This window comes from Dipodomys merriami, unplaced genomic scaffold (genome assembly GCF_024711535.1).
Source record: "Dipodomys merriami isolate MVZ:Mamm:240054 unplaced genomic scaffold, mDipMer1.0.p SCAF_2, whole genome shotgun sequence".
In the NCBI taxonomy this organism is placed as follows: Eukaryota; Metazoa; Chordata; class Mammalia; order Rodentia; family Heteromyidae; genus Dipodomys; species Dipodomys merriami.
In genome coordinates this window covers 53126927-53415284 of record NW_027203381.1, presented here as the reverse complement: position 1 = coordinate 53415284, position 288358 = coordinate 53126927, and the positions used below count along the sequence as shown (strand labels likewise).

At 38.5% G+C, this 288358-nt stretch overlaps 3 protein-coding genes, 1 non-coding gene and 1 pseudogene across 12 annotated transcripts; 3 read left to right on the top strand and 2 right to left on the bottom strand.

Moving 5' to 3' along the window:
* Positions 1-60587: 60587 nt before the first annotated feature.
* Positions 60588-89869, top strand: Ndufv2 (NADH:ubiquinone oxidoreductase core subunit V2). Its single transcript, XM_070029656.1, has 8 exons — positions 60588-60729; positions 71701-71766; positions 74475-74537; positions 74625-74741; positions 76899-77067; positions 81122-81231; positions 83224-83300; positions 89504-89869. The coding sequence occupies exons 1-8, from the start codon at positions 60676-60678 to the stop codon at positions 89595-89597; spliced, it is 750 nt and encodes a 249-aa protein (XP_069885757.1). The 5' UTR covers positions 60588-60675; the 3' UTR covers positions 89598-89869.
* A 2659-nt stretch (positions 89870-92528) lies between these two features.
* On the top strand, positions 92529-231321 carry Ankrd12 (ankyrin repeat domain 12). Of its 8 annotated transcripts, none has more exons than XM_070029650.1 (15): positions 92529-92819; positions 98528-98582; positions 99559-99636; positions 112614-112751; positions 118596-118743; positions 130224-130292; positions 134905-135051; positions 151678-151875; positions 153599-153741; positions 164881-165028; positions 199890-204583; positions 211910-212008; positions 225500-225643; positions 227885-227980; positions 228560-231321. In XM_070029650.1, the coding sequence occupies exons 4-15, from the start codon at positions 112665-112667 to the stop codon at positions 228743-228745; spliced, it is 6159 nt and encodes a 2052-aa protein (XP_069885751.1). In that variant the 5' UTR covers positions 92529-92819; positions 98528-98582; positions 99559-99636; positions 112614-112664; the 3' UTR covers positions 228746-231321. The 8 variants fall into 8 exon arrangements, 7 of the variants coding, with proteins under 7 accessions (XP_069885751.1, XP_069885750.1, XP_069885754.1 ...); XM_070029652.1 differs by lacking the exon at positions 92529-92819 and adding an exon at positions 93206-93289; XM_070029649.1 differs by lacking the exon at positions 98528-98582.
* On the bottom strand, positions 103563-107541 carry LOC138831831 (protein unc-119 homolog A-like; annotated as a pseudogene).
* On the bottom strand, positions 133098-133216 carry LOC138832637 (5S ribosomal RNA). The gene has a single exon (XR_011373593.1). It is a non-coding gene; the product is annotated as a 5S ribosomal RNA (ribosomal RNA).
* Positions 231322-236119: 4798 nt separating the features above from the next.
* Positions 236120-287968, top strand: Twsg1 (twisted gastrulation BMP signaling modulator 1). 2 transcript variants are annotated; one of them, XM_070029648.1, is made up of 6 exons: positions 236120-236329; positions 236763-236929; positions 238070-238228; positions 264188-264287; positions 280661-280927; positions 285631-287968. In XM_070029648.1, the coding sequence occupies exons 3-6, from the start codon at positions 238109-238111 to the stop codon at positions 285810-285812; spliced, it is 669 nt and encodes a 222-aa protein (XP_069885749.1). In that variant the 5' UTR covers positions 236120-236329; positions 236763-236929; positions 238070-238108; the 3' UTR covers positions 285813-287968. The 2 variants fall into 2 exon arrangements, with proteins under 2 accessions (XP_069885749.1, XP_069885748.1); XM_070029647.1 differs by lacking the exon at positions 236763-236929.
* Positions 287969-288358: the final 390 nt, after the last annotated feature.

Genomic DNA, 288358 nt, shown 5'->3' with positions numbered 1-288358 from the left:
CTAAATACTACACGGTTGTAGTTAGCTGAATGACCTCTGCCGGGCACACTCCGAATGAGGTTCTGAGCCATTGCAACATAAGAGCATTTCACTGCTTTCAAGGCATCTAAGGAAGATTTCCCTATTCTTGTAGGTGGTAGGCCTGCAGAAGTTCCCAGTAAACATCTGTGTCTTAATCCTACGTGGTTTCTTCTACACCTCTAAAGTTTTGCAAAGTTACTCAGTTTGCATTGCTGCACAATTGCACCTGGAGAGCTCTGCAGCGGTTTCAAGCATTCAGACCTGGCATCCAGTTTTGCTTGTCCCAGTAGGATGATACCAGCTGACTGGGAATATCTGATTATCATTCCACCCACCTGAGTCCTGCTGATTATAGCTTTTACCCCTTCACTCATGTCAACCTGAGGAGTAAGTTGAACCTCTACTTTTGGCACTGTGTTGAAGAGTTGAGAACCAGACTTCCGTTTTATTGGATGAGACCTATGTCTATAAATTGCTATGGATGGTGACTGGAAATATCAGCCTCTAAATACTCCACGGTTGTTGTTAGCCAAATGACCTCTGTTGGGCACACTCAGAATGAGGTTCTGAGCCATTGCAACATAAGCCACTGCTTTCATGGCTTCTTAGGGAGAATTCCAGATTCTTGCAGCTGTAGGACCACAGGTGTTCTGGGTTAATATCAGCTTCTAAAGCCTACTTGGATTCTTCTACACATCTAAAATTTTGCAAAATTACTAAGATTGCACTGCTGCACAATTGCACCTCCAGAACTCTGCAGTGGTTGCAAGCATTAGCATCTGACATCCAGTTTTGCTTGTCCCAGTAGGATGATCCCAGCTGAATGGGAATATCTGCTTCTCATTCCTCCCACCTGAGTCCTGCTCATTAGAGCTTTTTCTCCTTCAATCAGGTCAACCTTAGTAAGTCGAACTTCTACTTAGGGCACTTTATTGAAGATTTGAGAACGAGACTTCTGATATTTTCAGCGGGAATTATGTTAATCCATTGCTATGGAGGGCGACTAGAAATATCAGCCTCTAAATACTTCATGGTTTTAGCCAAAGGACCTCTGAGGGCACACTCAGAATGAGATTCTGAGCAATTGCAACATAAGAGCATTTCATTGCTTTCAGAACTTCTTAGGAAGAATTTCAGATTCTTGTAGCCGGTAAACCCACAGGGAACAAGCAAAACTGAATGCCAGATCTGATGTTTGCAACTGCTGTAGAGCTCTGCAGGTTCAATTGTGCAGCAATGCAAAATGAATAACTTTGCAAAACTTCACGTATATAGAAGACATCATCTAGGCTATAGAAGCAGATATTACCCAGAAACACTTGTGGGCCTACCAACTGCAAAAATCTGGAATTCTTCCTAAGAAACCTTGAAAGCAGTGAAATGCTCTTAAGTTGCAATGGCTCAGAACCTCATTTTGAGGTCTGGTTCTCAAATCCTTATCAATGTGCCATAAGTAGAGGTTCAACTTATTCCTCAGGTTGATGTGAGTGTAGGGGGAAAAGCTCTAATCAGAAGGATTCAGGTGGGAGGAATGAGAAGCATATGTTTCCAGTCATCTGGAAACCTCCTACAGGCACAAGCAAAACTGAATGCCAGGTCTGAATGCTTGCAACCGCTGCAGAGCTCTGCATGTGCAGTTGTGCAGCAATGCAAACTGAGTAACTTTGCAAAGCTTCAGGTGTGTAGAAGAAGCCAGGTAGGATTTAGAAACAGATATTAACACAGAAAACCTGTGGTCCTACCGTCTGCAAGAATCTGGAATTCTTCCCAAAAAACCCTTGAAAGCAGTCAAATGCTATTATGTTGCAATGGCTCAGAACCTCATTCTGAGTGTGCCCAGCAGAGGTCATTCAGCTAACTACAACCATGGAGTATTTAGAGGAAAATATTTCCAGTCATCATCCATAGCAATGGATGGGCATAGGTGCCGCCCCAAACCTGGAAGTCTGGTTCTCAAATCTTCAACACAGTGCCATAGAGGTTCATCTTACTCCTCAGATTGACGTGAGTGAAGGGGTAAAAGCTCTAATCAGCAGCACTCAGGTGGGTGGATGGAGAAGCAGATATTTCCAATCAGCTGGGATCATCCTAAGGGACAAGCAAATCTGGATGCACATCTGAATGCTTGTAACCACTGCAGAGCTCTGCAGGTGCCATTGTGCAGCAATGCAAACTGAGTAACTTTGCAAAACTTCATGTGTGGAGAAGAAACCACGTAGGATTTAGAAGCAGATATTAACCGGGAACAACTATGGGCCTACCAGCTACAAGTTTCTGGAATTCTGTGTAAGCAGCATTGAAAGCAGTGAAATGCTCTTATCTTATGTTGCAATGGCTCAGAACCATATTTTGAGTGTGCCTGGCAGAGGTCATTTGGCTAACTACAACCATGGAGTATTTAGAGGCAGATATTTCCAGTTGTCATCCATTGCAATGGATGGACATAGATCCCACCCTAAAAACTGGAAGTCTGGTTCTCAAATGTTCAACACATTGCCATAAGTAGAGGTTCAACTTACACCTCAGGTTGATGTGAGGGAAGGGGTAAAAGCCATAATCAGCAGGACTCAGGTGGGAGGAACAAGAAGTGGATATTCACAGTCAGCTGGTTTCGTACTAAATGAAAAAGCCAAACTGAATGCCATATCTTAATGTTTGCAACCGCTACAGAGCCCTGCAGGTGCAATTATGCAGCAATGTAAACTGAGTAACTTTTAAAACTTCAGGTGTGTAGAAGAAACCACTTAGGATTTAGAAACGGATATTAACCGTGAAGAACTGTGGGCCTACCAGCTGTAAGAATCTGGAATTCTTCCTAAGAAGCCTTGAAAGCAGCAAAATGCTCTTATGTTGCAATGGCTCAGAACCTCATTCTGAGTGTGCCCGGCAGAGGTCATTCGGCTAACTACAACTGTGGCAAAAAGTTCCTATCGTCATCCATACCAATGGATGGGCATAGGTCTCCCCCCACCAAAACCGGAAGTCTGGTTCTCAAATGCTCAACACAGTGTGATAAGTAGAGGTTAAACTTACTCCTCAGGTTGACATGAATGAAGGAGTAAAAGCTGTAATCAACAGGACTCAAGTGGGAGGTACAAAAAGCGGATATTCCCAGTCAGCTGGTATGGTTCTATGGGGACAAGCAAAACTGGATGCTACATCTCATTGCTTGCAACCACTGAAGAGATCTGCAGGTGCAATTGTGCAGTAATGCAAACTGAGTAATTTTGCAAAATTTCAGGGGTGTAGAAGAAACCACCTAGGATTTAGAAGCAGGTATTAACCGGGAACCAGGTGTTCCAGCAGCTGCAAGAATCTGGAATTCTTCCTAAGAAACCTTGAAAGCAATGAAATGTTCTTACTGTATAATGGCTCAGAACTTCATTCTTAGTGTTCCCGGCAGAGGTCATTTGGCTAACTACAACTGTAGCGTATTTGGAGGCAGATATTTCCAGTTGTCATGTATAGCAATAGATGTGCATAGGTCCCGCTCAAAAAACCGGAAGTCTGGTCTCAAATACTCAACACAGTGCCATAAGTAGAGGTTCAACTTACTCTTCAGGTTGCCATGAGTGAAGGGGTAAAAGCTATAATCAGCAGGACTCAGGTGGGCAGAATGAGAAGCACATATTCCCAGTCAGCTGGTATCATCACATGGGGACAAGCTAAATTGAATGTCACTTCTGAATGCTTGCAACCACTACAAACCTCTGCAGATGAAATTGTGCAGAAATGCAAACTGAGTAACTTTGCAAACTTCAGGTGTGTAGAAGAAACCATGTAAGATTTAGAATGAGACATTAACCAGGTACACCTGTGGGCCCACCGGCTGCAAGAGTCTGGAATTCTTACTAAGAAGCCTTGAAAGCAGTGAAATGCTCTTATGTTGTAGTGGCTTAGAACCTCATTCTCAGTGTGTCCAGCAGAGGTCATTCGGCTAAATACAACCATGGAGTATTTAGAGGCTAATATTTCCAGTCACCATCCATTGCAATGGATGAACATAGGTCCTGTCCAAAAAAGTGGAGTCTGGTTCTCAATCTTCAACACAGTGCTGTAAGTAGAGGTTCAACTTACTCCTCATGTTGATGTGAATACAGTGGTAATAGCTCTAATGAGCAGGTCTCAGGTAGAAGGAACTTGAAGCAGATATTCCCAGTCTGCTGGTATCCTCCTACAGGGACAAGCAAAACTGAATGCCTCGACTGAATGCTTGCATCCGCTACACAGCTCTGCAGGTGCAATTGTGCAGCAATGAAAACTGAGTTACTTCGCAAACTGAAGGTGTGTAGAAGAAACCATGCAGAATTTCAAGGAGATATTAACCCAAAACACCTGTGGGCCTACTGGCTGCAAGAATCTGGAATTCTTCCTAAGAAGCCTTGAAAGCAGTGAAATGCTCTTATGTTGCAGTGACTCAGAACCTCATTCTAAGTGTTCCAGGTGGAGTTCATTTAGCTAACTACAACCGTTGAGTATTCAGAGGCTGATATTTCCAGTTGCCATCCATAGCAATGGATGGACATAGGTCGCGTCCGAAAAAAAAGTGTGGTTCTCAAATTTTCAACACAGTTTCATAAGTTGAGGTTCAACTTACTCCTCATGTTGACATGAGTGAAGGAGTAAAACCTCTAATCAGCAGGACCCCTGTGGAAGAAACAAGAATTGGATATACCAAGTCAGCTGGTATCTTCCCACAGGAACAAGCAAAACCGAATGCTTGCAACTGCTGCAGAGTTCTGCAGGTGCAATAGTGCATCAATGCAAACTGAATAACTTTGCAAAATTTCAGGTGTGTAGAAGAAACCACGTAGGATTTAGAAGCAGATATTTACCAGAAACCCCTGTGGGCGTTCCAGATGCAAGAGTTTGAAAGTCTTCCTAAGAATTCTTGAAAGCAGTGACTTGCACTCATGTTGCAATGGCTCAGAACCTCATTCTGAGTTTGCCCACCTGAAGTCATTTGGCTAACTACAACTGTGCAGTATTTACAGGCTGATATTTCCAGTCTTTTTCCATAGCAATGGACAGACGTCGCATCCAAAAATTACCAAAGTCTGGTTGCCAAATCTTCAACACAGTGCCATAATTAGATGTTCAACTTACTCCTCATGTTTATGTGAAAGAAGGGGTAAAATTTCTAATCAGCAGAACTCAGGTGGGAGCAACGAGAAGCAGATATTCCCAGTCAGCTCCTATCAACTTACAGGGACATGCAAAACTGGATACCACGTGTGAATGCTTGCAACAGCTGCAGAGCACTGCAGGTGCAATTGTGCAGAAGTGCACAATGAATAACTTTGCAAAAGTTCAGGAGTGTAGAAGAAACCACGAAGGATTTAGAAAAAGATACTAACCTGGAACACCTATGGGACTACCGGCTGCAAGAATCCGGAATTCTTCGTAAGAAGCCTTGAAATCAGTGAAATTCTTTTATGTTGCAATAGCTCAGAACCTCATTCTGAGTGTGCTGGGGAGAGGTCATTACTCTAACTACAACTGTGGAGTGTTTACAGGTTTATATTTCCAGTCAGAATCCACAGCAATTATGGACATAGCTCACCCCCCAAAAAAAACCGGAAGTCAGGTTCTCAAATCTTCAACACAGTGCCATAAGTAGAGGTTCAAATCACTCCTCAGGTTGACGTGAGTGAAGGTCTAAAAGCTCTAATCAACAGGACTCAGTTGGGAGGAAAAAACCAAATATGCCCAGTCAACTGGTAGCATCCTACAGGGACAAGCAAAACTGGATGCCACATTTGAATGCTTGCAACAGCCTCAGAGCTGCAATTGTGCAGCAATGCAAACTGAGTACCTTTGCAAAACTTCAGGTGTGTAGGAGAAACCACCTAGGATTTAGAAGCAGATAGTTACCGGAAAAACCTGGGGAAAACTGGCTGCAAAAATTGTAATTCTTCCTTAAAAGCCTTGAAAGCAGTGAAATGCTCTTATGTTGCAATGGCTCAGAACCTCATTCTGAGTGTGCCCTGCACAGGTCATTTGGCAAACTACAACCATGGAGTATTTAGAGGCAGATATTCCTAGTCGTCATCCATAGCAATAGATGGACATAATTATCACCAAAATAACAGCAGTCTGCTTCTCAAATCTTCAACATAGTGCCATAAGTAGAGGTTCAACTTACTCCTCAGGTTGTGTGAGAGAAGGGGTAAAAACTTCAATCAACAAGACTCAGGTGGGAGGAACCAGAAGCAAATATTCCCAGTCAGCTGGTATCCTCCTAGGGGACAAGAAAAACTGGATGCCACACCTGAATGCTTGCAATGGCTGTAGAGCTCTGCAGATGCAATTGTGCAGCAATGCAAACTGAGTAACTTTGCAAAACTTCAGTTGTGTACAAGAAACCAGGTAGGATTTAGAAGCAGATCTTAACCTGGAACCCCTGTGGGCTTACTGGCTGCAAGTATCTGGAATTCTTCCTAAAAAACCTTGAAAGCAGTAAAATACTCTTATGTTGCGATGGCTCAGAACCTCATTCTGAGTGTGCTCAGCAGAAGTCATTTGGCTAACTACAACCATGGAGTATTTAGAGGCTGACATTTCCACTTGTCCTCCATAGCAATTTATGAACATAGGGAGCGTCAAAAAAGAAACAGAAGTCTGCTTCTCAAATCTTCAACACAGTGCTATAAGTAGAAGTTCAGCTTACTCCTCAGATTATGTGAGTGAAGGGGTAAAACCTCTAATCAACAAGACTCATTTGGGAGGAATGAGAAGTGGAATTCCCAGTCAGCTGGTATCATCCTATGGGGAGAGGCAAAACTGGATGCCATGTCTGAATGCTTGCAACCACTGCAGAGCTCTGCAGGTACAATTGTGCAGCAATGCAAACTGAGTAACTTTGCAAAACTTCAGGTGTGTAGGAGGAACCACCTATTATTCAGAAGCAGATATTAACCCAGAACACCTGTGGGACTACCAGCTGTAAGAATCAGGAATTCTTCCTAAGAAACCTTGAAAGCATTAAAATGTTCTTATGTTGCAATGGCCAGAACCGCATTCTCAGTGTGCCCGGCAGATGTCTTTTAATAACTACCAAAGTGGAGTATTTAGAGGCTGATATTCCCAGTCACCGTCCATAGCAATGGATGGACACAAGTCGCATCCAAAAATTTGGAAGTCAGGTTCTCAAATTGTCAACACAGTGCCATAAGTAGAGGTTCAACTTTCTCCTCCGTTTGATGTGAGTGAAGGGGTGAAAGCTCTAATCAGCAGGACTCACATTGGAGGAAGGAGAAGCAGATAGTCCCAGTCAGGTCGTATCGTCCTGCAGGGACAAGCAAAACTGAATGCCACACCTGAATGTTTGCAATGGCTGCAGAGCACTACAGGTGCAATTGTGCAGTAATGCAAACTTAGTAACTAACGTTGCAAATCTTCAGGTGTGTAGAAGAAACCATGTAGGATTTAGAAGTAGATATTAACCGGGAACACCTGTGGGCCTAGGAGCTGCTAGAATCTGGAATTCTTCCTCAGAAGCCGTGAAAGCAGTAAAATGCTCTTATATTGCAATGGCTCAGAACCTCATTCTGAGTGTGCCTGGCAGAGGTCATTAGGCTAACTACAACTGTGGAGTATTTACACGTTGATATTTCCAATCACTGTCCATAGCAATGGATGGACATAGGTTGCGTCTGAGATATCAGACCTCAGGTCCTCGAATCTTCAACACAGTGCCATAAGTAGAGGTTCAACGTACTCCTCAGGTTGATGTGAGTGAAGGGGTAAAAGCTCTAATCAACAGGACTCAGGTGGGAGGAAGGAGAAGATGATATTCCCAGTCAGCTGGTATCATCCTACAAGGACAAGCAAAACTGAATGCCACATCTGAATGCTTGCAACAGCTGCAGAGCTCTGCAGGTCCAATTGTGCAGCAAAGCAAACTGAGAAACTTTGCAAAATTTCAGGTGTGTAGAAGAAACCACCTAGGATTAAGTTGTAGATATTAACTGGGAACACCTGTGGGCCTATCGGCTGCAAGAATCTGGAATTCTTCCTATGAAGCCTTGAAAGCAGTGAAATGCTCTTATGTTGCATTGGTTCAGCACCTCATCCTGAGTGTGCCCAGTAGAGGTCATTTGGCTAACTACAAATGTTTAATATTTACACGTTGATATTTCTAGTCGCCGTCCATGGCAATGCATCAACATCGGTCACATCGAAAAAAACCAAAGTCAGGTTCTCAAATCTTGAACACAGTGCCATAAGTAGAGGTACAACTTACTCTTCAGGTTGACGTGAGTGAAGGGGTAAAAGGTATAATCAGCAGGACTCAAGTGGGAAGAATGAGAAGCTGATATTCCCAGTCTGCTAGTATCATCTTATGGGGACAAGCAATACTGAATGACATGTCTGAATGCTTGCAACCACTTCAGAGCTCTATAGGTGCAATTGTGCAGTAATCCAAACTGAGTTACTTTGCAAAACTTCAAGTTTGTAGAAGAAATCAGGTAGGATTTAGAAGCAGATATTAACCTGTAACTCCTCTGGGCCTACCAGCTGCACGAATCTGGAATTCCTCCTAAGAAGCCTAGAAAGCAGTAAAATGCTATTATTTTGCAATGGCTCAGAACCTCATACTGAGTGTACCCGGCAGAGGTCATTCAGCTAACTACAACCCTGGAGTATTTACATGTTGATATTCCAGTCGCCGTCCATAGCAATGGATAGACACACATCACATCCAAAAACTGGAATTGTGTTTCACAAATGTTCAACATGGTGCCAAAAGTAGAGGTTCAACTTACTCCTGAGGTTAACCTAAATGAAGGGGTAAAAGCTCTAGTCAGCAGAATTCAGGTGGGAGGAAGAAGAAGCGGATATTCCCAGTCAGCTGGTATCCTCCTACAGGTTCAAGCAAAACTGAATGCCATGTCTGAATGCTTGCAACAGCTGCAGACCTCTGCAGGTGCAATTGTGCAGCAATGCAAACTGAGTAATTTTGCAAAACTTCAGGTGTGTAGGAGGAACCACCTATTATTTAGAAGCAGATATTAACCCGCAACACCTGTGCCCCTACCGGCTGCTAGAATCTGGAATTCTTCCTCAGAAGCTGTGAAAACATTAAAATGCTCTTATGGGGCTGGGAAGGTTGCTCAGTGGTAGAACGCTTGCCTTGCATGCCTTGCATGATTCCTCAGCACCACATAAGCAAAAAGAAAAAAAGCCAGAAGTGGCGCTGTGGCTCAAGTGGTAGAGTGCTAGCCTTGAGCTGAATAGCTGAGGGACAGAGCCCAGGCCCAGAGTTCAGGCCACATGACCAGACCTAAAAATAAATAAATAGATAAATAAATAAATAAATAAATAAATAAATAAATAAATAAATAAATAAAATGCTCTTATGTTGCAATGGCTCAGAATCTCATTCTGAGTGTGCTGGGCAGACCTCATTCGGCTAACTACAACCGTTTAGTGTTTACATGTTGATATTTCCAGTCACCATCCATAGCAATGCATCCACATTGATCGCTTAAAAAAAAGTAAGTCATCAGGTTCTCAAATCTTCAACACTGTGCCATAAGTAGAGGTTCAACTTACTCCATAGGTTGACCTGAGTGAAGGCATAAAAGGTCTATCAGCGGGACTCAGGTGGGAGGAACAAGAAGCAGATATGCCCTGTTAGCTGTTATCATCCTACGATCACAAGCAACACTGAATACAAAGTCTGAATGCTTGGAACTGTTGCAGAGCTCCACAGGTGCAAGTGTGCAGCAATAAAAACTGAGTAAGTTTGCACAACATCAGGTAGAAGAAACTACTTAGGATTTAGAAGCAGATATTAACCCGGAACACCTGTGGGTCTACCGGCTGCAAGAATTTGGGATTCTTCCTAAGAAGCCTTGAAAGCAGTGAAATGCTCTTATATTGCCATGGCTCAGAACCTCATTCTGAGTGTTCCCGGCAGAAGTTATTCAGCTAAATACAACCATAGAGTATTTACATGTTGATATTTCCAGTCACAGTCCAAAGCAATGGATGGACTAGGTCGTGCCCAAAATACAGGAAGTCAGGTTCTCAAATCTTCAACACAGAGCCACAAGTAGAGGTTCAACTTACTCCATAGGTTGACGATAATTAATGTGTAAAAGGTCTAATCAGCAGGACTTAGGTGGGAGAATGAAAAGCCAATACTCCTAGTCAGCTGGAATTGTCCTGGGTACAAGCAATACTGAATGACATGTCTGAATGCTTGCAACCACTGCAGAGCTCTACAGGAGCAATTGTACAGCGATCCAAACTGAGTTACTTTGCAAAACTTCTGGTGTATAGATGAAACCACATAGGATTTAGAAGCAGATATTAACACGGAACTCCTGTGGGCCTACCAGGAGCAAGAATCTGGAATTCTTCCTAAGAAGCCTTGAAAGCAGTAAAATGCTATTATGTTGAAATGGCTCAGAACCTCATATTGAGTGTGCCCAGAGAGGTCATTCAGCTAACGACAAGCCTGGAGTTTTTACTCATTGATATTTCCAGTCACCGTCCATAGCAATGGATGAACAAACATCACATCCAAACAATGGGAAGTGAGGTTCTAAAATGTTCAACCCAGTACCATAAGTAGAGGTTCAACTTACTCCTCACGTGGAAGTGAGTGGATGGGACTCAGGTGGGAGAAAGAAGAAGCGGATATTCCCAGTCAGCTGGTCGTACTACAGGGACAAGCAAAACTGAATGCCACCTCTGAATGCTTGCAACCACTGCAGAGCTCTGCAGGTGCAATTGTGCAGCAGTGCATACTGAGTAGCATTGCAAAACTTAAGGTGTGTAAAAGAAAACAAGTAGTATTTAGAAGCAGATATTAACCCGGAACACTGTGGGCCTATTGGCTGCTAGAATCTGGAATTCTTCCTAAGATGCCTTGAAAGCAGTGAAATGCTCTCCTGTTGCAATGGCTCAGAAGCTCATTCTGAGTGTGCCCGGCAGACATCATTTGGCTAAGTACAACCGTTTAGTATTTACTTGTTCATATTCCAGTCACCGTCCATAGCAATGCATCAACATCGGTCGCATTGAAAAAAACTGAAGTCAGGTTATTAAATCTTGAACACAGTGCTGTAAGTAGAGGTTCAACTTACTCCTCAGGTTGACGTGAGTAAAGGGGTAAAAGCTCTAATCAACAGGACTCAGGTGGGAAGAACGAGAAGCAGATATTCCCAGTCAGCTGGTATCGTCCTACGAGGACAAGCAAAACTGAATGCCATGTCTGAATACTTGCAACCGCTGCAGAGCTCTGCAGGTACAATTGTGCAGGAAAGCAAACTGAGTAACTTTGCAAAGCTTCAGGTGTGTAGAAGAAACCACCTATTATTTAGAAGCAGATATGAACCAGGAACACCTGTGGGCCTATGATCTGCAAGAAACTGGAATTCTTTCTAAGAAGCCTTGAAAGCAGTGAAATGCTCTTATATTGCAATGGCTCAGAACCTCATTTTGAGTGTGCCAGGCAGAGGTCATTTGGCTAACTACAACCGTGGAGTTTTTAGAGGCTGATATTTCCAGTCGCTGCCCACAGCAATGGATGGACACAAGTCATGTCCAAAAAACTGGAAGTCTGGTTCTTAAATCGTCAACACTGTGCCATAAGTAGAGGTTCAACTTACTCCTTACTTTGACATGAGTCAAGGGATAAAAGCTCTAATCAGCAGGACTCAGGTGAGAGGAAGGAGAAGCAGATATTCCCAGTCAGCTGGTATCGTCCTACGGGGAGAAGCAAAACTGAATGCTACGTCTGAATGCTTGTAACCACTGCAGAGCTCTGCAGGTGCAATTGTGCAGCAATGCAAACTGAGTAACTTTGCAGAACTTAAGGTGTGTAGAAGAAACCACATAGGATTTAGAAGCAAATATTAACTGGGAACACCTGTGGGCCTACCGGCTGCAAGAATCTGGAATTCTTCCTAAGAAGCCTTGAAACCAGTAAAATGCTCTTAGGTTACAATGACTCAGAACCTCATCCTGAGTGTGCCCAAAAGAGGTCATTCAGCTAACTACAATCGTAGAGTATTTAGAGGCTGATACTTCCAGTCACTGTCCATAGCAATGAATGGACACAAGTTGCATCCAAAACACTGGAAGTCTGGTTCTTAAGTCTTCAACACAGTGCCATAAGTAGAGGTTCAACTTATTCCTTAGATTTACATGAGTGAAACTGTATATGCTCTAATCAGTGGGACTCAGGTGGGAGGAATAAGAAACAGATATTCCCTGTTAGCTGTTATCATCCTACAATCACAAACAAAACTGAATGCCAGGTCTGAGTGGTTGCAACCGCTTCAGAGCTCTACAGGTGCAATTTTGCAGCAATAAAAACTGAGTAAGTTTGCAAAACTTCAGGTGTTTAGAAGAAACCAGGTAGGATTTAGAATCAGATATTAACCTGGAACACCTGTGTACCTAATGGATGCAAGATTCTGGAATTCTTCCTAAGAAACCTTGAAACCAGTGAAATGCTCTTATGTTGCAATGACTCAGAACCTCATACTGAGTGTGCCTGGTGGACGTCATTCGACTAAGTACAACCGTGAAGTATTTAGAGGCTGATATTTCCAGTCACTGTCCATAGCAAGCATGGTCAAGTCAGGTTCTCAAATCTTCAACACAGTGCCATAAATAGAGGTTCAACTTACTCCTCAGGTTGACATGAGTGAAGGACTCAGGACTCAGGTGGGAGGACCGAGAAGTGCATATTCCCAGTCAGCTGGGTAAAGTCCTACGGGGACAAGCAAAATTGAATGCCCTCTCTGAATGCTTGCAACTGCTGCATGGCTCCACAGGTGCAATTATGCAGGAAAGCAAACTGAGTAACTTTGCAAAACTTCAGGTGTGTAGAAGAAACCACATAGGATTTAGAAGCAGATATTAACCCGGAACACCAGTGGGCCTAAGGGCTGCTAGAATCTGGAATTCTTCCTCAGAAGCCATGAAAGCAGTAAAATTCTCTTATGTTGCAATGGCTCTGAATCTCAATCTGAGTGTGCCTGGCAGAGGTCATTGGGCTAACTGCAAACGTGGAGTAGTTACACATTAATATTTCCAATTGCTGTCCATGACAATGGATGGACATAAGTCGCGTCCAAAAAAATGGAAGTCAGGGTCTCAAATCTTATAAGTAGAGGTTCAACTTACTCCTTAGGTTGATGTGAGTGAAGGGGTAAAAGCTATAATCAGCAGAACTGAGGTGGGAGAAACTAGAAGCGAATATTCCCAGTCAGCTGATATCGTCCTAAGCAGACAAGCAAAACTGAATGCCATGTCTGAATGCTTGCAACCACTGCAGGGCTCTGCAGGTGCAATTGTGCAGCAATGCAAACTGAATAACTTTGCAAAGCTTTATGGGTGTAGAAGAAATCAGGTAGGATTTAGAAGCAGATATTAACCAGGGACAGCTGTAGGCTGACTGGCTGCAAGAAATTGGAATTCTTCCTTAGAAGCATTGTGCAGTGAATGCAATGGCTCAGAACCTCATTCTGAGTGTGCCCGGCAGAAGTCATTCATCTAACTACAACCGCGGAGTATTTAGAGGCTGATATTTCTAGTCACGGTCCATAGCAATGGATGGACATAGGTCACATCCAAAAAAATGGAAGTTTCTTCTCAAATCTCCATCACAGGGTCATAATTAAAGGCTCAACTTACTCCTTAGGTTGATGTGAGTGAAGGGATAAAAGCTCTAATTAGCAGGACTCAGGTGCGAGGAACGAGAAGCAGATATTCCCAGTCAGCTGGTATCGTCCTACAGGGACAAGCAAAACTAAATGCCACATCTGAATGCTTGCAACCACTGCAGAACTCTGCAGTTGCAATTGTGCAGCAATGCATACTGAGTAGCGTTGCAAAACTTCAGGTATGAAGAAGAAACTACGTAGGATTTAGAAGCAGATATTTACCCGAAACACCTGTGGGGCTACCGGCTGCAAGAATCTGCAATTCTTCCTGAGAAGCCTTGAAATCAGTGAAATGCTCTTATGCTGCAATGGCTCAGAATCTCAATCTGAGTGTGCCCGGCAGAGATCATTTGGCTAAATACAGCTGTGGAGTATTTAGAGGCTGATATTTCTAGTCACAGTCCATAGTAATGGATGGACCTAGGTCGCGTCCAAAATACCAGAAGTTAGGTTCTCAAACCTTATAAGTAGAGGTTCGACTTACTCCTTAGGTTGACGTGAGTGAAGGGGTAAAAGCTCTAATCAGCAGCATTGCTGTGAGAGGCACGAGAAACAGTTATTCCCAGTCAACTTCTATCGTCCTACCATCACAAGCATAACTGAATGCCAAGTCTGAATGCTTGCAACCGCTGCAGAGCTCTGCAGGTGCAATTGTGCAGCAATGCAAACTGAGTAACTTTGCCATACTTCAGGTGTGCAGAAGAAACCACGTAAAATTTAGAAGCAGATATTTACCTGGAACACCTGTGGCCCAACCTGCTGCAAGAATCTGGAATTCTTCCTCAGGAACCTTGAAATCAGTGTAATGTTCTTATGTTGTAATGGCTCAGAACCTCATTCTGAGTGGTCCCGGCAGAGGTCATTTTGCTAACCACAACCCTGGAGTGTTTAGAGGCTGATATTTCCATTCACAGCCCATAGCAATGGATGTTTGTAGGTCTAGTCTAAGAAAACAGAAGTCTGGTTTTCAAATCTTCTACACAGTGCCATCAGTAATGGTTCAACTTACTCCTCAGGTTGACGTGAGTGAAGAAGTTAAAAGCTCTAATCAGCAGCATTCATGTGGGAGGCACAAGAAACAGATATTCCCATTCAGCTGGTATCATCCTACCGGGAGTAGCAAAACTGAATGCCACATCTGCATGCTTGCAGATGCTGCAGTGCTCTGCAGGTGCAATTGTGCAGCAATGCAAACTGAGTAACGTTGCCAAACTTAAGGCCTGTAGAAGAAACTGCATAGCATTTAGAAGCAGATATTATCTCAGAACATCAGTGGGCCAATCAGCTACAAGAATCTGGAATTCTTCCCAAGAAGCCTCAAAAGCAGTGAAATGCTCTTATGTTTCAATGACTCAGTCTTTCATACTGAGTGTGCCTGGCAGAGGTCATTAGGCTCACCACAACCGTGGAGTATTTAGAGGAGGATATTTACAGTCGCCATTCTTAGCAATGGATGGACATAGGTCAAGTCCAAAAAACCCGAGGTCTGGTTCTCAAATCTTCAACACAGTGCCATAACTAGAGGTTCAACTTACTCCGCAGGTTAACCTGAGTGAAGGGGTAAAAGCTCTAATCAGCAGCATTGCTGTGGAGGCTTGAGAAATGGATTTTCCGAGTCAGCTGGTATCGTCCTATGGGAACAAGCGTAACTGAATGCCATGTCTGAATGGTTGCAACCGCTGCAGAGCTCTGTAGGTGCAATTGTGCAGCAATGCAAACCGACTAAATTTATCAAACTTCAGATGGGTAGAAGAAACCAGGTAAGATTTAGAAGCAGATATTAACCCAGCACACTTGTGGGCCTACCGGCTGGAAGAATCTGGAATTCTTCCTAACAAGTCTTGTAATCAGTGAAATGCTCTTATGTTGCAATCGCACAGAACCTCAATCTTAGTGTGCCCAGCAGAGGTCATTCGGCTCACCACAACAGTGGAGTATTTAGAGGTTGATATTTCCAGTCACCGTCCATAGCAATGGATGTACAAAGATCAAGTCTAAAAAACAGGAAGTCTGGTTCTCTAATCTTCAACATAGTGCCATAAGTAGAGGTTCAACTTACTCCTCTGGTTGACATGAGTGAAGGGGTAAAAGCTCTAATCAGCAGGACTCAGGTGGGAGGAACGAAAATCCATTATTTCTTGTCAGCTGGTATGGTCCTACAGGGGGGGGGGGGGAAGCAAAACTGAATGCCATGTCTGAATGCTTTCAACTGCTGCAGAGCTCTGCATGTGCAGTTGTGTTTTTGTTTGTTTTTGTTTTTGTTGGTCATGGTGCTTGAACTCTGGGCCTGGGCACTGTCCCTATGCTCTTCAGCTCAAGGCAAGCACTCTACCTATTGAGCCACATACCACTTCCTGCATGTGCAGTTGTGTAGCAATGCAAACTGAGTAACTTTGCCAAACTTCAAGTGGGTAGAAGAAACCAGGTAGGATTTAGAAGCAGATATTAACCTTTAACACCTGTGGGCCGACTGGCTGCATGAATCTGGAATTCTTACTAAGCAGCCATGAAAGCAGTGAAATGCTCTTACATTGCAATGGCTCAGAACCTCATTGTAAGTGTGCCCGGCAGAGGTCATTCAGCTGACCACAACCGTGGAGTATTTAGAGGCTTATATTTCCAGTCGATGCCCACAGCAATGGATGGACATAGGTCAATTCTAAAAAAAAAAAAAAGGAAGTCTGGTTCTCAAATCTTCAAAGAGTACCATAACTAGAAGTTCAATTTACTCCACATGTTGGCATGAGTGAAGGGATAAAAGTTCTAATCAGCAGCATTGACGTGGGAGGCACGAGAAGCAGTTATTCCCAGTCAGTTTCTATCTTCCTACGGGGACAAGCAAAACTGAATGCCATGTCTAAATGCTTGCAACTGCTGCAAAGCTCTGTAGGTGCAATTGTGCAGCAATGCAAACTGAGTAACTTTGCCATACTTCAGGTATGTAGAAGAAACCACGTAGGAATTAGAAGCAGATATTTACCCAGAACACCTGTGGCCCAACCTGCTGCAAGAATCTGGGATTCTTCCTCAGAAGCCTTGAAAGCAGTGAAATGCTCTTATGTTGCAATGGCTCAGAACCTCATTCTGAGTGTGCCCGGCAGAGGTCATTTGGCTCACCACAACAGTGGAGTATTTAGAGGTTGATATTTCCATTCGCCATCCATAGCAATGGATGTATGTAGGTCAAGTCTAAAAAACAGGAAGTCTGGTTCAAAAATCTTCAACAAAGTCCCATAAGTAGAGGTTCAAATTATTCCTCTGGTTGACATGAATGAAGGGGTAAAAGCTCTAATCAGCAAGACTCAGGTGGGAGGAACAAAAAGCGGTTATTCCTTGTCAGCTGGTATGGTCCTACGGGACTGGGGCGGGGGAGAAGCAAAACTGAATGTCACGTCTGAATGCTTGCAACCACTGCAGACCTCTGCAGGCACATTGTGCAGCAATGCAAACTGAGTAACTTTGCCAAACATCAGGTGTGTAGAAGAAACCAGGTAGGATTTAGAAGCAGATATTAACCCGGAACACTTGTGGGCCAACCGGATGCAAGAATCTGGAATTCTTCCTAAGAAGCCTTGAAAGCAATGAAATGCTCTTAAGTTGCCGTGCTTCAGAAACTCATTCTGAGTGTGCCTAGCAGAGGTCATTCAGCTAACCACAACCGAAGAGAATTTAGAGGCTGATATTTCCAGTGGATGCCCATAGCAATGGTTGGACATAGGTCCAGTCCACAAAACCGGAAGACTGGTTCTCAATTCTTCGACACAGTACTATAAGTAGAGATTCAGCTTACTCCTCAGGTTGACCTGAGTGAAGTGGTTAAAAGTTCTAATCAGCTGCATTCCTATGGGAGGCACGAGAAACGGACATTCCCATTCAGCTGGTATGGCCGTACCGGGACAAGCAAAACTGAATGCTAAATGATGTCAAGTCAAAGCTAGCCCTTATAGAAAAACTACAAGGCTCTAACTAGCAAGCAAAATATCTGAAGTGGAGGTGTGCTCAAGTGTTAGATCACCACCTATGATAGAAAAAACTAAGAGAGGGGCTGGGAAGGTGGCTCAGTGGTAGAGCGCTTGCTTTGCATGCATGAGGCCCTGGGTTCGATTCCTCAGCACCACATAACCAAAAGAAAAAAGCCGGAAGTGGTGCTGTGGCTCAAGTGGTAGATCGCTAGCATTGAGCTGAAGAGCTGAGGGACAGCACCCAGGCCCAGAGTTCAGGCCCCACGACTGGACTCCCCCCCAAAAAAAAGAAAAGAAAAGAAAAGAAAAACTAAGAGATAAGATGAGGTCTTTAAGACAGACTGACACAAATAGACAGCACAGAGAGAAATGAGAGCAATATTAGGGAAAACTATCTTTTAAAGTGAACTGTAAAAGAGTGAGGGAAGATGGAGGTGCAACAATAGGGACTTGCCCTAGCGATCTGTAATCAGAGATTTGGGATCCTAACATACATTTCTCCTCAAAAGATCAAAAACAACAAATATATGAACAGAGAATCACATGGGCAGGGGAAAAAATACTCAAAACTCTCTTACACACAAGGACAGAAAACCATGCAGAGCCATCCCCCACCTCCCCATCATCAGCTGGAAGTCCAGATAAGCTGCCTTAGTGGCCCCATGGCTGCCTGGGACTCTGGAAGCCAACCAGCCAGACTGCAGCATCCAGTCACAGGAAAACTCCACAGTACCAGGCCAGTTCAGGCAGAGACAGAAATCAGAGGTGGGCACTGTGACATCCCTGCCTAGAGATCTTTTACAGGGCCACCAGTCAGACCACAAGCAAAGTAGCTATGCCAAGAAAGTGGCCCTGCAGCTGCCTGGGACTCCAGGACCTAAGCAGTGAGACTACAGCATCCAGACATAAAGATTTACTATGGTGCTGCCAGTTAGCCCACAACCAATTCTGGTATCTGTGAGTACACTACCAGGGACAATCCCCCCTCACACATATGGCAGATCAGGGTTTGTGGTGACCCACAGAGCTTGACCCAGATCCCTCACTACTGCCCAAGAAAGAACACCTCCTTATTCCACCTGTTGTCTTCCAGCAGGAGACCACTAGGACTCATACTGGGTGGGCACTAGGACCTTGTGCCCTCCATAGCCCTGGGTATCCACAAGGAAACTGGGTCTGTTTGAAAACACTGGAGGCAAAAATCTGCACACCTGCAGGAGCCCTCTCCCAGAGGCTTGAAGTTAGCCTTCACAGCTACCCCATAGACTGGACCAAACACCCCAGGTTGCCAGCCAACCAAGTGTGCATTCACAAGCAGGTGGCCAAACACAAGCCACCTGCAGAGCGAACCTGAGGACCAAGCCCAGACAAATACAGGTAGCAGCCCAGGCTAGCTCATACTGAGTGAACTAGCCCTCACTGGGTCCTTGGGCCTGCAAGCATTTGTGAGAGCACTTGGGCCTAGACTAGCTGAAAGGAACTCCCTCAGGTCTACAGCAATGATTGGGAAGGCTACATTCGGGCCTAGGTAACGGACTTGTGATTTAGAAGGGGAAGGCTCTGATGTGTGTACAGGAATTTGTCTATACTTGGGCCCTGGATTTGCCCCATAGGTGGCCCACACTGGGCTGCAAGATTCTGTCCCGAACATTTGGCCAGCAGCCAGGCAATAGGTCCGGTCTGTGGGATAGCTGTGAAGGCTAGTTTCAAGCCTCCAGGATGGGCATGCAGCTTAGGAAGGGGCAGGAGGGGCCCAGCAAGGGAGCAAGTCAGGGACTCCAGGACATCCAGGAGTCCTTCTATGGGGAAGAGGAGGAAGAGGATGCCTCTGACTGGATCTTTATATTTTCCAATAGTTGTTTGTTATTTTCCCTTATGATGCCTGATTAGTTAGCATAAAGACAGCACTCTTCCCACAGGAAGGCACAGATCCCTCCCTTTTTTTTTTTTTTTGGTCAGTTGTGGGGCCTGAACTCTGGGCCTGGGCACTGTCCCTCAGCTCTCCAGCTCAAGACTAGTGCTCTACCACACTAGCCACAGCACCACTTCCAGCTTTTTCTGCTTATGTGGTGCTGAGGAATCGAACCAGGGCCTTATGCATGCAAGGTAAGCACTGAGCCAACTTCCTAGTCCAACAGATCCCTCCCTTTTCATCTGTTAGTAGGTCTAGTCTAGTCCATTTTTGGAGGACCATTTCAACCAATGAGTCTAGTTGATTTTGTAAGATATTAAGGTTTGCTGGGTTGAGGAGAGGTCCCTGTTTGTCTGGGCTGATAAGTGACTATGCTGGATCTGTTTCAATCCTATGCCTATTTCCCCCTGAGCACTGGAGGTAGTCCGAGCCATGCCAGGAAATACTGGCAGAAGGAATGGGACTCTTGCTCATCTTGGGCCTTATGTAAGTTAATAGCACACCTCTGGAATGGACAGGATGTTTAGGTCCAGGGCTAGAAAAACCATATTGTACTATTCTTCTGGATGACAGGTGTGGACCCCTTTATGGCAGGCAAAGTATGTACATTTGGGGGCCAAGGCCCCAGCAGACAGAAAGATGCTATATGGTCTTTCTTCTGTGTATTGAGATTTCCCCAATTACTTGAGCCAGAGTCCTGAGGTACATGGGTTATTGGTGTTGCTTTGGAAACTATGAAATTTGTGAGTCCTACACCCATGTAAAACAACCAGTTTGCCCCTACACACATCCAGGATTCCAGCTAAGTCTGGAGTAGGGTGTTTTAAAAGCTGATGGCTGGAGTTTGATAGTGCTAGAAGATGAAAAATGGGAGAGTTGGGGGTTGAGAGTGGAGGTCTGGAAGGTTTGGTTGTAGGTTCAAAGCACCTAAATGATGAGTCTTCTTTATAGAGATGGAAACGTTTTTTTTTAAGTTTTTTTTTTTTTGGGGGGGGGGTCCAGTTGTGGGATCTAAACTCTGGGCCTGGGCGCTGTCCCTCAGCTCTTCAGCTCAAGGCTAGTACTCTACCACTTGAGCCACAGTGCCACTTCCGGCTTTTTTCTTTTGCTTATGTGGTGCTGAGGAATCGAACCCAGGGCCTCAGGCATGCAAGGCAAGCGCTCTACCACTGAGCCAACTTCCCAGCCCTAGAGATGGAAACGTTTTTAAGGACAATAGTTAGTCCAGGACCCCAGGGCATGGGGATGGAAGTTGACAAATGTACAGTTGAACCAACAGCCAATTCTGAAACTCCACTTTCACTCTGTATCTGAGGAGGAAATGGCTAGTTCCTACAGTATGCCTTCCTTGGTGGTATCTCCCCTGTGTCCCTCTAAGAAGAAAACCCTGCTCCTGATGTAGGGGATCTTGGCCAGGCTCCTCTAGAAGTGAAATCCATGCAGGACCAATATTTGACAAATGCCCAAGCAGGGCCCCTGCATTTGCTCCACCACTGGAGCACACATGTGTAGGATGATATGTTTTTTGGATTATCTTCACCAAGCCTCATTCCATTTGGGGTGAGGCATTGTTGTGTCTCCCTGATCCTTGAAGACTTGCAACTTGATTGATGAGTTTAAACCTTTCTTTGCCAGGGGCCCCTGCATATGACCTGCAATGTCAAAAGGAAAAAGTACAGGACCCGGGGGCAGGCAATCCTTTTGGTCCAGGACAGTGAGTCAAGAGGTCAGAGTGGCTGACCAGACCAGTTTTGTTGAAAATAGGCTGTGGTTAGGGTGTGAAGTCCAAAGAATACAAACCTTGTAACAAAGATCAAGGTAAGAAGGTCTGGGGTGGGGAGCTGTGAGCTTTGGATTCCTAAGCTTTAGGGAAGTGTTGGGAAAGTATGAGAAAAGGGATCCTGATGCCAGAGCAGTTAAAGAGGACAAGGAGGGCCAAGAGGTCTAGCTTGGATAGAGGTGGGGGATGGTTGACGAGATCCTGAACACTATCAGAGGTATAGTTCATCCCTGTTGTGAAATGGTTATTGATCTGAGTTTTGGCATATCTGGGCTCTGTCCTTGGAGGCCCTATAACTCCAAGAAGCAAGGGAATTAAGAAGGGGAGTAAAGCATTTGACATTTATGTCTGGTTAAGGGCTGTGAAGAAGGCCAACTAAATACTGACAGAGGAGACTTGGGGAAAATTTTAATGAGGCCAAATCTTGTAGGGCTTGGCCAAAATAATGGTGGTTATCTGGCAACCCCTGAGGAAGCACTGTCCAGGCTAGCTGCTAGGCCTGGAGGGTCTTTCCAAGTAAAGGCAAAAAGTGGCCTTGACTGGGATGTATTTAGATAGCAAAGAGGGTGTCCTTTTGGTCAAAGAGAGAAAAGAATAGGGAATAAAGGGGGATATGGAAGAGGAGGATGAAGGGACCTGGCATGATAGATCATGTTGGAACAATTACATGGTTAGTTTTAAGAAGGTCCTGCTGTAAGCCGTTCGGCTTTCTGACTCCAAGGATTGGGGTGTTATGAGGAGAATGAATGGGATTTATGAGCGAGGCAGAGAGAACATGGAGGATAATGGGCTGCCTTCAGCTGGCAGTGAGGAGTGATTACTGGTCTTGGGTTACAAAAGTCTTGGGTTTTTAAGAGAAATAAGGACAGGTTGGTGGTGATAGGCCACAGCAAGGTGTGAAGTGTCCCAAATTAGGCCATTTATTTCAGGGAGCAGGGCAGGGAAGGTGGAGGATTGAGTTTGGAGCAGGGGCTCACCAGACTGCTTTTTCATCTGGAGGAGAAAAATACTTCTGGATTTTAGAGGGTGTATGTATAAGGAAACTTAAGTTTAGAAAGCAGATCCCTTCCTAATAAAGGTAGAAGACACTGAGGCATAATTAGGAAGGAGTGGATGAAATTTAAGTTTCCAAACCAGCATGGAATGTCAGGAATATGGAAGGACTTAAGAGGGATCCCTTGTAACCCTTGTAATACCTTGTAATTGTTAAGTCTGAGGGGGTGGAAGAACCTCTCCAAGAGGTTAGAAGCAATACTGATGCCATGCTGTCCATGAGAAAAGAAATATTTTCTCTTGCCACCACAATTTGGACCCTAAGTTCCACGGAGCCATGTGAAATTTTGGCTCTATGCTGGAAACCCAGCCTTCTTCACTGCAGCAGGGCATAGGCAGAAGTAGGAGGGGAGATATGGGGTTCAGACCTTCCGGGAGGCAGTTGCAGGTGATGGAGTCAGACAGGAGTCCCATCTACTTTTACCATGGTGGAAGTGGTCAGGGTAACGATGTAGTCTCCTCCAGATGACTGTTGGGCTGTCCCAAATGGAATCCCCAGCTTTGAAGAGATGGACTAGATCTGGGCTGGACTGCGGTAGTATCTCCCAGCGGTTCTGATGGATTGTCATCTCCTACTGGGTTGCCTGCAAATTTCTACACAGACTGGTTAAGTGTACATTACATAGTTTTAACAGGCTGAGGCCCCACTGGTTTTTAAGACAGTTTTAGGTAGTGGCCCAGGGCAATTTACCAGGTTGACCAGATATTTTTAAATAAGACTAAGATTTTTTTTGACAGCTATAGAAGGCTTGAGCCTGTAACCACCTCTTACAAGTGCAATCTCCACACTTGTACACGTGTTACTATTGTTTTCCATGGTTTTTCCTTTAATCTTATCCTGCCTCATTTTTCAAAAAGTGACTCTGGGGCTGGGAAGGTGGCTTAGTGGTAGAGCACTTGCCTTGCACCACATAAGCAAAAAAGAAAAAAGCCGAAGTGGTGCCATCAACTATGACAAAATGGTCACAGTCATACAAGACAAAAGTGAAAACCCATCTGCCATTTGGGCCACACTGAGTCAGACCCCCCTTTATTATACTAACCTAGACTCCAAGTCTGTGGATGGACAACGCTGTTTAATGACTCATTTTATTAATTAATCCGCACCAGACATCTGGGATAAATTTTAAAAACTAGACAGGGGGCCCCTAACACTCACTAGTGAGGCTATGGAGGCAACCTTTAAGGTTTATTACAGCATGGAGGAAAGGGCCAAACAGCTCAAGAACCAGATGCTAGCCCAAATCTACCAGCTTCTGGCCTTGCAACCAACCCCTTCCCAATGGGGTCCATCTGAGCCCTGCTATGTCTGTGGTCAAAAGGGGCACTAGAGGGAAACCTGCCCCCTGAAGAAACTGTGCTACCAATGTGGCCATCCAGGCCATAAGGCCCCAGCCTGCCCAAAGCCACGGGAGCCAACCCAACCATTCCCCAAGTGCAAAGTTTCAGGGCATTGGGCCGTGGACTGTCTATCGTTCTCTCAGGGATGGCAGCTATCCACTAATGCCCAATCATCCCCTCCTGGCACTCTGGGACTGGCAGCTGGAGAAGACTGAGGCAGCCCTGGACTATGGCCCCGACCACTCCCATCACTGCACAGGAGTCCAGGGTGACAATCACGGTTGCAGGTAGATGACCTTGCTTTTGGTGGACACAGGTGCTATGTATTCAGTTCACACTGAGTTCCATGGCCAGACCTACCTAGCAATACCTCCATAGTCGAGGTGGAGGGAAGACCTTACAACCCCCTCCAAAAAAAAAACCCTTGTCATTTGTCTTTTTTCAGGAGTGACCTGTCACTCCTTCCTTCTTATTCCCCACTGCCCAGTTCCACTGCTAGGCAGAGACCTTTGGCCATATTTGGAGCCTCTACTACCCTATGCCCTTCCCAATTGGCACAAGATATTGATTCAGCTTCCCCCACGATCTCCTTGTTGATGGCTTTAATAGGCTCACCTAGCAACCCCTCAGATTCCATTTTCCATCCTCTGAGGTGTACCCCAAGGTGTGGGATACCTACAATCCCTCTATTGCTAAACACTACTCTCCTATTCATATCTCTCTGAGGGACCCCCAGTGCTTCCCTTCACAACCCCAGTACCCCCTTCCTCTCTACAGTCTTCTGGGACTGCAACCAATTATAAAAGCCTTACTAAGAAAAGGGCTGTTAGGCCCCCACTGACCTCCCTATAATACCCCCATTTTAGCAATAGCCAAAACTAATGGTTCATTCTGCCTGGTACAAGACCTTCGCCTTAGAAATGCTGCTGTTACCCCCTACACCCTGTTGTGCCCAACTTCTATCCACAATCCCAGGAACAGTTGCCTTTTATTCAGTATTAGATTTAAAAGATGCCTTTTTTACTATCCCTTTAGCCCTCTCCTCCAGGATCTTTTTGCCTTTACGTGGACTGACCCAGTCACACAAACCTCAACTCAGCTCACCTGGACTGTGTTGTTGCAGGGGTTCTGGGATAGTCACCATCTGTTTGGCCAAGCTTTAGCAAGGGACTTAAGAGACCTAAATTTAGAACCATCCACCCTTATCCAATATGTGCATGACATTCTCCTCTGCAGTCCTACCAAGCAATTGTAACACTTCTTAACTTTCCAGCCTCCCGGGGATATGGAGTCTCACCCAATAAGATACAGGTCGTCAACACTCTGTGACTTATTTGGGTGTTCAACTCACTCCCATACACAAGGCTACCACTGTCCCCAGGAACCACCTGATTACTAACTACCCTACCCCCTCCACTGAGTTGGAGCTTCTCTCCTTCTTGGGTCTAGTAGGCTATCTCAGGTCTTGGATTCCTGGCTACTCCCTTCTAACACGCCCCTTATATGAAGCAGCTAAAGGGCCACCAGAAGAACCCCTTTTATCCACCTCCCTCTTATTCCTCTCTTCAGGAGACTCCAACTGGCCTTGTTATAGGCCTCAGCTCAGGCTGCCAGATCTTTCATGCCCATTCTTTCTGTATGTAACTGAAAACCAGGGTTTTGCATTGGGAGTTTTAGGTCAACAGATCAGACCTTCATTTGCACCAGTTGCTTGTCAAAATGCCTAGACCCCACCACTAGGGGCTGGGTTCCTTGCCTTCATGTTCTAGCCACCTCTTCTGTCCTGATACAGAAGTTGAAAAAACTAACCTTTGGTGCAAATCTTACCATCCTCTCCCCCACCATCACCTCTCTGAGTTACTAACCTATAAAGGGTTGCAAACTATATTTCCCTCCCATATTCTCTCCATTCAGGTGTCACTGGTAGAGAACCCCACACTAACATTCCAACCTGCCCTCCATTAAACCCCTCTACCCTATAACCTATTCCAGATACAGGGACCTCACCAGCACACTCCTGCATGGAGACTCTAGAGGACCTGCTACTTCACCCAGGCCACATTAGTGAGGGGCCATTAAAGGCCTCACACTTTACCTGGTTCACTAATGGTAGCTCCTTCCTTTGGGAAGGCTTATGGGTAGCTGGATTTGCTGTTGTGTCAATCTCTGGTCTTGGAGCATTCCTTGATGGTATATATGGACTCTAAATATGCTTTCCATACTGTCCTTCTTCATGCAGCTATTTGGAAGGAATGAGACCTACTAAAACAAAGGGAACCTCAGTAATAAATGGGTCCTATATTAATTGACCTCTTAAAGGCCTCTTTCCTCCCCTCAGCCATTGGCATAGTTCATTGCAGGAGCCACAGGTCAGATGACTCAGTAATAACCAAGGGAAACAACCTGGCTGATGAAACTGCCAAGTGAGCTGCTATATCATGAAAACAATGGGCAGTAACACTGCCAATAACAGAGGATCCTGCTCCTCCCTCTAGGCAAGACATCCTTAAATGCCTTCACCATCTTTTTCACCCCCAGATAGGGGCCTTACAGGAGTTCCTAAAACAGAGCCTTCCCCTAACCCCATTTCTCACGCAGCTGTCACAAACCTGTGAAGTATGCCAAAGGGCAAATCCAAATACCAAGGCACTCCACCTCCCTTCCCAACCCATCAGGCTCCAGGTAACATCCTAGGAGTAGATTGGCAAATTTATTTTACCCATATGCCAACTGGCTGCAGGTACAGATATTTGCTGGTGCTTGTGGACATCTTCATAGGATGGATAGAGGCATTTCCCACCACCAGCAAGAAAGCCTCCTCTGTGTCTCAGTATCTCTTACAGGAAATAATTCCCCGCTTTGACCTGCCTGCTTCCATCCAGATGGACAACAGACTGGAATTTGCCTCCTCTAAATATCTCCTGGTCTTTCCATATTCCCTATTGCCTTCCCTTGGAGAAAGTGGAATGTGCCAACTATTCCCTTAAGCACACTCTGACCAAGCTGTCTCTTGGCTAAAGCTTTTATATTTAGCTCTTTTCCACTTAAGTCCTTTTGAAGTTATGTATGGCTGCCCAGCTTTGTCTCCCTATTTTAGACCTCAGACTCCCTTTTGCACCGCTCCCCCCCCCCCCCCGCTTGTGCTGTCCTCTCTCCTTCAGTGTACTTTCCTCTGGAAGTATGTGGACCAATATGAACATAAGCGCTCACACTGCTCTCTGAGCCTTCTATCAATGCTGAGGACCTAATGTACATTTCAAGAAATTACCTTCCACGGGCACCTGGTGCCACCAAGCTCTCTGCTAAGTGGGAGGGATACTACTCAGTAACTCTCTCTACTCTCATGCAGGTTCAGGGCTGTCCACATTGGATTCACATCCGCCACATTAAATTTCATGTGCCTGATGGACCCTCATATACATCTGAGCCAACTGGACCCCTATTTCTATGATAAAAAAGATTGGGCCCCATCTTTCTCCAGTCATCGAGGAACCAGAGGACCCTGCTCTGGACAAGTAACATCTTCATAACCATCATGATCTTGGTCAACTTCATGTACAGTACCTGGCACCCCCTTCATTGACTACAGCAACCCCTCTCAGCAGGAAGTAGTTCCAGAAGAAAAGACCTTTCCCATATTCCCGGCCCAGTACTTTACATACTAAACCAAAAAAGGGGGGGAGGAAATGTAAGGAAACACCCACCTTACAGACCTAATCTCCACCCTCAAGGCAGGACCTGCACAGTAGGTGAGGCACCTCCCACTTCCAGCCCCTGACGATATAAAAGGGGCCCCTGAGGAGCCATACGGCGCCATTCTTTTCCTTTTCCTCATGAGAACTTGGCCTTGTCAGCTCTGCTGGCAATAAATCTTTTCTTCTACTTGACTTCTGTCCACCTAGTCTTTTGGGTTACTTTCTTTGGGGTTACTTTCTACCTAGGTTACATTTTTTCCTTCAAAAGTTACATCTGAAACACTTGTAAGAATCATCTGTCCTTCTCTGTGGGCCTGTCTGCAATTGTTACAAAAAAAAAAACCTGCAAGGCAAACTGAAATAACAATTATTAGCATAATGATAGTCCTAATTTTTTCCTTTCTCCATGTTAGGTTTTTAAAAAGAGGTAGCCGAGTAAGAACATCACCACGCATGTGGTATTCAGATAAGGGATAGGTTTATTCATCGTTCTGGTTGGCACCAGGCCATCTTGGTCCTCCACACAGTGGGGAAAGGCCTGGGAAAGAGAGCTGGGAAAGAGGGAAAAAAGCTAGAAAAGAGAGAAAAGAGCTAGAAAAGAGAGTGTCTGGGAAAGGTGGGAAAGAGAGAGCTAGGAAAGAGAAGGGAACTGGGAAAGAGAAGAGAAGGAAAGAGCTGAGAAAGAGCTAGAAAAGAGCAGAGAGAGGGCTTCTGGGCCTGAGCTAGGCCTTATCTCTGTGGAGCTCCCTTCCCTGCACCTTCACTGTCAAGATCTTCAGCTCTCACTAGCATTGACCATGTTGTGGTTGCACCATCTTGGCATCATGGGAGCTCAGCTGCTATTTTGTGCCTAATCAACTTGATTCTGTGACCTCCCCCCCAACCTGACCAGCAGTGCCATTATATCATGCCATGTTCATGTCTTGTTCATGTCTGTTCATATCTTATCTCCTGTTTACGGCAAAGTTTTGTGTTTTTAAACTGACCATGTAGTTCCATCATAATTAGGCAAAATAATTTTTTAAAAAACCTTAAATGGCTGATTTTAAAATCTAATATATATATATATTATATATATATATAATAGCAGCTTAGATTATATATATATATATATATATATATATATAAAACTGTGCACAAACATGTCTGTCTATTTGTCTATATGTAAATGATTATGGTCTCAAGGTTACCAAGTACTCTGCTTACTAAAAATTTTTGTCAATGGAAGCTGTGATTTAATCTAAATTGGTTTAAAACTTTGTGACTGACTATAAGCCAAAGAAACTAAGGCTAAGGTTTTAATTCTCCATTTTCTCCCCCGAGTGCCAATTAACTCCCTTTAAAATCCAGGGACCAAAGTGAAACCAGTGGCACCAGCCTGAAAAAGCCAGGGTAAACCAGGTCTTTAACCAATATATGTAGAAATTTTTGCAGGTAACCAGCAGGAGGTGCAACAGATGCCACAGCCTTGCTCAGACTCTGGCCTAGCTCCAAACACATGACCAAAAGCCTGCTAATTTGGGGTAAAACACAAGCCACCTTAGATATTTGTTTCTGTGATGTTAATCCCCACAAGTTAGATGATAAGGGGTATATGAGCAAAGGATATAAGTTGACTTCTATTCTATTTTACAATTGGATGTATTTCTAAAGGAAAAGAGATGCTAAAGGTCAGACTGCAGAAAAAAATGTGGCCAGTTTAAATCTTTGGCCTAGACGTAAAGGATGTAGTCCATTGTTTCAATGAAGCATTAAAGTGCAACTCAAAGTAACTTTAGAAAAATGGCATCCTTTTGTAAAAATTTGGGAAGTTGTGGAGATTGTCTGGCTCCCTAAAGTTTAAAATTGTCTTAAAGATTTCTTTAAAGTCCAAAAAGATAAACTAGGATTACCAGAGACCTGAGATTATGTCCCTTTTGAGATCTGCCTAAATCAGGTTCCTCAGCCAGCCAGAAAAATGCTTTTATAAACCAGAGTATTAAACTGCTGTAGGCTAAGATATAAACCACTTTAAACAGGCTGCCCAGAGGCAATGGGCGGTACTTAGAGTGCCAATTAGTCCCAGTTTAAAAACATCTACTGGTTTTTATTTAAAAACTCTGGCAAGTAATTGTTAGTCAATTGTTATAGGCAAACTCTATCTCATTGATCTCATTGTTGCTTTAATTGGAAATAAGAAGGGTTTGTATAACAAAGACTCCTTTTGCCACAGTTCAAAGCCATCTCGGGGCCAAAAAAAAAAAAAAAAAAAAACAGACTGGAGACAGGGCTCGAGACTCATCTCTAAGTATCCAGCTGAAGGCTAAAAGTGGCATTGTGACTCTAAGTGGTAGAGCACTAGCCTCTAGCAGAAGTGCAGGACACTGCCCAGGCCTTGAGTCCAAACCTGGTAAATGCCAACTGGGACAAGCTATCCCAGCAACAATGCTGAGACACCTGCCAGGAAAACGTCAGTCCTGACAATGAAAAACCATGGAGAGGAGTATCAGGAGATGACATCCTAAATGGCATCACTTTATGCTCGCCTTTTCAAATTAATCAGAACCAGAAGATCAAGAGAAAAGGTTGGCTTGCCCACCCAATGTCCACACCTGTCTACCTTCTAACTGGACAGAAAGTTAACAGTCTTGCCTTTGTTACCTGCTATTTGTATCTATAGTAGCTTCTGACTGGTACTGCCAACCAGTCCATTATGCTCTCCCCTACCCAGTTACCCAAAAGACCCTATACACTACCTTCCTGCCTTCCTTGCCTTGAGTCCAGTTATTCCTCCTTCCCTGTAATGAGCTGCAATTGGGCTTCCAAATGGAACTTATGTCATTCATGTTAACTGATCTTGTCACCTTGTCAGCTTTTTGCCTGATCTTTCCCAAAGTCTCTCAACAGGATAACATCCCCCACCCAATATACTACTTGGGTACAAGTCAAGGCCATTCTGTTCCTACAGTCAACTGGAGACATCATTTACACTGCCCTGCCTTGCCCAGTGCAGACCCGGACCCTAAAAACCCCAGTTCCAGGGATTCCTTGATACCAGCAGGAAGTAGCCAAAAGAACCCATGACATCCATTGGCTCTGGTACCTTTAAATATCTCGGCTACCTCCTCCTCAGGTTACTGTGAACCTAAAGCAGAAAAAGTCTTACTCCCCCTCCTTCAGGATGTCGGGAGTCAGGTAACACACTATATCTCCAATCCAAGACAAAAAAGGCAATTTCAGGTCTTTGATAGCCCCTTCTGGGAATTAATCCTTCCATGGCATATTCCTCTCTTGGGCTGCTACTAGCAATTTTTGCCTTAACTGCAATTTTGCCTTTTATAATTGAGTCTTGCATTTTAGATAACTATTGTCATGGTAAAAAGAGGACCTTTAAGCAGATGCTTCTTGGATGGTACCCGGCTGAACAACAAAGCAGGGACACCTGACTACTTCAGGTGTCTTTACAGCAGGAAGTAGCTCCAGAAGAAACAACCTTTGCCCATATCCCCTGGCTTGGTATCTCCTATTTTTATTAAACATCAGTGAGGAATGTAAGCATTATGCCCACCTTTGGTCCTCACCTCCACATAGACATATGGAAGCTGACTGGGAGTATTAGCTTTTAAATATTAAGCCGTTTATGGTAACCAACTGAGGTGTTACAAGTAACTCAGTTTGAGGTACTGAGTAATATGAATCTAAGGCCATTTCACTGCATTGAAGATTTCAGAATGAAGAGTCCAAGATTCCTTGACCAGATAATTTCATGGAAGCTAACTGGAAATATTGAAAAGAAAATATAACCAAGGCAGAAAGTAACCCAAAAGACCATGAGGACAAGGTCACATAGAGGAAAAGATTTATTGCCAGCAGAGCTGACAAGGCCAAGTTCTCATGAGAAAAGGGAGAAAATGATGATTTATGGCTGTTGCCCAAGTAGTAGATAAGGGGCTGTATCTGCCCAGACCTGAAGGTCACTCTAAGGGAATCTTGCTGCCATATATGGTGGTAGCTTCCCTAGAGGAGTGCCATAACAAGGTAAAGGGCTGACTGGAGGCTAATTATTTACTGCCTTTACTAAATGGGCCTACTGTTGCCAAGGAGCATGCTAAGCTATGGGAAGGGAGCTTATTGGGCTAATAGAAGCTGACTGGAAATATCAGCCTCTAAATACTAAACAGTTGTTAACCAAATGAACACTTAAAATTGCACTTAGTTTGCAGTGATGATTAATGTGAAGCTCACAATGTGTCAATGGATGGAACATTTCACAGCAGCTATGTCAGTATCCTTTCAATTCAATTGCCTGCCTAAACAGCCCTAAGTAGACACATGAATTCTAACAGACTCATTCAGTTTGAGGGGTTGAGTAGGAGGAGCCCATTAAAGTCTCCCTGAGTTATCCTTTGGAGAAAAGCTGTATTTGACTGCTTTGAAATGAGTGGGCCCAGTGGGGCTAACTTGGACTATCAGCTTCTAAAATTTAAATGTTTGATGTTAGCCAAATGAACTCTTTCAAGCCCATTGTGTTTGAGGTTCTGATCTATATGAACTTACACAGCATTTCACTGGTTTCTAGTCTTCAGAAGAAAAATTCTAGTGAAGTAGTTCATATGATTCACTTATTCACATAATACTCTGACCATATAGCACAGGAAATCCATAAACCTATGATATATATTATATATATATATTTATTTATATTTATATTTATATTTATATTTATATTTATACATACCCACTATTAGCTCAGATAGGTCTCACACTTCCAATCTCCTGAGATCTGACATAACAAATATGAACGACCACTTAATGCCCAATGATCTTATATTGGATTTAAAATAGATTCAGATGGGCCAATAATATTTTTCTTTTCCAAGACTGGGATAAAACTTTAATATTAAGCTTTAAAAAATTTATAACAACCATCATTTGAATCTACAAAGTTTTTGGTGAGTTTTCTTCAGAATCAATAACCTAATAGAAAAAAGGAAAATTTTGTTCTACTCTACTGCTATTCTCTCCATCTTTGGAAATAACAATAAAAATTGTCAGTGACAACTTTATAAAACTAAAGGAGGAGCTGGGTGTTGGTGGCTCACACCTGTAATCCTAGCTACTCAGGAGGCTGAGATCTGAGGATTGCAGTTCAAAGCCAGTGTGGGCAGAAAAGTTGTGAAACTATCTCCAATAAACCACTCAGAAAACTGGAAGTAGTGCTGTGGCTCAAGTGGTAGAGCACTAGCCTTGAGCTGAAGAGCTGAGGGACAGTGCCCAGGCCCAGAGTTCAAGCCCCACGACTGACAAAAAACAACAACAACAAAAAACAAAAAACAACTAGAGAAATGTGAGGTACTAGCAACTCACACCCATCATCCTGGCTACTCAGGAGGCTGAAAGCTGAGGATCTTGGTTCGAAATCAACCCTGGCAGCAAAATCCATGAGATTTATCATGCTTTTAGGTGAGAAAGCCAAAATTAGAGCTGTAGCTCAAGTAGTATAATACTAACCATGAGGGAAAAAAAAACTTTAGAGACAGTGCCCAGGTGAGTTCAAGCCTAGGAATGGCAAACAAATTAAAAGAGGAGCAGAAAGGAGAGGGAAAGGGAGAACAGCAAAGAGGAAGAGGAGGACAAAAAGATGAAAAGAATCACATTTTTAAAATATAGCTCAATATTGATGCCATAGAATTTAACTTGTAATGTCATATAGAAAGTAAAGGCAAATTTACATGATGTAAATATAAAGTAAAGGTAAATTTACAATGCTATCTACTAGAATCATTTCAAAATTATATGGATGTGAAAGCATATTTTTTTTCCTAATTTATATTGTTTTTTTAGAGGTAATATACAGCAGAGTTACACTTATATACATGAGGTAATAAGTACTTTTCCATTCCCACAGTGTCATTTGTTTCCTCATTCTCTCTCATTCTCTCCCTCTCATATATACCCATGAATTGCACAGTTCAGTTTCATCAATGTCCAGTGCAGCCAGTATGTTCTACTGAGGCACTTTTTCACCCTTTTCCTATGATTCTGTGCCCTTCTTCCATGTTACCACAGATGTGCACATGAATACAGTTCTTTTGATTTGCATTTCCTTTATGGCCAGGGATGAGGAGCATTTCCTCATGTGCTTCTTTGCCATTTTTGCCTCTTCCAAAAAGTCTCTCCTTAGATCCCCTGCCCATTTAGGGGAGTAAATAATTAGTAAATAATGGGAGGGGTTAGTTTCTTGAACTCTTTTTACACATTGGATATTAGGTCTTTGTCTGATGTATTTCTGGTAAAGATCTTTTCCCAACTGGTTGACTGTCTTTCTAACTTAGTAACTATATCTTTAGCTATAAAACACATTTTTAACAACTAAATTTTCCCCAGCCTCCCTTAGCCCTTAGGCCTTTAGCCCAGGAGACAATCAGTCGCAGCGGGGAGTCAAGTCAAGCAGGAAAACTCATTTATTAACACAGAGCAAGCACTTTTTAAAGCAAAAAAGAGCGGGTGGAATGGGAGGGGAGGAAGAGGAACCAATCACTGTCAAGGTCACACCCTATCATGCACCTAAGCTTCCATGGGCTGGTTACGCACTGAACATAAAGTAAATCGGGCTCTGCCCACTCAATCCCCTCTCAGCGCCATCTTTGCTGCCCATGTGCCCTACACTCATGTGGATCAGTTGGCCCTTTTCTCCAATTCACCAAGTCAGGCCTCTTCTGTGACCTATTCATTTGCCACTGCAACTACTCCCACTGGAGTATAGCACCTCAAGAAGAGATTCTACACCCTCCTGGCTTCCCAAGATGTAATATAATGCTTGGCAGAGAGTAAGTGAGTCAATAAACATTCCCTGAAAGAAAAGTGTATGAGTTGGGTACTCGCATCTCCAATCCTCACTTCTCAGGAGACTGAGAACTGGAGAATCATTGTTTAAAACCAACTCAGGAAAAAGTCCACAAAACACCATCTCCAATTAACCAGCAAAAGGTCAAGCTGAAGGTATATTTCAGGGGATAAAGTAAGAAAGAGAGTATCTATGTGGAAAAAATTGGGAAACAAATTTCTAAGCTAGAGAAACCAAACTCTTCATGTTCAGGATCTCATTTCTCCCTTTTCCCCCGCATACACTGTTAGGACTTGCACTGTCACTTACATTGATTCCTCTAGGCCATAAAGTCTCTCTATCAACTTTATTTTTCAAATTAGATTCAGAATAGATTACCCCCTCTGCTGGAGGCTACTTAGCATACTAAGAGAAGACATCTGCTCTTTTTTTTTTTTTTTTTTTTTTTGGTTGGTCATGGGGCTTGAACTCTGGGCTTGGGCACTATCCCTCAGCTCTTCAGCTCAAGGCTAGTGCTCTACTGCTTGAGCCAGAACGCCACTTCCGGTTTTCTAGTGGTTTATTGGAGATAAGAGTCTCATGGACTTTCTTTGCATGGGCTGGCTTTGAGCCATTATCTTCAGATCTCAGCCTCCTGACTAGCTAGGGTTACAGGCATGAGCCACCGGTGCCCAGCTAAGACATCTGCTCTTTACCTATGCACATGCCAAATAACCCTTTTTGAAAATAGCTCTAGAGGTATTGTAGGAGTACAATCTCTTCTGCTAAAGTGGTTGCTTTGCAGAAATAGCACCATTTTAAGTGTAGCTGTGATAGTACAAGAAACTATTTTAGTTAAACTGTATCTTCATGAAAAGTATTGCTTTTCTAGGGGCTGGAGGCTTGGCTCAAGTGGTATTGCTGAGTAAGAACTGTTTTTCTGACATTTGGCCAGGTACTCTGTTTTGGGGTGATTGTTCAAATAAACTTTTAACTTTTTTATTTCACACCAGCCAATCTTGAAAGATTGTGAACCTAAGTTGTGACCATCAGAGCACATTAAGGATGAAATCTGGAGAAGTACTCATCCAGTGCACTTGGGTTCTGTCAGTAGCATTCTCCTCTGCAGAAATAAACATTGTTTTACCAAATTCAAGTTGGTGTCCTTATTCCTATGTGAGATACCAATATCCTGAGACATGTCCAACTATCATTTATACAATATTTACACACTGAGTGTAAAATTCAAGGTGTTAGAAAATTTACACTTGTGTAGACATCACCACAATACAACGATATAATATTTCCATTACTCCAGAAAAACCCTTGTGCCTGTATGTAGTATATCCCTTTTTCCATATCTAGACCTGGGGATAATTCTACATCACAAAGAGAAAAGAAAACTGAAATGGGAACACACTCACCACAGAGAGCATTCTCAATAGCTATATTGCACAGAACTGAGTTCTGCAGTTGGGTAGAATTTTCTTTACTGAGAAAAACTCATGAAAGCTGATTGAATACCTGAATCTGGAGGTCACACTCCCACTTCTAGACCAACACTCTGCCAGGTAGCTTACCAGAAGCATTTCTGACTTGGTTATACTCAGGGCAGTTTGCATCCTCATTTTAAGTCCACAAATCCTTTCTGTGAACAATTGTAGCTCCTTTAATCCCCCTTAGAATGTGCACTGTCTCAATTTTCAATTTTATTGTATTTCAATTTCAATTACTCAATGTTATTACTAGAATCATTTTTCCCTGAGATTTCCCACAATTTTAAATATTATTCTCTTAAATGTCCTCAATATAAAACATGGGGTTTGGGTTTTTCTTTTATTTTTCTCTCAGGAAATTCTCTAGGAGTTGTCTGAAAATCAATTTAATTAATTAGTTGATGGCTTTTTCTTGTTCTGAACTTCTTCTCTAAGCCTACACATGTCCAGTCCAATGGTAAGAGGTTCTTAGTCTTTTCTCCAGGCTCTAGCAGGCCCTTGTGAACAGTTTCCATGCCTGTCCTGTCCCCTTTTGAGCAGTGCCACACATGTCCCATCCTTGCTGAGCATTTTCTATTCATGTACAAAATCTTGGTGTGCAGTTATGAGTCTTTTCTCCAAGCCCACACATGTGTTGTCCCCTGATGAGTGGTTTTGAGCCTTTTCTCTAGGCCCACATATGTCTGTCCCCTAATGAGCAGTTCCCATGTGTGTTCTTTCTCTTGGTGAGCAATTCTCATGCATGTTCTGTCCCCTTGTGAGTATATTAAATAGGTAGGTTTCATTATGTAGCTGATGAAGAGAACACCATGTGCTATTCAGGAAGGAAAAGAAGTTTACCGAACTGCTGCCCGTGCCATGATGCATGTTGGAGAGGCATGGCTGAAAAAGGAAAAAAGGGACAACCCTCCCCTGGGCCAGAACTTATTAGGCCAGGGACAGGAAGAGGTGTGGCCACACTGGATCCAGATGTGACCTCAAGGTCTGAGACCCTCCTAAGTTCAGATGGGAGGCATGTGACCAGAGGTGGCCCAGGATGTGACCTACCAGGAAGGGAAGGTGTTACCTAGGTAACAGATACTGGGCAGAAACTTAGCCAAGAGGGAGGGAGGTGTCCCTGTTCGACCTTACAGTTTTGAGTCTTTTCTCCAGGCCCATACATTTCCTACCCCCTTGTGGGCAGTTCTCATGCCTTACTTGTCCCCTAGTGAGCAGTTCCCATGCATGTCTTGTCCCTTGGTGGGCAGTTGTGAGTCTTTTCCCAATCCCACACATGTCCTGGCCCCTGGGGAAGGGTTCTGAGTACTTTTTTCCAGGCCCAAGTTAGTCCTGTCCCTTGTGAGGGGTACTGAGGTTTTTCTCCAGGCCCATGCAAGTCCTGTCCACTTCTGAGTAGTTCTGAGTCTTTTCTCATGGCCCATTCATGTCTTGTTTCCTGCTGAGAAGTTTACAGGCATGTCCTCTTCTCTGTTGAGCAGTTATTATGCAAGTTCAATACACTGGTGAGTAGTTCAGAATGTTTTCTCCCAGTTCCACTGGAGTCCTGTCCTTTGCTGAACTATTCTAAGACTTTTCTCCAGGCCTAGGTTTGTCTTGTTCCATGGTGAACAGTCCCCACACATGTTCTGTCCCTTGGTGGGCTGTTTTCAGTATTTTGCCCAGTCCCGTGTATGTCCTTTCTCCAGGTGAGTGATTGAATCTGTCCTCCAGGTCCACATATGTCCTGTGCCCTAGTGAACAGTACCCACCCACGTCCTTTCCCCTAGTTAGTAGTTTCCATCTGTGTACAGATGTACAGATCTGTAAGCAAATCCCAGGCATGTCCCGTCTCATGGTGAGCAGTTCTGAGTATTTTCTGCAAGCCCAAACATTTCCTGTCCCCTGGTGGAGCGATTCTGAATTTTTACTCCCAGAACAACGTGTGCCCAATACCTTGGTGAGTGGTTTTGAATCTTTTCTCCAAGCCTGTGCCTGTCCTTTCCCCTGATGATCAGTTCCCATGCATATCCTGTCCCCTGTGGAGCAGTTTCCACAAGTGTCTTGTCCCCTGATGAGCAGTTCCATGTGTGTCCAATATCCTGATGAGTGTTCTGAGTCTTTTGTCCAAGTCCATGCCTGTCCTGTCCCTTGGTGGTTGGACCTGAGTATTCTGCCCAGTCCCATACAAGTCAAGTCACTTGTTGAGTGGTTTTGAGTCTTTTCTCCAAGCACATGCCTGTCCTGACTCTTGGTGGACATTCTGAGTCTTTTCTACAATTCCACTTGTGTCCAGTCCACAAGTGAGAGGTTCTGAGTCTTTAATCTCAGATCCATGTTTATCTTGTCCCCTGGTGAATAATTCTCATGCATGCCCTGTCCCCTGCCTAGCATTTCCCATGCATGTACAATACCCTGGTGAGCAGATATCAATCTTTTCTCTAAACTCACATGTCTCCTATCCCCTGGTGGGAAGTTTTGAGTCTTTTCTCCAGGCCCCACATGTATCCTTTTTGAGCAGTTCCAATGTGTGTCCTCTCCTCTACTGGGCAGTTCCCATGCATGTCTTCTTCACTGATGAGCAGTTCCTATGCATGTTCTTTCCCCTGATGGGTGGTTTTGAGTCTTTAATCCAAGTCAACCCATGTCCTGTCCCCTGTTGAATAGTTCTAAGTGTTCTCTCCCAGGCTCATGTGAGTTCTATCCACTGATGAGTAGTTCCGAGTCTTCTCTCCATGCCCACTCATGTCTTGTCCCCTGTTGAGCAGTTTCTATGTGAATTCAGTACATTGGTGAGTTCAGTCTTTTTCCCAAAAGTTTCACATATCCTGTCCCCTACTGAGTATTTCAGAGCCTTTTCTCCAGCCTAGGTGTATGTCTTATCCCCTGGTAAGCAGTTCCCATGCATGTTCTTTACCTTGGTGAGCAGTTCCCACCTGTGTCCTGTCCCCTGGTTGGCAGTTCTCAGCAGTTTGTCCAGACCCACGCATATCCTGTCCCCAGGTGAGTGATTCTGAGTCTTCTCTGCAGTCCCATGTGTGTCCTGTGCCCTGCTGAAGCATTCCCACCAATGTCCTGTCCCCTGGTGAGCATTTCCCATGTGCATCCTGTTCCCTGCTGAGATGATCCAAAGCATGTTCTGTTGAGTAGTAGTTCTGAGGTTTTTCTGCAAGCCTATGTGTGTCCTGTCCCCTAGTGGGTGGTTATAAGTATTTTCTAACAGGTCCAGGCCTGGTTGGTAGTTTGCACAAGTGCCCTTCCTCTCACCTCATGAAGAGTTCCCATGAGTTTCCAGTACCCTAGTTAGTGGTTATGAGTTTTTGTCCAAGCCTATGCATGCCCTGTCCCCTGTTAAGCAGTTCTCACACGTGTCTCAATGACTTGTGAGCAGTTCTCCTGCATTTCTTCTCCACTGGCGGGCAGTTCTGAGTATTTTCTTCTGGCCCATGCAAGTCTTGTGCCCAGGTGAGCAGTTGTCATGCAGTCCTCTCCCCTGGTGGGCAGTTACCACGCATATTCTGCACACTCATGAGCAGTTCATATTTGTGTCTAGACCTTGGTGCATGGTTCTGCTCTTCTTCAAGGCCATGTATGTACAGTCCCCTCCTAAGAGGGTTCTGTTGATTTAATAAGGTTTTTTTAAAAAAAATTCAGGCCTTGAACAAGTGAAAGCTCCACTTGGCATAAAGTGTTTCCACCTGGCTTTTCTGAACAGCTGCAATTTGTTAGTAGATTAGGAGGTTTTAAAGATTGCTCTACTCCTTCACTAGGTGGGCAGTGCATACATTAGGCCTCAGACTTGTAGTTCTTCACCATCCCTACCATCTCCAACATTAACAGAAAGGCTGACATTCATGGTGAGAGTTTCCTTTATTCTCTAGGTCGTGCTTCCACTTCGACTACAGTTAACTTGTTTTGTGGAATATATTTTTGTTCTGAGACCTGAGTAGTAGGTGCATTAGTTACTGGAGTTCTAGAACATTTATCCAGAATAAAGGTACAAGTAGAATCATAACCTAGCTCCCAGGTGAGTAAGTAGGTCTGACTAGGTCTGAGTGTTCACCCCTGTAAGACAATCCTTTTGGTGTTGTTTAGGTAGCACTTCAGTCTCACTATAGGGAAGATGATAGAGACAGCCTGTTTGTTAACAAGGTGGTCATGAAGAAGATTGTTGATTTATATTATCTAACAAACTAGTTCTTATATTTGATTCTATTTCCACACTGGCTGGCCATCCTGTGTATTTCAAATTCCACGCCTATTGAGACTGCCTCTGAAAAATGAGACTGGAAAGGGACCCTTATTTTCCAGATGTGAAGAGGAGACATGCTCTAAATATCAAGCTGCTTGTTGTGTAGGGGTTGGCCAGGCACAGACTGGACTCTGGGAATCTTCATTGGCAGATAGATGCTTTTTTCCTACACTTTGTCTTGTGCTTTCATTATCTTGAATTTTTACCTTTGTTAACAACATTGGTTTGGCTGCAATTCAGTAAACATATCAGAATCTGTGGGGCTGGGAATGTGGCTTAGTGGTAGACTGCTTGCCTAGGATGCATGAAGCCATGGGTTCAATTCCTTAGTACCACATAAGCAAAAAAAGCTGGAAGTGGCACTTTGGCTTAAGTGGTAGAGTGCTAGCCTTGAGCAAAAGAAGCTCAGGGATAGTGCCCAGGCCCTGAGTTCAAGCCCCAGGACTGGCAAAAAACAAAAACAAAAACTAAAAACAAAAAACAACAACAAAACAGAATCTGTGGTATGGTTTGATCCAGTAGGTCTGGACATGATTCTGAGAATTTAATTCACATTAGTAAAATGTTCCTATAGGATTTGGATGCTGCTGGTTTGGGGGACCACATTTAGACCCAGTACTGTTGTCCCCCGCCCCCCCACACACACGTGCATGCATATATACATCTACATAGATCAGTTTCCTTTTACCCTCACTACCACCTCAGTGCCATCATTAACTGGTTGAGAGCAAGCTGGATAATAAAAAATGTTGGAAATAAGTCCTATGAAGTGTAATTATGTATAACTTAAATTTAGTCACTTGTGAGATTTTTAGAGATAATTTTGGAGGTCTGAATTACAACTGATTTATATACTAAGCAGACTTTCCAACAAGAGAAGGCCATAAAGTAATTAATTAAATTGATTTTCAGACAATTCCTAAAGAATTTACTGAGAGATAAATAAAGAAAAACCAAACCCCTGTGTTTTATATTGAGGAGATTAAGAGAATGATATTTAAAATTGTGGGAAACTCAGGGGAGAAAAAATTCTAAGACCAGAAAAAAAAGAAAGTTATACGAGACAGTGAACTCTAAAAGGGAATAAAGGAGCTACAAATGTTCACAGAAAAGGGTTTGCAGACTTAAAATGAGGATGCAAATTACCCTGAGTATAGCCAAGTTAGAAATGCTTCTGGTAAGCTACCTTACAGAGTGATGTCCTGGAAGTGGGAGTTAGACATCCAGATTCTGGTACTCAATCAGCTTTCATGAGTTTTTCTCAGGAAAGAAAATTTTACCCAACTGCAGAACTCAGTCCTGAACAATGTAGCTATTGAGAATGCTCTATGTGGTGAGTGTGTTCCTATTTCAGTTTCCTCTTCTCTTTGTGAGGTAGAATAGTCTCCAGGACTAGACGTGGCAAAGGGGGAAATATTACATATAGGCACAAGCATTTTTTCTGGAGTAACAGAAATGCTCTAGTTGTATTATGGTGATTTCTACACAAGTATAAATATTCTAACACCTTGAATTTTATATAGTCAGTGTGTGAATATTGTGTAAATTATAGTTGAAAATGTCTCAGTTGCAGTTCCCATGTGTGGCCTTTTCCCTGATGAGAAATTCCTGTCCCGTGCTGAGCTTTGTGTCCTGTCCCCTAGTGAGTGCTTCTCAGTCATTTCTCCAGGCCCAAGTGTGTCCTGGTCTTCTGGTGAGCAGTTCCCATGTTGTCCAGTATCCTCCATTTCCTGTCCACTAATGGGCAATTCTCAGTATTTTTCCCAGGCCCACATGTATCATGTCACAGGTGAGTGACTGAGTCCTTGCACCAGTCCCAGGCACATCCTATGCCCTGGTGAAAAGTTACCACATGTGTCCTGTCCACTGGTACACAGTTCCCATGCCCGTCCTGTGCCACAATGGGCTGTTGTGAATCTTGTTTCCATGCCCTGCTGAGTAGTTCCCATGCATACCCAGAATGCTGGTGAGTGATTTTGAGTTTTTTCTAAAAGCCCACGCATGTCCTGTCCTTTGGTAGGCAGTTCTGAGTCTTTCCTCCAAGCCCACACATGTCTTGTCCTATGTTGCTCTGTTCTGAGTCTTTTGTCTGGGCCCAAGCATGTCCTGTCCCCTACTGAGCAGTTCCCATGTGAGCTCTGTACTCTGCTGAGCACTTCTCTCTCAATTAGCAGCTCCCATGTGTGGCCAGTACCCTGTGTGTCCTGTGCCCTTTTGGGTGTATTTTTTCCAGGCCCATACATGTACTGTCCCTAGGTGAGCAGTTTTGAGTCTTTTCTCCAGGCTCACACATCCTCTACACTAGTGAACAGTTTCCTTTCATGTACTTTCTCCTGATGAGCATTTCCCAGACACATCCTTCCCCTGGTGATCAGATCCCATGTGTCATGTCCTGTCCCCTGGTAAGCAGGTCCCCCACACATGTCCTGCCCCCTGTTTAGTAGTTCCCATGGAAGTTCAACTCTGGTGAGTAGTTCAGTCTTTTCCCCAAGGCCACGCATGTCCATTCCCCTGGTGAGTGGTTCTGAATATTTTCTCAAGGCCCACTCTTGTCCTGCCCCCTGGTCCCCAAGTGTATAAAGTACCCTAGTAAGTGGCTCTTAGTCTTTTCTCTATGCCCATGCATGTCCTCTCCCATGGTGAGCAGTTCCAATGCATAGCCTGTTCCCTCATGAACAGTTCCCACATGTGACTGTCCCCTGGTGGGCAGTTCTGATTTTTTTTTCTCCAGACCCATGCATCCTGTCCCCTGGTAAGTCTAAGGTCTCAGTGTCAGCTTGCTGATGATTAAGTCCCCACCCTGTATCTCCATTTACAGAAATCTGTTACTATTTCCTGATACTATTTATCCAGTGTGTCACACAAATTCCCACCCCAGTTGCAACAGTCTCATTACATTCCTCTTGGAATGTGACTTTCTCCCCAACTCCTGTAGTCCATGCAATACCTTCATAACACCTATTCTAAAAACTGATCCTAACTCTAAATTGCCATATTGTACATAATGTGACCTATGTCACTGTCCCTCCAATTTTTTAATAATTCAGCCTACAACTGTCCATGGCTGCTGCCTCCATTCCTGCTTGGAGCAGCACAGAAGGTCTGTCCCCCAGTAAAGCTTTGCGCTTGTATTGATTGCTCTTGCTCGCCTCTCATTTGTTTTTTTTTTTTTAATCAATCTTATTTCTTCTTAGGTTTTATTTAATGTATAAAATGTACCTTTTTTGAAAGCTTGTCTTCTTTCATTTTTTTTAACTGTGAAAATAACATACAGAGCAGTTATAATTACATGGGCAAGATAATGAGTACATTTCTTATCAAGCATTGCTGCCTCCTCCTTTGTTTGCCCTTTCCATCCCTTACCATCTCCACCCCTCCACCCCATCCCCCCCCACAAGGTTGTAAAGTTCATTTTTCAACATAACAACTTGTACATCTCATTGTTGCAATGGGTCCACCTGTATCCCTATTGAAATGATTTATTTTTTTCCCTTCCCCTCCACAAATTATTCTAACATCAAATACAGTGAAAGCAGGGGTAATACCGTGGGGGAGGGACATACAAAGCAACAAACAAATCATCTTATAAATATGTTAGAAACAATCACATGAAAGAAAAAACAGGGGCTGGGAAGGTGGCTCAGTGGTAGAGTGCTTGCCTTGCATGCATGAGGCCCTGGGTTCAATTCCTCAACACCACATAAGAAAAAAGCCAGAAGTGGTGCTGTGGCTCAAGTGGTAGAATGCTAGCCTTCAGCTGAAGAGCTGAGGGACAGCGCCCAGGCCCAGAGTTCAAGCGCCCAGGCCCAGAGTTCAGGCCCCACAACCGGACCCAAGAAAGAAAGAAAGAAAGAAAGAAAGAAAGAAAGAAAGAAAGAAAGAAAGAAAGAAAGAAAGAAAGAAAGAAAGAAAGAAAGAAAGAAAGAAAGAAAGAAAGAAAGGAAAGAAAGAAAGAAAGAAAGAAAGAAAGAAAGAAAGAAAGAAAGAAAGAAAGAAAAGAAAGAACATTTGAATACATATCTTTGGAAAAGAAAGAAAGAAAGAAAGAAAGAAAGAAAGAAAGAAAGAAAGAAAGAAAGAAAGAAAGAAAGAAAGAAAAGAAAGAAAGAACAGAAAGAAAGAAAGAAAGAAAGAAAGAAAGAAAGAAAGAAAGAAAGAAAGAAAAGAAAGAACATTTGAATACATATCTTTGGGTTCATTTCACCTAACATCAACTTATCTGACCTTTTCTACTTGTCTCAGACATATACTAGTTATTGCAAATAAGGTAAACAATGGGACCTATGTTTCTTTGGGCCTGGCTTACTTCACTTAATAAAATTTTTTCCAAGACTTTCCATTTCCTAACAAATGGAGCAATGTCATTCTTTCTGATGGAGGCATAGAATTCCATTGTGTATATGTACCACATTTTCTTGATCCATTCATCTACTGAGGGGCATCTTAGCTATGGTAAATAATGCTGCAATAATCATAGTTGTGCTGGTAGCTTTAGTAGGGTTCTGTTTGTGATCATTTGGGTAAATGCCCAAAAGTGGGATTGCTGGGTCATAGGGGAGCTCTATGTGGAGTCTTTTCAGGAATCTCCATACGGCTTTCCAAAGTAGTTGAACAAGTTTACACCCCCACCAACAATGCAGTAGGGTTCCCTTCTGTCCACATCCCCTCCAGCATCTGTAGTTATTAGCCATTCTAACTGGGGTGAGGTGGTATGTCAATATTGTTTTTTTTTTTATTGTAAAGATACTATACAGAGAGTTACAGTTACATGAGTGAGGTAATGAGTACACTTCCTCTTGAACATTGTTACCCCCTCCTTTGTTTTCCCCCTACCATTCCCTCCCTCCCTCCCTTCCCCGAGGTTCTTTTTTTTTATTGTGATTAAGTGATTACATAATTTCCCGAATTTCACAGTATTGTGGAATCATGATGCTCATTTAAAGTCACAAGTTCATTCTAACTTTCCTGGAGCAAATTGTCTATCACAGTCTGTAACATATAACGGTGTTCACATGTTATACACCATATATATGATCAGCAGCGTGGGGATATTAAGTAGTAGTTCAACCAGATGAGTGGGAGTTCTTTGTTTCTTAAGTCCTGTTAGTTTTGTAGTATCACCTAACATTTTGGATTTAGCATCCACTTATCAGGGAGACCATGTACCGTTTGTCTCTTCTTTCTTGGCTTACCTCGCTCAACATGATTCCTTCTAGCTCCATCCATTTCCCTGCAAATGCCATTATTTTGTCATTTCTAATGGTTGCATAATATTCCATTGTGTATAGATACCACAATTTTTGGATCCATTCATCTGTGGTGGGGCATCTGGGTTGTTTCCATATCCTAGCTATTGTGAACAGTGCTGCAATAAACATGGAGGTGCACGTGTCCTTGTATATTGGTTCCTGTTGTTCAGGGTAGATGTCTAGAAGTGGTATGACTGGGTCATAAGGGAGGTCAATCTTTAGCTTTCTAAGGACCCTCCAGACTGCTTTCCAAAGTGGTTGTATAAGTGTACATTCCCACCAGCAGTGTAATAGGGTTCCTCTTTCTCCACATCCCCTCCAGCATTTGTTGTTGGCTGATTTGTGGATGTGGGACATTCTGACTGGGGTAAGGTGGTATCTCAGGGTTGTCTTTATTTGCATATCCTTCACCACCAGGGATGATGAACATTTCCTCATGTGTTTCTTTGCCATTTTTATTTCTTCATTTGAGAAGTCCCTCTTTAGTTCCCTTGCCCATTTAGTAATTGGTTTGTTAGGTTTGGGAGGGATTAGTTTCTTGAGTTCCCTGTATATACAGGATGTTAACCCCTTGTCTGATATATTGCTGGTAAATATTTTTTCCCAATTAGTTGGTTGTCTTTCTAGCTTAGTTGCAATAGATTTAGCTGTGCAGAAGCTTTTTATTTTAAGGTAGTCCCATTTGTCGAGTCTCTCTCCAACTTGTTGTGATCCTGGGACTCTGTTCAGGAAGTTCCTTCCTGTGCCTATTAGTTCAAGTGTCTCTCCTACTCTGTCCTGCAGTAGTTTCAGAGATTCAGGTTTAATGTTAAGGTCTTTAATCCATTTTGAGTTGATGTTGGTGCATGGTGATAGGCTGGGGTCCACTTTTAATTTTCTGCATGTGGCTGCCCAGTTTTCCCAGCACCAGCGGTTGAAGAGGCTGTGTTTCTTCCATTGTATGTCTTTGGCTCCTTTGTCGAATATCAGCTGGCTGTAGGCCTGTGGATTTATTTCTGGATCTTCTATTCTGTTCCATTCATCTTCGGGTCTGTTTTTGTGCCAGTACCATGCTGTCTTTGTTATTATGGCTCTGTAGTAGAGCTTGAAGTTTGGCATGGATAGTCCTCCCATATTGTCTTTATCCCCTAGAATTGTTTTGGCTATTCTAGGTCTTTTGTTGTTCCATATGAATTTTTGGACTGTTTTCTGTATTTCAGTGATGTACGTCATTGGGATTTTAATAGGAATTGCATTGAATTTGTATATTAGTTTTGGAAGTATTACCATCTTTACTATATTAAGTCGGCGTATCCAGGAGCATGGGAGGTCTTTCCATTTCCTAGTGTCTTCTGCAATTTCTTTCTTTAACTTTTTATAGTTCTCATTAAATAGTTCTTTTACATCTTTGGTTAGGTTAATTCCTAAATATTTTATTTTTGGGGAGGTTATTGTGAATGGGGTTGCTCCCTTTATTTCCCTCTCTTCCTGTACGTTATCAGTGTACAGGAAGGCAACTGATTTTTGTGGGTTTATTTTGTATCCTGCTATTTTGCCGAAGTGATTTATGATTTCTAACAGTTTGGGGATGGAGTTTTTGGGATCGTGAAGGTATAGTATCATGTCGCCTGCAAATAGGGATAGTTTAACTTCTTCTTTCCCTATGCGGATCCCTTTAATGTTTTTTATTGCCTTATTGCCCTGGCTAAGGGTTCCAGGACTATATTGAAGAGGAGTGAAGACAGTGGGCATCCTTGCCTTGTTCCTGATTTTAAGAGAATTGGTTGTAGCTTTTCCCCATTAAGTATAATATTGGCTATTGGTCTGTTATAAATGGCTTTTATTGTTTTTAGAAATGTTCCTTCTATTCCTATTTTCTCCAGAGCTTTTAGCATGAATGAATGTTGAATTTTATCAAAGGCCTTTTCTGCATCTGTGGCGATAATCATGTGATTCTTGACCTTGGCTCTGTTGATATGTTGGATTACATTTATTGACTTATGTATGTTAAACCATCCCTGTGTCTCTGGGATGAAGCCTACCTGGTCATAGTGTATATTTTTTTTATGTGTTTCTGGATTCAGTTAGCTACAATCTTGTTAAGGATCTTTGCATCTGTGTTCATCAAGAAAATTGGCCTGTAATTCTCCTTTTTGATTGGGTCTTTGCCTGGTTTGGGGATGAGTGTGATATTGGCTTCGTAGAATGAGTTTGGGTTAGCTCCCTCCTTCTCTGTTTCTCTGAAGAGCTTGAGGAGTATGTGTATTAGTTCTTGTTTAAAGGTCTTACAGAATTCTGCTGGTCCTGGGCTTTTATTTGTTGGAAGACTTTTGATAGCTTCCTGTATCTCGTTATAGGATATTGGCTTATTTAATTGGTTAACTTCTTCTTTGCTCAGTTTGGGCAACTTGTATTTCTCTAAAAATGCACCCATTTCTGCCAGATTTTCTTCCTTTAGGGAGTATAGCTTTTGAAAGTAGTCTGTTAGAATTGTTTGGATATCTTGGGTACGTGTTGTGATGTTTCCCGTGGCATCCCTAATCCTATTAATATGGGTTTCCTCTCTTCTTTTTTTAATTAATCTAGCCAATGCACCATCAATTTTGTTTATTTTTTCAAAGAACCAGCTTTTTGTTTGGTTTATTTTGGTTATGGTTTTCTGATTTTCTAATTTGTTAATCTCTGCTCTTAATTTGGTTATCTGGCTTCGTCTAGCAACTTTAGGTCCCATTTTTTCTTGTTTTTCTAGCTGTTTTAATTGCAACATGAGATTATTTACTTGGTCTGTCTCCATTCTCTTGATGTGGGCACTGAGGGCAATAAATTTGCCCCTCAGGACTGCTTTTGCTGTGTCCCACAAGTTTCTTTGTGAGGTGTTTTCATTTTCATTGAGTTGTAGGAAATGCTTTATTTCTTCTCTGATCTCTTCCTTTACCCAGGCATTGTTAAGGAGTGTGCTGTTCAATTTCCATGTATTAGAGAAATTTCTGCGGTATGCTTTGTTATTGAGAGCTAGCTTGATTCCACTGTGGTCAGATAGGATACAGGGGATTATGTCGATCCCTTTGTATTTGCTTAAGTTCCTTGCATGAACTATGATATGGTCTATTTTGGAGAAAGTTCCATGAGCTGCTGAGAAGAATGTGTACTGTGTTGTTTTAGGGTGAAATACTTGGTAGATGTCAGTTAATTCCGCTTGAAGTATGGCCTCACTTAATTTGGGAGTTCTTTGCCAATCCTCTGGTTGGTAGACCTGTCCTTTGGTGAGAGTGGTGTGTTAAAGTCTTCTAGTATTATCGTATTGGGATCTATTTTATTCTGTAAGTTTGAGAGCATTTGTTTAACATATCTGGGTGCACCAATATTTGGGGCATATAAGTTGATGATGGTTATATCCTCCTCTTGGATTGTTCCCTGTATTAATATGTAGTGTCCGTCCTTGTCTTTCTGTACTGATTTTAATGAAAAGTTTATTTTGTCAGATATCAGCATAGCTACACCTGCTTTCTTACTGGGGGCATTTGATTGGTAGATTCTTTTCCACCCCTTCACTCTGAGTTTGTTTGTATGTTTGGCTGAGAGGTGGGTCTCCTGAAGGCAACAGATGGATGGGTTTTGTTTTCTGATCCAGTCCTCAGTTCGTTTTCTTTTAATTGGCGAATTCAGCCCATTTATATTAAGAGAAAGTATAGAGATGCATTGTTGTCCCTGCCATTCCGTTTTCCTAAGTTTTTCTTCTTTCCTTTCCTCCTGTGCTTGCTCAGTTAGACTTTCAGTAATGCCTGTTTGGGGCAGGTCCCAGTTCCTGGTTGCTTTCTTCAGGTTGTGTCCCTCCTCTTAGAATTCTTTGTAATGCTGGCTTAACGTTTATGTATTCATTTAGTTTTTCTTTGCTATTAAAAGTTTTCGGTTCTCCATTGAATGTGAATGCTAGCTTTGCCGGATGTAGCAGTCTGGGTTGGCAGTTATTGGCTTTCAGGGCTCGTATAGTGCTTTCCCAGGCTTTTCTTGCATTCATTGTTTGTGTGGAGAGATCTGCAGTGATTCTAATTTTTTTTTCCGTTGTAGTATAGCTCCTTCTTCATTTTTGCTGCATGCAGGATTGTTTCCTTATTATTCAGATCTATCATTTTTACTATAATGTGTCTAGAAGTGTTTCTCCTGGGATCTTGCTTGTTGGGTGTTCTATAAGCTTCTGTAATGTAGTTAAGATGGTCGTTTTTGAGGTGGGGAAAATTTTCATTGATTATCTTGTTAAATAGGTGTTGCATTCCCTTGCTCTGGAATTCCTCACCTTCGTCCACTCCGATTATGCGAAGGTTAAATTTCTTGGCATTATCTGCTTGCTCTTGAATTTCCCTTTGGTTTGAGTGATTTTTCCATATCTGTCACTTTTTGGTCCAGTTGGTGTATTCTGTCTTCTGTATCTGACACTCTACCTTCCATTTCATTCACTCTGTTGACCGTGCCTTCTATTGTGGTTTGCATGGAGGAAATGGATCCCTTTATGGATTCAATATTGGTTCTCAGAATACTGATCTCAGTATGTATTACCTCTAATTTGGCGTTTATCTCACTTCTTACTGAGGTTTGTGCAGCTTCTATTTTTGCATCCAACTTTTGTTTGATATCCTGTATCTCTTTTGATAGTTCATCCTTGTGCTCTTTCAATTTCTGATCAATTTCTCGCTTTATTTCTTGAGTCATTGCCTCCAGCAACCCTTGGATGTAGCTTTTGTCTTCCATTCCTGCTTTGCTCCCACTGGGGCCCTCCCCTGCGTGGCTGCTGGCTTTTGAGGTGAGCTTGCTGTCCTGGGTGGTAGTAAAACTTGTGATTTTTCTCTGTGATTTTCGCATGGGGGTTCAGGAGACTGCTCTGCAATTTTGTTTTGGTGTGTCTGTCTTTGCTTGGTTGCTAATTCTGTATTGGTAGAGTCTGTGCCTGATCTGGGTTCTGTTGGGAGCCTATTTCCAGCTGCTATTCTGACCTACTTAGGATTCTTAGCTCTCTGCTGTAGATTGCTGGCAATTCCCGCCTTTGGAAGGGTTGAGCAGCCTAGACTGCTTGTGTTTGTTCCTATGGGTGCTCTTGGGAAGATCAGATGCTCTGGATGCACTCTCCCAAATACTGGAGTCTGCTATGGGCTCATGATGTGTTTTTGTTCGTTTGTTTTGGGCTGGTTGTGGGCTTGAACTCTAGGTTTGGGTGCTGTCCCTCAGCTCTTCAGCTCAACGCTGGCACCCTACCATTTGAGCCACAGCACCACTTCTGACCCTTTTTGCTTTTGTGATGCTGAGGAATCAGATCCAGGGCCTCATACATCCAAGACTATCACTCTACTGCTGAGCCGCCTTATCAGCCTGAGCTCCTGCTTTCTATCAGGTGCTGGCAGCCTGTGTTGCCCAATTTCCAGTCTAGGGCATATGGGTGGAGTCTTGGTGGGGTTTGGGCTTCTCTTGTCCTGGGCCTCCAGGTCTTTTGTTGTCACAGGCGTGCTTCCCGGGGAGTGCTGTTCCGTTTTTCTCCCCTCTGTTGAGGCGTATGCTCAGCTTTTTACTTCAGTTGGGAGGAGTTGGTTGTGTTGTTCAGGCGCTGGATCCCCAGGCCTGGTTCCGACCCCAGCCTGGAGCGTGCTCGTTAGGCCTGTGCTGATGTGTATACCACCTAGGTTATGCAGCCTGGAGGACACAGTTCAAATTTCTTCTACTGTTGGTAGTCTTGACCCAGGGGCCCTGTTCCTGGATTGGGCATTTAAGCTCCCTTCCAGGGGCACTCTTGCTCTGGCCTGGCCAGTGGAGTGTGCTCCACGGGCTGGTGGAGCTCTCGAACAGTTCCCAGTTTTAGTGGGTCCTGTGGTCCGGGTATTGGGGTAGGGAGTCTAGGTCAGGGTCTGGGGATTCCCTCCAGCTCTGGTCTCCCTTGAGGGATACACTGTCCCCTGTGGGGTACTCACCCTGGAGCTGGTTGTTTCTGTGTGGTGTAGGTCGTCAGTTGCTGTTGCAATCCGAGTTCAGTTGGGGTGATTGCGGGCTGGGCTGGGCGGTGGTGGCTCTGTGTGATTCTTTTCTGTCTCTGCCTCTATCGAAGCTGTCGGGTCCACCGTGTCCACGCTCAGGCAGCTTCTTCGAGGGTTGTAGAGATCCGGTGGGTCTGACGCCAGTGTCTTAGACGGCTTCTGCTCGGGTGATCTGCAGGCAGCCCCCTGTGCCTCTGGGACCTGGGCGGCCCCCGCAGGGTTGTTGCAATCATGAACGGACAGGTCTAGTGCCTCAGGCAGCTTCTGCTCGGGTGATCTGCAAACAGGTCCCTTTGTCCCGCTGCCGGTGCGGGGGTGGGGGGGTGGGGGGGGGCTTTGGCAGGATGGAGCCTCTCTGCTCCGGTGGAGAGTGACGGGTGGGGGTGGGATCCTCGTGGAGACTCCCGGCTGGTAGGCTTCTCTGTTCCTCCTGGTGATCAGTTGTTCTGCATACTGGTACCGGCAGCCCCCGTTGTGCCGGCTGGCCGGCGACTTGGCGCACTGCCGCGCGACCAGTAAAGGTTGGGAGAGGGGTCTTCGCTCTTCTCTGTTCTGAAATTCTTCTTTTCCTCTCTTTCTTTTTTTTGTTGTTTTCCACCTCTGGTTTTTCTCTGAGTGTTCGTCTTTTTGTTGTTGTCGGTCTCTTGGGGAGATTAAGCGTTGGAACTTGAACTCTCTTTTTGGTTGGGGAGAGCTGTGGCATTTCCCTACTGCCCCATTGCCATCTTGGTCCCCCCTCGTCAATATTGTTTTGATTTGCATTTCTTTTATGGCTAGAGAGGTTGAGCATTTCTTCATGTGTCTATTGGCCATCCTTCTTTCCTCTTCAGAGAAGTTTCTCTTTAAGCCTTTAGCCCACTTATTTATTGGGCAGTTGTTTCTTTGAGGATTTCTTGTTGGGGGATTTAATTTTTTGAGTTCCAGGTATATTTTAGATATGGGATCCTTGTCTGCTGTATGGCTAGTGAAGATCTTCTCCCAATCTGTGGGCTTTCTATTGATTTTGCTAGCTATGTCCTGTGCCATGCAGAAGCTCTGCAATTTCATGCAATCCCATTTGTCCAAACTTTCTTTGATTTGTTGTGTTTCCGGGTCTCTATTAAGAAAATTTCAGCCTGTGCCAAGGAGACCTAGGGTTTCTCCTATTCCATCCTGTAATTTTTTCAGAGTGTCTGCTTTGACTCCGAGGTCTTTGATCCATTTGGAGTTGATTCTGGTGCAGGGTGATATATAAGGCTCTAGTTTTAATTTTCTACAAGTGATTAACCAATTTTTCCAGTACCATTTACTGAAGAGGCTTTCTTTCTTCCATTCTATTTTTTTAGCTCCCTTATCAAAGATTAGATGGCTATAGGTCTGTAGGTTCATTTCTGGGTGTTCAATTCTATTCCATTGGTCCTGAGGTCTGTTCTTGTGCCAGTACCAAGCTGTTTTGATTACTATGGCTTTGTAGTAGAGTTTGAATTTGGTATTGATATTCCTCCAGTACTTTTATTTCTGTTAAGGATCGGTTTTGCTATTCGGGGCCTTTTATTGTTCCATATGAATTTTTGGATTGCCTCTTTTATTTCCTTGAAGAATGAGTTTGGAATATTGATAGGTATCACATTGAATTGAAGATAGCCTTGGGAAGTATTGCCATTTTCATGATGTTGATCTTTCCAATCCAGGAGCGTGGGAGTTTTTGCCACTTTCTAAGTTCTGTTTTGCTTTCCTTTTTCAGGTTTTAAAGTTTTCATCATAGAGGTCCTTCACTTCTTTGGTCAATTCTTAGGTATTTTATTTTTTGTGGGGCTATTACGAATGGAGTTGCTTTCCTGATTTCAGCCACGCTTTTCTCATTGTTAGCATCCAGAAAAGCCATTGATTTTTGAGGGTTAATTTTATACCTTGCTACTTTGCCAAAGTTTTGAATCAGCTTGAGTAATTTGGGAGTGGAGTCCATAGGATTTTTTAAATACAAGATCATATCATCTGCAAAGAGGGAGAGTTTTATTTCTTCTTTCCCTATTTGGATCCCTTTTATGTTTGCATCTTGTCTTATTGCTGTAGCTAGGCATTCTAATACTAGATTGAAGAGAAGTGGAGAGAGTGGACATCCTTGTCTCATTCCTGAGTTAAGAGGAAATGGCTTTAGTTTTTCACCTTTAAGTATAATGCTGGCTGTAGGTTTGTCATATACAACCTTTATTGTACTAAGGAATGTTCCTAATTTTTCCAGAACCTTCATCATAAAGGAGTGTTGGATCTTGTCAAATGCTTTTTCTGCATCTATTGAGATAACCATGTGGTTCTTATCCTTGCTCTTGTTGATGTGATGAATTATATTAACTGATTTGCATATATTAAACCAGCTTTGCATCCCTGAAATGAATCCTGTTTGATCATGGTGTATGATTTTTTTGGATGAATTGTTGAAGTCGATTGGCCAAAATTTTGTTGAGAAGTATTGCATCAATGTTCATCAAAGAAATGGGTCTATATTTCTCTTTCTTTGATGAGTCCCTGCCTGGTTTTGACATGAGGGTTATGATGGCTTCATAGAATGAGTTCACTAGTGAACTTTCTCTTTCAATTTCATTGAAGAGTTGGAGGAGTATTGGTGTGAGCTCTGCTTTGAATGCCTTGAAGAATTCTGCTGTAAATTCATCTGGTCCTGGGCTTTTCTTAGATGGGAAATCTCTTATTGCTGTTTCTATTTCAATGCTTGATATGGGCCTGGTAAGATGGTTTAACTCATCTTGGTTTAGTTTTGGCATGTCGGTATTTGCTAGGGAAAGGTCCATTTCTGCCAATTTCTCAAACTTATTAGCATAAAGGTTTGAGAAGTATTCCCTTATAATATTATGAATCTTGGTTGTTTCTGTGGTGATGTTTCTATTCTCGTCTCTGAGTTTATTTATTTGGGTGTGTTCTCTTCTTCTTCTGATACGATTTGCTGAGGGTCTGTCAATTTTGTTAATTTTTTCGAAGAACCAACTCTTTGTTTCTTTCCGTCTACTGAGTTGGGGTTTATCTTGCTGGTCTTTTTCAAGGAGGTTCAGATGTCTCATTAAATGGTTGGTTTCAGATCTCTCCAATTTGTTGAGGTAGGAACTCAGAGCTATAAACTTGCCTCTGAGTACTGCCTTTGCTGTGTCTCAGAGGAGCTGGTAATTTGTGTGTTCATTTTTTTTTGAATATCATGAACATTTGAATCTCATTTCTAATCTCTTCCTTGACCCACTGGTGATTCAACAGTGTGTTGTTCAGCCTTCATGTGTTACTGGACTTTCTTTGGTGGCTTTTGGTGCTGAGTTCTAATTTTATTCCCTTGTGGTCTGAGAGAATGCAAGGTATAAGTTCAATGTTTCTGAATTTGGACAAGTTTGCTTTGTGACCTAAAATGTTCCATGTGCTGCTGAGAAAAATGTGTATTCTGATGCTGCTGGGTGAAATATTTGGTAGATGTCTGTTAAATCTAGTTGATCTATGCAGTTGTTGAGATCTTTGGTTTATCTGTTGAGTTTTTGCTGAGCTGATCTATCTAGTGAGGATAGTGGTGTGTTAGAGTCCCCAACAATTAATGTCTTTGGATCTATGTGAGATTTGTTGCCTCTCATTTCTTACAGTAAGCAGTTACCAAGTGTGACCTGCTCCATATATCCTGTACAGTGGGCAGTTCTGAGAATTTTCTGCAAGCCCACGTGTCCTGTCCCCTGCTGAGCAGATCTGCGTCTTTTCTCCAAGCCCACACATATTCAGTCTTCTTGTGGGCAGTTCTGGGTATTTTGCCTAGGCCCACAGGAATCGCTCTACTGATGAACAATTCTGAGTCTTTTTTTCTAGGACCACATGTGTGTAGTCCCCTGGTGAGCAGTTTGCAAAGGAATTGTTAGTGTCTCACTCCAGAGAGGTTCAGATTGACTATGATACTATCAGGGTTTACTTACAGATGGAAGTTATTGTACAAGATGAAGTTTAGCGGGACTGGGAATGTGGCTCAGTGGTAGAGCACTTGCCTTGCATGCATGAGGCCCTGGGTTCGATTCCTCAGCACCACATAAAGGAAAAAGCCAGAAGTGGCACTGTGGCTCAAGTGGTAGAGTGTTAGCCTTGAACTGAAGAGCTGAGAGACAGCGCCCAGGCCAGAGTTCAGGCCCCACGGCTGGACCCCCTCCCCCAAAAAGATGAAGTTTAGCAAGTTTTTAGGAAGATACTGGGAAAGGGAGGGGGGTAGCCAGACTGGTGTGAGGAGCAAAGGATTACTGTGTAAGGCTTGTGTTCAAACAGAGGATTATTTTCAAAGGACCAGCTCGGCTGGAGCACTGGAACCGACAGGACAGGGATCTCAGGATAGGTGGGCAAGGAGTCGGTGAAGTGACAAACAGACACAGACTCAAAAGAGTTGCAGCAGCTGAGTGTATCTTTATTGAGGAGAATTAACATTTTTATACAGTGTGCGATTGTGACATAGATTCTTTATTTAAGCACATAATCAATTTTTTTAAAGGCAAAGCATTGATGAATTACATGAAAATTGATGACTATCCCACCAACTGTTTAAGCTAAGTGGTGCGAAAAAAGTCTAGCATATAGTTTAATACAATGTGTCATCTATTCAGCCTTTTTATGTTTAATAATTAACAAACCTAAGACAGGACTACACTTATATTGTACTCTGTTTTTTTCATATATTTTCAAGTCCCTTTGAAACCATCCTAAAAACCACTTCCAGGTTGAGTCAGGCATTCTCCGTTTTCTATAATTTTAATCCCAATATTTGTTCACATAAATTTCTAATTGTTATTTTAAACTATCTTATTGTTGTTTAAATAATAAACACCATAATGATCTAGATCTACCTAATCTTTGTATAAAATCTAATGAGTTCCAAAATACCCTTTTTCCTTTTACATTAACTCATCTATTTTTATCTTTATAAGCTCCTGTATAAGGCAATGGTTTATTGATCGGTTCAGGAAATGTGATGTCACTAACTTTATATTTGATGGGAAACCAGCATCTATTCCCTATAATGTAAGCTGGACTAAACTTAATCATAACTGTTGGGGGAATCTTTCTTTTCCTTTTATTATCAGGGGTCCCTTTTTCTAGAACTCTCTGAGCTTCTGGGATAACTCATTCTAGCTTAGTTTAATTCATTAATTCTGCCTTTTGTAACATATCTGGAAATTTTAAGTTTCTGTATTTACTATGAATGAGCTGCAAAACTGCTTGTGAAGTTGTAGAAGTTTCTGGAGGCAGTGTCACATCAGATGATAGATTGGTTGGGGCATTGCCCACATTTAATCTTTGGTCCTAGTCTTTATTATTCAGAGAAGCTGTCTCTATTGGACTGTGCCATGCCACCTCCTGCAGAGTCTGCATGAGAGATCGCATTAGACAAAGAGCTTCAAGGAAGCATGCCTGCAGGAAGGGGGTGTTGGTTCAAGGCTTCCCATACACTTGGCTGCACCTTTATAGCCTCTGCCTTTATTCTTACTATATTCTTCTTGGCTGTACATTCGTTGCCTTTATTCTCATTTTGGCTATTTTTCTATTGATCTGCGAACAGAGCATGTGGTATCTTTCCAGTCCAATAGAGACGGCTTCTCTAAATAATAAAGACTAGGACCAAAGATTAAATGTGGGCAATGCCCCAATCAATCTATCATTTGATGTGACGCTGCCTCCAGAAACTCCTACATCTTCACAAGCAGTTTTGTGGCTCACGCATAGTAAATATAGAAACTTAAAGTGTCCAGATATGTCACAACAGACAGAATTAGTGAATTAAACTAAGTTAGAAAGAGTTATCACAGTAGTCCAGAGAGTTCTAAAAAAAGGGACCTCTGATTATAAAAGGAAAAGAAAGATTCCCCCAACAGTTATGATTAAGTTTAGTCCAGCTTACATTATAGGGAATAGATGCTGGTTTCCCACAAAATATAAAGTTAGTAACATCACATTTCCTGAACCGACCAATGAACCATTGCCTTATACAGGAGCTTAAATAGATGAAAATAGCTGGATAAACATAAAAGGAAAAAGAGTATTTTGGAACTCATAAGATTTTATACAAAGATTAGGTAGATCTAGATCATTATGGTGTTTATTATTTAAACAACAATAAGATAGTTTAAAACAACAATTAGAAATTTATGTGAATGAATATTGGGATTAAACTCATAGGAAATGAAGAATGCTTGACTTAACCTGAAAGTGGTTTTTAGGATGGTTTCAAAGGACTTGAAAATATATGGAAAAAATAAAAAGAGTACAATGTAAATACAGCCCTGTTTTAGGTTTGTTAATTATTAAACATAGAAAGGCTGAATAGATGACACATTGTATTAAACTATATGCTAGACTTTTTTCGCACCACTTAGCTTAAACAGTTGGTGGGATAGTCATCAATTTTCATGTAATTCATCAATGCTTTGCCTTTAAAAAAATTGATTACGTGCTTAAATAAACGAAGAATCTATGTCACAATCGCACACTGTATAAAAATGTTAATTCTCCTCAATAAAGATACACTCAGCTGCTGCAACTCTTTTGAGTCTGTGTCTGTTTGTCACTTCACCGACTCCTTGCCCACCTATCCTGAGATCCCTGTCCTGTCGGTTCCAGTGCTCCGGCGGAGCTGGTCTGTCGCAGGACTGGAAAGAAACTAAATGCTCCATTGCAGATCAATAGAAAAAGATCCAAAACAAGAATAAAGGCAACGAATGTACAGCCAAGAAAAATATAGTAAGAATAAAGGTAGAGGCTATAAAGGTGCAGCCAAGTGTATGGGAAGCCTTGAACCAACACCCCCTTCCTGCAGGCATGCTTCCTTGTCTAATGCAATCTCTCATGCAGACTCCGCAGGAGGTGGCGTTGCAATTATTGGACCTGGTGAACAGTCCTTGTGCCTCGACAACCTGGATGGAGCTTCTCTGTCCAGGATGTGGACAGTGGCTACAGAGTATTTCCTCTGCATTAGGATACACACATTTTAAAAAACATTTCAGGTATCAACTCATTTAATTCTCATGGCAAAGCTGCAGAACAAGTGCTACTGCTAACCTGACTAAACTGAAACCACACAGGTAATTTTGCCTAAAGCCACACAGCTAGAAAGCAGTAAAGATGGACGGAGCTCAGAAGATAGGAACCCCAGAAGTCTTGTTCTATAGCAACTCCCCTTAATCAATATAGTATGCATACCAATGAGATAAAGGCATCTGGTGGAAGAACTTTCAGTATACTTTCAGTATATTTGAGAAGATTTGTTTCTCTTCTTTGGAAGGTTGTCATCTGCATATACTTGTTGTATCAAGTATGCTGGCCACAAGACCATCATAAGAACTGGTGGAATAAAAAGATGGAAAGTTCTTAAATCGTGAGGACATCCTTGAGCAGTAGAAAGAATTAACTGTGAAACTGCTCTACTTTCAGATTGATTTTTCTTGCCAGAGATGGGCAAAAGGGAAGGAGTATAGGATAATAAACCAAGAAAGGATGGCAGTGAAGAAAAATAACAAGGCAATTACACAGTATTGTGCACACTTGGGCTGCTATTTGTTGGAATTTCCAAAGATGAACAAATATCATGAACTGGCTGCTTTTTGTTTTCTAATGGATAATTTCGAATATGTATGTAGGAACTACTGCACAACTTCAACACGTATCTTTCAAAGCCAATCATTTTGAGGCAGGATAAACTGGGTAAAGTGAGGCCTGGTGAAGGCAACTCAGAAATATGGTATTAAGAAACAGAGAAACGCTATCTATGCTCCAAAGAAAAACAACTGGGTGCATTCCTTCCTGAGAGATACATTTCTTACCCCAACAATTAACATTTGTTTGGCAGCATGTATGCCTTCTTGAAAGAAATGTTCTCCCAAAATGTAAGCAACCTCTTACCCAAAATGTAGACAACTGGACACTTTCCTTATCTAGGATATGCATCTGTTTTATGGCAGGATGCACTCTTACCGGAAAGAAATGCCCAAAACATCCAAGGAGTAATTAGAGCAAAGCTAAAACACTATGTTTGCATAACTTTGAAGTCAGACACCTCCCCCCCCTTTACCATATAAATACCCACAGCAAAGAGCTGTGTCTCTCTCCCTTTGAGAACACCCACACTCTGTTAGTGAGTCTCTGCTATTTTGTCTGTTTGCAGGCTTGCTTGTAATAAAGCTCTGCCAGGCTTTCTTACCAGTGTGGCTTGTCCAAAAATTCTTATTCTGCGATCAAAGTCAAGTACCTTAAGTGAAGCGTCACTACTTTTAGAGGGAAGTTTCACAAACCCTCACCTGCATATGGTCATAATTTCGCTCTCCTCTCTCCCTCTCCCTCTGTATTAGCGTGTGCGCATGCTTGAATTCATAACCTGGGCACTGTCCCTGAGCTTTATTTTTTTCTTAAGCCTAGAGGTCTATCCTTTGGGCCACTTCCAGCGTTTTGGGTGCGTAATTAGCAATAAGAATTTCATGGACTGCCTGGGATGGCTGGGAGCCATCATCTTCAGATCTCATCCTTCCATTAGCCAGGATTACAAGTGAAAGGCACCACAAGTGCCTTGTTTCATTTTTAAATCTCTCACTTTTCCAGTATTCAGAAGCAAATTCCAGATATCCTATCATTTCATCCCTATATATTTCGGCACACATCTCTAAAGCAAAGGAAGAGGAGCCTAGGGCATTTGATGTCTTTGTCTAGCTTACTGGGTGGCAGCATTTGTCTGGAACTTATTTGTAAAATAAGCTGTATTGAGGGTTGCAACAGATTTTTTTTTAAGTAACTGCAATACTGTTCACAGCTCTCACAAAACTCTCTAGGAAGGAAGCTCACCCCATACATCTAGGGTGGGAGATTTATCTTCCAAGGCCTAGGGAGGGGCTCACAGACGCTTTTTCCTCTAGGTTGGCAGCTAAGCGGTGGTCTCAGTACCTGCCATTTTAGCCCCAAGGCGGCTTGCAATGAAGCTCAGCTCCCAGGCAAAGTCTCCGCCCACTGACGCCCATAGCTGCCCCTCCCCCCTCCTCATTTCCCCCCCCCCCCCCATTTTCACACACCCTGTCCTCAGCCATTGTGCCCTTGAGTGGGAAGTGATGTCCTAGAAGTCCAGATCAGACTACAGAGCACTACGGGAAAGAGCTACAGGACTGCGCCCTCTCAACACCCCGCCCATCTCCCTCCCCGCCAAACCCGCGCGCCACCAAGCGTTCCCGCCCGCCCGCCCGATGTGCGTCCCGCTCGGGGGCGCGCCGTTCTCCGTGCGTCTAATCGGGGCCGCGCCCGCCTGCTGCGCGTCCCGCCCCGTTCCGCTCGGGGACGCGCTCGTCCGCTGTGCGTCAGTTCGAGGACGTGCACCCGCCCCCTCCCCCCCCCCTCCCCCCGCCTCGCCGTGCTTTCAGGGTATGTTCTGCAGTCTCTCCTAGTGCAACCTTGACCACCGTACAGTTTGGCCCGCCATGTTCTTCTCCCTGGCGTTTCAGGCCAGAGCAGCCAGCCTCACTGCCCAGTGGGTAAGAAAGCTCTAGATGAACTGGCCACTAGTGCCACTCTGACTCTTTGTACTTCACCTAATTTGGGGCAGAGGAGGATTCTGAGCTCCGGACGAGCAGCACCAAGGACGCTGAGGCCTTCTTCCGCCCTTCAGAGAAGCCTCGGGTCGGGAGAGGGGAGGCTGGGCCTCTGCGTGGTGGCTTTCTTCTCTACTATGGGAAGTGAACGCCTAGTTGGATTATGAAAGGCAGGAGGGAGTGGACACTAGGTGAAGGTTTTTGTTTTGCTACTGCCGGGAGCCTAAGCTTCTCTTTGGTAAAATAGCTGTTTCTAGGATTCCTGGCTAGAGAGGTAGAGACTTTTATCTAGCGGTCGCGTTGCTATAAAATTAAGGCCTACTGGAGAAAACTGGCTTGCTTGTTGGAGGATTACTGAGTTTCTTCAGATCTAAATGAGGGTGCATTGGGTTGTTTACTGCAACTTGTGCTTTGAATATCCTAAGTGCTTGGTAAATAGTCGTACTAATAGTACCTCTAAAACTACACCCAAAGAATTATGGGAGTTTGATTGCCTTTAAAGGTTTAAGTACATCTCATATAGGCAAGGAAATTGAATTTCAAAGATGTTTGAACATAATTGAATTAAAAAAGAAACCAGGTTCCAGAAATGACTATCAAAACGGCATTTACCAACAAAAAGCCTAACTTATAGTTAGTTGGGATTTTTTTTTCTAACAGTACAATAGATCTAGTCTGTTCTTAACAAAAGACAGGGAGGTATTACAAGGGTTTAGAGACCCGAGTTTGTATAGTAGACTACCATCTTTTGCAGTTAGGTGATCTTGAGATGTTAATCTTCCTGGCAGCCACAAAATGGGAACATTTCCACTTAAGTCAATCAGTAAACATTTGAAGGGCTTTTTATAGGTCATGCATTGCTTGGACCAGGTAATTGGATTATATAATAACACTATTTCCTGTGTGCCAAGCATTGTTTAAAACATTTATATATTACCTTGGTTTTTAGATTTGGTACTATGTTCTTTTTCCTTATTACAGATTACAAATGGATCCAAACCTCTCTTCTTGTGGAGTTTGTCTCATATAAAAGAAAAGTTAAGATAGCTGGGCACCGGTGGCTCACACCTGTAATCCTAGCTACTCAGGAGGCTGAGATCAGGGTTCAAAGCCAGCCCAGGCAAGGAAAGTCTGTGAGACTCTTATCTCCAATAAACCACTAGAAAATGGGAAGTGGCACTGTGGCTCAAGCGGTAAGAGTGCTCCCCTTGAGCTGAAGAGCTGAGGGACAGCACCCAAGCCCAGAGTTCAAGCCCCACGACCGACCAAAAAAAAAAAAAAAGAAAAGTTAAGGTGAATATGATACAGTGTAAAAATGTAGTGTTAAGAGATCAGGATAAGCCTATCCAGTTTGGTTTAAAGGTGGGGGTCAGATTTTTCCTACCTGTAACACAGATTGTTGGAGGAGTTGGAAGATATTCTAGGTGAGCAGGAAAACCCTTAAAAAAAAAAACAAAACCCGACAACATAGGCAAGGAAGGAAAAGATTGGTGTTTGTTGAGCAGCCAACTCACTATTGAGGTAAAGTGTGTTCCCAAATGACCGAGGCATGAACCAGGAACTCCTTCCTTGCCATACTAACTTAATTTTATCTTAGAGGCACTAAGTTGGAAATGGTCACATTTCTGTTTTTGATAGCTCACTGGTTAGAGTAAGGGCTGAAGGGTTCTGAATAGAGCCATAAACATGGAGACTACAGAGATCACAGTTCGAAGCCAGCCTGGACAGAAAAGTCCAAGAGGCTCCATCTTCAAAGTAACCAAAAAACTGTTAGGGTTGGTGATGTGGCTCAAGTAGTTAAGTGTCAGCTGAGGTAGCAAGCCAAACATATGCGAGGCCCTGAGTTCAAATGTTGGTACAGTTTCCTTTTTTTTTAATGAGTAAAAATGATGAATTACAGCATATTAGGCTTAGGATAGGCCTATTACCTTATGTTTAGCAATTAACCAAAATTTTCTGTAGTAGTAATACACTTTCTAAACTCTACTTTTTTTTTTTATCTGTCTTGAGGCTTGAACTCTGGGCCTGGGCGCTGTCCCTCAGCTCTTTAGCTCAAGGCTACTGCTCTACCACTTGAGCTACAGCACTACTTTCGTTTTCTGAGTGGTTTATTCGAGATAAGAGTCTCACAGACTTTTCCTGCTCGGCCTGGCTTTGAACCATGATCCTCAGATCTCAGCCTCCTGAGTAGCTAGGATTACAGGCATGAGCCACCAACACCCAGCAGTTACTACTTTTTAGTTAGCTAATACTTCTAGTTTGGTAGGTATGAAGATTGTGGTGGCATTTTTAAAAGCATTTTATATTGTTTGATTCATTGAGGATCTTTTATGTCCTTAATCATAGTTACTTTGAGATTGTTGCTTACTAATCTCTGTTTTGTTCCCCCTGACCCCCCTGGGTTTTTTTTTTTTTTCATGCCCCCTACACCATGGTGCATAATTTTGGATTGTATTCTCTGCATTGTGAAAGATCTAGAAGTTCTAGATCATGTTTTAGTCATTTAGAAAGGGTGGAATCTGGGAGTTTGGACTCAGGGCCTCAGGCCTTCTTGGTTTGCTTGGTCAGCTCTTGCTCTCACTTGTGCCACGCCTCCAGCCCAGTTTTTGTCAGTTGTGGGGCTTGAACTCTGGGCCCGGGTACTGTCCCTGCACTCTTCAGCTCAAGGCAACTGCTCTACCACTTGAGCCACAGTGCCATTTCTGGTTTTTTGGTGGTTAATTGGAGATAAGAGTCTCACAGACTTTCCTCCCTGTGCTGGCTTTGAACTACGTTCCTCAGATCTTAGCCTCCTGAATAGCTAGGATTACAGGCTCGAGCCTCTGGCGTGCGCCACCAGCACCTGGCTTCAGCCCAGTTTTTTACTGACTATTTTTTGGAGATCAACTCAAGTGGACTTTCTGTCTGGGCTGGCTTTGAACTTGGATCCTCAGCATCTCAGCCTCCTGAGAAGCTAGGATTATAAGCATGAACCACTGCACTTGGCTTACTTTAGTCTTTAAAGGTATGGATTTTGTTTTGTTTTGCTTTTATGCCAGAACTGGACTGAAACTTGGATCTCCTTAGCTTTTTTGGTCGAGGCTGGCACTCTACTACTTGAGCCACTTTTTTTTTTTTTTTTTTTTTGGGTCTGGTTGTGGGGCCTGAACTCTGGGCCTGGGCGCTGTCCCTCAGCTCTTCAGCTCAAAGCTAGCACTCTACCACTGAGCCACAGCGCCACTTCTGGCTTTTTTCTTTTTCTTATGTGGTGCTGAGGAATCGAACCCAGGGCCTCATGAATGCAAGGCAAGCACTCTACCACTGAGCCACCTTCCCAGCCCCTTGAGCCACTTCTTTACTTCCAGCTTTTTTGTGGTTAGTGGTAAGAGTCTCACAGACTTTCTTTTTTTTTGTTGTTTCTTTTGGGGTCCAGTTGTGGGCCTGAACTCTGGGTCTGGGCCTGGGCGCTGTCCCTCAGCTCTTTAGCTCAAGGCTAGTGCTCTACCACTTGAGCCACAGCACCACTTCCAGATTTTTTCTTTTTGCTTATGTGGTGCTGAGGAATTGAACCCAGGGGCTCAGGCATGCAAGGCAAGCACTCTACCACTGAGCCACCTTCCCAGCTCCCTCACAGACTTTCTTTTTTTCTTTTTTTTTTTGGGGGGGGGTCCAGTCGTGGGGCCTGAACTCTGGGTCTGGGCGCTTCCCTCAGCTCTTCAGCTCAAGGCTAGCACTCTACCACTTGAGCCACAGTCCCACTTCTGGCTTTTTTCTTTTTGCTTATGGGGTGCTGAGGAATTGAACCCAGGGCCTCATGCATGCAAGTCAAGCGCTCTACCACTGAGCCACCTTCCCAGCTCACAGACTTTCTTGAGCCTGGGCTTTCTTCAAACCATGATCCTCAGATCTCCTAAGTAGCAGGATTACAGGTATGTGCCACTTGATGCCCAGCTGTTTAGTTGTATTTGCTCTCTATCCACCTAAGTATAGGGGTTCTGTTCTTCTAAGATAACTAACTGCTCTCTCTTCTATTTGGTATCTGTTACTCTCATAGGCATGAGTCAGATTTTGGTATTTATACAGAATGTCATGCTGCCTCATTTTAGCTCTTTCTTTTCTGGAATTTCTCCAAAGCCATGATTGTCTCAGGTTCTCCTTTGGTTATTCAAGCCAGTAAGGCTGTGTTTCTTTTGGGTTTTTCTGGTTCTTCAAGACAGTAAGGCTGTGTGTTTCTTTTGGGTTTTGCTGTCCAGCATAGGGAAGACTGGAACCTGTAAGAAAAGCCTCACTGGCTTCACTCACTAAACTCCCTCTGCTGCCTGCTTTTGATTTGATAGTGCCTTCAGATAGAAGAGTTTTGTTTTTGTTTTAGTATTATGCCCAGAGTTTATGGTTACTATTCAGTGGCTTAGCTTGAAAGTATCTACTCTATCATCTTGGAAGATACTACCCTCAATGATTACAGTTGTTTTGTATTTTTTGCATGTATGTGCCTGTTCTGGGGCTTGAACTCAGAGCCTGGGTGCTGTCTCTGAGATTTTTTTGTTCAAGTCTAGTACTCTACCATTTGAGCCACAGCTCCACTTCTGTTTTTGTTTTTTGTTTTTTTTTTTTTTTTTGCTAGTTAGAGATAAGAATCTCACAGATTTTCTTGCCTGGGCTGGCTTTGTTCCATGGTCCTCAAATCTCAGTCTCCTGAGTAGCTAGGGTTATAGTCATGAGCCATTGGTACCTGTCTTCTTTGTAACTTTTATGTTTTGTGAAATGAGATGCTCTTTTCATTCCAGTTAAACCCAATTTTTAGCCTATCAAGGGATTTCCATTTTTGTTTGGCTCAAGGGCCCTGAAGAAGTTTTTTGTTTTAATGTGGAAAGGTGGCAGGCAACTCCAAAACATTGTATAAAAGCTCCCTCAATGGAAAGGGGCTTATAGCCAAAATAACTAATTGTAAGTTAAAACTACTCTTAAGTTGAACATGTGTCAATACACCTGATACAGTGATTGGCTATATTTGTTGGTAGGTCTTTTTTTTTTTTTTTTAATCTTCCTTTCTGAACTTGCTGAGTTATATTAAGGAAGTTAGTATACATGCTGCTGTAATAGTAGAAGGGTTGGTAGTAGAAGTGATTCTATTTGCCTATAAGTGGGTAAGAAGCAGAGATTAACTTTGTTATGATGGATGAGTGGGAGGTATAAAATGAAATGGTGTTGTAAGTGCAGGTAGCTTCAAATACAAAGAGAACTAAATAAATGGTAGGATGGAAAAGAAACAAAATGGAAGATAAGGCTGGAGAAAATCTGGTTTAGGTATATCATACCATAAGCCTTAGATTTTATTCTGTAATGAGTGATCCATTTTAGGTATATACATAGCATAATTGGATTGGTTCCACTACTACCACTCAATCCTTTTCCCATTACAATTCCACTACTACCACTCAATCCTTTTCCCATTACAATTTTAGTATAGAGTATGGAAGTGTAGAGGTACCTCTGGAGATAAGATTGGATGGCAGAAGATTAGTATCAAGGCTAATGCTGTAAGTTAGGGTGGAAATGAGAAGATGTGAGCTAGATAATAGAGGAAAAACAGAGTATCAGGAGTAACAATTTAAAAATTGTACAGGTAGAATGAGTAGGATTTGATAAGTGAGAAAGAGGACCTTGGGATCTTATTCATGATTATAGCGGGATACCATCTCTGAAGACTTAATTTTAAATTACCATGAACATTTTCTTATATCCTAATGTGACTAAGGTATGGCATAATTTTACAAAGGACAGTAGAAGAGTACTGGCCTAGCCAACACAATAACCTCAGTTCAAACCTAGTACCACCAAGGAAAAATGCCAAAATGCCACTAGCACATTGGTATACAGACAAGAAAACATAAACATAAAATTAATTTATCTATCTAAAGAAGTGTTAGTAGGATACCTTGAAGATTACATAAAAGATAATCTGGTTTAGCAGTTTCAGAAGTAGAAGAGTTCAGAACCTACCTATTTGTACTTTTAGAAGAGTTCAAGAGTTCAGAACCTACCTATTTGTACTTGACACATCTATAGATGATTGTGATAGAGAAGCAACCATTTGGGATTAAACTGCAAAATTACGTATTTATGATGGAAAGTAGAAGAAATTTAATTTTACTAGGTTCAGTTAAAGTCTTGAGAGAGGTTAGGGGAAATATTAGGAAATGTGACTTATAAGAATAAAGACATGCTTTATAACCCAGAAAAGTATTATTCTTCTTGTTTTTAATGTATGTTTAACATTCTGCTATAGTAAAATAAATAGAATATTTAGAAATGGTCAGTAAACTATAAAAATATAACAAAATTATGTGTATTAACACATGGAAAATAATGTTTAATAAACATGGAATGATATATGACTTTTAGTCCTTCTCTACCTCAAGAATAGCATAATAAAGGTAATGCTAACTAAAATCCAGTGAGTATTTTAATACCTATGTGAGAATAGACTTTAAAAGCTTTGAATAGCTTGGAGAAAAAAAAAAAAGCATGGATATCTAGACAGAAAAGTTTCAAAAAGAGGAAGCAACAAGAAAAATGGGCAAAAAAAAAAGACTTAACAGTCTGGTGCCTGTGGCTCATGCCTGTAATCCTAGCTGCTTAGCAGGCTGAGATCTGAGTCTCACTGTTCAAAGCCTACCTGGGCAGGAAATTCTGTGAGACTCTTATCTCCAACAGACCACTAGAAAAACTGGAAGTGGTACTGTGGCTCAAGTGAAAGAGCGCTCCCCTTGAGCTTAAGAGCTGAGGGACAGTGCCCAAGCCCAGAGTTCAAGCCCCATGACTGACAAAAACAAAAACAAAACAATTTAATTATAAAATAGTAGATCATATTTAAAGAAAATGTTCTCGAGTCAAGGGGATATCATATTAGTACCATGAAAAAAATACAGTTTGAAAAATACAGATATATCCTATTATCTGAAAGTAGTTACTTACGTTATAGTGACAGTGATAGCACATGTTCTTAATCTTTTTTTTTTTTTTTCCGGTTGTGGGCCTTGAACTCTGGGCGTGGGTGTTGTTCCTTAGCTCTTCAACTCAAAGTGAGTGCTCTACCACTTAAGACACAGTGCCAGTTCTGGTTTTCTGGTGGTTAATTAGAGATGAGTCTCATGGACTTCCTTTGCTTGGACTGGCTTTGAATTGTGATCCTCAGATCTCAGCCTCCTGAGTAGCTAGGATTACAGGCACGAGACACCAATCTTTTGATGTATGAAGATAGAAATTTTTTATAATCATTGGCTAGCATTCATTAGTACTTTGAAAGATCCCAAGTTGGAAAAGATTATCTGGTATTTCTTAGATTCAGTAGCAGTTTGAAGATCACTTGCAAAGTCCATAAATGGAATCTGGCTTTGTAAAATACAATAAGGCAATAATATCCAAATCTGATTTTTTAAAAAAAACAATCATCTAAGATACTGTAAAAAATACTTGGGATCCTTCTGTATCATAAACTTTTTTTTTGGGGGGGGAAGGGGGGTCCGGTCGTGGGGCCTGAACACTGAGCCTGGGTGCTATCCCTTAGCTCTTCAGCTCAAGGCTAGCGCTCTACCACTGGAGCCACAGCGCCACTTCCGGCTTTTTTTTCTTTTTGCTTATGTGGTGCTGAGGAATCAAACCCAGGGCCTCATGCATGCAAGGCAAGTGCTCTACCACTGAGCCACCTTCCCAGCCCCTGGATCATAAACTCTTAAATGTTAAACAGATTCAGGTTAAGTATCTCTAATCTTAAAATCTGAAAACTTCTGAAATCCACCTACTAATACTACCAAAATTTCAGGGTTTTTTTTAAGATGAGGGATGTTTAACTAGAAAATTGATGAAATATTCCAAAACTTGTAACTCAAATCTGAAACACTTCTGGCCTAAGAATTTCAGATAAAAGAATACCTAACCTGTAAAAGTTTATATGTATTAATAAATAAAAATAAAAGCAATTTAAACTGATATAGCAATATTCATGTTTAAGTTTACTAGTTAATTTTTTAGATTAGAAACTTGAAATCATTTGAAATTCTGAAAATGAATGTTTGCTCTTTTAATCAAATTCTTTTTTAATTAGGATCCCATCTATTTTTTCATTAGTTTAATACAATTAGAATGACAATTTATGTTTCTTTCCTACACTTTTGTTTAACCCTGATTCTTTCCAGATGTGATAGGCATTAGATTTTTTTTCCTGTACCATTATTTTTCAAGTCATCTGCTACTTAAATACTAATTTGTATTTTTTATTTTTTTATTTTTTTGTCGGTTGTGGGGCTTGAACTCTGGGCGTGATTGCTGTCTCTCAGCTCTTCAGCTCAAGGCTAGCGCTCTACCACTTGAGCTACAGTGCCACTTCCGGTTTTCTGGTGGTTTATTGGAGATAAGAATTTCATGGTCTTTCTTGCCCGGGCTGGCTTTGAACCACGATCCTCAGATCTCAGCCTCCTGAGTAGCTAGGATTACAGGCATGAGCCACTGGCACCCGGCTCTAATTTTGGAATTTTTGACATTTAGTTATAACTTTCCTGTTGTGTTTGTATTTCTATAAGAAAAATTAACTACCAAAAAGCAGTAAGTGAAGCTGTGGCTCAAGTGGTAAAGTGTCAGCCTTGGGCACAAAAAGCTGCCATCAGGGTCTGGGACAGCACCCAGACTGAGTTCAAGCCTGGTACAGGCACACACACATGAAAGGATAAAAATGTTTTTAGGCTTTCTCTGATTATGCCAGTTTACTTCTCTAAAATGCTATATATGTAATTTTTATCCAATAAAATGCAATGTTATCTTAAAAAACAAAACTCAACCAATTTGTTAGTTGGAAATGTTATTTTTTTATGTTACTGTTGTAGTACCTGGCACCATTTTTTTAAAAAAATTAGTTTCTCAGTCATCATCTGGAAAGAAAAAAAACAGCTCTGATAAAGTAGTCACTACTACATATCATAAAGTGGGTACAAGGTATTTGACATTCACAGAGTTATGATACAGTATGTCCATAATACTAGAGGAAACATTTAAAAAGGCATTATTAAGACTTGATTCTACTTTTTCAACAGAGGGCCCAAAGGATAGTATGACAGTTCTGTAAAGAAATGTACTTTCAGCCAGACACCTTTGGCTCACCCCTGTAATTCTAGCTACTCAGGAAGCTGAGATCTGAGGAACACAGCTCAAAGCCAGCCTGGACAGGAAACTTTGTGAAATTCATATAAATTCCAATAAACTACACACAAAAAATGCTTGAAGTGGTGCTGTGGCTCAAGTGGTGGAGCACTTGCCTTGTGCAAGAGAAGCTCACTCAGGACAGTGCCCAGGCCCTGAGGTTAAGCCCCAGGAATGCCCCCCCCCCACACACACACATGCCAAAAAAAAGAAAAAGAAAAAAAAAGAAAGTACTTTCTTAGATAGGATTTCCTTCCGTAAGTGGCACAGGATTTCCTTTGTGGTACAGTTCTAAGTAGGAAATGTTATTTTAAATTGCATGTTTTAATTACTAGTAAGCTTTCGAGCATTATGTTCATGGTCTTTTCATTTTTATGATTTGTATACAGATGATCTCTTTAGGATGTAAACTTTTTGGTAATCCAATATGTGTACAGTTTAAGAGTTTATGGTGATGAACATACAGTTAATAGATGATAATGTCAGAGAAAAAGAATTTAGGAATACTGAGCCTAAAGGACACTATAAGGAGTTTCAAAAAGTGTAACTGGGTATTCTTTTTACTTTAAGCATGGAAACCATGGGAAATATGTGCACCTAAGAAAATGTTACATACATTTATTACTTACTTAACTTTCTCTTTTCTGTTAGGTTTCTATGAATTGCTTTACCTTTGGTCAGTTTTATTTTGGTTTAATCCAAAAAAGCAGAAATTCTAAAATTTTGGAATAAAAGAGTTGTTAGGTTAGAGAAAGGAAAAGCAAGAAGACCCAGAAATAAAATGCAGTGGAATAATAGGTTTCCTCCATGGTACACTTTCTGCACATCTTAAGTAGAGCTTTCCAAAATAAAATGTTTGCTGGAGTTTCTGAACTAATTTAATAAAAGAACTGAAAAGGTATGGCAGGCACAAAAATTTCTTGAGGCCAATCCCAGCACAGGAGGCTAAGCACAGAAGCAAGTTCCAGACCTGAGACCAGCCTGGGTTACATAATGATACCCTGTCTGAAAAAACAATGGAGGAGACTGTTGATATAGTATGAAAAACATATTTATAAAGGTCCAATATTAAATGCAGGTTAGAATCTAATTAGACTGTTGATATATTTGTATAGAATGAAAAACATATTTATAAAGGTCCAATATTAAATGCAGGTTAGAATCTAATTACTACAAAAGTACAAAGCAGTAGGTTAAGGGTATATTACTTCCCAAAAGCATGTTTGCAGAGTAGTAGAAATAGTATGCAGTTCAGTAGGTACAGGTTATGGTTATGATTCTTCAACTGATAGTTTGTCTGGTGACCTCTAGTAGGCTTGTCTTTGGATCTCTATTTCCTTGTACCTCTCCTAGAATGAGATAGGCAAGACTGTAGGACATTGGACATATTTCTTTTTTTTGGGGGGGGGGGTCCGGTCATAAGGTCTGAACTCTAGGCCTAGGTGCTGTACCTCAGCTCTTCAGCTCAAGGCTAGCATTCTACCACTTGAGCCACAGCACCACTTCCGGCTTTTTTCTTTTTGCTTATGTGGTGCTGAGGAATCGAACCCAGGGCCACACACATGCAAGGGAAGCGCTCTACCACTGAGCCACCTTCCCAGCCCCTGGACATATTTCTTAAGGTATTTTATTATTATAACTTTCTTCTGTTGTTTTAAATTATAAATACTAAAGAATTCCTTGTGAAAATTTTCTTAAGGTTTGTAACTTACTAAGCTTTCTTAATATTTTAAACTTTAGGGAAGACAAATAAGGAATTTGCATAAGTCATCTGTGCAAAATGGTGCTGGAGGAGCCTTATTTGTGGTAAGTAACTCAGATTTATTAATGGAAAGATGTGGAAATTTATGTGAAACGATTGTAATATCTAGAATATTTGGTGAAGAGAGAATAGTTTTGTGTAGAGTGCTTGCCTGGCGTATCTATCAATCTTAAAAAAAACCTTAAACACAAGTGTTTGGTATATGTAGGACGTTGTAGGTATTTAAATAGAATTTATTAAATTCATTATGTCAAAAAATGTGAGATTCTAGCTGAATCTAAATATAAACTGTCATCAGAGGATTTCTAAGAATAATAAATTACTCTCCGATGAAATTACTATGACTCTTAAATTGATGCTCATCCAACTTTGAAGATTATGAAACTGATTTGGGAAATCCTAAACTGGCACTCATTTAAAACTCAGGTATTTTAATAATGTTATGTGAATTAAATTAGCAGTTAGTCTTTATAGTTTTGTTCTAATAGTTTAACTACTAATAAGCTCCACAGTTTGTTGGGAAGAAGGATGAGATACTGCATTTGTTCTGATGTGATGCAGTATTTAGGGATTAACTTTTGTGTTACAGGGCAACATCTTACGATGTGTATAGTGTATAATGATTTAGAGTTGGTATTGTAACTAGCTTCCTGCTTTATCACTTTTGACTAAAATTAAATTGGTCTCTCACGTTTGATTTTATTGTCAAATTTCTACTTTATTTATTTTTTTTTGTCGGTCATGGGGCTTGAACTCTGAGCCTGAGTGCTGTCCCTGAGTTCTTCAGCTCAAGGCTAGTGCTCTACCACTTGATCCACAGTGCCACTTCCGGTTTTCTGGTGGCTTACTGGAGATAAGAGTTTCTTGCCTTTTCCTGCCCACACTGGCCTTTTTTTTTATTTTATTTTTTGGTATGGCCAGTCCTGGGGCTTGAGTTCAGGGTCTGGGCACTGTCCCTGAGCTTCTTTTTTGCTCAAAGATAGCTCTCTACCACTTGAGCCACAGCGCCACTTCCAGCCTTTCTGTTTATGTGGTACTGAGGAATCGAACCCAGGTGTTGTGGGGGGCTGGGAATATGGCTTAGTGGGAGAATGTTTGCCCGTGCAGGCTTTGAACTGCGATCCTCAGATCTCAGCCTCCTGAGTAGCTAGGATTATAGTCTTGAGCCACCGGTGCCCAGCTTCTACTTTTTAAAAATTTTTTAAATCTTTTTTGTAGATTGTGGGGCTTGAACTCTGGGCTTGGGTGCTCCACCTGAGCTCTTCAGCTCAAGGCAAATGCTCTACCACTTAAGCCACAGCACCACTTCTGGTTTTCTGAGTGGTTTATTGGAGATAAGAGTCTCTTGGACTTTCCTGCCCCGGCTGACTTTGAACTGTGATCTTCAGATCTCAGCCTCCTGAGTAGCTAGGATTAGAGGCGTGAGCCACAGGTGCTGGGCTGATTGAATGCCCTTTTAAAAAGGCAAACTGAAGTTGTTTATTAAGTTTTCACACATATACAAATGTGTTCCTAATAATCTTAGTATGACTCAATTTGTTGTTGACCTGACATTTTTTGTTAGTTTTCTACAAGAACCTGCTTTGTTAAGTTTTCTACAAGAACCTGCTTTGTTTTTAAAAAATATTTATTTATTGATTTTGGGATTTGAACTCCTCAGGGCTAATACTTGTTGAAATCAGGTGTTCTATTACTTGAGTCACAGTCCCTTTCTTTTCTGTGTTCTTTTTTAGATGAAGGTCTCAGGCTTTTTGCTTGGGGTTGGCACTCCTACCTAGGCTCCTGACTAGTAGCTGAGAGTGTGAATAGCTGGGCTTTATAGATGTTCACCACTATACACTGCTCATGTGTTGAGATGAGTCTTGCTAACTTTTTGCCTTCCTCAGCAATCCTCTCAATCTTTTGCTCTTGAGTACATGATTACAAGTATGAGCACTATGCACAGCCCTACAGGTCTTTTTAAAATTTTTTTTAAATTGTGAAAATACTGTACAGAGGGGTTACAATTACCCTACAGGTCTTAATGTTGGGTAATTTCTGTTTAAGGAAGGACATAGTGTTCTTATATCACCTAGATCCTTTTTATAATTGAGAGCCTTTTTTATTTTGGAAAAATGCACTTTATAAATCTTAATTTCATAAAGCTTCCAATAACTGGTAGTATTTGGTAATTAAATTAGAAGATCTTATTCCAAGAAAGTTGGATTACATTAAAACACAACAACAACAACAAAAACTAAACATAGCTAGGCGCTGTTGGCTTACTCCTGTAATCTTAGCTACTCAGGAGGTAAGATCTGAGAATCACTGTTCAAAGCCAGCCTGAGCTGGATAGTCTGTGTGACTTATCTCTAGTTATGGACCCCCTCCAACAAACAAACAAAAACTAACAGCTGGAAGTAGAGCTATTTCTCAAGTGGTAGAAGGCTAGTCTTGAGCAAAAACACTCAGGGACAGTGCTCTTAGTTCAAGCCCCAGGACTAGCACAAAAAAACAAAAACTGAATTTTAAAAAAATGAAAGCTACTCTTGCCCTTTAAAGGGTACTTCCTAAAACTGTTCAAACGTTTTCAATTCTGATGACTTTTGAAACAAGATGTCAAATTACATTTTGGTCAATGTTGATGAAAGAATAAGTTGACAACATGTTGGAATTATAGTGGTGAAATTAAATGATTAGTCATAGTATAATATATATAGTGTTACTCATACTTTATCGACAATTTGGTAATTGTGGAAAACCTTTTGTGTAGCACAGAGATACGCCTGAGAATAACCCAGATATCCCATTTGATTTCACACCAGAAAACTATAAGGTATGACTATTTAACAATACAATGAATTTATAAAATACTTAATATTTTGTCCAGATATATAAAATGAGTGCTTTTTCTTTTATACAGAGAATAGAAGCAATTGTGAAAAACTATCCAGAAGGACACAAAGCAGCAGCTGTGCTTCCAGTCCTGGATTTAGCCCAAAGGCAGAATGGGTGGTTGCCCATCTCTGCTCTGAACAAGGTACTGAATTTATTCTCCTTCCGAAATGAGGGGAGATACTATGTGGTAACTTCTTATCTAGAAATTATCCTGATAATATTAATGTCAGAGGTTAGGCCCTGAGTTCAAGCCACAGAACTGGTACAAAACAACAACAACAACAACAACAACAAAACACACTAAAACCAGAAAATTACAAGTTTCTTTAATTATAAAAACTTGTAAATATTTGATTAGGTGATTATTTTTCAATAAAACATGTTTCTTTGGGAGTTAAATTGTTTAAAAAATTAACATAGACAACTCTAAATAATTATTTAAGTTTGTAATCATAGTTTTGTTTTATTTTCTTCAGAAATGTATGTTTTGAGAAAGGAAAGCCCTTGGAAGTCTTGCCAAGTAGAAGGCTTCAAGTAAAACAAACTAAACAACTACTATGAGAGCATTTAAACTGTATTGTCCTATTGAATTTAGAGTTGGATACGTGTGAAATAGAGACAAGAGATGAAATATAGAGATTTCACTATCCTTCCTTCCCCAACCCAAGAAATAGTCCATTTTACAACAAAAACAAAGTCAAAGAAGCTCAAGCAGTAAACATAGCTAACATGGAAGGCAGATATCAGAGGACCAATGTTCAAGGCCAGCCCCAGCATAAAAGTTTGCAAGACTCCATCTTCACTAATTGTTTCACATGATTGTGTGGGTTGTTATCCCCAGCAACATGGGAAAGCTCAAGTAGAAGGATAATGGCCTAAGCACACCTCAGCATAAAATGAGACTCTACCTTGAAAGTAACATGCAAAGAGAGACTGCAAATGTGACTTAAATGGTACCACATCTGCTTAGCAAGCCGGAGGCCCAGATTTCAATCCCCAATACCCCTGGTCCCCTCTTCCCCCCCTCCAAAAAAAAAAGCTCACTTATTCCTCTTCCAAGATTCCAGGGGGAGATTTTCCAAAGTAGACAATTAGGGTCTTACTACACATTTATTCAGTATAATAGTAGGGCTCTAACATGCATTTTGATGAGAGTTCTACAAATTCAGATGTTCATCCCTGATTTAGAACCACCAAATTAAGTGCACATTTTCTTTTTTTTGGGGGGGGGTGTCTGGTCGTGGGGCCAGAACTCGGCCTGGGCGCTGTCCCTCAGCTCTTCAGCTCAAGGCTAGCGCTCTACCACTTGAGCCACAGCACCACTTCTGGCTTTTTTTCTTTTTGCTTATGTGGTGCTGGGGAGTCAAACCCAGGGCCTTATGCATGTAAGGCAAGCGCTCTGAGCAAGCCACTGAGCCATCTTCCCAGCCCTGCACATTTTCTTTAAAGTTCTTGATGTAGCAAAGTCCAACATGTTTGTCAACTGAAATGCCATTTAATTAGCTATTCTTTCATGTCAGTAGATGTATGCATAATTTTTAAGAATGCCAGACAGCAGGTTTTAAAACTCAGAGTATATTTACTAACCTAGAAAGTTGTAGCTACAATCACTCACAATAACTTTGCAAAGACCAGCCCTAGAACAGCTTTAAAACTCTTTTCTTCAGTCCTAGTCTTTCCCTAAGTGATTGAAGGGAATTAAGAATTGTCAATAAGATTCAGCTTTTGGATTATTCTGGGGCAGGGTATATACACATATGAGGTTTTAGGTATAAAATTTGAGTTTAGATATGTGAATGTAGAAGTATATAAACAAATATCAGCTAGTAGTTACCTTTGATTTACCATTTTTTTCTAGTGACAGATATTTGCATACACCATACATGATTTAGCAACATGAAATTTTTTTTGAAAAATTGGTAACAAAGTTTGAAAAAAAATTAACCTGTTTAATTTTGGGTTTAGCCCCCAAATTTTTGCCATGTGAACAGTTTGAATTGGAAAATGTGAGTGGAACTGGTCCAAGTAGAAAGTCCTAATACTTCAAGACAAATATTTAAAGAAAACACCCTTCTGGAGGAATGAAAAGAGAAGCCATTAGGTTCTCTGGGCTCTGGTTTTGTGTAAGATGTTTACAAAAGTTGAAGGATTTAGCCTATAACAGTCAGATACAAGTGTGTTTTCTGCCTTTGAAGAACTTTTTTGTTTTTAGCAAATTAAGCCAACATTGAAGTTATACTTTTTATAGGTAGTTACTAAACCTTGTAATTATCTTCTTTAATAATTTGCTAAATTTCAGGTTGCAGAAGTTTTACAAGTACCTCCAATGAGAGTATATGAAGTTGCAACTTTTTATACAATGTATAATCGAAAGCCAGTTGGAAAATACCACATTCAGATCTGCACTACCACACCTTGCATGCTTCGTAACTCTGACAGCATACTGGATGCCATTCAGAAAAAGCTTGGTATGGAATACATTGTATTTATAACTTTTAAAATTAGAGTTGTCTTTATAGATTTGACTATTTTAACTTCTACCATCTGTGTGTGTGTGTGTGTGTGTGTGTGTGTATATCACACACACACACACACACACACACACATATTTGTGCCAATCGGGGGCTTGAACTCAGAGCCTAGGTACTGTCCCTGAGCTTTTAGTGCTCGAGGCTAGGGCCTTTACCACTTGAGCCACAGTTCCACTTCCAGTTTTTTAGGTGTTTAATTGGAGCTAAGATTGTCACAGACTTTTCTTCCTGGCTGGCTTCGAACCAGGATCCTCAGACCTCAGCCTTCTGAATAGCTAGGGTTTACAGGTATGAGCTAGATTTATTTATTTATTTATTTATTTATTTATTTATTTATTTATTTATTTATTTATTTTTACAGTTTATTTTTATTTATTTTTTTATTGTGAAAATACTGTACAGAGGGGTTACAATTACATGGGCAAGATAATGAGTACATTTCTTACCAAGCATTGTAGCCTCCTCCTTTGTTTCCCCTTCCCATCCCTTCCCATCCTCCCCCTAACCCCCCCAATCCTCCCCACTCTCCCCTAGATTTATTTTTACCTTCTAATAAACATTTGTTTTTCTGCTATTTGCATACACTTTTATTCTATTTTGTTTTCTATAATACTCAGCCTCAAAGCTGAGTTTTTACTTTTTGTTGTTGTTGTTGTTGTTTGTCGGTTGTGGGGCTTGAACTCTGGGCCTGGGTGCTGTCCCTGCGCTCTTCAGCTCAAGGCAAGCGCTCTACCGCTTAAGCCACAGCACTACTTCCAGTTTTCTAGTGGTTTATTGGAGATAAGAGTCTCAGGGACTTTCCTGTCCAGGCTGGCTTTGAACCATGATCCTCAGATCTCAGCCTCCTGAGTAACTAGGATTATAGGCATGAGCCACCGGCACCCGGCAGAGTTTTTACTTTTTGTTTTAATCATAAAATATGTTTATAAAAAGCTTCTAGAAGTTTTAATGTTTTACACTGTTTATGCTAGATTTATGCTATCATTTATGATAGCATGTTGTACGTAAAAAATAAACAAGGATTGTTTATTCCCATGTATGGCTTTGGGAGGGTGTTGGTGGGGAAAGCACAGAATGCAGCAGTGGAGCTCACTGGACATTGCTAAAAGTAAACTATACAACTTGTGTGTGGAGACAGGGGGGAGAGACTGGGAGAAAATGAGGGAACAGAAGACACTACCAAAAGAAATGTACTCATTACCTGACTCATGTAATTGTAACCCCTCTGTACATCATTTCTATAATAACAAGTAAATTTTAAAAAAGTAAATATGGAACAAATAAGATATTAACATAGTAAAAAGCTTGTTAGAAAAAGAAACTTAAAATAGCATTTTTATTGTTGATCATTTTTATTTTCAATGCTGGTGACCAAACTGGTCCATGCCCAGGCTCAATAAGGGATCAATCACTGAGCTGTATTGCAAGCCCCACATAGGTGGGTTTTTGTTGTTGTTGTTATTGTTATTGTTTTTAACTGACATTTATACAGCAAATAGGAATTTTCATACAAAACTGCCATTGCTATGTAGATGAGGCATGCAGTTTTAAGATTAGATGAAGTAAAAGGAAGTACCTTTTAATTTTGGTTCTTAATATAAATTTGCATGTTGCAGATAAGTTGGGCATTATGGAAGTTATAAAGCAGAAAAGTCAGTTTAGTTCAAAATTCCAGCTGCAAGGTATAAATTCTGATAACTGATACATTAGTTGCAGATTTTATATGCTTTATTCAGTACATAAATGTAGCATATTTGTGGTTGGCATTTTACACCTTATTTTTGGCCATTTCAGCATGTTTACCTCATTATTGTATTGTAAATTTTATTATTCTGTACTTTCGATTACATGTGTCCACATACTTGTCCTGCTGTTACAAGAAGAATCATTGGATAAGACATTACCTTATTTTGCCAAAATACATGAGTCTAATTTTTCTCACTACCTTAAATTTTATATTACAAGTTTTCTGAGTCTTTACCAGTCTGGTTCTGTGACTCTGTAATAGTAGTCTAGTTTCATTACAATCACAATGAAATAATACAGTCTAATAATTTTATTATTGTTTTGTTTTGTTCTATTCTGGTACTGGGATTTGAACTCAGTTCCTGGGTGCTTGTACCTTAGCTTTTTTTTTTTTTTTTTTCCCGCTCAAGGCTGGCACTCTACCACTTGTTATATTTCCACTTCTAGCTTTTTGCTGAGTAATTGGAGATAAAAGTCTCCTGCCAGGAGTTGTCTTACAACTGTAGATCTCAGTCTCCTGTGAGCCACTCGTACGAGGCCCAAAATTTGTTTTTAAGGGAGTAAGACCACTTAAGAAGTACTAGGTTGGGCTGACTTAACATAAAATAAAGTTTGCAATATTAAGGATATAGAGAGATTGGTGGTAGAATGTTAAATTGGTAAGGCTACTTTGTAAAAAGTTTTATAGTTCCTCCAAAGTGATTGGCACAGTCACTGTATAATTCAGAAATTCTATTTTCATGTACATACAAACCATGCATCCAAATATTTGAATGTTCATTGCAACATTATTCACAGTAGCCAAAAAGTATAAGTAACCCAAATGTTTAGTAATAAATGAATAAATAAAATCCATACAATGGAATATTATATTAGAATGTAGTGATAAATGCTACAATAAGGATTAACCTTGAAGGTATCACAATGAAGGAAACAAGTGAGATACAAAGGTAAATTCTTTTTCATTTATATGAAGTAGAAGAAAACCTGTATGAACAGAGAGACTTAACGGTTTTCTGGGATAGTGAAGAAGAAATATTGAATTGATTTCTTTGTGGTGGTAAAAAAGTGTTTTTACTCCATACACTAGTGGCTCAGGCCTGTATTCTAGATAATTAGGAGACTGAGATCTCAGAATTGTAGTTTGAAGTCAGCATGGGTAGCAAAGTCTGTAAGACTCTTATTTTCCAGTTAACCACCAGAAAAACCAGAAGTGGTACTGTGGTTCAGAGTTGTAGAGTGCTAGTTAGCCTTGAGCAAAAAGGGTTCAAGGACAGCCCAGGCCCTGAGTCAAGCCCCATGACTGACCAAAAAAGTGTAATAATATTTACATAGCTAAGACTGCAAAGACTGTAGCTATACTAAAAACCATTAAATTGTCTACTTTAAATTTGTGAATTTTATGGTATTCAAGTTGTATCTCAATAAAGCTGTTATTATTTGGTAGTAAAAACAACAACAAAAAACAACTACCACAGAACTAAGCTGACTAGAGGTATGGCTTAAGTGATAGAATACCTGCTTAGTAAGTGTCAACCTTAATGTCATACACCCCTCCAAAATCAGTAATATACTGTATTGACCCTCCTAAGTTGCTGGGATTGTAGGTATGCTACCTTGCCCTGGCTTTTTTTTTCTTTTCTTTTAACATACTTTTTAAAGCAAGTTAATTTCCACATATACAATGTGCCCCATAAACCTCATCCATTCTATCATTCTCATGCTGCCTTTTCTTTTTCTTCTTTAAAGAAAGCAAATGCTCTTAGCAGAGTGCTGGTGACCCATGTCTGTAAATCCTAGGAACTTGAGAATCCAAGAACTGGAGGGTTGTGGTTTGAAGCTACCCGGCATGCACATGAAATTCCTCAGGGGAGACTCAGTTGAGAGGATCACAGTCCCAGGCCAGTTTGAGAACCTCCATCTTAGGGGAAAGAAGCTGGGTATAGTGTCACATGACTATCATCCCAGATACTATGGGAATCCCAATGTAGGTGGATTGAGTTTCAGGCATGCACCCAGGCAGAAAGTGAGACATATCTCAAAAATAAACAGCAGGATAGTAGAGTGCCATCTGGCAATGACTTCAAATTGCAGCAGGGGGTGGACGGGAAGGAATTAATACTCTTAAATACTTTTTGTGTACCTGTGTAATATATTGTGAGCTTTGCATTAATTTGGGGTTTTCTTAAACTGGATGTCTATTAATGTATAAACTGGTCCTTATGATGATCGTTTATATTTTCAGAACTGAAGGTTGGGGAGACAACACCTGACAAACTTTTCACTCTTACAGAGGTGGAATGTTTAGGGGCTTGTGTAAATGCACCAATGGTTCAAATAAATGACAACTATTATGTGAGTACCCTATTTAATGTAAAGTTCTATATTATAATATACTTTTAAGTATTTTAAGTATTTCATGTAGATGTTTCTGAGTTACTCATTTAGAAGAAACTATTAGCATAGATATTCTAGAAGGTTTAGGTGTGTGTGTGTGTGTGTGTGTATGTGTGTGTGTGTGTGTGTGTGTGTAAGAAACTATTAGCATAGATATTCTAGAAGGTTTAGGTGTGTGTGTGTGTGTGTGTGTGTGTGTGTGTGTGTGTGTGTGTGTGTGTGTGTGTGTGTGTGTGTGTGTGTGTGTGTGTGTGTGTGTGTGTGTGTGTGTGTGTGTGTGTGTGTGTGTGTGTGTGTGTGTGTGTGTGTGTGTCATTGTCATTCCTGGGACTTGGACTCAATGCTTGGGTGCTTGTCCAGGTAGCATTCTACCACTTGAGCCCCACAGCTCCAGTTCTGGCTTTTTGGTACTTAGTTGGAGATAAGAGTGTCATAGTTTGCCTGCCTCGGCTGGCGTTTGAACCAAGATCCTCAGATCACAGCCATCTGAGTAGCTAGGATTATAGCTAATCATGTAAAATTTGATCATTTACATATAAGTAATTACTTTTGGTGTAAAAACCAAAGCTTTAATAGTAACATTTTGCTACCTTTACTACAGATGTTATTATATTTATCATCACAGTCATCATAATTATTTGTAGAAAAAGTTACAGATAGAGGTAAAGTCTCCTACTTGAAATGCTTGTTATCATATTCTTCCTATATTTGCTTTAAAGTGTTTGCTATAACTCACTTCTCAATGCAAAAGTTTCCTACTAACTATTTTCTTTGATAGACATTTAAGTTTCTACTTTACCCTTATTTTGAGAGGATTATCTCACTCTTTTAACCTTTAAAAACCTAGAAGCCAGTGGGATGTTGGTGGCTCACCTGTATAATTCTGGCTACTCAGGAGACTGAGGTCTGAGTATTGCAGTTCAAAGCCAGCCCAGGCAGGAAAGTCTGTGGGACTCCTATATCCAATTAACCACCTAAAAAATGGAAATAGAGCTTTGACTCAAAAGTGGTACAGTGCTGGCCTTGAGAACTCAGGGACAGTGCCCAGGTGCTGAGTTAAAAAAACCTCAGAGCCCAAATTCACTTGGTGTTCCAGTTGGCTACCTGGGTTTTCTTTAAATTTTTGGCTTCTAGATATGTATTTTTGCTAGGAGTTAGGAATTAGACAATCAAGTATTCCCTCATATGAGGCATTATCTGTCTAAGTGCAGTCTACAGGCAGATTTTTCCAAAAGAGATCTTTCAGTTAGTAGCAGTTAGGTCTTTTTTTTTGGGTCTGGTCGTGGGCCTGAACTCTGGGCCTGGGCAGTGTCCCTCAGCTCTTCAGCTCAAGGCTAGCGCTCTACCACTTGAGCCACAGCGCCACTTGCGGCTTTTTTTCTTCTGTTTATGTGATGCTGAGGAATCAAACCCAGGGCCTCATGTATGCAAGGCAAACGCTGTACCACTGAGCCACTTTCCCAGCCCAGAAGTTAGGTCTTTTGATTTTACATAGATAGCTTTTAGTCATCTGCTTACATTATTAGTGGTAATTGTTTTTATAACTCACTGTTTCTTCAAAGATACAGCATAAATTTAGCTTGGCACTCTTCTTTATATATTTTCTCATGTAATCCTTAAAAACAGGTTCACATAGATAACACAAACAGAGAAACAAACTTGAGGAGAGTAACAATAACCTGTGCAAGAATACTTACACATTAAGGGATTAGCCAGAATTTAAATGAAGACATTTCACTTTAAACACACATTGTTTTACCTATTCTACTACAGTTCCTGCTGCACTTGACATTTAACAGTATAAACTATAATTGGAGTTATTGAGTTGATGCTATTTTAACAGCTACTGTGTGAACTTAAGAGAGATGACAGTAAACTAATTGGCATTAGGGCTTTACAAAGATTTAAGCATTAGGAAATAATTTCAATGTTATGTAAAAATTTTTCTAGGAGGATCTGACACCTAAAGATATTGAAGACATTATAGATGACCTCAAAGCTGGCCAAGTTCCAAAACCTGGGCCAAGGTATGCCTTTACATAAGACATTTTAATGATTTAACCTAAATTGAATTGACCTTTCACATAAACTTGACTTTTAAAATTGCATATGTTAAGTTCATAGGAGTTAGCAAGAACTAATCTGTCGCCCTAAAGCAAGAATTTTTCTGTTTTTTGTTTTTTCTTTTATTCTGTCATGTGGGCTAGGTAGAACTCTTGCCTTGTAAGAATACCCTTGATTCAATCATTAGCACCTCAAAAAACAAAAAGAAAAGGAAGGGAGAAAAAAAAGGTCAGGTAATTATGATTTTTACCTGACTATTCAGAAGGGTAACCTATTACAAAGAGGAATCTATTCTGTTGATTAAAAGTTCATATTCCTAGAATACTAACCAGAAGACTTGTCTCATTTTAATTTCTGTCAGTTCTGTATTTAATCAATACAGGATTATTTAATACTTTTTCCAGATGATAACTCTTCACTTAATCAGAAGAGCTCTCTTGTCTTCCTTTCGTCTGATTGCTTATCTACATTATTTCATCGCTTTTTGTTACAGTTTTTGTTTACCTCTTCTGTGTGATTTCTAGTTGGCCTATTCTACTTCAGTGTGATTCTAAAACTACAGTGTTCATGTTGACATTTCGCTTAACAAGAGAACACATAGACAGTGGTCATCACATAAGATTATAATGGAAATCAAAATTTCCTATTACCTAGTAGTAGTATTTTTCTCAATGCTTAAACACACATATTTAACATTGTGTTATTGTCCTTAGTCCTCAGTACAGTAATTTACAGGTTTTTATTCTAGGGTTAATCAGCTATACCATGCAGTCAAGGTATATTAGGATACTTAGGTTTGTATAAGTGTATTCTGATATGTGTACAATGACAAAATCACCTTCAGGTGCATTTCTTAGGATGTATTCTCATCCTTAAGCTGTACACAACTATATGTGATAATATGTATTGAGCAATGCAATCTAATTATGACTCTTATTTAAAATATACAATTAATTACACTTAGAGTCACTTAGAATGCTTGGATACTTTTCAGCTTATCCACTATTTTTCCAGGTTTTGTCCATCCTGTAGCTGTTGTATACCAGTTACTTTTCTTTTAATTATGAATGTGAGGGCTGGGAAGGTGTCTCAGTGGTAGCGTGCTTGCCTCACATGCATGAAGCCCTGGGTTCGATTCCTCAGCACCACATAAACAGAAAAAGCTGGAAGTGGTGCTTTGGCTCAAGTGGTAGAGTGCTAGCCTTGAGCTGAAGAGCTGAGGGATAGTGACCAGGCCCAGAGTGAAAGCCCCTCAATTGACACGAAAAAAAAAAAAAAAATGAATGTGAACTTTTACTGCTAAACAAATCATTATTCCAGATGTGTTTGGGTGTTGAACATTCTCTTAATACTATATATACACATACATATGTATTTTTTAATTTTTTTCTTTATATTATATGTTTCTTTATCTCAAGTCATTTTTAGGTATTTTTGTTGTTTTTATTTTGTGCTGGTACTGGGACTTGAACCTAAGGGCCTAGGCATTGTCCCTTAGCTTTATCAGTCAAAGCTAGCACTCTACCACTTGAAGCACACCTACACTGTAGCTTCTTGCTGGTTAATTGGAGATAAGCCTCAGCTGACTTTGAACTTTGAGCCTTCATATCTTAGCTTCCTGAGCTGAGTAGCTAGGAATATATATATGAGACACCAAAGCCCAGCTTTCATTTGTAGGTTTTAATGGCCATCTGATGCTTGCAAAGAAAAGTGATACACTGTTTATTTCCCCATTTTAAAACATTTTTCCTGATTTTTATTTTACATAATAATTCCCTGAAATTAAATTACAAAGTCATATCTATAATTTGCTTTCTAGAGTTACTCACCCATTATTCCGGCCAACTAATAATTATACCTTAATAAGAAAATGAAGTCAATTCAAGATAAGTTTATTAAATATCAGCTACTCCTATTGATTACTGCTTTGCTGAGAAACATATATTACTTACAACACCCTTGAGCCCTGCCTACTTTGCTTAAAGAAGTTTTTCATTCTTGTCCTACTTCCTTGGGCTACCCTTTTTAAAGAAGTATAGCATTTCCAATGTGAAAAATCATTCTGTTTGGAGGCAAGCAAAGTATAACTGTCATTTATCATAATAGTATCTTCCTGAATAAGTGGTCTTATCCTTTACTGATCCTTGCTTTAAATGTTTACTTCCAAATCCACCACCAAATTCCCTTCTTCACAGTATTTTCCACAAACCTCAAACCTTTACAATTCAGTTTTTAAATAAGTTTATGGGGTTTGTTTTTCTTATTGTGAGAGTGATGTTTGAATTCAGAGCCTTGTGCTTATCAGGAGGTCCTCTATCACTTTAGCCATATACCCAACCCTTTTTTGCTTTCATGTTTTTTCAGATATGATCTTGCTTTTTGTGTGAGTTGGCCTGGACAGATCCTTCTGTTTATGCTTTCCTCATAACTGGGATGACAGGTGTAAGCCACTATACCCAGCCTTTTCTTTTGGTTGAGATGGAGGTTTTTCCAACATTTTTTTAATTGGATGGCCTCAAACTCCCAACCTCACTTCCTGATTAGCTAGTATTACAGGCCTAAACCAGTACGCCTAGCTGAGCTAATGCTGTTTTTATGTTTATATTTAACTTAAAAGTTATTTTAACTTTTGGATACTTAAGAAAAGAGACAGGTGGTTGATAGCTGATGATCTCAATTCAAAGCCAGTCTGGGCTGGAAAGTCTAAGAGACTCCTACCTTCAATTAACTATCAAAAAGCTGGAAGTGGAACACTGGTTCAAATGGTAGAGCCTTGAGTTAAAAAACAAAAACAAAAACAACCAAACTTACAGATAGCACCCAGTTCCAATAATGGCACAATAAATAAATAAGCAAACTAGCTTGCATAGTCAAACATTTTTAACATATAATGAGATGTTGCTTATCAGTAATTCTTACCGGTTCTTCACTAGATTTTGTTGATTTAGTATTCTCTTTTTTTGGTCAGTTATGGGGCTTGGGCTATGGGCCTGGGCACTCTCCCTGAATTCTTCAGCTCAAGGCAATTGCTCTACCTCTTGAACCACAGTGCCGCTTGCAGTTTTCTGGTGGTTAATTGGAGATAAGAGTCTCACGGACTTTCCTGCCCGGGCTGGCTTTTAACTGCAATCCTCAGATCTCAGCTTCCTAAGTAGCTAGGATTACAGGCGTGAGCCACCAGTGCCTGGTCGATATTCTTAATATAAAGCAAAGCCTTTAGAAATATTGATGCCTTAAGCTACTTTTAGTTTTCTTTTACCATTCTTATTTTGAAAAGCTGACATAAGCCAGGTGCTGATTCTCATGGCTATAATCCTAGCTTCTCAGAAGCCTGATAGCTGAAGATCATGGTTCAGAGCTAGTCCAGCCAGGAAAGTCTATGAGGCTATTTCCAATTAATCACCAAAAAGGCAGAAGTGGAGTTGTGGCTCAAGTGGTAGATCAAAAAGGCTCAGGGTCAGCACCCAGGCCCTGATTTTAAGCCTAGGACTGGCATACAAACAAAAAGCAGACATAAATGTACCTTTAAAAAAAGTATTATTCTAAGCTGGGAGTTGGTGGCTCATGCCTGTAATCCTAGCTACTCAGGAGGCTGAGATCTGAGGTTCAACAGCCTGGGCCAGAAAGTCTATGAGACTCATCTCCAATAAACCACAGAAAACCAGAAGTGGTGCTGTGGCTCAAGTGGTAGAATGCTCATCTTGAGCTGAAGAGCTGAGGTACAGCGCCCAGGCACAGAGTTCAAGCCCCGCGACTGACCAAAAAAAATGGTGTTATTCTTTTATTAATTTTGAGTCAGAGTCTTGATAAAAATCCTATTTTGGCCTTATACTGTCTCATTCTCCCAGGTTCTGGGATTACAAAGTTGCACCAACCACCATGGTTGTTTAAAAGTAGGTTAAATGTACCTACTTTTCAACGAATTGCAGAGCGTTTTATAGATGTCCAAAGTTAGATTTAGACATACATAGGTCATGTCCTGAATTACTTGTAAAACAGATGGTAGTGTTGTATGTTGTCTCCTTTTACTTATATTAGTAATGTTTCTGCAATATTTTTAGTTCATTTTTAAGATTATTTATATGGTTGTATATATACATATGGTTTTAAAAGTCATCAGCATATACACACACACATACTTATAAATCATATATCTTTAAAAGCCATCAGAATTAACTTATACTGTCATCCAAAACAATTTATTGTCAAGGGACAATAATGAACATAACACTCGCCTCTGGGAAGAAAGAGTTTTCACACACACACGCACACACACACACACACACACACACACAAAACTTGGCCTGGGATGTAGCTTAGTGGCAAAGCACTTGCCTAGCAAGTGCAAAAAATGTCCTGGATTCAATCCCCTGTACCCCGCCTCCCCCCCAAAAAAAAGAAATGCATAAAAAATTTACATATATTTGCCACTTACCCTACAAGTTTTAGGTACTAATAGATATTATAGATATTATACAGTGACAGCTTTTGGTCCTATTTTTATACTGAACAAGAGGTATTACTATTTTTTTTGTTTACTTTGTAGGCATTTGTAGGCATTGTTCATTATACATTACATAGTTCTTGTATTATGGACTGTGATGGCTTGCGTGATCTTATGGTATCATTTTCTTCCCTCAAAAAATGATATTTTTACATATTTGATAACAAAAATGAAGGGAAAAGCTAGAAAGGATTCAAGAGATAGAAATTATACATGTTTTATGGTAGGAACACAGTAAATGAACAAGGGAATGAGAAGCAAGTTGTAAGTGGAGTGCAGTTATACAGATGTTTGCGAGAGCCCTAACTGTGAAGTTCAAACAAGGAACAGGAAAGGTTAGTTACCAGATAAAATACGTGTATGTGTAAAAAAAGATGGGTTTTTCTACTTCTACACTGCCTTTCTTTATAAAATACCCTTGTGAGACTGGTTCTTGTTTTCTCTTTGTCTGTAATGGTTACTCTGTTCTGGTACTTATAAAAAATGTAAGAATATAGCCCTGAAAAAGCAAATATACATAGATTTAAGAGTCCATTGCTTCAAAGGACATCCTCCAAGTTTAGGTTTTTCTAATAATTGTTTTCTATTCCAAAAACTAATTTGTTTTCTATTCATTGACATTGTATTTTAAAATAATAATATTAAAGTTAATAAATTCACATAAAAATGCCGTGCTTTCCTTCACTTATAAAATAGTTTTAAAATACATCCCCTACGGTTGGGTTATTTTTGACAAGGTAATAGCTCTGATTCTTTAACAAACATCTATTTCCCAAACTTGGTTTTAGTGTCTATAAAATAATGCAGTATCACTTATTTAATGGCATTGTTGTATAGATTAGATTATGTATACTGCTTAATACAAGGGAACTAATATTTATGGTGAATCTTAATCTTTTCACAATTGACTTTAGGAAGAGATAATTTTGTTGCAGTAGAAAGTTTGAATTAAATAACATGCTGGTTATTAAGGTGAGGGAAGATAGTTAACTGGGCTGCTGTGAGGTAATAGTTATAAATACCCTTTTTTGTGGTACTGGGATTTGAACTCAGGGCTTTGCACTTGGTAAGCGGGCATAATACTGCTGAAGCATGCCTTCCAAACTATTCTTCACCATTTTTAGGCTAGGACATTTTCTGCCCAAACATAGTTGAGCAATTACCTACTTTTAGGCTATCTGATGTTGAGATCACATCCAGCAGTAGCCCTCCCAATTTTAGCTGTTGTTTGGGATGACACCAGCTATAATTTGAGAAGGAGTCTCCTATATCTTTCTTTGTTTGGGGGTGGGGGTGGGGTCTGGTCGTGGGGCCTGAACTCTGGGCTTGGGCGCTGTCCCTCAGTTCTTCAGCTCAAGGCTAGCACCCTACCACTTGAGCCGCAGCGCCACTTCCGGCTTTTTTCTTTTTTGCTTATGTGGTGCTGAGGAATCGAACCTAGGGCCTCATGCATGCAAGGCAAGCACTCTACCACTGAGCCACCTTCCCAGCCCTCCTATATCTTTCTTGACAGAGCTGGCCTCAAATCATTCTCAGCCTCCCAAGTAGCCAAGAATACTATATAAGCCATAACATCTGGTTTAACAATTACAAATTTTAAAGAAACATTTTATAGATATCAATTATAAGTAGTCAATTTTAAAGTATTTGCTTTCTTTTCAGGAGTGGACGTTTCTGTTGTGAGCCAGCTGGAGGTCTTACCTCTTTGACTGAACCACCTAAAGGTCCTGGATTTGGTGTTCAAGCAGGCCTCTAATTTATGTTAAACTATAAATATGTCATTGGAGAAATAAAGCTCCTACTTTATATATTGTTTGTTTATTCCAGTGTGTACATGTCGCTGATAATCTAGCAACTTGCAGCTTTAAATTTTATGTCAAAATGACAGAACAATTTTAAAAGTAAACTGAAAAATTTGATAAGCAAGTTACTACAATGTCAACTACTTTCAGCTGCCAACTTTTATCAATATTAGTTTCTCTGAGGTAAAATATGCCATTTGAAATATACTTTGCTTTTCCCAATTCAGCCACAGTCAAGTTTTTTTGTTACCGTTATCTTTCTATAAGCTGTATTTTATTTCATTACATTAGACATTTTAATACCTTTAATATACAATTGTTGCTGTATAAGATCATAAGCCTAGTGTAAATGTAATCAAGCAAGAGATAGTTTTAGAAGCATTATATCATTGAAAAAAATAAAGGTTGAGAGAATCTGTCACTGGTGGCTCATACCTGTAATCCTGGCTACTCAAGAGGCTGAATCTGAGGATCATGGTTCGAAACCAGCATGAGCAAAAAAGTCTTGAGACTCTTATCTGATAAACCTGTCAGTCTTGAAGGAAAAATCCAAGCAATAGCATTAGACCCTGAGTTTTCAAGCCCCAGTATTCACATATACACACACATAACAAAAGAAGTTATCTTTGGCTATATTGAAACTCTGAAAATATACAAAAAATAATTGGGGGAAGAAACTGGAAGGAGAATCTTGGAAAGACTGGTAGAGATGCAGAATAGAGAAGAAAGATGTGCTTTGCATTTGTGAGTAGCTCTACTAGCCAACCTCTGGTACATAGGGAGAACCCACCTTTAAAAACAAAAACTAAATATTGTTATGTATGCACTGGGAAGTTCATACTTTTTTTTGTTGTTGTTGGTCGTGGGGCTTGAACTCTGGGCCTGGGCGCTGTCCCTGTGCTCTTCAGCTCAAGGCCAGTGTTCTACTGCTTGAGCCACAGCGCCACTTCCGGTTTTCTAGTGGTTTTTATTGGAGATAAGAGTCTCACGGACTTTCCTGCCGGGGCTGGCTTTGAACCCTGATCCTCAGAGCTCAGCCTCCTGGGTAGCTAGGATTACAGGCATGAGCCACTGGTACTCAGCTTGGAAGTTCATACTTTTATAAGTTCAGGTCTAGCCTAGATGACTATGTAATGAACCTTATCTCAAAAAACCAGAACTAAAATAAAAATTTTGTTTTTATAGTACATTAATTTATTACTGTACTAATTTATCTATAGTACATTAATTTTGCAAAGAGAAAAAAATAGAAAAGTTTAATACATGAATATCTATAAAGGATTAAGTTACGTAAGTCTTTCTGAACAATGTCATCTCTTCCTTCATTCTCACTCACAAGTTATATAGTTCTTTTTCAACATAGTGTCTAGTGAATATCACTGCTGCATTGGTTCATCCTTTGCCCCAAAGATAAATGAACAAACAAGACAAAAGGGAAAAAAAACAGCAACAAAGAACAAAAGCTCTTGTGTCTATTTCCTGGAGTTCATTTTGATAAATATATAAGATGTATATATTGGCCTTGCTCTATTTAGTAGTAATTATGATGTCCCATAATTTAAAAAAATACTTGTCTTTAAAAACGCTTTTAAGGCAATTAAAATTTTCCTTCCACCTAACAGCTTTCTGTTCTCATGAGCAATTATTTCTTTGCATGTGATGCCATATATACCAAAATTACTATTCTACCCCTAGCCATAAGGTACTCTTAATATTTTATATGGGAGAAATCAGGAACCAAAGAAAAGGGGATGATGTAAGTATATGTTTTATATAATTACCATAATTACCTGTTTGGAATTTTCCTTTTCTTTTCTTTTTTTGGTTGCTCCTGGGGTTTGAACTCAGGTCCTGGAGTAAAGCTCTCCCTTAGCTTATTTGCTCAAGACTGTAGCACTCTACCAATTGAGCCACAGCTTTACCTCTGGCATTTTCTGAGTAGACTATTGGAGATAAGAGTCTCACAGACAGACGTTCTTGCCCAGGCTGGTTTTGAAGTAGCTAGGCTTACAAGCGCAAGGCACCAATGCTCAGCCACCAAGTTTTCATTGATACACTGAGCCTTCAGTGTTTATGTCCTAAAGGACAGTTTTAACACAAGCTTAAAACACATTAAGGCACAAATAGATGCTTCAGTTTAGAGGCTACCGTTAACAATGAGTGAAAAGATTACTGCCCCTCAAGTGTTTTAACTCCTTGGGGTGGTTATGGCATGTGCATCCAGAGAAATTTAGTAAGAGTATAAGCTGCCAACACGGTGAATTTTCTTCATGCACTCATTCTCAGTATTAATACCATGCGTCGAAAAACGTGTTTAAAAAGGCCACTGAAACAAGTGGCTGTGAGGAAGTATACTGATCTGGCAGTACTTGCAGGTGCGGCATCACTGCGTGGGCGGGGCTGAGGCTGAGCCCTGACCACGCAGGCGCACACAGGCGCCACCCCTCCCTTACACGCCCAGCACCGTGGCTGCCCTACCTCCTGCTGTGTCATTTTGTCAGATCTGAACTAACGAGCTTGTCCACCCATCCCTATAAAAATATCACGATTCTCCTTTGTGGAGCCTCTTCAACACGACGCCGCCATTTCCAGAGAGCTCCTATTATGATCACCGCAAAGAGCAACAGTGTCCGCGCTCCCTCTTGGTCAAACTGCCTCCGCCTCAATGTATGCGGTGGAGGGGGGGGGGCGCAGTTCGGCGCTCTGGCCCGCGCCCCCACGCCGCTCTACGGGTCAGAGCCACCTCCAGCTGCTGCTTTGAGACACCTCTAAGCCGCAAGAGGGGCGCGCGCCGGGGGCGGGGCGGTCACGCCGCCTGTCTCGTGCCCGGTGAGGTCACGTGTCCTCAAGCATCACGTGCCCGCGCCGTATCCAATAGCGGGAGACGCTGTCCCGGGAGCGAGGAGGTTGTGGTGAGAGAAGGACCGAGACCCGAGATGTTTTCTAGCCCGGCTCCGCCAGGGTTAGGGGCAGTTGAAACGGCGACGAGAACGGCGACGGCCACGAGAAGGCATTCGTTCAGGGGCTAACCCTCCTGGGCCCACCGTTCCTTGAGTTTGCGAGGACGAGGGGGGCGTGGCGACCGAAGAGGAGGAAGGAGGGCGCGGTTTCGAGGCAGTCCCAGGTGCCGAGGAGGAGCCCCCTCAGTGTTTGGCCTGACCCCTCCTCAAAGCCAGGTAGGTGTCGCCTCTTGCCTGTCCACCCCACCCAGCTCTTCTGAAGCCGCTAGGCGACTTCTAGCCTTCCGCGCCGAGGTCAGGCAGTGACAGGCCGTTAGTAGCCCCGGCGCGGATCTCTGATGCCAGCTACAGCTCCAAAGAACAACCTCTGAAGTGGAGTCGTCTCCAGGCGAGGAACGGGCGGGGCGGCGCGGGCGCCCTGGTCGCCGCCTACTGGAACATGGCGCGGCTAAAGCGAGTGCGTAGTAGCGAGCGCCGCCCAGAGGGCGCCGTCTGCCTACTGGGCCAGACGGCAGGGCGGAGGCGCGGGCGTCAGCGCGTGCCCGGCACTAGCTACGGTTAGTGCACGGGGCAGCAGATCATGCTCAGCACCCAAACCCAGGCGTCGGATGCCCGGTGGTCGTGGTTCGGAGGAAGATGGGTGAAAGTGAGAGGGAAATTGCTGTTTCATGAGCTCTCAGAGAAAGGTGAGCCGCAGCGCCGTAGTTTCGTTCTAAATACCAACATGATGTCCTAGCCACATTAGGCTGTCATGGCTCATCGTTGTAATAGTGTCTGTTGGAATGATGTTCAGAGGCCCTTTGGAGCACGACGAGTTCTTAGATCGCAGCCTCTAGGATCCCAAAGCGTTGACTCGACGGTTGTACAAACAGCTTACCGATGCACAGTTGACAGTTGTTTTGATAATCTCAGTAAGAAATTAACGAGATTACACTGGTTGAAACTGTAGAAAAACCTTTGAAATGGCGAGGGCGTTGCGATTGTAATTCACTGGAAAACCATGGCCAAACCTCGATCTTGCTTGAAATATGTATTAGGGCCAGTAATTAACTCTTTTCCTAATATTTAAATAAACCTGCATTATCAGTTATGTGTTCCTTTTTAAAAACTGTCTATGTAAATTAAAAAGGCACACAAATAAAATAGCTGTTTGAAGTTAACTGTTGATTAAAACCATACCAAAGTAGGCTGTTAAAATTTTTGAGCACTGATGTGTTCAGTTTCTTCAGTCCTTGCACAAAGGCTTTCCTGGAGATTAGCTCAGAACTGGCAGGACATGATTTATTGGTGCTAAGTGGCTTAAAAGCAAAATAAGACAGTATCAACTGTGTAAGATAAAAATGTTATATTAATCTTGTTGAGAACTCTTTATTTTGAGTTTAAGGTTGTTAAGATTTGAAATGCTTCTTCCAGAAATTGTAGATAAGGGAAGAAAGATTTTTACTACTATTTTCTAATTTAATAAAGCACTAAATTTCTAAAGCTCTGGAGACAGCCTGATTCAAATCTAACTTAACTCTTCAGGGTGTATATTTTGTTGTAGAGCAGGAAAGCTTTTCTGGAAGGAAAACTGGAGTGTTAGATATATTTGTGGAAGGAAAATTAAGAATATAAAGCAAGATGCATTTACTGTTGTTGATTTTTCATAGTCTCTATAGTCATATTAAGAATTTATAGTTAATAGTTTTATGAACTTAGTGGAATGTGTGTATTCCAAGAATACTTGAGGAATAAAGAAATCAAAGTCTCTTGTATTGACTTTTTTTCCTTTGCCAATTTTAGGGCTTGAAATTAGGGTCTGGCTTTCAGTCACCTTGTCCAGATCATGACTTGTACACTATCATTGATCGATGCCTCCAGTTTTGGCTTTTGATGGTTAATTGGAGAAAACTTTGCACCCTCTCTCTTCAAATTGCCGCCCTCAGATCTTAGCCTTCTTAGTAGCCACTGTCACCCATGTGTCAAATAAGAAAGCTAGAATTTTATTTTGAGACAAGTAACTGACTCACCAATGAATTTAAAAGACTTTTAAAAATCAGAATTCGATTGTTAACTCTTTATTTGTAGAAAATTTTGGAAAATGGGATTGAGACTGCTTCTGAGGTTGATTGGGGAAATAGTCAAGATATTTAGAAACCACTTGGTGGGAAAGAAATTTTTATTCTAAACTATGAAACATGAAGAATTTCTGTAAAAATTGCAACTAGGTTGCCTAAGAACGGTTGACACTACCACTTTTTAACTTGGAATTTTATTGCTAACAACATTTATTTGTAAAATGACCCCTGTACAAGGTACCCTGTAAACAGTAGGGTACACTGAGAGATACCCTTAGAACCAGAAGAGAACTTCATTTTGTATCCATTTCTCTAATTTTACAGATTAGAAAGTTAAGGCTTGGTAAAATAAAATGACTTAGAGCTAGTTTGCAGCTAGTTAAAAAAAGTGTGGTTTGGCCTACAAGTTTCTTTTTGTGAGATTCTAATTTGCCTCTTTCTTTAGGAGTAACTGTAGTAGTGGAAAAAAGTATTAAAATGTGAGAACAAAGGTCTGGATTTAATTTTTTTATTGTTACTTCCTGTTTTTGGACAAATTAGCTTTCAAAACTTTGTCTTCTTAATCTACAAAAATAACTTCTTACATAATTTACAGGATTGATGAATGGAATAAATGAATATTATATATAGACAGCTCATTTTATGCTGTAAAATTTTTAAATGGAGATATTATGTTTAAAGAAAATGCAGTCTTTAAGTGTATCCAGGTGTTTAGGCTCCTAATTTGTGCTTAGCCCTAGGTTTATTTTACAGATTATAACACAGATACTTTTTGATCCACTCTTAGTTCTAATCTTAGTAAAGTAGGTTATGAGCACTTTTAAGGACTGAATTTGTTAAATCATGATTTCCCCTGGAGAATATAAAGTTTCTTCTTATAGCATTTGAAAGCAATCTTGGGTATACGCATGTATGTATAATCTGTTTCTGTAATAGTGGCTTTTAAAAACTAATACTGAGGCTGTCTTTTGCTAGTTTCCAGATATGGCAATAACAGGAGATAATTTCCTTTATAAATTTAGTTTTGAATAATTCAGGTCATATGGTAGGTCTAAAATTCATAGAAATTTTTATTGTTTTTGTTTGCCCTTTTTTTTTTTCCCTTTTCCAGTTGTGAGGCTTGAACTCAGAGCCTGCACTCTATTCCTGTGCTTTTGCACTCAAGGAGAGTGCTATATCATTTTGAGCCACAGCACTACTTCTGGTTTTCTGGTCATTAGAGATAAGAGTCTCATGGACTTTCCTGCCCAGGCTGTTCCTAGATCTCAGCCTCCTGAGTAGCTAAGAGTACAGGCATGAGCCACCAGTGCCTGGCTTTTGTTTGCCTTTCATGTTAAGTTTAAAAAACTTTTCTGGTGCTCTTAATTGATAATCAATAAATTAATAAAGGATTATCAGTATTTATAAACTTGAACATAAAAATAAGGTTAGCCAGGTGCTAGTGGCTCATACCTATAATCCCAGCTATTCAGAGACTAAGATCTGAAAATTCCTATTTGTAGCCAGCTCAGTGGGAAAGTTTTAAAGAATTTATCTCCAATTAGCCAAAAAAAAAAAAAAAGTCTGGAAGTGATGGTTTGGTTCAAATGGTAAAGCTTTGAGCAAAAAAGCTAAGGGACATTGTGTAGGCCCTGATTTCAAACCCCAGTAACAGCACCAATAATAAACAAATAAGGATAATGATAGATATTTGCTGAATGCTTAGAATATGCATCTATTATAAGACATTAAGCACATTGTTTTGGATAATTTTTATTTTTATTTTTATTTATTTTATTTTTTTTTTGGGTCCGGTCGTGGGGCCTGAACTCTGGGCCTGGGTGCTGTCCCTCAACTCTTCAGCTCAAGGCTAGCGCTCTACCACTTGAGCCACCGCGCCACTTCCGGCTTTTTTCATTTTTGCTTATGTGGTGCTGAGGAATCGAACCCAGGGCCTCAGGCATGCAAGGCAAGCGCTCTACCACTGAGCCATCTTCCCAGCCCGATAATTTTTATTTTGTAAAACAGACACTGTTATTCTAACATGCCAGAGCAAACTGAGACTAAAACTAGGTATTTGCTACCTAAGTAAGAGGCTATCCTAACAAATTTTACCCTAGTAATGAAGCCATTCTAAAATGGTGTACTACTAAAGGAACATTTAGATCTAGATTTAGCAGTAGAAAACGTCAATTTGTCCAGCTTAGAAAATAGCTTCCCAGAGTAGATTTTCTTATTGATGAGAACCTCTAAAATTCTACTAAATTTAACTTTTAATTTGAGTCAGAGAAAAATTAACTTTAAGCTCAGAAATATTTCAGTGTTGAATAACATAGACAAATTATAGGGTGGAAGCAATTTCCCTTTTGGGGTTTTTTAAAATTCTAAAGCCTTAACAATTGCTTTATGAGTAATCTCTACACAGTTTATTGTACTAGAATTGAAATGTATAGTAGTTTACCTTTTGAGTTTTAGTTTGTATTTAGACCATAATCAGGCCCAAATAGGCCCAAATAGTAACAATTAATACATTTCTGTAGCTATATTATTTCTTCTTAGAGTTATATGTACATATCATAGCTTCTTAGGTTTCAGATTGTTCTTCCTCTTACATAGGTGTTTTGCCTGCATTGTATCTTCTCATAGATAACAAAAATGATGTGTGTGTGTGTGTGTGTGAAAAAGTGTGTGTGTGTGGACTTAGGTTAATAGAGAAGAAATATTAACTTAGAAATCATAATGGTTTATAGTTCATAAAGTACATTTTACTTTCAATCTCTTCTTATAACCCTATGAGCATGATGTTGTGTCAACTAATAAGATATTGAGTCATAGATTGAAAATTATTGGCAATAAGGCTAGACTTCTTTGAAATTTATAAAATAGAAGTACTAACAGTCATAAGAAGACATGTACTTTTATTTTCTTGTTCACCAATTCAGACTGTACACAGCTTTTCAATTATACCTCTTTTCAGTTGTATCTCTTTTAATACAAACAAGTAGGGTAGACAAAAACAGAGTTTTTACAACTTTACTAATTAGTGGTGATGAAATATAAATATCATAATTTTTTTACCATTATTTGCATAAGAGTAAAACTAGGAATAAAGCCTTGACTTCTTTTCAAGTATTCAGTACCAAAATCTTGAGACCTAAGTTAATGTAAGGCCTTTATGCCAGATGTTACTTTATAGTACTTGGAAATTACTTGGATTAAGGAAAGTGTTTCTAAATAAAGGTGTTTTAAGATAGTCATGTTATTTTAATATGTGGTGAAAATGAGTATCTTGTCTACTTAGTTGAGAAAGTTGGGCTATCTCCATTTCAAGAACTAACTTTAAAGAGTGCTATATGTCAGTGTATTAATTTGAGAAGTTTTTGGTTTTGTTTTTTTATTTTCCCTAAGTACTGGGATTTAAACTCAAGGCCGCACACTTCCTAGGAAGCCACTTTTAACACTTGAGACTTCTCCTTAGCCCTTTTTCCTTTAGTTGTTATTTGGATAAAGTCTTACTTTTTTGCTTTGTATTAGCCTCTAACTTTAGTTCTACTACTTCATGGTAACTAGGATTATGAATGTGAGCCTCCAAGCCTGCCTATTACCAGTTTAGGGGGGGCTTAGAGGATTATTGTTTTGGCTTTTTCCATGCTTGCAATGAAATCCAGGGCCTGTGCATGCTTGGTAACAGTATTCTATACCTGCCTATCTCCCCAGCCAGAGAGTTATTGTTTTCCCATTTATTTTCATTCTCTTTGTCTTCCTCTTTTCCCTTTTTCCCCTTCTCCTATTTTTCTTTCCCCCTTTCTTCCCTTTGCCCTTTGTTATAGGGCCTCACTATATAGCCTAGCTCAGGTTAACCTCATTTGAATTCCTTTTGTATTCTAGGCTGGCTTCCAACTCGACATCCTCTGCCTGCCATTCCAAATTATGGGAACTACAGGTGTGCACCACAATACCCAGCTGATAATTTTTCTTGAATTAAAGTCAATCTATGTCATTCATATATTTGTAGTCAATGTGATTATATAGTAGTAATTCAACCCTGAGAAATTATCACTGAATTGCTTAGGATCTATTGACTCATGTCTGCTTCTTGGAAGGATGAAGGTTCAAAGTCAGCCCAGGCAGTCTATCAGACCCTGTCTCAACAAAGTGGTGCAGTGGTTCACATTGTTATCCCGGCTACACAGGAGATAGAAATTGAGAGAATTGTAGTTCTAGACCAGCACAAGCCAAAAAGCATGTAAGACTCATCAACAGAAAAAAGCTGGGCATAAAACTGGGTACATGCTTATTGGCCCAGATGTAGCAGGAAGAATAAATAGAAAGATTGAGGTCTAGGAGAGCCTGGGCAAAAAGTAAGATCTTTTCTTAAATATAACTAGAGAAAAAAATGGCTGGAGTGTGTCTCAAGTGGTAGAGCACCTGTCTACCAAGCATAACACCTTAAGTTATTTATCCCAGTACTACCAAAAAAAATATTCTATCTTAAAGATTTGTTAAAAAACATCTCATGAATGAAGTTACATTTAAGCTGCAGCTCAACTAGAACAAAACAAGGTTGTTATCACATTATTGAAAACAAACATACTGGTTTACTCATTTGTCTGTCTTTTGTATTTCCCCCCCTTAAATAGCACCTCCTCCTTCAAACATTAGTGCTTTCTTGCTTTGCAAGCACTCAGTAATATTTACATAGATATTTACATATATTTATATTTTATTGAATACAAGTCAGCATGCCAATTATAGTTTTATATTTGAAGGTTTTTATATTTATTGGAGGAGTTATTTGAACTCTAGCCACAGAAATTGGGATCATTTTCTAAGAGATATGAAAATAATAATTTTTGTTTTCTCTGCTGTGAATTAACACTTCATATCCTTTACATCTTTTGTTCTTTTTGTTTTTTCAGACAGGGTCTCACTGTGTAGCTGAGGCTAGCCTTAATCTTGTGATTGTCCTGCCAGAGTCTTCAATGCTGGGATTATAGGTGTGTATCAACCTCACCTAATTCTTTGACCATTTTTCCCTTTGTTCTTTCAAACAGCAAACTTCTAGGCATAAAAAAATTAAACATAGTATTTGAACATTTTAATAGGTTTTTACATTACAGAGTTGATATATGCTGTGTTACAGTAAGACCCCCCCCCCAAAACACCAGAAAAGTTAACAATTCTCTAACCTCCTTATTTATGCACAGTCTTCATATAGTGAAGAACGTAAGTCTTCTGTGTCTCCTGTGTTATAAATTATTTTCCTAATCTTTTTCATATTAACTTCTATAGCTGCACTAAACCTATAAATCCCAAAAGAAACCAGGCCTCTCCAGTTTTAATTTTTTGGAGTTGTCACTCCAAGCTCCTTTATTATTTCATTCACAACGCTAGTCCTTAATTTTTTTGGGGGGGGGATATGCCAGGGAGCTGGAGGGGGTTGTGGGGCTTGAACTCTGGGCCTGGGGCACTGTCCCTCAGCACTTCAGCTAAATGCTAGTGCTCTACCACTTGAGCCACAGTGCAACTTCTGATTTTCTGAGTGGTTTATTGGAGGTAAGAGTCTCATGGACTTTATTGCCAGCGCTGGCTTTGAACCGAAATCCTCAAATCTCAGCCTCCTAGGATTATAGGCGTGCACCAATGGCGCCTGGCTATAATTTATGTATATCGTCACATGTTAGGAGAAAACAATCCTTTGTGCAGAGGAAGAAAAATGGAGTCTCACACCAGTTATATTCATTATTAAGTGCTAATTGACTTGTACAGGCATGATTATAGATACTCCTATAGTTGACCAACTAGAAATTTTATGGAATGCAAATGATCGACAAGTAAGTTAATGCAAAGATTCTTAAGTTTTAAGGTTTTCTGTCCTAGTGCTAACTAAGCAAGTATCTGAAGAAAACAGTCTCTGCGTATTTTGAGCTTAAAATTCAGTAGGGCATAAAAGAAGGATCCATAATTACGAAAAGAGTTTGACTATTTTGAAGTTGTAAATTTTTTGGTGAATTATGTCTTCAAAGGATAAGACTTCTGGATTAAAATAAATCTCAAAAAAAGAAAATAAAGTAAGTCTCAAAAAAGGCTGAGAATCAATGACTTACTTGGAAATTCTGTGTTTTTTTTTGTTTTTTGTTTTGTCAATTGTAGGGCTTGAACTCAGAGCTGTGGCACTGTCCCTGAGCCTTTTTGTGCTCAAGGCTAGCACTCTACTACTGGAGCCACAGCACCACTTCCAGTTTTTGAAGATAAGAATCTCCCAGGAACTTTTCTGTCCAAGCTGGCTTTGAACTGCCATCCTCAGATCTCAGCTGCCTGAGTAGCTAGGATTACAGGTGTAAGCAATAGCCACCCAACTTCCTTTTTTTTTTTTTTATGGGTAGTGGTACTTGACTCACCCTCTGGCTTGGCTTTTTTACTCAAGGATGGCATCTGGTTCTATTTTCGATGTATTGAATACTCTTACATTTCTTTTTAAGATATAGTATATTTTGTTTAATAGACAAAGCTATTTAATGTTTTTATTCTCAGTGAGATTTTTCTTTTTAATTTAATAACATTAAATTAAGTGTTTAATGTTGTAGAACAGGAAATGCTTTATTTTGAAAATCAAGCCTGGGCCAGGCTCCAGTGGCTGTAATCCTAGCTACTCAGGAGGCTGAAATCTTAGGATCTTGGTTTGAAGCCAGCCCAGATAGAGAAGTTCCTGGGAGACGCTTATCTCCAGTTAACCACTCAAAACCTGGAAGTAGCACTGTGGCTCAAGTGGTAGAGTGCTAGCCTTGAGCACAGAGGCTCAGGGACAGTGCCCAAGCCCTGAGTTCAAGCCCCACAACTTACCCCCCCTCCAAAAACAAACAAACACAAAAACAAGCTTGGATGAGAGGCTAGGCACCATCAGGAGGGGGAAAGCTAATAAAGAGAATGAGGATGAATGTGGCCATTGTAGTTTATTGGCATATATTAAAATAGAACAATAAAACCTGTTGAAATTGTTTTAAGAAGGGATAGGGGATATGAATATGAGGGAGAGATGGGGGTAAGGGTGAGTGAATGATCAGTATACATTGTTTATATGTGTGAAGATGTCACAATGAAATCTTGTATTATTGATTGTTTTCTATTAAAAACTCGAAATAAGATAAAATAAAATGAAGCTGGGTATGGTGGTACACACTTGTAATCCCAGTACTAGGGAAAACCGAACCAGGAGAATAATTTGAAGTTAGCATGGGCCATGTAGTGAAACCTTGTCTCAGAAACAACATTCCCAAAATAATCAATAAAAACAAATACTTTTTTTCCATCAATGTTAAGAATTTTCAAATTACCAGTCTTTAAAAATTTTATTACAACTTGTAGAACATAGTGAATTTGATGTGCTCTGATCTCTCATTTATCATTCTTATCAGCACATTTTTGAAGGAAAACATTTTTAATTCCTCTTGCCTGTTCAGTTAACACACCTTAAACCAATTTAGAGAGAGGAGTGTGTGTGTGTGTGTGTGTGTGTGTGTGTGTGTGTGTGTGTGTGTGTGTGTGTGTGTGTGTGTGTGTGTGTGTGTGTGTGTGTGTGTGTGTGTGTGTGTGTGTGGTGCGTGTGATGCGTGTGATGCTCTGGAATATATAATTGTCTTGAACTCTTGTGTATGAGTATATAAGAGTTAGGTTCACATTAAAGAGCAAATGAGAGACCAAAGAAGTGAAGTAGCAACATATCAGGCCTAGAGAAAGAGCTAAACAGTTTAACCTTGGTATGAAGTCATGCAAGTAAGTTTTAGGCCACACTTAAGCCTTGTAATACACAATTGGGTCAGGTTAGGAATGAGTGATATATTATTAGAACTAATATTTTCTTTAACATTACAGTTGTTCTGTACTGATTGCCATTCTCTGTAACTGCATATATAAAGAGTTTAGGCAGAGGTAAAGATGTTTTCAGGATCTCAGGGTTATACCACAAAAGCAGTGATTATTGTAAATTATTTTCTTCTTAAAACTATTTATTTAGTTAGTGCTGGGAATAGAGCCCAGGGCCTGGCACATGCTTGACAGGTAGTCTACCACTGAGGTAAATTCATAGCACTACTTTTTAATAAAATGATCTTTTATGACACTGTGTTTGCTTTTATGTGCCATTTTTAAAACTACCTAAATTGAAGCATTATATGCTTGGCTTTTTTTTTTTTTGTCAGTCATGCAACTTGAACTCTGAAATATTTTCAGATAATTTTACAAAAATAGCATAAAGAACTTAAGGATTGAATACTGTAAATCAGTTGAAGGTCCCTATATACTCCTTAAATTGTTTAGTCCCCAATGTGAATTTCTATCTCACTTTGCACAATTTTCCCAACAGTGACTTGTACTTTCCTATAGTTCTTTGTAAATGTTTTTCTTTAAAATTGACCCCAAGTATGACCTATTTAAGGAAGCCTAACCATTTCCATCTTAACTGTGTTATGTATTGTGTACAACACAATGAGAGTAGAAATCTATATTGGAATTTAGACACAGTTTGACTTAATCCTGCACCAAACACAGAACAGGTATGATGCAGTAAATTTGATAGTAACCTAACAAAATAATTTTTTTTTTTTTTAGAAAAGGAGAAAGTTTATTGAAAACTATATACAGTTGGTCCACGCTATAATCTGGACCAATACCTCCCAGGCCTCGGGCAGTGTCTTAGCCCCTGACAGGGGAAGCCAGGGTTGGGGCCAGGGTCCTGACCCTCTGTGGATTTTTGTGAATTTACCACTCTATGTGGCCTGGAAGTGGAGGGCTGGATTCAGGATTCCTGAAGACAGGAAACAGGTTTCCTGAACTAACCTAGCTGCAGCCTAGAGAGGGACACTATTCTGAAACTTAGGCCCAAGAAGGTTTGGAGCTGGGCTTTCCATTAGTCCTGGCTGAACTCTCACAGGAGACCTTCCTGGACATGGAGAGTTCCTCTATTACCTCTCCCCATGGGCTTCAGGGACTCCGCCTGGGGGAGACAGAGACCCCTCCTACCAACACTGACTGGGGGTCCAGGGCTCATCATCTCAGAGAGAGGGGGAAAGTCGTAGATGTGTTCGCAGGTGTTCTTGCTACTGGGAATGCAGAAGCCAAAGTGGAAGTCAAAGCTCTTCAGCAGCTGGTTGGGAAGTAGTGCCTCTTAATCATTCAGAACGGGATTGTCACCCACTGTGAACTCCACCGTGGCTCCCACCTGCCTCAGGCTGAGGAAGGCAGGTGTGAACTGGTAGCGGACAAAGCGCCCGGCATTGGGGTCCAGGTCCCGCCGGTTGATGGGCAACCGCTCTCAGGCAGGGGGCTTCTTGATTTCAAAGAGGACAGTGCCTGAGTCCATATGCCGGATTTTGAACCTGACGAAGTCGATCTTGTAGATATTCTCCTCGGGGGAGCACAGGTAAACGCCCGTGATCCGCTACAGCCCCAGCACGTCCTCAGACCCGATAGGCTGCTTTCCCTGCAACGGCCCAGGCCGGAACCGGCCTCCGGTTCCGACTCGGACCCAGATTCCGAGTGCAATTGGATCAAAAAAATGTATAATTTGCCAAAATTTGCCTAGTATTTGGGGCCTGTTAATAACACTTCCTTAGGTGCCTTTGCATATTTGCATATTACATTATTACATCTTTGTACAAATATAACTAGGATAAATTCATAAGAGGACAAAGACCATTATTTTTTGATGACTTCTGCAAAATTGTACTTCCAAATTGTATGGTGTTCCTGAACTTTTGTCAACATGGCCTTAGTCTTTGTAGATTTTTGTTTGTTTTTGTTTTGTTGGCTGTAAAAAGAATTAAATTCAGAAGTGGCGCTGTGGCTCAAGCGGTAGAGCGCTTGCCTTGAGCTGAAGAGCACAGGGACAGCGCCCAAGTCCAGAGTTCAAGCACCACAACCTACCAAAAAAAAAAGAATTAAATTCAAGGTCTTGTGTTTACCTGTAGTTCTTTTTGCCATGTTTTTTCCCTATTTGCTTTTCAAACAGAGCCTTGTCTGGGTAGTCCTCTGACCAACATGATCTTACTTTGTGTCCTAGGATTAAAAGCATGTGCTACCACACTTAATTCTTTTTAATTCATTTTCATGTATGTTGCATGTGTTTTCATATGTCTTTTATTTATTTTATGATTGTTGCCTTGTGATTTCAAATTTTCACTTTATTATTTACTTAGATGTGTTTTGTGTTTTTTTAAATTTTTTAGATCATATTAGAAAGGATTTCTCCACTTAAAGGATGTTTTTCTAGTTCTACGGTGGCCTAATTTTTATTTCTGAATGAGATACCATTTTATTTTATTATTATTTTTGGGGGGGTCAGGTCGTGAGGCCTGAACTCTAGGCCTGGGCGCTGTCCCTCAGCTCTTCAGCTCAAGGCTAGCGCTCTACCACTTGAGCCACAGCACCACTTCAGGATTTTTTTCTTTTTGCTTATGTGGTGCTGAGGAATCGAACCTAGGGCCTCATGCATGCAAGGCAAGTGCTCTACCACTGAGCCACCTTCCCAGCCTTGAGATACCATTTTAATTTGGCAGAATTTGCTCTAGAATTCATTTAGTGAGAAGTAATCTAGATATTTTTGAAAAGAAATATGAGTAGAAGAATTCAAGTCAGTATTAGAAAGATATACAGTCATTAGCCAGCTATGCCAGTAACACAAGATCAGAATTTGCTATCAACAAATATGCAATTATAATTGCTGATATCTATGACAGTTAGATCACAAATACACAGTGAAACTAAAGTTACAAAAAGGCTCTATGAAGGGCTGGGAAGGTGGCTCAGTGGTAGAGTGATTGCCTTGCATGCTATGAGGCCCTGGGTTCGATTCCTCATCACCACATAAGTAGAAAAAGCCAGAAGTGGCGCTGTGGCTCAAAGTGGTAGAGCACTTCAGCTGAAGAGTTGAGGGACAGCACCCAGGCCCAGAGTTCAGGCCCCATGACTGACAACCCCCCAGTCCCCGCCAAAAAAAAAGGGCTATGAAAAGATTGAAAGCCACCATAGAATTGAAAAAGGTCTTACTGAGAGCAAAGATAGGTGATTTTTTTTTCATATAGGAGATTAAGCACCAATTGAGAGCATCAGGACATGGAGCTATACCAGTGCCTATTCTGGGTCCTGACAATTAGACTGTGAGGTGGACTCAAATGGAGGAGAGGGTAGATTCTGAACTGAAGTAGAGTGGGGAGAGGGCCACAAGTTCTTAGGCTGGTGAATCTTCTGGACAGAAGCCAGGGTACAATATACTAGGTTGTCTGATAAAGGAGTTAGTGGTATAGACAACCCTTGTTTTGCTAGGCTAGTAGTAGGTGCTGTTTTATGTGTTTAGGTGAGAGTTTCATCATTCCTTGGTTAGATGTGTTTGCTAAGCTCATGTGCCTAGTGTTTCTGATTATTTTTAGTATACCTATATGTCCATGTGACCCAGATTTACTTGATATGTTCACAGGTGGTTATTTTTTCGTTAACACAAAAAATTATCAGTCTATGCCTTATGACTGAGCTGTGCAGTTGAGGGTTATTCTTCTAGATAAGTTATTTTGGCCAGCATCTTAGCACATTACCCGCTTGTCTAGCCAATTTGCCAGTCCTCTGTCTTAAGTACTTGCACTCAAAATAAGAGTAGCTCAGAGCAAACTGTCATTTTGTAGAAAAGCAAAGGAAATGTTTGTAAAGAAAATTATAGGCATCAAAATATATTTGTAGATGAGTGCCCTTTGCTCATACCTGTTATCCTAGTTATTTAGAAGGCTGAGATCTGAGGATCATGGTTCGAAGCCACAAGGGCAAGAAAGTGTGTGAGACTCTTATCTCCAATTAACCACCAAAAAGCCAGAAGTGGAGCTGTGGCTCAAGTGTGGTAGAGTGCTGGCTTTGAGCAAAAAAGCTCAGGAACAGAGCCTAGACCCTGAATTCAAGTCCCAGGACTGGCCATATATATTTTTAACCAGAGCCTAGGCCAAAGGCCCCACTCTGTGGATTTTAGTACCTCAGTTCCAGCCACTTACTTGCTCCAAAGAACTCAAGCAGAAGTAATGTGAAAAGGCAGGAAAGGATTTTAATCAATACAGACTTGTTAAGAAGATGAAATATATTGTCTCAGTTCATCTTTAGGGTACTGACATGAGCTTTAGGTTTAAGTAGATGAAGAAAGGTCAGGGGGAAAAAATAATTAAGCAGTTAGACTGTGACCTGGTTGATCATTATTTCACTTTTGCTTATGCAAGGTGACCTAAAGAAATCCTTATATTGTTTGACATGAGATTATGTTTCCTGTTTGAGGGTTGCTCTCATAGGGTGATCTAACTTCTAGACTGCCATTTCTAGAATTCAAAATGATTGTAGGTTTAGGACAATGATTAGAGGTTTTCAGGTGCTCTTTGGAGGAATTTGGGACAGGACATTATAAAAACTAACAGTAAGATACTTAGGTTACATTTTGTACTTTGAGATAGGTTAGGTGTCACCAGTATGTACCTGGACTTGGATCTTGATCTGCCTATTTTAGGTTTCCCATTATAGCTGAGATAACTGTGTGAACCACTATACTCAACTTCTTTGCTTTGAGAAGAATCTTTCAGACTTTTTTGCTTGGGGCTGGCCTAGAACTGCAGTTCTCCCAATTTCAGCGTCCTTTGTAGTTCATAGTAATAGGCATGTACTACCTTATCCATTTGTAAATTAAGAAGTGGCCTTGTGAACTTTATGTCCCAGTTCACCTTATGTGATAATCCTTCAGTTCTCAGCCTCCCAAATGTCTTAAGATTACATGTGAGCCACTGATACCTGGTTTGGTGTTAATTTTGATCATCTATCTGAGGTTTTCCCACAGTATACTCAATCTTCCCCACCTGTAGGTACTGCATTTGAAAGGAAGCCATTATGCTTTAGCTCAAACTTAGAGTGACAATTAAAGTTTACCCCTTTGGGAGCAGATCATCTATGTAAATTTTCAGTGTTCTTCATGTAAGATTTATTCACTTCATTTATTCACTTGTTTATAAAAGTGAATTCAAAGGTGATAATACATTTTTCTGGCTTTACCCATTGAGATGTTTTTCAGTGCTTATGACATTTGCCATTGATGTGTTTATAATTTATGTGTACAGTAGATCCCTGGTATCTGTATTAGAAGACTATTGTTAAGGAACAGTTTCAAATGCTAAGGTTGCATAGTGTTCAGTACTGTATTGTGATTCAGTTTTCAAAAGTAAATTGCCGATTGGTTTTTCCCATAATGTCACCCAATTTCTGCTAAACACATGCTACCTTTCAGCAAATTTAAAATATTCACCTGTAGTTCAAATTAAGCTAAGCACATTAATATTTGTCTTGTTTTGTAGATACCATTTGCTTTTGGGTAGGCATTGTTTTGCAAAAAAAAAAAAAAAAAAAAGTGGAGGGACTTGCTCAACAGCTCACACAACCATTTAAACACAGGACTTACAGAGTGCTTCTCCACTTGGTCTGAGTCAACATAATGTGTACCAGAGAATTTATTTTGTATGTATTTATGTATGTATACATATTTATATCATGCTTGATTAAAACTGCATGTAATAAGTCTGCTAATCAGGTAGACTTACCGTACTTTTTTTTTTTTTAGCACATCTTTCTAGTACAAGATTTCTGTTATATAAGATTCTGCATGCTCATTTGTTTCCTGCTAGTCCTAGTATCAACCATTTCTTCAAGGAACTCTTGTTCCTTTTAATTGAGAAAAGCGTTAGTAACAATTAATGGCTTGGAAGTAGCTTATTTCCCCACCCCAGTGGTTTATGTTTTGCAAGATTGGTCTGCAGAGAGTTGATGTTAGAAGTTGGTGGGGTTTTTAAAAGATGGAACTTAATGAGAAATGGTTGGGTAGGTATGAGTACAGTCCATTAAAAGGGATTGATGTAATTCTCTTGGGATGCAAATTCTCTATAAACTATAAAAGCAATCCCAACTCCTTAATGATTGTCTTCCACTTGATGTCTAGTATTGTATTGAATCTCCCTCTCCCTCCTTCCCTTCCTTCGTCCATCCCTTTCTCTCTTTCTCATGTGCTATCACCATTTTGGTGCCATCTGCCTTTATGCTTTCACTAGTGCCTAGCAGATGCCAGAATCATACTATTGAATTTCTATAACTTTGTAGCTAGCTGGCCTTTTCTTCTTTGTAAGTACAAGCTATACATGTTTCATTATAGTAATAAAGCCAGCCTAATACAACTACAAAGATTGCCGTAGTAAGTAAGCCTCTATACTACTAGAATAGTGCTGATGATAGACTCTCACATTCATGTTTTCAGCACTAATCTAGTACTTTGCCTTGTCTATTTGTAATCTTTGAATAATTCCCTCATACACCACTCATTTACTCAGCTGTTGATTTTTAGAATATACATGAATAATGGTTTGAGGACCGATAGATTGTTATCCCTAAGAATACTTTCTATATTTCTGAAATATACAGTTCACTACTTTATATAATTCTTCTGTGGTTTTTAGTATATTCACAATGTTGTGAAACTGTCATTACTAATTCTACCACCTTTTCATCACTCAAAAGAAACTATTAACTGGGTGCCAGTGGCTCATACCTGTAATCCTAGCTACTCAGGAGGCTGAGATCTGAGGATTGTGATTCAAAGCCAGCCCAGACAGGAAAAGTTCGTGAGACTCATCTCCAATAAACTACCAGAAAACCGGAAGTGGTGCTGTGGCTCAAGTGGTAGAGCACTGGCCTTGAGCTGAAGAGCTGAGGGACAGTGCCCAGGCCCAGAGTTCAAGCCCCATGACTAAACAGAACAAACAAAAAAAGAATTTAGTGTTGTTGTTTGGTTAGATGTGTACTTGCAATTGATATGTATTAGTGAATTGTCCCTTTTATCATGTATAATATATAAAATGTTATATATTCTGAGACCTATTTTGTCTCATACTAATATAGTCATTTTACCTTTCTTTTGATTAGTGTATTATATGGATATCTGTTTTCATTCATTTATTTTAACGTACCTATATTATATCTGAAGTGAATTTCTTGCCTGTTCTTTTCCCTGCTTCTGGACTGTCTTTGGGTTGGTATGCTTGAGCCATTTGTGTTTCCTATAACTGAATATGTATGATTGTCTTAGGTCTATTATTATTTGTCCTATTTTCCCCTGTGTGTTTGAAATATAACCTAAGAGAATTGCCTTTTATTAGTTTATTTGTACATTTAAAATTTCATTTAATTATCTAATACAATTTTAATTTCTTGTGGTATAGAAGTAACAGTTTTTTAATATAATTGTGATTTTTTTTCAGTATACTGGTACTAATCTTTTTCCAAATAAGATAACTAAGAATAATATTAGCTTCTCTAACATACAGCCTACTTAAAATTTTTTCCTCATAGTGTTTTCTCAGAAAATGTTCATAACACTTCATTTTAGGTTACTAATAACTTGGTTTTCTTCATCTGCAAATGTCACTTAGGCTGCTGCCTATTACCATGTAGGTCACATTTTCCTTTGAACCAGAATTTTTCTGTTTTTATGTAGCTTATAATTCTGTAAGCTTTACAGTTGATCTACTTGGAGAATTGTGTAATGTTTAAATGATTATTTATGATAATATTTGAAACAATTGAATGGTCCCAAGGAAAGCTCTAACTCATCTGTAATGTTAAGTTTGTTTTTTTTTTTTTTGGTTGGTTGTGGGGCTTGAACTCTGGGCTTGGGCACTGTCCCTGCATTCTTCAGCTCAAGGCAATCGCTCTCCTGCTTAAGCCACAGTGCCAATTCCGGTTTTCTAGTGGTTTATTGGAGATAAGAGTCTCATGGACTTTCCTGTTCGGGCTGGCTTTGAACCGTGATCCTCAGATCTTAGCCTCTTGAGTAGCTAGGATGACAGGCATGACCCACCAGCGCCCGACATGTAATGTTAAATTTTAAAAGAAAAAAAGCTCCTTGTTGTCCTCAAGTTTGTTTTCTCATCCATAGAAAGCTTTGAACTGTTTGGACTGTGGCAGAGTTTTTATTTTATGTTTCATTTTTTGGATTGCTTAGAATAAAACCCAAGTCCTCATGCAGTCTAAGCAAAGGCTCTTCTCTTAAGCTATACACCAAAACAATGGGCATTTTTTTTCTGTTACATTATATTCTGTTGTGGTACTATGCAGATAATTTACTTGTTTGTGTAAGATGCAGTCTTTTTCAATCAAAAATACCCATAGCACAATTTGAGGAGCATAGCAAATTTTAACTCTGTTGAAGTTGTGTAAGGTTTTTTTGTGTGTGTATGTGTGTCGGTCGTGGGCTTGAACTTTGGGTTTGGACGCTGTCCCTATGCTCTTCAGCTGAAAGCAAGCGCTCTACCACTTGAGCCACAGCACCACTTCCAGTTTTCTGGTGGTTTGTTGGAGATAAGAATCTCATGGACTTTTCTGCCCGGGCTGTCTTTGAACCGAGATTCTCAGATCTCAGCCTCCTGAGTAGCTAGGGTTATAGGCGTGAGCCATCCACTCCTGGCTCAAAGTTTTAATAGTTCACATTAGAATGATAGGTTGTTTGGACATATGATACATATTTCCAGTAAATATAGCATAAAGGAATTAAAATTAAGCTTATGAGTCATTCTGCTTGTGATTGTGGTTCAAGTAGTGCTCCTCTTGGCTCGAAGCCTTACTCTAGCCTAGTGCTGTGCAATAAAATTTTCCATGATAATAGAAATGTATATCTGCAATCTATAGTGCAGTTGCTACTTTAATTTTATCTAATTTTTATTAATTGAACTTTAGCCACATGTAACTAAAGGATCAACAGAAATCAAATTGGTTCTATCCTTGTAGCTTCCTCTCTTACTTGTATAGTCCTGATAATTTCTTACCAGATCACTAAAGCATAAGCTTGTCTAAAAATAAGTTTCTGGGGCTGAGAATGTGGCTTAGTGGTAGAGTGCTTGCCTAGCATGCATGAAGCCCTGGGTTCAATTTCCCAGTACCACATAAACAGAAAAGGCCAGACGTGGTGCTGTGGCTTAAGTGATAGAGTGCTAGCCTTGAGCAAAAACAGCTCAGTGACAGAGCCCAGACCCTAAATTCAAGCCTCAGGACTGGAAATAAAATAACATAAAAATAAGCTTCTTAGAGAGTCTTTAGTATATTAAGTTAAATTATAAAGTAAGAAATAAAAAACCAAACAAATTGGAAAGAAAATGATACATTAAGTGTTCATTGCAGGATGACATAAATATCAATAAATTGGTTGATAAAATTACTAAGTATCTTTAGGTGTTCATTGAGGGAAAGGAAACAGTTATGCAGACTTTATGTAGGAAGAGTTTGATATGGGAAATCAGATGTAAAATTACTAACCAGACCTATTAAGTTCTTTTGAGTCATAAGAAAGGACTTCTAAGCCAGGCGCCAGTGACTCACACATGTAATCCTAGCTACTCAAGAGGCTGAGATCTGAGGATCACAGTTTAAAGCCAGCCTGGGCAGGAAAGTCCCTGAGACTCTTATCTCCAGTAAACCACCAGAAAACCGGTGGTGGTGCTGTGGCTCAAGCAGTAGAGCACTCGCCTTGAGTTGAAGAGCATAGGGACAGTGCCCAAGCCCAGAGGTCAAGCCCCACGACTGACCAAAAATAAATAAATAAATAACTTCTAGACCAAGATAGAATTATCAGTAGAACCTAAAATTTTGTCACACCATCTACTGACATGCTTTCTGAATGCCCAGAAAGCTACAAGTTTAAAGAAGGTGGCTAGTTTAAAAAAGGTGGATTTGAACAAGAGAACTTTAATTAGAAGCTCAAATTGTTTAGTGAAAACTTGGTTTAGGTTAAGATAGCCCCTTTCTGAGAAAATAGTCTTACAGAAATATTGAGAAAGCAGAATTGAACTAATTTTGGCACATAGATATTTAAGTGGGTTCTATTGTGAATATGTTCCAATAATACTTGTGTATCCATTCTTTACAGATTCAGAATGAGAAGACTGATACAAGAAGAAACTAGCTAAACAAGTATAAAATGCCCAAGTCTGGGTTCACAAAACAAGTTCAGAGTGAAAATTCTGACAGTGACAGCAATATGGTAGAAAAACCATACGGAAGAAAGGTATATGATTATAACTCAAGATTTGTTTTACATTTTTATACTGGGAATAATTCACTCATCATGTGAAAAGCAACATGGATGTTAAATGTGTTCATCAGCTTTCCATGACCATAACAAACACCTGAGGTAACTTCAAAAGAGGAAGGTTTATTCTGGTTTATAATTTTGGAAGTTACAACTCATGGTTACTTAGGCCTATTGCTTTTGGATCTGTGATGAAAACAGCATAATGTGGTAAGGAGCACTTGGTAGAGCTAACACAGTCACCTCCCATACTAGGGTTGAACACCAGGCCTCTCATTCTAATTTGAATTATTTTGCTCACATTTTCTACCACTTTAACCATACTTCTACTTCTGGCTTTTTGCTGGTTATTTGGAGATAAAAGTTTAATGGATTAGTCTTCCTGGTCTACAATTCTCAGATCTCAGCTGCCTGAGTAGCTTGGATTATAGATATGAACCACCAAGCCACCATCTCCTGATATCCCTTTTAAGGATACCACTGTGACCCATAAAGATCTCTCAGGAGGCTTTATCACATGAATGTTTTACTACATCATAATATCACTAAGGTTGGAACCAAGGGTTTGACACATGGTCCTTTAAGGGCATTCCAGATCAAAATTGATAAATAGTACCAGGTAAATCCAAAACATTGAAGCCCTTTAGAAATAAATTGGATTTGCTCCAAAAGTACTTAAAATCTAATAAAAATGAAAGCATAACCTCCCAGAACCTTTGCTATACTTCAAAAGCAGTGTGCTACAAGGAAAGTATATAGCTTTGAGTACCTGCACTTAAAAAACAAAAACTGAAACAAACAAAAATGCCCCTCTAAAATAAATAGTCTAATATGAACCATAGACTCTTAGAAAAACAAGAAAGCCAAACCTAATATTAGCAGATGGAAAGAATAATAAGTTAGGCAGGCTGTTTACCTGTGGCTCACAAATATAATTCTAGCTACTTAGGAGGCTGAGAGATCTAAGGATCATGGTTTGAAGCTAGCCTAGGAAGGAAGCCCATGAAACTCATATCTCCAACTAATCACCAAAAAGCCAGAAGTAGAGCTATGGTTCAAGTGGGAAAGCACTAGTCTTGAGAAAAAGAAAAAAAAAAAAAGCAGCCCAGGGAATTGAACTTGCAAACTGAATCTAGTACATTAAAAAAGACCATGCAGCCATGATTGATTTGATTTCATTTTAGACATTCAAAGAAGGTTCAACATATGTAGTTCAACAAATGTTACATAAAACAGAAACAGAATTAAAGACAAAAAATCTTAATTGCTGTAGAAAAGGCCTTTTCAAAATTGAATTTTTTTTGTTGTTGTTGTTCCATCATGGGGCTTGAACTCTGGGCCTAGGTGCTGTTGCTTAGTTTTTCAGCTCAGGGCAAGCACTCTACCACTTGTGCCACAGCACCACTTCTGGTTTTCTGGTGGTTTATTGGAGATAAGTCTCCTGGACTTTCTTGCCCAGCTGACTTTAAACCATGATCCTCAGATCTCACTCCTGAGTAGATAGGATTACAGGCGTGAGCCACCGCTGCCTGGCTCAAAATTGAACATCTTTATGATAAAAACTCTATAAAAAAATTAAGAATACAAGGAAAATTCCTCAACATAGTAAAGGCTATATATGATAAATCTACAGCCAACATACTGAGGGAAACAAATTATTTTCTCTAAAGTCAAGAATGAGACAAGATGTCTGATCTTTATCACCAATTAATTAAAGTACTGGAATTTCTTCCCAGAGCAATAAAACAGGAAAAAGAAATAAAATATTTCAACAGGGAAGAAAGAAGCCAAATTACCATTATTTTCAGATGATGCAATTCTGTATTAACCTAGACCCTAAAAATTCTACCAAAAATTTCAAGATTTGATAAATACTTTTGGCAATATAGCAGGATATTAAATCAATATAAGAAGATCAACTTTTGCCCCAGCAGTGAACAGGTAGAAAAAGAAACTAGAAAAACAGTTCCATTCACACTAACCTTAAAAAAACAAACAAACAAACAAAGACCTCCACAATGAAAACTATGAAACACTGATGAAAGGACTGGAAGAAAGCACCAGAAAAGACCTCCCATGTTTCTAGTTTGGCAGAATCGATAATTAAGAAAATGACTTAACCACCAAAAGTAGTGCACATATTCAACCAAATCTCCATCAAAATGGAAATAGAAAAATCAACCCTAAAATTCATATGGAAGTATAAAAGTTCTCAAATAGCAGAAATTCTAGACCAAAAATACTGGAGGTATTACAGTAGTGGAAGGATAAGAGAGTGTGAATGAACATAGGGTGAATGAGGATGAATTTGAAGTACTTTGTGTATAGGAAAATAGAACTGAAGAAATAATGAGGGAAGTGGCAGGAAGGAGAATAGATGGAAGGAGTTTTAGAATATGTACATGTATGAAAATGTCACATTGAAATGCCCCCTTGTACAATGATGTATGCTTTTATGCCCTGAGATGAACCTAATTACTTAACAGCACAATTAAGAAATGTTTACTTATTGATGATTAGAACAAAGAAATTATGAGAGAGAAATGGCACATTATACTTTATGTAATGCTTAGCACCATTGTAGATACTCAGGAAACATTAACAGTTTTTTTATTTGTCATCACCAGTAATCAATGATACTTTCTACATCAGTCCTTCTCTATTTCTGTTTTTAGTAACTGAGAACCTTCGTTAGGACTCTTGCTATTGTCTCCTAACTTATCTCACTGTTACTAGTCTGATTGGTTTTTATACATTATCTTTGATTTTATTTCTTTTTTACTTTTTACATTGTAAATCTTTTTTTCTATTTTGTTGAAAATAGATTAAACAGATTTTTGAAGCCATCATCACAATTCAGTCTTAGAATCCTTTTTCAATGTGAAAGATCCTTGTTAACTAATTGTAGTTAGTTCCCATTCCTGTCCCAACTGCAGGCAACTTTGAATCTTCTTTCAAAACCTAAGAAGTATAAATTTTCAAACTGAATTACTTTCAAAATTGTTTTTGCCATTTAAAGTTTTTTGCATTTCCAAATAAATTTTAACATCATCTAGTCAGTTCTTGTAAAAATAGCCTGCTGGCTTTTTTTTTTTTCTTTTTTCTTTTTTGTCGGTCTTTGGGCTTGAACTCTGGACCTGGGCGCTGAACCGTGAGCTCTTCAAGTCAAGGTGAGCATTCTACCACTTGAGCTACAGAGCCACTTCTGGTTTTCTGGTGATTAATTGGAGATAAGAGTCTCACAAACTTTTCTGCCCAGGCTACTTTGAACCCTAATCCTCAGATCTCAGCCTCCTGAGTAGCTAAGATTACGGGTGTGAATCATGGCACCCAGCTTCTGCTGGCATTTTGATAGGAAATTTACTGAATCTTTACATCAAATCACTTTGTGTAGAATACTTACATCTTAGCAACACTGTCTTTCAATACATAAACATGGAGTATTGTTCAATGAATACAGATATTTTTCATTGTTCATCAGTATTGCAACTTTATAATTTTCAGCATGTAGATACACTTCTTTTGTTAAATTATATTTTGTTCAATTCTATTTGGGCAATTTTGGCTTTTACATAGTGATTCTGTATCTTGTGGCTATAGTCTTTTATTTGTTCTGAAATTTGTGATTTCTTAGCATTTTCTACATATGGGATCATGTTGTCTGTGAATAAAGAGAATTTTTTTTCTAATCTACATTTTTCTTTTTCTACCTTTCAGTTCTGTCTGTTACTAATCTTTGTTTGCTATTTTGCTCTTTATTCTTATATAGTTTCTTTTCCCTTTTTTTTTTTTTTTTTTTTTTTTTTTTTGTGGGTGAAGGGGCTTGAACTCTGGGCTTGGGCACTGTCCCTGCGCTATTCAGCTCAAGGTGAGTGCTCTACCACTTTCGGTTCTCTAGTGGTTTGTTGGAGATAAGAGTCTCATGGACTTTCCTGCCCAGACTGGCTTTGAACCATGATCTCAGATCTCAGTCCCCTGAGAACTAGGGTTACAGGTGTAACCCACCAGCGCCTGGCCTTATAGTTTCTTTTGTGCTGTGTTCTTTGGTTTTAAATAATTTTCAGTATGCCATTTTGTCTGAATTTTAAAATCTTAGATGAGCTAGACATTATGAAGACTTACAATTTATGGGTTAAATGTTGGTTTGATTTCAGTAAAATATAGTGACTTTATTCTAATTCAGTTCCATTTCTTCACCTTTGTTTTATTTCTATAATATAGATTGCATGTATATACTATTTTTTTCAGTCTACTGTAATTAACCTAATTACGGAACATTATAATTATTATTCCATTCAATCTTGTCTTATAAAAATATGAGAAAAAAACAGAAATTTGTATTGCCATATTTCTTTGCAGATATTCACAGTTAACAATTTGGTTACTCTGAAATTTTTTCCTGTGATTTGCATTACTGTCTGTGATTTGCATTCCTTATAGACTTAGAATTTTCCTTGGAATTTATTGTAAGGTATGCTTGCAGCCATTAAACTTCTCAGTCATCTTTGATCAACACTGGAATTTGTGTTAAAGTTCTTTTTATGTACTTTATAGAATTCACAGAACAAATTTAAAATAGTTTTGAATATATCTACTGAGTTGTGTTGTAATAGCCACAGTTGATAATAGAACATTTTTATGATGATATATACACTTAAAAAGATGAGGGCTGGGAAGGTGGCTCAGTGGTAGAGTGCTTGCCTCACATGCATGAGGCCCTGGGTTCGATTCCTCAGCACCACATAAGCAGAAAAAGCCAGAAGTGGCGCTGTGGCTCCAGTGGTAGAGTGCTAGCCTTGAACTGAAGAGCTAAGGGACAGCGCCCAGGCCGAGGGTTCAGGCCCCATGACCAACAAAAAAAAAAAAGGAAAGGGGCTGGGAAGGTGGCTCAGTGGTAGAACGCTTGCCTTGCATGCTTGAGGCCCTGGGTTCGATTCCTCAGCACCACATAAGCAAAAAGAAAAAAGCCGGAAGTGGCGCTGGCTCAAGTGGTAGAGCACTAGCCTTGAGCTGAAGAGCTGAGGGACAGTGCCCAGGCCCAGAGTTCAGGCCCCACGACCGGACCCCCCCCACCCCCCAAAATGAAAAAACATAAATGCTTTGTAATGTTAAATTGTGTGTATACTTTCAAACTTTACAACTCCTGAAATTGTCTTAGGGACTATAACTTGAAAACTGTTTTACCATCGTAATAATGACAGTATGTAAGTGGTGGGGAAATGAAAGGAATGATCACTTGTGCTTAGGGAGTAGTGGGGTAACCTTATAGTAGAAACAACACTTTATATTCTCAAGGATAAGTATTTAATCAGTGGGTCTGGGGAAAAGAAATAGCATATGAAATACACATGAATCTGTTACAGTAGGACATAGTAAATTGTGATGTAGTCTGTGAATACAAAATGAATCTGGCTGGGCACTGTTAGTTGACACTTGTAATCCTCGCTACTCAGGAGGCTGAGACCTGAGGATTGCAATTCAAAGCCAGCCTGGGCAGGAAAGTCCTTGAGTCTCTTATCTCTACTTAATTACCAAGAATCTGGAAATGGAGTTGTGGCTCAAGTGGTAGAGCACTAGCTCTGAGAAATAATGCACAGGGACAATGCCTAGCCTTGAATTCAAATCCCAGAACCAGCACAAAAATAAATAAAACAGGCCAGTTCATTATAGCTTTGTGTGGCCTATTGAGATTCTTAAATTTATTCTGTAGTCAGTGAATATAATGCTGTTTGTATTATCTGTCTGTTTTTTCTGTTTGAAATCTTCCTTAGTTGAAAGCACTTAGTTAATATTGATATAGTTTCATTCATATTTTATTAGAGTAAAGACAAGATTGGATCATACAGCAAAACTCCAAAACTTGACCGAAATGATGTGGGCAAGGAGATGAAAGAGAAATCATCCATGAAACGTAAACTTCCTTTTACCATTAGTCCATCAAGAAATGAAGAACGAGATTCAGACACAGGTAGAAAAAAATTATCATTTTCTGGTAAAATCTAGTGACTTTTTACTGTGAATTTTTTCTTTCGTACACACCATTCTACTTAACAATTCATAGGAAAATATGTGTATTTCAGTATTTCAGATTTTTTGTTTAAGAGAAAAAGTTTATTCAACCACAAATATGTGGTTTCTGACCAAAATTTTGTTTTTTTTTTAATTTTGTTAATATTTCAAATCTTTCACTTTCATGGCATAGCTCAAGTAGTAGAACAATTGTCTATCAAGTGTAATACCCTGAGTTCAAATCACAGTATAGCCATCTGCGCACACAAAAAAATCTTGCTATTTTTGGAACTTTTTGGGGAGCATTCCAGTGTTGAAAATTTCTTCACTAATCATAACAATTTGGTAGATTTAGAAAAGGTTACTGAGTTTTTATGGACTTTTTGAACACCAGAGAATAACTTCATAAATGAATTAGAATTATGTGCCACCAAATAAAACTAAATGAGTCAACAACTCAAATACTATTTCATGGTACTTTTATTTCTCAAAACTTACCTACCAGTACCACCAAAAAATAAAGCAACGACAGAGAGAGAGAGAGGGAGAGAGAGAGAGAGAAGCAGGAAAATAATGAAAAACAATTAATGTGTTTTGCTTAAGTTATACTGTCTTTCAGAGATCAATAAACATTTGTTTTAATTTTTCCTTATGGATAACTTCTTACTAGTATTCTGAGCCATTAAGTCATTTAGCAGAGAAGATGATTACAGTAATGTACTGAATTAAGACATTTAAGTCAATGTCATACATGCAATGATGATCCAAAGAGACTGTCATATAGCTATATTATATCCATCTTAGTTTGTGTATGCGCACTCCAGGTGATTGCACAAAAATGGGATTAGCCATTGGTTCAGATCATATCTTCATTGTTAAGAGATGTATAATTGAATGTGCCTTTGGATACCTATTTAAGATCTAACACTTCTCATCCTTTTTCTTTGGAAGTCTCTTTGCTGCTCACTTCTTAATGACCAGATTTTATTTCCCAATAACAATGATATATCTAATAGTTGTACCACAAAAAAGTATTTTGATAATTCAAATCTTGGTAACATTTTTCTGGGGATAAAGTTTCAAAATAATTAGCTAGCTGTGAAAGTCTTTGTTGTTAGATCAGGTGGATTATTTATTTCTCTGATTTACAGCAAAATTAAGGAGGAAGCTTCTAGGGACTGAATGTGCTTCTCAGTAATTGCATTGTGTACTCTTTTCCCTGATAGTTTTCCTATTATTTCCATTTAGTGGGATGTTGCCACTTTCTTTAAGAACATTAGTTTCTACTTCTTTAAATATATTTTTATTTAAGTTGTTGTACAAAGGAGTTGTTACACAACAAAGCTGCTTATGAATACATCTTGCATCTTGATCAGTGTAACCCCTTTCAACAGTCTTACACATCCCTCCCAACCCACCTCTTCCCTTTTTTTCCCCCATTTTTAAAAATAGTTACCTTCAGTTGTACAAAGGGGTTGCCATTTAACATACAGTTTATGCAGACAATATATCTTGGTCAGTGTCACTCCTTTCAACATTCTTACCCATCCCTACCCACATATTCTCTCCCTCTTAATTTTGTAGGATATACATTGAATTATTGTCTGAATTTTCTCCCTTTTCATTTGTCTACTGCTTTCCCCTCTTTTGAGTACCTGCTTCCTGGTGTTTTATTTTGCTCAGCTTTGCTCTTGGCTTTTGGAGGATTTTAAGAACATTTTATTTAAAATTTATTACTTTTAAAAAAACTCAGCATGCCTCTACCAAATCAAATTTTGATGGATTGAAAATTTATTATTGGGATTGGAGGTGTGGGCTCAGTTAGTAGAGCACTAGCCAGTAAGTGAAAGCATCAGTTACTAAGTTCAAGTCCCAGTCTCTATAAAAACAATAAAACTTACTCTTGGTAGGCTAACTTATAAATATTAGTAAATTAAAATTTTCCCTAGTCTAAACAAACTTATTTACAATTTAGCTGTTTTCAACTTTCCATATGAAAGATAATTGTAGCATCAGACTGTATATTTGACATTAATCCTTTTTATAATAGTCTGTAGTATATTTAAAATTGTTAGCTGAAATTTCAATGATAAAGATATAGGGGGAATATTTATAAATACATATGATAATAGTATTTAAAAATTAAATTGTGAAAAAAGTGGAATAATAAAATGATCAAAAGACTTGGACCAAGAATTCAGAACAATAGAATTCTACTTGGCAAAGAAATATATGAAAAACTTACCAATAGGAATTAACAAGGCTGGACATTGGAGGCTCCTAGCTATTCAGGAGGCTATGGTCTGAGGATTGTAGCCAGCTTGAGCAGGAAAATCTGTTTTTATCTCCAATTTACTATGAAAAAGCTGGAAATGGAACTGTGGTGCAAGTGGTAGAGAGGTAGCCCTGAACGAAAATGTTTAGGGACAGTGCTCAGGCCTTCAAGCCCCAGAACTTGTGTGTGTGGTGTGTGCGTGTGCACACGTGTGCGTGCACACGCACATGCATACACACGCACACACATAGGTGCCCTAAATTTGAGTCAAAAGACAAACACACAGTACACATCCAGAATAGTAATCAACAAAATATACTCTGTATTAATTAGTAGACTTACTGACCTAAAACATGAAATGGAAGTAAGATATGTCTGTAGTTGGCCTAAATTGTAGAAATACCTGGTTAGAATTAAATATGACAACATATATCTCAAACTAAGTTTCTTGCTCAACAAATTGTTTTGGTATTTTTTATAATTATTGATGACAACAAAAATGTATCTTTTAAGAATGTTTATCTCAGCCGGGCGCTGGTGGCTCACGCCTGTAATCCTAGCTACTCAGGAGGCTGAGATCTGAGGATCGCGGTTCAAAGCCAGCCCGGGCAGGAGAGACCGTGAGACTCCTATCTCCAATAAACCACCAGAAAACCGGAAGTGGCGCTGTAGCTCAAGTGGTAGAGCGCTCGCCTTGAGCTGAAGAGCTGAGGGACAGTGCCCAGGCCCAGAGTTCAAGCCCCACGACCGACAAAAAAAAAAAAAAAAAAAAAGAATGTTTATCTCACTAGGCACCATGGTTCATGCCTATGGTTCATCTCAGGAGGAGGTAGAAATTAGGAAGTGGTTCTAGGCCAGCCAAGGGAAAAAGTAATGGAATCCCCATCTTAACAGACAAGCTGGGTGTGATGGTACACATCTGCAATCCTAGACCTGTAGAAGTTGTGGATAGATTGTGATCTGAGACTGGCTCCAGACAAAAATTCCTACCTAAACAAAAACAAAAAAAACCTGAAGGCAAAAGGGCTAGGCATGTAGCTCAAATGGTAGCATCTGCCCAGCAAGCATGAGGCCTTAAATTCATATCCCAGTACCACCAAATAAAAAGATTTTTTTTCTCTCAGCTTTGTTTATAATGACAACAAGACCACAAAACAAGCAGTCTTATCACATAAAACCAAGGAATTGCTAAGTTACAGTAAATCAAATGAGGGACAAAAATGTTTAAGCTCTTAAAAATAATGCTGTAGTGCCAAATGTCAGTAGCTGATGCCTGAATTCCCAGCTGCTTCAAGGCTAAAAACTGAGGAATGCAGTTCAAAGCCAGCCTGGGCAGGAAAAATCAGTGAGAGTCTTCACTTTTGATCACCAGAAAGCTGAAAGTGGAGCTGTGACGCAAGTGGTAGAATGCTAGCCTTGAGCAGAAAAGCTCAAAGACGTGATAAGTCCTGAGTTCAAGTCCCATGACCAGCAGAAAAAGAAGATCAAGCTGTAGGACAGTTTATGATATGGAAAGATGCTTATGATACTGGATGTGAGAAAGTAGGACATGAAAATGCATTGTACACATAAACTGACATGTCAAATTGAAACCTCTTTTGTACAACTAAAGATAATAATAAGACATATAAAATGGGTGTATTTTGGGTCCATAAGAAAATCAATTTTATAAGTCTTGACATTGCAAGAATTACTAGAGAATAGGAAATAAGAATATTGTAATCATGCTATTTAGCTTCTCCTCTTTGAGTAAGACATTAGGTTGACACTGTCTAAACTGAAAGTTTTAAGACTTGATTTCTTTTTCATTAAAAAGATGGATTTACTTTGGCTCTACTATGATTTGAACTCTAGACCTCATATTGGCTGGACAAACACTGTTATCATTGAGTCATGCCTCAACGCTTGATTTTTGTTCTTATTTATTTCTAAGATAGATCTGCTTCCTGTCTTGGTGTTCATGTGGGCAGAATCTGCTATGTTAGGCTTCCCAACATTCCAAATGAAGGTTTGGTTGGTTTGGTATGGTTTGATTTCTATTCAGGTGGGCCTTGAACTACAATTACAACAGTCTCAGGCTAAAGTAACAGCTAGGATTACAGGTATGAGTACCACCCTTACTCAGCTTTTTGATGTTTTTAATGTTGCTTTATTTTAAATTCAACACTTACAGGTGAACATAACATGTTATGTTCATAACATAACGTTCATAACATGTTATGTTCACCTGTAAGTGTTATGTTCATAACATGTCAACAATTTAAAATTTTTGACCTGTAATGAGTAAAAAAATATTCAGTGAAGCCAGGCATCGGTGGATTAAGCCTGTAATCCTAACTACTCAGGAGACTGAGATCTGAGAATTGCTGTTCAGAACCAGTCCAGGCAGGAAAGTTTGTCAAACTTTTATCTCAATAATCATCAAAAAGCCAGAAATGGAGCCATTGCTCAAATAGAAGAGTGCTAGCCTTGAGCAAAGTAGCTAAAAGACAGTTCCAGGCCCTGAGTTAAACCTGCCCGTGCTCCCCCTCACCCAAATTCAATAACATGTTCATTTTTTCATACTGTCTTCGAAATCTAGTATTCTGTACTTATACCATCTCTCAATTCAAACTGACAATTCTAAATGTTTGGTGACCACGTTAATGAACCTGATAGCACAGATCTGTTAGCTATAACTGAATGAGGTACAAGCCACTCCTTATTTTTTTTTCTTTTTTGTGACTATACTGAGTCTTAAACTCTGGGCTGAGGCCTTGTCCTTTGGCTTTTCCACTTAAAGCTGGTACTCTACTACTTGAGCACAGCTCCCTTTTCAGTTTTTTTTTTTCTTTTTTCTTTTTTCTTTTTTCTTTTTTTTGCTGGTTAATTGGAGATAAGAGTTTCACAGACTTTTCTCCCCAGGCTGCCTTCAAACTATATCGTCCTTTCAGATCTCAGCCTCCATAGTAGCTAGCATAACAGGCATGAGAGCCACTAGTGCCCAACTTAAATTTTCTTTATATTTACTTGTTTATATTATAGGATAAATACTGTCTTATAGAGAATAGACATTCTCTACTTTTTTGTTTGTTTTGGGTCGGTGGTGGGGCTTTGTACTCTGGGTCTGGGTGTTGCCCTTGAGCTCTTCAGCTCAATGCCTGTGCCTGTGCTCTACCACTTGAGCTACAGTGTCTCTTCTACTATTCTAGTGGTTAATTGGAGTTAAGAGTCTCAAAGACTTTCCTGCCTGGACTGGCTTTGAACCGTGATCCTCAGCTCTTAGCTTCCTGAGTAGCTAGGATTACAGGCATGACCCAGCCACCAGCGCCTGACTCTCTTTTTATGTTAGGTAAAACTAATCCCAAAGTTTTTAAGATAGTATATATCAATTTGTTTCTTCCTGTCTTTCTGCTATTGTTTTGCCTGTGTTGAGAATGGTAGTCATCAGATACTTACACTTTATGTCTAGACATTATTCAAGAAGGCCCACTGGTTCTCCAAATGAGTGATAATGGCATCGTTCAATGAGGAACCTTTCATTTTCATTTTATGACAGCTTATATGTCTTAACCTTTCTAAAATTCCAGTTAGTACTTAATATTTACAAAAAGATATCTGGTTGGCTAGACATATTTGAACATAATTTGGAGTCACACCAGTAGGTACTTAAAATTCTTTCATAGTAGTTTTCATAATGAATTTTTATATTTCATTCCAGGATCTATCCCACATTTTGTCCTTTGAGAGAATTCTTGTTCTATGGAATATTAAATACTCATTATACCCAATATACACAGCAATATATCATTGAACCTAGCAACTACTCCTTAGCTAGATATTGTACTTGTCTTTTCTCTTATTTTTAGCTTTTAATTTTTACTTTCAAACTTTTCTAGAATCCCACAGTTATTATAATTGTAATAGAAGTAAATAATATCAATGATTTTAAAATCTGACCAATATTGGTTCCTGTATGGCCCTGCTTGCAAACAAGCCTTCACTAAATTGAGTTCATATCAGTCCCAATTTTCTCATCTATATAAGTGCCACTTTATTTTATATGTCAGCTTCAGAGAATTATAATCCTTAAATAATACAATGTGTAAACTCACTTTGTGGTACATTATTTTACCATGAGGAAGTGGATTAACACTGGCTTAAATACTTGGGATAATTTTAAAATATTGCAATGAGAAGGACAAGCAAGAGTAGTTCAGAATTGATAGAGATTTGAGATTAGATTATTTGAAATTAGATTATTTGAGATGAGATTATTTTCTATCTTGCTGCTCTGCCTCCCTTAGCTCATACATAGACTTGGTTTTTTTCTTGTTAGTGGTGAGGCTTGAACTCCAGGCCTGGGGCAATGTCCTTGAGCTCTTCAGCTCTTCACTTGAGCTGCAGCACCACTTCCAGTTTTCTGGCGGTTTATTGGAGATAACAGTCTCACAGACTTTCTTGCCCTGGCTGGCTTTGAATTTCAATCCTCAGATCTCAGCCTCCTGAGTAGCTAGGATTATAGGAATGAGCCACCGGCACCCAACAAGTATTTTTCTTACAGTCACAAAAATTGCTGCTGCTACTTAGCAGAAAGTAGTAGAGGGAGACCAACAACAAAAGAGTATTCCTCCTGTTGAGACATGGGCTTTTTGTTGATAAAACAATCTCCCTAGAAACTTCTGCTTATGTTTCAGTGGTTAAATTATTTTACATGTAAGGGAGTCTAAAAACTCAAATACTTTAACAAGCTATATTGCCCCTTCAGTCATAATTGAGATATTACTGGTGAGAAGAGAAGATTGCATATTGTTATTTAAAGTATAATCAGTAATTTGTAATAGTTTTCATCATCTTTAATAATTAAGTTTCTCAAAGAAACACATGAGAAAATGTTCATCATCCCTGGCTGTAAAGGAAATGCAAATAAAAACAATACTGAAATACCACCTTACCCCAGTCAGTATAGCGTACATCCTAATTTCAGCCAATGACAATTACTGGTGGGAATGTACACTAATACAACCACTTTGGAAAGCTGTCTAGAGGTATCTCAGAAAGCTAAATATAGACCTTCCCTATGACCCAGCCATTCCACTCCTAGGCATCTAACCTGAGCAACTGGAACCAGGATACAAGGACACATGCACCTCCATGTTCATTACAGCATTGTTCACAATAGCCAAGATACAGAAACAACCCAGATGCCCCACTACAGATGAGTGGATCCAAAAATTATGGGACCTATATACAATGGAATATTATGCAGCCATTAGAAAGGACAAAATAATGGCATTTTGCAGGGAAATGAATGGAATTAGAGCAAGTCATTTTGAGCAAGGTAAGCCAAGAGTGAAGAGACAAATGGCACATGGTCTCCCTGATATGTAGATGCTAAAACCAAAATGCAAGGAGATATGACAAAGTAAACAGGACTTGAAAAACAAAGGACTTCCACTCATTTTGTTGTGTCATTGCTAAATGACTCCATGTTCTTGACCACATATAGTGTATATATATGCATGCATCTGAGGGAAGCTAGGAGAACACAGAATCAGAGGGAAACGGGAAAACATACAACAGAGGGGCCCATCAGCTGCACTGGACATAGATAAAATTGAACTAAACAATTCAAAGGCAGCGATGGGAGGGAGGGAATGAGAGGGAAAAGGGAACAGCTTTTACACTAACCAAGAGGAAAGAAATATAAATACTACCTGATGTAGAAGAAATAGTTGTATCATCAAAGCTCATAGAATTCACAAACTTTATAGACCATGATAATGACAATTTGCAATGTGAAAGTTAAAATGTGTTTGTGATTTTAACTTAGTATCACTATTCCACAATACTGTGAAATATGTGAAATTCATATAATCACCTAATTTCAATAAAAAATTAAAAAATAAGTTTCTAACAAAGTCAACTTTATTCCCTCACTATCTGTCATAAAATCATATTTATTTCCTAGTAACATGACATCGGAAAAGTCATAATTCCTTAATACACATGTGTTGAACAGTGTCTTAGCTTCCAAATTAAATGTGCAATTGTTATTATGAATAATAAGAGCATCTTTGAAGACTTTGCTTTTGTCACACATTGAATTCTTTTTTTTTTTGTTTGTTTTTTTATTGGGTCCAGTCGTGGGGCCTGAACTCCTCCGGGCCTGGGTGCTGTCCCCAGCATTTCAGCTCAAGGCTAGTGCTCTACCACTTGAGCCACAGCGCCTCTTCCGGCTTTTTTTTTTTTTTTTTGCTTATGTGGTGCTGAGGAATCGAACCCAGAGCCTCAGGCATGCAAGGCAAACGCTCTACCACTGAGCCACCTTCCCAGCCCCTCACATTGAATTCTTTAAAGAGTGCATGACTTTGTGATTATTGTTTACTTACAAAGCCAGCAATTTGAGTGTTCTTTAATTTCAAATAACATTTGGGGTACATTTTTGAGAGGTGTTGATAGATCTATGGAGATAAATATGTCCAACTGAATGATAAAAGTACTACTGATTTTAGTGACTAGAAAGATAAAAGTATCCTTGACATTTCTTTTTAAATTATCTTCTCAGTAAGCATTTTTTACTTGCATACTGTGGTGTTTTGTCATTTTTAGGTAATGTGGTATGAGAAAATTCAAAGAGGCACAGTATGATCTGTTTCCAATGGTATTTGTAAAGCATCTTGAAATTTCAAATTAAATCTTTCCTACTGAGCCTTAGAAATCTGCTTTTACTGAGATTTTAAGATGCCATTAAAGATTTGCCTTAATTAATGTGACTCAAAAAATTTGGAGAGAACTTTTTTTTGGCAGTACTGGATAGGGATTGTACTTAGGACCCTCATGTTTGTTAGGCAGGAGTTCTACCACTTGAGCTGCTTCCCTATCCCCTTTTTCTATAAGTTATTTTCAAGATACGAGCTTTATACCTGGGCTATGATCCTCCTACTCTGTTTCATTATGTAGCTGGATATAGCAAGTGTTTTATTACTTTACTCAGCACCCAGCTATTGATTGATTTAGTTTCTTGAACTTATTTTTGCTTAGGCTAGCCTCTAACCATGACCTACTAATCTTTGCTTCCCATATAGTTAGGGCTTAGAGGTTTCAGCTACTGTGCCCAAATGAAAAGAACATTTTCAAAGAGAATTCTGTTCAGTAGGAGATAATGCAGTTCTTTGCTTATTAAGAATACTCACTGCTGGTGCTTTTCATGGAAATAACTTATTACTGGTTGACTTCTGTTTCTCCCAGGTATATTATTATAGAAGTTTCAAACACTAAGTGTAGATATTTTTCTTATTATTTTACAGCCTAAATAAAGCATTAAAAGATTGAAGTACTAGCATGTGTTACCTTATTATAAAGTGTGTAGATAGACAGACAGACAGACAGACAAGAATTGTTCTGCTTAACCCTACATCAGACTCATTAATAACAGTTGTCTCATATAGGCTCATCTTAATACAGCAGGAAGTAGTTAATGGACAAAATATGGAAGCTTTAATTTTTGAACTCCTAAATTAGATAGAATACCTACTCAGGTGCCCCTTATATAAATATACTTACTTCAATAAAGTCAAAGGATGTATGTGGAGTCAGTGTGGATTGGATATTTCCAGAGGAAGTTTTGGATAAGGTCAAATTTTATAATTAAAAGTCCATTTCATTCACTGAACTTTAATCTGTTCACTAATATGGTCACTAATATGGTCTGCTTCAAATGAACTATTTAATACCATTTGATATGTATAGTTTATAAAAGGATTTGTCATCTAGCATGATACTATAGTTCACATCTTTGGAATACTTTGGGCGCTCACAAAACAAAAAATGTGATTCAGGGTTTTCAAGCTTTTTGTTTATTACCACTTTTATCTTGTAATCTATAGAAACCATTTAAATTTTTTGCTTATCTTTTCATGAAATATTTTCATGTATGTATTTTTTCTTGGAATTCTTATACTTGCAAGCTTTAATGTATTCAGTTTTAAATGTGTTAATTGAAAGTTGTATTATCTAATTAGCCTATTAGCTAATCCATTTACTTCCTTTAGAATTAGTCACCATGTTATTAATGATCCTCATTTTGGTTGAGTAAATCTTCTTTCTCATTATCAAAATTATAAGGTTACCTTTACTTTTTTTTTTGTCGGTCATGGGGCTTGAACTCTGGGCTTGGGCGCTGTCCTTGCGCTCTTCAGCTCAAGGTGAGCACTCTACCTCTTGAGCCACGCACCAGTTCCTGTTTTCTAGTGATTTATTGGAGATAGGAGTCTCACGGAGTTTCCTGCTCAGGCTGGCTTTGAACCATGATCCTCAGGTCTCAGCCTCCTAAGTAGCTAGGATTACAGGCCTGAGCCACCGGTGCCCAGCTTACCTTTACATTTTTTAGATACTGTTTGGGGATTACTTGTTCTCTTTTTTTTTCTTTTTTCCCAACACTTGATTGTACTTAACTGATACCATGAATAATGTCTATAATGATTCTGGGAAGAGAATTATATGTCAGTTGAGACTCTAAAGATCAGAGTAACTATTGTGACTGAAAATGGCATGTTATAGAAAAGTGAAAATATCTCTCTACAGTCTTATTTCCATCATACATTGTTAGGCAGTATTCTGTAGTCTCAATGGAAGAACTTTGTTTAATTTAGGCTGTTTTCCCCTCAGATGTCTTTAGTGTAATGATCACTATAGTAATTCATACCATTTGAAGTGTATACAGTTTATAGAAAGATCAGTTGTTTAGGATGACACTGCATTTCTTTTGTCTTTTGAATACTTTGGACACTTATGGAACAGAAAGTGTGGCCTTTTAAAAACAAATTCCAAACATAAAACTGGTATTACTGCATATTTGACAATTAACCAGATATTGGGAAAAAGATGTAACATCAAAACAGAGACTGCATGTTTTAATAAGCAACATCAGTATTGTCTGTTACTGAAGTGTACATGGTCAAATTTATCTACTTTTAAGATAATTTCAGTAGAAGAAACTAAAATCCTATATATTGGCCAAACCTGTTTTAAGTGTACTTTTATCTATATCTTTAAAGCAATCTTTTTGGAAAGACAATGATAGGTCATTACCTGTTAGTCTTTTGAAAAATGTTGGTTGGTTGAATTCTGCATTTCTCTTGGTGTGCCTTTGTTCTTTTCTTCTGTCTCTTCTCATTCTGTAGATTCAGACCCAGGACATACAAGTGAAAATTGGGGGGAGAGACTTATATCTTCTTACAGGACATACTCAGGTAATTAGATTATCAGGTGTTGCTGTTCAGTCAGTGATTGCTGTCACATTAAAAGTTGAGTGTTAATACATAAAACTTTCAAACCAATTTATAGGTATCACTGGAGAAATGCATTAATCTTCATGTGTAGAAAAAAAATGGTATTGCCTACCTGTGTTAAAACATTCAGAAAATTGTTCTTCTAGTATTTGTTTAAAAGCTGTATTTTTCTTCTAATAAAAAACAATCAAATAATCACCAAAAACAATTCAGTAATCTTATGTTGATTTTTTTTAAACAACACATTTGAATTTTTCTTCTGCTGAATAGTCATCTTTTGACTTCGCTGTCCAGATTGAATTTAACTATAAATGGATTAAAATACTAGCTGCCTGGAGAGTGACATTACCATTAACTGTGTTGGAATATCTATTTGGCTATTGCTTCAGTTTTTATATATTATTGAGTCATAATTGTTCCAAACAAAAAATTCAGCAGAATGTAAATATCATTCAGAATATATCATGTGTTCTCTACTATGTGAAACTAAGTGTTTTGATTATACCCCACCTTCTTAAATGGGCTATCATTTGTGGTTTTTGGGTTTTTTGGTGTGTTTTTTTTTTTTTTTTTTTTTTTTTTTTTTTTTTTGTGGGGCTGAACTCTGGGCCTGGGTGCTGTCTCTCAGCTCTTCAGCTCAAGGCTAGGGCTCTACCACTTGAGCCAGAGCGCCACTTTCGGCTTTTTTCTTTTTGCTTATGTGGTGCTGAGGGATCGAACCCAGGGCCTCATGCATGCAAGGCAAGCGCTCTACCACTGAGCCTCCTTCCCAGCCCCTGGGCTATCATTTGTATCTAAACTTTTCAAAATGTTACTATTTAATCCCTAGGTGTTTATGTCCAGTTTTCAGTATATAAACATTTACTATATAAGAATGGAATAAACGTTCTGCTTATGACACATTTTTTATTTATAAATTATAGGTTTGAATAGAGAGGGTGGTAAAACCAAGTAATCATCCTAGTTACCAAAATTGGAAGTCATATTTAGTTACTGTGGAATTAGACCTTCCTTTCTAAAAGGTAACAGCCAAGCAATAAGATAAACCCAAAAGAGCTAGATGTGATAATGCCATCCATGATCTCAATATCATTCTAGAATAGCAAGGTTAAGACATTCCAGTGATAGAGACTCATAGAACTAGATCATACTAGCATTTTTTTTTCTCCAGAATACTACAAATGGGATTGATTTGTGTTCATCTATATTTGGATTTTAACTCTATTATTTCACTTTTTAGATTCTGTTATGGGGGAAATGTTGTATTTGTTAATCTATACTATATACTTTACACTTAATTGGGAAGTGATAGTGTTGAGCATAATTTGTTCTGATAAGACCTATAAAGAAATCATTAATTTTCCAGATGGCATTTGTATTTCTGTAGTTCAGAACCTTGACAGAATGTAGGGATGATAAAAGTCTGTTTCATCACATTTGTTTTGAATGTGATGAGTCTCTGGGTTTCCCCTCAAAAAGGTCTGGTTTGGCTATATGCTGGTCATTCATGAGTACAGTTATACCTACCCAGAAGGCAGAGATCTGAAGAGCATGGTTCAAAGCCACCCCAGACAGACAGAACTACATGACTCTTATTTCCAATTAACCAGCAAAAACAAAACAAAAACAGAACTGGAGATAGGATTTAAGTGGTTGAACAAGCAAAGCTCAGACCCTGATCTAGTAGAGGCAACAACAACAAAAAAATCTGTAGTAGACTATGATGAATGAGCATGTTTGTAATTATATGTATGTTTAAACATTAAAAATTCGGTTTCTTTTTAGTTACCGAAGTCAGAAGACTGTCATATAGTATTTCATTTGAATACATCATTTTTTACTTTAGGGTGATTTGGAGGAAATCAGGTAGATCCTAAATAGTCAAAGTCTCATTAACTGTTCAAATTAGAAAAAAATATACTTTGGGATTTTATAGTCTCATACTTTTTTTTACTATCTTGTATAAAACATGAATTCAGGCATAACTATTTGTAACTCAAAAGATAAAAGAATCATATTGAATGTAAGCATCTATTTTGAATTTTTGTTTAAACAATTGAAATATATCCAACTTGCGCATTTTATTTCAAATGCAATAGTTATATATTTGATATTTTGAATTTTTGTTTAAACAATTGAAATATATCCAACTTGCTTATTTTATTTCAAATGCAATAGTTATATATTTGATTATTTGTCAGCACAGAATTCTAGCACACTTGTGATTTTTGTCTATAATATGGGTATATATCACTTTAGAGTAATATTTTTTGAACATCAAAATTTAGAAGAAAAAGTGAGAAACATGAAAGTAAAAGATCATATTGAAAATATAAAAATATTTTAATTTTAGAAAATATTTTTATGTAAAATCAAAATTCAATAAAATGGAGAAGTTTGAAGTTAATGATTTTTGAGTGAGTTGTACACAGCAAATTTTAAGTATCAGAATCTCAAATTTTGTAGGCCATCGGGATGCCAGTTTGTCCTAAGTAATTTTAGTAGTGCACCTGAAAAATCTTTTTTTTTTTTTTTTTGTTGGTCGTGGGGCTTGAACTCTGGGCCTGGGTACTGTCCGCAGCTGCACTCTCCAGCTCAAGGTTAGCAATCTACCACTTGAGCCACAGTGCCACTTCCGGTTTTCTGGTGGTTTATTGGAGTTAAGAGTCTCACGACTTTCCTGCCTGGGCTGGCTTTGAACTGTGATCCTCAGATCTCAGCCTCCTGAGTAGCTAGGATTACAGGCATGAGCCACCGATGCCCGCAAGCCTACAGCACCAGGTATTCCCAGGCGGTCTCCCATCCAAGTAGTAACCAGGCCCGACCCTGCTTAGCTTCCGAGATCAGACGAGATCGGGTGTATTCAGGGTGACATGGCCGTAGACTTATTAGTTTTTATGCCCAGTGATAATATCAAATTTTCATTAACTTCTTGAAACTTCCTAGATTAATAAATACTTCTCTCTTTAGAATATCCTGTCTGTTGGCAATATCTGTCTATAGCCCACTATATCTCATTCATTTTTACTAATTTTTAAATTATCTATTTTTGTAGGAGCCCCTAAATCTGAATTTGAAATCCCAGAAATAGATGCCTACACAGAAAATAGCTTAGACCATGACATCTTATACATGGCATCTGCATCACTTCCAGAAAGTTCTATAAGATTTATTGTTTACCTGTTTATGCAGTTTTTGGTGTGTAAAGAAAATGCTGGCCGCATTGCCAGAAAATTTCCTTAAAAAAAAACCAAAAACCTAAATCTGATCCTTGTCATGGACTTGCAAACATTTTGGAACATTTTTTTTTTTTTGGTCAGTCGTGGGGCTTGAACTCTGGGCCTGGGCATTTTCCCTGTGCCCTTCAGCTTAAGGTGAGTTGCTCTACTGCTTGAACCACAGCACCACTTCCAGCTTTCTAGTGGTTTATTGGAGATGATGGCTTTGAACCGTGATCCTCAGATCTCAGCCTCCTGAGTAGCTAGGATTACAGGCCTGAGCCACCGGTGCCTGGCTTTTGGAGCTTTTTAAGATCTCTGTTAACATACAGCCACACAAAATCCTTAATTTGCTTGCTTTCAGCTTTCATTAATATCATTCCCTGTTCAACTGCCAGAAAACTGGAATAAAATGATTTGGTGTGTTTTCTTTTTGACTAGCTATGTGGTGAGACTTGTCTTAAGTCTTCTTAGAAGATTGTACAAGCTGTGGCTGGCTAGAATTTAGGAAGAAATTTGAAGGAACATTTGTATAGGTTTAGTAGTAATATAAATAAAGTTATAGTAAATGAAAGTGTAATTCAAAGTTGACTTTCTTATTTCCATACATTGGAACTATTCAGAAAAAAATGCATGTTTATTAAACATGTACAGATATTTCTTTGTAATTATTCACTAAACATAAACAAAAAAGTAACATAGTTTACGTACTATTTACAGTGTATTTGGGTTTTTTAAATATCTGGAGATGATTTAAAATTAATGGGAGAATAAGTATGTACAAATATTGCCCCATTTTATATAAGGGACTTAAAAATCTTCAGATTTTACTATCCACAGAGTTCCTAGAATGAGCAAATAGAAGAACCATTGCAGATTGCAAAGGATGATTGTTTTAAGGAATTTTTGAAATAGTCAATTTAAATAGGACAAATTAATAAAATGAAAAATTTGCTTAGTAATAAATTTCCAAGTGCCTCAAAAATCAAATTAAGAATATCTTCGAGCCAGGCATGGTGAGGCACACTTGTAATCCCAGCCAATTATGAGGTGGAAGTAAAATTACAAGATGGAGGTAAGTAAGATTGTGAGTTCAAAGCCAGCCAAGGCAAGAAGTTAGGAGCATGGGTTAGGTGGTAGAGGCTTGCTGAGTACATGTAAGACCCAGGGTTCAGTCCCCAACACTGCAAACACAAGCAACCTAACAGTATATTTTCCAAAGCTTTCAGAAGAAAAAATATTTTGTTTGTCTTGACTTATATATATCACACACATGTATAGCATCTGTCAAGAAAGTCTTAATGTTTATTACTTGTATTTGTTTCAAGTTCTTACACATTTATTAATAATTTCAGAGAAAGAAGGTCCAGAAAAGAAGAAAACAAAAAAGGAAGCTGGAAATAAGAAATCCACACCAGTTAGCATACTTTTTGGCTATCCACTCTCTGAGCGAAAGCAGATGGCACTTCTTATGCAGATGACAGCAAGAGACAACAGCCCAGGTAATTCCTATCCAAAATTATTTTCAGTTAATGTCTTAAATTTTTATTTTTTTTTAATTTAACCAGAATTACTGATAACATCAGTTTATAATTTTTAGAAATTTGTGAGACCATTTTCTATATCCTCTACTATCTTAGAAAATAGATATGAGGTAGGCATTGAGTAAAAAAAGTGTTAAGTAAAATGAGTAATTCAGAAATGGTTTTATCAGCTTAAGAAAATTGCCTTTTCCCTTGTATTTTCTAACCAGGTGTGGTGAGGCACACAGTTTCTATAAAGCTGTTGCTAGGATTCTACTTAACACCCCATTTACTTATCTTACTTGTATTATCTTGGCACTCCATCTACTCTGAGGCACTTGAGGCACTTTGCTTCTTTATGACTGGAAGGAAATAAATCATTTTGAATAGAGAAAAACTAATATTTAGCACTGAATTTAAGCATCTTTTCATATAATACTGTTGAAATGAATTAGAAAATAAAGTTTTTCCTGTATGGACTGTTTAAAAATATAAATTCAGACAACCTGGTTAAATTCTTATGATTTTTAAGTATCTATTTTCCACCAAAACATGGGGTTATCTAGCAACTTTAACTATTAAAAAGATTTTAGGACCAGCTCTAATTTTCATCAGGCCCTGCACCCTACTACTTGAGCCCCACCCCACTTCTGGCTTTTTGCTGATTAATTGGAGATAGGAGGCTTTTGGAATTGTCTGTCCAGTTGATTTTGAACCTCAGTCCTCAGATATCAGCTTCCCAAGTGAATAGAATTATAGGCATGAGCCACCAGCATCAACATCCAGCTGCTGCCCTTTTAAAAATACAGTGTGTTTTAGTTATTCTTGCTTTTTCTATTATTTACATGGGAGAGACTTCAGTTTTGGTTTACTTTGAGTTAGATTTAATAGACTTTTATTTTTTAAAACTGATTTTTTTTAATCCCATGAACTTTTGTCACAGTATTACTACTTATCATAAAGAATATAGTTGGCATTTACCCAAATGTTTACAAACAAGACCACACTAAAGCTACCAGCACAACTATGTTTATTGCAGCATTATTTACCATAGCTAAGATCTGGAACCAACCCAGATGCCCCTCAGTAGATGAATGGATCAAGAAAATGTGGTATATATACACAATGGAATTCTACGCCTCCATCAGAAAGAATGACATTGCCCCATTTGTTAGGAAATGGAAAGACTTGGAAAAAATTGTATTAAATGAAGTAAGCCAAGCCCAAAGAAACATGGGTCCCATGATTTCCCTTATTTGCAATATCTAGTAAATGTATGAGTCAGGCAGAAAAGGTCAGATAAGGTGATGTTAGGAAAATGAACCCTAAGATATGTATTTTAAATGTTTTTTTTCTTTCATGCATTTGTTTCTAACACAATTACAAAATTATTTCTTTGTTGCTTTGTATGTCCCTCCCCCACAGTATAACCCCTGCTTTCACTGTATTTGATGTCGGTATAATTTGTGGAGGGGAAGAGGAAAAACAAGTCGTTTAAATAAGGATACAGGTGGACCTGTTGCAACAATGAGAAGTCCAAGTTGTCTTGTCAAAAACGAACTTTACAACTTGAGGGGAGGGGGAGGATGGGGGGGGAGGGAGGATGGGAAGGGTAAACAAAGAAGGAGGCTACAATGCTTGATAAGAAATGTACTCACTATCTTGCCCATGTAATTGTAACCCCTCTGTACATTTTCACAATAAAAAAAAAGAAACGAAAAAAAAAGAACATAGTAAGACAAAAAGTATAGTCCTTTTTCATCTCCAGTCATAGTCAATCACTGTTGAGTTTCTTATCAGTACTTCCAGGGATTTTATTTTTTAGGCATAAACAGTCATATATAACTTTTGTTACAGAATTTAGCATTTCTTTTACTTTCCACACAATCATACTACCCAGTTGTTCAGCAGTTGGTGCTTTATACTTAAGAATAATTCTAGTTAGGTTTTTTCCTATTATTAATATATACAAAACTAGAGATGGAAAGCTTTTGAAATATCAAGTTCTTTAGCCATTATACAGATATACTAGGTATTTAGGGTTGATTGCTTCTTTTCCTTTTGATGGGTCCTATAGTTTTTATGGAAGTCAAAAGACTTATTTTTGTAAAATATTTGACTATGAAGATTATAATAAAATTAGTTCAGCAAATGTTTCTTGAATTCTACTGTGTACCAAGAATCCACTGTTGAGATACAGTAAGGTAGGTGACATTCTTACTTGATAACACATTATATAAATTCTCTTACTTAGAAAGTATACTTGAAAATCCGAAAAGTAAACTTTTAAGTTTTTTCCATTGAAGAAAGGTTGATGATGACTTATAGCTTTAGTATGTCAGGTTGCAAGAGTATGATGGTAGATTATTTTCTTCTTTTTTTTTTTTTCCCCCTTCAGCATTAACTGAAGTTTGAATTTGGGGGCCCCAAGCTTGCTAGGCAAGCCTTCAACAGCTTGCTTTGCTCCTTTAGTCCTTTTGGCTTTAATTTTTTTAAATAGGACTTCATTTTTTGCTCAAACGTGCCTATACTATGGTCCTCCTATTTACACCGTCCACATAGCTGGGATGACAGGACATGTACAAAGGGGTTTCAGCTCAACAAGTCAGATTATATGAGTACAATACATCTTGATTAACATTAATCCTTCCATCATTTTCTTCCATCTTTCCCAATAGCATCCATACCCTCATGTTATATAATGCCATTTTTATATGTGTATATAATGATGATATACTTGCCTTTCCTCTCTCAATTCATCTGCCCTCCTCCCCTTTAGTTTTTCTCTCCTGCCCCCACACTGTTGACAAATGTTTCAGATTTCTGGTATTCATTCGTTAAACTTTTCCAGAGGAGTTATACCAAAGAAATCCTCCCCTGAGTATACATCATCCTTTAGTTTGTTTTTGTATATGTTTATAGAACTTGGTTATGCTTATAATTTATATCTAACTTCCATAATATGAGAGAAAACATGTACTGTTTCTCTCTCTGAGCCTGACATATTTCACTTAACGTTTTTTCCCAAGTCTGTCTGATTTCCTGCAAATAACATATTATTTTTCCTATGCATGAATAAAATTCCATTGTGCATATATATCACATTTTCTTGATTCCTTCATCTATTGTAGGAGTTCTGGGCTCTTTCCGTAACTTAGCTATGGTGAACAGTGTAAGTGTCTTCACTATATCCTGACTTCTGATGTTCTTGATATATGGCCAAGAATGGTATCTCTGGGTAATAGGATAGTTCTATTGTTTCATTTTTGAGGAATCACCAAACTGCCTTCCATAGAGGTTATACTAGTGTACATTAACATCAGAAGTGTAATAGGTTTTGCTTTTCTTTACATCCCTGCCAGCTTTTGTTGTTATTCATAATTTTGATTATGGCCATTCTTACTGGTGTGAGATGGGAGGTCAATGTTTATTTGTTTTTAAAATTTTTTGTTTGGTTGGTTGGCTGGTGTTTGTTTTGTGCTGATCCTAGGGCTTGAACCCCTGTGCAAAGTCCCTAAAATTTTTGCTCAAAGCTAGTGCTCTAGCACTTAAACTGCAACTCCACTTCTGGCTTTTTGGTGGTTAGTTGGAGATTTTTCCTCTGAAGATGTCTCTGTTTAGCTTCTTTGTCCATTTATTAATTGGATTATTGATTCTTGGCAGTTTCGTTTCTTGTATGTTCTGTGTATTACGCCTTTGTCAGGTATATAGATGTTAAAGATCTTCTTCCACTCAGTAGGTTGCCTTTTTTTTTTTAATTTTTTTATTGTAAAGATACTATACAGAGGGTTACAGTTACATGAGTGGGGTAATGAGTACACTTCCTCTTGAACATTGTTACCCCCTCCATTGTTTTCCCCCTACCATCCCCTCCCTCCCTCCCTTCCCCAAGGTTCTTTTTTTTTTTTTTTGATTGTGATTAAGTGATTACTTAATTTCCGGAAATTCACAGTATTGTGGAATAATGATGCTCATTTAAAGTCACAAGTTCATTCTAACTTTCCTGGAGCAAATTGTCTATCACAGTCTGTAATATATAACGGTGCTCATATGTTATATACCATATATGTGATCAGCAGCATGGGGATATTTGGTAGTGGTTCAACCAGATGAGTGGGAGTTCTTTGTTTCTTAAGTCCTGTTAGTTTTGTCATATCACCTAACATTTTGGATTTATCATCCACTTATCAGGGAGACCGTGTACTGTTTGTCTCTTCGTTCTTGGCTTACCTCGCTCAACATGATTCCTTCTAGCTCCATCCATTTCCCTGCAAATGCCATTATTTTGTCATTTCTAATGGCTGCATAATATTCCATTGTGTATAGATACCACAATTTTTGGATCCATTCATCTGTGGTGGGGCATCTAGGTTGTTTCCATATCCTAGCTATTGTGAACAGTGCTGCAATAAACATGGAGGTGCACGTGTCCTTGTATATTGGTTCCTGTTGTTCAGGGTAAATGCCTAGAAGTGGTATGACTGGGTTGTAAGGGAGGTCAATCTTTAGCTTTCTAAGGACCCTCCAGACTGCTTTCCAAAGTGGTTGTATGAGTGTACATTCCCACCAACAGTGTAATAGCGTTCCTCGTTCTCCACATCCCCTCCAGCATTTGTCGTTGGCTGATTTGTGGATGTGGGACATTCTGACTGGGGTAAGGTGGTATCTCAGGGTTGTCTTTATTTGCATTTCCTTCACCACCAGGGATGATGAACATTTCCTCATGTGTTTCTTTGCCATTTTTATTTCTTCATTTGAGAAGTCCCTCTTTAGTTCCCTTGCCCATTTAGTAATTGGTTTGTTAGGTTTGGGAGGGATTAGTTTCTTGAGTTCCCTGTATATACAGGATGTTAACCCCTTGTCTGATATATTGCTGGTAAATATTTTTTCCCAATTAGTTGGTTGTCTTTCTAGCTTGGTTGCGATAGCTTTATCTGTGCAGAAGCTTTTTATTTTAAGGTAGTCCCATTTGTCGAGTCTCTCTCCAATTTGTTGTGACCCTGGGACTCTGTTCAGGAAGTTCCTTCCTGTGCCTATTAGTTCAAGTGTCTCTCCTACTCTGTCCTGCAGTAGTTTCAGAGATTCAGGTTTAATGTTAAGGTCTTTAATCCATTTTGAGTTGATGTTGGTACATGGTGATAGGCTGAGGTCCACTTTTAGTTTTCTGCATGTGGCTGCCCAGTTTTCCCAGCACCAGCGGTTGAAGAGGCTGTGTTTCTTCCATTGTATGTCTTTGGCTCCTTTGTCGAATATCAGCTGGTTGTAGGCCTGTGGATTTATTTCTGGATCTTCTATTCTGTTCCATTGGTCTTCGGGTCTGTTTTTGTGCCAGTACCATGCTGTCTTTGTTATTATAGCTCTGTAGTAGAGTTTGAAGTTCGGCATGGATAGCCCTCCCATATTGTCTTTATCCCCTAGAATTGTTTTGGCTATTCTAGGTCTTTTGTTGTTCCATATGAATTTTTGGACTGTTTTCTGTATTTCAGTGATGTACTTCATTGGGATTTTAATAGGAATTGCATTGAATTTGTATATTAGTTTTGGAAGTATTACCATCTTTACTATATTAAGTCGGCGTATCCAGGAGCATGGGAGGTCTTTCCATTTCCTAGTGTCTTCTGCAATTTCTTTCTTTAACTTTTTATAGTTCTCATTAAATAGTTCTTTTACATCTTTGGTTAGGTTAATTCCTAAATATTTTATTTTTGGGGAGGTTATTGTGAATGGGGTTGCTCCCTTTATTTCCCTCTCTTCCTGTACATTATCAGTGTATAGGAAGGCAACTGATTTTTGTGGGTTTATTTTGTATCCTGCTATTTTGCCAAAGTGATTTATGATTTCTAAGAGTTTGGGAGTGGAGTTTTTGGGATCGTGGAGGTATAGTATCATGTCGTCTGCAAAAAGGGATAGTTTAACTTCTTCTTTCCCTATGCGGATCCCTTTAATGTCTTTTTCTTGCCTTATTGCCCTGGCTAAGGGTTCTAGGACTATATTGAAGAGGAGTGAAGACAGTGGGCATCCTTGCCTTGTTCCTGATTTTAGGAGAATTGGTTGTAGCTTTTCCCCATTAAGTATAATATTGGCTATTGGTCTGTCATAAGTGGCTTTTATTGTTTTTAGAAATGTTCCTTCTATTCCTATTTTCTCCAGAGCTTTTAGCATGAATGAATGTTGAATTTTGTCAAAGGCCTTTTCTGCATCTGTAGCGATAATCATGTGATTCTTGACCTTGGCTCTGTTGATATGTTGGATTACATTTATTGACTTACGTATGTTAAACCATCCCTGTGTCTCTGGGATGAAGCCTACCTGGTCATAGTGAATTATTTTTTTAATGTGTTTCTGGATTCTGTTAGCTAGAATCTTGTTAAGGATCTTTGCATCTGTGTTCATCAAGGAGATTGGCCTGTAATTCTCTTTTTTGGTTGGGTCTTTGCCTGGTTTGGGGATGAGTGTGATATTGGCTTCGTAGAATGAGTTTGGGATAGCTCCTTCCTTCTCTGTTTCTCTGAAGAGCTTGAGGAGTATGGGTATTAGTTCTTGTTTAAAGGTCTTATAGAATTCTGCTGTGAATCCATCTGGTCCTGGGCTTTTATTTGTTGGAAGACTTTTGATAGCTTCCTGTATCTCATTATAGGATATTGGCTTATTTAATTGATTAACTTCTTCTTTGCTCAGTTTGGGCAACTTGTATTTCTCTAAAAATGCATCCATTTCTGCCCGATTTTCTTCCTTTAGAGAGTATAGCTTTTGAAAGTAGTCTGTTAGAATTGTTTGGATACCTTGGGTACGTGTTGTGATGTTTCCTGTGGCATCCCTAATCCTATTAATATGGGTTTCCTCTCTTCTTTTTTTAATTAATCTAGCCAATGGGCCATCAATTTTGTTTATTTTTTCAAAGAACCAGCTTTTTGTTTGGTTTATTTTGGTTATGGTTTTCTGATTTTCTAATTGGTTAATCTCTGCTTTTAATTTGGTTATCTGGCTTCGTCTAGTAACTTTAGGTCCCATTTTTTCTTGTTTTTCCAGCTGTTTTAATTGCAACATGAGATTATTTACTTGGTCTGTCTCCATTCTCTTGATGTGGGCACTGAGGGCAATAAATTTGCCCCTCAGGACTGCTTTTGCTGTGTCCCACAAGTTTCTTTGTGAGGTGTTTTCATTTTCATTGAGTTGTAGGAAATGCTTTATTTCTTCTCTGGTCTCTTCTGTTATCCAGGCATTGTTAAGGAGTGTGCTGTTCAATTTCCATGTATTAGAGAAATTTCTGTGGTATGCTTTGTTATTGAGTGCTAGCTTGATTCCACTGTGGTCAGATAGGATACAGGGGATTATGTCGATCCCTTTGTATTTGCTTAAGTTCCTTGCATGAACTATGATATGGTTTATTTTGGAGAAAGTTCCGTGAGCTGCTGAGAAGAATGTGTACTGTGTTTTAGGGTGAAATACTCGGTAGATGTCAGTTAATAGTAAGTTGCCTTTTTAGTTTAGTAACAGTGTCCCACCCTGTGCAGAAAATTTGTAATTTGTTGCAATACTATTTGTCCTTTCTCTCTCCAATTTGCAGAGTGCCTGGAAGTTTATTCAGAAAGTTCCTGCCTATACCAATAAGTTCTCATACTCCTTTCTGCAGTAGTTTCAGGTCTTACATTGAGGTCTTTGATCCATTTTGGGTGGTGAGAGGTGAAAATGGATCTATTTTGAGTCTTCCACAAATGGATGTTAAATTTCCAATTTTCCCAATTTTGTTAAAAGATGCAATTTTTTTTCCAACATATATTTTTTGGCTTCTTTGTCAAATAACTCTTAAATTTATGGGCTTATTTCTGAATCTTCTAGCTATTTCATTGGTCTTCAAATGTATATTTTACACACAGCTTTTTATTGGTTGAGATGGAATCCTCCAAATGTTTTGCTTTACCTGGCCTCAAACCGTGACCCTCAGAATCTTTGTCTCCTGAGTAGGAAATTTTAGTGGAAATATTTAGTGGAAATGTTAAGGCATGAAACACTGTGTATCTGTGTTGAGAAATTATTTTCTATAGAGACTTCTAGAGTAATTGCTTTTTAAAATACAGATTATCAGAATTAAATAATGCTGTTTTAAATCCTTACATTTTCCCACTAGTAGTTCTGAAATCAGGGAGGGAACTTTTGGATATTATCTAAATTTCACTTTATAATTCATTTTTTAATATATATTTTTTATTGTAAAGATACTATACCAAAGGGGTTACAGTTACATAAGTAAGGTGATGAGTATATTTCCTATGGAGCATTGTTACCAGCTCCTTTGTTTTTCTCCTACCATCCCTTACCTCCTCACCTCCCTAACTTCTCCCTCCATTTCCTCCTGCCAGAAGCTGGAAAGTTTGTTTTTAAATAGCATCTCATTGGTACAATGAGTCTACCTGTATCCTTATTTCAGCATTTTGTTATTTCTCTTCCCTTCCTCAAATTAGAAAAATGTATATACAAGATGCAGTGTACTAGAATCAAATACAGTGAAAACAGGGGTTATACCATGGGGGAAGAAGAAAACAAAAAAAATCACACAGTACATTATAAGTACAATAAAAGCAACAGCAACAAATATAAAACCTTTTGTGTCCCTATCTTGGGGTTCATTTTACTTAGCATCATCTTATATGGTCATATGTACATAGTTTTTGGCCTTTTCTGCTTGTCCTAGGCATATACTAGTTATTACAAATAGGGGAAACCATGGGACCTGTTTCTTTGGGGGGCTCACTTCACTTAATATAATTTTTTCTTTTTTCTATTTTTTTTTGGGGGGTCCGGTTGTGGGACCTAACTCTGGGCCTGGGTGCTGTCCCTCAGCTCTTCAGCTCAAGGCTAGCGCTCTACCACTTGAGCCACAGCGCCATTTCCGGCTTTTTTCTTTTTGCTTATGTGGTGCTGAGAGGAATCGAATCCAGGGCCTCAGGCATGCAAGGCAAGCGCTCTACCACTGAGCCAACTTCCCAGCCCCTAATATAATTTTTTCTAAGTCTTTCCATTTCCTAACAAATATGGCAGTATCATTCTTTGTGATGGAGGCATAGAATTCCATTGTGTATATATGCCACATTTTCTTGTTCCATTCATCTACTGAGGGGCATCTTGGGTTGGTCCCATATCTTAGCTATGGTGAATAATGCTGCAATGAACATAGTTGTGCTGGTAGCTTTGTATAGCCTTGTTTGTGATCGTTTGGGTAAATACCTAAAGGTGGGATTGCTGGGACATAGGGGAGGTCTATGTGTAGTCTTTTGAGGAACCTCTACAGTGCTTTTCAAAGTGGTTGAACAAGTTTACACTCCCAGCAACAATGCAGTAGGGTTCCCTTTTGGCCACATCCCCTCCAGCATCTGTTGTTACTAGATTGTTTGATTATTGCCATTCTAACTTGGGTAGGTGGAATCTCAATGTTGTTTTGATTTGAGCATTTCTTCATGTGTCTATAGTCCATTCTTATGTCCTCTTCAGAGAAGTCTCTTTAGCCCATTATTAATTGGGCGATGGTATCTTTGAGGAGTTGTGGGGGATTTAATTTTTTGGGTTCTAAGTATATTTTAGATATGAGACCTCGTCCATTGTATGGCTAGTGAAGCTCTTCTCCCAATCCATGGGCTTTCTATTGATCTTGCTAGCTATATCCTTTGCCATGCAGAAGCGCTGCAATTTCATGCAATCCCATTTGTCCAACCTTTCTTTGATTTGTTGTTTCTAGGTCTCTATTAAGAAAATTTCAGTCTGTGTCAAGGAGCCCTAGAGCTTCTCCTATTCCTTCCTGTAATATTTTCAGGGTATCTGCCTTGACTTCAAGGTCTTTGATCCATTTGGAGTTGATTCTGGTGCAGGGTGATATATAAGGATCTACCTTTAGTTTTAGTTTTCTACAGGTGTTTAACCAACTTTGCCAGCACCATTTACTGAAGAGCCCGTCTTTCTTCCTTTTTTTTTTTTAAGCTCCCTTATCAAAGATTAGGTGACTCTAGGTCTGTGGGTTCATTTCTGGGTTTTCAGTCCTATTCCATGGGTCCTCAGATCTGTCCTTGTGCCAGTTCCAAGCTGTTTTAATTACTATGTCTTTGTACTAGAGTTTGAAATTTGTATTGATATACCTCCAGCACAGTTCTTTTTGCTAAGAATTGTTTTTGCTATTCAGGGTCTTTTGTTGTTCCATATGAATTTTTGGGTTGCTTCTTCTATTTCATTGAAGAATGAGGTTGGAATATTGATAGGTATCGCATTGAATTTGTAGATAGCCTTTGGCAGTATTGCCATTTTCATGATGTTAATCTTCCCAATCCGTGAGTATGGGAGGTTTTTCCACTTGCTTAGTTCTGCTTTAATTTCCTTTGTCTGGTTTTTACAGTTTTCATCATAGAGGTCCTTCACTTCTTTAGTTAACTCCTAGGTATTTTATTTTTTTGTGAGGCTATTACAAAAGGAGTTGCTTTCCTGATTCCAGCTGCACTTTTCCTATTGTTGGCATACTGAAAAGCCACTGATATTTGTGGGTTAATTTTATACTCTGCTACTTTGCCAAAATTTCAGATCAGCTCACATAACTTGGGTGTGGAGTCCATGGGGTGCTTTAAATACAAGACGATGTCATCTGAAGAGGGAGAGTTTCATTTCATCTTTCCTTATTTGCATCCCCGTTATGTTTGCATCTTGTCTTACTGCTCTAACTAGGCATTCTAATACTAAATTGAAGAGAAGTGGAGAGAGTGGACATCCCTGTCTTGTTCCTGATTTAGAGGAAATGGCTTTAGCTTTTCTCCATTGAGAATAGTGCTGGCTGTAGGTTTGTCATATGCAGCTTTTATTATGTTGAGGAATGTTCCATGGATTCCTAGTTTCTCCAGAGCTTTCATCATAAAAGGGGTGTTGGATTTTTTTCAAATGCTTTTTCTGCATCTATTGAGATAATCATGTTGTTCTTATCCTTGCTCTTGTTGATATGATGAATTATATTGATTGATTTGTGTATATAGAACCCGCTTTGCATCCCTGAGTTGAATCCTGATTAATCATGATGTATGATTTTTTTTAATGAGTTGTTGAAGTTGATTGGCCAAAATTTTGTTGAGAAGTTTTGTGTTGATGTTCATCAAAGGAATGGATCTATAATTCTCTTTCTTTGATGAGTCCTTGCCTGGTTTTGGGATGAGGTTTATGATGGCTTCATAGAATAAATTTGGTTTCTTTGATGAGTCCCTGCCTGGTTTTGGGATGAGGTTTATGATGGCTCCATAGAATAAATTTGGTAGTGAACTTTCCCTTTCAATTTCATTGAAGAGTTGGAGGAGTATTGATGTGAGTTCTGTCTTGAAGGCCTTGTAGAATTCAGCTGTAAATCCATCTGGTCCTGGGCATTTCTTGGGTGGGAGGTCTCTTATTGCTATTTCTATTTCTATGCTTGATATGGGTCTGTTAAGTTGGTTTAAATCATCTTAGTTTAGTTTGGAGATGTCAATATTTGCTAGAAATTCATCCATATTTTCCAGATTATCAAATTTATTAGCATAAAGGTTTGATAACTATTCCCTTTTAATGTTCTGCATCTTGGTTGTTTTTGTGGTGGTGTTTCCATTCTCATCTCTGAATTTGGATGTGTTGTCTTCTTTTTCTGGTAAGATTTGTAAGATTGTGTCAATTTTGTTAATCTTTCTGAAGAACCAACTCTTTGTTTTGTTCATTCTTTCTATGTTTTTTTTTTACTCTTAATTACTTTAATTCTGATTTAATTTTAATCATTTCTTTCCATTTACTGGATTGGGGCTTAGCTTGTTGCTCTTTTTTAAGGAGCTTCCGATGCCTCCTTAAATTGTTGGTTTCAGATCTCTCCGATTTGTTCAAATAGGAACTCAGCTATAAACTTGCCTCTGAGTACTGTCTTTGCTCTGTCCCAGAGGAGCTGGTAATTTTCATTCTTGTAAATATCTTGAACATTTGAATTTACTTTTTAATCTCTTAAATGACCCACTGGTGGTTCAGCAGTGTTTTTCAGCCTCCATATGTTACAGGATTTTCTTTAGTGGCTTTTGGTGTTGAATTCTAATTTTATTACCTTATGGTCTGAGAGAATGTGGGGCATAATTTCAATGTTTCTGAAATTGGACAAATTTGCTTTGTGACCTAAAATGTGGTCTGTTTTGGAGAATGTTCTGTGTGCTGCTGAAAAGAATGTGTATTCTGATGCTGCTGGGTAAAATATTTGATAGCTGTCTGTTAAGTCTAGTTGATCTATGCAGTTGTTTTTTAAATACGAGGTTTCTCTGTTGAGTTTTTGCCAGGCTGATATAGCCAGGAGGGATAGTGGTTTGTTAAAGTCTCCAACAATTAATGTCTTTGGATCTATGTGAGATTTTAGGGAAAGTAGTATTTCTTGAATAAATTTGTGTGCTCCCTAATTTTGTGAATAGATATTTAGAATTGTAATATCCTCCTGAAATAGAGATCCCTTAATTAGTATGTAATGACCTTCTTTATCTCTTCTTGCTAATTTTAATTTGAACTCTATTTGATCTGATATTAGTATTGTAACTCCCACCTGTTTATGAGGGCTGTTTGCTTGGTAGATTTTGTTCTGTTTTGTTTTTTGGGTCTGGTTGTGGGGCCTGAAGTCTGGGCCTGGGCACTGTCCCTAGGCTCTTCAGCTCAAGGCTAGTGCTCCACCAGTTGAGCCACAGCACCACTTCCGGCTTTTTTCTTTTTGCTTATGTGGTGCTGAGGAATCGAACCCAGGGCCTCTTGCATGCACGGCAAGCGCTCTACCACTGAGCCACCTTCCCAGCCCTGCTTGGTAGATTTTATTCCAGCCTTTTACTTTCAGAATATGCTTTTGTGGGCAAAGTGTGTCTTTTGAAGGCAGCAGATAGAAGGATCTTGCTTTTTGATCCAAGTAGACAATCTGTGTCACTTAATTGGAGAGTTAAGTCCCTTAATATTGAGAGTTAGGACTGAGATGTGGTTGGTAGTTCCTGTCATGTTATCCATCTCCTTGGGATATTCCAACTGCATTTTCCTATGATACTTGGAGTCTCTGTATGGGGCTGTTTCTTGGCCTTCATTGTGGTCTTGTTGGTTTTCTATGTGTAGGACATCTTTAAGTATCTTTTGTGGGGCTGGTTTGGTGGAACTATATTCTTGCAATTTTTGTTTGCTGTGGAAAGTTTTTATTTGACCTTCCATTATGAAGGAGAGTTTAGCTGGCTACTGTATTATTGATTGATAGTTGTTTGTCTTTGGGATGTGGTATACATCATTGCAGGCTCTTCTTGCTTTCATTGTCTCTGCTGAGAAATCTGAAGTTCTCTGATTGGTTTCCCTTTCAGTTTTAAGGATCCTTTCCTTGGTCTCAATTGATCCTGTGCAGATTACAATGTGACAATGTTCTGTCTTGTCTATTTGGGTTTCTAAAGGCTTCTAGTATCTGAATGGGTCTATCTTTTTGCATGTTTGGGAAATTCTCTGCTAGGATCCTGTTAAATAAATCCTAGACCTTTCACTTCTGTTTCTAGGCCCTCCTCTATACCCATTAGGCTTAATGTAGGCCTTCTGATGGTGTCTTCTAAAATGTTGGATAGATCTATCATATTTCTTGGATTTGTCTTGAATACTTCTTTCCCTATAATGTCTAGGCTGTGTTCAATCCCAGAGATCCATGAATGCCTATATTAATCTTTGTTCATTCTCATCCCACTCACATAATTCCTCTATTAATCTTTCATTAGCCTCCTCATACTCATGAAATTCCTGTATTAATCTTTGGTTAGCCTCATCACACTCACACATTTCTCTATCATGCTGACAGAGTCCTTTGCAGGCTTTCAATCTTTTCATTCAGCATGTTTACCAGTAGTGTTTGTAGAGCAGTTTGGGAACTCTTCTCTGGATCGTTCATTAACTGCTGTGTTGTCTGATTATCATGAGTAGGAGTTGAGATACCTGGACTTGCCTTTTTTTTTCCTCCAGCTTTTTCTGCCCATTTGAGTATGAAAGCAAAACCAATTCTCACTAGGACACTATTTAAGGCAAGCATCAACCAGAGCTCTGTATTTGCACAGATTGTTTGACATATTCAAAATGTGTACATGTATAATCTAGTTCAACAGATACAATGTAGTTCAACAATAAGGAACTAGGATTAATGGACTAAGAAAATCAAAGAAGGAGTCAGCAGACCAGAAATTAATGAGTTTAGGAAGAATTTTGAGGAGAAAATAAGATTATAGGAATGTTGGGAGGGAAAGGGAGAGAGGGAATATAACCAAGACCTAAATTCAGAGAGAGGCAAAGGATAGAAGGAAAGGAGAAGAGAGGTAAAGAAAAATGAAAAATAGAAAAATGTAAAAATGAAACACTTAAAAATTATGTAAGTATAAAGAAATAATACTATAGTTAAAGGACTGAAGGCTTAGAGTTTGGGAACTGAGTAGTAGATATGTGAATTAAGTATTCACACAATGAAGGGTAAGGTCTAATGATCGGAGACAAGTATGTATCTAGGGATGAAAAGAATAGCATTTAAGTAAAAAAAAAAACAAAAAGGACCAAAAGGGACAAGAGTAAAAAGAGAATTTAAAAAAAAACCTAAAATAAGAATGATGAAAAAATAGAAAACAATTAATTTTTTAAAAAATAGAAAAAGGAGTTCCTTGATTTGGGGGCAGGGGAGGGGGCGGGAAGGATACAGGCCGATAATTGTGTCTCCCTTGTGTCCATAACCATTCCCTTGGTGGAGTCTTTCATTTGCTTGTGGTTTGATTGGTTTCGTAAATCAGTTTGAGCAGGCAGAAAGGAGCTCTGCCCTACTAGGGACTTTTTTTTTTTTTTTTTTTTTTTTGTCGGTCGTAGGGACTTTTTGACCCTCTTCCCAGACTAGTGCAGTGGGAGGGTGATCTGCTTTGAATTACACCAAAGAGGGAGATGGCTGTTTCCTCTAGCTTGGAGTGACTGTGATGGGGCTAAGTTGTGGGTAGGAGGCTTGTCATCAGTCTGTAGCTTTTCCCTGAGGAGCTAGCTCCCAAGACACTCAGACAGCCCAGCCTGGAGCCATTCTCTGGATTTATGTGTATTGAGTTTCAATTGTTTTTCTTTTACCCTCCTTCAGCTAGGTCTGCAGTTTGTGCTACAGTGGGGTGGGGCAGTCTCTGTCTCTGTTTACCCAGTGAAGAAAGTCATTCCTCCATGGGTGGACCATTCCTCTTCCTGGGAAGGGCAACTTTCCCCTGGGTGGAGCTGAGCCCTGAAGGTCAGGATTCTTTGACCTGTTGAATGACTTCTGTTGTCTTCTTCCAAGATCTGAATTATGGGCTAGCTGCTCATAACTGCTAGCTACTCATGGCCTGGTCTTTGTTGGTATCAAAGATGGAGTTCTTCTTTGGTGGTGGGGGAGGGGCTACCTTCCCACTGCTGCTTCCTGAGAAGGATTGAGGATGTCTTATGGGGTATACATTCCTTTCCCTTGGTTTCCGGGCCATCCATGGTCTGTAACTGTCTGTGGTCAGCAGGATGAAGATTTCTGCTTCTTGTCAGTTCTTGCTGGTGGTGAGTAGAAACTGCTTGCTCACTGTCTCTGGTGCCTTTGTCCCAGGTTCTCTCTGTTGATATGGCAGCAAACACCAGCAGGTGCTCGAATCTGTCTCCTTAACCATGCTGCCTGAATTTTTCCTCTGGCCAAACTCTCTGTACTATGATGGCAAACTTAGTGTGACTCTCTAGCCTTGGACTTTTCACTGGAAAACTAAAACTGATTTCTATGCGAGATCATATTTAGCCCCCAGCTTCTCCTCCGCCATCTTCCTCAGGACTTCCTATTCTCTAGTTCTTGATACTGAAACTAAAAAAAAAAATCAAAAGATGGAATTGTATAATTTTTATTGGTTGTTTTACCTGTTACCCTTATTTCTTACATATCTTCAAGTTAAGTTTTTATTTTAAAATCATCTAATACTATCATTTGCGCTTAGAATCAGAATGGAAATTCTTCTAGTGTTTTGTTTAAGTTATAAAGTATTAACTCTATCTTCAGTGTAGTTTCATCTAGGTCTTAGAAGAATAGTATAACATGACCAGGAAGATACTCAATGAAAATTTAATTCATTAAATGATTTATTAAACATACTTTTATAGTACAGATTTGATATTTTATTATGTTAAAACAACTTTTTTTTGGTCAGTAGTGGGGCCTGAACTCTGGGTCTGGGCGCTGTCCCTCAGCTCTTCAACTCAAGGCTAGCACTCTACCACTTGAGTCACAGTACCACTTCCGGCTTTTTCTGCTTATATGGTGCTGAGGAATCGAACCCAGGTCCTCATGCATGCAAGGCAAGCACTCTACCACTGAGCCACCTTCCCAGCCCTAAAACAACTTTATAAACTGACAGAATAAAACATTTTCTTAAATTGGCTTTTAATGTTTGCTAATCTATATATTTATGTGAAGTTACTAGGATAACATCAAAGTTAAGTTTTGAGTTGTTAGCACAAGAAAGTATTTAATGGTATTCTAAAGAAATTGTCATTAAGGACTTTTAAGTTCTTAAAATACCAACATGTTGGAGTCTTTCATTTTCTTTTTTCTTTCAGATTCCACACCAAATCATCCATCACAGACAACACCAACCCAAAAGAAAACTCCTAATTCATCTCGACAGAAAGATAAAGTTAATAAGAGAAATGAGCGTGGTGAAACTCCTTTACACATGGCAGCTATTCGAGGAGATGTGAAACAAGTCAAAGAATTAATAAGTTTAGGAGCAAATGTGAATGTGAAAGACTTCGCAGGTGAGACTGGTCATTTGAATGCAGTGTTCAGGAAGTAAAATGGAAGCAGATCCTTGTTATAGTTCAATCTACACTTCTTTTACCTTTTCCTGAAATAAAAATCTTGTTTTTTGTTTTTTGTCAGTTATGGGGCTTGAACTCTGGACCTGAGTGCTGTCCCTGAGCTCTTCAGCTCAAGGCAAGTGCTCTACCACTTGAGCTACAGTTCCACTTCCAATAAAAAATTTTAAAAATACATTTTATTCAAAAATTGTGGAGTATATATGTATAACTCTGATCTTTGCTACATTTCCATGCCAGTAATTAGGTCTTTAATATAATCCATGGTTTTTTCTTTTGCCTTCTCTGAGTGAACTCAGGTCTTCATGCATGATAGGCAGATGCTGCACTACCACTTGAACCATTTGACCAACCCCTTATTGCATTATATTTTTGCTCTTGCTTTGTGCTCAGGCTAACCTAGACTATAGTCCTCCTGTTTATACTTCCATGAATCATCGAAATGACAATTGTGCAATATCACAGCCAAGTATAATACATTCTCTGTCACTTAGGATGGCAGATATACACTACCATACCTAAGCATTGATTGTTTGTGTTGGAATCTCACAAAGTTTTTGTCATTGGCTACCCTCAAAATGTGATCCTTCAGTTTCTACCTTCCAAGTATTTACTCTTATTTACAGGCGGGGCCACCACAACAGACTGTATCTTATTGTTTCAGTGGAAATATTCTCTTCTCTAATTAGTTTATAGTCTAGGTAATTTTGAATATATAATGTTTAAAGTAGTTAATGCTTTCTGTGTGCGTATGTATGTGTATATGCACGTGTGCATGTGTATGAATTCTTGTACCAGTCCTGTGGCTAGAGCTCAGGGTCTAAGTGCTTGCTGTCCTTGAGCTTTTTGTTGGTTAACTAGAGATAAGAGTCTCATAGACTTTCATGCCCAGGCTGGCTTTGTTATCTTAGGATAACATCTTGAGATCCCAGCCTCCTGAATAACAACAGGCTGGAGTCCTGGCTCAAGTGTTACAAAATGCCTGCCAGGGAAGTGTGCGTGCGCGCGTGCGCGCGTGCGCGCGCGTGTGTGTGTGTGTGTGTGTTTTCATAGAAACACCTCTTAAATTTGACATACTTCACTATTCATCCCTTGCCCTCAGAATTTTTCTTTTTCACTGAACTATTCCTAACAGCTTGGAAGTTAACCTTTCAGTTTATTTTTATTTTTGTTATCATGTATGAGCATCAACAATATTACATATATATAATGTGTGTGTATATATGCACATGTAATCCATCTATAATAATATGGTTCTGCAACTCAGTTAAAAAGAAAGGCAAATATTTCTGTCAGTTTACTTCATTTTGAATAACTGGATATTTTATAACATACCTTTATAAGCACTGCTATAGTTAATATCTCCATTGAAACATGTTTATATGTATATATAGGAGGATGTCAATTAAATAGAAATGTGTATATTAAGGAATACTCATTTTAAATTATTTTTGAAATAATGGCAAATTGCTCACCTAAAAATCCTTTATACAACTAGTGTATGAAGTCTGTGGGCATCTATTATCAATAGCTTTTTTGCCATGGCTTTTTTTGTACCACATATGATTTAGACTTGTATATCACAGTTGGTATGTACATGGATAGCATGTGTCTTGAATGAGTGCCCATTACTGATATACTGAATTAATACTTTAAACTTTAGGTTGGACACCACTCCATGAAGCTTGCAATGTTGGATATTATGATGTTGCTAAGATACTTATAGCAGCTGGAGCAGATGTTAACACACAAGGGTTAGATGATGATACTCCACTCCATGATTCTGCTAGCAGTGGTCACAGAGATGTAAGTCATTTCCTTATAAATGTCTATAATTTTCCTTTTTTTTCTATTTTCTAGCAGCTAATTTGTATTGAGATTTAGCACTATCTTTTTTTATATAAAATAATCAATTTAGGTTGGTAATTGAATAAGCAGTCTAGCAGAAGTTTTGTCAAATAACTAGATACAGGCGTTTGATGCATATTTTACTAACAGTAAAAATTTTACACTGCTGTGCCACCTATTTTTTTTATGGTGTTCTATTTTAGCTGAGATAAAAATAAAATTTAGAGAAAACACAGGTGAGTTAAATTCTGATCTGGACAATTTATTATTGGATCTTGAAGTTACATATGTCATTATATAATAGGTCATGCCTACCTGAAGGGTATATTGGGACAGTAAAGAAGACCCTGTACAAGTACATTATGAAGTGTATATGTTACAGAAATGTCCGAGATGAAAGATCAAGATGCTGCTTGTTTTTGTTTTATTCCAAATATACCTAAATATTTTAGGTATATAAACTATTCTAGTTTACATTTTTTTTTAATCTTTTAGTATAGTAAAAGAAGTTCAAATGCTGAATGAAGAAAAATATATCCTATAAATACTCTTTTTTCTTAAACTACGTGTGTGTGTATGTGTGCGTGTGTGTGTGTGTGTGTATGTGTGTGTGTGTGTGTGTGTGTGTGTGCATGTGTGTGAGCACACTAATCCTGGGACTTGTACTCAGGGCCTGGGCACTGTCCCTGAGCTCTTGTGGTCAGGTTTAATACTCTACCATGTGAGCCACAGTTCCACTTCTGGCCTTTTGGTATTCAATTAGAAATAGGATTCTCACAGACTTTCCTGCCCAGGCTGGCTTTCAACCATGATCCTTAGATCTCAATGTCCTGAGAGCTAGAATTAGCTCTCAGTGGCATAAGCCACTGGCACTGTAACTTAAACTAGTTGTGATGACCTTAGATCATTCTTTCCTTAACTCCCTTAATAATTTGTATATACCTTTATGATAGCAGTTATTGTTTATGATAGCACTTTATTGCTCACTTGTGTAAGGTTTTCTGCACCAGATTTTTAGTAATATTTATATAGGCCTTTGCTGTTGCTCTCTGTTACTTATGCTAGAACTGTTTGTTATATAAGATATGCTGAGTAATTGGCATATATACAAATGTGGGTGGATGGACTACGAATTAGCAAGATGCATAGATAGAAGCATACCAAGGTTAGATAGAAGTCAAAGGAATATTACAAAGCCACCTTAGAACATATCAGGTGTATTGTCCTATACTCTTGAGTCTTTCAGATGAAGATTATTTATTTCTCTGAGTACATGTTTCTAAATATTCACAGAGGTGCAACATATTTCCAAATTGATATTCAAGCTCATGTACTTACAGGAACTGAAACACTTTTTATTTTCTCTTCAGGAGGAGAATAGTGTGCTATTTTCAAAAGCTTTTCTTCTGTGGCCCAACATATGTAGGCTAGTAGGAGTCACAAATCAAGAGCTATTAGCCAGGCTCTGGTAGTTCAAGTTTATAATCCTAGGTACTAAGGAGGTTGAGATTTGAGGATCAAGGTTCAAAGCCAGCCCAGGTAGCAAAGTCCTGTTAACCAGCAAAAGGCTAGAGGTGGAGGTGTGGCTAAAGTGATAGAGCCCCCCCTTGAGCAAAAAAAGCTCAGGGAGAGAACCTAGTTTAAGCTCCAATACTGACATACACACATGCACGCATGCAAGCACACACACACACACACACACACACATGCACACAAAGGGGATTTTGTTTTTGTGGTCCTGGGATTTGAACTGATGTCTTTGATGATAATGGATGAGCCATGCCTCCTCAACTGTTTTTCACTAAATTTTTTTTATGATATGGTTTTGCTTTCCATGCATGCATGTCTGAGCTGCCTACTTATAAGTTTACATTTGTCACTGGGATTCACAGGTGCTCCCTACCTTATCCAGATTCTATAGAAACAGAATCTTTAAGACTTAGCTACTTCGGCATCTTTTTCCTTCCAGTCTCAGCTTTCTGTGTAGCTTTTTTTTTGGTCAGCTGTAGGGCTTGAACTCAGGGCTTGGGTGCTATCTCTCAGCTCTTCATCTCAAGGCAAGCGCTCTTCAAGTTTTCTAGTGCTTTATTGGAGATAAGAGTCTCACAGACTTTCCTGCCTGGGCTGGCTTTGAACCATGATCCTCAGATCTCAGCCTCCTGAGTAGCTAGGATTACAGGCGTGAGCTACCAGTGCCCGGCTTCCATGTAGCTTTTGAAGACAAATGTGTACTACTGTGCTCAGTAGGGATCTTGTGAACTTTTCTGTATAGGCTGTCATTGAACCGCACTTTTCCTACTCAGCCTCCCATGTAGAATTACAAGCATGACCTACGAAGACCCAAGTAAAGCTACTTCTAATTCTTTTCTAGGAGGAAATTGGAGCTGCCCAGAACTCATAATTTATATGTAATATCTGTATATTTATGCCTATATACATATATTTATTCCATGTCTTATTAGTCCTTACTTAAGAAAGTGATCATTATGATACTCCAACCACCTATAAAACATTTATTTTTTAAAAAAATAAACTTTTCTATTTTAATAAAAGAATAAAAGCCAAGATGGTGAACTCAAGATAGCAAATTTCTGAAAAAATGCAAAGAAACCCTGAACAAATAGATCAAGCCTACATTGGCTAGCCTTTGAGAGGGAACGTAGAGGGGGGTTCCCGGGACCCAGCCTGCGTTGCACTCTTCAGGGCACAAGCCAAAATGTAGAAAAGAGAAAGGAAGAGATAGGGAATGTTGGACATGAATGGCAGAGAGAGCAAAGAGAGCCTGAAAGTAAACAGACTTCTGACTATTTACCATTGCAGTGGCAAAAACTGTCTACATCTGAGAATGGCATAAAAATTAGGTGCTCTGGCTTTCCAGGGAGCGCAGGAGGCATTTCAAAGGGGTTTCACCACTTGTGATTCAGAGCACCCAATTAAATGTGTAGGAGAGTCAGTCTGGTGAGTGAAGGAGAGCTGACCAGGCAGAAGCGGCATCTCGACTTCCCCCAGAGCCCTCTAGAGAGAAATGGCCAAGCCCCCAAAACCAAGCGTCCTTGTCTTCAGAGGTGACCGGCCTTTCAGCTAAAGGCCATAGGAGCTCTCTGGTGTGGTGCCATGTCTGGACAAAGACTGAGTGACAGAGAGCCATAGAGAGTAGTTTCACTCACCAGGGTAGAGAAGTGGTGTGGACATGGAGTAAAGGCCAGCAATGGTATCGATGTACTGTGTCCGCAGCAGACAGACCGGTTCACAAAAGGCTGTCAGAACTGTGGGTATTCCTCAGAGCAAAAAGGTAAGAACAAACAAAAAAAGAAAAAAGAGGAAAAAAACCAGAGAGGAATCCCACCTATCCTGACTTTAAGCCTTTAATCCGAGTCACAGCACCATTTATGTTAGGTTTTTAAAAGGAGGTAGCCAAGTAAGAACAGCACCACGCATGAGGTATTCTGGTAAGGGGTAGGTTTATTCATCGTTCTGGCTGGCAGCAGGCCACATTGCCCCTTCACGCGGCTGAGAAAGACCTGGGAAAGACGTGGGAAAGAGCTGAGAAGAGCTAGAAAAGAGAAGAGAGATCTGGGAAAGAGAGAGAGCTGGGAAAGATCTGGGAAAGAGATCTGGGAAAGAGCGAGAGCTTGGAAAAAGAGAGCTGGGAAAGAGCAAGAGTTGGGAAAAAGAGAGAGCTGGGACAGAGCCTATAAAACATTTCTAAAGGGAGAAGTCTAAATTATTAGGCTAATAGGATTGATGTAATTTAACAATAGCTTGCTATTGACAAGTGTATTATACAAGTCGCCCCTCACAAATCGTGGTTCTTATTGTGGCTTCAATGTATCGTGTTTAATTTTATTGCCAAGGTGATGTACAGAAAGGTTATAGTTATATAAGTAAGGTAGTGAGTACATTTCTTATCAAACTTGTTACCCCCTCCCTCATTTTTCTCCCACATTCCCTCCCCCAACTCCCTGTAGCTGTACAGATCATTTCCAACATATTGTCTTGTGGTCTTGTGAGTATTGCTGTTGCATTGGTTCTCCCTTTTCCTTTGTTTCACCATTTTGTTGTTCCCCTTCCCTTCCCTAATTCAGACAAATACACACACACACACACACACACACACACGACCCCAGTGACAATAGTATTGCTGTTGCATTGGTTCTCCCTTTTCCTTTGTTTCACCATTTTGTTGTTCCCCTTCCCTTCCCTAATTCAGACAAATACACACACACACACACACACACACACACACACACACACACACACACACACACACACACACACACACACACACACACACACACACACACACACACACACACACACACACACACACACACACACACACACACACACACACACACACACACACACACACACGACCCCAGTGACAATAGGAGATAAACCATGGGGGAAAAATACAAAAGAATCAAGAAATCACATAGTACATAAAAATCAACAACAAAGGAAAACTTTGTTTTTCTTTCTTTTTTCTTTTTTTTTGTCAGTTGTGGGGCTTAAATTCTGGGCCTGGTCACTGTCCCTTGGTTCTTCAGCTCAAGGGTAGTACTCTACCACTTGAGCCACAGTGCCATTTCCAGTTTTTTCCCAGTGGTTTATTGGAGGTAAGAGTCTCACAGACTTTCTTGCCTGGGCTAGCTTTGAACCATGATCCTCATATCTCAGCCTCCTGAGTAGCATGAGCCACCAGCACCTGGCTAAGAAAAACTTCTTGTGTCCATGTCTTGGAGTTCATTTTGCTTAGCATCATCTTATATGGCCATATATACATAGCTATTTAGCTATTCTGCTCATCTGCTAGGATTATCCTAAACATACAGTATTATTACAAATGAGGGACCTATGTTTTTTGGGTTTTGCTTACTTAATATGATTTTATCCAAGACTTTACATTTCCTTACATACAAATGGGGTGGTGGTGTTCTTTCTGATGGAAGTATAGAATTCCTCTGTGTGTGTGTGTGTGTGTGTGTGTGTGTGTGTGTGTGTGTGTGTGTGTGTGTGTGTGTGTGTACATACATAGCACATTTTCTCAATCCATTCATCTACAGAGGGGCATCAGGGTTTGTTCCTTATATTAGTTATGGTAAATAATGCTGCAGTAAACATAGTTGTACTGGTAGCTTTAGTATGGCCTTGTTTGTGACCATTTGGGTAAATGCCCAGAAGTGGGATTGCTGGGTTGTAAGGGACCTCTATGTGTAGTCTTTTGAATAACCTCCATACTTCTTTCCAGAGTGGTTGAACAAGTTTACATTCTCACCAATAGTAGCAGCATTTTCTTTTGACCACATCCCCTCCATCATCTATTGTTAGTTCTTGATAATGTCCATTCTAACTGCAGTGAGTTGGAATCTCAATGTTGTTTTGATTTGCATTTCTTTTATGGCCAGAGATGTTGAGCATTTCTTCATGTGTCTATTAGTCATTTTTATTTCCTCTTCAGAGAAGTCTCTTTAAGTCTTTAGCCCACTTATTAATGGGGTGGTTGTTTGAGGATTTGTTTTTGAGGGATTTAATTTTTAGATATTAGACCCTTGTGTCGTGGGTGACTAGTGAAGATCTTCTCCCAAAGTGTGTAGGCTTTCTATTGATCTTCCTAGCTATGTCCTTTGCAATGCAGAAGCTCTGAAGTTTCATGCAGTCCCATTTATATTGTGTTTCTGGGTCTTTATTAAGAAATTTTGGCCTATGCCAGAGTTTCCTCTCTTTGCTGTTTTAACCTCAAGGTCTTTGGTCCAATTGGAGTTGATTTTGGTGCAGGTTGATATATAAGGATATAACCTTAGTTTTCTACAGGTTTAACCAATTTTGCCAGAACCATTTACTGAAGAGGCTATCTTTCTTCCACCCTATTTTTTTTTTGCTCCCTTATCAAAGATCAGGTGGACATAGGTCTGTGGGTTAATTTCTGAGCTTGCTATTAACAAGTATATTATAGAAGTTGTTCCTTACCAAATCATGGTTCACTTATTTCAGTTTCACTGTATCACAGGTTTAAAAAGAATTTCCAATTTTGTATCATGGAGTTTGTACTATATTGTGGGATTTTGTGGTACATAGGTATTTATATAATATATGTGATTTTAATTATTTTCGCCTGAAAAATTTTAAACTACAAAATTACTAAAATGTCAATCCAAACATATTAAAAGAATATTAAAATAAAATACAGTATGTATTTTATCAGAGGATGAATACCATACTGTACACAATGGAAATGCATTATGCTACTACCACTTGCACAAGTTTGCCAACGTGAGATTGTACACAGCACACTATTGACTGATGGAATGGAAGGCGACCAACCACAGCACTGTGTTCTGTATTATGGCATTGATTGGCTTAGTGACCATAGCATTCATCTGTTTGCTCTCCCGCACTCTGCCCATATGTTCAGCATTTCTTCTTGTCCACTTCAATATCTGATCCCTGCAGGTAGTGTTTCTCTACAGTATTGTATTTTGTGAAATTTTTGTAAAAGTTTGAATTTACTTCAAGCCCTACAATGCCACCCAAATGTTCTGCACCTTCTAAGGCTTCTGGCAGTGAACCCAAGCACCAGAGGAAGAGGCTTACCATCAGAAAAAAAGTGGAACTTCTTGATATGTTTAAAGGAAGACAAAAGCTATGCAGTTGTAGGCTACTATTACAGGATCAACAAAACTATTGTTCACTACATAAAGATGAGAAGAATATCAGATCTATGGCAAAGATGACTTTTAACAAGACTGTAAAGAGGGTGGTCACTTCCCACAATAAATGCATTGTAAGGATGGAGTCTGCATTGGCTCTGTGGACAAATGACTGCAGGAAGAAGAATATCTCATTGGATACCAACACCCTCCAGACAAAGGCCAAGAAACTTTTTGATAGTTTTGCAGAAAGCACAAATATTCATGACAGTGACAGGATGAAGATGAGGAAGACAATGCAGAAACAAGACTGTTGAGTGCTTCTCCCACCAGACCAACCACATTCAGTACCAGCAATGGCTGGTTTGCCAAATTTCAAAGATATATTGGACTCCGAGCGTTTCTAAGCATGGAGAAGCTGCATCTGCAGATAAAGCTGGAACTGAGGAGTACATGAACGACATGTTTCAATCCATCATCAAGGAAGGGGGCTATAAGCTTGAACACATTTTTAAGATGGATGAGATGAAGTTAGCAAGTGAAAAAGAGGATGAGGAACAAGATGAACTACGGGTTGGGGAAGAGAAGGAGGTTGACTCGAGTGTCTTGCAACCATAGAGTGTCCAAAGAACTTTAGTGAGTAGCTGAAGAATGGGACCTCAGATGCTTTATTCATTGCATTTCATAAATACAATCAAGAGAGGCATGTCAGTTTATAAAAACCTTCCCACTAAGAATAAAAAGCAGTGCCAGCAACTCCCTATAACTATGTTTATCACTTGGACAAAGAGATCAGTTATGCCTACACTATTACTGGAAATAGAAATTACAGCCCAGGGTGAAGATTCTGTACTACCTGATGAAGTGCCTGATAAGTGGTGCCTTCAGAAAAGTTGTAATACTCTTCTTAGCTGTGCAGTACATTCATCTCATTAGCATCACCTTCATCACCATCAGTACTGCACAGCTACATAATTTGTGATCTTCATCATTCAAGTTGTAGTATACTTCACTGGTGAGTACCCATATAGAATTTTATATGTTGTTAACATTATGTCAGTTTAAGTGTAGAAAATGTTTAAGGGTATATAAAGTGTTTATAATAAGAGTGTGGGAAAGGTTTATAGCAGAGTGGGAGGCGTTTATATATCTGCTACTTTGTGGATTTTCACCTATTGAGGGAGTCTCTGGAACATAACTGTCACCATAGGTGAAAGATCATTGTATACCTCACAGTAAACAGTTGTATTGTTTTGATGGTATTGGGTTTGAACTCAGGGCCTTACACCACTTTGAGAGCCTGTTTTGCTTTTGTTAGTTTTAGAATAGAGTCTTGCATGTATGCTCAATTCAGCCTGGACTGAGATCCTTGTATTTATTCTGCCTATGTAGTTAAAATGACAGGTGTGTCACCTTGCCCACCTTTTTATTGCTTGGGATTTATTTTATTTGGTAGAATTGGCACTTAAACTCAGAGCCTTGAGTTTGCTAGACAGGCATTCTTACTTGAGCCATGCCTCTTAACTCCTTTTTCCATTTGTTATTTTCAAATTTGTGCTGGAACTAGCCGGGACTTCAGTCTTTCTCCTCTTGGGCCCATCACTCCCAACCATTGATTTAGATAGAATCTTCAGAACTTTTATTCCCAAGGTGATCTTAAACTTCATTCCTTGATCCCTACCTCCAAACTAGGATTATAGGCTTGAGCTATACCAGATACAATGTTTTTTACTGCTTTATTCTTAGATCTGTTTTAGATATCTATCAGTAATTTTTTGTGTCATCATTTTTGCCTCCTAATTTGTTGCTTGTTACATTTTAAGCAACATTTAATTGCCTTAAATCCCTTTTAGAATATATGTCCATATGAAAGTGATCTGTAAAATGTGTATGCTTAATGTTAGAGTTTTGGCAGCATGTTTGAAGGAGCCATCTGTAACAATCATCATAATAGGCAAGTTATAGATATTTGTGGATTTCTTTTTTTTTTCTTTCTCTCTCTCTCTCTCTTTTTGTCAGTCATAGGTCTTATATATATATATATATATATATATATGCATAAAATACATTATATTTACACATTACTTTTTATTATTAGTCAAGGAGACAGTCATAGGTTTTAAACTCAGGGCTTGAGCACTGGCCCTGAGATTTTTCGCTCAGGGCTAATGCTCTACCACTTCAAGCTACAGCTCCCCTTCTGACTTTAGGGTGGTTAATTGAAATTAAGAGTCTCATAGACTTTCTTGCCTGGGCTGACTTTGAACTGTGATCCTCAAATCTTGTCCTCTTAAGTAGCTAAAATTACAGGCATGAACCACCAGCACTTTGACTTACTGATTTTTTTTTTTATAAAGGCCTTTTTACAATATTAACATTCTTTATTCTGTTTTCTAGTTTTAAGAACTACAGTCTAGGGGAATACGCTCTAAACATAGAAAATTTCTAATTTATGTGTGGGTATAAAGCGCTATAATATTATTTATTATGACAAAAAGGAGTTTTTACCTAGTCAAATTCCTGGTGATAGTAAAAAGAGACCTGTTTGTTTTTTTGTTTTGTTTTTTTTGACAGATGTGGGGCTTGAACTCTGGGCCTGCTTAAGAGGGGGGTACTCTACCACTTGAGCCACAGTGCCTCTTCCAAAAAGAAACATTTTAAAAGTAGATTAACAAGGAGAAAAGAAAACAGACCAGAGATTTTTTTAATATTACAATTAGAGAAACGAACAGTTACTGACATGGGACAGGTTTTGTCTGCCTTCCCTAAAGGCAAACTAGCAAACATTTGAACATTTATAGGCCATAGGCCACCTCTGCCACTTTTCCTTCTCACGCCCTTTTTTCATTCTGCAACATTTTCTTTTTTTCTTATTTAACAACTTAAAGTTTTTAAACTATTTTTAGTTGGTATAGCAGGTTTGGCCATAATTGCTCACCTCTAATTTAGAAGAGACAAGAAAATTGAAACCAAAGTTGTCAAAGCACAGAATCCCAGAGAACTAGGAAGTATTTATATCAGTTATCTCTGGAAGTACCTCTAAAGTACTTCCTTGAGTATGGCAAAAACATGGCTTGTTTTTGCTTTAGGTTCTTTTTGTTGGTTTATTTGTTTGTTTAGTTTTGGGTGTTTGGGATTTGTTTCCTCCTTCTGCCCCCAACCTCCTTCCCAACCCTACATAGCCACATGACTTCTTTAACCATTAGGCAGATGCCTGGGCTATAGAAATAGATATCTAAGACAGTTAAATCTTTGGAAATAATATGCATTTGTAATTTGACAAAGAGGATCAGAAGAACAGATCATGACCAAACTTTATATATTCTCCCCTTTTAAAATTTAGTTTGATGAAATTCCACTTGTCAGTTCTCTCTCCTATTTGCTGAGCCCCTAGAATTCTAATCAGGAAGTTTCTACCTATGCCAATCAGTTCTAATGTTTCCCTATTCTTCCTGTAGTAGTTTCAAAGCTATAGAGGTTACATTGAAGCTTTTGATTCACTTTGAATTGATGTTAGTATGAGGGACAGTGATCCAGTTTCAGTCTTCTGCAGATGGATGTCCAGTTTTTCCAACACTGTTGTTGAAGAGACTTTTTAAAAAATCCATCAACATGTACTACTGGCTCATTCCTTGTCAAATATTAGGTGCCTATAGGTGTATAGGTTCATTTCTGAACCATCTAGTCCATTCCATTGGTCTTTGAGTCTGTTTTCTATGCCAGCACCAAGCTGTTTTTGTTTCTATGGTGGCTCTGAAGTAAAGTTTGAAATCTGGGATTGTGATGTCTCTGACAGTTTCTTTTGCTCAGAATTGTTTTAACTAGTGTGAGTCTTTTTGTGGTTCTTAGTATGTGAACAATCAAAAGAAAAAAAGGAGTAACAAATATTTTCAAATGTTTATGGAGCACCTCTGTGTTCAGGGCCCTGTTCTTGATATTAAGAATATCTGAATGAATGAGTGAGTGAGTGAATGAGCAAGGTTCTTGGTAATATAGAAGTAATTCGAAATGTTGAGTAAAACATTAAAATAAGATGATAAAAGAAGCTACGTTACCACTTTTAGCGAATATTCTGAGGCACCAATTCTGGAGTTTCATCTAGCACAAGGACCTTATTATTCTTGTTTATTGATTGACTAGCAGGATTTAGACAATGTTTATTAGATACTTAATATTTTTTATTTTATGATAAAACAAAGAATATTAAGGAGTGAAATACCTCAGATTAAATATTAAGGAGGAAATTTTCTTACAGCATGTCAAATCATCTAATAGGGTGAGGACTTAATGAAAATGAGATTATTAATGATTTAGATGATTAATAATTTAGATTATTAATTGACACAGAGTAGATTAATATTTAGGAGAATTTTGTTTATTTTATCAAGGGAATAATCAAAATGAAACTTTATGAAGGTACCAATTCTATAATGTTTAAATATTACAGATTGTGAAACTGTTACTTCGTCATGGTGGAGATCCATTTCAAGCTAATAAGCATGGGGAGCGTCCAGTGGATGTAGCAGAAACAGAAGAGTTGGAGTTGCTGCTAAAAAGAGAGGTGCCTTTGTCTGGTGATGATGAAATTTATACAGGTTTGTTTCAGAAAAACCTATATTCAATTGATAGGATATTTGATAGAACATTCTGGATTAGTATAATAAAGTATTTGAGTGTTTTAGAATAATGAAAACTATTATTATAATAATGCTTATCTAGCTATGTGAAAATAGTGATACTAGTTACCTAGATATTTTCTGTACATACCCAAATGGAGTCTGCCTTATTTCTGATATTATTTTCATCACAAATTGCAGAACTATACCTTTATTACATTAAACTTTACTGTAGAACCTTTCCTCATACATAATTACCAACAAAACTCTTACTTCTTTATATTATATTATACACATACTAACCAAATCACAGCTTTTTCTGGCTTTAGTAAGTTACCTCGGCATTTTTGCTCATGTGTTAGGTGAATGATGTTACTGGATAGGGTCAGCTTCTTTACAAATATCCAAAAAAATATTTTAGGCACAGGATGACCCATTGCAGCAGTGGTACTCACAAGACACTATGTTGGAAATGAACTTTACAACTTTGGTGGGTGGGGTGGGAAGGGAAAGGATAGTAGGAGAAAAAGGAGGGAGTAACAATGCTCAACAACAAATGTACTCATTACCTTACTGATGTAAATGTAACCTCTCTGTACAGCATTTTTACAAGAAAATAAAATAAATAAAAAAGAAGAAAATGTTTAGCATACTTGGCGTTAAAAAAAAACAATGTAAGAATATAACTGACAAAGCTTTCCTATGTTAAAGAAATCCACATACAGAATTTAAGGGACACATAATATTTCGGGCAAAAATCAATAAAAATAATGGTTCAGGTTTATAAGTGTCCATATCCTGATCAAATTTTAAAAGATTCATATAAGCTGGTAGTAATACATTATATACATAAAGAGAGAGAGTGTGTATGTGTATATGCCAATATTGGTGCTTTAACTTGATATCTTGAGTTCTTCCTTAGCTTTTTTCCTCAAAGCAAGCATTCCGCTACTTCAGCCACACCCTTTAAAGTTTTTAAAACTATGATGAAATTGACAGATATACCCTGCTACTTGAAATTTTGAATTTTCCAACATATATAATTCTTTAAGAAAGTCTCAAAATTACAGACATGGTATACATAACTATTAGTACTTGAACAATGAAGCCAAAGTTGTCTTGACTGCAGTGAAAGTATGTAAGAAAGTAAGAAAATAAGTAAATGAGATGAATGAGGAAATCAAGGATCATTAGAAATATGCAAGTATAAACAAAAAAGATACCAATAAAGCAAAAGAGCCTTTCCTGAGTGAAGTCATTTGCTAGGGCTGTTTAAAAAGTACCACAACTAGGACAGCTTAACAGAAATATATTGCTCTAAAGGAATAGTTCCAAAGGCAGCAATTCTGAGAGCAAATATTGACAGGGTAGGTTTCACCTGAATGAAGCAAAATGTAATGGCTAGAAAACAACTTTTGTTATTTTGGTGTTACTGGAGTTTAAACTCTGACACTTGCTTGAGATTGCTAGACTGATATGCTACTTAAACCATATCTCTAGTCCTGCTTTTTGCTATTTATTTCAAAAATAGAGTTTAATTAACTTTTCTGCCCAGCTTACTTCAAACTTCAGTCTTCCAGTTTAGCCTCCTTAGTAGATAGGATTACAGGTATGAACCACTAGCCCTTGGTTAACTTTTCTAATACTTGCAAAAGAAAGTATATTTTCTTTATTTTTAAACAGAATAATAGAATCTAACTAAGTTGTCTGATTGATCATCTAAATAGACAAGTCTAATAAGGTTTTAAAAGATTAGAAATTTCATACATGTGATTTTCCAGTAATAAAATGAATAGAGCCAGAAAAGACTAGGAAATTTCAAACTTGAGCAGAATACTTTTTACATCTAAATTTTCTCCAGTAAGAATTTAATAATAAAAATATAGTATGAATGGATAAACTACTTTAGACTGTGGATAAAATAGATTTCTAAAGCAGTTATTAATTTAAATATATACAATTAAAATCACATATATACTCCATTAGAAATTCTGGGATTTTTTTTTTTTTTTTTTGGGTCCAGTCGTGGGCCTGAACTCTGGGCCTGGGCGCTGTCCCTCAGCTCTTCAGCTCAAGGCTAGCGCTCTACCACTTGAGCCACAGCGCCACCTCCGGCTTTTTTTCCCTGCTTATGTGGTGCTGAGGAATCGAACCCAGGGCCTCATGCATGCAAGGCAAGCGCTCTACCACTGAGCCACCTTCCCAGCCCTGGGATTTTTTTTGTAACTTCTATCTTAATGAGATGCTTTTTGCAAACTTATATATATAGAGAGAGAGAGTTGGTGGGGATGGAACTCAGGGTCTCATGCATGCTAGGCAAGTATCTACTACTGAATCATACCCCAGCCAACATTCACATAATTTTAGCATCAATGTTTTTTCATCATCACCTTTTAGATAGTTAACATTTTCTGTTTTCTGTCAAAAATCAGATGTATAGCAAACTTTAAAAATCCATATATGATGGTAGTGTGACAAAAATTAGCTTAAGTTATAACTTCTCATGTACTATTGGTGCTCTTTATAATGCTGTCTTTGAAGTACTGTCTGTACAATTCTCAATACTATATTCTGAAAGTAATTTTAACATTTTGTAAATAGCCAGTTACGTTTTAGGATTATTAATTTTTGCTTTGTTATTTCACATATCACATATCTATTCATCAAGCTTTCTTGTTTTATGATACATTTTATAATAAGTTGCAGACTTACAGCATGCATTTCATTTGTTTGTATTTATGATTTTTATAATTACATAATGAAGTATATTATACTACCGTATCTATTATTTCAATTTTAGAAATGCCTAGACCTGTATAATCTAACTGCATCTAGGAAGAGAACAGCTTCATTGTTCCTGAACATACACTTCCTTGGTCATTTCTCACCATTGATTAATTTATACACATCATGATAAAAATGACTTAGGAAGTATTGCTAATAAACCTTGGATCTAGTTGAAACTGCAAGATCTTCAGTTTTTTTTTCAGTTCTAGAATTAAAAATCAGGGCCTTGTGCTTGCTATGTATCCATTTTACCACTTGAGCCATTTTACAGCCCTTTTTTGCTCTAGGTTTTTAAGGGTAGGATATATGGGGTTTAAACTTGGTGTTATATTCTCTTGGCCTGCATGTTAAGCTGGTATTCTGTCACATAAGCCAAGCTGCCAGCCCAGTATTTTGCTGGTTATTTTAGAGGTTTATTTCTGGTTATTTTGCCCTTGCTTGCTTCAAACCTTGATCTGCTTGATCTCAGTTTCCTGAGGAGCTAAGATTATAGTTGTGAGCCACCTGTTCTGACTGCTTTAGTTAATTTTCAGGTAGTATCTTATGTCTTTACTCAGGAGTATGTACACTTGTGTCCTCCCAACTAGGGGAATCACAAACGCTTGTCACCATGCTCAACCATGTCTATAGTAGCCTTGAACATCAGCACTTCTGATGTCAGTACCTCACAGACATGAGTCACCACATATAGCCATGAAGGATCTTTATGTGGCTTTTTCACATCAAAACAAAGGGAAAAATAACAAAACAGTGATAATATCATAGAGAAATCCAGTAGCACTTTAGACTGTATGATCAAAATTATACAATCAAAGGAAAGTAATGCACATCCTTTGCCTCCATATTTGATGCCCTCAAGGGAATATAAAATCACTGTTGAGGTTCCCCCTGAGTATGTATCATGGTGAACATTTTATTTTTAAAATAAAAGTTTATGAAATGTCAAAAAATAGAGACCAATAAAGACAGTAGAAATGTTTCAGACTATATTGGTATGTTGGCATGTTCATTTATAAGTACCTGGATTATCTTTGGACTTAATCCTTTTATATCTGCTTCTCAAACAACAGGTTTCAGAGTATTGAAAGAGATAATAATAAAGTAATACCTGCTCTCAGTATCTTGTACTGGAGAGAGAAAACAGTAGTAAATAACATTAGGTCAGTGAACCAGAAATTTGGACAGTAGATAATATTACATCAACATAAATTTATGAGGTTGGCCCCTATACTATGGCAATGTAGGTTTATATGCTATGAAACACTATTACTTAGGAAATAATCACTAAAGTATATATGTCTAGGCAATGATGTGTGCAATTATCCCAATATATTTCATGTCCTTATCTGTACATATAGATAATGAGAGGAAGGAAATTTAAAAGTAAGGGTAAAACACTAACAATAGGAAAATTTGAATAAAGGTTATATATGCTGAGTATATTTTGTATTCCTGACTTTTTTGTTTCTAATTATTTCCAAATAAAAATTAAAATTATGCAAATACATAAAATTTCTTTGCTCTGTGTATTTAAAAAGACCTACAAAAGCAGTGATCAAGTATCATTCCTGTATGTGTTCTACTGAAAGAAAAGCATCTATCTTAGAAAAAGTTGATTATTTTTCAGCAGCAAGAAATGCATAGATGAACCAGGAACATCTTTTCATCTCAGAGCTTGAGGAAGTTATCAAAAACTAATATAAGGTCTTGTTCAAAAGCCTTCGGAAAAAACTTGAAGCAGTTTCTCACTTGGCCAAAGATGGGATAATGTAATATAATAAGTGTATAATTTGTCATCATCAGAGGATTTATCTTAAAAATTAAAAAAATTGCCTGTCCTATTTCACTGAGCAACCTCATGTAAGAAGTACCTTTTTAAAATTCAGCTAAAATAAGTGAGAAAAAGCTCCAGAAAAATTGATAAAAGCATAAAAAAACATTGGCCAAATTCCTTACCTCTAAGCTTGCCAAAAAAGAAATAGCATCATATTGGCTTTGCATTTCTAGTTTCCAACAATGGAAGACACACTAGTGAGAGATTAGAAGTATAACATAAGAATCTTATAACTAACTACCTAAGATATGATTTATGTCAGGCTAAAAAAAGAGAAGTGCAAGTATTAAAAAGCTTATTGAAGCAAAGCACAGTGACTAACTACTCAGAAGGCTAAGATCTTTGTATCAAGGTTTAAGGCCAACCTGGGCAGGAAAGTTCTTGAGACTCCATCTCCAAAATAACTAACTAAAAACCTGGCTAGAAACCTGCAAAATGTGTGTGTGTGTCTGTGTGTGTGTCTGTGTCTGTGTCTGTCCCGTCTGTGTCTGTATATATAGCATACATATATATATGTGTGTTTATATATATATATATTTATTTATTCAGTCGTCTTGGTCTAGCAAACACACTGAAATGGTATTTATAATGATGAGTGTGGGAAAAGTATTAAAAAATGGATATGGAAGGCTGGTTTACTCTTGTAATCCTAGCTATTCAGGGGGCTGAGATCTGAAAATCAAGGATAAAAGCCATCCTTGGCAGGTAAGTTTTTGGTGCTTATCTTTAAGAAAGTACAAAAAAGCAGGAAGTAATGCTGTGGCTCAAGTGGTAAAGTATTATAGTCTTGAGCAAAATAAAAAGGCTGTATCTATGATACATGTACATTTAACATGTCTGTGATCCTCAGATCTCAGCCTCCTGAGTAGCTGGGATTACAGGTTTGAGACACTGGCGCCCCGCAAAGTGATGGGTTTCTGTGGAGGGGAAAGATGGTAGAAGTTTACCTGAACACGATCATATGATGGTTTGGGTTTTTGGGGTTTTTTTGTTTTTTTGTTTTTTACATCTAAGTATATATAACACTTTGTCAACAAAATCCCTTGACTTGCACCCCTTTTTACTTAATTACCTAAATACCATCATAACTAAACTAACATCAAATATGATATAGACCAACTCAACTCCCTAGAATCTATTGTAACTAAAGTTACACAGGATATTCTCAGTGCTAGCTCCCTTAGTGGCATTTTAAATACTGGTTCTTTCAAATTCCCTGGAATTTGTTCTTTTGACTATGTTCTTTCTAAAATTCTCTTCCCTTGGTTTCTTACACATAATTCTCTGACTTTTTATTTTCTTCCCAAATTGTTTCTTCTTTGTTTCTTGTAGAATATTGTCTATATTTTGTTTCTGTACACCCTGTGTTGGTTTTCCCAAAGATTTTACTTTCTATACTCTCAGCTGTATACAATCTCCCAAATAAGGTTTACCCATACTCAGTGTTTTATCAAGCATTTATATGATTAGGGATTTCAAATATATTTCTCTGAAACTTCAAACTTAATTTATCTACCCTGTGGATATTGCCACTTAGGTTTCTTCAATGATACCTCAAAAGTTAGCATACAGAAATAAAGGTTTCTTCAATGATACTTCAAAAATTAGTATACAGAAATTAAACTTTTCATCATTTGTACTTTTTTCCCTAGCTTAATGGTAACATCATTCATCGGTGTATATGTATATATGTATGTATATGTGTATATATATATGTACATATATATATATATATATAAAAGTTGTGTACTTGAGCATCACATAACTTCATTTGCTCCTTTTCCTTATTTTTTTTCAACAGCTATTTTTAAGTACCCTCTGTGTTAGGTATTAAGTACAAGTAATTAAAAAAAAAACAGATATTAATACCAGCCATTAACTTCTGTCAATTTCTTTTTTTTTTTTTACTTCTGTCAATTTCTTCTTCCAACACATTTGTTAATGTATCTGTTAGATACAACCCTTTTGATCTATCTCTGTTCTGTGTGAAATCAGGATTGTCTAACCAAAGGTACATTGACTTTATAAAAAAATAGGAAAATAAGATTAAAAAGTAGTATAGTATGTGTGGTATGTTAATTCTATTTATTAGGCTGTAAACTCGTTAATTTTGGTCCCTTCTGGAAACTAGCTATGTAAAGCATTAATAAACTAGAAGAACTGTAACAGATTTTCCCCAACAAAACAAAGTTACTTGAACTTAAATGTTTAGAGTAGAACACATCTTCTAGAACCTCTTTTTTATTTTCATTTTTATTTTAATTATTTAACCTGTGTTCATCAGCTATGTATTGATTTTTCAGAGTATTTATTTTCCACATGGTGAATGTGCCTGAATAATTGCTTGATCAGAGTGCCTCAAGGAATGGTGCAAAAATTTATCAGTAAGTATCAAACAAAGATTTTGGAATTGCTGAAGAAAACTGATGAAAATACCCAAAATTTATTCCTTAATTTACATGAGGTCCTTGTTAAACTTAACTCAAATTTTAGTCAATCCAAATTCAGACCACATTAATAATTAATGAAGAATTAATTTAACTGCCCATAAATGTTTGTAAGTTCAATACCCAAAGCTTTCTTATCCATCTGATATGTCATCCCATGTGACAGATGCACTTTAAGTATTGTTAAGTTAGAGAATAACCCAGACACTGAGTATTACAACTTAATAAATTTGGAATAAGTAAAAGGGTGTCATAATATTTAATCATTCCAAATATAGTTCATTCCATTAGACATTGTGACATATGTTAATGCCAATTGCAGTTAGCTGTCCAGTCTTCAAGACAAAGAGTTTGTGTCAATGTACTACTACTTTTGTCAAAAAGTAAATGCTAGGAAAAAATGTTATCTAATATATTCAGTATTCATAATAATTGCCTTCTACTTTCAGTTGCAACCTTTTTTTTAAAAAAAAAATAATGGTCAGTGGTTAAATATTTACAGACTGGCCTCACTTCATAGACATAGTTCATACATTCTCATGTTATATGTCCTGACATAATAAATATTGCACGAATACATGTCCTGGTTAATACAGTTTATTTGTTTAGAAATACATGATACTCTTAAATTTGCATAATTCTTTAGTCCTTCCCCCTGCTCCAGTTTCTGACCATTTCTCACATTCTTTTTTTTTTTTTTTGGGGGGGGGGGGTCTGGTCGTGGGGCCTGAACTCTGGGTCTGGGCTCTGTCCCTCAGTTCTTCAGCTCAAGGCTAGCACTCTACCACTTGAGCCACAGCGCCACTTCCGGCTTTTTTCTTTTTGCTTATGTGGTGCTGAGGAATCGAACCCAGGGCCTCAGACATGCAAGGCAAGTGCTCTACCACTGAGCCACCTTCCCAGCCATCTCATTCTTATTCTACCCACATTGTTTTCTTTTACAAAATCTATCCTGTATTCGCTACAAATACTTATTTCTTGTTATCATGCCAAGAATTCACCCATTCAAGAGTGAGATTTAATGAGTTGCATTAGTGCCACCTGTACCTTCTGACATGGATTACCAAAGTAGAGATTTTTTTTTCTTTTTGGTCGGTTGTGGGTCCTAAACTCTGGGCCTGGGTGCTGTCCCTCAGCAATTCAGCTCAAGGTTAGCACTCTACCACTTGAGCCACAGCACCACTTCCGGCTTTTTCTGCTTATGTGGTGCTGAGGAATTGAACTCAGGGCCTCCTGCATGCAAGGCTACCACTAAGCCACCTTCCCAGCCCCAATTAGAGATTTTGTTAATAACTTTGCCAGGCACTGGTTTTAAAAAGAGTAACCAAGCCAGGCATCAGTGGTTCATGCCTGTAATCCTTGCTACTCAGGATCCTGAGATCTGAGGATTATGGTTCAAAGCAGCCCAGGCAGAGCACAAAGTGGCTCAGGGACAGTACCCAGGCCATGATTTCAAGCCCCACAACCAACTACAAAGACAAAAAAAGACCATCCACTGGACAAAGTTTAAAAATATCATTGCATGAGAGCTATTCACCTGTTTTTCTGCCTTTTTTTGGCCAGAAATAATCATTCTGGTTTTAGGTTTTAAGAGGTTACTGTAAACTTTCCTCACATGCATACTTCAAATTTATTAAAGAAATGCTCCATTATAATAAATAAATTATTTTAGTTTACTGTAAGACAAGAGTTTTAAAAAGACAATTATTAAGTTGACTCAGTGGGAATTGGAGGCATGACTTGGGTGTTTCAGTGCCAGCCAATGAACGAAAGCATCAGATACAAAATTTGAGTCCTGGTCTTGGACAAAAAAAAATGACTCACTGGTATTTGCTAAGTATATTTTTCTTGTCATAAAGTAACACAAAATGACCAGCATTTTCAATCCTTGTTTTTTCAATATTTAATAGTAAGTAAATTGTACTATCACATTATAATGACAGTGTCTTAATTTGTTAAACTTATTTCCTAAGTTTTATGTTTTAGGAACTATGAAAATACAAACTTCATGCTATATGAAGTTACATAATAAAAAATAAACTAATAAAGCAACTTAATAAACCAGGAAATCCAGAGAAACAAATAGTTAAAACACTGTATACCAGATTTTTATTTATTTATTTATTTTGTCAAATGGGTTATGTGATGGTAACAGTTTACCTATGAGCAGGACGAAGCATCACCTTAGGATATTTTAAAGCAAACATTTTAACCTTAGAGGTGTAAAACAACAGGAAAAGATTACAAGGGAGTTTTAGTACAGCATCCAATTCTAAACATATTTGCTGGTTAGGATTTAGACTTGATAATATAGTATTTAAATATAGAACATTATATAGAGTAAAGGTATTTGCATATTGGTATACCTAAAACTGGATTTTAGAAGTTGTTGAATCATATCAAACACCATGTTTGGTATGTATATTTTACATATCCCTATGTTGTCAGTGCTGAGAGAAATGAAATACTTACCTACTTGAAGAAGGTTAAGTATATACTGTGATAATCAGTGAGGTATTTTTAATTTAATAACTCCTTACTAATGAAGTAAAAGAAATTCGGTGGCAGTGTTTTGCATGTTCTACTTTTTCTTCTCTGTATTATCATAGACATGGTGCACTTTATACAGTTTTAAATGTTGAATTTTTAAACTTCTTCATATACTGTCAACTTATTTCTATCAAGAAACAAACACATTTTGTTCTTTTTAAAAAGAACTTTAAAAAAGTACTTTAAATCTTGATGATGGACACTGTTGATTCATGCCTGTAATCCTAGCTACTCAGGAGGCTCAGATCTGAGGATAAATCAACTCCAATTAACCACCAAAAAGCCAGAAGTGGAGATGTGCTTCAAATGGTAGAGAACCAGCATTTTGCAAAAAACCATAAGGGACAATGTGTCCATTCCCTGAGTTCAAGTCCTAACAATGGCGTACATACAAAAAAATTAGTACAGATTTTTAATATGTCTTATGTGGATTAGTTATCCTAAGGCCCATAACCTAAGAATTTGTAATTCTAACTGGATTGCTTTTTAGGGAAAAACGTTTCCGATTTAAATGGTATCGTGTTAGGAAAGGAATTACAAATACCTAAGTGACTATATATTGCAAAAGCTAATTCTTTAAAATTAGAGTCTACAAAAATACATTCTTACCATTAACTTGTTTATACTAACACACAAGTGTGGCAAATGGTGGTTGCAGCTTCAGTGTGTTTTTCATGGCTACAAATTAACGTAAGTCTTTATATTTTGCTATGTAGAGCAATAGGCTACTAAATGCTTCTCTTTGAAGTCCATATATACAGTAGTCAAGAAATTTCAAAGGCATTTTCCCAGAAAATTAATGGGTTGTAGGTTAAGAATCCTAGCTTGATGGTTTTTCTTTAAATCAATTTCTACCAGTGAGTAGCAACTTAAAGTGAGTCTGTCACATAATTATAGTAGTGAGATATTGCTGAACAGTTAAGATTAAAATTTTACAAAGGCTACATTTGGGCAGAATCCTTAAAAAAAGAACTTTGTTTTAAATATTAATATATGCATATATTTAAATGAGTTCAGCTTCCTGTCATTCTGTCTGCAGAAAAACATTTGGAGTCATGGTTAAAAGGACCTCCATGTAATGTATATATTTATTATAGAGTTTCTGACACTGGGTGATTTTTGTCGGTCTCCTTTAGTAACATCAAAATTTTTGTAGTGATACTTTTTTTTTGAGGAAGAAAATGTTTATTATTATTTATTGGACCATTTTCTGTGTTACTGACAATTTAGTAGAAAGGCATTGTGTGATGACTAATTGAGAGACATATATAGAGTGCTACAGTACTTAATTTTGTTTGTTATTTAGATTTTACCTTTTGTTTTAGTATTTCAGCTATTAATTATGTTGTTTTCCCTCTTTACCTCACCCCTAAATTCGTGACTATATATATCTCCTTTTTTGTTGTTGTTGTGTTTTGTTTTGTTTTGTTTTGGGTTTTTAGGGTGGAGGGAATAGGTACTTGCATTCGTGACCTTGGAATTGGTAGGCCAGCTAGCCGTACCTTCAGTCCTTATTTTTTTTTTTTTTTTTTGGTCGGTCGTGAGGCTTGAACTCTGGACTTGGGCGCTGTCCCTGCGCTCTTCAGCTCAAGGCGAGTGCTGTACCACTTGAGCCACAGCTCCACTTCTGGTTTTCTAGTGGTTTATTGGAGATAAGAGTCTCATGGAATTTCCTGCCTGGGCTGGCTTTTTGAACAGCGATCCTCAGATCTCAGCCTCCTTAGTAGCTAGGATTACAGGCATGAGCCACCTGCACCAGGCCCAGTCCTTAATTTTTGAGAAGGGTTTCCTTCTCTATGTAGCATATGCTACCCTTGGACTCATTATCATGCCTCAATATTATTTTTAGGCTGTTTAATGAAGTTTAATGGACATGCTTTCTAAATAGTAGGCCTGGCAATTTAGAAGGGCCAGGAAGACAGACTTGCAGTTTTTCTAGATTAATCAAAATGAAATCAAATGTAGTACTTTTAAACAAGCTATACAAATTATTCTCTGAAGTGGTAAAATTATTTTAGAGTGGCTTTTTATTCTCTTTATCCATCTTTATCTTTTCTGGTTTTCTAACATGAACTGTATTACTTTCTTTGCAAAAGGACAGTGAATATTGTTTTAAAATAAATAAAACAGAGAACTAAAATGCTGTTTAACACTTTGTTACACAATAAAATAGATGGCATATAACCAAACACCATTTCAAATATAAAGGTAATTTTTAGTACTATTCCTGCTGTTAATATATTTAATTCTAGTTGAATGCCTTATACAAAAAAGAATTTAAAAAAAGACAACATGATGTGGTGACTTTGACAATAGAAATTAACTTAAATAATAACCTCTTTCCCCATTGCTTTTAAAAATGACTGTGTTAAGGTTTTAGTACTCCTTGACAGATTCTAGATGTTATCTATTCTATCTAATCTTAGGCAAATTATTGTTAACTTCCTTCACACCTATGAATTAAGGGTCACAGTACATACATCATAGAGATGTGGTACAAGTTAAATTAGTTAATACTTGAGGATGTTTTAAAAAGCAAATTACAGAATTAACATTTGATAAATACTATCCCTAAAAATAGTGAGAAACACTGGTGCAGATGGCTCATGCCCTTGATCCTAGCTACTCAGGAGGCTGAGATCTAAGAATTGCAGTTCAAAGCCAGCCTGGGCAGAAAAGTCCTTGTGAGACTTTCTTTCAAATTAACCTCTCCAAAACTAGAACTACAACTAGAGTTGTAGGTCAAAGTGTTAGAGCACTAGAGCAAAAGAGCTCAGGTCCTGAATTCAAGCCTCATTACGTGTGTGCGTGTGCGTGTGCGTGTGTGTGTGTGTGTGTGTGTGTGTAAAGTGAGAGTCTAGTTGGACCTATTGGTGGACAACTAATTCCAGCACTAGAGAGGCCAAAGAATAAAGATCCTGAGTTTGAAACCAGCCTTGGCAACATAGCAAAATCTCATCTATAAATAAAGTAAGTGGATGCATGCATGAATGAATGTGTTCACAATTTTTCATTTATTATAAATGAACTATTTAACACTAAACGTGGTGTAGGCTATCATATTTTTATAATCATTTTAAATTATTATTTGTATTTTCTAATATAGACATTGAAAATCTAAGCCAAATTGACTAATTTAGGCCACTTTACTAGTCAACAAAATCTAGTCATCAGACCCTATGTTTTTCGTTTTTGTGTGTGCATACCACATGTGTGTGTGATACTGAGGTTTGAACTCAGACTGATACACAGCTATCTCTCAGCCACATGAACACACTTCCGGCCTTGCTTTTTTGCTCATTATTTTTGGACATGAATATCAAAGATTTTTCTGCCTGGGTCTCAGCCTCCTGAATAGAATTTCAGGCCTGAGCCTCTGGAACCTGGGTAGACACTAGTCTTACAACTTCATTATATGCTATTAGTAGTCATTAATGAGATACCTTTAATCCAATTTTAATAGAATATAAAATTGAATCTGTCAAAGCCTAGTAAAGTATAGGCAAATACAGAATTCATATTTGAAATTCAACTTCAGTCTTAGATGCATATGTTCAATTGGAAGGATAGGTATAGGTAGGTACTAGAGATCTGAACTCAAGGGGCTCATAGACAAGAAGTCTGCCACTTGAGTCACACTCCCCACTGTTTTTTGCTGTAATTTTTTTTTTGGGGGGGGTCCAGTTGTAGGGCCTGAACTCTGGGCCTGGGTGCTGTCCCTCATCTCTTCAGCTCAAGGCTAGTGCTCTACCACTTGAGCCACAGTGCCACTTATGTGGTGCTGAGGAATCGAACCCAGGGCCTCATGTGTGCAAGGCAAGCACTCTACCACTGAGCCACCTTCCCAGCCCTTTGCTGTAATTTTTTAACTAGAGTCTTTAGATTATTTGGCTTCAGACTGTGATCTCCTGTGCCTCCTATGTAGCATGAATTATAGATAACATACCACACCATGCCAATCTTGTTTGTTGAGCTGGGAGCAGATCTCAAAACTTTTTTTATTTAATCAAGGCTGGACTGGACCTTTAATTCTTTTGATTGCTTCTGTTGCTGTTTTGTTTTTGATATAGGACCTCCTAGGCTTGCCTTCAACTTGTGCATCTACTGCCTTGAGTATTCTGCTACTGCTTCCCAAGTGCTATGATTATAGGTAGACACAGCCACACCAGACTATATTGTTTTTTTTTAAATCATTATTACTCAAAAATAGTAACAGATTAAACCAATAACCATAAGTCTCATATATCATTCTATCTCATTCTTAGTTTTTGTGGCAGAGGTTTCTCTATATACTCGATCATATGGTAGAAAAAGAAAGAATTGAGTAGAATTCAAATCCTTCTGGAAAGATCACGAAGTTTGCATCACTTACTGAATGCTTAGGCATCTTGCATGCACTCAGTGCCTACATATCAAAACATGATAGGTATGAGTACCAGTTTTAAAGTCAGGGAAACTTGGGTTTGGAGACCCACTGTGTCACTTTTTGGCCTTACACAAATTTATTAGTATTATTATACTGATGGTATCCTATCCATGTAAAATGAAAGGTAAAGAAGACAATTTATGTAACTGTGTAAATACAGTGTTCATTTAACAAAGCTTAATTTTAAGAGAAATGGTGGGTTTTTTTTGTTGTTTTTGTTTTGTTTTGTTTTTTACTTTGTTCTAGAAACTCTTCTTAAACCCTAGTTGTTTTTATTTTTGTTTGTTTTTTGGCCTATTCTACTGGGATTTGAAATCAGCCTTCAAACTCACCAGGCAGGCATACTACCACTTGAGCCATGCTCTTAACACGTTTTGCTTTATCTAACAAATGAGGTCTCAATGACCAAGTAAAAATAAACCTAGATATGACGGTCCTACTTAAGCTTTGCACATAGCTGGGATGACAGGTGACAGGTATGATGTATCACCACACTCAGTTTTTATAGTTTGAGATGGCATCTTTTGAACTTTTTAGTCAGGCTTGCCTCAAACTGCTATCCTTCCAGTCTGCCTCCTGCATAACAAGAAGTACAGGCATAAACCATCATGCTTAACCTTTCTCCCTCTTTTGTGTAAAACATGGTTTTAGAATTCATCAGTGATTGTCAATTATGAACTAATAATTATATTTTTAAAATACTTGTATGTATAAGTTGTAACATACACCTGAAATCTGGGTTCTCTGGAGGTTAAAACAAGGATTACAAGTTCAATGGCTAATTAGTGAGACATTGTCTCAAAAAAGGAGCATATAAAGAGAGAACTGGGGCAGGGGAAAGAAAAGGGAAAGGAAGAGACAAGTTGCAGACAGACATAGATTTAAGCTAGGGATGCTTAGTAGTATGACTCTTGCCTAGATTGCATTAGGCCCTGGATTCAATTCCCATTAAAAAAAAATTCCTCTAAACACCAATACATGGGATATTAGACATCAGAAAATAGTTTTTTGGTTCTGTTCTCTACCCTCACTAACTCCCATTTAATTTGCATATACCAAGTCTATATCCTCATAATTCATTATGACTGATTATTTCTTTTGTCCTCTTATGTCTGTAATATGTTATATAAGTGCCTGGATGCAACTTAATTTTTTTTCTTCAGTCTTACCATACAGAGTTAAACAAATGAAGAAAGTTATAGGATTAGATTTGGTCCTTTTAAATTAATGTTTAAGTGATTTTTTAAATTTTCCAATAGAGTCAATGCTTTTTTCCAGGCAGCAAGTTGATGTCTAGCACATGCATAATTGCCATATTTATGCTAGGCACTTTACATAAATTATCTTAATTTGTTTTGATAGTAGCGCTGTGATTATTAATCTTGAGTAGTAGATTACTGACCTTTAAGTAGCAAGGCAAAGACTTACACATAGACCTAATGCCAGACAGAATCAGTATATATACTTTTTTCTTTTTTAATAATAGGGTTTGAACTTAGGACCTGTGCTGACTATGACTAGTCTGCTGCTCTACCATTTGAGTCATTCCTCCAGCTCTTTTCTTTGTGAATTTTACTGCTTGGGCTGGCTTTGAACCATAATCCTCCAGATGTCAGCATCCTACCAGCTAGAATTACACACATGAGCTCCCTGTGTCTGGCACTGATGTGCTTTTCCTCTATCTTAAGACTGATCATTACTTTGAGAAGTTCAGAACCAGATGCTTCTGAAATCAATATATAACTGGAATGTGAATTTAATAAATCCTTACTTGATTTAATAACCTAGTATGAAATGTGCAGGTCAGTTATTCAATTGTAATGCACAGTTGACCAAAATGGTGTTGAAAATGATATATAATTGGTAGTGTTTTTTGGTTTGCTTTTTCTCTGTATAACCTGCTATTAACTAATTTGGGTGCCTTAGTTAAAAAAATACATTCTCATACACAATGAATTCCTGAATATATGCTTATATGCTACCAGATTTTTTTTCACTTTCTTTTTTTTTAATTTTTTTATTTTTTATTGTGAAAACAAAGTACAGAGGGGTTACAATTACATGGGCAAGATAATGAGTACATTTCTTATCAGGCATTGTAGCCTCCTCCTGTTTCCCCTTCCCATCCCTTCCCAGCCTCCCCCGGCCGCTACCTAATTTTTTATTCAATTATAACAACTTTGATATTAATCTAATACTTTTTTAATCTGGTCTGTACATTGCATAATTCATTTTTAAACCACATTAAAATTTAATCATAAGCAAATGTTTTACTTTCTTTAAATATTGAGCCAAGCATGAGTATTACATGCCTGCAGTCTCAGTACTTAATACAGCCAGGAGGATTCAAAGTTCAAGACCAACTTGAGTTACATAGTGAGACCTTGTCTTTAAAAAATTTCCTTAATTTTTACAAAAGAAAAAATTGCTTTATGAACATACATATACTATATACCTTTACCCAGTTGTAAAAAGTGCTGTCATTTTATTTCTATACTGGAGTTTGAACTCAGAATTCAAATAAAGTCTGTATTTGTTTTGGTATATATGAGTGTCTTTCTTGTGGGTTTTGCATATTTTTTGTTAAAACAGCCTGTCATTTTCCTTAGAAATTTTTCAGTCTAAATCTCACTTGTTTTTCATATATTCATGATGTTATTTAAGACAAACAAATTTTCAAGTGTCTTAATTTCAAACTTTCACATTGTACCTAATGCTTTCAGCATTAGGGGAAAAAAAGTACAAGTATTTTCCAATGGAAGCTAATAGAACAAATGATTATAATGGCTAATCAATTTTTCTTAAGACTGAGGTGAATATTGTACCTTTTTTTAACAAATGTCTAGCTCTTACTATTCACAGAAACACTATGTATTGTTAAAAACTATTTTCATGCAATAATTTTCCCATAATTTTCAAACCTAAGTTTGCATTTTTCTTTTTTTTTCTTTTTCTTTTGTGTGTGTGTGTGTGTGTGTGTGTGTGTGTGTGTGTGTGTGTGTGTGTGTGTGTGTGTGTGTGTGTGTGTGTGTGTGTGTGTGTGTGTGTGTGTGTGTGTGTGTGTGTGTGTGTGTGTGTGTGTGTGTGTGTTGTGGCGCTTGAACTCTGGGCTTGGGTGCTGTCCCTCAGCTCTACAACTCAAGGTGAGGACTCTACGACTTGAGCCACAGCACCACTTCTGGTTTTGTTTTGTTTTTTTTTGGGGGGGGGGTCCGGTCATGGGGCCTGAACTCTGGCCTGGCACTGTCCTTCAGCTCTTCAGCTCAAGGCTAGCACTCTACCACTTGAGCCACAGTGCCACTTCCAGCTTTTTTTCTCTTTGCTTATGTGGTGCTGAGGAATCGAACCCAGGGCCTCATGCATGCAAGGCAAGCGCTCTACCACTGAGCCACCTTCCCAGCCCCTCCACTTCTGACTTTGTGATGGTTTATTGGAGTCTCACAGACTTTCCTGCACAGGCTGGTTTTGAACCATGATCCCCACATCTCAGCCTCCTGAATAGCTAGGATTACAGGTGTGACGTTTTTTCTTTTTTGAAGTGGAATTTTAATTTTAATTTTTTTTTTTGGGGGGGGGTCCAGTCGTGGGGCCTGATTCTGGGCCTGGGCGCTGTCCCTTAGCTCTTCAGCTCAAGGCTAGCACTCTACCACTTCAGCCACAGCGCCATTTCCGGCTTTTTGCTTTTTGCTTATGTGGTGCTGAGGAATTGAACCCAGGGCTTCATGCATGCAAGGCAAGCGCTCTACCACTGAGCCACCTTCCCAGCCCCTTAATTTTTATTTTTTGTTAACATCAAATAGTTGCTCCAAGTTAGTTTCCATTTTCACACGTCCATACATATAGAATTATACCTTGTTCAAATTCAGTCCCTTTATCCCTCTTCTTGCCTTGCCCATTCCCCCTTGCCAACCAGTATCAACAAACTTATTCTATTTTCTCACTTTTTTTTTTTTTTTTACCGTATTCACCACTTTGTCCTCTCTGTTCTCCTTCCTTACTCTCACAAGCGCCCTTGTATACAGTACCATGTTTATTTCACACATATCAAGTAGAAATGTAAATAACCATGAAATGATATTCAGGATTTTTTCTTTTTAATTTTATGACAGTATTGAACTTTGAACTGAGAGCCTTATATTTGCTAGATAGGCATTCTACCACTTGAACCATACTCACAGTCCTGGAGATTTCTTTTATCATCCCAACATTACTAAGAATGATGAAAAGTATAATACTAAGGAATTATACAGGAAACAAGTATCCCTTAAAAATATTTTATCACTAATATAAATTAAAGAGCAATAACCAGCAGAATCTCTTGTTCAATACAAAATCAACAGTACTTCTTTGCAAAATCAACCCCTTAGAGGCTAAGGAAAAACCAAATGACAGCAACTCATGCCTAATAATTGTAGCTACTCAGGAAGCTGAGTCTTGGAAGATTGAAGTCCTAAGCTAGATTGGACAAAAAGTCCACAAACTACCATGTGATATATATATATATGGTGTTACAGCACCAGTTCTGCAGCAAGTTAAGACTGCAAGGCTCTTGAGTTTGAGCATCAGTATTGCTAATTTTTTTCCCAAGTCTTTCCATTTCCTTACAAATTGTACATACATTATCATTCTTTCTAATGGAAAAGTAGAATTCCATTGCGTATATATACCACATTATCTTGATCAAGTCATCCATTGAGTAGTATCTGGGTTGATTCCATATCTTGACTATGGTAAACAATGCTGCAGTGAATGATTTTACTACTAGCTTTAGTGTGTCCTTGTTTGTGTTCCCTTGGATAAATGCCAGGAGTGGATTTGCTGGGTCATAGGGAAGCTCTATATAGTCTTTTGAGGAACTTCTCTTTTTTTATGAGGGGGGGAGGGTCTGGTCGTGGGGCCTGAACTCTGGGCCTGGGCGCTGTCCCTCAGCTCTTCAACTCAAGGCTACCGCTCTACCACTTGAGCCACAGTGCCACTTCCGGCTTTTTTCTTTTTGCTTATGTGGTGCTGAGGAATCAAACTCAGGGCCTCATGCATGCAAGGCAAGCGCTCTACCACTGAGCCACCTTCCCAGCCCTTGAGGAACTTCTATACTGCTTTCCAGAGTGTTTGAACGAACTTGCATTCTTACCAACAATGTAATAGAGTTCCCTTTTGGACATACTTACACCAGCATTTGTTATTAGTTTTCCTGATAATGGCCCTTATAACAGGTGAGGTGGAATCTTAGTGTTTTGATTTGCATTTCTTTTTTTCTTTTTTTTTTTTTTTTTTTTTTTGTCGGTCATGGGGCTGGAACTTTGGGCTTGAGTGCTTTCCATGTGCTCTTCAGCTCAAGGCAAGCGCTCTACCACTTGAGCCATAGCACCACTTCTGGTTTTCTGGTGGTTTATTGGAGATGAGTTTCATGGACTTTACTGGCCCAGCTGGCTTTGAACTGTGATCCTCAGATCTCAGCCTCCTGAGTAACTAGGATCACCAGTGTGAGCCACCAGTAGTGCCCAGCTGCATTTCCTTTATAGTTATGGATACTGAACATTTCTTCATATATGTATTGGCCATTCTTCTGAGAATTCTCTTTAAGCCCATTTATTAATTGGGTTGTTCTTTCTTTGAGAATTTATTTTTGAGTGGTTGAATTTTTTGAGCTCTGAAGTATATGAGGCTCTTGTCAGAAAACTGATTTTTTAAAAAAAATTTTAAACCCCTCCAGATGACAGGGGTTCATGCATGTAAGCCTAGCTACTCAGAGAGCTGAGAGCAGAAGATCGAGTTTTGAAGGCAGCCCAGGCAGAAAAGTCCCATGAGACTCTTGTCTCCAATTAACTACCAGAAAAATACCAAGTAGAGCTGTAGATCAAAGTGGTAGAGTGCTAACCTTGAGCAGAAGAGCTCAGGGACAGCACCCAAGCCCTGAGTACCAAAGGAAAATACAAACGAACAAAAACCCCCATTCTGTGGGCTTTGTATTTATCTTGTCCTTGATTATGTGTCCTTTGATTATGGACATTTTTAACACTGATTCTGTCTGTTCATGAATATGTCAGATCTTTCCATCTTCTAGTTTCTTTCTTCAAGGTTTTTATAGATCTTTGTAGAGGTCTTGTTAAGTTATTTACCCTGGACAAAAGTATTTTAATTTCTTTCTCAGCCTGTCTACTGTTGGTATATAGAAAAACTGCTGGAAAGTTGGGTGCCGGTGGCTCACACCTGTAATCCTAGCTACTCAGGAGGCTGAGATCTGAGGATTGCAGTTCAAAGCCAGCCTGGGCAGGAAAGTCCATGAGACTCTTATCTCCAGTAAGCCACTCAGAAAACTGGAAGTGGCGTAGTGGCTCAAGTGGTAGGTGCTAGCCTTGAGCTGTAGAGCTGAGGGACAGCATTCAGGCCCAGAGTTCCAGCCCCATGGCCAACCAAAAAAAAAAAAAAAGCTACTGGAGTTTGAGTGTGTATATTCTGGGTTTTTTTTTTTTTTGAGCTCTTTTTTTTTTTATTGTAAAGATACTATACAGAGAGTTACAGTTACATGAGTGAGGTAATGAGTACACTTCCTCTTGAACATTGTTACCCCCTCCATTGTTTTCCCCCTACAATCCCCTCCCTCCATCCCTTCCCCAAGGTTCTTTTTTTTTTTTTTTAATTGTGATTAAGTGGTTACATAATTTCTGGAATTTCACAGTATTGTGCAATAATGATGTTCATTTAAGTCACAAGTTCATTCTAACTTTCCTGGAGCAAATTGTCTATCACAGTCTGTAACATATAACGGTGTTCACATGTTATATACCATATATGTGATCAGCAGCATGGGGATATTTAGTAGTGGTTCAACCAGATGAGTGGGAGTTCTTTGTTTCTTAAGCCCTGTTAGTTTTGTCATATCGCCTAACATTTTGGATTTAGCATCCGCTTATCAGGGAGACCATGTACCGTTTGTCTCTTCGTTCTTGGCTTACCTCGCTCAACATGATTCCTTCTAGCTCCATCCATTTCCCTGCAAATGCCATTATTTTGTCATTTCTAATGGTTGCATAATATTCCATTGTGTATAGATACCACAATTTTTGGATCCATTCATCTGTGGTGGGGCATCTAGGTTGTTTCCATATCCTAGCTATTGCGAACAGTGCTGCAATAAACATGGAGGTGCACGTGTCCTTGTATATTGGTTCCTGTTGTTCAGGGTAAATGCCTAGAAGTGGTATGACTGGGTTGTAAGGGAGGTCAATCTTTAGCTTTCTAAGGACCCTCCAGACTGCTTTCCAAAGTGGTTGTATAAGTGTACATTCCCACCAGCAGTGTAATAGGGTTCCTCTTTCTCCACATTCCCTCCAGCATTTGTTGTTGGCTGATTTGTGGATGTGGGACATTCTGACTGGGGTAAGGTGGTATCTCAGGGTTGTCTTTATTTGCATTTCCTTCACCACCAGGGATGATGAACATTTCCTCATGTGTTTCTTTGCCATTTTTATTTCTTCATTTGAGAAGTCCCTCTTTAGTTCCCTTGCCCATTTAGTAATTGGTTTGTTAGGTTTGGGAGGGATTAGTTTCTTGAGCTCCCTGTATATACAGGATGTTAACCCCTTGTCTGATATATTGCTGGTAAATATTTTTTCCCAATTAGTTGGTTGTCTTTCTAGCTTAGTTGCGATAGATTTAGCTGTGCAGAAGCTTTTTATTTTAAGGTAGTCCCATTTGTCAAGTCTCTCTCCAACTTGTTGTGACCCTGGAACTTTGTTCAGGAAGTTCCTTCCTGTGCCTATTAGTTCAAGTGTCTCTCCTACTCTGTCCTGCAGTAGTTTCAGAGATTCAGGTTTAATGTTAAGGTCTTTAATCCATTTTGAGTTGATGTTGGTGCATGGTGATAGGCTGAGGTCCACTTTTAGTTTTCTGCATGTGGCTGCCCAGTTTTCCCAGCACCAGCGGTTGAAGAGGCTGTGTTTCTTCCATTGTATGTCTTTGGCTCCTTTATCGAATATCAGCTGACTGTAGGTTTGTGGATTTATTTCTGGGTCTTCTATTCTGTTCCATTCATCTCCGGGTCTGTTTTTGTGCCAGTACCATGCTGTCTTTGTTATTATAGCTCTGTAGTAGAGTTTGAAGTTCGGCATGGATAGCCCTCCCATATTGTCTTTATCCCCTAGAATTGTTTTGGCTATTCTAGGTCTTTTGTTGTTCCATATGAATTTTTGGACTGTTTTCTGTATTTCAGTGATGTACGTCATTTGGATTTTAATAGGAATTGCGTTGAATTTGTATATTAGTTTTGGAAGTATTACCATCTTTACTATATTAAGTCGGTCTATCCAGGAGCACGGGAGGTCTTTCCATTTCCTAGTGTCTTCTGCAATTTCTTTCTTTAACTTTTTATAGTTCTCATTAAATAGTTCTCTTACATCTTTGGTTAGGTTAATTCCTAAATATTTTATTTTTGGGGAGGTTATTGTGAATGGGGTTGCTCCCTTTATTTCCCTCTCTTCTTGTACATTGTCAGTGTACAGGAAGGCAACTGATTTTTGTGGGTTTATTTTGTATCCTGCTATTTTGCCGAAGTGATTTATGATTTCTAAGAGTTTGGGAATGGAGTTTTTGGGATCGTGAAGGTATAGTATCATGTCGCCTGCAAATAGGGATAGTTTAACTTCTTCTTTCCCTATGCGGATCCCTTTAATGTCTTTTTCTTGCCTTATTGCCCTGGCTAAGGGTTCCAGGACTATATTGAAGAGGAGTGGAGACAGTGGGCATCCTTGCCTTGTTCCTGATTTGAGGAGAATTGGTTGTAGCTTTTCCCCATTAAGTATAATATTGGCTATTGGTCTGTTATAAACGGCTTTTATTGTTTTTAGAAATGTTCCTTCTATTCCTGTTTTCTCCAGAGCTTTTATCATGAATGAATGTTGAATTTTATCAAAGGCCTTTTCTGCATCTGTGGCGATAATCATGTGATTCTTGACCTTGGCTCTGTTGATATGTTGGATTACATTTATTGACTTACGTATGTTAAACCATCCCTGTGTCTCTGGGATGAAGCCTACCTGGTCATAGTGTATAATTTTTTTAATGTGTTTCTGGATTCTGTTAGCTAGAATCTTGTTAAGGATCTTTGCATCTGTGTTCATCAAGGAAATTGGCCTGTAATTCTCCTTTTTGGTTGGGTCTTTGACTGGTTTGGGGATGAGTGTGATATTGGCTTCGTAGAATGAGTTTGGGATAGCTCCCTCCTTCTCTATTTCTCTGAAGAGCTTGAGGAGTATGAATATTAGTTCTTGTTTAAAGGTCTTATAAAATTCTGCTGTAAATCCATCTGGTCCAGGGCTTTTTTTTGTTGGAAGACTTTTGATAGCTTCCTGTATCTCGTTATAGGATATTGGCTTATTTAATTGGTTAACTTCTTCTTTGCTCAGTTTGGGCAACTTGTATTTCTCTAAAAATGCATCCATTTCTGCCAGATTTTCTTCCTTTTGAGAGTATAGCTTTTGAAAGTAGTCTGTCAGAATTGTTTCGATATCTTGGGTACGTGTTGTGATGTTTCCCGTGGCATCCCTAATCCTATTAATATGGGTTTCCTCTCTTCTTTTTTTAATTAATCTAGCCAATGCACCATCAATTTTGTTTATTTTTTCAAAGAACCAGCTTTTTGTTTGGTTTATTTTGGTTATGGTTTTCTGATTTTCTAATTTGTTAATCTCTGCTCTTAATTTGGTTATCTGGCTTCGTCTAGCAACTTTAGGTCCCATTTTTTCTTGTTTTTCTAGCTGTTTTAATTGCAACATGAGATTATTTACTTGGTCTGTCTCCATTCTCTTGATGTGGGCACTGAGGGCAATAAATTTGCCCCTCAGGACTGCTTTTGCTGTGTCCCACAAGTTTCTTTGTGAGGTGTTTTCATTTTCATTGAGTTGTAGGAAATGCTTTATTTCTTCTCTGATCTCTTCCTTTACCCAGGCATTGTTAAGGAGTGTGCTGTTCAATTTCCATGTATTAGAGAAATTTCTGCGGTATGCTTTGTTATTGAGAGCTAGCTTGATTCCACTGTGGTCAGATAGGATACAGGGGATTATGTCGATCCCTTTGTATTTGCTTAAGTTCCTTGCATGAACTATGATATGGTCTATTTTGGAGAAAGTTCCATGAGCTGCTGAGAAGAATGTGTACTGTGTTGTTTTAGGGTGAAATACTCGGTAGATGTCAGTTAATTCCGCTTGAAGTATGGCCTCACTTAATTTGGGAGTTCTTTGCCAATCCTCTGGTTGGTAGACCTGTCCTTTGGTGAGAGTGGTGTGTTAAAGTCTTCTAGTATTATCGTATTGGGATCTATTTTATTCTGTAAGTTTGAGAGCATTTGTTTAACATATCTGGGTGCACCAATATTTGGGGCATATAAGTTGATGATGGTTATATCCTCCTCTTGGATTGTTCCCTGTATTAATATGTAGTGTCCGTCCTTGTCTTTCTGTACTGATTTTAATGAAAAGTTTATTTTGTCAGATATCAGCATAGCTACACCTGCTTTCTTACTGGGGGCATTTGATTGGTAGATTCTTTTCCACCCCTTCACTCTGAGTTTGTTTGTATGTTTGACTGAGAGGTGGGTCTCCTGAAGGCAACAGATGGATGGGTTTTGTTTTCTGATCCAGTCCTCAGTTCGTTTTCTTTTAATTGGTGAATTCAGCCCATTTATATTAAGAGAAAGTATAGAGAGATGCATTGTTGTCCCTGCCATTCCGTTTTCCTAAGTTTTTCTTCTTTCCTTTCCTCCTGTGCTTGCTCAGTTAGACTTTCAGTAATGCCTGTTTGGGGCAGGTCCCAGTTCCTGGTTGCTTTCTTCAGGTTGTGTCCCTCCTCTTAGAATTCTTTGTAATGCTGGCTTAACGTTTATGTATTCATTTAGTTTTTCTTTGCTATTAAAAGTTTTCGGTTCTCCATCTAATGTGAATGCTAGCGTTGCCGGATGTAGCAGTCTGGGTTGGCAGTTATTGGCTTTCAGGGCTCGTATAGTACTTTCCCAGGCTTTTCTTGCATTCATTGTTTGTGTGGAGAGATCTGCAGTGATTCTAATTTTTTTTCCGTTGTAGTATAGCTCCTTCTTCATTTTTGCTGCATGCAGGATTGTTTCCTTATTATTCAGATCTATCATTTTTACTATAATCTGTCTAGAAGTGTTTCTCCTGGGATCTTGCTTGTTTGGTGTTCTATAAGCTTTTGTAATGTAGGTAAGGTGGTCTTTTTTGAGGTGGGGAAAATTTTCACTGATTATCTTATTAAATTGGTGTTGCATTCCCTTGCTCTGGAATTCCTCACCTTCGTCCACTCCGATTATGCGAAGGTTAAATTTCTTGGCATTATCTGCTTGCTCTTGAATTTCCCTTTGGTTTAATTTGAGTGATTTTTCCATATCTGTCACTTTTTGGTCCAGTTGGTATATTCTGTTTTCTGTATCTGACACTCTACCTTCCATTTCATTCACTCTGTTGACAGTGGCTTCTATTGTGGTTTGCATGGAGGAAATGGATCTCTTTATGGATTCAATGTTGGTTCTCAGAGTACTGATCTCACCTCTCAATGAGGTATGCATTACCTCTAATTTGGCGTTTATCCCACTTCTTACTGAGGTTTGTGCAGCTTCTATTTTTGCTTGCATCTCTTGTTTGATACCCTGTATCTCTTTTGATAGTTCATCCTTGTGCTCTTTCAATTTCTGATCAATTTCTCGCTTTATTTCTTGAGTCATTGCCTCCAGCAACACTTGGATGTAGCTTTTGTCTTCCATTCCTGCTTTGCTCCCACTGGGGCTCTCCCCTGCGTGACTGCTGGCTTTTGAGGTGAGCTTGCTGTCCTGGGTGGTGGTAAACCTTGTGATTTTTCTCTGTGATTTTCGCATGGGGGTTCAGGAGACTGCTCTGCAACTTTGTTTTGGTGTGTCTGTCATTGCTTGGTTGCTAATTCTGTATTCTGTTGGGAGCCTGTTTCCAGCTGCTATTCTGACCTACTTAGGATTCTCAGCTCTCTGCTGTAGATTGCTGGCAATTCCCACCCTTGGAAGGGTTGAGCAGCCTAGACTGCTTGTGTTTGCTCCTACGGGTGCTCTTGGGAAGATCAGATGCTCTGGATGCACTCTCCCAAATACTGGAGTCTGCTATGGGCTCCTGGTGTGTTTTTGTTTGTTTGTTTTGGGCTGGTTGTGGGCTTGAACTCTAGGTTTGGGTGCTGTCCCTCAGCTCTTCAGCTCAAGGCTGGCACCCTACCATTTGGGCCACAGCACCGCTTCTGACCCTTTTTGCTTTTGTGATGCTGAGGAATCAGATTCAGGGCCTCATACATCCAAGACTCTCACTCTACTGCTGAGCCGCTTTATCTGCCTGAGCTCCTGCTTACTATCAGGTGCTGGCAGCCTGTGTTGCCCAATTTCCAGCCTAGGGTATATGGGTAGAGTTTTGGTGGGGTTTGGGCTTCTCTTGTCCTGAGACTCCAGGTCTTTTGTTGTCACAGGCGTGCTTCCCGGGGAGTGCTGTTCCCTGTTTTTCTCCCCTCTGTTGAGGCATATGCTCAGCTTTTTACCTTAGTTGGGAGGAGTTGGTTGTGTTCAGGCGCCCGATCCCCAGGCCTGGTTCCGGCCCCAGCCTGGGGCGCGCTCGTTAGGCCTGTGCTGATGTGTATACCACCTAGGTTATGCAGCCTGGGGGACACAGTTCAAATTTCTTCTACTGTTGGTAGTCTTGACCCTGGGGCGCTGTTCCTGGATTGGGCATTTACACTCCCTTCCAGGGGCACTCTTGCTCTGTCCTGGCCAGCGGAGTGTGCTCCATGGGCTGGTGGAGCTCTCGAACAGTTCCCACTTTTAGTGAGTCCTGTGATCCGGGTGTTGGGGTAGGGAGTCTAGGTCAGGGTCTGGGGATTCCCTCCAGCTCTGGTCTCCCTTGAGTGATACACTGTCCCCTGTGGGGTACTCACCCTGGAGCTGGTTGTTTCTGTGTGGTGTAGGTCGTCAGTTGTTGTTGCAATCCAAGTTCAGTTGGGGTGATTGCGGGCTGGGCTGGGCGGTGGTGGCTCTGTGTGATGTGATTCTTTTCTGTCTCTGCCTCTATGGAAGCTGTCGGGTCCACAGTGTCCACGCTCAGGCGGCTTCGAGGGTTGTAGAGATCCGGTGGGTCTGACCCCAGTGCTTTAGGCGGCTTCTGCTCGGGTGGTCTGCAGGCAGCCCCCTGTGCCTCTGGGACCTGGACGGCCCCGCAGGGTCATTGCGATCGCAATTGGGCAGGTCCGGTGGCTCAGGCGCGGGTGATCTGCAGGCAGCCCCCTGTGCCTCTGGGACCCGGATGGCCCCCACCAGGTCTTGTGATTGCTATTGGGCGGGTCCGGTAACCTCAGGCAGCCTCTGTGTGGGTGGTCTGCAGACAGGTCCCTTTGTGGCTTGCTGGTGCCTGGCAGCTTTGGCGGGATGGAGCCTCTCTGCTAGGGTGGGGTGTGAGGGGTGGGGGTGGGATCCTCCTGGAGACTCCCGGCTTGTGGGTTTCTCTGTTCCTGGCGATCAGTTGTTCTGCAAGCCGGTACCTCGTGTGATCTGCAGGCGGCCCCCTGTGTATCTGGGGCTCCGGCAGCCCCTGTCGTGCTGGCTGGCAGGCGGCTTGGCGCCCTGCCGCGTGGCCAGTAAAGGTTGGAGGAGGGGTCTTTGCTCTTCTCTGTTCTGAAATTCTTCTTTTCCTCTGTTTCTTTTTTTGTTTTTTTCCACCTCCGGTTTTTCTCTGAGTGTTCGTCTTTTTGTTGATGTCGGTCTCTTGGGGAAATTAGCGTTGGAACTTGAACTCTCTTTTTCGTTGGGGAGAGCTGTGGCGTTTCCCTACTGCCCCGTCACCATCTTGGTCCCCCCTCCTGAGTGTGTATATTCTGGTATATCTGAAAGTATTTACCAGATCTGGAAGTTTTTTGGAATCTATAGAATCCTTTAAATATGGTATCACATTGTTTTTCCATTTTTAATGTGGTGTTGGCTATAGGCTTGTCCATATATAACCTTTAGTAAGCTCAAGTATGTTCATTTTATCTCTCTCTGGCTTCTTCAGAATGTGTGTGTGTACATATGCCACCAATACTGAGGTTTGTACTCAGGACCTGCACACTCCCTTAGCATTTTCACCCAAAGCTGATGCTCTACCACTGGAGCCACAGTTCCACTTGCAGCTTTTTTTGCTGTTTAATGGAGATGACTCACAGGCTTTTCCTGCCTGGCTTCAAACCATTATCTTCAGATCTCATCTTGTGTAGCTAGGATTGCAGGTATGAGCCACCAGCACTGGTTCGTCAGAACTTTTATCATAAAGGAATGTTGATTTCACAGAAGCTTTTTTTAAATTTCAATTGAGATGATCTTATTTTTGTTTTAGATCCTGTTTATGTGCTGTATTATAGTTACTGATTAACCATCAATATGATATGTTAAACTATGCATCTATCCCTGTAATTAAACCAATTTCATAGCTTTTCAATTGCTGTATTATTCAGTTGTCAATAAATTTATTGAGAATTTTTGCATCATTGCTCATCAAAGAGATTGGTCAAAAATCCTCCTGTTTGGTTGAGTTCTTATCCAGTTTTGGAGTGAGGATAATACTGGCTTCGTGGGAATTGGTGGGGGGGGGGGGAAGTCTGGGTGCTGTCCTTGAGCTTTTTCACTCAAGGTTGGTGCTCTACCACTTTGAGCCACTGCACCACTTCCAGTTTTCTGCTGATTAATTAGAGATTAATTAGAGATAAGAGTCTCGTGGACTTTCTTTCCTGGGCTGTCTTTAAACCGTGGTCCTCAGATCTCAGCTTCCTGAGTAGCTAGGATTATAGGTGTGAGCTATCATGCCCCACTTTCCTTTTATTTCATAGAAGAATTTGAGGAACATTAGTGTTAGTTTTTTTCTTAAGTCCCAATGGACACAGTTTGGCAGTGAATCTCCATGGTCCTAGGTCTCTATTCTTCAATCTTATTGCTTGCTTGTGGTTATATCCTCTTGGTTCAATTTTGGAAAGTCAAATGTATGTAGAATTTATCCATGTTTATGCATTTCTACTAGATTTCCAAGTTTAAGTCCAAGTTTTCAAAGTATTTCCTCATGATTCTTCAAATTTCTTTGTTATTTGTTGTGATACTATATCCTTGTGTCTCATGTATATGAATTTCATGGAAGTTTTCTGTTTCTCCCACAAAAAAAATCTTCAGTAAAGTTCAGAGAACTGCTATAGATTTACTACTTTTACTTCAACAGTTTCCATTTTAATTTTTGTTATACTGTGACTATTTTCCTAAATACAAAATACACACTTATTTAAACACTAATGAATAAAAATGATGCTTTTGTATTAAATAAACTTTTGACTAACAACAGTTTAGCAACTAATGTATAAAAGTGAGAGCTTAATTTATGTATGTTAGTGTCAAAGGGCCAACTCAGAGGACAGCACATTTAATGGCAGATGTTGTGCTCTACACAACAGGTGATATGGGAAATAAGGACAGGTTGGTGAGCAATGAATGCTGATTTTATATTTTGGTGGTTCTTGTCCCATTATAAACACAGCCATTTAATTTCTTTTACCTTAATTCAGTTCTGAAACTGTTTCTGCCTTTATTCAGTATTAAGCATCTACCATATTCTTCCTATTATGGAAGTCCCCAGTCTTTTAATTAATATGGAAAATAGAAGTAGAAAATTATAGCTGCATTGGACATTGCTTTCTTCTCCTAAGGACTTCTAAATTCCATAAAGAGGCCTTGCCCCTCAACCTTCTTAGTAGCCACATTTCCCATCTCTTCATCTTCCACTTCACTCTGAATGCTACAAATTTAGGCAGCTGATATTAACAAAAAATATAGTTTTTATAGGTTTGTAGGACATTACATTGTGTGTGCGTGAGAGAGAGAGAGAGAGAGAGAGAGAGAGAGAGAGAGAGAGAGAGTGTCTGCTTAAATACTTAGAATATACATAACACATTGAGTATACTGTGAAGCAGATAGCTTTCCCTTGGTCCGTTGTCTTTTTCTTGGGCATAAACATTTCCCATCCTACTGATCTATGATGACAAGGACTTAAAAGTATATACCTTTTGGAATGGCACCAAACAAGTAGAGTTCCCAAGAGGTAACTGGAGGTTTAAGTTTACCTTTTTCTAAATCTCTCCAAATAAACTTACAATGGAAGTTAATTCCAATACACAAAACATATCCATTTTAGTAGATAAAAAATAAGGAGCAAGTGATGAAAATGTACATAAATACTTGTGGAAATTTGGGGAATAGAAAGTATTATACCAGTATGGGCTAATGTATATAGCAAGAATGAAAGAAGATGGAAGGCAATGTAGAACACACTGTGAATCAGACAGAAACGTCCTCAGTAGCTGGCTTTGGACAGATCCTTAATGGCTCAGACTATTTCCTTGTCTGTTAAATGGAGATAATAGTAGTAAAGATCAAGAATTATGCCGGACGCCAGTGGCTCACACCTGTAATCCTAGCTACTCAGGAGGCTGAGATCTAAAGATCACAGTTCAAAGCCAACCCAGCAGGAAAGTCTGTGAAACTCTTATCTCCAGTAAACTACCAGAAAATAGAAGTGGCACTGTAGCTCAAGTGGTAGAGCACTAGCCTTGAGCTGAAGAGCTCAAGGCCCAGAGTTCAAGCCCCATGACCGACCAAAAAAAAAAAAAATCAAGAATTATTTGCTTGGCAAATAATAAGAATTATTAAGTTATGTAGTGGTAAAGGAGGTGACCCAGACATTGAGTAGTCTCCACCTCTGGAGTTAAGAATGGAAATTTCCATTCTTGGATAAAATAAGACATGTCATATGATCTATGTTGCTGGTCATATTACACCTAATCTTGTAAGAACTGATGAGTACTGAGACTATGACAGTGCTAATAGGAATAGAAAAAAGATTGAGAGCTCAGAGACCAAAACTGAACAGTTTAAATTTAAACCTTGATCTTCATATTTTAGCCTCCTGAGTAGCTAGATTACAGGTATGAGCCACTGGTGCGCAGCAACTTTAAAAAATATATGTAAGCTGGGCGCCAGTGGCTCATGCCTGTAATCCTAGCTACTCAGGAGGCTGAGATCTGAGGATCATACTTCAAAGCCAGCCCAAGCAGGAAAAACCCTGAGACTCTTATCTCCAATAAACCACTAGAAAACCCAAAATGGCACTGTAGTCAAGTAGTAGAGTGCTTGCCTTGAGCTGAAGAGCTGAGGGACAGTGCCCAGGCCCAGAGTTCAAGGCCTGTGACTAACAAAAAAGATTTTTTTAATTAAAAAAAAAAAAAAAAATATATATATATATATATATGTAGGAAACAAAGAGATGTTTGCGTTGATAAGCATACCCTTCAGTTGATAAGTCAGAAACATAATCAGTGAAATATACACTTGTCAGTATATGATAGGTATATAACTCCAATAATATGTATGTTCCAAAATGGCAAAAAAATCATAACATTATATAGTATACTTGAACTGGTATATTAATGTGAAAAGTATAAAATGACAAAAAATTACAAAGTAACGTTTCACTCAAGAAAATATGAACATGGAAAAATAAAGCCACAAGAAAAATCAAAATATTCAACTAAAATGAAATTACCATTTTTACAGCTACTGATGAACTTGCAAAAACACTTTTTGGTGGTATGACACTATGGCTCATAAGTAATTGGAAGTACATTAAATGTCACCTCAGTAAAGGAATTAGTTTAAATGTATACATATAATATTCACACATTAAAAACAGTAGTGAAGCCGGGCACTGGTGATTCATGCCTGTAATCCTAGGTTTTCAGGAGGCTGAGATCTGAGGGTTTTCAGGAGGCTGAGATCTGAGGATCATGTTTCAAAGCTAGCCAGCCTGGGCAGGAAAGTCTGTAAGACTCTTCAAACTACTCAGAAAACCGGAAGTGGCTCTGTGGCCCAGTGGTAGAACACTTGCCTTGAGCTGATGAGCTGAGGGACAGGTCCCAGGTCGAGAGTTAAAGCCCCATGACTGCAAAAAAACAAACAAATAAAAAAGTAAGCCTTGGAATACAACTCAATGATAGTGTGCTTGCCTACTATGTAAAGGTCTTAGAAATTCATAGGAAAAGTTAAATGTATACAACTGTGTTAATTTTTAATGCCATATTTTGTGAAGAAGTATAAATATGTGGTTCGAGCTGCTTGTTCACATAGTTAATTACTTATATCCTATATCCTAACCTGAAATGCCTGTATATTATTCCTGCTTTACTTCATTGCCACTTCTCTGAGAAGCTTTCTTTAATTATAAATTTCTCCAAGCTGACTTGTCCTTGAGTGCTCCCTGGAGACATAGTATCTGCTGCTGTTTTAGCATATGGTCATATTGTATTAACTGTTGAAGAGTGTAATCACATCAGAATTTCTTTGTTCTGTCCAACTGTAACAGTAATCATTGGCCAACTTCGATTCTTTTCTTTGTGGCCTTTGGCAACCACAAAGAAAGAAATAATATGGCTACAGATAGTAATGTATTGTACATTTCAAAAAGGTAAAATGAATTTTGAAATTTTTTCCATTAAAAATTATAAATGTTTGAGGAAACATGTTTAACTTGACTGAAAATTAATGCCCACATATATCAAAGCATTGCATGTTGCACTTATATATGTATACTTTAAAGTTTTCTATATCAATTAAAAATAAATTTAAAATAAGTGGGGAAAAAAAGTGCAGATGCCTCTTCAGGCAGGGACTGTTTTCTTGCTTCACCTAGCTCTTTGTCTAGAGATGTTTAACAAATATTTGCCAGGGATTGGATCCTAAGTGTAGAATGTTGTATTGGGGATTTGTAGTACATACAAAAGAATACCCTCAATGTCTGCAATGTCTAATGTAACTAATAGTCTAATAAGAAATATACTATAAGTAGAAACACAAAAAAAATATTTTAGCCGGGCGCTGGTGGCTCACACCTGTAATCCTAACTACTCAGGATGATGAGATCTGAGGATCACAGTTCAAAGCCAGCGGGCAGGAAAAGTCTGTGAGACTCTTATCTCCAATAAACCGCTCAGAAAATCGGAAGTGGCACTGTGCCTGGCTTATAACTGTAATTCTTGAGCTGAATAGCTGAGGGACAGCACCCAGACCCAGAGGTCAAGCCCCATGATCAAAAAAAAAAAAAAAAAAAGTAAGGTGAGATATTCCTCACGTCCAAATTATAAATAAAGTATTAGCCTGATTTATTTAATCAAGGACTAATGTTAATACTGGCCTCCAAGTAAGTGTTTCTTATAGTGATAAAACATCCTATAGTTTGATTCTGTTAATAATACTTAATATATTGCTATATACTTTCCAAAACAAGGATATGTGCTCTTTCAGAGATCTTCACTATGCTGACATTACTTTATTAAGCAATGTGATATCTCTGGAAGATGACACTTCTGTGAAAAATATTGGAGCACTGATAAGAAGTTTAGTATATTAAAAATAAAAATAAGTTTGTTTGCTGGATGCTGCTAGCTTATGCCTGTAATCCTAGCTATTCAGGCGACTGAGATCTGAGGATAACAGTTTGAAGCTAGCCAGGGCAGGAAAATCTAAGACATTTATTCTCCAGTTTACCACCATAAAGCCAAAAGTGGAGTTGTGGCTCAAGATATAGAGCATTAACCTTGAGCAAAAAAAGCTCGGGACAGCACCCAGGCCCTGAGTTCAAGAGCTCTTAGTACAAGCACACACAAAATTAAGAAATGTGTTATTTTAAAATTACTAAACATCTGAAGTGCCTAATTGTTTTTATACTTGGTTATAGCTTTTTTTCTCCTTAGAGGCTTGAGTTTCTTTTTGCTTATATTCCTTAGGTATTCCTTTAAGTTAGAAGTCCCATGTACATTTCAGCTATGAAAAGATGCCAACTTGGGAAGAATTTTTTTTTTTTTTTTTGCCAGTCCTAGGGCACAAACTCTGGGCCTAGGACACTGTCCCTGAGCTGCATTTGCTCAAAGCAAGCTCTCTATCACTTGAGCCACAGCACCACCTCTGGCTTTTATGAGTAGTTTATTGCAAATAAGAGCCTCACAGAGTTTCTTTCCCAGGCTGGCTTATAACCGTAATTCTTAGATCTCAGCCTCCTGAGTTGATTATAGGTATGAGACATTGGCTCCCAGCTTAGAAAATTCTTTTTGATTAAAAAGATATGGTAAAATTGAATCTGATAAGACTTTGACTATATTTACACAACAGTTTGGATAAAATTAAAATAAATTTTCATGTACTTAAACATGTAGATTTGAGAATATTTCTCTTTTTGTGCTACATGTTAATGTCAGATCTGAATTATAGTTAACAAAACTAAGAGCACTTTTTTCTAATTACATGTAAAGTTTTGCTAATATTTTGAAACAAAAGTTTATCATGTGTACTTAAGCCGATTAAATTAGTAGTTCCTAGTCCTTTTCAAAGAATCTTCCATGAATCTTTCTCTCATAGAAAAATGTACACATATGCAACATTTCTGTAACTTTTGAGAAACTGTTTCACCTGGATCCAGGTGCCTGTGTTCTAAACCTCTGTTCTGTGTTTGTTTTTTTTTAAATATCATGCATTGTAAGTTTAGTATATCTGTCTCATTTTAGAAGTATCTCTCTCATCATAAAGCAGATATTCTTTACAGCTGTTCTAAAATACTATAGCAGAACTGTTGCATCCTTTCTTTTGCATTATTTAGTACATGTAAACTTAATTTTTCTGAATTGTTTGAAATACTTATTATATAAGTTGTATTTTTCTAATTCTAGACTCAGAAGAGGCTCAGTCTGTAAATCCTTCTAGTATTGATGAAAATATTGACTCTGAAACAGAGAAAGACTCTCTCACCTGTGGAAGTAAACAGAATGTTCCCAGTAAGGGACCTCTTCCATCTGCCCTGGATGAATATGAGTTCAAAGATGATGAAGATGAAGATGTAAACAAAATAATCGACGATAGGCATATTCTTAGGAAAGAACAACGAAAAGAGAATGACTGTGAAGCAGAAAAGACCAGTTTGTTTACAAAACAGGAAAAAACATTCTATGCCAAATCATTTAAAAATAAAAAACAAAAGCCATCTAGGGTTCTGTATTCAAGTACTGAAAGTTCTGATGAAGAAGTTCTTCAGAACAGAAGGGTTTCTACTGCATGTTCGGTTCCTGAAACATCAAATTCTGATGCGCAAACCAAAAGGGAATATGAATATAAGCATAAAGGTAAAGTTAAAAGGAAATTAAAAAACCAGAACAAAAATAAAGAGAACCAAGAGCTGAAGCAAGAAAAAGAAGGGAAAGAAAATACCAGAGTAACAAACTTGACAGTCAGTACTGCAATAGATGGCTCAGAAAAGATCAGAGATGATGGAAATTTTAGGAAATCATATAGCCCAAAAGACGATTCTTCGTTACATTTATTTCATATTTGCACTGGTAAATCTCCTAAACATTCTTGTGGATTAAGTGAAAAGCAGTCAACACCACTAAAGCAAGAGCATACTAAAACATGTTTATCCCCAGGAAGTTCTGAAATGTCATTACAGCCTGATCTTGTCCGATATGATAACACAGAATCTGAATTTTTACCAGAAGGTTCAAGTGTAAAATCTTTCAAGCATAAGGAAAAAAATAAACAACAGAAAGATTTTCACTTAGAATTTGGTGAAAAATCAAACACCAAAATAAAGGATGATGAGCATAGTCCAACATTTGAAAATTCAGATTGTACATTGAAAAAAATGGATAAAGAGGGAAAAACATTAAAAAAACATAAATTGAAACATAAGGAGAAGGACAAAGATAAGCACAAAAAAGAAACTGAAGGTGAAAAGGAAAAGTACAAAAATAAGGAAGTTAAAGAACTGCAGAGGAGTGTGGAATTTGATAGAGAGTTTTGGAAAGAGAATTTTTTTAAAAGTGATGAAACTGAAGATCTCTTTTTAAATATGGAACATGAATCCCTAACATTAGAAAAAAAATCTAAACTGGAAAAAAACATAAAAGAAGATAAATCAACTAAAGAAAAGCATACCTCAAAAGAGAGGCCCTTTAAAGAAGAACGGGAAAAATATAAAAGGGAAAGTGAGAAACCTTTTAGAGAAGAGAAGATAAAAGATCTAAAGGAAGAAAGAGAAAATGTACTCACAGATAGAGAAACAGAGTTCGGTTCTTTGGGTATAAGTATGAATGAAGAAACTGTAGCATTTCATTCAACAGAAAAGGAGATAGACATTGAAAAACAAGAAAAGCATATAAAAGAGAGTAAGGAAAAACCTGACAAGCGATCTCAAGCTAAAGAAAAAGAGATTGAGAAGGTTGAAAGAAAAAATTCTGAAAAAGAAAAGAAGATAAAGCATGAGCATAAGTCAGAAAAAGAGAAAATAGATTTTAGTGATTGTGTTGATAGAATAAAAGAAAAGGACAAACTATTTTTCTATCAAACAGAAAAATATAAGGAAGGTGAGAAGATGAGAAATACTATTAAGAAAACTGATGATAGAGAGAAAAATAAAGAAAAGATGGACAGAAAACATGACAAAGAAAAACCTGAAAAAGAAAGGCATTTAGGAGAAAACAAAGAAAAACACTTGATGGAAAAAAAAATTAAACCAGATAATAGTGAGTATACTAAATCAGAAAAAGGAAGAAATAAAGAAAAAGACAAGGAAATAGATAAGAAGGAAAAATGTAAAGATAAGGAAAGTGCAAGTGTAACTAACTCCAGATACTTACAGGAAGAGAGAAGGACAAGTATCATAGACAGTAGTTGTAAAGCACAGCATGAAAAATCTTTATCCCTTAAAGAAAAATCAAAAGATGAAACTGTGAAGATTCTAGATGGAAAAGAGAAAGATAAAAAAGATAGAGATATAGACAGATTCAAAGAACGAGATAAACGTAAAGATAAAATCCAACTAAATACTTCTTTAAAACTAAAAACTGAGATAGATAAATCTAAAACTAAGTCATCACCAGCATCAAAAGATAATCGACCTAAAGAAAAGAGGCTAGTGAATGATGATTTGATGCAAACAAGTTTTGAACGGATGCTTAGCCTTAAAGACCTAGAAATAGAACAGTGGCACAAAAAACATAAAGAAAAAATTAAGCAAAAAGAAAAGGAGAGATTAAGAAATCGTAATAGTTTAGAACTTAAAGTAAAAGATAAAGAAAAAACAAAACACACATTAGCTGAATCCAAAAATAAAGAACTTATTAAGACCAAGAGTTCAGAGTTAACTGATGTTTATACCAAGGAGAAACAATCCAAAGATGCCATAAGTAATAAGTCACAATCTGTCGACACCAAAAATGTAATGAGTTTAGGAAAATCAACTTTTATTTCAGATAGTAGCTTAAACAAGTCTCCTAGATCAGAAAATGAAAAGCTGGGTCTCAGCTCCAGATCTGTTTCCATGGTTTCTATTGCTAGCTCGGAAGACTCCTGCCATACTACAGTGATGACCCCACGGCCTCTGGTTGAATATGACTCTGACTTTATGTTAGAAGGTTCAGAGTCCCAAATGTCATTTTCCCAGTCACCTTTTTTACCAACTGTCAAGTCTCCAGCCCTTCATGAAAAGGAGCTGGACAGCCTGGCTGAAATGCCAGAGCGAATTAAATTACCATATATAAACAGACTTCCAGCATCTCATCTCAGGTCATCTTCTGTAGATGATGTTAAACTAGTGATTAATGAGGGGAGACCCACTGTAGAATTTCGAAGGTGTAGCATGCCTTCTGTCATATGTGAACATGCAAAGCAATTCCAAACAGTATCAGAAGAAATCAATCAAAGTAGCTTATTAGCTGTGCCGAGAGATACTTGTCCTTCTCCCAAACCTGAAGTGTCCTCAGCTGTGCCTGAAAGAGACCTCTCAAATGTGCCCCACATACATTCCAGCTTCGCAGCCTCTCCAACAGGATCTGTAAATAGCAAATACATTTCATCTGATATAATCAAGAGTACTGCTCCAGTAGGCAGTTTAACAGATAGCCCTGTGTATTTAGAGCCATCAAATCAGGTTGGTGTGATACAAAATAAATCATGGGAGACATCTGTTGATAGACTGGAGTCATTAAATACCAATGACTTTATCTGCCCAAATTCTAGTATGCCTGATCAAGACTCCTCTGTTGAGGGTATTTGCAATTCAGAAAACAAAATACTGAGAGAACACAATACTGACTTTTTATCCCTTCACCAGACTGAACTGTCAGGAAACACTTGTGCCCAAGACTCAACATCCTTTATGCCTTCACAGCAACCCTGCCCTGTCCCCAACCAATCACTTTCAGATGCTGAATCTGCCTCTAACCCTATGTCTCTGTCGAATATTGCCAATCAAGAGCTAAGTATTTTACAACAGAAAAATGCAGTTCAAACAATCATTTCTGTTTTAGATACTGATAATGATTCTACAAGATATATGGAAAACACTTTTGTTTCAGCAGATGTTAGAAAGACAGAAAACTCTGTCCCAGTATTCTCTGAAAGCACAATTCAAGAAGCATCCCCACACTTTGAGATGGCTAATACTTTGCCTGAATTTCCACCAGAAAAGGACTTTAATGGAAGTGAAGATGGCTCCTCCCAACTAAATATACATTACACATTTAGCAAACTAACTTACAAGTCCTCCAGTGGCCAGGAGGCTGAGAAAAGCACAAATGATGCTCAGATTATTTCACAAGAAAAAGAATACAAACTTCAGAGTTTGATATTGACTCATTTGAGTAAGTCTGATTCTGATTTGTGTGAAATGAATGCAAGAATGCCAAAAGGAAACCTAAATGAACAAGATAATCTAAAACATTGTCCTGAAAGTGAAAAATATTTGTTTTCCATTGAGGATGAAGAATCCCAGCACAGTACTTTATCAAGTCTGGAAAACCATTCACAGCAGCTAGCTCAACCAGAAATGCATAAATATGGTCAGTTAATTAAAGGAGAATTGGAAGAAAATGCTGAAGATGATAAAAACGAAAACCAAATCCCTCAAAGAATGACTAGAAATAGAACAAATACAATGGCAAATCAAAGCAGACAGATTCTTACTAGCTGTACACTGTTACCAGAAAAGGACAATGAATCTTCTCCTAGGGGAAGAATAAGACTAACTGAAGAAGATGATCCTCAAATTCATCATCCACGGAAAAGAAAAGTATCTCGTGTACCTCAACCTGTGCAAGTGAGTCCCTCTTTACTACAAGCAAAAGAGAAAACTCAGCAGTCTCTGGCAGCCATTGTAGATTCTCTGAAACTAGATGAGATTGAGCCATACAGTTCAGAAAGAGCAAATCCATATTTTGAATACTTGCACATAAGGAAAAAAATTGAAGAAAAGCGTAAATTATTGTGTAGTGTTATTCCTCAAGCACCCCAGTATTATGATGAATATGTAACATTTAATGGATCCTATCTCCTGGATGGAAACCCATTAAGCAAGATTTGTATTCCCACAGTAAGTAACCCTGTCATTTCTTACATATCTGCAACACTGTCCAGTAGTCTAATGTAAGGTTGGGATGTAGTCTACTGCTATTGCTTTTGTATAGCAAAGCTCCTGAATTCAATTTCATAGCCACAGAATGGGAGAAAAAAGTGTTGTGTAAGATACATATGTAATTTTAAATTTTCTAGTAGTCAACATTTTACAAAGTAGAAAACAGGTAAATTATACTATTTTATATAACTTATTATGTTTGGTGACTATGCCAACATACCAATATAGAAATGTTTATTTTAATTTTATTTTTTTCAATGTGATGGGGTTTTGGATTGAGGGGGTAGCATTGGTCCTAGGGTTTAAACTCATGCTTAGGCAGGTGCCTTACCACTAGAGCCAAGCTCTATGTTAAACAAAAACTCTTGCCAAAAATCATAATCCTGGCTAAGGATATAGCAGTGACAGTCGAGCATGCATTGGAAAAAAACAACTAATTCAAAACCATATAAAACATCAATACATGGTCAGTTCAGGGTCAACTAGGCAAGTCTAATTTTATTGTTCTAGAGCCTGTTAGCATTCTGTGATGAATGGGGGGAACTAATATTTTCACTCATTCTCAAATCTGTGTGCATCTCAATTCAGACTATACTTATTTCAGAAAGTGCTCTTATCACCTTACCACTTTGTGTAACAGATTACTTTATTGAACAGCATGGATCTGCTGTATTTTCTTTATCTGCTTTGCCTTGCTTTCCAAAGGAGATATGTTTGGATTACTTTGAAGGCTAATGCCTCCACATATGCTTTGTATTTTTTATATGATCTTGCTCTGTGTCCCAGGCTATTATGAAGGTTACTTTGTGGCTCAGGAACTCCTCAAACAAAACTCTTCTCAGTAGTCTTTCTTTTTTCCATTTTCCCTTCTTTGTTGGCCTTTATTTACACACTTAAGAGTATATTTGAGTCTCTTCTATCCTGGGCAATGGAATTGCTCCCAACTCAGCAAGCTCATTCTTTGTTCCCTTCACTTTACACTATACTTGTGCACAGTAGTCCACACGTGGGATTTTTTTTTTCTGCCTCATCTCTTATTCATTCATTATGATCACCAGTGGTCTCACAGTTGTCAGATTCATTGGCTACTTCATTGTTCTTCCTATTTGATTGGTCAAAATTGACATTGTGATTAGCTTGTTTTTTATAAAATCCTTTCCTCCCTGGTCCTTGATAAAAGTGCTTTTTTCCATTTCCTGTAGTTCACTGGCTAATCCTTCCTCTATTCTCCCTTCAAACCTGAGTTCTCTAGTTAACATGTTCTTCCAGTAAGCTCCTTGTAGTAGGTATGCTCCATACCATATTTGGGAATTTTCTATTTCTATGGGTTCAGCAGTCTTCCCAGTGAAGATAATTTCACAGAAGTTCTTACCTAACCAGATCACCTCCACTGACATTCAAAATCAAAGGTGTGCCTTCTGGGCATCACCACCTAAGTATACTTTAGACATCTTGTTTTAGATTGGGTTTCACAGGAAGCAGTCTCTGAGATGCTATGGAAGAGGCTTTACTGATAAGTGTTTTCAGGAATAAGTGTATAAATTTGGGCACAGTGACAAGTTGAACCAAAATGGAGTTGCAAACATTGAACTTAGTGAAACCAACTGGAGCTCTGGAATGGAATGACCCTTCTTACAGGTAACTTGTTCTCAAGGCAGCAGCATGCTGTTAGGCATACCAACACTCTTCCCTTGAAGGTAACTCTAGAAGAGAGACTTTAGTGAGAGCTGTCAGCCACTAGCACTCCTGGGAATTTGAAATGAATGCTTTATTCTTGCACAAAATTTCAGGCTGGACACTTTACAGAGGAGTTTCATACTTATCTTTAGTAACAACTCTGTATTTGTTACTGATGTCAGGAATAGGAAATTATTGTTCACTGAGTTCTAACAATTCTGCTTAAAAGCTCTTTCAGAAATCTCATCCTGTACCAGTACCTCAGCTTGATGCCTTCATTATCTCTTACTTATACCGTTACATCTTCTTTCTTCTGATTTCTTTGTGTTGGTTGTCTCATTAATTTTTTTCTTTAAATTTATATATATATATATATATATATATATATATATATGTATGTATGTATATATTGAGCCAACATCTTACTATATAGTAGATTGAGCTACCTTGAATGTAAACTTATAATCCTGCCTTAACTTCCCAAGTGTTGGGATTACAAGTATGCACCACCATACATGGCAATCCCTAAGTCCTGTATAGATAACTAGATAACTAGTTACTAATGAGTTTCTGTTTTCCTGGGTCCTACAGCTTAACAACCAAATTTTAGATTTCAGTTGGATCCTAGCCTGCCTCACTACTACTTGCAGACTCACCCAACATCTCCTGAAGTCATTCTTATTCAGGAATCTCATTCTTTACTTTTATACATGTCTGTGCTGTTTGTCTCCATGAATTGTTTAATTCAGTTTCTGTGCCTCAGTTGCAGATGGGATGTCACATCTGTGAATTCCTGCCAAAGCAGAATTCTATGGGTCTTCCTCATATTTTCCCTAAAATATTATTAATGTTTGAGTAACTGCCTGTGATATTAATAAGGGCTATCTTTATCTTCCACCCTGAATATACTGCTTAGATCCATTATCATATTTCCAGCTGCCTTAAGACATCTGAATATCTACAAGATCTTTAGAATTATATGTCCACTACAAAACCTTATGACCTTTTCTCAGAAGTGTTCTTACCCATTTTACTTCAGTTACCATTATTTTTCTGCTTCCCAATTCCCAAGACAGGGAACCTAGATTTAACTTTGATCTCTTCCTTTCTTGTCCTCTCATCAACTCAAATCAATCACTAAATGGAATTGATTCATATTAGCACTTTTCCCCTTTTCTTCTTTTTTTTAATGGCATTTCCATTCATACATACAATATACTTTAATCATAAATCACCTTCTTCCTTTTTTTTTTTTTGTTTTGTCAGTCATGGGGCTTGAACTCTGGGCTTGGGCGCTATCCCTCAGCTCTTCAGCTTAAGGTGAGTGCTCTGCCACTTGAGCCACAGCGCCACTTCCCTTCTTCCTTTCCCCATTTCTTCATTCCTAGTACCATACAAGTATTCCATTAATTATTGACTTTACTCAAATACGTGGATATTACATATTTATTCATATTGTATAGGCAAATCATTCATAACTGTGCACTAAGATGATATTAGAGATGAGCCACACAATCATTGTAAATTACTTCCATAGTTTCTTGGTTTTTAATCTCACCCTTCAGTCTAACCTTTTATGCTCTGAGTTTATTATAGAATACATATGTGACTACCAGAATTAATATCAAGACAGACATCCAGATATCCATAGGCTCAATTCCTTATTGTCACATACAAGGTCCTTCCTATTCTTTTCTAAGATTAGCCTCAGTTCTTACCCCTGGTTTATACAAGGGCTGTTCAGGTCTCCTGACATTTTTATACTGCTTTGCATCATTCCTTTGTAAATATCCCATCCTTTAATATTCAGGAAAGATCAAAAAGTTAGGAGAAATAAGGCTTTATAGTCCTATATCCACAGAATATATTGACACTAATGCCTTTTAAATCTTAAAGAGATAGATGTAGATAGGAATAGTAATAGACTAAAAGTAATGAGTGGCAAATAAATTTGTTGCTGTACTGTTTCAGAAAAATCATTTCTTAATGATTTAAAAAAGATAAGTAATTTTTTGTTTCTTTAATTGTCCTACTTTATTTCCCTTAAGGGAAAGAAATTTTAACTGAAATAATACAGAATATTCTGGTCTTGAACTGTAGGTATAACTATAAAGAATACATTTAAATTAGAACTTACTCAGTATAAAGTAGAGAACTGTAGTATAATGTAGTCAAAATAAATTTTTTAGTTCGTATCCATGAGTTAATGTCGATCTTGCTATATCTATGAGATTTTGGGTGATTCATTTGTCTGAGTTTAGTTTCTACATCCATAAAATAAGAGTGCTATCCCCAAAAGATTTAGTGCTACAGGCCCAAACCTGTTAATAACTTCAAAGCACAGTGTAGATATGACTATTATTACTGGTTCTTGTTCCAAGTCACTAAGATTCACATTATCTAGAGCCACTAGAAGAACTGCAGCCTGCTCAGAGTTTGTTCATTCAAAATTCATTTGTTCAAAGTCTAGTTGGGGAAAAAAAAACAGAAATGCAAAAATCACAGACTTGGGCAGCAGTGGCACATGACTGTAATCCTAACTACTCAAGAGGTTGAGATCTGAAGATCACAATTCAAAGCCAGCTCAGACAAGAAAGCCCATGAGTCTCTTATTAACCTTATTGATTAATTATTAGTATCCAATTAACCACAGAAATGCTGAAAGTAGAGCTGTGGCTCATGTGGTAGATTACTAGCTTTGAGTAAAAAAGCTCAAGGACATTACACAGGCCCTGACTTCAAGCCCAGGATCTGGCATGCAAGTGCATGCGCACATGCGTGTGCATGCACACACACACATACATACACACACCAATACTAATAGCACATTATTACTTTCCAATATATTATTTTATCTATTGTCTCTCAGCCAGAGAATTGGTGTGTGTATGTGTGTTATAAAACCCATTAGAAATATAGTTTTAAAAAATCCTTAAAGGGAAGGCTGGGAAGGTGGCTTAGTGGTAGAGTGCTTGCCTTGCATGCATGAGGCCCTGGGTTCGATTCCCCAGCACTACATAAGCAAAAAGAAAAAAAGCCGGAAGTGGCGCTGTGGCTCAAGTGGTAGGGTGCTAGCCTTGAGCTGAAGAGCTGAGGGATAGCGCCCAGGCTCAGAGTTCAGGCCCCACAACCAGACCCCAAAAAAAAAAAATCCTTAAAATTTTAACTAGATGTTACCATTTTTTTCTGAAGAAATCAAGGTGGGGATGGGGACTATGAACTGCATGTCAAATTTGCAAAACTCAAATGAACAGGGCAAAAAAACAGTTACTGCATTTTGGTCTAATAGTCATTGCAACAGTTTTATAGAAACTATTCTAAAAGTATTGTAAACGTGAATGATAAAAGAGTAAGGCAGGTAGTAAGTAGTATGTTCAGAGATATATGAGAGATGATGGATGGATGGATAAATAGATCATTCATTCCATAGTTCCATCCCTGAGAACTGTCAAGAAAATAATTCTTACCAAGACGCCTAGGACACAGAATTGAAAAACAAAATCTGTTAAAGATAGACAAGCAAAACAACAAAGGAAAAGCTTCCTCAGAAAATTTTCATAGGTTCCATTGACTATTAACCATTACATGGTAATATATTAATTCCCAAGTTTACATATTTTTACCCAAGCCTCTCCTTGACTTCTGTTTAGCTACTTGTAGCTCTACTCTATGGTGTCAACTGAGTGTGAGCAAACTGAGTTTGTGAAGCTATACCAAACTAAATTTACCCTAAATCTTGCTTCTCTTTCTTCTTTCCCCTCTATGATCTTTCTCCGTTACCAGCTTGCAATTCTCTCACTAAAAACATGAGAATACTCCTTGGCTGTTCCCCTTCTTGCCTCCGCCAATTACCCCCCAAACTGCCCCAGTTCCAGGGCTTGAACTCAGGGCCTGGGCACTGTCCCTGAACTTGTTTTTACTCAGGACTAGTGCTCTACCACTTGAGCCATAGCACCACTTTCAGCTTTTTCTGAGTAGTTTATTGGTGGTAAGTCTCATGAACATCCAGCCCAGACTGGCTTCAAACTTGATGCTCAGATTTCTGCCTCCTAAATAGCTAGGATTCCAGGCATGAACCACTAGCACCCAGCTTTTTCTCCTTTTTATCAATTAGATTCAGTCACCAGTACTTTTAGACCCTATCCTTTCTACCCCATCATCATTTCACACCAGCATAACAGTGATTTGCTTCCTTACTTCCTAATAGACAGTCTTGTTCCTGTACTATCTGTTCTCCACACAACAGCAAACTATAAGACCTTTCAGTGGGTCCTTCTTACATAGAAAATCTCCCATATTGTGTTTTGCATAATTATGAATTAAACACCTGTTTATGTGGGAAGAGGTTTTTATGATCGCAAAGTTTGGGAATGAAGAACTTGTGAGATGAATAAAAGATGAATAAAAATACAAAGTATACAATATTCTAAACTTATTCTAGTACTATTTCCTGGAGATCATCTTTATGGGCACAAGTGCTATGGAATAATCTTTAAGAAAAGCTGGTTTGCAGAATAGAATGAAAACTTTATTATTTTGCTTATGTTGCTCTCATCTTCATATTCTACCATGCCTTTCACCAAAACTGAAATTCCAGGAACTCAAGACTAACTGTAGTTCCCTGTAAATACCATGCTGTTTGTTTCTGACATTTATTATGCGTCCTCTCTTCTGGAGACATCTCCCTCCATCCTTACCTTTTTCTCAATAGTATAGTCTTCCCTCACTATTGCAGTTCACTTTCTGCAGCTTCACTATATCACTTTAACATATGTCTATATCTATATCTAATTTTCATATATTGCAGGACTTTGCAGTATATATAGATGTTTATATAATATTTATGATTGTAAGTATTTTGTGTAAAAAATTCTAGCAGTATAAAAAATATTAAAATGTGAATTAAGTTTAATAAGAGAGTGGGAAAAGTTTATAGGAGAGTGGGGTTTATAAAGGCTTAAAATATATATAAATAATATAACACTGCCACTTCACAGATTTTTCACCTATTGTGAGGCGTCTCTAGAATCTAACTCCCACCATACGTGAGGGATTTCTGTAGTTCATTTCTAATAGTAATTCATTTTACTCTGCTCTTCCTTTAAGATCTGTTTTATCTGCTGTCTGAAGTCTGTCTGCCTCTACTGATAATTTTGTAGGGTCTATAATGTTATTATATGCAAATGGTACTGGCAGAAAAAAAAAGTTCTCCACCCCTATAGCAATTGAGTGCAAGCAAAGATTGAGTTTATGATCCTTTATCTACAGAAAGCACAGTCCACTACAATATCAAACTAGATATGAATCAATATTTTTATGTTATAATAGACAGTCATGTGAGATATCATATATGTAATATTTATAAACCACAAATTTATTAGCCCATATGTGATAGTTAATAAATGAAACATTCAAGATTTTTACTATTTGTATCATGTTTACTACAAAGAGAATTTGCTTATTAAACTGAGGTACCTGGCCTGCTACAATCCTTCAGACTATTTTTCTCTATTTTTATATCAGCGTTTGTTTTTGTTACTCTTCTCCCTATCACCTATCAGTGTAAGTAAAACCAAATACTTTTAACCATCTGTGCTTTTTAATTAGATTACACCACCACCTTCACTGTCAGATCCACTTAAAGAGCTTTTTCGGCAGCAGGAAGTTGTAAGGATGAAACTACGATTGCAACACAGTATCGAAAGGGTAAGATATATTTAAATATATATTTATAGATAAAAATTACTTTTCATACTGCTTTAAAATAGCCTAGAGTTTTTCATTAGTGAATTTTCCTTATGTAGAGCCATCAGGGAAAATGATTTGATTTTTGTTGCCTTGTACTTATTCAGTTGTAGGGAAAATGTTTATATTTCCTTTAATCCATGTTGTTCATGTTGAGTGTGTGTATATATATATATATGTATATAATTAACATACTTCAATTGTACAAGGAAGGTTTGTTGTAACATTTCACACTTTCTCCCCATTATTACTCTTCCTCATCCCACTCACCCTTCTTAAAAGAATTTAAACAATCTCAACAAGTTTCATTGTTCTGTTTTTATATATGTAGATAAAGTAATAGAACCATATTCATCCCATTCACTTTGTTAGTCTTCCCACTGATGCCCACTTCCTCTCATTTGAACCTGTGTTATACTTTCCTGTCATTCTTTTCTTACTGTTAATTGTGTTCATGTTTAGTGTTAATTGCACCAAGAAGTTTCACTATGGTATTTCATATGTGCATACATTGTATTTTGTTCAGAATGAATCTCTTCATTGCTTTTCTTCCCTGGCTCCCCAGTCACTGATTATCAAAGCTTGCATTGAGTTTCCTTATGCACAGTTGTCCTGTACTTTTAAATTATTTACCTTACATCTTTTTTTCCCCTTTTTTCCTTACCCTCACCTTCCTACATAGTTTGATAGTTAGAATTGTGTTATATGCATTAACGTGTATATGTGTGTTGTGTGTATGTTAATCATGCATGTTTGTATGTAAGTACATAGGTAAATGTTGTGAATAAGTATGCCTTTCAGAACTAGCTTCCCTTCCATGTATGAAAGGAAAAGTACAATATTTTGCTTTCCTGTACGTGTGTGTGTGTGTGTGTGTGTGTGTGTGTGTGTGTGTGTGTGTGTGTGTGTGTGTGTGTGTGTGTGTGTGTGTGTGTGTGTGTGTGTGTGTGTGTGTGTGTGTGTGTGTGTGTGTGTGTGTAAGCAAGCCTGTCCTGGGGCTTGAACCCAGGGCCTGGGTGCTATTCCTGAGCTTAGTGCTTGAGCACTAAGTCATAGCTCTATGTCCAACTTTTTGGGAAATTGGAGATAAGAGTCTCATGGACTTTTCTGCCTAGGGTGGCTTCCTAAGTAGCTAGGATTATAGGTGTGAGTCATTGGCACCCAGCTCAATAGTTTTTGAGTTTGGCTCATCTTGCTCAACATGATTTCCAATTATATCCATTTTCCTGCAAATGTAATGACTTCATTTTTGTTTATGGTTATGTAATAGTGCATAGTACATGTATGTGCATACATATATGCATATATATTATATCTTTTTATCTCGATCTGTTCTTGGACATCTCTACTGACTCTACCATTCAGCTATTGTGAACTGCACTGCAATAAACTACTGCTGATGTCTTTCTGGTATATTGATTTATTCTCCTTTAGATATATGCTATCAGGAGTACTACGATGAGGTCTTAGGTTAGGTCTGTTTTTAGGTTTTTGAGGAACTTCCATACTGATTTCATATTGGTTCCACTAGTTTACATTAAGACTATGTATGTTAAACATTTCTTCATGTATCTAGTAGCCATTTGTACTCTTTTTGAGAACTACCTCTTTGATTATTTGTTCTTCTACTTTTCAGGTTTTTGAGTCTTTTGCTGTTTGTCTGTTATATAGCTGGTGAAGGTTTTCTCCCATTCCCTGGATTGTTTTTTTATCTCTGATAGTTTCTTTTGCTGTACAGAAAATAATATGATGTAGTCCCATTTATCAATTCTTTTTCTTATTTTCTGGGTAGTTGGAGGCCTATCCAGAAAATAATTTCCTGTGCCTACAACTTTCACTGTTTTCCTATAGTTAGTTGATTTAGAGTTTCAGGTCTTACTTTGAGGTGTTTGTTTTGTTTTGTTTGCCAGTCCTGGGGCTTAAACTCTTGGGCATGGGCACTGTCCCTGAGCTTCTTTTGGTCCAGTCTAGCATTCTACCACTTGAGTCACAGTGCCACTTCCAGCCTTTTCAGAGTAGTTTATTGGAGATAAGAGTGTCACTGGCTTTTTGAACCTCGATCCTCAGAACTCAACCTCCTGAGTAGCTAGGATTTACAAGCATGAACCACCATCACCAGCTTGGATTTTTTTTAAATTCATTTTAATCTAATTTTGTACAGAGTGAGAGACAGTGAAGTCTGATATTGTGATAGTATGATACTTTCAGCCGTGCTCCTTTTACTCAGAATTGCTTTTGTTCTTTATGCTTCTATATGAATTTTTTATTATTTTTTCTATTTCTGTGAAAAATGACTTTGGGACTTTATAATCAGTATTATATAGAATTTGTTGGTAATATGACATTTTCACTACATTGATTCTGCCAGTCTGTGAGCATCTTTCTATCTTCTAGTGTATTCAGAAAATTATTTTTGGTTTTTTTGTTGCTAGTATCAGGGCTTGAACTCAGGACTTCATCCCCTTGGTCATAGGTCGGCTTCACCACATGAACCTTCAGACCTTCAGACCTTTTATTGAGTAATTGGAGAACAAGTCCCAAGAACTTATCTCCCAGGGCTGGTTCAAGCCTAGATCCTCCTGGTCTCCTCCTCCCGAATAACTATGACTACATGCGTGACCCACCACTGGGAGACATTTTTTTTCTGCCAGGACTTGAACTCAGTATCTGATACATTTCCTTGTTGGCAAGCTATACCTCTAACCCCTAGAAATGAATAAATTCCAAGAGTAAAAGTTAGGGCAGAAATTAATGAAACATCTATATTTTTTGGTGGAGTCTATAGGGTCTTTTAAGCATAAGATTATATCATCTGCAAATTGGCATAATTTTACTTGTTTCCTATTTGAACTTCCTTTATTTCTTTCTGTTATTACTCTGTCTAAAAATTCTAGTCTCATGTTTAGGGGAAATAGTATCCATTTTTCCATATCTAATGTGATGTTGGCTATAGATTTGTCATATACAGTCTTCAGTAAATTCATATATTTTCCTCCTAGTTCATCAGAGCTTTGTATCAAAAAGGATGTTGAATTTTTCAGAAGCTTTTTTCTATGTAATTTAAGATGATTGTGTCTGCATAGGTGTTAACATTACATTTAAGTAATGTATAAGGGAGGTCCATTTTAACCTGTCCGTGTATATATACATGCATCTTGATCAGTTACTTCATTTCCCATTGTCCCTGCTCCTACTTCCTCCTTCCCTTACCAGTCTCATGAAGTTTCTTTGTTTCATTTTTAATATGCTATGGAATTTAGTTTTGAATAAATTCATTAAAAACATCGGGCTGGGAAGGTGACTCAGTGGTAGAGCGCTTACCTTGGATGCATGAGGCCCTGGGTTCGATTCCTCATCCTCAGCACCACATAAGCAAAAAGAAAAAAGCCGGAAGTGGCGCTGTGGCCCAAGTGGTAGAGCACTAGCCTTGAGCTGAAGAGCTGAGGGACAGCGCCCAGGCCCAGAGTTCAGGCCCCACAACAGGACAAAAAAAAAAAAAAAAAAAAAAAAAAACAGTGAAACATTTGCATCATTGTTCATCAAAGAGATTGATCTATATTTTGTGTGCCTTTATCCATGTTTAGAATGAGCATAATGCTTGCTTCATAAAATTATTTCAGTAGCATCTTTTCTTTCTATTTCATAGGATAGTTTAAGAAATATTGGTGTTAGTTTTTCTTTAAAGATCTGATAGAAATCAGCTGTGAATCCATTTGGTCCTGGGATTTTTGTTGTTGGGAGATCTTTTTTTTATTACTTCAGTCTTATTATTTGCTATAGATCTGTTTAGGTAGTTTATATCATCTTGGTTCAGTTTTTCAGATTAACTGTAGAGTCTTTGTTTCATTAGTTTTTGCTCTAATTTTTACTGTTAGAATTTATCCATTTGTAGGAGTTGGAGGTGTGGCACACAGGTGATAAAGCACCAGCTGATCAGTACATGCGTAAGATACTGAGTTCAAGTCCAAGTCTCAGGAAAAAAAAACAAAACTATTCATCAAGTTTATTTGAGTATAATTTTTAAAATATGTTTTAAATTATGAGTATAATTTTCAAAATATTATCTCATTCTTCAGGTTTCTTTGGTATTTGTTGTCATATTCCCTTCTTGAATTCTCTCATTATTTCTTCCATGATCCATTCTTGTAGTTTAAGCTCCAAATATTTTCTGTAGTATCTTTTGCTGTTCTAGCTTAAATCCATGATGATCTGATAGAATACAGGATCAATTTTAGTTAGCTTGTATTTGTTAAGATTTGTTTTATGTGCTAAAATGTAGACTGTTTTGGAAAAAGTACATAGGCTGTACTATACACTAACTATATGAAATAATTCTGTAGATATCTGTAAAGTCTACTAGGTCTATGGTGCCATTTAATTCTGAGGTTTCTTTATGTTTTGTTTGGATGCCATATCTATTGATGAGAGCAGGATGTTAAAGTCTCCCACTATTATTGTGCTGAGTTCTACTAGTGTGTCTTTAATGAACCAGAAATGTTCATTTATTGAACATTTAGTATATATATGTTAACAACTGTAATTTCCTCTTGATGGAGTGTTCTTTTTATTAATATAAAGTGACCTTTGTTCTGACCTATTTGAGCTTGAAGTCTGTTTTATCAGTCTATTAAGTACAGCCATTCCTGCCTCAGAGTTCATTTGCTAAAAAGGCCTAATATTCAGAATATAATTTGAATTCAATAAATTAAGTCATCAAAATTTAAACCCTTAAAGCAGCAGCAGTCAAACAGATAAATGGACTAATGACTAAAAGAAAGACTTCTCAGAAAGGTAAAATTGGCTAATAGACTCATGAAGAAATGTTCAACATCTCTGGCCATAACCGCCCCACCCGCCCACATCACCCCCCCCACCCCACCCCCACCATTAGAATGACCATTATCAAGAAAACAAACAACCAGTGGAAGATCTTTCTGCACCCTTTTACCATAAACTTGTGTTTGTCTTTGTCAATGAGATCTGTTTCATATACAGTACAAATGTTTTTTAAGTGTGTGTTTGTGTGTGTGTTGTACAAAGAAGTTGCCATTATGAATATAGTGTATCGTGATCAGTGTCACTTCTTTCAACATTCTCACCTATCCCTTCCAGCCTACCCATTCCCTCACTTTTCTTAATTTTATGGGCTATACATTGATTTCTTCACTGCATTTTCCCCCTTCTCTTCATCCATCTATCTACCTCCCCTTGACACCGCCCCCACCCCTTTCAATCTCATCTCTTGGTGTTTATTTTATTGAACTATGACTTAGCCTTAATGCAAGTTGCCTTTCTTCATGAACATTCAGGATTAATATTGAAAATTTCTTATTTTCTGCTATTTTTTTGTTTTTATGATACTAACTTGTTTCTTCTTTATTTCCTAACCTGCTCATCTAGTAGAGTTTCCTTCTTGTAATTCCTGTTGTTTATTTTTCTCCTTCTGATAATAAGATTTCTTTTGCAGTGGTGGTTTAGTAGTCAAGGAATGCTTTTAGCTTTTGTTATGGAAGTTGCTTATTTTTCTATTAGTTATGAAGATTAGTTTCATTTGATACACTAGTCTAGGTTAACGGTTGTTATCTTTCAGAGTTTGAATTATGTCCTTCCATGCCCTCCTGGTACTTTGAATTTGTATTGAGAAATCTGATGTTTTTCCTCTGGGCTTTCCATTGGAAGTTACTTGTTTTCTTTCTTCTGAAGCTGTCACTATTTTTCCTTATTATGTGTTTTTAGTGTTTTAACTATGTGTCTAGGATGTTTTTTCTCTGATCTTGCCTTTTTTTGTGTATTATAAGCCTCCTCCACATGGATGGCCCTCTCATTTTTTAGGCTAAGGAAGTTTCTGCTGTTATTTATTATTTTTATTTTATTTTGTTTTGTTTTGTTTTTGTGCCGGTTCTGGGGCTTGAACTCAGGTCTAGGCACTATCCCTGAGCTTTGATGGTCAAGATTAGCACTATACCACCTCAGACACAGCTCCACTTCTGACTTTTTGTTGTTTAATTGGAGATGTGTATCATGGACTTTCCTGCTTGAACTAGCTTTGAACAGTTATCCTCAGATCTCAGCATCCAGGTAGCTAGGATTATAGCTGTGAGCCACTGGTACCTGGCTATTTTATTATTTGTTTCACTTTATAAATTCTTAATATATTTTTTTTGGGGGGGGGGTTCGGTCATGGGGCCTGAACTCTGGGCCTGGGCGCTGTCCCTCAGCTCTTCAGCTCAAGGCTAGCACGCTACCACTTGAGCCATAGCACCACTTCCGGCTTTTTATTTCTGCTTATGTGGTGCTGAGGAATTGAACCCAGGGCCTCATGCATGCAAGGCAAGCACTCTACCACTGAGCCACCTTCCCAGCCCCTTAATATTTTTTTTATTTCTTCCCTTTCTAAACCCATAATTCATAGTTTTAATCATTAGATGGAATGAGAAAAGGTTTGAAAATTCTGTTCTTGTCAGTGTTTTATCAATGTCTTTTTAATTCCTCTGCTTTATCATCAATTCCTGAAATTCTGTTTCCAGATTACTCTGTTCTATTAATCCTTTGAATATTTTTTATTTAGGCTATTGAGCTCTTCACATCTAAGATTTCAGTCTATTTTTCAATATTTCTTTATTGAATTTTTCTTTCATATCCAACATTGCCTTCTGTATTTTATTCAGCAATTTGTTTCTATTCTCTTATTTGTTTCAGTCCTCCTTGAATTTGTTCAGGTGGTCAGTGTTACCTCCATTTCATTGATCATTCTTGTCAATGTCTTATGAGCTAATTGTTTAACTTTATCAAAACCTCATTACTGTTAGTTCAGTCCTTTATTATAGAGTTGTCGGCTTTTGAAGGGGATATCTTGCCTAGGTTATTCATTAATTTCATGATCTTTCACTGAGATATATGCATCTGAGGCCAAAATCTGGTGGAGATTGCAGTCTGCTGTGGGATTTTTAGTTGGATATTTCTGGATGATAACTTAATCATCCAGATTAATTGCTGGGTTGTACTGTGTTTTCCTATGAGTACATTGGAGGAGTAGGTTTCAGTTGTCAAATAATCAATGCTAGTGCTCAAGACATTGTTTCTGGAACTCTTCTCCATTCAGAATAGGGCCAAGTTTATTGTACAACCTTGTTGTTTGTGGTAATCCCTAATGAAGTCTATTCACCACTATTCCAATATCTTTAGGTCTATTAGAAGCAAAGATTTATATTTATGGTCTAGGAAGACTGTAGCCAAGAAGGGGTAGTGGCAATTACAGAAATGATTAATACTAGGCATTTGACTATGTAGGGATGGAAGAGATGGAGGCTAACCCTAGTAGGAGAAGTTTATGAGAAAGTAGAGATATTGGAAAATACTATAACTGATATCCTGTTGCAGGATGAAGTGATGAAATGAAGAGAGTTTAATAGAAAATTATTTTTTTAAACCACAAAAAGAAAAAAAGATGAAGAAAGAAAACAAAGCCAAACTCAAAACCATTAACATGAAATTAAAAAACAGAAAAATAATATTTAGGCAATCTCATGAGAGTAGGTAATAAGGAAGATTAGAGATGTTGTAACCAGTATAAAAGGAAATAAAAGCAAGAGAAGACAGAAGAAACATATAAAGGGCAAAGGGCTACAGAAAGGGGACAAAAGACTGAAAAGTAAAAACTAAAACTGAAAGGAAAAGAAAGCAGAACTAAAAAATAATGGGAAGGAGGGGCCTAAGTTAAACTTAAAACTAAATGCCCTAGATCAGATAATTCAAAAAAATCCATACAATTTAAATGAATGCAAGATCAAAATGGAAACATTTATACATAATATTATATGAATTTTTAGTATGTATATATGTGTGTCTGTGTGTGTCCACAACTCTCTGGGTTGCAGAGAGGTCTAAATCCTATGATTTAGACCTGGGTGGGAGGTCTGTCATCAGCTATCAGCATATAGAGCCAAAGGACAGGCTCTGGATAGCAAATTTTCTGCAGAAGTAAGTCTGAAAGGTTTTTTGCTACATTGTCCCCAGTTGATGTAATTCTCTTCTAGCCAGAGATTGTAGAGCCCCAGCTGCCAAGCCCATACTAGAATAGCTAATCCCCATGATATCACTGCCTTTGGTGTCTGTGATAACCCAAAAGTCCCTAAACCTCTCTTTTCTGGCCTCCAAACATCCCAGTCCCAAATGTAAAATATATGAATTACTTATTTATTTTTGTCATTTTCCATATCACAAGTAACTGAAACTATGGAAAGCAAACCCTCAGATGAGGGAGGAGGACTACTTTACCTACTGGGATTTTGAAAATAAACTAATACGAAAATTTAGGAAAACATTTCTAACTACTATGATATAAAACAATATTTGTGATTTATGTTGATGACAAAGTTTCATATACTTAAAACTGTAGTTTATGAACTGCATTTTTGAAAGCGATTCTAGTGGGAAGTTAGTGAGAATAAAAACAATCTTTCCAGTCCAAATTGACAGCCCACCTACCACCTTATATTGGTTGCTTGGATGTGTGAGTACCTGAGTTAATAACTTTGTCCTAGTGAAATTTTTCCCGCAAAAATTGATACCAGCTGAGTGTCGATGACTCACACCTGTAATGCTAGCTACTGTGGAGGCTGAGATCTAAGGATCGCAGTTCAATGCCAGCCTGGGCAGCAAAGTCCATGAGACACTTATCTCCACCAGAAAGCCAAAAGTGGCACTGTGGCTCAAGAGGTAGAGCACTCACCTTGAGCTGAAGTGCTCAAGGACAGTGCCCAGGCCCAGAGTCCAAGCCCCATGGCAAAAAATAAATAAAATTGATACCATTTGAAAATTGCACTAAGTGAACAAGCCTTATAGGCAGAGTCCTGGCACAGTACCTCAGAACTACACTCTGTCCTACTTTGTCACTCCAGAAACTAGGAGAAAGCAATACTCACAGTCTCTCCTAAGATGCTAAAGCCTGTGCTCTAGGGGGGCTCAAAGACAAACTTAACTCTGATCTATAATGGAGTATTTGGTATTTTTTGCCTTTTTTTTTTAAGCTGGTTTGTGAAAATATCGTGCTCTGTACAATTACATGGGTTACAATTACATGGGCAAGGTAATGAGTACATTTCTTATCAAGCATTGTTGCCTCCTCCTTTGTTTCCCCTTTCCAGCCCTTCCCATATTCTCCCCCCAACCCCCAGCCTGAGTATTTGGTATTAGGCTATTAACTAAGCAGGATATATCTATTTTCAGAAGAGAGTATTTCAACTTCAGAAAACATTGCATGAAAAAGTATTTCTCACATGATGTTTACTTTCAGAGTATTTTAGTTCTTCCTCTTAATTTTGTAGAGAACTGCAGCTAACTCTTTGCAATGGTATTCATAATTATTTCTTATTATTATCAGATCAAGTTTTTGGATACTTACTACTTCAAATTACACTTTAAGTTTATACTTAAAATTTTATTAAGTACTAGACTTACTTTTGAGTATCATTTGTCACAGTAGGTAATTTAGGGTGCTGAAGGTATGGCTCAAGGGATAAAGCCCTGAAGAATGAGGTCAAACTCTGGGTACAACCAAAGAAAAAAACAGGAAAGAAAGAAAAGAAAGAAGACCAACTAATTAAGGCTGAGTGAGTGCCAATGGCTCACACAATTCAATCCTAGCTGCTCAGGAAGCTGAGAACTGAGGTTCACAGTTCAAAGTCAATAGGGACAGAAAAACATAGCTCAAGTGGTAGAATACTAGCCATGAGCAAGCAATCTAAGCAATAACCCCCAGTCTTAAGTCCAAGAATGTAATTAAAGCCATGTTTCTTTGTCTTTTCACCAAATTATAGTATAGTTATTATTGACAACAATACACATTTGAATATACTATGGCATGCATTCTCCAGTGAAGGAAAAGTAAAGTACATGTCATTTGAAGGCAAACTGGGAAATGTGGTAGTAAGAAGACAAGGTATAACCTTCGTATTGTCACAATCTAACCTCTTTGAGAAGGCCAACAAAATGAAAAATATCTTAATACCTGGGGAGTTCTTAAGAGTCACCACTCTGTCTTTTTGTGTCATTGTTACATTCTCACCAACCACAGATTGCAAGGTGATCCCCATTGATACTTTAAAAGAAATACAGTTAGCAACAAATGTCTTAAGTCTATTGAGATCTGCAACTAGACTCCTAGAATTTTCACTCTGCTATGTGGAGATTATTCATTTTATTTTAATAGTTTTAGGATTCTTCCTAATTGGAAGTTGGGACCACATATAATTCATTAAAGCTGGATGTGTTTATTTCTGTGTAAATTCATTATAAAAGAGAAGCTGGCCAGCCACTTACCTCATGCTTGTAATCCTAGCTACACAGAGATGCTGAGATCTAAGGTTCATAGTTCAAAGTCAGCCTGGACAGGAAAGTTCGTGAGCCTGTTCTCCAATTAACCACCAAAAGAGGCAGAAGTGGAGCTGTGGCTCAAGTGGTAGAGTAATGGCGTTGGGCAAAAAACACAAGGACAGGCCCTGAGTTCAAGCCCCAGGACTGAAGGTAGGGTGCTCTTGAATCCACATGTTGTCCAGTAACTTCAGTTCAAAATAACTCTTGGGCCAAAGTGGCACATTTAGAGATGGCAAAGGATCAACTGATGAATGGGAGGAAAGAAATGTTAGATCCATACAGTGTAGTATTTATTCATAGAAAGGAATTACCTTATGTTAGGAAAATGGAAGAAAAAAGGAAGGAAACAGGCTGGACTCAATCTGCAATGTGCTAGGACCATTTATTGAGATAGCAGCAAGGGACACAGCCTTCCTGTGGGCTTGGAAACTGTGCAAAGAGGTGGGGCAGGAGTTGGGGGTCAATCCTTCATATTCTATCTCTGGATACATAGAAGGAATGGGCCAGGAGAGGAGAGGCAAGTCCTTCATATAGGGTCTTTGGGTACATAAAAAAGACTGGGCTACAAGAGGAGACTAGGAAAGAAGTCAGTGGTTGTCTTTTCTGGATACTCCTGCTGACATTGAGGTGTTGAGTCACTGAGGCTGGGGTCTTTAGGATCCAGCTCTGTGCTAGGCAGAGCAGGGTAGGGCAGTGTAAGTTAAGCCTCCAGTTGCCTGCAGTAATAGGATGGCCTTAATGTGCTCCCAGGTCCTGAGTGAGGGCTAAAGAGAAATTTCTGAAACAATTGAGAACAGGCAAAAGGCTGGCAAGGTGGCAGGTGGATATGAATGACACAGGAAAACACACCTTGGCACAAGCCGGAAAATTTCCATTTGGAGCATAAGCCCAGTTGTAGCTCATTACAGGGGAGGAGGAATTTTCATGTAACTGGACTAGGGGCAGGAAAGGGAGTGTCTAGGGTTTCTGGAGATTGGTTAGGGGAGAAAATGGTAGACTGGTTACCAATAACCAGTCCATAAGCTAGGGCTGGATTGGAGTGGTCAGCATGGTGAGAGGCCTTGATCATTTTCTGTAACTGGACTATACATGTATGGGCTATAGATGTTTGAATGAGAGACCCAGGAAAGTGCTAAGGCAAACTATCCTGAGTCCAACAAGATTCACTATAAATAGAAATAGCAGGTAACAAAGTCAAGAATGTAAGTTCCTGTCTATGCTTACTTTTTTTTTTTTTTTTGACCTCCCAGCTCTGGTTACTTTTGAAAAGGTAAATGCAAAGTGACTCCATTTATGATATGACACATCCCCTCTTACTCCTGGACTCACTTTGTCCCAGGAAGCTAGGTGTTTGTTGCTGGGATGGCTTGTCCTAGTTGGCATCTTTTTTGTCAGTCATAGGCCTGGGCACTGTCTCTGAGCAAGCCATTGGGGTGTCTGGGAACAGACAATTTAGAGCCCATTTTGGAAAATTTGGTACATCTACGAGAGTGACCTGTCCTGCCACTTTCAGGCATCCCTGATGCTTTGGGAAGGCAAATGAATGGGCCCCAATAATTAGGGTAGGATGTCCCCAAAGTCCTAATTAAAGGGTTTCAAGGGATCAGCAAAGTGTGAGAGACTCCTGGAGTCTCTAGAGAACCCACAGACAGGGAATAGAGGACTTCTCAAGAGTTCTCTCGTTCATGTCAGGATGCCTCTGTCATGGACCACGGGGCTGGTTACCTTGTTCTGAATGCTTTTGGGTTGTGGATGGAGTCAGACATTAAACAGTGAAGATCCTCCTGCCTGGAGATCTGGAGTCTAGGGACAGAAGAGAGAGAATAGTAAGGGAAGATGGAGGAGGAAGAGGCATGGGGCAAGGGCTCTGTATTCTTGGTGGAGAGAGGGAGGGTAAAAGGCTACATGAAAGTTGGCCAGGAGGCTGGTGGAGAGGACCCAGTTGCTCGTGGGACTTCTCTCCTGAGTTTTGGCACCATGTTGGGAAAATGGAGGAAAAAGGAAGGAAATGGGCCAGACTCAATCTTCAACAGGCTAGACTGTTTATTGAGATATAGCAGCAAGGTGCACAATCTTCCCATGGGCTTGGAGACTGTGCAAAGAGGTAAGACAGGAGTTAGGTTTTTATGAGGTCTGAGCAAGGAGTAGAGGTTAATGAAAAAGTCATTAGGTCTAAAGAGGTGGGGGCTTTTCAGTTAGGCCCACAATGGTATGTTTACAGGCAGGCTTAGGTAGAATACCCTGCCTGTGTCAGTCTGCACATATCTTTAGTGGCTTACCTGACATCTGTATGCACCTGAGAAAACAGGTTGAGGGTCAATCCTTCACCTTATATGCTATAATATGAATGAACCTCAGAAATATACTAAGTAAAATAAATCAAATACAAAAGGCCATATAATGTGTGACTGTTCTTAACTGTTCAGTGCAAGTAATTCACATAGACAAACAGTGGATTGATTACCAGAAGAGTAGCCGCTTTTGAATATGAGGGGTTTTTTTTCTGGTATGATGAATGAAAATGTTGTGAAATTAGATAGTGATGGTTGAACTTCTTAGTGAGTATATTAAAAGCCGCCATACGCTTTTTTTGTTTATTTCAGTACTGGGGCTTAAACTTACTTCTTAGAGTTCTTACTTGGCTTTTTCCATCAAGGCTGGTGCTCTGCAACTTGAGCCATACCCTCCACTGCCAGTTTTTTGTTGGATAATTGGAGATGAGAATCTCATGGATTTGACTGCCCAGGACAACATAGCTACCATCCTCAGATCTCCAGACTCCTTAGAAGCTAGGATTTAAGGTGTGAGCCACTGGTGCCCAGCTCACCATATATGGGAAAGGGAAAGGAAAGGAGAGAGGAGAAAGGTGAGGAAAAGGAAAGGAAAGGAAAGGAAGAAAAATGTTTTTAAAAAGAAAGTACTAGTTTAAAAGAGAAGATCTACTTATACTTTTAGAACTAAAAATTTTTAAATTTCTCAAGCCTACAGTGAAGGTAAATTTACTCTGAGATTATGATTGTTTAGCATACCTTAAGTGATTATTAGTTTTAATTGATTTTTGTTCATTTGTGAAACTAGGAAAAACTCATTGTATCCAATGAACAAGAAGTTCTAAGAGTTCATTACAGAGCTGCAAGAACATTGGCAAATCAAACACTGCCATTTAGTGCTTGCACTGTCTTATTGGATGCAGAAGTATACAATGTGCCCTTGGACTCACAGGTAAAGTGCTTTTTGATATATGTGTGTGCATATGTGTGTGTGTGTGTGTGTGTGTGTGTGTGTGTGTGTGTGTGTATGTACAAACATACATACACAGAGTGTTGCCAAGAAATAAAGCTCGTCTACTTTCAGAATCTATTCCCACATAAGAAAGTTTAATTGAACCATCATTAGAGCTGAGAGGAGAAATACATCTCTTTAATCAAAGTACTTCCAGAGCAGCTGCCGTATAGATCCCCAATCCTAAATTAGTGTTTAGGTTCTCTGAAGAAATTGTTGTATAATTAGGTCTTTAGAAAGAACTATTTGAATCTTTCAGACAGATGAAAACATATTGATATAGTGCACTGTGAAGAATGTACAACTTCATGTGGGTTGAGAGAATTTCAGAAGTAAGTGATTTGGTGGTAGTGTGCTGCCTCGCCTGCAAAAGGTCCTAAGTTTGATCCCAGTACTGAGAGAAAGGGAAAGAAGGAGAGAAAGGGATGAAAGAAGGGAACAGAAAGGGGAGGAGGGAGAAAACTGTCCCTGTAAACTTGTGAATGATCTTAAAATCAGAAATGAAACAATCAACCTAATACCTAAAGGAGTGGGGGAAAAGTTATCTTCTTGGGTTTCTTGGACTTGAAAAAAACAACCTCCTATTTTTCACTTAGAAATGACTCAAGTGTTAAAGCATCCCACCAATTTTGAGGCCCTTAAGTTCAAACCCTAGTACTACAGAAAAAAAAAGCATCCTCTTGAGAAAATTTGAAAAGTCATATGATGCTAAAGAAATTATTGCTTTAGACTACATTTCCTTTCCTTAGATTTCTCCCTTTATTCTTCTTTAAAAGTTAATGATATAAGGAACGATGCTATCACTTTGTATTCATATACTGTTTTGTAGAATGGGAATTTCTTTGTACAACTACTTAAAGATAATAAAAAATTCAAAATAAAAAAGTAAATGATACAAAATTTATATTGTAAGGGGGTTTTAATTATTTATTATATCTTGCCCCAAATATTCTTAGTGATCAAGACCACTTGATTTTAAATTTAAATGCTTGAAGTATCCAAAGGTAACTTATCTCTTGACTGGGAAATGTATCCTGAAAGCATTTCTATATTTTTAGAAACTTAATTAAATAAGGACATCCTTTTATAGCTGACTTTAGAATAAGATCTGAGTTTCAGGCATCTTGTAAGAATGGTCTCTGAGAAGCAAAGGCAGGGATGACTCATTTTTTTTTTCAGTCAGGACTGAATCTACCTGCCTACTCTCCTCTCATGTACTTCCTCCTTTTCAAAATAAATTTGTAATAGTTTTCAAAAGTAATAAAACTTAAAGTAACCAAAAACTCTTTCTTGAGCATCAAAGAGGAAATAATAATTTCTAAGAATGTGAGTAGTATGACTTTGGGACTATCTGATGCCCAGATGTTACTTACACAATGTTGGTAAATGGCAGTAGTAGTAATGCTTGGAGCGTTGGAATGTTTCCTGTATGTAAAAGTATTGAGATGAAGGCATTGAGGATATTCTTCATTCTCAAAGCAAGCTTAAGAGAGGTACTCTTGTCTTATCATATTGAATAGAAAATTGAGAGTATGTAGTTAGTTCAAAATTGTACTTATACAGAAAGGTGTACAGGGCTAAAATTTTGACTGCATCCTATCTAAATACCAAAACTGATATTTTTTTTTTTTTTTTTGTCAGTCGTGGGGCTTGAACTCTGGGCCTGGGCGCTGTCCCTCAGCTCTTCAGCTCAAGGCGAGCGCTCTACCACTTGAGCTACAGCACCACTTCCGGTTTTCTGGTGGTTTATTGGAGATAGGAGTCTCATGGTCTTTCTTGCCCGGGCTGGCTTTGAACCGCGATCCTCAGATCTCAGCCTCCTGAGTAGCTAGGATTACAGGCGTGAGCCACCAGCGCCCGGCCCAAAACTGATATTTTTAAGAATGTATGCAAATTTTTTATGAGCACTTCAAAAATTGGTTTTGGAAGAATGTCAGAATGTCAGAGTACAGACAGCTGTCTCCTACCTTTTTCCCCCTACAAATGATAAACTTCAACATCAAATTTGGTATTTGGTAGCACGGCTCTAGTAGTAGAGCACCTGCCTAGCAAACACAAGGCCCTGCATTCAAGCTCCATACCACAAAAGTTAGGATTGTAGGCTAGTGTCACCAGTACCGGGCTGGCATACTGATTTTCAAAGTGGTTTATTGTATCCCTGAATGTAACACTCTTTTTCAGTCGGATGACAGTAAAACTTCTGTGAGAGATCGTTTTAATGCAAGACAGTTCATGTCATGGTTACAAGATGTGGATGATAAATTCGACAAACTAAAGGTATGTCTGTTCACAAATCGGTTTATATAAGTGCTTTTTCTTCCTTAGAGAGAGCTACTCTCAGGAATAAATAATGAAAAAAAATACTGATTAGCCATGAATTTTCACACTGGACCACAATTGACAGGGGAAAGAAAAATAAAGACAATTTAAGGACAGATGTAATATGGAGGGTCAAACTGCCATGTTAAAGTGATTACTCTTTTGGTTCTTTATGTTTCTTAGCCAGTTTATCTGTCTTATTATAACTCTAACATAATGAAGAATAGGAGAATAGTGAAAAAAGTAATATACTTTACAGATCTTTAGGGAAAATTCTTTGTCTTGAGATTTTTAATTATTTCTCCCTAGATTTTGCGATCCTTTTGATAATTTGAAATCAAATCAAAGTTCATAAGGTAAAAATGAAGTTACAGATACAAATGTTGTGTTGATACCAACAGGGTATAAGAGAAATAACACTTGTAATCTGAATCCTTCTTATGCTCCTAATGTATTACCTTAGTCTTTAAACTATGAATGACATTAATTTTAAACAGGGCAAATTTAACTGAATAAGCAATTTTTCTCTTCTTTTAGACTTGTCTTTTAATGAGGCAACAACATGAAGCTGCAGCTCTAAATGCTGTCCAGAGATTAGAATGGCAGCTGAAACTCCAGGAACTTGATCCTGCCACCTATAAATCTATCAGTATTTATGAAATCCAGGAATTTTATGTTCCTCTGGTTGATGTTAATGATGACTTTGAATTGACTCCTATATAGCAGTTGGTACTTTCTTACAGTGTCATCCTAAACTGATGATACTCAGGCATTATACTATCTAATACTGCCTTTCAACAAAATACTGATATTATGCCTTTACACTTGTCCATTAAATTAAAGTTGGTCACATAGTAAACACTGTCATTTTATAAAAACTGAAAGAAATATTTTCAATCATAAGTCCAAACAGTTTCTAACAGAAAACTATTATTTATATTGGTGAAAAGTAACTATTGCAATAGAGTATTATGGCAGACTGTAGTAGATACTAAAAAAGCTGAGGATACCTGCTAACAGCGCTGGAAGTTGTTAGCACTCTAGTTAACAAGATAACCACTAGCATATAAATCTTTCAGGTTTTACTAAAAATATTTCAGTAAGCTACAAGGTTCAATTCCTATGAAATAGTTTCTAGTGGAAGAAAAACTTGGGACAAAATTCTTCAGTTTATTGTGTGTAAATTAATTGTACAGTTTTTCTTTTGAAAGTTTTAATACTGTCTTCCTTTATAATAACTTATTTTATATATACTGTGCAGATGTACATCTTGTAATTAATGGTTGAAATATATACAAAATGATTGATAGTCAAAGTATGTACAAAGAAATAACTGTAAAACTGTTTTGTCTGTTTTATTGGACCAAAGTTGGGGCTTTTTTAGCAGTGTTCAGATAGCAAAACCTTTAAATAAGGCATGCACGTATTTGAGTTAGCTTGTGTTCATCCTTATAACTGTAAAGATGGTGGTTTAGTTGATTGCATGCTTGCTATAATTTAACTCTATCCACAATTGATGCCTGGAACAGTGTGAGGTATTTCATACCACTTTGCTGTGAGAGAATCTGTGACTTACTGTGTTTGACACATTATGTAGAATTAGTCATACAAAGAAACTTTACCTTTCTCCATCTTGAAGGAGAGTGTGGAACAGAAAAAATGCCTTTGATTGAAATTCTGAAATGTATATGTCTATTTTAATACTCAACTATGAAAGGATCTGTGAATATATGTAAATATGTTTAATAAATTCTATTGGTCTTGTTAAATCATTGTAAAACTTTTTTACATTGTTTAAATTTAATGTTTTAAGCTTAATAACCTTTGCACTTTTAAAATAAAAACTGGGCACTCATAAAGAAAACATACTTGGTAATCAAAATAAGTAAAAGGGTCTTAGGAATATTCCAATCAATCTGAAACGTTTATTAAAAATTGATTAATATGTTGTATTTTCCCTATATCAACATGCTAAACACATAATTTATGAACTTTTATTATTGAAATAAGATTCAATATGCTTTTTAAATAAAATAATTAGGTATGTTCTAGAAAAGATACAATTTCTCCTCGAATATGATATAAATTAAATATTTTAAAATATTTCAAATCTGAAAACTGCTGCTAACCTTGTGAAACATCTTTTAAAAGAAAGTTAGAATAGTGTTAGACTTTTCAGAAGTATATAGGATAAAATTTACTAAACTTGCCACAATGCTTTCTTGAATTATGAAATAATACTGGGTGTTTTTATTCTGATAGAGAAAAATGGAAAGAATGTACAAAGAATAAATTTTAAATACAACTTGCAGCTTGAATATCACTGCTAATGGGAAAGAATCTAAACATTTTTGAGTGCAAAGGTTCTTATTAAGCTGGGAGATTTTTGAATTTTTACTTTTATATTTTTGTTATTTCTGTACTTGGCATGCACAATAAAGCAGCCCAGATGAAAAATACACCGTGCAAGGACTTATTATAAAGGTTGGATGCAGTCTTCTTTAGAAATTTAGGTGAGAGATTTTGGCCTTATTTATTGGATAAGTGGGGCCAAAAAGGCAGGGTAGATTTTGAAGCACTGTTTTTTTGCAGTTAACTTTATTAAGGCTGGGAACATTAAAACTTAATTTATAAGAGCAATACTTTTTAATATGAAAAAAAGACAAACTTTGCTTATACTTTAGCCTAAAAAAGAAATTGACAAGATAATGTGGGAAATCAAATGAAAAGATCAGAGTACTAAATATTGACTTACAGAAAACAAAAGAGGGGTAAATTATAGAGTACTATGTTCTGATGGTCTACTTGGAGAAAAGGCAGGGAAATACCACTGGCAAAATAGAAAAAAACTATCAAAGGAAAAGCAAGCAAGCAGGGATCTGGCCACCTAACTGTTGAGTCTTAAAAACACTTTTCACCCTTTTCCATGGTACCTCAGAGCTGAAACATCTGCCAAGATTCTGCTACTAGTAACCTCTATAAAGTGACACCGAGTTTGTCAGGAAAACTTAAAAGTCTTCTTATTGTTCATTCATAATCAAGTAGTTAAGGGCTCTTGATGTTAGATTTTCTCTGAAGCTCTGAAATGCTAGGAAAAACTGGGAATGGTTTATATACCTGAAAAGGTTTTAGACTTTGAAAGAAAAATAAAAGGTTAGTTTAATCAATGATTCTTTTTTAAACTACTCAGATATCATGAACAAGATGCTAAATTGTACCTAAGAGTTTGTATTTCTTTAAATCTTGTTCCAAATCATATCTGTTTAATAAGTAACTAGTTGATATTTGTGCATGTTATTTAATAAAGAGTTATATTTTTATAGAAAAAAAATAAGAGTGAAATGTGTGCTAAATGTTTTTTACTTCATGTTCCACTCCAGTATAATTACATCAAACACCAATATTTACTTAGGCTATGCTGTCAAGATGTCAAAAATATTTGTCACCAACATTTGGTGAAGAAGGGTGAAAATGACTGAAGTATTTTATATATTTGTATGGAAAAATACAATGGAATTTGTTGAAATTATCTTAAGGGAGGGAGAGGATGAGGAGAGTAGTAGAAGTGAATTCAATCAGGAAATACCACAATGAAACCTCCTATACAACTAATATATGCTATAAAATGTTTTTATAAATAGGAGGGACACCTATTCTCTTGAGAGAGTCAGAGTGGGGGGCAATGACCTAGCTGGGTTCTGGTATGCTTTAATCCTAGGTACTCAGTAACATGAGATTAGAGGATTATATTTCAAAGCCAGCCCAAGCAGAAAAGTCCTCAAGACTCCATCTCCAATTAACTAGCAAAATGCCAGACTGAAGGTATGACTTGCATATAAAGAGTGCCAATGTGAACAAGCAAACCAAATGAGCATGTAAAGCCCTGGGTTCAATCATAGTACTAGCATACACACCAAAAAAGACACAAGCTTTACATAGAAAATCCTAAGAAACTAATGAAACTAACACCAAAAGCAACAAAACTAGGTTTTTTCAGTCACAGGGTACAATATCAATATACAAAAATCTATTTTTTTCTATTGATAGAAACACAGTAGACTTTTATATTTAAAGTTGAAACTAATCAATTTTTTGAGTATAGCTCATCAGTAGAGCACTTACAGATGCAAGGCTCTGAATTTAATCCCCAATGCTGCAAAAGGGAGAAAAAAATTAATATCACATTTCTCCAAGTTTTCTGTACAATTCCAGTTAATATGGTTTTCTATTCAAAATTGCAGTCAATATCCCAGCAAGTATTTTCATTTATTTTTTCATACCACATGTGATAGACTTTATATCACTGCTATAAAATTAAAAAGGGAAAGATAGGTTTTGGCTCACAGTTACAGAGATTTCAGTCCATTGTTTTCAGGCTGTGCAAGACAGAATTGTGTGGCAGAGGAAACTTCACCTTAGCATGGATTAAAAGGACTAAAAGAAGCCATGGCCTTTATGTACCCTTCAAAGACATGCTCCCAATGCTTACTTCCTTAAACCAGGAAATAAATCATTGAGGAGAAACACCATTTTCTACAGTTCCACCACCTAATTATAGTCATCACATTTTGAAGCCATTGATGAAAACATTGACAAGGCTAGAGACCTCATGATCTAATTGTCTCTGGAAATATTCTCACAGACACACAAAATGCTTACTAATCTCCCAGGAGTCTCTCAGTCCAAGCTTAAAGGTTAACCAAAGTCTAAAGAAATTTAACCAAGGTTAAGAGAACTTTCTCTGAAACATCACTATTAGGAAAAGCAATCCTTCTAATTTGTTTTTATGCAAATACTGTATATGTAAATGTAAAATGTTATGTTTTCTATCTTTGTAAAAATATGTAAGTATATGAGTTTTTTTTAAGTCACAGGAATAAAGTAGGAACATACACAAAACTCTTACTAGAAATACTTTCTAGGAGATGAAATGGAAAAAGGCTTTCATCATCAAGTTCTATAAACTTTGGATTTTCCCAAAATTTGCATATATTACTTTTTTTTTTTTTTTTTTTTTTTTTTGGTTTGTGGGTCTGGGTGCTGTCCCTCAGCTCTTCAGCTCAAGGCTAGCGCTCTACCACTTGAGCTACAGTGCCACTTCCAATTTTCTGGTGATTAATTGGAGATAAGAGTCTTATCTGCCCAGGGTGGCTTTGAACCATGATTCTCAGATCTCAGCCTCCTGAGTAGCTAGGATTACAGGTGTGAACCACTGGTGCCCAGCCATATATAGTGAAAATAAAAAGTACTAAGTTAATAAGTTTGTACCTCTTTGGTAGGCCTGCTATAATCATCTGTATGTAAATATTGGGTTTTGTGAAGAATCAGAGGCTTCCTAGGCATATATAAATATGCCAATAGCCTTTGATAACTTCTCTGAAAGAATAGGTGAGACCTTTGTCCTTCATTCCCAAGAGCTGGGTAACAGTCTTGCAACTTATAGGCTCTTGAGCCTCACTCTTACCTGACAAGTTAAATAAATGAAGCTCATTACAGAGGGCATTTAAAGGAGTTTTAATATTTGAAACCAAGCAAGCCAAAAATAGTCTCGAAACTATGTTTCTTGTTTAAATTGCCACTCTCTCATTGGATTTATGAACTCAAAATTATTATTTTAATATTAAAATATCAGTTGCCTTTTTCACTTTTATCCTCTCACAAGTATATACTAAAGTGTCTGGAGAGCTACATAATATATAACCGTTTTAATGCAGAAGCAGATACAAAAATAGTAACAAAAAATCATCCTGTGCTTTTCAAATATCTTAGTTTTCTGCACTAGTATACTAATAAATAGGTTTATTATTTTTAATATTATATTATTATTAATAATAAAAATAATATTTTAATATTATTTTAATATTATTAATATTTTAATTTCTGTTTTAATTTCAAAAGGTTTTAAAAGATGTACACATAACCACTTAGGGCTTCTCCACAATTTTCAAGAGTGTGTTTGAAGATCTCTGTTTCCCAATTTGATTTGTTAGTTTGTTGATACTGAGAACTGAGCTCAAGGCCTCCCAATTAGCTAGACAGTCTACCACTTGAACTATATCTTCTGTCATTTCTTGTGCTGGTTATTTTCAAGGTGGGGGGTCTCACTTAGTGCCAAGTCATATTGGACTTTAGTCCTATTTGTGCTTTCTGGTGTCAATTCCTGGATGACAGGTAAGTACCACTGCACCCAGCCATTATGCTTCCCCACTAGACAACATAACAGGTGCCCAGCTTTTGGCTAAGATTAGAATCTAGCAAACTCTTTTTTTGGCCAGGTGTCCTGGAACCGTGACCCCTGCCTCCAAAGTCTAGAATTACTGGCTGCTTATTGGCTAATACCGGTTTTTTAATGGCTCATTAGCCACTAATGGCTAATGAGTCATTAGCCTGGAGTAATGCAAAGAATAAGATCCCTAAGTTTGTGCACAAATATAGTTATTTTCCAAGGATTACTTTCAGGGATGATTTTACAAATCCTTATGTACTTATTGTAGAAAAATGAAAGAACATCAATGATATGATCTATCCTTTAGTTAATCAGCTGTTTCAATTCAATTTTCATTCAATAAATCCAGAGAAAGTAAAACGTATTTAAGACTTCCTGCCCAGAATGTTTGACTGTAGGTCATTGTTTGCTGGGAGAAAAGGGCTTTGAAAAGAAAGAGCGCTGTGGATCTTCTAGTCCTATGTCTAGTCTTATGGGCTCCAACTTAATCACACTGGCACCTTGTTTAAAATGTAGATCCCTAGGCTAGTGGTAATGGTGGCCAGGTCCTGTAATCCCAGCTATTTGAGATACGGATCCCTAGGCAAAAACTTGAGACCCTATCTGAAAAATAACCAGGCCTGAAGCAACAGACTCTAAAGGTGTAGCTTAAGTGGTAAACTGCCTGCTTGCCTAGCAGCATGAGGCCTGAGTTCAAACCTCGGTAGTATAGTCACCACAAAAATGAAGAAAGAAGAAAAATAAAGAAAAAGTGAGAAAGAGGAATGGAAGAATGAAGAGAAAAAAATGCTAAATTGTTGTAATGAGACTTAATTCGCTAAAATAAAAGGGGAGCCAGGCACCAGTGGCTCACACCTCTCATCCTAGCTACTCAGGAGGCTGAGAATCTGAGGCTTGAAGCCAGCCTAGGCAGGTAAGTCCATGAGACTCAACTTCAGTTGAACACCAAAATGCCAGGAGACGTATGCCTCAAGCGGTAGAGCACTACCTGAGGAACAGCACCCAGCACTGGCCCAAAAGGGAGGAAGGTGGGAGAGAAAACGAGTGCCAAATGAACTGCATTCAGGCCTCCCCATCCTGGCTTCGGGGTCAGGCCCTTTCCAAGTCATATGGACCTTCTGCACCAAGATCCAAGTACCTCTCCTCCATTTCTCCTGCCATTTCTAAAGAGCTCATCGGAATTTAATGAGGAAAATCTGGAAAGTTCTTGTCGTGGAGATCCTGTGGGCCCAAGAAACATTCATTTAAATAAATCCTGCCTCTGATCTCTGACAGCATTTGAAGCAGTATCAAGGACTTGACTCTCCAAAGGCCTCAGCCTCGCAACCAACCCCATGAGTAGGCCCCAAACAACTCCCTCTTGCTGGGGGCTGGAGGCTCACACCTGTCAGCTACTCGGGGAGGCTGAAATCTGAGGATTGTGGTTGAAAGCCAGCCCCACCAAAAAAGTCTGTGAGACTCTCATATCCAATTAAGCACCAAGAGTAAAAGCTGAGGGACAACACCAGACCCAGAATTGAAGCTGCAGGATCAGCATACACACAAAAATCCAAACTCCCTAGAAGGGTTACTATATTAAAGTAGGAGACATTTTAGTGATCTTGTCAGCCTCAACATTGAACAGAGGGGACTCAGATAGGTAGCTGAGCTAGGGACCAAGAATGCAGACTCCGACTGGGTAGAAGGCGGGGAAGATTATGCAGGAAAAAACTGCATAGGGCCCAGTGAGTCACAGAAGAGTCCAGGTGGAACCACGTGGGGCCGTGGCCAGCCCAGCCCCCACCGAGAGCGGTTGTGGGCGGTGCTCTGGCTGAAAGCGGGGCCAAGCTACGAGGGGATTGCAGCGTCCCCTGGCGGAAGCAGAGGGGATCCGAATCCGGGCAGGGAGGCGGGAGGAGAGGTGAGGCACGAGCGGGAGCAGCCCCCGGGCGGGCCTGTCTCTTCTCGGTGCCTGAGTCTCGCGGGTGCTGCGCCCAGGGCCCGGCGGAGGTGCGGCCTGACTCGCTTGCACTGCCGCTGCGGCGAGCCCCAGGTTCGCCCGACCACCTGGGGACTGGGAGCCTCACGGTGCAGCGGCCACGGTGAGCGGAACGGGCCCGTGTGGGGCGGTGGCCTTCACGGCCAGGGAGGGTCGGAGCGTCCCCTGCGCTCGGGCCTCTGAGACAGAGGCTGTAGTGGGCCCTCCGGGGTCGCCAGAAGCCTGGGCCGGAGTTCGCAGAGGATGAAGCGGGGACGGCGCCGCCCTGCGGTACGGCCTGCACTGGCCTCCTAACGCGGCCCGTAGTGTCCGCTGCTGCAGACTGGCGAAGGCCCAGGCTCTGACGGCCGAGACAAAGGGGCTGTGTCTGCTAACTCTGCCTGCGCCCCGCTCTGGGACCCCAGGTCGCCAGCTTGAGAGGGGGGAAAGGGTGTTGACACTCGCTGCGTTCTTCCCTCTGCTGTGAAGAAAGCCCTTTAAGTAACTGTTCCTGCCTTTACTTGCAGTATGGTTACTTGATTTTTTTTTCTTCCCAGGAAGTTTGAGAGTAAGACGAATATGTTAAACACTAAAGAAGACAACGTGATGGGGTGGGGCCCCCAATTTCAGGGCTTGGAGTAAAACTATTTCTGGACAAATCTGTTTTCAAATGCCTATTTTGGTCTCCACAAATATTTCCTGGTTGCCTTCAAAACCATCCTTGGTATGTGAGGTTAAATGAATGAGAAAATGGGGTTGCCAACCGTCTTTCGGGAATGTTTTGTGTGTTTTAAAATTGAGTCATACCCCAAACAGCGCTTTATTCTAGTCATATTATATACTCTTCCCTTGATTATACTTCGGAATACTTAAAACTATAAATCATCAGGGCATGACCTTTTACTCCTCGACATCAGTATTCATTTTAATAGGTTAAATGTTCATAATATATTTTAACCCCAAGAAGTTATACGCTTTTTTTCAAGGTTTAATCATCATGTTGGCTTGTTTAACTCTTCTCCAAATTTGTGCTGCTTTTTCTTTTCTTTTTTTGCAGTAGTGTGGCTTGAACTCTGGGCCTGGGCACTGTTCCTTCAGCTCAAGGCCAGTGCTCTACCACTTTGAGCCACAGCACCACTTTGAGCTACAGCACCACTTCTGGTTTTCTGGTGGTTAATTGGAGTTAAGAGTCTCACAGGGACTTTCCTGCCCGGGATGGCTTTGAACCTCAATCCTCCATCGCAGCCTCCTGAGTAGTTAGGATTGAAATCGTTAGTCACCGGCGCCCTTTATTTTTCTTTTAAATCATTAAAACCTTTAGTTTTTTGTTTTTTTTGGGGGGGAGGACAGTAACGGGGGAAAAAAATCTCCCTTTTCCCTTTGTTATTTGTTCAACTATTTAAGAAGTTAAGGAGTCTACTTCTTTCTTTAAACAGCCTGTTAAAACAAAAGTTAAAACAAAATGAGATAGCCATGAGAAGTAATTTCCCTATACAAAGTTGTTTTGGTTCTAAGATTTTATAGATTGGGTCTGGATTGCATTTCAGGGTTCAGTCTCCAGCATCTCTCTCTCACACACACACACCACAAGAATTTAAAATATTAAATCTTTTAAAATAATACAATATTAGTAGTTTTTGTATTGCTCAACGCTGCATACTAGACCTAAAATTAAAGTTGTATAGCAGTGGTACTATTTTTACTGGTAGGATCAGTAATCAAGATCTTTGAACGTATCCATCAAGTAACTTAATATTTGAATGTTTTCATCTTTCATTTAGAATAATATGTAAATTATTTTGTATTAATTTTACCCTACCACTTCCCTTCAAATAAAAGTGTCTTTTTTTATTTGTTTGTTTAGCTTCCTGGAGGGAGATACAGTCAGCCTCTTTGAAGAATCATGAAGTCATACTATGTTGTGCTTCCTCTAGCCTTCCTGACATTCCTGCTGTGGCTCCCTGTGTCACTGAGCTGTAACAAAGCCCTCTGTGCTAGTGATGTGAGCAAATGTCTCATTCAGGTAGGAGTAAGAAAACTTTTACTAATACTAAAACATTGTAGAGAAGATAATAGTGTAGAGATACAGAAAACAAATGTGTAAAAATATAGTATAAAGTCCAATACATGGTGAAATCTGGATTTTTTACCCCTGTAGTTCTCTTGCATTTAAGTAAAGTTAGATTCAAGAAATTATTAAAAGGGAAACAAAAGAGGAGGCAACAATGTTTGATAAGAAATTTACTCATCTTGCCCATGTAACTGTAACCCCTCTATATGGTATTTTCACAATAAAAAAAAGAAATTATTTCAATACTGAGCATAGTGTCCTGCTTTACCACTATGCTATTATAAGGTAATGTTCATACTTTTCCAATCATTGAGGCAGGCCTGTTGACAGCTACCACTCTTATTTTTCTGGAGGGATAACAGGATAATTTAGCTAAATTTATCTTGCTAGTGAGTAGCTGTAGAATTTGTTCTGTATTTGACTCCAAAGATTTTTCTAATAAATATGTTTATTATTGCTCTTCATAACGTTATAACTAGTGGTAAATGATATTTACATATATATGAGATATTTTAGGGATGGAGTCCAAGTCTAAGTGGAATAATTGTTTATGTTGTACATTGTGCCTGAGGGTGATTTTTTTTTTTTTTTTGGTCAGTTGTGGGGCTTGAACTCTGGGCCTGGGCGTTGTCCCTCTGCTCTTCAGCTGAAGGCTAATACTCTACCACTTGAGCCACAGCCCCACTTCCAGTTTTCTGGTGGTTTTATTGGAGATAAGAGGCTCACCGACTTTCCTGCCCAGGATGGCTTTGAACCACGATCTTCAGGTTTCAGCCTCCTGAGTTGCTAGGATTACAGGTGTGAGCCACCAGCGCCTAGCTCTGAGGATGATTTTATACAGTATTTTTACTACACCTGCATTTTGGTTGCAACTCATTGTATGAAGTCAAATATGGAATTTTCCTTGTTATGTCAGGATTCAAAAAGTTTTGGATTTTTGAGCATTTCACATTTGGGTTTTACATTGGATTTCACATTTTCATTTTAGAGAGGTTGAACCTATATTATCATTGTGCATAAAGTATAGGTCAGCTTACTGACTGCAATCCTCACTTGAAAGTAATTATATGTACTTGCTAAAGTTTTCTAGCATTTTGGTTCTAATTAATAATTGAAATCCTGGGACTGAACATGGTGATACATAGTTATAATTCCAGCTACTTGAAGTAGAGGCAGAAAGATTTCCATTAAAGGTCAGGCCAAGCAAAAACAAGCCAGTATAGTCATACACGTCTATAATCCAACTAGGGAGGCAGAGAGAAAACTACTATTTAAGGTTGGCCCTTACACACACAAAAAAAAGTGAGAGACTCTTCTGAAAACAATAACAGACTCCTTTAGTTCAGTCCCTAGGGATGCCACAGTAAGTAAATAAATCAATTAAAATTCTAATTGCTTTGGGCACTGGTAGCTGAGATCTCAGGACCTTGGTTCAAAGCCAAGCCCAGGTAGGAAAGTCTGTGAGACTCTTATCTCCAGTTAACCACCAGAGAATTGCAAGTGGAGCTGTGGCTCAAAGAGATAGAGTGTTAACCTTGGGTAAAAGATCTTAGGAACAGCACCCAGGCCCTGAGTTCAAGCACCCAGGCCCTGAGTTCAAGCCCCATGACTGACCCCCCCCCAAAAAAAATCTAGTTTCTCCCATTTCATCCTCAGATAACCTTTATTGTATTTCAAAATATCTAGAGAAATTTGTTGGTTGGTTTTTAATTTTTGCCTACAGATAATGAACTACCTTTTAGCAATTGGAATAATTGCCAATACATGGCTGCCTTTATTTCATCTATAGGCTAATAGACCATCCAGCTCTGTTTTAACTCCAGGGAAATCCTTGATTCTATTGTATTCATTAGTCTAATATTTTTCTCTAATAAATAAGAATTCTTTAACACATAACTATTAGACCAATATTGTAATCTTTTTAGTTTAGAAGTAATTATTCAGTCATCTCATTCTACACATGGAAATTTTAATAGCATGTCTACTGAGGCTTATGCAGGCTTCATCATATATTGTCATGAAGTCCAGTCTTATGCTGGGGTTTCATGGGAACTCTGCTACTTCCCAGTTCAGTGTTGCTTGTTGTTCAGTGTCGCTTCATTATTCATCATGAAACGTAAAATGCATTCACCACAGTGGCTCACACCTGTAATCCTGGCTATTTGCAAGTGAGAGATTGGGAAATCTTAGTTATATGGAAGGCAGAGATTGGGAAAATTATGATTTAAGATCAGCTAGCAAAAAGTTCATGACAGCCCTTATCTCAACTGGTTCTTATGGTATATACCTGTCATCCCAGCTACATGGAATATAAACAGGAAGACTGCATATATAAACTCAGATATAAACTCAGATATAAACATGATCTCCTATTTAAAAACTAAAAGGCAAAAGGTCTTGAGGCATGGCTCAAGTGGAAGAATACCTGCATACTAAGCTCCAGGCCCTGTGTTTGAAACCCCATTAGCACCAATAAATAAGTAAGTAAATATAAAGTCTTAGCAAGATGCTGAGTGGAAAACAAGGAATTATGATTCCAGGGATTCCAAGACCCCTTCTCAACTAAGGGCTGAACTTGATAGCACGCACTTGTTACCTTAACTGTGAACAGGAAGCCTAAAATAGGTAGATCACAGCCAAGGCACGTGCCTCATCAGGGAACAATACCATATCTCAAAAATAAGCAACACTGTAAGAACTTCCTGCCTAGGAAGCACAAGATCTTAAACTCAAACCCCAGTACTGCCAAGAAAGAAAAAACAATCTCAGCCAGCCTCCAGTGGTGCACATCTATAATCCTAGCTACTTAAGAGGTTGAGATCTGAGAACCATGGTTCAATGCCAGCCCAGGCAGAAAAGTCCTCATGAGACTCTTATCTCTAATAAACTACTCAAAAGAGCCAGAAGTGGCACTGTGCTCAAGTGGTAGAGCAGGGACAGTGCTCAGGTCCTGAGTTCAAGCCTGAGGACCAGCAAAAAAGAAAGACAGAAAAGAAAGAGAGGAAGGGAAGGGAAGGAAGGAAGGAAGCAAGGAAGGAGGGAGGGAGGGAGGGAGGAAGGAAGGAAGGAAGGAAGGAAGGAAGGAAGGAAGGAAGGAAAGAGAGAGAGAAAGAGAGAAAGAAAGAAAGGAAGGAAGGAAGGAGGAGAGGAAGGAAGGAAGGAAGGAAGGAGAAAGGAAGGAAGAAAGGTATTTATGTTTAGGTGGAAATTCAATTAAGCCTGAAGCCATTTTCTTGACTCAAGTTCTTCCATTATTTCCAATCATTAAAAATGGTACTTTATTTAAAATTCTTTATAAGGAAGATTTCAGAGAAGCCTTTAAGGTTAATAGAAACTTCTGTCCAATTTTTTTTGGTAGAAAGAAAAAAAGAAGAGGAAAGAGTAAAAGAAAAAAAAACCTTTGTAGTTTGAAAATATTTAAGACTCACAAAATATGTAAAGAATTTTCAGTGTAAAAACTAGATGGAAGCCATATGAAATTTTACCTAATGTAAAAATCTAGAAATTTTTTGTCACTGATTCATGGAGGTTGACACTTTGAGTTCCCATTGGTGCTTCATACTAGGGCCAGAAAATATCAAACTCTTTCAATTTTATTAAGAGCTTGAATTTTGAGGCTTTTCTTGTTCATTTATTCACAAAAACTATTAGATGTTGAAGTGAAATGTGATGAGTTGCATTATTTAGCTGGTGTTGTGGACTCCAGAGCTCTAGCAAATTACTTTATATTCTCAACTTTAGTTTCCTTGTGCTCTTCTTACAACCTACCATCCACCCCCACATCAGTGACTAAAAACATTTATTTTGCTCACAAATTTGCCATTTGAGCAGGCCTCAGTGGGATTGATCATGTATATACCATATAGAATTAGTTAGGGTGGGTTGGAGGCTAGGACTGGAGTTATCTGTTAAAACTTTCTGTGATGATGGAAAAGATCTTCATGCCCTGTCCAATTCAGTAGAAACTAGCTACAAGTTAGCACTGAGCACTTGAAATGTGATTGAAATAGGATTTTAAAATGTGTTCAATTTTACTTTTTTAAAATTTCAACAATTACACGTGACTAGTGGCTACTGTGCCAGACTTTGACAATCTGAAGGCTCACTGGTGAATCTAATACCTGAGCTAAGAAGATTCGTGAGGCATACCTGTCCCTGCCACTCTTCTTTTCTCTCATTCTTATCTGTTCTTCTTTCTTACTCTGTGTATATGAATGGGAATTGACTCTGCTGGCTCCTTTCTTTCCTTTCTCTCTTTTCCTTCTCCCTTTTCCTCTCTTCCCTCTAACCCATCTGTATGATTTCTCCAATAAGGTAACTTCAGACAAGCTAGATTTCTTACATTTTGGCTCTTGAGTTCCCAAGGTTCCCACGTGACAGCTAGGAAATCTGTTTTTCCATGTTTGTTTGTGGTGGTGGTGTTTGTTTTGGGCAATACTGGGGTTTGAACTCAGCCCTGCCCAAAACATTCTGCTACTTGAACCAGACTCCGAGCCCTTTTTGCTTTAGCTTGATTTTAGTCTCTTCCTTTTGCCTGGACTGGCCCGAGTTTATGGTCCTCCTACCTCTACCTCTTGAGTAGCTAGAGCTGTAGGTAAGCTGAATTACTTTTGACAGACTCACTTTAGAGTTCATGTCATTACTTCCAACTTAGGTTGTCCTATGTGTCATAGGACCACCTGGATACAGTTAGAGGGCACATGGACCCCACCTGTTATGGGGATGTGGCATTGTCTGCCACATCTTAACTGGCTATATAATGAGTCATATCAATTTCTTTATAGTTCTGTGCAGGTCTGAAGAACTTGAAAAAAAAGTAAGTTTATTAAAATGTGAAATTGTTGGAAAGATAACTAGCCTAGTTACATTGTGAAATGTTCACTGTTGAGTCCCTATGTGGATCCTTTCATTATTGTTCTAAGTCTTTAGGGGTGAGTCAATTTTGAGCCAGACTGACAAAAAAAATGTATGTATATTCATAATATATGTATGTATACATGTGAAAGTCTTTCTTACTAGAACTCTGACCATTAAAATATAAGTTATACCTTTTATTATAATTTTTATTATTTTCATTTTTTGTTCTTTATATATATATATATATATATTTATCCTAAAGATACTGTACAGAGGGGTTACAGTTACATGAGCAAGGTAATGAGTCCATTTCCTATCAAGCATTGTTACCCCCTCCTTTATTTTCCTCCTACCATCCCTTTCCTCCCTACATCCCCAACTCCTCCCTCCCTTCCCACCCCCCCAAAGTTGTAAAGTTTATTTTCAGCAGTCTTGTACATTCATTCTTACAATCATTTTGTTATTTCCCTTCCCCTCCCCAAATTAGAAAAATGTATATACAAGATACAGGGCACTGGAATCAAATGCAGTGAAAACAGGGGTTGTACCATGGGTGAAGAACAAAGAAACAAAAAAAAAATCACATAGTACATTATAAGTACATTAAAAAGAATAGCAACAAAGATAAAACTTCTTTTGTCCCTATCTTGGGGTTCATTTAGTTTAGCATCAGGTTATATGGTCATATGTACATAGCTTTTGACCTCTTCTGCTTGTCCTAGACTAATATACTAGTTATTGCAGATAAGGAAAACCAAAAGACCTATGTTTCTTTTTTCTTTTTCTTTTTTTTTTTTATTGTGAAAATACCATACAGAGGGGTTACAATTACATGGACAAGGTAATGAGTACATTTCTTATCAAGCATTGTTGCCTCCTCCTTTGTTTCCCCTTCCCATCCCTTCCCATCTCCCCCTCTCTGCCCCCCTGCGCCTCCTCCCCCCAAGAACTATGTTTCTTTGAGTCTGGCTACCTTCACTTAATATAATTTTTTCCAAGTCTTTCCATTTCCTAACAAATGGGGCGGTGTCATTCCATTGTATATGTATAGCACATTTTCTTGATCCATTCATCTATTGAGAGGCATCTGGGTTGGTTCCATATATTAGCTATGTTGAATAATGCTGCGATAAACATAGTTGTGCTGGTAGCTTTAGTATGTCCTTGTTTGGGATCGTTTGGATAAATGTCTAAAAGTGGGATTGCTGTGTTATAGGGGAGGTCTATGTGTAGTCTTTTGAGGAACCTCCATATTGCTTTCCAAAGTGGTTGAAAAAGTTTGCATTCAGTAGGGTTCCCTATTGGCCACATCTCCTCCAGCATCTGTTGGTATTAGATTTCTTGATTATAGCCATTCAAACTGGGGTGAGGTGGAATCTCAATGTAGTTTTGATTTGCATTTCTTTTATTGCTAGACGAGTTGAGCATTTCTTCATGTGTCTATTGGTCATACTTATTTCCTCTTCAGAGAAGTCTCTCTTTAAGTCTTTAGCCCACTTATTAATAATGGGGTGTTTGTTTCCTTGAGGATTTGTTTTTGAGGGATTTAATTTTTTGAGTTCTAAGTATATTTTAGCTATGAGACCCTTGTCTGTTGTATGGCTAGTGAAGATCTTCTCCCAATCCATGGGCTTTCTATTGATCTATGTCCTTTGCCATGCAGAAGCTCTGCAGTTTCATGCAATCCCATTTGCCCAACCTTTCTTTGATTTGTTGTGTTTCTGGGTCTTTATTAAGAAAATTTTGGCCTGTGCCAAGGAGCTCTAGAGTTTCTCCTGTCCACTCCTGTAGTGTTTTCAGGGTGTCTGCTTTGACTGCAAGGTCTTTGATCCATTTGGAGTTAATTCTGGTGCAGGGTGATATATGGGGATCTAGCTTTAGTTTTCTACAGGTGTTTAACCAGTTTGCCAGCACCATTTACTGAAGAGGCTATCTTATTTTTATTTTTTTGCCAGTCCTAGAGTTTGAACTCTGGGCCTGGGTGCTGTCCCTGAGCCCCTTTTTTCTCAAGTCTAGCACTTTACCATTTGACCCACTCTACCACTTGCCACTTCCAGTTTTTTATGTGATTAACTGAAGAGTCTCATGGACTTGCGTTAGAGTAAATTAGACTTTGCCAGAAAACTACTGCGGACATCCAGGTACAAAGAACAAAGTAAAGATTTATTGCCAACAAGGGGACCAGCAAGACCCCTTCTCACAAGGGAGAAGTGCTGGCTATCTCACATGACCTTTTATAACCTTGGGGCTTGGAAGATCTTTCTGCCTTATATGGTTATAGCTGCCCCAAAGGAGTGCCCTCTCAGGTGACCCATATGACCTGTGAAGATGTGGAGATCTTGCTGCCTCATATGGTTATAGCTGTCCCAAAGGAGTGCCCTCTCAAGATAAGGGGGTGGGAGTAGAAGCTAATTATTTACTACCTCTACTACTGTTGCCTAGGGAAAGAGTATGCTAAGCTATGAGAGAGGAGGCTATTGGGCTAACAACTTTCCTGCTCAGAATCGTGATCCTCAGATCTCAGTCTCCTGAGTAGCTAGGATTACAGGCACGAACCACCAGTCCAGCAATATTAACTATGAATTTTGGCAAATGTATGTATCCACATTTGTACTACTGTCCAGAGGAGTTACATTTCCATGAAATTTTCCTGGACTCAACCTATTCATTCCTCCCTACCTCTCTCTAAACCCCTAGCAATCCCTAATAATTTTTGTTGTCTATAATTTCACCTTTTCCAAAATACCATAAAATTGGAATCTTATAGATTATAGCCTTTTCAGATTGGTTTCTTTCAGCAATATTGATTTATTTTCTCTCTGTTTTTCATGACTTGGTCTTTCATCATTCATTAACACCATGAATGCCATAAATCGTTTATCTATTTAGACATCTTCAATATTTTTAAGATTTGATAGTTCTGAGTAAAACTAAAAAAATGTATGCATGTGGGTTTTTTTTTACTTCCTCTGGTAATACTACAGAGTATAGTTGCTATGGTAGGACTATATTTGCTTTTGTAAGAAATTTCCAAACTGTCTTTCAAAGTGGCTGTTCCAGTTTTATGTTCTTACAGAGTTCTTATTACTCCACACACAGCATTAAAATACTGCTGAAGCCTTGCCTCCAGCTCCACCAGTATTACCTTTTTTTTTAGGCTTTTTTAGGTATTTTATTATTTTTTTAATTTGCAATTTCCTGAGCTAGGATATAGTTCAGTACTAAGAGCATTTACTTAGTATAACACAAGGCCCTGGGTTCAGTTTCCTGTGGCGTGTGTGTGTGTGTGTGTGTGTGTGTGTGTGTGTGTGTGTGTGTGTGTGTATGTAATTTGCTGTTCTCTAAATTGCATATGATATGGAACATCTTTTTGAATGTATGTTTTTAATTGTCAGTTGTAGGGCTTGAACTCAGTGCCTGGGCACTGTCCCTGAGCCTCTTTGTGCTCAAGGCTAGTACTCTATCACTTGAGCCACAGCGCCACTTCTGGTTTTTGAGTGATAATTGGAGATAAGAGTCTTACAGGAACTTTTCTGCTTGGGCTGGCTTTGAACTGCAATCCTCAGATCCCTGCCTCCTGAGTAGCTAGGGTTACAGGTATGAGTCACAGGTGCCCGGCATTTTTTTGTGTGTGTGTATATTTTAAGAAATATTTTTATTATCTTTAAGAAGTTTCACATTCACAGAAGCAGCTTATGAAAACACTGCATTACCCCTTTCAACATTCTTATCCACCTCTCCAACCCACCCCTTCCTTTGCCTATCTTTTTTTTTTATTATGAAAATACTGTACAGAGAGGTTACAATTACATGGGCAAGATAGTGAGTACATTTCTTATCAAGCATTGTAGCCTCCTCCTTTGTTTACCCTTCCCATCCCTTCCCATCCTCCCCCCCCCTTATCTTAACTTTAGATTATGTATTAAATTTTTTGGAATTTAACAAAGCAGTTTGTGTATATAATGCAACTTGATCTGTGTCACCACTTCAACATCTCCCCTTTTTGACCCACACTTTCCCTTATATTTCTCAATTCCATGGTAGGTACACTGAATTTGTATGTTGGTGTGTGTGTGTGTGTGTGTGTGTGTGTGTGTGTGTGTGTGTGTGTGTGTGTGTGTGTGTGTGTGTGTATGTGTGTGTGCATGTTTGCAATATATGTGTCTTTTTTGGTGATGTGTCTTTTCTGCCCTTTGGCCTATTGTCTAATCAGAATGTTTATTATTATTGTTGATATTTGAGAGTTCTTATGTCTTGAGTAGCAATCTTTTGTCAGGTAAGTTTTTTACAAATATTTATCCTAGTTTATGGTTTATTGTCTTATTTTCCAGACATCATCTACAAAGTAGAAGTTTTCACTTTCAATGAAATACATTGGATGAATCCTTTTTTTCACAGGTTATGACTTAACTGCTCATGTTTTTATAGGGACTATGTTGAATCTGTAGATCAAGTTAGGGAGTATTGCTGTCTTAATATTAAGTCCTTTTCTTATTTTCTTCTTTCCAATATTGGTATTGAACTCAGGGCTTTGTGACTGCCAAGCAGGATGCTGGAGCCTTGACTCCAGCCTTATCAGTTTTTGTTGTTGTTGTTATTGTTGTTGTTTTGTTGTTTTACTGGTCCTGGGTCTTGAATGCTGGACCTAGACTTTGTCCTTGAGTATTTTTTTTATGTTTTTTTTTGTTGTTGTTGTTGTTTTCCTCAAGGCTGAAGCTCTACCACCTGATCCATAGCTCTACTTCTGACTTTCTTGGTAGTTAATTGTAGATATGAACCTCACAGACTTTCTTACCTGGGCTGGGTTCAAATGCTGATCTTTAGATCTCACACTCCTGATTAGCTAGGATTTCAGCATGAGCCATCTAGCCTAATATTATCTTTTAATTTATGAACATGTATATCTTCCCCTTTTCTAAATGTGTTCATGTCTATTCTCAATGGGATTATTTTCTTTATTTCATTTTTAGATTGTTTCTCTTTTCTAAATAGTCATCTATTAGATCTTCTTTGATCCTGTTTCACTTTATTATTCTACAGTCTGGAAATATCCTTGTCTTTGTGTTTGAATTCTTTCTGTTGGATTTTTAAATTTTTGCAGTTTATTGCATGGAAATTTTTTATGACAGTACTAACACTGTGTACTTGCCTTGGCGTATTTTCTTAACCATCTGTGTGCTTACTTTTTTTTTTTTTTTTAAATGAAGGGCCCATATGGAACTTGGGGCCTTGTACTTTCTACGTAGGAGATCTACCACTTGAACCATGTCTGAAGATCCTTACTGGAAGTTTTATTGGTGGTGGAACTATTTAGTGTCCTCCTGCCCACACTGGTTAACATCTCTTTGTTTTAAGATCTTTTCTTCTTTTAATTTTCTTTTTCTTGTTTCAGCTTTCTTCCAAAGTAAACTATTCTTTAATTGTCCGTTTAGGAAAGAATGAGGCTAGAAACCTGGCTGAGGGATTTGCATGTTTGGATAGGGTTTTGTGTGAGTGAGGAATCCCTAAATGAAACTTTTGGTTCATTACAAAAGTAAATGAAGGGGCTGGGAAGGTGGCTCAGTGGTAGAGCACTTGCCGTGCATGCCTGAGGCCCTGGGTTGATTCCTCAGCACCACATAAGCAAAAAGAAAAAAGCCGGAAGTGGCGCTGTGGCTCAAGTGGTAGAGCGCTAGCCTTGAGCTGAAGAGCTGAGGGACAGCACCCAGGCTCAGAGTTCAGGCCCCACAACTGGACCTAAAAAAAAAAAGGTGAATGAACCAACAGTTTCCTTGTGGGTGGTGGGGGGTAGTTGCTCTGCTCTTGTTTATTTTTTTAGCCGGAGAGTATTCTGACTGATCTGATAAAAATTTAAACCTTAGTGCCCTCTTTTGAGCTATATTCTCTTCCATTGAAAAGGTCACATTAATATTTCACATGTCAACCATTGTTAACTAAAATCCTTGGCCCACTTTATGGCTTCAGAAGATTCCCAGGATTATATTCAAAATTTTAAAATGTATAATTTTCCAAAGGAAGCTCGTAGCTTCCAAGAGATTCTCAAAGTAGTTGTTGGCCTGAAAAGGTTAAAAATAGCTTTAGCTTTGCTTTCCACTACAGCATACTGAGTTTTCATTAATGTTCAGCTTTCATATTCATGACAGCACTGACATTTTCTCTTTGTAGTTGCTAACAAATATGTGTATGTTTGTTGTATAGTTATTTCTGTATAGAAATGACTACTGTAAGTTTGGGAATTAAGTACTATAAGACATTCAAAGATGCAAGACTAAGAAGCTTAAAAGGAGATACTGTTTCTTTTTAGAGATTTTAGAGTTTCTTTTTTGTTTGGTTTAATCTCAGTATATATAGTTCTGAAATGATGTGCTGTGAAGATAAGATGGAATATTTATTTATATTGAGCCCTTTGCACTCATGAAACAACCCAGTATGAAAAAAATTTCCCTGGAAGCTGATAGGTTAGTAAGTATTTTTTACTATCAAGGTTATAAGGCAGTGCAGTCATTCCTGCCACTCCTACAAATTGCTATGAGTAAGGGTGGTCCCTATATAAATATGTATTTTGTACTTCTAATGGAAAAAAATCTAACTTTAAACATTAAAAAAGTTTTTTTAAAAAAATGTGGTCTAGGGCTGGGAATGTAGTTTAGTGGTAAAGTGCATGCCTAGCATGCATGAAGCCCTGGGTTCGATTCCTCAGTACCACATAAACAGAAAAAGCCAGAAGTGGCTCTGTGGCTCAAGTGGTAGGTGTTAGCCTTGAGCAAAAGAAGCTCAGGGACAGCACCCAGGCCCTGAGTTCAAACCCTGGGACTGGCAAAAAAAAAAAAAAAATGTGGTCTATGTTTCCTGGCTCATATACTAAGAGTGGTTTAGTTTTCCTATTTCAGGGTAAAAAAAAAAAATAGTAATATACAATGTTGCTTTTAACAATATCTTTACTATTTTTCTGCTTTTATAAAAAGAATTTTTAAATTTTGGTTATTATTCTGTGTTCCCTGGGGCTTTCTGACACTGGGAAATAAAAATACCTAATATAATCAACTTGAGGAAAGATTATGTTGATTCATGATTCAGAGGTTAGTCCATCGTTGCTGAACTAAAACAGCTAGTACCCTGTTGATTTGGGAGTACACAGTGGAAAGAAACCTGTTCACCTCATGGTAGCTAGGAAGCAAAGATAATCAGTCCCCAGTGACTACTTCCTGTGGTCTGGAGACCAACATGGGCCTTTAGAGATGGTTGTGATCAAACCTTAAGCATCCAGAAAATCTCAAGGCCCATTAAGAAAGTAAAAATAAGCTGGGCACCGGTGGCTCATGCCTATATTCCTAGCTACTTATAAGGCTAAGATCTGAAGATCACAGTTCAAGGCTAGGCCAGGCCAGAAAGCCTGTGAGAATTATCTCCAATAAACTACTCAGAAAAATCCAGAAGTGGCACTGTGGCTCAAGTGATAGAACTCTAGCCTGGAGCAAAAACAAGCTCAGGAACAGAGCCCATGCCCAGAGTTCAAGACCCAGGACAGGCAAAAAAAAAAAAAAAAGTAAAAGAAAAAAATAATGTAAAAGTGTGAACCTCATGTTTATTTGTTAATATCTTTGGTTAATATTTATGGCCATTTATAGGATGATAAGTACATTCTATTTTATTAAAATTTTCAAACTTATGTTCTGAAATCATTGTTGCAACATTTAAGTACTTCACTGCTTACCTGAAAATTCATTTAGCACTTTTATATACATTAACTTCCTCCTTTATTATAAAAATGCATTTAGTTACTATATAAATAATAATTTTTCTGATACAAGTTAGAATTTAAAAATACTTTTTTCTTTTGGTATTAGGGATTAAACCCAGAGCCTCCTACTGGCAAGTGTTCAGTCATTTGAATCAAGCCTCCAGCCTTTTTATGGTGCCCAACCTGGGGCTTGAACTTAATGCCTGGACACTGTCCTTGAGCTTTTATTCCCAAGGCTAGTGCTCTGCCACTTTGAGCCACAGCACCATTTCTGGCTTTAGAAATAAGAGTTTTATGGATTTTCTGCCCAGGCTGGCTTTGAACTGCAGTCCTCAGTAGTCCTGAGTAACTAGGATTATAGGTGCGAGCCACTGGCACTCCCAGCTTTTTAATAATTTTTGAGATACGGTCTCAGCCTGGGCTAGTCTCAAATTCATGATCCTTCTGTGTCCATTTCCTGAGTATCTGGGATTAAAAATATGTGCTATAACTCTAAGCTCAAAACACATTTTTTTACTTTAACATTGTGTGTGTGTGTGTGTGTGTGTGTGTGTGTGTGTGTGTGTGTGTGTGTGTGTGTGTGTGTGTGTGTGTGTGTGTGTGTGTGTGTGTGTGTGTGTGTGTGTGTGTGTGTATGCATGCATGCATGCTGAACCTGGGGCTTGAACTTGGGGCCTACACATTGTCTCAGAGCTTTATTATTTTGCTCAAAACTAGCGCTCTACCACTTGAGACACAGCTCTACTTCTGGCTTTTTGGTGGTTAATTGGAGGTAAGAGTCTTCAAACCATGATCCTCAAATGTTAGCCTCCTGAGTAGCTAGGATTATAGGTGTGAGCCACCAGCACTCAGCAACTTAAAAATTTTGTTAGCATATGTGAGTTGTATAAAGGGATTCCATTGTGGCATTTCCATACATGTGTATAAAGAACTCCATCAACTTCCACCCCTCTCATTCTCCTTATGACCCTCCCTTCTTAAAACAATTTCAACAAGTTTCATTGATATATATATACATATATATGTATATACATATACACACACACATATGTATGTGTGTGTGTATATGTATACAGGAAGGTACTTGGGTTGTATTCATCCTCAGTCACCCTTTCTGTTGGCCTTCCTTACTCCTACTGATACCACCAGTCTATGATTCAACAGTTTTCAGTGAGTTTCTTTATGCCATCTTCATTCATAGATGCTCTGTATTTTGGTATTATTTATCCTCCATCATTTTCTTTTGTTTTCTACTATTCATCTCCCCAAACAATCCCAGTTAGTCATGTTTATATTTTGCATACATGTATATGTATCTTTCAGGTCTAGATTCCACAAAATATATGAATTTGGCTGTTTTTCTTGGCTGGGTTTATCTCACTCTCCAGTTACATACATTTACATATATTTCTTTCAAATGACAATTTTTTATGACAATATTCAACTTTTTTCTGTTAAAATTCTAGTTTTTCAAAGTTTAGTTTCTGTTATGTTAAAAACTACAATTGCACCACATGAAGACACAATAAGCAACAAGCTGTCTGCAAACCAAGGAGAAGGTTCTGCCAAGAAGCCGACATATGACACCTTCATCTGGGATTTCCAGACCCCAGAATTGAGATAAGTTGCTTCTGATTAAGCCACCCAGACTGGCTTGTTTTGTTAAGGCAGCCCTAACTAAACCAATTACAGTAAACTAAAAAATTAATTTTCTCTTCCTTTTTTCTCCCTAATGAAAACTAGATTCCACATTCATCTCTTGTCACATTTATCTCGATTATATACATGGAAAGGGATTTTCTCAGCAAAACAATATGCCCATCTGAAATACCATAGTGAAACTACATGGTGCAATTAACACACACACTAAAACAAACAAAAAAGAATGATAGGGAAGAAAAATACTGGGATGTGGGCACAGGTGGGCGAGGGGAGTGCTAGTAGTTTATTTGCATGTATAAAAATACAACAGTGAAATCTGTTGAAATTGTTTTAAGAAGGAGGGACTAGGATGGGAGAAAGTGAGAAGGCTGAGGTTGACTGGGATATATTGTATACATGTACAGAAATGGTGAAAATGCTCTCTTACAACTCATGTGTTCTCATTTTTAAAACGTTTCACCTCACCAATTTTTGCCTTGTTTGCTTTAGTTTGCTTCAGATAAAAATGACCCCATGAAAATCTTAAATTTTCAAAGGTAATAAAGGGAAAATAAGTCATTGTTTCCTTCCAAATGATTGATACAGTACTGTACTTGTAAAAATGTGTAAGTGGAGCTTAAAATGTGTTTTTACTAACTCTTTCACTTCAAAGATAAGGACTTCACTGGGCCACTTGAAAATGTTCAAATTACTAACAGAGAAAATAGTTTACTATCTCTGGCTACCTCTAACAATGTTCATTTACAAATCATTCAGCCTCAATAGTAATCATCATATGGACAAGTTTCTTTTCTTTTTAAAAATTTTTTATTGTAAAGGTGATACACAGAGGGGTTACAGTTACTTACGTCCTGTTTTGAGTACCTTTCTTTTTTTATTGTAGAGATACTGTACAGAGGGGTTACAGTTACATGACTAATATAATGGGTACATTTCTTGTCAAACATTGTTAGCCCTTTGCTTTTCTTCCACTATCCCTTTCCTCCCCAACTACCCCCCCCCCAAGTTGAAAAGTTCATTTTGGACATAGTAGTCTTGTGAGTGTCATTTTTGCAATGGGTCATCCATTGTCCTTGTTTCAGCATTTTGTTATTCCCCTTCACTTCCCCAAATCAGATAAATGTATATACAAGATGCAGGGTACTAGACTCAAATACAGTGATTGCCAGGGATAGACCAATGGAAAAAGAAAAATGAAATAAAATAAGAAGAAAGAACTAGATATAGTTATATTGGAGACAGGTCAACAACAACAACAAAAAGACCTATTGTTTCCTTGTCTTGGAGTTTACTTCAGTTGGCATCATTTTTTAGAGTCATATGTGCATAGTTATTGAGATTATGATTCTCTGCTAGGACTATCCTAGGCATATACTAATTGTTACAAATGAGGGAAACCCTAGAGCCTGTGTTTCATTGGGTCTGGCTTATGTCTAACTCTTTTCATTTCCTTACAAAAGGGGCAATGCCATTCTTTCTGATAGAAGCATAAAATTCCATTGTGTATATATACCACATTTTCTTGATCCATTCAACTATTGAGGGGCATCTGGATTGGTTCCATATCTTAGCTATGGTAAATAATACAGCAGTGAACACAGAGTTGTGCTGGTAGCTTTAGTGTGGACTTGCTTGCGATCATTTGGATAAATGCCCAGGAATAGGATTTCTGGATCATAGAGGAGTTCTATGTTTAGTCTTTTGAGGAACCTCCAATCTTCTTTCCCAGACATTATCCCACAGACCTTTGACCACCTAATCTTCAATAAGGGAGCCCAAATTATTAGATAGAAGAAAGGCAGCCTCTTTAACAAATGGTGCTGGCAGAATTGTCTATACACATGAAGAAAATTGAAGTTAGGTCCTTTTATATCACCCTGTGCCAGAATCAACTCCAAATGGATCAATGACCTCAAGATAAAAGCAGAGACCTTGAAGATATTACAAGAAGGGATAGGGGATATGCTAGGCCTCCTCCACAGGCCAGAACTTCCTAAATAAAGATCCAGAAACACAACAAATCAAAGAAAGTCTGGATAAATGGGATTGTATTAAACTGAAGAGCTTCTGCATGGCAAAGGAATAGCTAGCAATAGAAAGCACACAGATTGGGAAAAGATCTTCACTAGCTATATAACAGACAAGGGTCTCATATCAAAAATATACCTAGAGCTCAAAAAATTAACCCCCCCAATAACAAATCCCCAAAGAAATAACCTCCCCATCAATAACTGGGCTATAGAATAAAGAGATTTCTATCGAGAGGAAATAAGAATGGCCAATAGACACATGAAGAAATGTTCAACATTGTTGGCCATAAAAGAAATGCAAATCAAAACCACATTGAGATTCCACCTCACCCCAGTTAGAATGGCCATTATCAAGAAAACAAATAATAACAGATGCTGGCGGGGATGTGGTCAAAAAAGAATGCTACTATACTGTTGGTGGGAATGTAAGCTGGTTCAACCACTCTGAAGTACATTTCTTTTTGAACAGTGTTACTTCTCCCAGACTTTTTCCTCCCGATCCCCCTCCTCCCCAAGTTGTATAGTTCATTTCCAACATAGTATCTAGTGAGTATCACTGCTGAATTAGTTTACCCTTTGTCCCACCATTCCCCTTCCCATCCCCAAATCAGATAAACTTACATACAAGACAAATGGCACAGAAATTTAAACAACAACAACAACAAACAGAGAAAAACAGGAAATAAAAACACAAAAAGTAACATTAAAAAAACCTCTTGTTTCCATTTCTTGGAGCTCATTTCAATATGCATCATTGTATATGATCATATGTACATAGCATATATCATATGCATATAATTCTATGCATATGATATATACATATAATCCTATCCTAAGAATATCTTCCTTTCTTCTCACTATGTTAATGTTTAGAGTCCTGTTTAATTTATCATGTCCAAGTGTAATTTGTTGTTTTTTTTTAACTATTCATTGGGTTTACTTATAGATGTTCAGGCATATTCTAATTATTTCAAATGAGGGAAAACATGCAACCTGTGTTTCTTTGGGTATGGCTTACTTTGCGTCATATAATTTTTCCAAGGCATTCTATTTCCTTACAAATGGGGCAATGTCCTTCTTTCTGATGGATGTATAGAATTCCATTGTGTATATATACCTCATTTTCTTGATCCATTCGCCTATTGAGGGGCATCTGGGTTGATTCCATATCTTAGCTATGGTAAACAATGCTCAGTAAACATTGTTGTGCTGGTGGCTTTAGTGTGACCTGGTTTGTGGTCAATTGGATAAATGCCCAGGAATAGGATTGCTGGGTCAGGGAAGCTCTATATTTAGTCTTTTGAGGAACCTCCATACTGCTTTCCAGAGTGGTTGAAGAAGTTTATATTCCCACCAACAGCATGATAGCATCCCCTTTTAGACATATCCCCACAGCATCTGTTCATGTTAGTTTTCTTTTTTTTTTTAATTTAATTTTATTTTATTTGTGAACATACTGTACAGAGGAGTTACAATTACATGGGCAGGATAATGCGTACATTTCTTACCAAGCATTGCAGCCTCCTCCTTTGTTTACCCTTCACATCCCTTCCCAAATTGTTAGTTTTCTTGATAATGGAGTGAAGTGGAATCTCAATGATGTTTTGATTTTCATTTCTTTTATGGTAAGAGATGTTGAATATCTCTTCATGTGTCTATTGGCCATTCTTACTACTTCTTCTTAAAAGTTTTTCAAGTCTTTAGCCCATTTATTGATTGGGTTGTTGAGTTTTTGAGGATTTATTTGGGGGGGGCTTAACTTTTTGAGCTCTAAATATATTTTAGAAATGAGGCCCTTGTCTGATGCATAGCTAGTAAAGATCTTTTCAAATTATCAATAAAAAATAAAATAATTTCAACTCTAAAATTCAGACATGACATAGTATATAGAGTACTCAGTTATTATATCCTATTATGCAGACTGTTACAACTTTTCTATAGTCCTTCTAAATTTTAGTTCATATTTAAGTAAGTGTGTGTGTGTGTGTGTGTGTGTGTGTGTGTGTGTGTGCGCGCGCGCGCGTGCACATACACGCCAGTACTGGGACTTGGATTCAGGATCTGGGCACTGCCTCTTAGCTCTTTCACTCAAGACTGGTGCTCTAACACTTGAGCCACAGCTCCACTTCTGGCTTTTTGGTGATTAATTGGAGATAAGAGTCTCTCAGTCTTTCCTGCCAGGATTGGCAGATCTCATCCTGCTGAGTAGCTAGGATTACATATATGAGCTACTAGCACTCAGCTTATTAAGGTGATTTTTCATAATTATGTTGTTTATATAAACTTGTGTGTTTTGTCATTTTTGCCAACATATTTCTTTGTAAAAGAAGTTTGTTAGTTTACTAAAGTTGTTTTAGCTTAAAAATCAAATAGAGAAATGCTTTTTCAGAGTTAGAATTAATCTTTAATACCAACACTTAGATTTCTGCTTTTCAATTCAGGTTTATTCTAAATTTTAAAAATAATGAAAAAAACTTGTAGTATTCCATATTGATTTTTTTTAATGAAGTGAGAGATTCCCTGATCTTACAAAGCTTTTTTTGTTGTTGTTGGTCATTGTGGGGCCTGAACTCTGGGCCTGAGTACTGTCCTTCAGCTCTTCAGCTCAAGGCAAGAGCTCTACCACTTGAAATCAACACAGAACTTAAAAAATGGCAAAACCTCCCATGCTCCTGGATTGGAAAGATTAACATCGTGAAAATGGCAATTCTTCCCAAGGTTATCTACAAATTCAACGCAATACCTATCAAAATTCCAGCCTCATTCTTCAAGGAAATAGAAGAGGCAATCCAAAAATTCATATGGAAAAATAAAAGACCCCGAATAGCAAAAACGCTCCTCAACGGAAAGAACACTGCTGGAGGAATATCAATACCAAACTTCAAACTCTACTATAAAGCCATAGTAATCAAAACAGCTTGGTATTGGCATAAGAACAGACCTCAGGACCAATGGAATAGAATTGAAAACCCAGAAATGAACCTACAGACCTATAGCCATCTAATCTTCGATAAGGGAGCTAAAACAATAGAATGGAAGAAAGACAACCTCAGTAAATGGTGCTGGCAAAATTGGTTAACTACATGTAGAAAACTTAAGCTAGATCCTTATATATCACCCTGCACCAGAATCAACTCCAAATGGATCAAAGACCTTGAAGTCAAAGCAGACACTCTGAAAACATTACAGGATGGAATAGGAGAAACCCTAGGTCTCCTTGGCTCAGGCCGAAATTTTCTGAATAGAGACCCGGAAACACAACAAATCAAAGAAAGGTTGGACAAATGGGATTGCATAAAGTTGCAGAGCTTCTGCAGGGCAAATGACATAGCTAGCAAGATCAATAGAAAACCCACGGATTGGGAGAAGATCTTTACTAGCCATACAACGGACAAGGATCTCATATCTAAAATATACTTGGAACTCAAAAAATTAAACCCCCCAACAACAAATCCTCAAAGAAACAACTGCCCAATAAATAAGTGGGTGAAAGACTTAAAGAGAAACTTCTCTGAAGAAGAAAGAAGGATGGCCAATAGACACATGAAGAAATGTTCAACATCCCTAGCCATAAAAGAAATGCAAATCAAAACAACATTGAGATATCAACTCACTCCAGTTAGAATGGCAAAAATCAAGAACTCTAACAACAACAGATGCTGGAGGGGATGTGGACAGAAAGGAACTTTACTTCATTGTTGGTGGGAATGTAAACTTGTTCAACCACTTTGGAAAGCAGTATGGAGGTTCCTCAAAAGACTTCACATAGAACTCCCCTATGACCCAGCAATCCCACTTTTGGGCATTTACCCAAATGTTTACAAACAAAACCACACTAAAGCTACCAGCACAACTATGTTTATTGCAGCATTATTTACCATAGCTAAGATATGGAACCAACCCAGATGCCCCTCAGTAGATGAATGGATCAAGAAAATGTGGTATATATACACAATGGAATTCTATGCCTCCATCAGAAAGAATGACATTGCCCCATTTGTTAAGAAATGGAAAAACTTGGAAAAAATTATATTAAGTGAAGTAAGCCAGGCCCAAAGAAACATAGGTCCCATGGTTTCCCTTATTTGTAATATCTAGTATATGTATGAGTCAAGCGGAAAAGGTCAGATAATGTGATGTCAGGAAAATGAACCCTTAGATGTGTATTTTAATGTTTTTTTCTTTCATGCATGTGTTTCTAACGCATTTATAAGATTATCTCTTTGTTGCTTTGTATGTCCCTCCCCCACAGTATAACCCCTGCTTTCACTATATTTGATGTCAGTATAACATGTGGAGGAGATGGGGAAAAACCAGTTCTATAAGGATACAGGTGGACCTGTTGCAACAATGAGAAGCACAAGTTGTCATGTCCAAAATGAGCTTTACAACGTCGGTGCGGGGGGTGGGGGGGAGGGGGGAAGGAATAGGATTGGGATGGGGGGGAGGGGGGAGGCTGGGAGGGGATGTGAAGGGTAAACAAAGGAGGAGGCTGCAATGCTTGGTAAGAAATGTACACATTATCCTGCCCATGTAATTGTAACTCCTCTGTACAGTATGTTCTCAAATAAAATAAAATAAAATTTTAAAAAAAAATGAAAAAAACTTGTAGTATTCCATACTGATTTTTTTTAATGAAGTGAGAGATTCCCTGATCTTACAAAGCTTTTTTTGTTGTTGTTGGTCATCGTGGGGCCTGAACTCTGGGCCTGAGTACTGTCCTTCAGCTCTTCAGCTCAAGGCAAGAGCTCTACCACTTGAGCCACAGCACCACTTAGGCTTTTTCTGCTTATGTGTGGTGCTAAGGAATCAAACACAGGGCCTCATGCATGCAAGACAAGCACTCTACCACTGAGCCACCTTCCCAGCCCCCCCCCCCTTTTTTTAAATGAGAGGCTGTTACTATGTATCTTAGGCTGGTCCATTTTCTTGTTGTTGTTTTTTGTTGTTTTTTGGTCGGACATGAGGCTAGAACTCTGGGCCTGGGTGCTGTCCCTCAGCTATTCAGCTCAAGATGAGTGTTCTACCATTTGAGCTACAGCACTACTTCCAGTTTTCTGGTGGTTAATTGGACTTTCCTGGGCTGGTTTTGAGCCACATCCTCAAATTTCAGCCTCCTGAGTAGCCAGGATTACAGGTGTGAGCCACTGGCACCCAGCTCCTAGGCTGGTCTTAAACTCAGTATTAATTAATTCATTTGGGGGCCACAATCTGTAATGGAAAATCTAGCAGTATCCATCCCTCTTTATGAGCAAGCAAATAAGAATCCATCTTCTGGGATGAGTTAAAAGCAAATCCAAGTCACCTGCTGCCTTTACAAGACAACACTGTTACGTCAGTGATGTTTCCTTGTTTTACAAAAGGGCTAAGAAGTATCTCTGCTCTTGGCAACAAGGAATATCAATAATTGATACTGATAATTGATCATTAGAACATAAACAATATTCTTTCCCAAGTTATTAACTTACTTCTCTGGCCTGGAAATTTAGTAATCCATGCAAAGCATAATAGCTGGTAAGCCTTAGTTTTAGATAAGATTTTTTCTATGCAGTTTATTTGCATAGAATATAAAGATGTTAATTATATAGTAGGTTTTTCTCTAAAGTTGACTAGTTTAGAAAATTTATGTCTGCTGACAGTCAAAAATTATAATTTTGTTATAGTTTAGATGTTCTCTAATACAAATGTAGTAAGATACATTGTAAATTATTATTTACTTACTAAATTATTATACTTATTAAATTATTATGATTAAACAAAAACTTTTCTTCCTGGTAGGTATTCATTTTATTTAACCTTTATAAGTAGCTTGCCAAGTACTCTTTAGGCATTCTTGTTAATAGAGAATAGCCACAAAGAATAAATTTAAGTTTTTAATTTTTTTCAATTATAAATCTTGAATTATTGTATCAACAACCTTTAGTAATATCTAGTATAATACTTAATACCTAGAGCATATATCATTCTAATTACCCTGATTCTAACATGCAGGAGCAGTGCTAGTGGAAAAACCTGTATTTTCTGTTTAAGAAGCAGGGTCATTGTTACTATCTTTGTTTCTTCATTACTATCTATAATGTAATATGAAATCTGGTATTTTGATATCTCTAGCAGTGCTTTTTTTCCAGAATCTTTTATGACTACATATGAATTTTTGGACTGATTTTCTAATTCTGTTAGGAATAATATTGGGATGAGTATTGCATTGAAGGTATAGTTGTTTTTGGCAATTAAGGCTATTTTCACAATATTAATTCCGCCAATCCATGCAGATAGTAAGTCTTTGCATCTTCTGAAGTCTTACTTAATTTCTGATTTCAGTTTTTATAGTTTTCCTTGTAGCAGTCTTCCAATTTCTTGGTTAAGTTACTGCTTACCACAAATAAGACTTTCTGCACAGCAAAAAGAAATGAAAAGCAGAATCAAATGACAACCCAGGGAATAAGAGAGAATCTTTACCAGCTATACAACAGATAAAAAATTCATATGCAGAATACACAACTTAAAATATTAAAACAACAGAAATATAAATAATCCAATTAATAAATGGGAAAACAAACTGAATAGAAAATTCTCTCAAGAAGAAATGTGAATAGGAATAGACACATAAAGAAATGTCTTTAGCCATAAGGAAATGCAAACCAAAACCATACTAAGATTCCAGTCAGAATACCAGGTGTTTGTTTGGGGCAGGATGAAAACACCGGATTCTGTAAACAGCCTCAAGATGTTCCAGTGAGATAGTCAAGCCTATCATGTTGAGAGACTCCCTTTTGGGCTCCTGACAAGATTCCAGTCAGAATGGCAGCCATCAAGAAAACAAATAATAATGGGTGGGCTGGGAAGGTGGCTCAGTGGTAGAGTACTTGCCTCACATGCATGAGGCCCTGGGTTCGATTACTCGACACCACATAAACAGAAAAAGCTGAAAGTGGTGCTGTGGCTCAAGTGGTAGAGCGCTAACCTTGATCTGAAGAGCTGAGGGACAGTGCCCAGGCCCAGAGTTCAAGCCCCATAACCAACCAAAAAAACAAACAAACAAGCAAAAAGCAGCAACAAATGCTGATGAAAAATATCCCATACACTATTGGTGAGAATGTAAACTAGTACAACCATTATGGAAATCAAGAGACCAAAACCAGACTTTATGATCCCACCATACCAACCAGCATTGGGCATATATCTGAAGGGGAAAAAAATCAATTTACTAGTATATCACTAGCATGTCTGTTTTATTGCTGCATTGTTCACAATACTTAAAAAATAAAATCAGCCAAAATTGTCAACAACAGATAGATGTTTTATATATATATATACTATGAGATATTACATAGTCATAAAGAAAACTGAAGTCATGTCCTTTGCAGGAAAATGGCTGCAATTGGGGTGGAGGGGTTACCATATTGAGTGAAATAAGCCAAGTTTAAAAACCAAAATACTGTGTTTTTTTTTTACTCATGCTGTAGGCACACATATTTATGGACATAAGAATACTGAAATCATGTCATTTGCAGGAAAATGGATGCAACTGTCTGGGTTTCAAACTGAGTGAAACAAGCCAAGCTCATAAAACAAAACATTGTATGTTTCTTTATTCATATTGAAGACATACATATTTATGGACATGTTATATGTATACATATATATGTATACATATACACATATATACATCATTATATATAAGTAAACCAGAACATGAATCTAAAGACTTTGGAAGAAAGGAGAGAGGGGTAAGAGAAAAAGGAAGTTAAAGGTATTTATTTTGAAATACATTTGTAAGTATATGAAAAATGGCATAAAGAACCTCAGTTAAAGCAGTTGATACATACAAAGATAAACAATCTGGGGGCTGGGAATGTGGCTTAGTGGTAGAGTGCTTGCCTAGCATGCATGGAGTCCTGGGTTCAATTCCTCCGTACCACTTTAAAAAAAAAGCCAGAAGTGGTGTTGTGGCTCAAGTGGTAGAGTGCTAGCCTTGAGGAAAAGTAGCTCAAGGCCAACACCCAGGGCCTGGCAGGTTTCAAGCCCCAGGACTGGCAAAAAAGAAAAGAAAAAAGAAAAAGATAGAAGATTTGTGTTTGCTTAGGTGGGTGCTAGCAGGAAAGGATTGGGCTAACACAAAGAATGAAAGGAGATGAATACAGTGAAAATAGATATCAACTGAAAATACAACTGTGAAGCCTTTTGCAATTGTTTTGGGAAAGGATAGAATTGAGGGAGTGAGATTGAATAAAATATATTGTAAACATGGAAATTTTACAATGAAATCCTTTCCCCGCAAAGAGAAAAAAAACAAACTAATGTAAGCATAAAAATTAAAAAATGGGGCTGGGAAGGTGGCTCAGTGGTAGAGCGCTTGCCTTGCATGCTCGAGGCCCTGGGTTCAATTCCTCAGTACCACATAAGCAAAAAGAAAAAAGCCAGAAGTGGTGCTGTGGCTCAAGTGGTAAAGCACTAGCCTTGAGCTGAAGAGCTGAGGGACAGTGCCCAGGCCCATAGTTCAGGCCCCACGACCGGACCCAAAAAAAAAAAAAAATTAAAAAGTGGCTATGCTCCAGTTGTTCAATGGTGGCTCACACTCAACTCGAGATTGTGGTTCAAAGCCAGCCCAGGCAGAGAAGTCTGTGCAGCTCCATCTCCAGTTACCCAGTAATAGACCAGTCTTAAGGTATGGCTCAAATTGTACAATTAGATTGTAAGCATGAAAGTTGAACAAGTGCACAAGACCCTGATGCTGGTGGTTCATACTTGTGATCCTAGCTACCTAGGAGGTTGAGATCTGAGGTTATTGCTTCAAAGCCAGGAAAGTGTGTGAGACTCTTTTATTTCTAACCACCAAAAACCTAGAACTAGAACTGTAGCTCAAGTGATAGCTTTTTTCATTCAAGGCTGGCACTCTAAGTAATCTTGTTTAGGCCTTGAATCATGTCCCAGTGCCAGTGCAAATAAATAAATAAATAAATGTCAAAATAGACTAAATTTAAAACTTTGAAGTTAGAGCTAGCATTTACCATTAATTAATTAAATTTACCATTTGTCAATTAAAAATAGGTTTTTGGTTTTTTTTTTTCTAGAGCTAAGGATTGAACCTAGGGCTTTGTTCATGTTAGCTCATAATTGAGTTATATCACCAGCTCTTGTGTTTTTGAGACAAGGGTCATTATATACCCAAGACTGGTCTGGAACTTACCATCCTCCTTCCTGACTGTTTCCCTAGTGCTAAGGTTACAAGTATGCATCACTACATCTGGACCCCAAGTAATGTTTTTTAAAAGATGCTTTTATTCACACTTTACATGTTGAGAAACTACAAGACGTCTCTGTTTAGATGAGTTTGAACAATGAATTCAATAGCTGAAAAGTATGTTTTGTTTTTCTTCTCAGTTGTGTCTTGAGGTTATATGGAAAACAAGATTATAGACTATGAAATAAATGTTTTGTCACAAAGTAAGATAAAAGCACCTGAGTTCACTGTATGTATCCAAAAGGGGGGAAAAATTTTGACTTAAAAAATGACATCAAGACTAAATTACTATAAGTGCAAATACTTTATATTTACTCTTTTGATTAAAACAATCTTAAACATAGTAATTTAGATTGATACATCTGTCCTGTTTCCAGGAGCTATGCCAGTGCCGGCCTGGAGAAGGAAATTGTTCCTGCTGTAAAGAGTGTATGCTGTGTCTTGGGGCCCTTTGGGACGAATGCTGTGATTGTGTTGGTAAGGTGATTTGCAGTGCAGTTTCCTAATATTTTTTATCACAAAATCCTTCACTTTAAGAAATATGAATATATTATTGTCATTATTATTGAGTCATTTTACAGTGGGGTTACATTTCCATAAGTTAGGTCATGAGTACAGTGCTTCTTGGTTAATCTCACCCCTTCTTTGCTTCTCCCCTATTTTTCCTTTCCTGTCTCTTGAGTTACATAGTTATTGTTTACATAGTGTGCATTGAATATAATGACCACATTTATTCCCTCTTCCTCCATTCCTGTGCTCTACCCTTTCCTACCTGCAAAACATGTTTCCACTTACTAGTATTTGTTTTAACAAACAGTACATTAGTTGTTCAAATGAGTTATACTTTTGGATTCTTCCCTTAAGTATACTCCTTTGTTCAGTTTGGTTTTGTGTCAATACATTGAGCCCTGTATATGTTATCATGCATAGTTTTATTTTAGATATAAAATACAAATTATTTTACATAGTACTTTATAGTATTTGGAAGATTGTGTTATTACCTTTGCTTGTGTTGAATTGTATTTACATATTACTTATTTACTTACTTTTACAGGAAAAGGTCTAGAAGGAAATGTAAATGTTCTTTTGTAGGATAGAGGAATGGGGGACCAGAAACTTTGTTTTAAATCTTTTATGCTGTCTAGAGGTTTTTTTGTTTGTTTTTGTTGTTTTGTTGTTTTGTTTTTGTTTATTTTTGATCAGTCATGGGGCTTGAACTCTGGGCCTGGGTGCTATCCCTCAGCTCAAGGCTAACACTCTACCACTTGAGCCACAGTGACACTTCTGGTTTTCTGGTGGTTTATTGGACTTTCCTGCCACAGCTGGCTTTGAACCATGATCCTTAGATCTCAGCCTCCTGAGTAGCTAAGATTACAGGCGTGAGCCACCAGCACTTGACTGCTATCCAGTTTTTTATGTAAAGCATTTTGCTTTGATATTTTTGCATGTGCCAGTCCTGGGGCTTAAACTCAAAGCTAAGTGCTGTTCTTGAGCTTTTGTACTTAAGGGCAATGCTGTAATAGTTAATTGGAGATTAGTGCCACAGGTATGCCTGTCTGAGCTGGCTTCAAACCAAAACCCTCAGATCTCAGCCTCCTGATTAGCTAGGATTGCATATGTGAAGCACTGGGGCCCAGCTTTGTTTTTATTTTTAATAGGAAGCATGTTTGTAGGAGTTTTGTTTTTCGTTAGTCATGATGCTTGAACTCAGGGCCTGGGAACTGTCCCTAAGCTCTTTTGCTCAAAACAAAACCACAGCTCCAGTACAGGTTTTTGAGTGGTTAATTGGAGATAAGAGTCTCATGGGGACTTTTCTGCCTGGGCTGGCTTCAAACCACGATCCTCAGATCTTAGCCTCCTGAGTAACTAGCATTACAGGTGTCAGCCACCAGCACCCAATAGAAGCATGTTTTATGAGAAACAGTCTCCAAGATATGTAAAAAAAATTTTTAGTATATATACAAGTGTATTTATAGAATGTTATCATTTGTGTTTTAGAAAGTAAACTTACAGACAGCGATGGGAAGGGAGGATTGAGAGGGAAAGAAGGAACAGCCTACACTAAGCAAGAGGAAAGAAATGTAATCATCACCTGATGTGGAAGAAATAACTTGTATTGTCAAAGCTCATAGAATTCACAAACTTTATAGACCATGATAATGACAATTTGCCTTGTGAAGGTTAAAATGTGTTTGTGACTTTAACTAAGTATCAGTATTCCACAATACTGTGAAACAGGTAAAATTTATGTTATCACCTAATCTCAATTTTAAAAAAAGTGGGAGAAGGGATAGGTTAGGAGAGATGTATGACAATGTTGTCAGACACCTTGTACTAATATACTGTTTTGTAGAGTGGGAACTTCTTTGTACTACTACTTAAAGATAATAATAATAAAAATGTAAACAAAATAAAATGGTTATTTCGAAAGTCTGCAAAAAAAAAAAGTAAACTTACATGCAGATCAGGGCAAAGTAGCACACATCTGTAATTGCAACACTTAGGAAGATGAGTAAGACAAGAGGATGGCAAGATTAGACAGCGTGCATTACAAACAAACAAGTTTAAATGCCTAGACTATTGCTAGAAGAAACACCCAGAATCCCATCTCTGATAGTCAACTCTTTTTACCTTGAAAGACACCACTATAAATATGCCATTTTCTCAGAAGCCTTTTTCATGTGACTGAAATAGGAGCCTTTGTCCTGCAAGATCATATAGTAAATGTTCCTGTAACTGTTGTTTGAATGTCTGTTTCTTAAGAATAGGAAATTTTCACATTGATCATTTTTACATTAATTTTTGTTTGTAGCAAAGTTAACATACATGGAAAAAATCAGGTACTACTAAAAAAGTCCACTCACTTCCTCTAAATTTTTTGGACCTACCCCAGATAACCACTATCTTCAACTCTGCAGTGTTGGTTCTATAATTCTAAATAAAATTCTTTTTACTATTTTTTGATTGATTTAAGAAACAAGCATCTGGTTCTCTATTTTAGATAGATATACATAGAGACATAGTATCTTAGTATCTTTAAATAAGTTGTACAAAGGGGTTTCAATTAAGCTTGTCAGCTTATATGTATAATGCATCTTGATCAATGTCATACCTTCTGTCATCTCCCCTATAACTTCCAACCCCTCCCCTCCTCTCAAGTTATTTAGTTCCATTTCAAATCAAATATTATGACTTATGTCTTTGTCTTCTTATTATCATTGTATCACTCAATACTTGTTAAATCAGTATTCACTTTAGTAATCAGTTTAAGTCAATAATAAATGTTTTAGGTATACTTCTTAAGAAACTTCCTAATCTTTTAGCCTTTGTATCATCATCATCATCATCATCATCATCATCATCATCATCATCATCATCTTTGTGTATGTGCACACACATGCACTTACATGTACATTTATGTGAGTCCATGCATGTTAGGGGAAGAATGAATCCCAAAGTCTCACACATGCTAGACAATCATTCTGACACTGAGGGACACCCTTAAATCCTCTTGTATCAATTTTCAAATTTTTTACTTTTTTTTTCAAGAGCCCCTCTCAGACTGTCTTTTTGAAAGAAGCATACTGTTTGTGTTTTATGTGATTCTTTTTTACTCTTTCTAGGACTGTTTTACAGTTTTGTTGTCAAGATTTTTCTCTCTGCTCTGTGTTGTTTCTACTTTGTGAAATGTCTGACAACCCTTGGCTATCAATTTCCAGTAAAATTTGAGTATTCCAAAGCTGATTGGGATTCTGCACTGGGGACAAGATATGGAATCTAGTTTCCTCACTGAAAGATGATTGAAAAATGAGCATTTTTCCAATTGAAGAGCCCTATGTTCCAGGTTGACAGCATTGTCAGGGAAGGATCTTCCAATTTTCTATCAGGGATAGAAGTTGGGTAGAGGTAAAAGAGGGAGTGTTATGCAAGTATGAAAAGGCTCTGGTAATTTGAGCAGTGCTGCTACAAAATTCATTGTGCATACTTCACTTACTTACTTTTTTTCTCCCCTTCTCATCTCCACTCTTCAGTATTTGGCATTCCCAATACAGGACCTCTTAGTTTTATTCTCTAGAAAGTAACCCATTGTGGAAAGATCCAAAATGGCAGTCTAGAGACACGGCAATATCAGAACTCTCTCTGATCTCTCTGCTCTGTCAGAAATACAAATATCTGGGCTGGGAAGGTGGCTCAGTGGTAGAGCGCTTGCCTTGCACGCATGAGGCCCTGGGTTCGATTCCTCAGCACCACATAAGCAAAAAGAAAAAAAGCCAGAAGTGGTGCTGTGGCTCAAGTGGTAGAGTGCTAGCCTTAAGCTGAAGAGCTGAGGGACAGCACCAAGTCCCAGAGTTCAGGCCCCACGACTGGACCAAAAAAAAAAAAGAAAAAAGAAATACAAATATCTAACCTGAAACCCAAGCTCAGGTGGATGCCATGGAAAGCCAAGTAGTAAGAACCTAGCACAAATCAAGAAACATCCGACTTATTACTCAGAAAGAGGAAAAATATCAACAATAAAAAAAACAGCAGAAGTAGCCATATTGTTATCTGATAAAAAAAAATAATAGACTTCATGTTTTTAAAAAAAAGTACAAAGGGGGGGGCTGGGAAGGTGGCTCAGTGGTAGAGCGCTTGCCTTGCATGCTCGAGGCCCTGGGTTTGATTCCTCAGTACCACATAAGCAAAAAGAAAAAAAACCAGAAGTGGCGCTGTGGCTCAAGTGGTAGAGCGCTAGCCTTGAGCTAAAGAGCTGAGGGACAGTGCCCAGGCCCAGAGTTCAGGCCCCACGACTGGACCCCCAAAAAAAAAAAGTACAAAGGGGAAAAAGAAGGTCACATAATAACAGGTAATGGTCCATGAGCAAAAAATTACAGTGGTCCATATATGTGCACCAAATGATGGAGCACCTAAATACATTAAGCACTTAGACTTACAAAATATGACAGATGACAACACAATAATAGTGGGAGACTCTTAACACTCCACTGCCATCACAGGACAGGTAAGCCAAACAAAAGATCAGCAAAGAAGCCCCTGATCAAGTGACCCCAAAACCCAAGTGGACTTAACGGGCATTCACCAAGTAGTATTTCACCCAACAACCACACAATTCACATTCTCCTCAGCAGCCCATGGAACACTGTCCAAGATTTATCATATTCTAGGACACACAACAAGGCTGACAGAGCTGATCACAATGGAACTAAACTGATTTTAGCAGCAAAACATGCTGTAGAAAACACTCAAACACTGGACACTGAACAACACACAACATATGGATCACTAAAGAAATAAAGGAAGAAACCAGAAATTTCTTACAATTCAATAAAAATGAGAACACATCATACTGGAACCCTGGGATACAGGAAAAGAAGTGTTGAGAGGAAAGTTCATAGCTCTAAACATGTACATAAGGAAAACAGAAAAGCTCTAGTAAATAATTACATGATGCAACTAAAGCTGCTAGAAAAACAGGAACAAACTGCTAGATGGGGAGAGATAGTAAAGATAGGGCAGAAGTTAATAAAATAGAGACTAAAAAGACCATACATAAAATCAATGAAACAAAAAGCTGTTCTTTTTTAAACAATCAATACAATAGATGGAACACTAGTTAAATTGATGGCGATACTCAAATCAACAAAATTAGAGATGCCAAAGGAAACATTACAACAAACATCCAAGAACTCCAAAAGATTATGAAGATTACTTTGAAAGCCTTTATTCAACTAAGATGGAAAATCTAGTAGAAATGGGTACATTTCTAGAGTCATACAAATTGTTTTAGTTGAACAAAGAAGATAGAAACCATTAAAAAGAGCCATAACACACAATAAGATTGAGGAAGTAATCTGGGGTCTTTCCACAAGGAAAAGCTTAGATCCTCACAGGTTCATTGCTGAATTCTATAAAACTTTTGAAAGTTAAACTAACACTGGTACTCCTCAAATTTTTCAGTGAAATAGAACATGAAGGATCAATTTCAAACTATTTTTGAAGCCAGAATCACATACATCCCAAAATCATGAAGGGTTCTAATGAAAAGAAAAAAATTGTAGTCCAATATCTGATAAACAAGAATGCAAAGCTCTTCAAGAAAATACTAGCCAGCAAAATTCAGCAAATGATCATACATTATGATCAAGTAGATTTTATCCCAGAGATACAAGGCTAGTTTAACATATATTAATAAGCATAATACATCACATTAACAGAGCCTAAAATAAAAACCACATGATAATTTCTATAGATGCAGAAAAAAGCCTTTGACAAAAATCCAACATCCATTCATGTTAAAAATCCCAGAGAAACTAGGAATAGGAAGAGCAAATCTCAAAATAATAAAGGTAATATAATGACAGACTAACATCATACTGAACAATGAAAATCTGAAACCATTTCCTCTAAAATCAGACACATGGGAAGGATTTCCACTCCCTCTACTCCTCTTCAATATAGTTCTGGAATTCCTGGACAGACCAATAAGGCATAAAAAGCCATAAAAGGGATTCACATAGAAAAAGAAGAAGTCAAACTATTCCTATTTACAGATGACATGATCTTATGTCTAAAGATTCTAAAAGACTCCATCCCCAAGCTCCTAGAGCTGATCAATAACTTGGGCAAAGTAGCAGGATACAAAATTAGCCCAGAAAAATCAGCAGCCTTTCTGTATACCAACAGTACATAAGCAGAGAGAGAAATCAGTAAAACAACTCCAAAAACAACAACAAAATCTTGCAATAAACCTAACCAAGGAAGCAAAAGACCTTTAAAACAACAATAAAAATTTGAAGAAAGAAATTAAAGATGACATCAGAAAATGGAAAGACCTTCCACATTCATAGATAGGTAGAAGTAATATGGCCATACTGCCAGAAGTGGTCTACAAAATTAATGCCATATACATCAAAATCCGATTGAAGTTCTTTATGAGATAAAACAACCAAAATATCATGTGGAACATCCAAAGACCTATAATAACCAAAGCAATGCTAGGCAGAAAAGGCATTGCTCATGGTATCACAATCCCAGACCTGAAGCTCTACTATAGAGCTATAATAACAAAACCAAGTTGGTGTTGGCACAGAAATAGACCCAAAGATCAATGGAACAGACTAAAAGACCCAGATACAAAGCCATATACTTAAAGTAGTCTGATATTTGGTAAGAGAGCCAAAGATATACAATGGGGAAAAAAGATTGCCTCTTCAATAATTGGTGTTGGGATAACTAGGTATCCATATGCAGAAAACAAAAAGTGGATCCCTGTGTGTCACCATGTACTAATATCAACTCAAAGTGGATAAAAGACCTCAAAGTTGGCCCTGAATCTTTGAAATTACTGCAAGAGAGAGTAGGAGAAGCACCAGAACTTATAGGCATAGGCAGAAACTTTTGAAAAGAGTCCAGGGGCATAGCAGATAGGAGAGACTTGACAAATGGGCTTACATCAAAATAAAAAGTTTCTGCACAGCAAAGGACATAGTTACTAAACTGAAAAGACAGACAACAGACTGGGATAAAGTCTTTACCAGCAATACATCTGACAAAGGCCTAATATCCAAAATATGCAAGGAGCTCAAGAAACTAACCCTTCCCAAGTCGAATAAACAAATCACTAAATGGGTAAAGTAGCTAAAGGGAGACTTCTTAGAAGAAGAGATAAGAATGGCAAAGAAACATGAGGAAATGCTCAACATCACTGATCATAAAGGAAATGCAAACCAAAACAATTCTGAGATTCCTTGTCACCTCAGTTAGATTGGCCAACATCATGAATTCGAACAACAAATGTTGGCAGGGATGTGGGGAAAAAGAACCCTATTGCACTGTTGGTGAGAATGTAAACTAGTATACTATAACAGTATATAACATATAGTATACTATAACAGTATAGAGGTTCCTCAAAAAATAGCAAAGTTATGGAAACAGCCCAGGTGCCCTACAATATACAAGTGAAGCAGAAAAAATGGAAATTTACACAGACATTAGAAAGAATATTATTATGTAATTTGCAGGAAAATGGAATAAATCATGTTAAATGAGGCAAGCCAAGCTCAGAGTGACAAACAGCACGTGTTTTCTCTTTCATTTGTGGAATCTAGATCTAAAATACATTAGGACATGTTAAATTATACAGGAAAATAAGCATTCACATACAGTGAGACTGAAGTTGGATACTCTTAGGAGAGGAACACAGGCACAATGCCTATGTGCCTCTAATCATTTAAAATAGTATTTATCAAAATGAGCTCTAGGAAATGAAGCAAGAAGTTTGTTTCTTTTTTGTTGTTTTTCTTTTCTCTTTTGTCTTTTTTGTTCACTTATGTGTCTTTGGGAGGGTAAGGGGACCACAGAAATGAAGTGAAAAAGAGTGAACAAATGTAGCAGTTGTTCTCACTAGACACTATGCTGAAAATGAACTATACAACTTGTGAGTAGGGATGGGAGGGAGAAACTGGGAAGGAGCAAGCAAAGGTGTGACATTGTCCAAAAAGAAATGTACTCATTACCTTACTTATAGAACCATAAACTCTTTGTATATCACCTTTATAATAACCCCTCCCAAAAAAGGAAGAAAATAATGCTCTTGTATCCTTTAATCATGGGAGAAAAGTCAGGGACCTAAAGGTTTTACTTTCTGCAGAATTGTCATGCTTCTTTCTAGTTATTGCTCCTAACCTCTGAATCTTCCATGTTCCTCTGTGAAGAAACTCCACCTTACTTATCTTTAGATGGTTGGTTATTTGGAGATGGAGCTTCTAAATTTGTTTTTCTTGCTATTTTGTATATAATGTACTTTGTATTTTGTATATAATGTACTTTGTTCAGACTCATTGTCCTCTCTCTCTCCTCCCTCAGCCCTGCATCAGCTCCTTTCTCCTTGTAGTAGTAAGTTCTTCAAGAACCAGAGCAGAAGTATCTTTTTCTCAGTCCCTTTATGTTCATCTTGAAACCAAATGATTATGACTCAAAATGTGAGCCATTATTGCATTAAACTATCTAAGAGAGGCAGTTTATTCTACGCTCTTGATAACTATATTTGTATGTTGGATACAAAAAGGAACTAGATTATTTTAGTGCATTGAATGAAAATTAACATATACAATAAAAGTTATATTAAACTATAACATACATGTAAGCATTTAATTCAACTACTTGAAAATATGTTTTGGTGTGAATGTTTGTAGAGTATGTATGTGTCACATATGTGTTAAATATGAATATATGTTTTATACATATATATACATGTGTGTTTTATATGCATATACTTATATATATGCATAAACACGTATGGATAATATTGTCAATTCACAGTAAGATTACAAGATCTGAGCCAGACACTGGGGACTCCCTCCTGTAGTTCTATCTACTCAGAAGATTGAGAATCAGAGGATAGCAACTCAAAGCCAGCCCAGGCAGAAAGGGCTATGAAACTCCATCTCTAGAATCACCAGCAAAAAGCTAAGTTGGCAGTGTGGCTCAAGTGGTATAGCATCAACCAAGCAAGCAAAGGGGAGACCCAAAGTTCAGACTCTAGTACTGGTAAAAAAACAAAAACTAAAAAGAAATTAAAAGATCTCTATTGCTCTTGAGTGAATATTTGTAATGCATTTAAGCTGAAGTTATTGGTTTCTAACATTAGTGGTTACTTGTATGCTTTATGATAAATTAATGAGACTATCAAAAGTTAAAATTTCTGTATTCTGAAATACTTGCTGATGGGCTGGGAAGGTGGCTCAGTGGTAGAGCACTTGCCTTGCATGCCTGAGGCCCTGGGTTCGATTCCTCAGCACCACATAAGCAAAAAGAAAAAAAAATACTTGCTGAAAATATAAGTGCAAATACTGTGTTCCCAGGTCACTTGAAATAATTTTCTGAGTAGTTATAAAACCCACTTGTTTATTTTTGCTTGTTAACAATTTTTAGCAATTGTTTCTTTTCTACTTTATTTTATATGAAATATTTACACAATGACCAAAAATGTTCATAGCAATGGTTAAAACTTAGTGACAGAAACAGAGACCTCAGTTAAAGACCCAGGATTGGCAGAATATGAACGTGTGTGTGTGTGTGTCTGTGTCTGTGTCTGATATATATTTAGAGAGAGGGAGAGAAAGAGACAGAAAGACAGAATGGGAGAACAAAGTTGGAGATCTATAATTCCTAATTTCAAGGTAACTTCAAGATTTATAGTAAAGCTAATCCAAATAGTGTAGTGTTGACAAAAAAAATACACAATTAGGTTAATGTAGAATAGAGACCAGAAATAGACCCATATACATGTAGTCAAATGATTGTTGACAGATAAGCAAAGAAATGCGTTGCGTTGGGGTAAAAATACTCTTTTCAACAAATGCTGCAAGAACAACTGCATTTCACCAAGTAAAATAATGCATATGCAGATTATATGCCATTCTGAAAAACTAATTCAAAATGGGTTACAGAACTAAATTCAAACATAACATAAAACTTCTAGAAGATAGTATAAAGAATATGGATGATCTTGTTTTTTGCAGTGATTTTAGGTACCACATTAAAGGCACAATAAATGAAAATAAAAAAATCGATCAATTATACTTTGTTAAAATTTACATTTTCTACTTCATAAAAACACATAATCCTAGCAACTCAAAAGAATAAGATCTGAACATCCTGGTTTGAAGCCAACCTGGGCAGACAAGTCCCAGAGACTCTTATCTCTAATTTAACCGACAAAATGCTGGAAGTGGAGATATGGGTCAAGTTGTAGGATGCCAGCCTTGAGTAGAAGAGGGTAAGAAAGAGCGCAAGGCCCTGGGTTCAAGCTTCAATACTCACCTACCCGCCCCCCCCCCATACACACACCACTACACTATGCACACAAAAGACACTTTTTTTTGTCAGTCTTTGGGCTTGAACATGGGCCTGGCTTCTGTCCCTGTGCTTTTTTGCTTAAGGCTACTGTTCTACCACTTGAACCACAGCTCCACTTGTGGTTTTCTGGTGGTTAATTGGAGATAAGAACCTCATAGACATTCCTTCCCATGATCTCCAAGATTGCTGGCTTTGAACTACAATCTTCATATCTAAGTAGTTAGGTTTACAGGCATAAGCCACCCACCAGCACCTGGCTTAAAAGACATTTTCAAGGGAATGAAAATACTGGTGGCAGACTAGACCAGTATTTCTCAAAATTATTAGAAAGTGGATAAGAAAAACAAAGGAGAGAGTGAATTTCATAAAAATATACTATATATTCACATATGGAATTAAGCACACCTTTGTACAATTAATAAATACTGATTTTATTTACTTATGTATGTATTTATTTTTGCCAACCCTGGGGATTGAACTCAGGGCCTAGGTGCTGTCCATGAGCTTCTTTGTGCTCAAGGCTAGCTCTCTACCACTTGAGCCACAGTGCTACTTCTGGATTTTTCTGAGTAGTTTATTGGAGATGAGAGTCTCACAGACTTTTGCCCTGTCTGGCTTCAAACTATGATCCTCAGATCTCAGCCTCCTGAGTAGTTATGATTATAGGCATGAGCCACAGTGCCTGGCAAATAGTGATTTTTAAAATAGAGTTTGATCCTTTCCAACTTGGGCCCAACAGAATGGCTCCCACAAAGAAGCATGAGAAGAATATGAGCCATTAATCATTAGTGAAGTGGTGACCTGAGAATACACTATCAACATGCATAAGCACATCCATCCACCAAGTGGGCTTTACAAAACATGTCACTTGTGCTCTCAAATAGTGCAGAAGCTTGCCATGAAAGATATGGGGACTCCATGTGTGCACAAAGATACCAGGCTTAAAAAAGCTGTCTGTGCCAAAGGAATAAGGAATGTTCCTTATCAGATCCATATGTAGTTATCCAGAAAATATGAGGATGGAGATTCACCAAAAAACCATAATCTATGTCCCTGTTGCCATGTACAATCAATGTGAATGAGAACTAACCCATGAGTGTCAAATAAAGCTACAAAAAAAAATTTTAAGAAAAAGAAAATAAAAGTTTGAGGTCAGTCTGCACTACATAACAAGGCCCAGTCTCTAAATAAGTAAACTAGATTGATGACAAAATGAGGCTAATGTAATCCTGTATAAAAGAAATGGAATTTTCTCAGTGGAAGTATCCTAGACTTTAGTCTTCAGCTGTGCAAAAAAAAAAAAAAAAAAAGGAAAGAAAGAGAAGAAAAGAAAAGAAATGCCCATGTACACCATTCTTTTCTTAGATTTGCTGGGGAAAAAAAAAGGAAGAGCACTGGGAAGGTGGCTCAGTGATAGAGTACTTGCCTTGCATGCATGAGGTCCTGGGTTCAATTCCATAGCACCACATAAGCAGAAAAAGCCAGAAGTGACGCTATGGCTCAAGTGGTAGAGCGTTAGCCTTGAGCTGAAAAGCTGGGGGACAGAGCCCAGGCCCAGAGTTTAAGCCTCACGACTGACCAAAAAAAAAAAAAAAAAGAACCTTAAGAGTTTTATTTGAAGTACATTGAATCAATTTGTCAAGAATGATACAATTTTAATATTGTTAATACTTTCTTTTAATGTCTTTACATCTTTAATGTTGTTCAATGACTATTGTGAAAACAAAACCATTTAAAGTGTTTTTCAGTTCATTAAAAAGAAGACCAAACAAGGGCAATATGTTTTGTAAATACTATAAATTTTAGAAACTCAGATGAGTCTTTACTTGGGGTGAATGAGTTTTTGACTTTTCTACCTAGATTCATTTTTAGTAGTATATTTGGAAGAAAAAAAAGATGATCCTTATAGCTTAGCATTATTTATAATATATACTGTGTTATTAGCTAGAATTTTGCCTAATAAAACTTTTTTGTTGTTGTGGAGCTTGAACTCAGGGCCTGGGTGCTGTCCCTGAGCCTTTTTGTTCCAGGCTAGTGCTCTACCATTTGAGCCACAGCTCCAGTACTAGTTTTTGAGTGATTAATTGAAGATAAGACTCTAATGGACTTTCTTGCCTGGGATTGCTTTGAAACCATGATCCTAAGATCTCAGCCTCATGAGTAGCTAGGATTAAAGGTGTGAGCCACCAGCACCAGGCTCAATTTTTTATTTTTTTATGTTTTTTATTGTAAAAATAGTGTACAGAGGGGTTACAGTTACATGAGTAAGGTAATGAATACATTTCCTATCGAACATTGTTATATCTCCTCCTTTGTTTTTTCCCTACCATCCCTTCCCTCCCCAACTCCCCCCTCCTCCCACAAATTGTAAAGTTCATTTTCAACATAGTGTCTTGTACATCTCTTTGTTACAATGGATAAACCTATATCCTTATTTCAGCATTTTGTTATTTTTTTCCCCTCCCCAAATTAGAAAAATGTATATAAAAGATGCAGGGCACCGACATCAAATACAGTGAAAACAGGGGTTATACCATAGGGGAAGAACATACAAAAGAAACAAAAAAAATCACATAGTAAATTTTAAATACATTAAAAACAATAGCAAGAAAGAAAAAACAAGTCGTGTCTCTATCTTGGGGTTCATTTCACTTAACATTATCTTTTCTTTTTTTTTTTTTTTTTTTTTTTGGTTGGTCATGGGGGCTTGAACTCTGGGCCTGGGCGCTGTCCCTGAGCTCTTCAGCTCAAGGCTTGCACTCTACCACTTGAGCCACAGTACCACTTCTGGTTTTCTCAGTGGTTTATTAGAGATAAGAGTCTCACGGTCCTTCCTGCCTGGGCTGGCTTTGAACCACTATCCTCAGATCTCAACCTCCTGAGTAGCTAGGATTACTGGTGTGAGCCACTGGCGCCCAGCCGCATCATCTTATATGGTCATATGTACATAGCTTTTGACCTTTTCTGCTTGTCCTAGACTTAAACTAGTTACTGCAGATAAGGGAAACCATGGGACCTATGTTTCTTTGGGCCTGGCTTACTTCACTTCATATAATTTTTTCCAAGTCTTTCTATTTCCTAACACATGGACGATGTCATTCTTTCTGATGGAGGCATAGAATTCCATTGTGTGTGTGTGTGTGTCTGTCTGTGTGTGTCTGTGTGTGTATATCACATTTTCTTGATCCATTCATCTACTGAGGGGCATCTGGGTTGGTTTCATATCTTAGCTGTGATAAATAATGCTGCAATAAACATAGTTGTGCTGGTAGCTTTAGTATAGCCTTGTTTGTGATCGTTTGGGTTAATGTCCAAAAGTGGAATTGCTAGGTCATAGGGGAGCTCTATGTGGAGTCTTTTTAGAACTCAAAAACTAAAGCCCCCAACAACAAATCCTCAAAGAAACGACTGCCCGATAAATAAGTGGGCTAAAGACTTAAAGAGAAACTTCTCTGAAGAGGAAATAACAATGGCCAATAGACTCAACTTCTCTAGCCATAAAAGAAATGCAAATCAAAACTACATTGAGATACCACCTCACCCCAGTTAGAATGGCTATAATCAAGAAATCTAATAATAACAGATGGTGGAGGGGGTGTGGCGAAAATGGAACCCTACTGTATTGTTGGTGGGAGTGTAAACTTGTTCGATTTTTTTTTAATGTCACAATAGCAGTCTCTTAATTGGATTTAGTCAAATAAGTTTGGTAACATAGAAATAGTTAATGATTGTATATCTCTTAATACACCAAGCCTTTTCTAGGTATTTCCTCCAGTCCTTACAAAAACAAAACAAAAAAAACCCTAAGGAATTTGAAGTTGTTATTCCTCATCTGTCCTCATGAGGAACTGAGTCCAGAAAATTTAAATGACCTCTTTAAAGTCAGATTGCTACTGTAGAGTCAAGACCCATGCTATGAACCATTATACTACATGCCTGCTTATATGTTACATGTTATATTCAGTTTCTTGTGAACATGAAGGTGAAATGGTTGTCCATCCAAAAATCACATCATAGCACTATAGCTTTCTTCTATATTTATTGTAATCATTACTCTTCTCTTCTCAGATGTACTTAAGGCCCTTATAATGTTACCTCCACAGAAGTGTGCTCAGTCTTCACTGAGAGGCCTTGTATAAGTATGGAAATCCTGAGAGAATCAGTGGTTTTTTATTTATAATATATGTATGTGATACAGGGTTTGAACTCAGGTACTCACCCTTGCCAGGCAGGTATTGTACCACTTAAGCCAACTGAATGCCAATGACTTACTCCTATAATCCTAGCTACTTGGGATATCTGAGAATTTAAAGAATTAAAGTTTGAAGCCAGCCTGGGCAGGCAAATCTACCTGATTCTTATTTCTAATTAACCAGCCTAAAGCTGGAACTGGGGCTGAGAAGGTGGCTCAGTGGTAGAGCGCTTGCCTTGCATGCCTGAGGCCCTGGGTTTTATTCCTCAGCACCACATAAGCAAAAAAAGAAAAAAAAAAGCCGGAAATGGCGCTGTGGCTCAAGTGATAGAGCGCTAGCCTTGAGCTGAAGAGCTGAGGGACAGCGCCCAGGCCCAGAGTTCAGGCCCCATGACCAGACCCCCCACCCCCCAAAAAAAGAATGTTACAAAAGATTTTAGACATAATAATAGCTAGGCCCAGTAGAGCTTTTCAACTACCAATTCAGTTGCCAATTCTCTCCAGTCATATTCTTTTAAATTTTTAACTCATTTTGAAATAAATTCAAAACTAGAAGAAACTTGCCATAAGGGTAAAAGGGATTCCTTTAGTAACATTTTTTTACTGAGTTGCTCTATTGCTCAGTCTCCCTTGCTCTATTCTTCCTGTGTATACACTTGCAGTTACGTTTTACATACACTCTGTAGAGCAAAGCAGGTTTTAGTCTGAAATTCAGTCTGAATTTTCCAACAACACATTCTACCAACTATCATACATCCCTCCCAATCAAAAAGCCAGCATTGCCACAAAAAAAAAATGGAAACACCATTCAGATTTCACTAGCTATCTCAACACTTCTTTTTTTTTTTTTTTTTTTTTTTGGTTCAAGATACTGTCTAGGATTATGTGATGAGTTGTCATGTCTCTTCAGTCATGTACTTTGGAATTTTCCCGTAATTTTTCCCTTGACGGTTTTAGAGTTCAGGCATTTCATTGTAACAGGTAGCCCACAATCTCTGTCCACTAGATGGATCTTTACTAATAACCAGACTTAAAAGCACACATTCTGGGCAACACTATCACCAAAATGACACTAGATACCTGTCTGTGGTGACACACAGCATCCAACCTATCCTATCACTAGTAGTGTAATCATACTTATAGGTACAGGATTTCTTGTCCACATACAAGTCAACAAGTACTTTGTGGAGTTCTCTAAGGTGACACCAATATATTCTTCATCAAAATTCACCCTCTACCCTTAGCATCCATGAATGAATTTGTCAGTGGATCTTATCAAAAGCCTTTGTGATGGTGCCAAATGGTACTTTGCTGTTTCCTTCAGTCTTTGTACCTTTATCAGCTAATACAGAAGAACTTCTTGTCTTCCACTTGCTCACTTTTTTAATAATAGAGATACCCACAAAAATCCTGCCGATTCACAAGGTAGTAAGTAATCTAATGTTATCATCGATTTAGTCAGTGGAAGCCCCTTCTGAATGATTGTTGTATCTTTTATTCATTCAGCACTTCTTTGCTTTCTGTTTCTGGCTCACTGTGTACTTGAGCTGCTCCAGCTCTGAAATTACTCATTTCTCCAAGGAGTTTACAGGGTCTGGGTTTTCAGTTTGCTCAAAGCTATTTGAGTAGGTATCATCACTTGTAGGCCATTTCAGGAAAAAAATACAAACAAAACAAACTACATACAATGTTAGAAGTCACAGAACTTTTAATATGTGGAGTTTTCATGGCTTAGCAGTAACAAGACCCAGATGTCACAGTCAGTAAGATAGACATTTATTCTCTTTGCCTCTTCCAGGTATGTGCAATCCTCGAAATTACAGTGACACTCCTCCCACTTCAAAGAGCACAGTAGAGGAGCTGCATGAGCCTATCCCATCCCTTTTCCGGGCACTCACAGAAGGAGACACCCAGTTGAATTGGAACATCGTTTCTTTCCCTGTTGCAGAAGAACTTTCACATCATGAGAATCTGGTTTCATTCTTGGAAACTGTGAACCAGCCTCATCATCAAAATGTGTCTGTTCCTAGCAATAATGTTCATGCACCTTATTCCAGTGATAAAGGTACCTGCTAGAGCTGTCTTCCTGTTTGGGCCTCTCTTGGTTCTATGATAATGTATGAAATCTTATTATTTTCTGGAACCACTTTTTGGTTTTAAACTGTAGTTTTATAGAGATTCTAGATTTCTATGACCCTGAGTAGATGGGGCTTTTCAGTATGTCAGCAAAACTCCTCCATACTTCTGGAGGCTTTGTTGGCAAAATAGGTGACTATTCTTAATTCTTTTCTTTTCATAAGATGGTATTCATGTTCCTTACCTAAAGCAGCCATCCCAGTGTCCGATGAAGTCAGGTTTTTATAATAGCATTGATGCTGCAAATGGTGCTACAGTTATCAGCTAAAATTGTTTGTGTGTGTTTGCCATTCCTAGGGCTTGAACTAAGTGCCTGAGCCATCTCTGAGCTTCTTTTGCTCAAGGTTATCACTCTGCCAATTAAGCCACCTCTCTACTTTGAGCTTTTTGTTATTTTCATTGTAGATAGTGCTCAGGCCTATAATCCTAGCTATGAAGGGGTATAGTTCAAAGCCAGCCCAGCAGGAAAATCTATGAGACTCTTATCTCCAATTAACTAGCAAAACACTGAAAGTAGAGCTATGACTCAAGTGGTATAGTGCTAGCCTTGAGCAAAAAACTCAGGAACAGCACTCAAGCCTTAAGTTCGAGTCCCAGAACCAACACACACAATAAATTTACCAATGCAAAAAGGGACTAGAGGTGTGACTTAGTGATAGAACACCTGCCTACCAAGTGTGAGGCCTTGAGTTCAAACTTCAGTTCTGAAGGAAAAAGCATAAGATTATGATGTATCAATAGGATAATTTATATTTTTCATTGTCTAGTTGTACCCTCTCTTACAGTACTAACTATATGAAAAAGAATACAGCTTTGGAATTAGTAATGAAAGCAAAACAGGCTTTTCCTCCACTATACCAGGGTTTGAACTCCTCAGGGGTTTTTATTTGCTTGCTTATTTGGTGAACTACTACTTGAACCACAGCTCTACCCCTGCTTTTTTGCTGCATTAGCCTCAAACAGCCTCCTGTGTTGCTGGGATTAATAGGACCTACAAGTGCTGCCTCAAAATAGGCTTTTGTTAAATGATAGAGTAATTCTTAGGATGAAGGCATGGCTCAAGTGAATCCCTGAGTTCAACCTCCAGTACCATGGTTGGGGGGGAAGGGAGGAGGAGAATATTACCTTTGAAGGCAAAATACTTTCTAGGAAACTAATTCCTGCAAATGCAAGCATCTTTTATGACAGCCCATTTTTCCTTCATGCCCCCTTACCTATGTGTATCTTTCTCCAGATAGGAACAGCCACTCCCTCCTCCTCCATGTGTTTGTAGTTCCATTTTACCTATTTTCTACATAGTTCCTTGGATTTCTTGACTACTCTCTGAGTCCATAATGGCTATCCCATTTTAGGTACAAAGTAAATAATATATGAAATAGATTAGTAGTTCCAGTCACTCGCAAATTCAAACATGTCCACTTTGTTACTGCCAGTCTCTTTGTTTTTGTCTGCTCTGGTGCTATGCCACCTCTCAATGTCCTTTTTTTTTTTCTTCCTAGACAAGTGCCATTCTCCCAGTTCTTATTTTTCAGATAGAATCTTGTGCTAACTTTGCCTAGTCTGTCCTCAAACAAAACTACCATACTCCTGTAGACCACCATAATCAGCCTTTTTAAAAAATGCATTTATTTGTTTGAAACAACATCTTACTGGAAACTGTAAGGCCCAGACTGCCCTCAAATTCAAGATCCTTTTTCTTCAATGTCCTGCGCACACAACCCCAGATTTCCTCCCAAATAGTAGTCCTGACATTTTCTTAGTTGGGCTTGCTTCTATCTAGTTCCTAAACACACAATACAATTACCTCCTTCTGGCACTGCTCATTTGTTGCCTGGAAGATTTGCTTTTCATTGTTTCTAATACATGTCTGCTTTCTCTGATAAGCCTTTCCTCAGATACCAGGGAGATTCATTAGTTGTATAAGTGGTTCTGGATAAAAGTTTAACTGAGTCTTTGCTTATATATTCTCTGTTGATGATTTTTTATTGGCACTTATTTCATGTGCTTTATACTTCTAGCTGGGTGGTTATACTGGTTTAGCCATCAGGAGAATTAAAAATTGAAGTAATAAGCTGAGCATCAGTGCTTCAGGCCTATAATCCTAGCTACTAAGGAGGCTGAGATCTAAGGATCTCCATTCGGAGCCAGCCTGAGCAGGAAACTCTGTGAGACACTCTACCACAAATTATCCAGCAAAAACCTGGAATTGAGAAGTGGCTCAAGAGGTAGAGTGTAAAATGCTAAGGGACAGTACCCAAGTCCTGAGTTCAAGCTCCCGTACCAGCACCAAAAATAAAAAAGAATTAATGAAAAGTGATTATTTTGTTTAAAACAAAATCATTATAAATATTATCTCTTCTCTTTTTTTGTCAGAAGTGAGGTAGTTGAACTCAGGGTCTCACACTTGCTTGGCAAGCACTCCACCATTTGAACTACACATCCAGCCCTTTTTGCTTTAGTTATTTTTCAGGTAGAGTATTTTACTTTTTGTATAGGTCAGCCTCAGACTACAATCCTCCTACATATACCTTCTGCATAACTTGTATTACTGGCATATGTCACTATACTCAGGTTTGTTCTTTAAGATAAGGTCTTACTGTTTTGCCCAGACTGGCCCCAAACCATGACACTCCTCTCTCTGCTTCCCAAGTAGGTGGGATCATATGCTTGAGTCACTGCACCTGGCCTCACACAAAGAATTTTTTCTCTTCTTTTTTTTTTGTGTCTGTTATAAGGCTTGAACTCAGGGCTTAGGTGCTGTCCCTGAGCTTTTTCACTCAACCTAGTGCTTTACCACTTTGAACCACAACTCTGCTTCAAGTTTTCTGGTGATTAATTTGTGATAAGAGTCTCATGGACTTTCCTGTCCAGGCTGGCTTCAGTGATCTTCAGATCTCTGCCTTCTGAGTAGCTAGGATAACAGGCATGAGCCACTAGCATCCATATCTACAAATAATTTTTAATGATTAATGTGTATTGCCAATCACTTTGCATCATTTCAAACGTAAGTTGTTTTGTTTTATTGTCAATTCTCAGTATAAGCTTAGTGTTAGGGGGCTGGGAAGGTGGCTCAGTGGTAGAGCGCTTGCTTTGCATGCCTGAGGCCCTGGGTTCGATTCCTCAGCACCACATAAGCAAAAAGAAAAAAGCCGGAAGTGGCACTGTGGCTCAAGTGATAGAGTGCTAGCCTTGAGCTGAAGAGCTGAGGGACAGCGCCCCGGCCCAGAGTTCAGGCCCCACGACCGGACCCCCCCCCAAAAAAAAAACAAAAAACAAACAAAAAAAAGGTTAGTGTTAGGTAATTAGTGAGGTAGTAATTAGGTAGCCGATAAAGAGAACACACATAGTATTCAGACAGGAAGAGAAGTTTATTTTACCAAACTGTTTGTCCCCAGCATGCATGATAGAGAGGCATGACCAAAAGGGGCAGGCCAAGGTCGGGCCTGGGTTTAAGCAGGGAGGGAAGGTGTGGCCATACTAGATTCAGATATGACCTCAGGGCCTGGGACCCTCCCCCAGTCTGATGGGAGGCATGATGGGGTGGCCCAGGATGTGACCTCCAGATGTGCCAGGTACCTTGGTGTCACAGGTACACAGAGACTTAGCCAAGAGAAGGAAGGAGTCTGCCTTGCCTTCCCAGGGTGGACCTTACACTTAGAACAGTACTTTTCAAGCATCTTTTGGCTAAAGAATTATCTGTGCACCCCCGTTTTCACTATATTTGATGTCAGTATAACATGTGGAGTAGATGGGGACAAACAAGTCGTTTAAGGATTCAGGTGGACCTGTTGCAACAATGAGAAGTACAAAATGTCATGTCAAAACCAGCTTTACAATGCCGGTGTGGGGGGGGGAGGGGGGTATAATTGGGTGGGGGGAGGGGGGTAAAATTGGGTGGGGGGAGGGGGGAGGCGGGGAAGGGAAGTGAAGGGTAAACAAAGGAGGAGGCTGCAATGCTTGGTAAGAAATGTATCCATTATCCTGCCCATGTAATTGTAGCCCCTTTGTACAGTATGTTCTCAAATAAAATAAAATACAATTAAAAAAAAAAAAAAAAAAAAGAATTATCTGTGCATAGGAAACCTTATTAGAAATGCCTAACTTAGTAGGTAGTTTTTATGCCAAATAATTAGGTCAAAGTATGAAATCGGATAGAACAGTCTAAGGAAGCACTTTGTCTTCTTTATTTGAACTGGAAGAACTCTCAATATAATTAACAAATGAGTATCTTTTTTTTTTCTTGTCAATTGTGGGGCTTGAACTCAGGGACTAGGTGCTGTTCCTGAGCAATTTTTGCTCAAAGCTAGCACTCTACCACTCTGAACCACAGCTCCACTTCTAGTTTCTGAGTGGTTAATTAGAGACAAGAGTCTCACAGGGACTTCTTTGCCCAGGCTGACTTTGAACTGTGATCCTCAGATCTCAGCCTCCTAAGTAGCTAGGATTATAGGTTTGAGCCATCAGTACCTGGCCAAATGAGTATCTTTTTTCCTATACCGCATCTCTATCCACTGCAATAAGAGAACTAAGATAAATAACTGTTAATAATATTCAACTGGGTAGCTAAACATTTCCTGGACTTTTTTATCCTTGTTGTTTTCTCCTGTTGAAATCTTAATTTTTGTTTTTCAGAGCACATGTGTACAGTGGTTTATTTTGATGACTGCATGTCCATACATCAGTGTAAAATATCCTGTGAGTCCATGGGAGCATCCAAATATCGGTGGTTTCATAACGCCTGCTGTGAGTGCATTGGTCCAGAATGTATTGACTATGGTAGTAAGACAGTCAAATGTATGAACTGTATGTTTTAAAGAAGGAAAAGAAATGTAAGTATGAAGCAACTTAGTCAGAAAGAGAGGTATAAGTATGAAAGAGAGAATCTACTCACATCAAAATGACAACAGGTTATGAAAATATAAAGAATTTGGAATGCATTACCTTTAAAGTATAATATATCCAAGGATGTCTTCAGTTACATGATTATAGCTGCTCTTGTTCGGTTTATTGCCCACTAGTAACATATCTTTACCTTTGGATACATGTAAAACTTTGGTCATAAGAGCAATAGGTACACAGAGAATTCCTAAAAGATCTGAGTTTTTAACATAAAGCCTTGATCTTTTCTTCAGTACTCAAAAGCTTTCTGTTTTGAAAATTATAGCAGAAAACTGTTAATATGAGCTAAGATTTCCTCACCTGCTATTGAATATGTCATTCTTCATTGGTGCCTTGTAGTGTTTATTTTATAAGTATAGTAGATATTCAGGTATCATTACTGTGACAATTCACATAAAAATTACCATAAGAAGCTTAAACATCTTTACATTGGTTTTAAAAAGTAAAAGCTTACTATGTTTATAATTTTAGAAAAAGCTTATGTAGTAGGAGCTATCCCATAATACATATGCTGACAGTGCTTTACTGAAAATTTGTCATTTTCTTCCATTCCCTTCCTGAAGTGCTGATATAGAGTCATCTCTGAATGAATTTCAGGGTATATTACGCCTTTGAAGCTACACTAAATACATGTGAGATTAGGTGAGTAGCCAAGTGAGGCATGTGTTTGAACTAAGATGCCAGCTTTAAGAGCAGTAGAGCTGGGGAATGACTGCCAAATTGGATTCCACATAGGTCGCAAGGGAAGAACTTATAGTCCTATAGGGAGCAGCATAGCTAAAGGGTGAAGATGTACTGGGGGAAGAAACTGGCCCAGCATTAACAAGTTGGTGCCTGGTTCTGTAGACAGTGTGTGATCAGAGGGAAACTGAAGATGTATGTGTCAACTAGAGTGAAAATGCCGGGAGCTGTAAAAGGAACAACTTACAACTATTTATGTTAATTGTTTTGGTCATTTTGTAATTTTTCATTTAGTAAATTTCTATCTGGATATGATATTTGTTTTAAATATGTATCATTATACTGGGAAACTAGAATGATCTTCATTCAAAATATACTACAGAACTATGTAATCAGCTTTTGTTACAATGTTTCATTAGAAATAAGCTGAAGTGCTATATGCCCTTTATAGGAATAAAACCCCACCTTCAAGAGTGAATCTAAGACAGTAATATCTCTATTATACAGATAGTTTTATGGATTGCCAATGTTTCTAGGATATATGTAAATTACAAGTAATTTTTTAGAACTTCTTTATAGTGCATATTTTAGGTATAAAAATAGATAATGCTTTTGGATACATTTGTGTATTCATCATTTGAACACTAGTTGTAAGATCATTTGTAACACTATAATTAACTGTTATAAAAATTAAAGCCCTGATATCTTTCTTGCACTTTCCAATAATTCTAATAAATATCAAAGTACTTCAGCCTTTTCTTTTTTTTTTTATAAATTGGTCGTGGGGCTTGAACTCTGGGCCTGGGCGCTGACCTTCAGCTCTTCAGTGCAAGGCAAGTGCTCTACCACTTGAGCCACAGCACCACTTCTGGTTTTCTGGTAGTTTATTGGAGATAAGAGGCTCACGGACTTTCCTGCCAGGGCTGGCTTTGAACCAGGATCCTCAGATCTCAGCCTCCTGAGTAGCTAGGATTACAGGTGTGAGCCACCAGTATCCAGCCTACTTCGGTCTTTTAAGAGGCTGAGTTAGCTCATAGATATAATTGATACTTAGACATTAGCATGTCCTTGCTTAATTTTTTTACCTAAAGGATATTTGTTTAAAAGGACCTGAAACATTTTAGCTCCCTTTATCATTAGCACCCATCATGTGGAAGGTTTTCTTGAACTTGAGAATTCTTTTTTTTTTTTTTAATTTTATTTTATTTTATTTGAGAACATACTGTACAGAGGGGCTACAATTACATGGGCAGGATAATGCATACATTTCTTACCAAGCATTGCAGCCTCCTCCTTTGTTTACCCTTCACCTCCCTTCCCAGCCTCCCCCCTCCCCCCACCCAATTATACCCCCTCCCCCCCCACACCGACATTGTAAAGTTGGTTTTGACATGACATTTTGTACTTCTCATTGTTGCAACAGGTCCACCTGAATCCTTAAACGACTTGTTTGTCCCCATCTCCTCCACATGTTATACTGACATCAAATATAGTGAAAGCGGGGGTTACACTGTGGGGGAGGGACATACAAAGCAACAAAGAAATAATCTTATAAATGCGTTAGAAACACATGCATGAAAGAAACGAAAACATTAAAATACATATTTAAGGGTTCATTTTCCTAACATCACATTATCTGACCTTTTCCGCTTGACTCATACCTATACTAGATATTGCAAATAAGGGAAACCATGGGACCTATGCTTCTTTGGGCCTGGCTTACTTCACTTAATATAATTGTTTCCAAACCTTTCCATTTCCTAACAAATGGGGCAATGTC

Excerpts from the sequence above, each read along its gene's own strand:
- Twsg1 (XM_070029647.1), top strand. The coding sequence starts at position 238,109 with ATGAAGTCATACTATGTTGTGCTTCCTCTAGCCTTCCTGACATTCCTG. Across the intron at positions 238,229-264,187 it reads TGAGCAAATGTCTCATTCAG|GAGCTATGCCAGTGCCGGCC; the intron begins GTAGGAGTAAGA and ends TCCTGTTTCCAG. Across the intron at positions 280,928-285,630 it reads ACCTTATTCCAGTGATAAAG|AGCACATGTGTACAGTGGTT; the intron begins GTACCTGCTAGA and ends TTTGTTTTTCAG.
- Ndufv2 (XM_070029656.1), top strand. The coding sequence starts at position 60,676 with ATGTTCTTCTCCCTGGCGTTTCAGGCCAGAGCAGCCAGCCTCACTGCC. Across the intron at positions 81,232-83,223 it reads AAATAAATGACAACTATTAT|GAGGATCTGACACCTAAAGA; the intron begins GTGAGTACCCTA and ends AAATTTTTCTAG. Across the intron at positions 83,301-89,503 it reads GTTCCAAAACCTGGGCCAAG|GAGTGGACGTTTCTGTTGTG; the intron begins GTATGCCTTTAC and ends CTTTCTTTTCAG.
- Ankrd12 (XM_070029653.1), top strand. The coding sequence starts at position 112,665 with ATGCCCAAGTCTGGGTTCACAAAACAAGTTCAGAGTGAAAATTCTGAC. Across the intron at positions 225,644-227,884 it reads ATGTGCCCTTGGACTCACAG|TCGGATGACAGTAAAACTTC; the intron begins GTAAAGTGCTTT and ends ACTCTTTTTCAG. Across the intron at positions 227,981-228,559 it reads ATAAATTCGACAAACTAAAG|ACTTGTCTTTTAATGAGGCA; the intron begins GTATGTCTGTTC and ends CTCTTCTTTTAG.